The sequence below is a fragment of the Typopeltis vanoorti genome, chromosome 13, assembly GCF_054136105.1.
Source record: "Typopeltis vanoorti isolate ZY-2024b chromosome 13, IOZ_Tvanoo_1.0, whole genome shotgun sequence".
In the NCBI taxonomy this organism is placed as follows: domain Eukaryota; kingdom Metazoa; phylum Arthropoda; class Arachnida; order Uropygi; family Thelyphonidae; genus Typopeltis; species Typopeltis vanoorti.
This window is the reverse complement of record NC_143561.1, coordinates 50061483-50293018: the sequence shown is the minus strand read 5'-3', so window position 1 is coordinate 50293018 and position 231536 is coordinate 50061483. Positions and strand designations below refer to the sequence as shown.

The following is a 231536-nucleotide window of genomic DNA, read 5'->3' as shown; positions in this document are numbered from 1 at the left end:
ATCTTATGATGCACGCGAGAGGTGTTTGAATAGCAAAGAATATATTTTCATTAGCTAATACCAGTCGAATTGTGTGGGTATGGGTTCGGGGGTGGGGAAGAGAAGGTTAGCGAACAGTGAGAAGGGGAGGGAAAAAAGAGAGAAATCATGCTTGTGTCACTTAATGTGACATATGGGGAGGTGGGAGAAGAGAAAAATATTAAACTCATATGTCTAACTCTCATGTTGTTGTTATTATTATTGTTCGGAAGGAAGGAAGTACTAGAACACTAAAAATTTACAAAAAGTACTAGATGTGGTCACCTTGGTCCCGACCTATACCTCACCAAACTATGCGCAGGGAATTGAAGAGCATCGGTATTGGCAGTCGCTAAAGGAGGTCTAACACGGTATTAAATAAAAGTGTCTAATTCAGTGGCCGGTATGTCTACAATAATAATATATAGAAAGGGACGTCAAAAAATGAAAGCGCCATTTATTGATAAATGGAATGCAAAAGTAGTTATGTCTTGAAGTGTACTCCCTTCTTTTTTTTCACTTTGTAGTTGTAAATTGATCTCTCCAGAACGTAGGCAGCAATGGATGTCGCGATCCCAGCAGACCATATCAAGAAAACGCCTATCAGTTCACTAAGATTGATAGGTTGAATAGTGCTTTCCGTCACGGCATAACAGTCGGTGAAGTTAGCATCTACGGCTCCCATCCATTTCTGAGTAATCTTACTAGCCGTGAGTTGAGCGATCCTGCAGGAAAAAAAAAAAAAAAAAAAAAGACCAAATTTATTATAAAAGCCTTAGTTCCGTTTTCTTTCTAAATAGGGAGCTAAGTTATTCGTGATGTGATAATAATGTTACGCAGCGTGGTTCAAATGGTAGCTCGTTCCACAGAGTTAAACTCCTGTTTACTCAAGACTCGTTTATTTTTATTTAATTTAATTGATTTATTTATTTACTACTACTACAAGAACAGGCAGATGGTAGGCATATATGCAATTAACCGCCATTGTATACTGGCCTCGTGGCTGTAGTTACCTTTCGAAAGTTACTGCTGCATATTCGAAATTGATTTATGTATGTATTTCAGCAAAAAAAAAGTTTAAATGTTTTAATTCACCTTTTTTCTATTTTAAAGGCTTGCAATCTTGTATATTTTCCTGGAAAAATGAATGAAACAAAGAATTCATTACTCAGCTAGGACCTAAATTATTATTATTATTATTAATTAAACTGTATTATTAACTATTATGACTATTATTAACTCTACAGGTTAAAAGACATAGTTCCCACACACAGAAATTATACAGAAACACCTCCATGGAGTCCATAGACTCATCGGGGAAGGTCCATCTTCAAAACGTTAATCAGCATTTATTAATACCCGTAAAATATCTGTCCTTATGACCAATTTGTCATGACTGTTGTTTCATGACTTTTGTCATGAAACAACAGTCAGAGAAACAATCATGACTTTTGTCATGATTGTTTCTCTGCATCCCTCCAAAGAAGAATATACTGCGGTATCATTTTTCTGTACTAATAAATAAGTAATATTTTCTTTGTCATACCTTAATAATAAATTTACTTCGGCCTGGTTGGCCGGGTGGTTAGCGTATCCACTCTCCAGCCAAAAGGTTGCGGTTTCGAATCCGTATTAGCATGGATCATGGATTTTCACAGACAATCTTGTGATTGTTTGTGAAAATACTAGTGGTGGTGGGCGGTAGATGATGGAATTGTAGAGTAGTGCACTCCCTCGATGTTTCATTTTACTCCTTGAAGGTGTCACGTAATAATAACAACTTTATTTTTTTTAAAATTAAGTATAATTCACAACCATTAATGTGTATTTACAGAATTGTTCAAAACATTCAGTCTTTAATGTGATATTCATTTTGAATTTTTCGTTTCAGTTTTATCTATATACTCTTGAATGAAAATATAAAAATTCAAATATGGCACATAAGTTGTCTTGAAATCAACTGCATAAATTATTAAAAAAAATACCTAAAGTAAAGGAAAAATTTGTACATATTGTTTATTCAAATTTAATAACATACTCTCTCACAGCACGCACACACACTTAGTCCTAGCTCGTTGCCTAACTTAGATCCCAGTAAAAAATAGTAGATATTCTTATTAGGATTGCCAATGAATGTACTTATTTAATACAGAAAACTGCATATGCGTAAAGTGGGCCACAAAAAAGTACATTGATAAAAACCTTTCCCTCAGGTATGTAAAGTTTTGGGTCTAAGCAACCGCTATAACTGAGATGGACTATCGATAAGCTCGTGTGGCGCCTGTCTACCTGTAAATCAAAGTAAAGCAATGGAACAATTGGTATACATACTGTACATATATTATAATGAGAAGTAATCGAATATACAGCTTATAAAATACAAACAAAAAAAAAACCTTTTAAACATGAGAAACGGCTGCTGTTCGGAAGATAAATGATGACTCAAAAGTCGACTCTGGGAGTAGTGCTTCGGGTTATGAAAGAATTCGTTGAAGCAGCAGTGAAAACTGTGATGTTGAGGGCCCACCTGCTTTCATTGATCTCATCAAACTTGCATTTAGGCTGTTTCTCCCTTCTATAATCTTAGGCCCCTGCTCCTCCCCTCCCCCCTTCAAGTACGGTGGCGAACAGATACTAAATGATGAAGTACGGCTTGCCTGATGAGCTTCTTTTTTATGACAATAATTATGGAGAATAACTTCATTTGGATTTAAATTATTTCAAATTAATTTCCCTGTTTTTATTAAGAAACCACACGGCCTTAGTTTTCATTTTTTTATTTTCAAAATTTATATTTATATAAATTTTATCCGGTAGGATTCTGGATGTTTTTTTTATCTCATTTGAATGTTCATTGTTTTATATTATTTTTTGCGTGGCTGACAGAATTTCCATTCCGTCAGCCGCGCAACTTGGCTGACAGAATGGAATTCACGACTGTTTTTTTATTTTTATTTTATTTTTGTAACGATTATTTCACCCAAGAAAGTTTTGAAACATGTAACACAGTATCATAGGCGGTCTGAGGAGCTGGCTAATCCGATTACCGGCCCTTCTCTGGAAACTGTGATCTTTTTCAAACCACTTCAGGCCTTAGAGTTTATCCTCTTGCTCAACAAATAAAAGTGTATAATGATTCATCATACATTATATATGAAAGTAACTCTTGCTACCTTTTTGTTATATTTGATCGCAGCCTAACATACCGACAACATTTCGGAAAAAAAATTAATTTAAGATATCTCTACCAGGAACAACATCATGAACAAGCTTACAGGGACAACTTGAGGTTGTAACCACAATTCTTAACATCATTCCCTCTGGTCTTTCCAGTAGCAGAGTATTGCTCGTCAGTTTGGAGCCAACACGATTCTGTGGACACACACAACTTAAAAATGAGAAGCATCTCTGGTAACTTAAGATCTACTCCTCTCCAATGTTGCCTATCCTTTCCCACATCACTCCTCCATGCTTCAGAAGAGAAGAGGCTACATCAAAGAAATAAAATCAGAAATAACATGAATCTTCTTGTACATCACTCTCCTCCTCCAGATCTCTCATCTGGCTTGTGGAAATATGGTCCCCAGAACTGATGGAGAAAACTCTGGAATGAACTATTACAAACTATAAACAAGCACCTGATCACAGATCATCCAACTGTCAAACCTCCAGAATTCAGTCTCTCTCTCTCTCGACACTTCTGGAGTCAGCTAAACAGATTAGGACCGGACAAGGTCTCTGTGCTAACTTTTTAGTAGTCATACACTAAACCTGTGGAGAATTTCCGTCACTCTTTTACGTGTGCGTGACTCTGTGCAGACTATGCTCACTGATGATTGCCCCCCCCCCCCCCACACACACTCTTTCTGGAGGCTCCAGAAATTTCATATGCTCCCAAACAGTATTTCCGTCGATTGGTTAACTAAACTCTCAATCTGTATATAGTTTTTCTCATCAATTTCTTTTATTTTTATCCATAAGCTAAATAAAGAAATAATAATTAGTAGTGGAGTGGTATAGAAACGAGGAAACTTGTATCGAAGGTATGACAGGCTCAGTATCATACTGAGCCTATCATACCTTCTTTGATACTGAGCCTCTCAGTATCAAAGACTTTGGTTTCTTGGTGCAAGTGCTTGTTAGTCTGGATTTAATTATAATTCGAATTTCGTATCTGAAGTGACTTAACTATGATTTTTTTATATTATTACAGCTAATTTTAAAATTACGTAATGATGAATTTGGAAGGCGGGAAATGAACTCGTCTTTTGTAAACTATTGGACTGGGAGTCCTATTGTATATATGACGCTTTGTAACGAGAGGGGGGGGGGTAAAAGTATCAAATTCCGAGAAATAGTATGCGGGTATATCTAGTAATTCAACTAGGTGTATTATTATACACCAGCAGTTCAGCTTCACCACGGACATACAGTCGGTAGTTCATCATTCATAATGTCAGCGCTGGCGCCGCAGACATTTTATAAGAATTCTTTACTTGTGGTGTAATATTTACATTGATAAATCACCTTTGTAGACAACAGAGTTGCGTGTTTCAATTTCACTTCTACAGTGATGATAGAAGTGAAATTAGCTACGATCAAGATTTTCCTCAAAAAAAGACAAACGACGAAATTCAGTTAGTGTTACTGCCAAGGTATCGTGTAGGGGAATTAACTTCTGAAATAAGATATGACAAGGATATTCTAGAAGGATCGCAACATAATATTATCCAGTATTTAGTTTCAAAGCGAGTCCATCTACATTAAAACAATAGTAAACGCTGGCCTGGTTAGCTGCGGACATAACGTATCCGCGCTCCTACCCGCAGGTTAGGGTTTCGATTCCCACCGAGGGAATAAATGTTTGTGAGTGTCTTTAGGCGTTAGATGAATTTTATGTGAAACTTCGCCCTGCTTATTGGAGGCCTAATGGTCTGAAAAAGTACCATGTTGCTTTCTTTTAGAAATTAACTGTCCCAAGTATATTTGAGTGAGTGTGTAAAGCCACTTTTTTACGCTACCCTATACATGACTGGAGCATTCTCAGTATCTCTTCGAAAATTCTCATTAAATTATGCTCCAGCAGTACTGTCGACATGGTGTGGCATAGAGGCAGCCTGCCTCACGGCGCGGCTTAATAAGGGCGCTCGTTCAGCCATATTGCGATAGGCGCCGTCGCTACACTAACAATTCCTGTTAGCGCAGCAAGTGCGGAAAAAAGGTTTTTCCAAGCTTAAACTGATTCAAAATTATTTACGAACAGCAATGACCCAAGAAAGATTGGTTGGTCTAGCAACTATATCGATAGAGGCGCACATAGCTTATAATTTAAATTTAGAAGCGCTTATAAACAGTCTTATTGTGCGATATTCCCGTAGAGCAAACATTTAATTAATATTATTATGTAATTGTTTTGCATTAGTTTCTCTTGTAATAAAAACAAAATAGCAATTGGAGATTTTCTTATATTTTTGTCTTATAATCCATCAGGGGAATATTTGTTTGCCTCCGGGCGCGGTCTAATTTGGCGACGGCTCTGTACTTCAGATTTTGCATACATTCACATTTTAACTCCGGACTTGATAATGAGTTGGAATTACTTTTAACTTATGAAGGTGTGAAAATCTCCTTATATGCTTATGCACTTTACAATATCGACACCATGATATCAGTACTACATTGATCGAATGCTACAAACACTATTGGACTATGGGAGAAAGAAGACGACACGGATGTTCTCGGTAAGCGATGTTGAATGTTCTACGAATCATTTGCTATTCCTCTTACATATTTAACAGGAGAGTTGTGGGATATTTCTGGGGACAGTGGTGCTGCAAATGACGAAGATATATCTAGAAACAATAATAATGTGACTCATATTCTTTCCATAATTATCAGCTCCAGAACAGCCAGTCCTTTATTGATAGAATAATACAATGAAACACCCACATTAGAAGCTTCTAATAAATTTAATTAAAATTGTTTCCTGTTATGTCATTAATAATGACCAAGAGAATACAAAAATGACGTGTATTGCATGTTCGGTTGTGTTTATCACGTGTGCGATTTTCGTTTGTTTCGTTTGTTTGCTTTCTTACTTGTTTGTTTGAAAAAAAAATGTTCCAAGAACTGTGTTGTGAAGTAAGTTGTTTTCAATCACTGAGATGCAAATCTCTTTCTTTAAATTAGGTTAATTTCTCGTTATTTGATGCGCGAACACAAATAAGATTTATATGGTCGGCGTTATATGTGTGTGTGTGTGTGTGTGTGTGTGTGTGTGTGTGTTATGTAGTACATAACACACAAAAGTAATTGAGGGCTGAAATGGAGAATGAACCTTTAGATTTCCTTTTTTTTTTCTTTCTTTTTTTTTAAGCTGATCTGAGGAGTTGTTCATTTATGGAGAAAGCAATACGTATAGAAGGACATACGTTGGAAATTAAAAAAATCTGAGTCAATCAGTTTTTGATGCAAAAATTATTTTAAGAGACAAGTAAAATTTTAAGTTATCTTATTCGCCATTTTAAGGAAAATGACGAATAAGAAAGAGGGGGAGAAACAGTGACGCGAAGTAAAATGCAAAGAAGAGTTCAATTCGTTTTAGGCCTTCGATAAGCATGGCGGTCGCATCACACCGGACGATGAAATTCATCTCGCATATAAAGGCACATAAGGGCACAATTCATCTAAAGAAAGACATTCACAAGCATCCATGGCATTCGAATCCGCATCCTGTTGATTGGAAAAACGAAAGAGTTATCCACTTGGCTAAGGATGTCAGAAGAAATTCTGTCGGTAATTTTATAACATACACGACTTTTATAAGAAATATAACTACATTCAAGGGAACTGCAAACTGCAGTTCCCTTGAATGTAGTTATCCCCCCCCCAAAAAAAATTCTCTTGTTCAACAGCACAATAACTTGATATTCGTTTTACTTTTGACAAGGAAACCGTTCAAACAAATACCTTAATTTTGTCTAATACTGTTAGTATTTCATACAAGACACCTGACTCATAGTTTCCTTTGATGGCTGTAGGGCTTAAAATAAACTCATCCTCAATCTTTTTTAACACTAAACGTATGCTCATTCTCAATTTGTCTCATAACATTAATAATTTAGAAGCAATAATTATTGCACAGTGCTGTGTGAACATTCATAGAAGTGCTGCTTAAACCAAAAAGGGATATAGTCATTGGTATAGGAAGGAAATGAAGAAGATATGATGTATCACCGCTGTTATAGAATACGTCGTTCTAATGAGTTGCTAACCGAGATAAGACTATTTTGACGTAATAAGCGCGTCTCTTTATCAGAACCAATGTTAACTCTACAGTAGTTGTGGTAGTGGTTATGGTGGCGCCATCTAGCGCTCAGTGAGAAAGATTGAACAGGCAAATTATATATTTATTTTGGCAGTCGATTGTTGTCACTTTCATTGAAATTTAATTGGTTAACTTATATTTCGATACACTAATTTATTTGCTTTAGATTTAAAAATGGTAAACTAGGAGTTGTAAGTCTTAGAAATGGTAAGTTTGGAGGGCAGCAAAAACCGGCAAAATTGCATCTTAACCATAAGAATTTTATGGTTAAGTGCACTTTTATTTTATTTTATTATTTTTTTTTTATTTTATACATTTTCTTGAATTTAGGGGTGGAAAATTAATGGTTGTCTAGGGGCGGTATTTGCCCTAACAGTGGTCTTAGTCATAGTCCACTGTTGGGTTGCGAACTAAAATAAATTGCTAATCCTGTAGATTTATTCCTAAAATGATCAATTATTTATAGTCATTAATAGATACAACGTATTAGAAAGCTGTTAATGCATTATAATCAGTGCCGGATTTACGTATAAGCTAAAAAAGCTACAGCTTAGGGCCTCGCAATCTGCCGGTGCCTCAAATAAAAGAAACAAAAAGATCAGCTGATGTAATTTAAAATAGTAGGGGCCTCTGGGTTTTGTATAGCTTAGGGCCTCAGCAAGTCTAAATCCGGCCCTGAATATAATATTACTATTAAGGAATCGTCCTTATATGATGTAATGCTTTGGTGAAGAAGCACAAACCTTAATAAAGTCGAAGTTCGGAGCATTTTCTCAGAAAACTTGGGGAATTTTTTAGATCACAAATGCGGGATCTTAACACAGTTTTGATAATCTTAAAATTGATTTAAAAGTTCTTAACAAAAATGGATCCAGTGATTCTGTGATTAATTTATCTTATGATAGATATTACGATCCGTAAATTTTTTATGTCGAGCAAGAGAAATTAAATAAATTATTTGGAAATTAAAAAAATAAAAGTACATATATTTATTCAAGTTTTCCTTCTGTATAAAATAAAAATTGCGATATGGTGGAGAGGATAGTCCAAACTGCCATGAAATTTGGTGAAAGATGTGAATAGATCAAAGGGGGGGTGATATCATTTCAGCATGATTGCTCCTATTATTAAGTTATATTTGCAGCTTAGTAACACTGGATTTTTTTTTTTTTTTTTTGATCGATCCTTCTCAGTTTGAAATTGAATATAGGAGAACATCGTAACTAACTGAAGAAAGAATGTTGAAATGCGACCTGTAACATTACGACACTAATAACTGCTTTCATAATTAGTTTTCTAGATGTATCATAATTTTATAATTTTATAAAAGTATAAAAGTAAAATTTCCGTATAAAATAAAAAGATTAAATGGCAAATTCATTCTTATTCTTCCTGTACGCTTTTGTAATGCCTCATATCACCAAATTTCCTTTCTAAATATTCAACTTCCTCTTGTATATAAGCATTATCAAAACTTCGCCGAAGATTTCTTGGGCTGTGTAGTATCTGATAAGAGGACAGATGCCCAAAAAAGCGAAGTCAAGCTGGGGATCTCCTGGAGATGGTGTTTACGAGAAGATTTAAAATGGGGAGCGACGGAAGAATGGAAGGTGGTCATTCACAGGATGCGGATGTCATCACTTAAATAGAAGTGCAAGATAGGGACTCCAAAACAATGGAGGCAACTGGTATTAGCAACTCGATGCACAAGAAAATATACTGTTTTGTGTTTAAATTGCAATAGTTGAATTTTGGTCCTTCTTTCATCGACATATAGAGATTGCAACGTGATGTTTTTTTCACTCCTATTACGACGCAGTGCCCATTCTTCCCTAGCACAAAACACCAAACGTTAACTTCATAGAAAATATCCTTATCTTAATAAGCATTAGTAATGCTTGATCTAAAAGATGAAAATATTTCTTATCCGATAGAATTAAGCCAAAACCAGTCCAGAGGCATTATTGAAATGTTTTTTTACGCAATCTACTCATGGTTTTGGGCGGCGGCATTCATAAACCAATTGATTGATTTAGGAAATACATGCACAAAATTCCTGTAACCGATGTCACTCTTGTAGGCCACTGAATAATCTTTTTGTGGAAAAATGCACTTTTATATAGATTAGAAGAACGAAACGAAGCATCTGGGATTCAAAAGTGCTCAATCTTTGAAAATACGTTGTATGTAGGATGACGTGGAGACGTTTTATTTTATTTATTTATTTATTTTGTTTACAGCGATTCCATTCGTAAACTTATTTGCGGAAGAATGCATGCGACTAACAACATAATATACTTGTTAGTTGCCTCAGTCGTAAACCCTATTGAGGGATAAAAAACCGAGAGCTTCTGGAAGAGAAAAATCCCCGCCAATTCCGTATGAGATTGACTAACTCACCTTTAATCCCCGATAATGGATTTTTCGTGTCCTAGACGAAATTCGAACCCAGGTCTTCCAGCCAAAGGTTCACGACGATAGTGACTCGCTACGGAGGCTCTCTCTTTACGAGGAGGAGAATTCTACTATTTCTATAAGAAATGGATCATCTCATCTCATCTTCAGTGAAAATGCCTTTGAAATATATCTTTCGTTCTGCCGGAAATTGAATTAAGATCATTCCGGTCAAAAGCCTTTCACAGGCTACCGACGAAGATAGGGAGCTACAATTGTGACTCAAAAATAATAGAAAAATTATCAGAAATTATTTCTCATTTTTATCTAGAAACAAAACTAATTTGTTTCCACTTATTGTGATTTTTAATATATATATTTATATTTATTAATTTCTTCTTTTAATTTTAAAGGTTACTGTACTTGTTCATTCTTATCTAGAAACAAAACTAATTTGTTTCCACTTATTGTGATTTTTAATATATATATTTATATTTATTAATTTCTTCTTTTAATTTTAAAGGTTACTGTACTTGTTCATTCTTATCTAGAAACAAAACTAATTTGTTTCCACTTATTGTGATTTTTAATATATATATTTATTAATTTCTTCTTTTAATTTTAAAGGTTACTGTACTTGTTCATTCTTATCTAGAAACAAAACTAATTTGTTTCCACTTATTGTGATTTTTAATATATATATTTATATTTATTAATTTCTTCTTTTAATTTTAAAGGTTACTGTACTTGTTCATTCTTATCTAGAAACAAAACTAATTTGTTTCCACTTATTGTGATTTTTAATATATATATTTATTAATTTCTTCTTTTAATTTTAAAGGTTACTGTACTTGTTCATTCTTATCTAGAAACAAAACTAATTTGTTTCCACTTATTGTGATTTTTAATATATATATTTATATTTATTAATTTCTTCTTTTAATTTTAAAGGTTACTGTACTTGTTCATTCTTTTTCTGCTTAGTCTCGATTCCACACATTCCTTATCCTTTTCGTATCTTTGTAAATCCCTGTGTGGAATTTTGCTTGAAGGGAAGCAAGTAGTTTTTCCGTCTATGCAAATTTCAATGTGAAACGCAGTAATCAGAAGAGGGTTGAGAGCATTCTTTTTCATATTTCTCCTATTAGAGTCATTCTTATCTGCCAGAATTTCCGACGTTTAACCCGCAAATGGAAAGAAAATACTTAGATTGGTTCTTTTAATCAGTATGGAAATATTTAACTTCGTGAGTCATCTAAATTTGCCTATTTGCAGAACAGTAAAATCCTGAAGTAATATCTTGTATTTTGACATAACGTGGGTTACTATACTCTCTAGAGGAGGAACAAACAGGATATAAATTAACACGCATGATATCAGCTCATTGTGGTTATTTGCCTAAGAATAATAATAATAAAAAAAATTACAAAGGTTTTGAAATTTTCTGACTTAGAAAACGAAGCGAGCTTTCGCAGCAAAAAGGAGATACTTCAATTGGTGATTCTACTTCCTGTGGACCTTGCAAAATTTACATTGGAGATGGGCCATTACAAAAACAAATTTTTGAAAGCGCAGACAGTAATGATTCTAGAAAAGAACTGAACAATGATGGTAATGCGTTTGAAGGTTAAAATTCAGATGCGACAGCACACGTTAGTATCGATCTAGTGATAGCAAAGAAATCGCATATTTTACTGAGAATTTATAAAATGACCAGGGACGGCAGTTATGAGAAGTTCGCAACTACAACAAACAGCATTCTACCATAGAATGAAATGCTTCGGAATAAATAATTGGATTTATATATCAATATTTAGAGAAATCGTTCATTAGATAGTAAATACGTTATATTTCCAAGGCGCCCAAAAACACTACACTTTAACTCCACCATCAACACTACTTTAAACACCTCCATCTACCAGTCCATGAACTACTCACAACGGATTAACCGCATGCATCATTCGAATTCTTTTTTTTTTTTTTCCAAGTTTGAAGTAATCAAGTTTCTATATTACAAAATTGTTTCATTTCTTATATTGTCAAAAACAAATATAAATCTAATGCTTTCATGTTTCCATGGCAACAGTGCAGTTGTGATTGCCTGATGACGGTGGTAGTCGATGTATGCTTTCGCTGTGTTGTCAGTAAGTGATGTATTAAGAATACTGAGCCTGTCCACTAGTTTAATAACACGGTTTACCACTTAGAAACGATCTGCATCTGAATTCAACTTACACTTACTCGACAAATGTATTAGTGCGTTATTTGCACCATTGAGCCATCTGAACATAAAGGTTTACATTAGCATGCAATTTTTGTTTGCTACTACAAAACTTTATAAGACGCTGCACTGGGAAGCTGTAAAAAGCTCAAGGCCAATGGTGATCACGTGATTTTGATATTGATAAATGACTGTTAACCTAGGGCGGGGGAGGGGAGAAAATAGCTTACAAAAGTTTATTTTCATAAACTTTCCGTATACACGAAATGTCAAACTTATTTAAACTCTTGAATTGATGATTTGATAATGCACTGATTCCTTTTTTTTTTTTTTGTACGAAATGATAATACTCTCTTTTTTTTAAATTAATAGTGTACTCCTTGACCAGTGGCGTACGATGGATATTCCAGTTTGTGTGATGTGGTTAATCAACATTATTAAAATATCATTAAATTTGTATAACAAAAACTTACTTTATTTCTCTTCCTTGTCTTTTTTTTTTTTTTACGTGACTACCGCCCACGTTGGTGGGCTACGATTTTTATTTCTATCTTTATTCATTTTTATAATGTTTTTCGTTCATTTTTTATCTAGTCTAGAAACTCTGCTCTGCAGAACAATGGAACTTTCAAGCCACTTCCAACCTCCAGTAAGTAGAGCATTGGTTTAATACTGAGCGATGAAAATTCATCTCCCACCTAAAGACAACCACAAACGGCCATGCTCAAGGCGGGATTCGAACCATTGTTATCTCAAAATAATATACATGATTACTATTCATAGGTGAGCCTTCGTAGCTCAGCCAGTATAGACGAAGCCGTTTGGTCGGAAAGACCTGAGTTCGATTCCCGTCAGTGAGAAACCTTATCTGGTCTCTTTCGACTAAAGGTGAGTTAGCCGGTCTCATACGGAGGTAAGGGTTTTTTTCACCCGGAAACTCGGGTTTTTCGTCATGGATTACAGTCATGAATACATCCCAGCCATATACCGGTCCCGAGTCCGGATAAAATGGGGGCGTCGAGGAGAAAGCAATGGTTAACTACCCTGTAAAAAAAATCTCACCAGGAATATTTTGTGGGCAAAGCCTACAAAGTCACCTACGGTCGAAAAACCACTGAAAGGGAAAATCAGTCAATCTATTCATAGGTACGTGTATTATTGCACTACCGTCAATTCAGTAGGTAACCGGGATTACGGAACGTTTTTTGACCATTCAGTTCTTTACAAAAATTTCGTTTGCCAGTGTTTTGAGATGGATGTGACATCACATATATGCATTAAATACTTTGCTGACATCTTTTTTTACGGTTTACTAAGCGTATTTTCTTAACTGCATGGTAACTGATATTTACTTACAACTATAATTCAACATTTTAAGAAGTTTAAAATATTTTCTAAGATTCTAAAAATATAGCATACGAGCGAGCACACACTCACACACAGAGAGAGACACGCCATACTGTATATTTAAGCGCTTCGAATAATCTAGTTGTAAATTATAACTTTAGAAAACTGATACATACGTACAGACCGTGACATTTATTTGCATAACTCTTATTTGCATAAAAAATGAAATTTTCAGCTGGTTCTTGTAGTTCTTTTAGAAATCTGTCTGGTTAAATGCATAATGCTCATTCGCTAAGTGTTTTTTTAGCATACCCAAGCTGAGTCGAATTTCGCATATTCTAACACATTTTGTAATGATTATATATATGTATGCATTATGCTCGCAGATAAGTAATAATATTGATCATTGCTTCGCGCTTTCAAACCCCCCCCCCCCACCAAAAGATATCATTCTCTTAATTACAGATTTTAAATTTGAAAAAAATCGTTATGCGATTTAATCGTTACGGTCTGTATCATATTTCCGCTTACGTACCTGATGTTAATCTGGTCCATAAATTCATGGGGAAGCGATTTTCTCATGGCCATGACGCATGCGTATTGAGAAATTTTTTCTTGGGCTACATAAAATTTACACCGTTTTGTTTTTTTCTGAAACTTTCCAACATTTGTCTTCACCGAAATGGAATCACCAACAATCACGTGTGTACCTCGTTCTACCTTTTCCAGGCTTGCAGGAGATGTGAGATCTTTCACTAATACTGACTGTGGTTTGATGCGAATCCAGAGAGCCTTCATTATTTCACTTTCACCATCCTATAAAAAACAAAACAAGAAACGAAAAAAGTTTATTGTTATGCAGAATGCATATGTGTTCTGCATAACTGTTTCAACATTCATGATCACTATTATTATTACTATTATTATTATTATTATTACGTGACACGGCTAAGGAATCCAATAGTTCATCGCTAGAGGGCACTCCACAACCCACTTAATCCTCCATGTCCATGCAGCACTACTACATGGACATGGAGGATTTACTGCGAAAGGATGAAAAACCGAGTTTCTGGGAGAAAAACACCTTGTAGTACCCTAACCATAAGTTTAGTGTTTATAACTTACAGAAATATTCAATAGCATTTTATGAGGTTTATGTTACTGAAATGTACTTGTTGAACGAATCATGCAATCGCTGGCAGCAAATTGTAACAAATACAGATATAAAATATCACCTTTCTCATTGCCGTCGCCTCCGTAGCGTAGTTAGAACGACGCAGCATGTCCCCTTCAATTGGAATAAAAGTAAGTTCCATTCTCATCAAGGAATCTTTATGGGGGGACGTTTTTCAAACGAAGGTGAGAGTCGGTCTCATTCTTAGATAGCAAAGTTTTTCCCAGAGGTTTTCAAGGTTTCCTCGGCAAAACAAAATAATAATAATACATGTAGCGCCCTCTGAATGAAATTCACAATTCAAGATTAATTAATTAATATCAGTTTCAAGATACCGCCAGTGTTTCATTTTATTTATTTATTTTTTATTTTATTTCGACTGTTTCTTATGTTTTACGGGTTGTTTTGTCATAATCTAAATAGATGATCCTAATTAAGTGATCACCTCAGGCCGCATATTTAGTTTAATAAGATTTGCTAGTTGAGAATTTTTTTTAGCAGTAGCGTAATAATATGTTTTAAAAAATGTTATTCAGAATAAAATAAAGCAGAAATCAAAATAATAATGAGGTATTCGCCTTTATTTTTTCGGTTCTAAATATTATTGTTATTATAAAAATTTCCTGAAAGCCCACAGATTTATCGTTAGGATATGGGAATTGAACCTAAACAGAGTTCAGTTGAGTTGTTTGAAATTAAAGCAGAAACAATTCACGCCAGTGTATTTATGTCTGTTATTGGCAGGTGTTCTTGTGGTTCGACTCCTAAATAGACATCAAACCTTGAATACATTCAGATAACCAGCCCATCTAGTCAACACTATGCCTTCAAATAATATATAGGCCGATGTCATTATAATGTCAGTAGGAAATATTAATATATAACAATATTTAGTTATCATGGAACAATTTATGATCTCATCCAGCAAACAATTTCATCTTCATGACATGTATCATTTACAATTTTTTTTATATATGATTAAATTGGTGGATACACACATCGTCTATAAAAAAAAGAAAATAATAAAAAATAAATTAAAAAAAAGCATAGAAGACATGAATGAACCTTCGAACGCACATTGAACCTTAGTAGGTATTCACGTCATTACCAGTCCGCTCTCAGATTTACGTATCCGTTATCCACATTCTTAAGGATATGTTTCAGATTGAAATGAGCTCATTTTTCTCCTCCTGTCCTTCCCACCACATGCCTCTGCTGCTCTGCTTGCATGCTTTTTTTATTTTTTATTTATTATTATTATTTTTTTATTCCTAGTTGTATCGCCGATGTAGATGTATTCTCTATTGTAGTTCATATTTTTTCATCCAGTGAAGCAGTGATCTCAAATTTCGCTGGATACATGGCTCGCATTGGTTATTGTTTGGCTTGCACTTTTTTTTTCCCTCTCTCTCTCTCTCTCTCTCTCTCTCTCTCTCTCTCTTGCTAACTACTCCGGCGAAAATTCTAGCGATACCTGCAAAGCAGTGCATGCAGCACTGTGGCCGATTTGGTTGACTCCAAAATAATTCAATAAACAGTTGTAGGAATGGTGAAATTATCTGTTTTTACGTGATAATTAGAAATGAATTTTAGAATTCGTTATTAGAATTAGAAGAATTTGAATTAATTAGAAATTAATAAATATTTTAATTATAAAATTTTATTCATATATATTAGAATGGCCAGCATTTAAATCGTGTAAGTCAGGGATTCTCAACCTATGGTACGCGTACCACTGGTGGTACGTGAGCCACTGCCTTACTGGTACATCTAATATATTGAATTAAATATAGTGGTACGCCACTGGAAAAGGTTGATAACCCCTGGTGTAAGTCATTTAACTTTCTCTTGCAGACGACATAGCTCATTTCTAATCAATCAATCACTGCTTTCCAAACTTTAAGGCGACACCTATAGTTAAGTTTGCACATTAATAGTGCTGCGGTATGAGACGTATTGGAAATATTCGTATATTTTACAATCACATTTTGTCAATTTCATTTGTGTTAGCAACTACAGGATTGTATTATTCAAAATTATGGTGTATTAATATTTATGCATTTGTCTTATATATATATTTCTTTATGAAAACGTAGTCCTAAAATGTATCAATATATTAAATTTAGATAAAATATTTATTACGGTAGGTATTTGAAAAAAATATAAAAAAATAATGGAAATAAAACGGAGGAAATTAAGAGGTGCTACTGTATAATAGGTTTACAACTTTTTGTGGTTAGAATTCAATCAGGATAGTTCAAATGGTAGTGAAATTCATCTTTGGAAGTTAAATAATGTTATCCAACGTGTGGTTTTTATGGTTTATGTCAGCGTCCATTATAAGTGTGACTTCTGTGAATGTTTTTAAGGAGAGATGTGAAGTCTAGAAACCACTGGAGTAACGGATTGAAAATGATTCGAATTATTAATATTCTGGATGCATCTAATAATAATAATAATCCTTCCATTTTACTCAAAGAAATGTTATAATATCGAATAGTTACTACTTCTACTAATCTTAATTCAGTTATGTAAATATATACGGAAGTGCTTTACCCTAAAATAATCTTCTATCATGGTCCCCTTAGCTACTAAGGGAATAAGAGATTTCTCATAATGCAGATCTTCCAAGCTGTTAACGTTTACTTTAATTGGAGTGACAGTCAAGGCGGATATCAAAAGACTTTGGAATAAATTTGTCAACACCGTCACTGGTCCAATTAGCCAAGTTGTTAACAAGAAATAGCTGGCTATGCTGTACCGAACGCTTCCTATTGTTGCTTTCTCTGACCCTGAAAATAATAATAATAATAATAACAAAGTTTCAAATAATTAGGGAAGAAATATCATTCACTAAACCAACTAAAATGTGTAATACATAAAAATGCATCTAAAGAAAAGAATTTCGTAGGAAACCTCTGTAGATGTAGGAGTCCCCCTTTAAAATAATATGTAATACCTATGTGTGTGCGTGTGCGTATGGACACACACACACACACACACACACACACACACACACACCTTTGTTTTGTTACATATAATAACGAGAAGGATGCGAATGTAAATTCTCTAAGTTTGAAGCTGGACATTTTATGGATGTTGACGTACTTGTGGAGCAGTGTCCATGAAAATACCTATAAAAGAGGCATAAGGCAAAACAGGACATCTGTGAGTGAGAGAGAGAGAGAGAGAGAGAGCTTGTAATGAATGGGGGGGGAGAGAAAGAGAGGATAAGTAATCTAGGAACGTTTTCGTTACATTATCCCAGATTGAAGTTGCACATGTGAGATTTATAGTGTCAGAAATTGTACAGGCGATAAGTAGTAGTGTCTTGAACGGTAGAGAATACTTTTTTTTTTGAGGTCACGGAGGTGTGAATCCAACAGTAAACCTAATCAATCTGATCTTGAATGCAGATTGAAATATTTTCCAATTAAGTGAACTCTTACTAGAACTAAGGCAGAGCAGTGTTTCGGTGAAATTCACTAAGTTGTCCTCAACTCTGCTGGAAAATGGTAAAAAGATAAAAGATCATTGCTTAAGACTTTGTTGGAAGATCTTGAGGCTTGGACCGTTTAAGCATTAGCGGTTGTCAAATAAAGAGGAACTGGGTGTACCATTCAGCAAAGCTATGTAAAGGATTTGAAGTTAGTGTTGAAGATCGTCAGTGTACAGGAGGAAGAGCGTAGATGAACAGAAACTTTGTAATTCTCCAGCATTCGTGATGAAACCTGAAAAGAGGAACCCATTAATCATGACACTTGATGACTGACCAGAAAGAAAACTAGCGACCCAAATGCAAAGCACGGAAGGCAGACCTAAAGATAGTAGCGTGTTGAGCAGATCTCCATGCCAAATCTTATCTAACTGCTACAAGAATTCCCCCAAATCTTTCCATGGCTTGTGGTCAAAAGTGGGTAAAGTTTGTTAGGAAATGTGCTGTGGAGCGAGATGGCGATCACTAATTAATTGGTGACCTTCTAAGTAGTGAGGAAGTTTTCTATTGGTGACTTTCATTCTTTACAGTGTACTGAGCGTAGTGTACACTGCGGTCCGCAAGTATAGGCGTCTTAATTTGTCCCTTTCGACTTTGTAAGGGCCAAATGAAGAAACTTGCAACTGTAACTTGAAAGCATGCGTATATTCAGCTCATCCAAAAAGAAATAAGCTGAATATATGCGCTTGCAAGTTGCAGTTACAAGGTTCTTCATTTGGCCCTTACAACGTCGAAAGGACAAATTAAGACGCCTATACTTGCGGACTGCAGTGTACTCTTGGTACATAGCTACAGTTTATGACTTTGAATATTTAAGATATACTGAATTTTTATCTAAAGTGTTTTGGTTAACTGGTCAGAGAACTAAAATTTAGTAGTCGTAGGTTTTTGAAGTGGATCGATGAATGAAAACTCGCATTTCAACAAGGATTGTTCCTTTGGAGCAACTGTTTGTAAGGAAAAAGAGTGGAAACAGTAATTGGACTAGAAAGGAGATGTAGAAATCATAACACGAAGCTCATCCTATCCAGTAGCTTTGTAGTGCCAGAGAACACTGACTGAAATTGGCTGAGTAAAGAACGATCCATAGAAAAGGAAATGTGAATGCCTGAAAAGGAAAACTTATGCTAGAGTTATCAAGACCGGTGTTGGCATGTGTTGTATATTTGGAAGGAAAACTAGTTAAGAAAACGTCCAAGATATCGGGAAAATAATGAAAACTTATCAGGTGTTGAATCATCACCACGTGTCAATAGTACTTGAGCATATCTTCCAGATTAATCGATGAAGTTAGAGAAAGGAAGCCAGTTTGAGTTGTGAAGATTCAAGTCCCAGGAAAGATTATCTTACTATTTGGGTAGTTAGATTGTAGGAAATCAAATTTCCGATTTAAATAATGATGATAATAATAAAAGGTCTGAATGATTACAGCAACTGAACAAAGAAATTTTAAGATAAAGCAGATAAAAAAAAAAAAAAGGATTCTAAGGATTTTTAAAACATGGAAAGTCACATCAGATAAATGCACATTTACCATCCTTTTTACAGAAGGAATCATGAAAAATTATTGAGGCTCTGTGAAAGTTTCTGGGGAAAATAACAGGCCAGATATTGATATATGCAAATGATTTGTTTGTGTGGAAATACAAAATACTTACCTTGCTCAAGAAGATAAACGGTGTAATTCCAGAAAAACGAAAACCATTTATTCAGCTTTTTGTGTTTCCTTTTAATGGAGTTCGGGGGTTTCATCCATATTAACAAAGAAACCGTTGAGATTACGATAGTCGCACCTAAAAGAGCCACCCACACCTGCAAATTGAAAAGATCAGAAATCAGCGCTCATTTTAATAAATAATTTTCGGTGCACTTTAAAACACTATACATATCTTCTTTCTTGTTGCTAAAAGTTTTTTTTTTAACTAAGAGTTTGAAACTTCTAAGAGAGAAGATATGTATAGCTTTTTAAATTGTATCAAAATCTTCCCCTGACATCAAGGAAAGAGACTACGGCAGACACGATCTCGTGGTCCCTAACCCCTAACACTATATGCTGTTGTCCAAAATAGTGTAAGATCTACAGTCCTCGCCTACTCTCTTTGCGGAATCAAAGGCGTTAGCACTTCTTCTTCTTTTCTTTTTTTTTTTAATTTTTGTTTTTTAGCAGTTTCTAAAAAAAAAAAGTTTTCTAAATTTTCCTATTTTCTGAAAAGATATAATCTCAAGATTAAGCACCTTCTATTATATTGGGTCAACGCTTTTAGACTTAATTGCGTAGTGTAAGGACGAGAAAAAATAAAATAGGGATTAAACTGAAAAGAGTAACCTGAGCACTTAAAAGAAACAACACTAATATTGAATAGTAAATTTTTATTATAGCGCTAGCTAATACAACGCTACCTATATACAAAAAATAATATGGGCAGTGTCGACTACCATCTCTGAGTAGGCAAGCTATGTTATGATGTAGCGTCACCTTGATTGTACCACCAGCTCAGGAACAGTGGCTGGTTCGCCACAATAGTTTTCTGGCATAAAATGAATTCGCCACATATAATCAAATATTAAATTATTTCTTTTCTATAAGACTTGTATAAGAGTGAATATCAAAGATAGTAAATATTCCAATAAAAATTAAATTATATTCATAATCACCTCCTGGAGGCAAAACCCTTAAAAAAAGTTTAATAAATAATTATGAATAAATTTATACCAGCAAATCCTGTTATACTTTAGATATTTAATGGAAAATGCTTAAGTTTTAGAGAATTAGCAAATCAAACAAACACTGTGAACAAAATTTTTGCAAAAACAAACAAACACCTACCGTCCAAGGAAAGATCTTAAAACAGAGAAAATGATCTGTAGAATCTGGAATGATTCTTCCTAGAATATAATATTCTCCTATTCCAAATGGGTTGGTGAATGTGGCTACTTGAACTCGATCGTAAGTCGGAGCAAATGGTCCTAAGGCCAAGTCCGCCTCCTATTGATATATAAAATTAATTTTGGACAGTTAGAAATAGTTAATGATTTGTATCGTAATATTATTTTTCCCTTTAATCTTGGAATCGTTACCAGCAAAGCTGATAATATCTGAGAATATCTTGCAGGTACACGTTGTCTGTCTGTCAGTTATTACTTATTTGTTTGTCTGCATTAGAAAAAAAAAAAAAAGTCTCATCCCAGAAAATTGTCCATAACTAATTGTGATTGTACGATGTTTAGCAAAGCGTTAGCAATCTCTTGTCTTGTTTGGCGATATCCTAATCAACTATTGAATAGGATTTTGTTTGCTATCCAAAGGCTCTGTATTCGGGACTATCTTTATTATATTCGAGTCCGTAGTTAAAGTTTTTGGGAGTCTTCCACTTCAATAAGAAGTACGGTGGAGAAAAAAAAATTAAAATAATTTTTAATTAATTTATTTATTTTTCAGAAAGTATCTAACACATTTCGTATAATGAAATTCGATGTCTTTATTAGAATGAAAATATTCATATGATAAACAAGAAATTTACCATTCCCAGTTCTTAATGGAAAATGCTTGAGTTTTAAAAAATTAACGAATCAAACAAACACTGAGAACAATTTTTTTTTTTTTTTTAATGTAGCTCCCACCCACGCAAAGATGCTGGCAATCTCATTGCAGAATTCTTCAGACAGACCAAATGATAAGAGTTTTCTTGGTAGGCCTTTGTGCCAGACCCGGTCAAAAGCTTTGGAGATATCATGTGATTGGTGAATCACTTGAGATTCACCAAACTTGGTTTCCAAACTTTGAAAACCACAAAGACCTCTTTACCTTCCTCTCTATGAAACGACCATCTGCAGTCCAGTTTGTATACCTACGGTATATTCATACCGTAGGTAGGCTAAGGATTTTTCTACTTTTATTAATTTTATCTATTTTTTGTGCTTTTTATTTCTTTTTTTACATCCGAAAAAACCGATGCTTCCGTAGCTCAATCGGTTTCGGCCATGTCCTTTTGTTGAAAAAACTTGGATTCGAATCCTGTTTAGGACTCGACGAATGCTTATCAGGGCTTTTCAATCGAAGGTGAATTAGTCTCATACAGAGTCTGCAGGGTTTTCCTTCCTTGTCGGGTTATTCATCCCGGCAGGGAGGAAAAGCACAATTCATAGACCAAAATAGCTTATAACCAATGGCCTCATATTGGTTTTATAAGATGGTGCCGTACTGCCTTATGGGATTGACGGTCGTTGTATCATCATATGCTAATTAATTAATCCGAAAACTCTGCTCTGGAGACCAAACATGGAACTTTTTCAAGCCATTTCAGGATTCCAATAAGGGGGAAGGCGATCTCACTCCTGGCGATGAAATTCACCTCCCATCTAAAGATAATCGCTAACATTCATGCTGGATTCAAACTCTCCATTTGTTAATTGGAGAGTGGATATGCCACTCGTCCAACCAGGCCTGCTTGGCTTCTTTAAATACAAAATGATGCTCTAGTAGAACAGATAATCCTATCTGCTTGCGGTTCTGACCAGTTTCTTTGTGTTTTGGGATGAAAAATTCGAGTTTCTTTCCGTTAGGGAAAAAAACTCTGTCGTTGCCATATGCGACCAGCTAAGTGATTACCATTTCAAAAGCCCTGATAAAGGTTCATCACGTCCTAGACAAGATTCGAATTCAGGTCTTTCCACTCACTGGGCATCTCGAAACCGACTGAGCTGCGGAGGCTTAATAAACTTGCATATGAGTGAAAATGTTTCCTCGAATAAAACCTGTTTTCTATGCTGGCAGTTATAATTTTGACTTAAAATTTTCCAGTGTATGCTTAAGCTGTATATTGAAAGATGAAAAGAGTCTTTATAAAGAATCTGATTTATTAAAAAAAAAGCATACAACCATGCATTCAAAGGAGCACAATGAATACAAAACATAACACCATATAAGCGTTAATGTGGACCGTTAGGTTATTACAGATCCGAGGCACATTTGCCATGTTTATTCAGGCTTAAGAGAGGTCCGGTGTGCATTGGATTGCCTCTTTAGCATGGGTATAACATAGACGGGAGACAATTTACAGACCGCTACCCTGTTTATTGAGGATCCGAATTGCCATGAAAACACCGTGTGATTTCTAGAATGGATTTCTTGCCAAATAGTATGAATGTACTGTACTTTTCCAACTTAATACGTGTTATATGATATGTTTTACTGAAAGTGGCGTGCATTCTACTCGTCTTTTGCATTTAGAATGAAAATCCTCAAGTATTTTAAAATTAAATAACCCTAAAAGGCTTCAAATTGACATATTTTATTCAACTGGTGGAGAAATATACTCGTATACACGACGAGCTAAGAGTTTCATCTCAATAAAATATCACCTATTTTAGTGCGGTGGTACAAATAAGCATGATGTACTATTATAATAGAAATATGAAGATATAACGTTACATCTCTCTCTATTTCCCTCTCTCTCTCTCTCTGAATCAACCGGTCTTGTATGAGACCGGCTGACTCCTTCGATTGAAAAGCCCTAACAAAGACTCTTCGCATCGTAAACAGGATTCGAACCCAGGTCTTTGCAACTAAAGGGCTCCGTCGAAACCAACTGAGCTACAGAGGCTCCATTCATTCAATAAATGTGTTATTAAAACACATTAATAATTATTATTAGAAATAATTCACATTTATACCTGGACGTCACTTCTGCCAGATATGATTAATGCAGTTTTTATGTTTGTAAGGAAAGGAGTCCCAAAGAAAGATCAACTCTACAGCAGGAAACTAGCTTAATGCTGAAAAAAAGAAAGAGTTTTAATTTTTCTCTTTACTAAACTATCATAATCTAATTAAATGAAATAAACCTGATACATGCAGTGAAGAGTTATTCAGTATGCCTCGACACTTAAGATACAACGAAATTCCTATAGTAAACGACACCAACTACGAAGTTGGCAAATTGCCAGCTTTTCATTAAATGTAAATGTAAATTAATGTAAAGTTAATATTAGGGGAGAATGCTGGTCTTGAAATTCACTCTTGCTCTTGTTATCATTCGGGGAGTGAGAGGTCTGATTAGTGGAATAATGAATTACTGACCATTTAAAGTATATATTTAGAAATTTATGTGCATTTAATCATACAAATGCAACATGTATTTTACAAATGATATTCTATCTTTTGCAATTTAGCTATTTGAATGCAAGTTCTACCCTACGATTATTCTTTATGAACTGGTCAATAACATCGTCATAACAAAGTTGGTTGTAACTTAATTTTCCCAAGCAACACGCACACTTGTAAAGGCTGGCTGAAGCTCACTGGCTAGAGCTACTTTGACTGCGCTACTTTGTTTAAGACGACGTGAAGGGAGCGGAAATGGCTCTGCGCGCGCATGAAATCACAGTGCTGCAGCGAGGATCTGGAAGCTCCTACAACCGAGCAAGCCAAGGTAGCTTGAACTAGACGAGCAAGCATGGACCTTCGATACACAACGCAAAGCTCAATTATTGCCGCGCAAGCTTAAGACGTCTTCTGTCTACAAAAATAAAAACCTAAATGGGATGCTTATAAATGCATGCATTTATTAACAAATAAATATTACTTCTTTCTCAATTAATGCGCTTGCGCAGCAAGCATAGCAAGCATGGAGAATTCGCCCCTGGTTATTATATATATTCAAAAATGTCAAACGTATTCAATACGATTTCACTAAGTTATAAATATAACAGTGCTTAAAAATTGTTTCAACTTACATTTCTGTGTAACATTCCTAACATTCCTGTCCACGATCCATCGCTGTTTTTTCTTCCCCACTGACTGTCGTTTGGTTTAGTGAGGGTATAGCTGAAAGAAGAAATAACGTTGGTGGGAAGAATTTACGGCAACTAAGGCTATGAGATAAGTATAATTATATCTGTTAATTGCATGTATTTTGTAGCCGATGTAGTTTTCCAGGGGGAAGAGGAGGGGTAAAACAAAAGCTTCTACCTCCATGAGATCCTCTGACGTATCTTCAATTGAGAAGCCCTTGTGGACAAGTATTAAATTAAAAATTAATCTGATCACGGTGTTAATAACCTTTATTTCTAGACACAAAGTTTTATTATTATTCATCACTATGGTAACCACGCAGTATTTGAAAGTTCAGATCTTATGCGTTTTACTGTTTTCCTTTTTTTTTTTTTTTATTATTATTACCTATATTAGCAAACTTATTTCACTTGAAAATGTCATTAAACGATCACGTGCAAATGAGACTCCGTGACATTTAACAATGTGGGCTATAATAACGGTGAACGACATTTCACTCGATTTGCACTTGTGTCTAATAATAGAATGCTATTTATCATGCTGTCGCCTACATTTAACAAGTCTTCTGCATAAATGTTGAGCTCATTATATCATTTCTACAACTTCTAGGATATCAAAGTACAAAATGTTAAAATTATTATATGTCACATAAGTCCGTGAGGTATTCTTTTCTGTTACTGATAACGACGACTGAATATTTTTAGTAATTTTTTTTTTATTGTAAGTTATAAAATAATGTTTTTCTAATTATGGACTATTCATCTACCATATTTATATTTAATTTATATTTATAAATTATTAATAACCTAACCAGGGTATATAATATGTATAATGTTATATATATTATATAAGATATAATCTTCCTAAATATTGTTAGAATAACCAGCGCAGTTGACATCGATATATATTTTGACCAAACATATCGTATATTAAGGGGGGGGGGGTTTCTTCTTCCATAACCAACAGGTTTTGTACATATTACTAAACAAAGACTGCCTAAATGGATTACGCCAGACAGAAAAACCTTGTTGATAACATTCATTTAGCTTAATGAATTATTTAAGTGCATTTTGTTAATTACAAAGGCCACTACACCACTATTTTTTTAAAGGATGCTTACGTGAACGCCATGGATCCGGCTAGAGAATTCAGTATGTCCGCCATCGCACCTTCGAGGATAGTCACGTTTCCATGTTGAGTTGCAATCACCCAGGGCGGCCACTAATTAAATAAATAACTGCACATGAACATTCCATAAATCATATTGTCTGCATATTTTATAATGAGCAACAGAATTCTCGCTAAACTCTAACAAACAATGTTAATATACTTTTTAATTTGTGCAGTGAAGGATTTTTTTTTTCCCCTATGTACTCGTACTGTGACTCTGTTACTTAATTACGTGTGGGAAAATCCTATGGACAGAAATCTGTTGACTTCATCTGAAACGGGAAATGTTATCTGAAAAAGTAACTTAATATTCTTGTTTATTGGTACATGGAAAACAAATGTCACCTATTGTTTGCACAGGAATATAAAACAAAATTGTATCGTCTAAAGAACTTCTTCAGCATCAGCACCCTTTTTTTCGGAAACATGAATTTCTTCTTCAGTAGAACTTATACAGCTCTTAGATTAACTTGTTGAACTACTGGGATCATTGCACCTCTTCCTTCTAGAGAAGTTTGCAATGCAGTCTTCTATAGATTCAAAAATATATGTTTTTTATAAGTAAATTAACTTACGTTAAAAATAAATGTTTAAGAGCAAAATTTGCGGTCTGCTTTCAAGACTATTCTTAATGTGAACAGTTAGAGACAAAATGCAATAGAATAGCCATTCATCATCATCATTACGAACCATGGACTCACTGCCCCGTTGGTGTCCGATGCCTCCTTCACTATCTTCCACCTTTTGTTGTCCAGTGCAGTGTCGCCGTTTCTGTAAACCCATTCCACACCAGTCATTTATATCGTCTATTCATTCTCTGTATGGTCTACCTCTTCTGTTTACACTACCCATAATAATAAATATGAATGTCTTTATCTTCCGGTGCTCACTCATTCTACAGATGTGTCCAAATAATTGCAGATTCCGTTTTATAATATTCTGCATTAGATTCTCTTTTGGTTGTATCTTTCGATGGAGCTCTTCATTTGTGATTTTATGTACCCATCCTATTCTTAGAATCTTCCTGTAACAAGTTCTTTTAAATGCCAAAATTCTTTTTCTTGATTCCTTATTTATTACCCATGTTTCAGATCCATACAGTACACCGCTAAAGATGTATGTTTCCAGCACTCTTTAGTTTCGTTTGAAGGCTGATCGCTTTTCTTTTCCAGATGTTATCCATGGCCTTCAGATTTGTTCTTCCCTTTGCAATCCTGATCTTCATTTCTCTTTTTGACCGAGCAGTTAGCTTAGTGGTTACGCGCTTCTCACCATATGCCGAGGGGGAAGGAGTGTTCTACGTTCGATTCCCGTCGGAGACGTGAGGAGCTGAAGGATCTGCCATAGCCAAGTTAGCCGGTCTTCGGCGTGGACAGAAGGGTTTCCCCCCCATTTTATCCTGGGGTGTTTCCTCCCGCAAAGCAGGCAAACCGGCCCCGTGAACACACGCTTTGAACACAGTCCAAATCATATTCCCAAATATGCGAATCGCTATTCATTTTCTATATCAATTCCATCCACTTGTATCTTTTGTTTCATATTTTTCTCACCAAATATTGTCTTTTTTTTTTTCCAAGTTCATTACAAGTCCAAATCTCTTCCTCATTTAACAGATTCAACGTTTTTTGTAGTTCTCTTTCTTCTTCTTCAATAATAACAATGTTGTCTGCAAACAGCCATCGTGATTTAGTAATTGATAATAATTTTAATGTCCTTTCCTTGAATCTTAATCGTTATAGATCGAGATCCCCGCTTGCTAATGAATGTACATCACGTGCTATAATTTTCAATTGTTATTCTGTTGTATTTTGGCTTTTTAACTATTCCAATTGAAATTGGTTTTGAAACCATACCGGAAATTTTGCTCTTAATAAATATTTATTCCATCGTAAATGCATTGGTATTATTTGCTTAGAATTTTCATAATAAAAGATGATTGGGAATTCTAAGCGATGAAATCCTTACATAGTTTATTCAACACTTGAGTTTTAAACCTTCGGGGGGGAAAAACTTACAGAAACACATAATAAAACCGTGTCCCCGTTATTACCACGGGGGCTAGAATATTAAGACTGCGTTCGCCTTTTCAGTTATAACCCGAGCAAGGTTAAATAGAATTCTCATCTTCACATTGAAAACTCTTAACATAGAAATGCACTGAGGTATGCTTCGTATTCAGACATTAATAAAACATCTCAAAAAATGTTTTAGATATCATCAAGTGGCGCGCGGATGCATTCGTTTCCTTGGCAACAGTCCAGTTCTAGAGTTACTTTGTAAATTGGTTTGCCTCGTATTTATCCGAAAATGCTGTAATAACTGTTGAAGCGCTGATGCGAAGACAAAATATGGAAACTGACGAATGCAAAGGTTGCTTAAGAAATTTTAAAGAAAATAATTTTGAAAAGGTATTTCAGTATAAACATCACAAAGGATTCTGTTATTTTCTAGTAGAATGCATAAGCTAAAACTTCGAGTTTGGTTCTTCATGAGAAAATTACACTGTACGAACATGTTTTTGCTCTTTTAAACCAAATGTAATTTTTATAAATTTGTATGTGCTGAATTCAGTTTTGATTTTTAAATAATTTCTGTTTCATTCACAGGTTTGAAGGATGAATAAAAACCTTATATGTACGTAAGAATTTTCATCATGGCCAGTTTAATGTGAAACAGTTGACAAGAAAACGAATCAACGGAATAAACTTCTGGTAGGCTAATCTTTACAAACAAAATGACTATATTTGTGTTGTGTTTAGATTATTATTACCGTATCGTACTAAAAGTATTTATATACAGTAGCAACAGTGTTAGTGCAAATTTAATGTTGTTTTATTTTAATAATTGGGGTGACAGATTACAAATAGCGACATTTCATAACCAATGTGCTCAGAATACATAATGACCAATAGAAATCGTACAAAGTATAAATCCTGCGTAGAAGGGGCCCATCTTTGTGAAGTCGAAAATGGAAGGCATTGACGTGATGTTGTTTTTCATAACTAATGAAAAAATCTCCAGGTTCTGTATTTTGTTATGTTATAATATTTTTTTGCTAAAAAAAGAATAATAAAGAAAAAGTTATTAAATGTTTAAACCCCATCGTGACTAATGGGCCACCCTGTATATCTTCCTTGGAAACCCCGAACGATGACAGCCCGCCCGGTGGACTGAGGACAGTGTATCCGTGTTTCACTGTGACGTGGATACTAGTGAATGCTTTTAGATAGTCGATGATTTTCATCGGCCTAAATAATCATTCTACTAAATGGAGGCCTGAAGTAGCGCTGAAAGGTTCATGTTTGTGTCTAGACAGCGTTAGCGAATTATTTTCAATTATTTCAAAGTCTGACTAAATCACAACAGCGGACAAAAGTGGAACTCGAATATTAACAGATTTTTCTGACTGCCCACCAAAAGTTATAAAACTATAGTGCATTAGTACAATGCGGAATAAGGGTAGATCATTTGGAACCCTATTGTAAAAGAAAAAAAAACATCTATAGCGATTTTTGGCTCTTCCTTTTTGATGGTACTTTTTTGATGAAGGAGACAGTACTCATTTTAAGGTTTATTGGAAATGACGTTTGGCTGGAAGCTCTCTTTCTAGATTACTTGGACATACAATATGAATTTTGGCAAGGAGACAGGGCATCACTAAGCCACTTACTACATTCATAAAGAATTAAATAAACATTTTCTTGATCGACAGAGAGTGTACTGAACACCTATATCCTGTAAAGTAATCAGATAATTTATTTCTTGAAAAGAAATGGGTGAAAAGCATAGTGCGCTATATAAATGAGAATTACGAAGCAGTTAGAGTATATGCAATTGAAAATCAAATAAGAGATGGAACTGTAGTAGTAGTGTTACATTCTGAAGAAAGAATTCGTATTATTCTTTAAGATAAAAAAGTTAATATTCGAGAAGTGAATGGAGCCACAAACCTTTAAAATGTTATCGAATACATATATTCTTCACATGTGTTAAAATATCTGTAATAATAAAAATAATATATGAGTGTGGTAACACTAAGTAAATTTTACAGAATATCTATTCTCCTGGTTAGTAAGTTTCTTCCCTTTTCCTGTGTTTTTTTATCGAATATATAAATATGGCGTTTTGTACGTGGCGTTTGTTGTCAGATTCATCTACCTCTGGATTTTCGTGATTTGTTCACTGAACAAATCACGAAAAAAAGCAGAAATCTTTCCAAAAAATGAAATAATTGTTGTAAGCTTGTTGTCAATTCACCCAGTCAATACTAAAACCAAAGTTTGCATTTTTGGCTGAAAGAAATCAGAGATCGATTAGATTATTGCATGATCTTTCTTGTTTATACATTTCACAAAAAATATATTGTTAGCCAAGAAGTGTTACCGCCCATGATTTCGAATACATAAAAGAATGTCATTAATAAAAAGAAAAGGAAAAATGTTCATGGCAGAATGATTTTAAAAAATGCTGAGGGTAGGGAGGTAACCGAATCAGTCGATATAGTGGAATTACTGAGCGAGCACTTTGCATGTATATCATCCAGGTGGTGACATTGCAGGAATGGAAGAACCAACAGCTTATACTGGAATTGTGATGAATGAAGTAGAGGTAAATAGTCTATTACAGAACCTCAATGTCAATACATCTGTGGGATTGGATGGTATGCCAGCTCGTGTCGTACGTGAAGCGGCTAAAGAATTGTCAGTGCCCTTGACCATTTTGTTTAATTTGAGCCTCGGGTCTGGGTCAGTTCCAAGGGGGTAGAAAGAGGGGAAAATAGTTCCGCTGCATAAAGGTGGTTCCAAGGCTGCTGTTGAAAATTACCGGCCAATCAGCATAACAGGAATCATTATCAAGGTCTTGGAGGAAACAGTCAAGAGGAAAATACAAGATTGGATGGATGAAAATGGGATACTGTATCGGGGACAGCATGGTTTTGTGAAGGGTAGGTCATGCCTCAGTAACTTGCTTACGTATTATAACACAGTTACGGCTGAACTGGATAAGGTTTACAGTGATTCTACTGGACCTTGCTAAGGCCTTTGACAGGATACCACATGGAATTCTAATCAGTAAATTGTAGCATATGGGGATGGATATAGGGTTGGTGAGATGGATAGGAGGGTGGTTGACGGAGAGATATCAGAGAGTGGTTTATTCAGGAGTAGAGTCCACAAGACGGCCTGTGACTAGTGGTGTGCCACAAGGATCTGTTATTGGACCACTGCTGTTTAATTTGTTCATTAATGATATAGGAAAGGATCTGAGAGGAACAGTTCATTTGTTTGCGGATGATGCAAAGTTGGGTAGGACAATAGTGAATGCAGATGATGTCAAAATTTTTCAAGATGATTTGGATAGATTTGGAGGTTTGGGCTAAGGAGAATGGATGTCAATTTAATGTGGCAAAATGAAAGGTTATACATTTTGCGGTGAAAAGATTAGCAGTAGTTTACTGCATTGGTGGAACTGTACTCCAGGAAATTGATGAGGCACGAGATTTAGGAGTGTTGGTGGATAAGGAGTTGAAGTTTAGGGGTCACATTGCAAAAGTGGCCAAATCAGCTCATCAGATCACTTAGTTGCTGAAGAATACGTTGACAAGCAGAGACAAGCAGGTTATTGTTCCTCTGTATCGAGCCTTGATAAGGCCCCATCTCGACTATTGTGCCCAGATTTGGTCACCTAGGTTTCTTCTTGATGGGGAAGAGGTTGAGAGGATCCAGAGGCGAGTGACCAAGATGATAGCGGGTGTGTGGAATGAATCTTATGAGAACAGGTTGAGGATTTGTGGGTTGCAGAAATTGGTTGATAGGTGGAGGAGGGGAGATATGATTGAGATATTCAAATTACTGAAGGGTTTCTATAAAATTAATTCAGAAGATATTTTTGAGAACAGGGATGGTTGTGGGAGGACTAGGGGACATCCATGGAAACTGGGCAAAAGTGTGGTTAGTAAGAGTGTTAGAACTGGGTTCTTTACTTTTAGAGTGGTGAATGAGTGGAATGGGCTGCCAGAGTCTGTGGTGGATGCTGTGACAGTGAATGAGTTTAAGGCAAGGTATGATAGATACTGTATGAATGTCGAATAGTTGTGATGAATATGATTTGGGGCCTCCCTCGATGAGTCTAAGGACTCCCTGGAGTTGCCCGTAATAATAATAATAATAATAATAATAATAATTTTTACAACCTGACTTTGGACACTCCTATGACAGAAAATATTAATTTGGTTTTGAGCAAATGTTTAAACAGTTACGGTGACACTTAAACGACAGTTTACGAGTTTCTGAGAAGAAAAAGAAAATGCTATTTACACCAAGGATTTACCGTAAAAGGAAACAGCTTTATTATTTTGTGTCATCGCAATCTGCGGTGGCAAATGAATTTCCAGACTTTATTTTATTAAAAGTCTGTGATTGTACAAATAATGTAAAAAAATGAAAAATAACACTTCAAAATTGTTGCGATTATTCAAGGATAGAATTCGGATTCACAGGAAGAGAAAACGAAGAAGGAGATAGATAATATATCTCCTTCTCTATCGAATAGGTCCTTAAAAGGATTCTCCTAAAAAGAAAAAAGTATCCATTTGATTTCATCACCAAATCTAAATTACATATCTGATAATGATAATGATGCAGCTGATATCAAACATATCGTTATCCGAACAGAGAAACGGTAGACCTGTTTGATGTTTGTCATGAAGTCACAAACTCTCACACTGGCGTTACATCACATTTTATCTCCTAGATCACATGATTGCTTCATGGCTTATTCATTTTGTAACAAATACCAGACAATTACTATTGTTTTTTGCACTCTTTATTACAGATTACGTGTACGTTTAGACTCGCGAAGTGACGGCATTGCAAACATATCTTGATGACCAGACAATGATATCAGTATATATCATTGTCTGGTCAATATATCTGTTTCAGGGTGAAGCCTTTTAAAAGTGATTAGAATCTACCACAGAAAATATTGACTAGAAGAGTGAAGGAAGAGAAATCGCTATGGGTTCATAACGATTTTTTTTTATTAAGAATTTTTTAATGAAAAAAAAATCTTTTGCGCGTTGCTTTGAAAGATAGAAAGCCTAGAAAAAAATCGTAAAATAACGAATTCTAAGCTACCATTTCAATTTCACTGTACACCTACTCCTCGATTTACACGGTAGGTTGGTTCTGCAAAAGTATTGTGTAAATTAAAATCGTGTAAATCGAGACGCATTTGTGTAGAAAATGGGGAATAGGTCCGTAACACTCAATTAAATATTTACGTATTTTTTTAAATAAATGTAATCACACTTGCATAGATACGTAACAAAAATTTAAGGATAATAAAACGCACTATAAAGCAAAACAAATATTTTTATTTAAGCAATTGATAATTAAAGATATAGTACAGTATACAACGTATAGCAATATTTGAAGAATTGTTTCCTTATATTATTTTCACAGTTTACGTTAAGACAGTAGTACAGTAGAACTTATATTATCTAGAGCAAAGCTTCTTAAACTGTGGGTCGCGTAACCGAATGTGAGGGTCGCGAAAATTTGGCAACAGCAAAAGGTTTCTGAACGGGAAACGACCAAAAATTCATTCATATTCGAGGCTATTGTTTGTAATTCTTTATGTAAATGGTAAAATTTTATGTATACCAAATTATTGTTTTAAAATAAATTTCTTTATGATTTATTATCAGTAAATGTTTGATTTGTATAGCTATTTTCTATACCTATATACCCGGGGTTGCGTAAAAAATTCTCAGGTGAAAAGGGGTCGCGAGCGGAAAAAGTTTAAGAAGCGCTTATCTAGAGGACCTGTTATATTCTTATAATACAGTAACAGTCGAATAACAACTGGCATGATATACTACTCAATACTGTTGCTGCCAATGGGTATATAGGACCTGTAGAGCTTTTTAATACAACACACACGCACACATATATTTTTTATTATTCTTAAACTGTGCAGAACCGAAATCGTGCGATTCGAATACCGTGTAAATTGAGGGTTAAGTGAACCAGATTCAGTAATATTGTTTGTTGTATACAAACAGCCTTTATTATCACTGCAGAAATGTTTTTAGCTTAGGTATGTAGATAATTTTATTGTCATTTGTAAACCATATAATTTGTATCGTTTTTGTAAAATTTTCGCATTCAAGTGTAGTTCCATTGAAATCAAAAGTTGAAATGACTCATAAATTTCACTGGAGATCTTAAATACCAGAAAATCATTTAATTCCATCCTGCCAGAACGAAATTATTGAATCATCGTATGATTTCAAATCATTTTGTCACTAAAAATCATTCGTTTGGAACTAAAATTGAAATCCTTAGACAAATTTTGGTGCCGATTCGAGATACCAAATTTTGATAAATTCCATTCGGCTAGAAAGCAGAATTAATTGTATTATGCGTACGGATGGACAAAACGTGAAAATGTTACACATTCCTAGATATATACCTAACGTGTTCGCATCTTTTTTCTTTTTCCTTTGAATTCTCGGGTTTTAATACAACCGCCTCTTGCTCAGTTTATAACAAATTGTTCAAAGATTCCCAGTGAAAATGTTAAAGGGCTGATGCTATTCGAAAGGTAAATTCTATCGTTCCTTATAAGCTTGTTATAGTGAAACTTGATTGTATAAACTTTTGTAGAGCTGTAATGAATGAAATAAAAATACAGATTGTGGCTTTAAATCTGCTGTGAAACATTCGCGTCTTTCATTATTTACTTCTGAAATAATTCTCGTCATCGCTGAATTAGTTTTAAATTTATCGAAGGTTGTTGTTTTTGTTTTAACGATTCTTCAAACATAATACACATAAAACAGTAATTTTTCATCATATTAGGATAACTTTATTGTAAAATGTTTTAGCTGATCATAAGCGAACAATGTTACCGACCTGATTTGTAAAAAATATGTACTCTATCTAATCAATCTGTCTTTGATCTATCCTTGCTTTATCTATCTTTGATAAACTTCCACTGCACAGGTGGAAAGTTGCTCCCAGATCTTCCTGAGCCACACCATGCAGGCTTTCGAAACTAGATCCAATGGTTGATCCTTATGCCTGTAGTCTCCTATATTTATATATTGCATGTATGCTTCTGGACAGTATAACTGTTTTGCGTGATTAAAAAAAAAACCGCCGGGAGAGAGAAAAACCCACAATCTCTGAATGAGACCGGCTAACTTACCTTCAGATGAAAAGTCCTGATAAAAGTTAATGTCATAGACGGAATTCGAACTAACTGAGCTACAGATAGCTAATCTTAAAGCAAACAAGTATATGTCACAACAAATGTAATCGCATTTCAACACTTCAATAAATTTAGATCTCGAAATAACACAGTAGTTTGAAGTTAAACTAAACTACGCAGTCCTCAGTGTAATGCACTATGAGTCATTTATTGTATGAGTCAGACAACTTCCCAGAATTATGAATGATCATCGCAAAAATTAAAATAAATAACTGGATATTATTTAGTAATCCTGTGTATTTTAGGGTATTGCTCTTCAAAGTGCATTGTACCTAGAATTATGCCACGCTTAGGAACTTAGGAAGGGGGGGGGGGGGTCATATGACAAAAGAGATAAATGATAATAATAGGAATATAAGGTCTGTCCGACCAGGTGGGTACTTTCATAGTTGCGACATAGGACAACTGTCTTGTCATTTCAAGTTGGAAATAGTTTGAAATTCATAGAGAACTTTCCTCGAATTATGATTGCTCGTGCATAAAATTCATAGAAGTCACTTTGATGTGCAGTAAGCCTTTCTTGTGGTACGGTGCTTATCACAAAGTACGATACACTTCAACTGAAATCTAAAAAGACAACGGTTCTTTTGAAAATTGCTTTAAAAATTTGAAAAACAATTTTTTATGAAATAATTGTTTCAGAAATATTAGTTCATATGTCGTAATAAAAGACATACGGGCTCCTAAGCAGAGCTATCTTTTAAGTAGTGCATATTAACAACTTCGATGTCGAAGGTTCTATTCTCATAAGCTCTCTGGTAAATTCTCGAAACTTTTTTAAAAGTTTCTTTTTATATTTGGCTATAAAATATGGTTGGATGCATAATATTCCCCATTACATTATTTTAGGTATGCCAAATTGAAGTCTTTTGGCTCTCTATTCTAGTAATCAATACTTTCATTTGTGCTGATACTGAAAACAAATTTATAAGCAAGTTTAGTGCTTTAGTAACACAATCTTACATTAGAATTTTTACTGTGGATTATATTATGGTAACTGGAAGTTTCTAATCATTTTAAATAAGAAAAAATAAATAAATTGTGTACTTAAATTGTATTATTTCTATTATACGGGTTATAATTTGCTTAGTGCATTGTTTTATATTGTAATGCACGTAAAGCTGAAAAAATTGATAACGTTGAATTTCTTGCTGTGTTATTAGTTAATAGTTTTCTGTTTTTTTATCGCCCTTGTAGCGCAATCATCAAGTCTTCACTGCACTAAAAAAAAAAAAAAAAAAAAAAATCTGAAAAAAATATACTAAAAAAAACGAACCAAAAATATAACTAGTAACACAGCAAGGAATTTAACTTTTTTTTTTTTTTTTTTTTTTTTTTTTAGAATACGAAAGACTTGCGTTCGAATTCTGTCCACTGTGAGGAACGTCTATGAGGACTTTATCAGTTAGGTAGTCTCGTATGCAAGAAAGAGAGAGAGTTTCCCTTTCCGAAACTGAGTTTTTCATCCCGCAAGACCAGGTAAAAAGATAAACCGGCCAAAGGACACACGCGGTTAACAGACAATATGCATGGCCGTGCCGCCTTAGTAGCTTGGGCCGTAATCCCAAACTTTATGGGAGAGGGTTATAATATAACCTCGGAATGAATTTAGAGATGATTATCCAACACTTGATCCTGTTCCTGTTCAGTGACTGGTATTTACAAATCATAATACAAAAACAAAAAAATAATAATATTGATGCTGTTCAAAAAAAAAAAAAAAAAAGAGAATGCATGTTGTGATATGTAAAGTGTATTTTGGCAGATTTGTTATCAGTAAAAGACAATATACCAGTTAAGTTAATCCTGCTGACCTGATTGGCTGGATGGTTAAACGTATCCGCTTTACTACCAACACACTACAGGTTCGAATCCAACTATTTGCATGGATGTTGATCAATATCTTCAGGTGGGAGATGAATTTCATTGCCGGATGTGAGGCCACTGCTCCACTTATGGGTGGTCTGAAGTAGCTTGAAAAAGTTCTAAGTTTGGCCGGGAACAATATTTTTAGCTTCTCTATTGTACAAAGGTTTTCAACCTTTCATTGGGGGGAGGGGGGGACACATAAAAAACTTAAGTATTAAAAAGATGGAGCAATATACGAGTATGAGGATCTTTCTTTTTTCTTTTTTGCTTATTAGTGCAAAAATATTAAAATTGACTGAGTAACAGATAAAATAAAATTTGATTGCAATTGATTTTCTGCTATAAAAAGGCTTTTCTTTTCTTTCTCTCTTTTTTTTTTAATTTTAAAGAAGTGTATCCCATTGATTTATATACTAATTGAATCCGAAAACCATCTTCACTAGTACTTTACAACATCAAAAAATCTAATGTATTGCTAATTCATGAGATTTTTACATCGATATTACAGAACTTCGGATATTCCTAGACTTAGTCAATTGGATGGTAGATTAGTTGGATTAGTGCTTAATGAATGAGGACGCCATAAATGTCCGTATGTAATGCATGTTCGATTACAGCGTTTTTCAACATATTTGTTTATTTCTGAGAAAGAAAAAAGTTGAAATTTCTAGGAAAAGCCTTGCAGTCTTTCCCCGTCTTAGATAGAAACATTAACTAAATTAATTCTGTCTCACTTGTGTTTCTAAGAAATGTGTTATACGAGTTGATGAGATTAGAACATAGGTCTTTTCCAAATAAGATTAGAATCTAGATCCTCTAAATAAGATCTTGAGTGTTCCCTGGAGACTGATTGGTTGGCATACTGCTGTGCGATATACTCTACCTAAATGTTATAAGTACATCGGTAGTACTTAATCTAAATCCTATTGCACCTTTAGATGTGTATTCAAAACAGTTGGGTAAGGATACCTCCGTACCAAATTCAGAATAAAAGAGTGCAAGAAGCTTTTATAGGGATTTACAACCTTTCAACCAAGGCTGAATTAGTAGTCTCAGATGAAACTGATGTTTTTTTTTTTTTTTTTTTTTTTTTTTTTTTTTTTATCCCCGCTGGAAAAATCGGACATCTTGGAATAAAAACTCACGCATTTAACAAACATGAAATAATAAATCCTCATATCTTTAGCAACTTCGATTGGAATATGAACAACCCGTCTATTGAAAAAATTAAAGTTTCCCCCCTTTCCAAAACCACTGTTGTATGCTGTTACTAAATAATGATACAGCCTGGCATATCTCGAGTTGGAACCCTGGTTTCAGTATTTCTGATTTTGGTTTTGAAGTTAGAAAAGCGTTAGAAAAGTTGGAAATTCCTAAATTGATTTTTGGATGACAAACAACTTCCTCACCCAAGAAGAGAATTCTTAGAATTTACATCTGAATCATTTTTTTTTTCAATTAAGTCCAAAACGTACCCAAGCATATACAGTAGTTGACATCACCTAGCTAAAAGCTAAAAATCTGAATGTATATTTAGTAAGCATTTGTAATTAGAACTGAACTATAGAATGGAGAACATAATTACAGTAACATTACTATAATTGGAGATTTCTGATAACAAAACTTTTTTTTTTTAAAGGTAATGTTATGAAGAGAGAGAGAGAGGAAAAAATTGGAAATTCAAAATGCCGTCCAAACTGTCAAAGTGAAGTTTATGTTTAAACAGTGCAGAGTGGTTTTATAGTATCGCAATATTCCATGACCGGTGAAAACATACATATGGAGCATTTTGCATTACATGGATGTGTAGCTTGAACTTTAACAAAAATAGACACCAAATAGGTGGAGACATTTGAACTTTGATGTTCGAGAAAGATGATGCGAATTAGCTGGATAGAAAGAAAGACTAATAAAGAAGTTCTTATAAACATGGTTGCAGAAGAGTAATCAGAACCACATCAATGAGAGAAGCTGAAGCTTAATAGGACACAACTTAATGAGCGGATGACCAACCTATAGCGCATTGAATGATTAGAAGTGACGCATTGGACCCCAATGATAATAATAACAAAAAATGAAGCCTATTTATGCAAAAAGTATTAACCAAAAACCGATTTGTAGAAAAAAGCTAAAACTTAGTGATTAGTGATTTTATTGTTTCGTGTACATCTTTTGCACATTCATTTGTTTGATCCTGAGGCGCCAAGCGTTAGCAACAGCGGTGCGTCGCAGGTCAGGTTTTAGGTCAGGCAGTTTACAATTGATACTCGTGCGCTACGGAGTTGTGCTTAGTTCGTCCATTGTGAACATTTGCAGTTTTGTACATTTTCGAAAATTAAACCTTGTTTTATATTCAGTTACCCATCGTGCAAAAGAAAATGAGCAAAAGAAAAACAGAAGGTGATAGTAAACGTGAATTCAATGAACAGTGGGAAAATGAGTTCTTATTTATAGCAAATCTGTCAGGAAAACCGTTGTGCATTGTTTGGGAAAACACTTTCCCACATAAAAGACAGGATCTTAATAGACACTATAAAACACGTCAGACTGAAATAGAAGGAAAACTGAAGCTAGTACTTGGGTCTGAGTTATGGAGAGAATCTGTGATTAAGAAAAAGGAAGAAATCAAAACTCGACGAAATATGTTTGTTAAGAGAAGTTATGAAAGTTTGGCGATGGCAGAAGCGTCCTACGAAATTGCTTTAGTGTTGAACTAAAAAATGGAAGTCTTTCTCTGATGGAGAAGAAATTGTTAATCCTTGTCTCCAAATATTTCCAAGATGTCTTGGTGATAAAAATATCGCAAGGAAAGTAGTCGAAATTGCTCTGTCAAAGCAAACAGTTAGGAGACGCATTATGAGATGTTTGTTACCTTAATGAGACTTTTGAATCTCATTAAGGTAAGTAATGTTTACCTTGTTTTTATATTAAATCAATATATCATGTCTATTTTAAATATGTCTATATTAACATTTTTACAGGACGTTTTTAAGGGTACAAGAATTGTTTTGCGCATCTGAACTCGTATGTGAAAAAATTGGCGCATGGAACATAAAAGGTTGGCCACTCCTGACTTAAGGCATGAAGCAGTGCTTCAGAAATAGTGGAGGGGACTATAGAAGAGAAGCCAAGAGTCAGGCCAAGAATTTCCTATATAAATAACTTAGCAATAATAACTGGAGCAAAAAGCTATGAAAAAAAATAAAAAGAAGGGCTCAGGATAGGACGTTGTGGCATACTGCTACCACCAACCAATCTTCAGATTGGTTGGTGGTAGCAGTATGAGAAAAAGAAGAAGCGTATATTCTTTGGAATCTTGCCTAAAGTAGACCTACACCAATGATCTATCATAATGCCTCACAGGTCGAACGATTATTTATTTAACAATTTTTACATGGATTAATCTTCCGTCTTTCGAGAACATTTTGTCATTTTTTAAGAAAGTCTCCGTCATGCTCTAAATACAGTTTTGCCATTGCCGAATGAGACTCTGCATGCCGAACCTGTAAAAGTCTACTCCAAAGTTAGAGCTCTTCACGAACAATTTGTTTCAACTCCTCGTCGCCTTAGCAAAATGGCATCATCCGTCCTTCAGAGGACTAAACTGTTAATAGTCAGAGGGTGCCAGATCCGGGCTCTGAGTGGGATGGAAAAGATCAATCCCTCCTAGCCTGGACTGGCACCTTCTTGCCTAGCACCAGTTGCATTTACAACATGTGCATCCCTTGTGCTGTGCGCAAGCTAGTGGGAGATCGGGCGTTGCCATGGAGAAGGATGTCTTCATGTTTCTAGTAAGCAAAACTCTACGAATGCATTTATTCAATTTCTTTAATGTCTCCACATAATGTTATGAATTGATTGCGGCGCCTATCTCTAAAATGTCCACGAAGGTTGTCTATGACCTCGGTTTCACCCATCCTTAAATGCTTATCTTTTGATACTTTAGATTTTTAGATACCTTAATATCTGACAAAGCGACTATGTGTACTCACGTCAACAGTATCGTCTCCATACACATTTTACAAACGGATATGAATCTCCATTGGACTCATATTTTTTGCAGTAAGGAATTCAATTACTATTTTATTAATCACAACATACATTAATTGTGTGTTGCACTCATGCGACCGATTGCAACGTCATTCACTGTGGTGGAACTAGAGACTGCTGCTGGCCACTCAGTAATATATCAAGCCTTCTGTCGCACTCGAATCGAGTGCGTTTTTTTCGTTTTTCGAAAAAATTCCGAATCCTTTTTCATTTATAATATATGTTCAAAAAAATGATAAAGTAAGAATACATCGCACATGAAAAAAGATCGTGCGCTGGAACAAAATCCCAGAATTCTACAGTCTGACCATTACCAAGATACGCGAATATAAAGAAGAAAAAAAAAAACGTTACTGGCACCCATCTCTTAACTCTAAACTAAAAATACCCATAATCAATAACAGTAACGAAATACAACACACTTATATTGGAAAATTCGTGCTGCCACCTGTGGAACTATGGGAGAATATCTGTCTATATCCAAATATCCTCCCATAATTCCAATCTCTAATCATTACCCATAATGTCATATGCAAACAAAAAGCTCATCTCATGTCAATGACAAACAAAGGCTTAGAATCATGTTTTCTCATAGGACCATGAGATGGCATCATAACAGACCATCTGATGCAAGATGATAAGACCACTTGGAGATATGGTCATACGTAGACATCTGAATTTTCTTGTTAAACATATCGCCTTAACAGAAAGAAATTTATTGATAGAAGTGTACCAACCGAGATAATGTGAGTAGTAGCCATAATTTCTCCTTGCAAAAATAAGTAAATAAATAAATAATAAAAAAATAATAATACATAATAATAAATAAATAATAAAATAAAATAAAATAAAATAAATAAATAATCTGAGCAGTGCCATCACAATAAATAAATAATAAAATAAAATAAATAAATAATCTGAGCGGTGCTATCACAAAGAAGATCATGATAACCCTAAATATTGAAAGTGTCTATAACACTGGATCAATTACGACCGACCAATTAATCGCACAAAACCATGGATTGTTATATGAAGGGCTACTATATATGTATTTTTTATGTATTTTTCATCCACGAAAGGTTATTAGTAAAAATTTCTTAGCCACCCACGGTACAGATGTACTATAGGTGGCTAAGAATTTTTTTTCCCATTGTTTATCAATTATATATATATATGAGGGTGGTCTGAAAAGTTCTTGGCCTCGACCATAGATGGCAACACTATCGGAAAGATTTTGTTTCTAAGTTGGTACATCTGTCATAAGCATCCGTGTGAAATTGCAAGTCATTCTAACAAGTATTTTATATATATATATATATACCGCTGTCTGAAGCAAAAGTGTTGTCTGTAGCTCTTGAAATGGAGTACTCTTGAAAATTGAGTATCGTGCTGTTATAAAATTCTTTATAAAAGAAGGTTTAACACCAACAGAAATTCATTTGAAGTTAATAAAAGTTTATGGGCACTCTTCTCCTTCGTTTTCCACAATTAATAAATAGACTGCCGAATTTAAACGTGGCCGTACCGGCCTTGAAGATGATCCACGTGAAGGACGTCAAAGTGTAACAACGCCAGAAATCATTGATCAAGTAGTATTGGATGACCGGCAAGTCACAGTGCGTGAAATTGCTGAGACTATGAGCATTTCAAAAGAATGTGTAGGATATATTTTTCATGAAGAATTGCAAATGAAAAATCTTTGCGCAAGATTGGTACCATGCTTGCTCACAGCAGATCAAAAACGCACTCGCATGAAAATCTCTGAACAGTACTTGGAACATTTTAACAAGAATAAAACTGATTTTCTTCGTCGATTTATTACTATGGATGAGAGTTGGATTCACCATTACACATCAGAATTCAAACAGCAGTCAAAACAGTGGAGAGAAGCCGGTTGTTTAGCGCCAAATAAGACAAAGTCTGTTCCATCAGCAGGAAAGGTCATGACATCGGTGTTTTGGGATGCTAAAGGCAAGTTTATTAATTATCTTGAAAAGGGTAAACGAATAACCGGGGAATGTTATTCCGATCTTTTAACCAAACCAGACGAAAAAATTCGTGAGAAAAGACTCAGTTTGCAGAAGAAACAAATCATCTTTCATCAGGACAATGCGCCTCCCTTCAAAGGTGTTTTGGAAATCGGAAAATTAAGGGATCTGCATTATCTGCAAATCTGGGGAATAGGGTGGGCGTTCCAACAATTCATAGTTGGAACACCCACCCTATTCCCCAGATTGGCTCCCTCTGACTTCTATCTCCTCCCTACAAAACTAAAACTCTTCCTCGCTGGTCAGCGTTTTTCATCGAATTAAGAGGTGATTGCAGCTGTAGAGTGGTATTTTGCAGATCTTACTGAGAACCACTACAGGGACAGGATAATGGCGCTGGAACATTGCTGGAATAAATGTATTAGTCTTAAGTGAGATTATGTTGAAAAATAAAAATAATTTTGAAATTATAATTTCGTTTTTTCATTGTTAGGCCGGGAACTTTTCGGACCGCCCTCATATATATATATATATATTGTAATTTTTTTTATTTATTTTTGCATAGTCCGGAATCTCTGCTCTAAAGACATGGAACTTTTTTCCAAGCCACTTGAGGCCTCCAATAAGCGGGGCGGTGGTCTCATACTGGACTATAAAATGGACTCGGTAGAGAGAGAGGGGGAATTATTGATGATAATTCTGATGAACATTTACCATGCAAAGATTTTTAAGTTGCGTGCAGTAGATAATACCAAACGATTGAGTGAGAGTGGTTGGAGTGAGATGCTAAGAGATTGGTCGTCGTTAATCTCTGATTACTTTCTTCCGTATTGCGTCGAGTATTTTTAGGGGAACTCTTGGGCTCCTCCCGAGATGTGCGAGCAGTACTCAATGGATGGGAAGATTTGTGATTTATACGGAGTTAATAGCTTCAGAGGTAAAGTAATGCTTTGAGTGAAAAAGGAATCCTAATTTTTTAGATTCTAAGGAGGCAGTGGTTGTAATGTGTTTATGCCAAGAGAGTCTTGATGTCAGGGTAATTCCAAGGAGAGAGATCTGTAGAGATCTGGGTGTGGTCAAAGGTAACACTGAGAGAATATGGTTCTTTTTAATGAGAAATTAGGTACACTGTATTTTGCAGGCATTGAAATTGTGTATTCAATTGATAGTCAATTAGAGCAGGTTATTGATGTATAGAAGAAAGTGGGAGAGAGGTGCCACACACACACACACACACACACACACACACACTGAGAGGTTCTGAACTACACATACCGGCCACTGACTTAGAAATTTTTATTTTACCTATAGACATGCTACTGCCAATACCGATCCTCTTCAGTATTGATTCCCTTCATTAAATGCTTCTTTGTTGTTGCACACAAGAAGTTCTGTTTATCCGTACAAGCCTTCTCAGAGGACGATAGTCTCGTTCCTGATAGGCTACCTTAGGACCATAGTTACTCCTCTTAGACAAACAATGTCGGTAATATTTCCACTGATTAAACACTGTGGATATCTCATCTTTTGAGAAACCTGTCCACTCTGCTGTTTTCAAAATCGTGCCTCCAGCCAGACGGGCACCCACAATAGGCCCTTTATGGAACTCTGAAAGATCCTTTGTTTTTCCCATTGTGATCAACACTATTGACGATTACTGAGCAGCAGCTGCATTCTTAAATAACTGCCTAAAACACGTGGGGACGCACGCAACCAATTATTTTGCATATACGCTGCGTAAGTGACGTTTACCTATATTTGCATAAATATTTCTAATTCAGTGACTGAATGTATAGCCGCACAGTTTTGATTCCTGATCTTGCACTCTGTAACTTTTCCGTTTCTTTTGACAACCGAACAACCTGGCTGGCAATCGATTGCAACCACTATCACTTCTGTCAGTTTCTGGTGATGGATGCTTGACACTTTTTTTTTTTCTTTCTTTCTTTCTCTACCAGAATAAATGTCATGTCAGGGTGGGACAAAATGCATCATTATCTTCCTTTGTGAAAAGTAAGGTATTCCTAAGTTGATTTCGGTATCTTGCTAGCATCCATGTCAAGATAAAGCTTTTCAGATAACAATGCTTTGTCATCTTATTCTCTTGAAACAAAACACCTTCTGATATAAAACGATATAGAACCAAATATTTTTTTTTATTACTAGTAAGTATTGTTCATCTTCAAATCCATTTATTCAGCGTTTGTTTAGATTAAAAAGAAAATGATTTCGAGGCGATGTTTGTTCGTGTTTTAACTTTCCTTGAATAGTGTCTTGTAGCCGCCTGTGAAAGCAATAAACAATTATTTAGCTTAATTATTTTACTATAATTTTTAAATTCTTTTATTGGTGACCAGTGTTTTCCTTTTATCTGATCTGATCCTGTGGCTTCCTCTCTTGAGAGGGTTGCAGCTGATTACTAGGGAGATAATATCGCAAGGTGGTTTCCCGTTGTCTTCCTTGCCGTATTTCTATGACTGTATCCTGTGTGTTCACGGGTCCGGTTTGCCTGCTTGCGGGATGAAAAACCCCAGATAAACTGGTGGAAAAAACCTTGCTGTCTCCCAAGACCGGCTAACTTGGCTAGGTCTGAGGAAGATCCTTCAGCTCCTTACGTCGTTGACGGGAATCGAATCTAGGACACTCCTTCCCCAGGCATATGGTTGCGAAGCGCAAAGCCACTCGGCTAGCCGCGCGGACTTTCCTTTTATAAAGTTAGCTTATTCAATAGCTATTTTATATTAAGCACCAGAGTAAAATAATAAAATGAAAATTAACCTAAAAGCATGATTTCAGAAAACATTCTTTAAGCTGTAAAAAAGAAAAAAAAAAGAAAAAGATACATTTGCCTGTTAGTTGTTTGCCTTGAGAATTCCTGACGAAGGAAAATGATGAACGTATAAAGAGTGAAAGTATAGGAAAGGCCATTCTTTAATAATTGATTGTCAAGACGCAAATTAGCATGGGTGACAAGCAGTCTTTTGTTAGGAGACATCGGCGACAGACAGCGTAGGTGTTTAGTTGTCGATGACCCATAAGTAGCAGCAGACTGCCTCAAATGGGATCGAATCTCAAGACAGGCCATGCTATAAAAAATATAATAAAAAATAAAAATAAAATAATAAGATAAATAAAAAAAAGGCGCATGCGTAACAACCTTACCCTAGGATGGATGAGAGGATGGGTGCGATTCCATGAAAATACAAAAAAAAAATGCCCTACACCGTACTCCCTTTGTTACAATCGAGATATGATAAGATAAAAACATCCAGGAAGTACACTAAAGAATTCCTGACAACTGAGTTGTGACTTACGCATTATACTGTAGATAAATCAAGTTTGTGTGGTAGCATTTATTTGAATTACGTAAAATGAAGCTATTTAGCAAAAAATAGACGAAGATAGCTGAATAATGTTGATGTATTATCAGCGAATTGCGAAATAAAGCGAAAGGCTGGCATTTTTTGATAAATTAAAAACGCCGTAATACAAAACAACTAACTGAATAAATTCTTTTACTTTACTGAAAGTAATAACTTCATATTCAGAATAATCTTGACAAGCGCGAGCACGTTAATATATCCTTTTGTAAGTACTGTAAGTATATTTATATCGTTCATATATTTTAGTAGTGCGAGCTGTATATTATCAGATGTAATTGCTGATATTTAAAAACAAACAGAGAGAACCAAATCATGACCATACGTTGCCACTTCATGTGAAACTATAAAATCCAAATCATTTAAAAATTTAGAGTAGGAAGAATTTTTGAGAAGAAATCTGTAAGGGGGAATTAGGTATTCTTTCTGAAATAATATTAACAAAACTTTTTACTGAGATGTTTTCGATTGTCTGCCTGTCGCGTCTTTCATCTATTGAATCACTTGATAGATTTCGATAGTTTAGTATGGAAGGTTCTTATAACAATTCTCTTAAATATAAGTTTTGGTAATATTAGCCAAATGGAACTTGCATTCATATGAAGACTAAGTATATTTCTATAATAGAAAAGAAATTATTTTGACAGAAATAAAATATAGGTAGTGCTTCTTTGTCTCTCTAGTTTTAGTAACTTTTTAATGTTTTTTTTATCTTATTTTATTTTCGATTGATTTTTAATATTAAGTGTTTAAACGTATCAAAATAATCATCCTGACTATATAAGCAGATAAAAAAGATCTAACAGATGTAGAGTGATTTAGGATAGAATTATTTAGACTAGAATACCTCTGACAAGTCACAAATAATAGTAAAATGGAACGTATGTGTGATATCGTCTCTATTTCGTGTACTGTACGCTTTAAAAAAAAAAAAAAAAAGCTGTGAACTAGTTCTATATCTTCCTTACGCACTGTGTGAAATCAGGAAACTTGGAAATGTAACAAACTTCTGAAATAAAACACTAGACATGGCACTCATTTCAAGAACACTTCTCAGTCACTGTACAAATGGCGACATAATACAAAATAAAAAAGAATTCCTACAAATTAGTTCGAGGTATATTTATCCACATAGTTCTGAACAAATATCGTATCTGCATTACTATTTTCTTCAAATTTTAAACAGATCGTTCATTAATATTATTATCACAACGTAGCTCTATTTAATATTTCATCAATTTCGAAAAAAATAGAAAAATTATTTGGCTCTTATGAGCCGAAATTTCAACACTCCCGATGTAATGAAATAATGGCTGTATGAGCGGTATACTTGGATAGATAAGTTTTTAATAATAAAACATTCGATCTCTGGCACAGATATTTAGGGATTTTTTCCCTCCAGAAAACACGAGTTTTAATCCCAAAGCTCAAGAAAATCGACTGCAAAACTCACATTATTCCAGAATAATGTGAGTTTTGCAGTCGATTCTCACAATAGTGTACAGAGTTAGGAACCACGAGATGACGCATATGTCTGCCTTACTCTCTTCCCCCTGATGCAGTTGAAAATCATTAATAGTCTTAAGCCAGCTATCTCTGATTTGCTAAGGATGAAAATTGGCTGCTCACAATTTCCAAAAGTTACTTAGAGCTAAACAACCTCATCTATCCCCTCTGCGAATAAAAGGCGTCAGATTTATTTATTTATTTCCACATGTTACTATTGAGTTCGTTGGAATGCGTTTTACCATTCCAACGAACATTTTATGGCCACTAAACTAATTTTGTCCTTTTCTTTCACAGCTTTTTTGTCATTTTAATAACATTAGGAACGTAAAATAACAATTATTATTATTTGTTTAAAATATTTCATTGCGAACAGTTCTAAACAAACATCGACTTACCGTTACGTAAGACACTCTGTAATGCTTTGGGTACTTGCTTAAGGTCGGCTGACCTGCAACCCAGTGATCTGTAATAAGGGAAAGAAAAAAAAAAATTAAACACAATTAAAAAAAAAAAAAAAAAAAAAAAATTAAATTCTGTCAGTAAGAGAGAGAGAGAAAATATTTCAAGGAAAGTAACATGAAAGCCGTTAAAAGTAATGATTTTAGCGGCTTTCCAATGTTAAAAATAAGAGTTTGTTAATGTTAAAACCAGAGTTTCCAGTTCTAAAACCAGAGAAGTCTAAATAATATTGAACTTACGTTCAATATAATAACTGTCACTGAGATTTTCACCCTGGGAATCCTTTAATTAAATTCTCAATTCCAGACCAAGGAGTATGCCGATCTAAAAAGACATGCAGTGCTCAACAACCCGATTAGCATTAAAAATATATTCCAGAAACTTTTTGATCTAACTTCAGTACTGATAGAAAACTTCGAAACTTTTGCGTGTAAACAGATCAGATCAGTACAGTCACATAAGCCCAAAGTCTTTGAAAAAGCCGTATTATTTTTCAACTATCTGTAACTACAGGCGTTGTTTGTCCGCTATTATATTTTTCTGTCCAAAACTGTCTACCATACCTTTATATATCTAGAAATAGATGTGTCGTGACTTCATTTTTGATCATCAAATTGCTTCAAGTCAGTAATTCTTGTTTATACTCCAACTTTTTTTTTTTTTTTAAAAAAAAAAAGTTCCTCGATTATGTGGTTTAGTTTTAAACAGTATTGGGTCAACATTGCATGATTATCTTCCCAGAATGACTCCCATTTGTGTTCTTGTGCCAGTAGACAGTTTTTTTTGCTTCGTTCTCTGTTCAATTACTATAGTTGTAAACATGACAATAACGGAGTAGTATAATTTGACAAGCTAACAATCTTATTCGTCATTTTCAACGGCCAATTTTGTCATCTTTAAATACAGAACTACCGAAAGACTTTAATAATCACGTAAGTACCAAATGTTCAATATTTGAAAAGTTACGTGTGGTCAAATAAGTACATGCATTGCAACTAGAAAACGAAGAATAAAAACGTGAAATATTCAAGACCTTAGCACTTTACTGATGATTTTTCTCTCAATTTCTTTTAAAGTCGTGAAAAAAAGTAAAAAAAAAAAAAAAAGGTCAAACCAAAAGATTTTATCTTGAAAAATAAGTTTTCTCCCTTAAATAAACCGGAATTACAATGTTAATGTTCTTGCAATAGTTCGTTGTTGTTGCATTATGTATGGCAGCCATGATTCAGAAATTAATGGAACGTGGTGCACTTTAAGAAACTGGATTATTTTTCTTACATACCATTACATTCTAATGGTTTTTTTTGTTTTTTTTTCGTTTAGAATTTAAATCTAAAATCAAAATTCTAAACGCGAGGCTAAATATCATCACATACTAAAATATACATCCACATTACAGAGATGCCTTTACTGTACGTGATGATCTTCGTTAATGTCTTTTATTTCATTAATTATTTATTTGTTCGCCCTAGTTACTCGTGTATGTTCAGCCACAACGGTACTTTTTTATAGCATACAACTCAGTCATATTACAAACAGTCACGATAAATCTTATTCCAAATATCCGAGAGATCATATTTGCTTTAAATATTGGAACGCGATAACAGAGAGAGAGTAAGAGACAAAATACAGAAAGCAACATTTGAAATTTTTGTATCTACTGAAAACTGTAGCTGTACAAAGGTTTCGTCTGTTTATATCGACAGTATACAGACATTTATTAGTAAATTTTCATAGGATAGTGTACGTTTCCTCTATTTGTTTAACACATTGAAGAAAATATATTAGATATTAATAGCAAAATTGGTTCTTTAGAACGTTAAAAAATAAATAATATGAAGAAAATTATTGATGATAAAAAAAGAAATAGAAAGCATAAAATACCTAAAACAATTTGCTTAGCATCTCTGTAATGAACAATATCCTATTTTATTGATTGGTTTTGGAGAGTTGTTGCTACCAACAACATCTCGATATTCATAATTTATTACGCTTATTTCGAAAGCCGTACTTCCATAGGTCATTTACATTGCTGAATTTTGACTTTATATACGAATATCAACAGTTATGTGGTTATTCGTATATCAAGTTATAGTTAATTATGTTCTTATACCCGAGTTTCAGGTTTCTTATGAGACAGGATAACTTACCTCTTCAGTTGAAAAGCCTTTATAAAGGTTCTACACGTCCTGGACGGGATTCGAATCCAAGTCTTTCCAGCCAAAAGGCTTCGTCAATACTGAATGAGTTCCATCCATGTTTGTGAAGTCTCTCTCCAACATACTTAAAATCAGGGAAGTCTTTACTTTTTATTTTAATGAATCACACGTTTGCCAACACAATTAACAACAATAAAAAAAAAAGAAATTTTTTTAAAAATAAAAAGAGGGAAAAATGAAAAGAGAAAAAAAAATAATCACATAAATCTTCAGATTAATTAATATACAATTAAAGTACAATTGAGCCGGCCATGAAGCTAGCATGAAGGACGACAAATGGACTGCCCTTAAAAGCAAGAGGTTCAGATGAAGACAGTGAATGAGGTGCAGGGATGTAATCATAAGAATAGTAGAAAACAACTGGAAGAGGTTTGCACATTACAAAGAAGAATGGAAAAAACTGGGGGAAGCCTTTGCGCTGCAAAGAAATGAAACAAGATGATAACAACATTTTATGTTCATGAAAGTACCAGGCGATCGGCTTACTACATTTAGCGAAGCCTCGAAACGATAGTGCATAATGCACCTTGGATAAAGTATATATATATACAGGGTGTTCGGGATAAATTTGACATATTTATAATTAATTATATTTTTCCGTAAGTTACATGTATTAACACACACTTCTCTTCATTTAAAAGTTTGGACCCTTCTTCATTCATATACAAGATGTCAGAAAGGATGGATAGCTGGAACCCACCTGAATCATGGAAGAGAATAACTTGTATCATGATGATTCGTGCCCGCCATCAAAATAAGGATATTACGACTGCTGCCCAATGCTCCCTGAATACAGTAAAAACAATCAGGCATGAACTAGAGACTTGCAATGGTGACTACGAGGATGTAGCAAGAAGAAAGATCCCTAGCAGACGATCTGATTGCGTTCGTACAGCAGAATTCCTCGCAAATCTGCAGGAACAGGTGTTGAAGAACCCTGGCATTGGAATTCGGGCTTTGTTCGTGGAGTTGCTAACTGTAGTCAAGCCCTGGATAACAAGGGTAGCCAATGGTAGGCCGTATGTATGGCAGCAGGATTCGGCCCCTTGCCACACCTCTGGGAAAAGTCAAAAATGGTTGTCTGAAAATTTCTACGACTTCACCAGTCCAAATGTTTGGCCTCCAAACTCCCCAGACCTTAACCCCATGGATTATTTTGTATGGGGCGCAGTTGAAAAAGACACCAATCGCACTTCCAGTAATACAAAAGCCCAGTTAATGGATAAAATTAAAACAGTTTTTGCGGCCCTTCCCAGGGAGACTGTAGCATCAGCTTGTTCGAGGTTCCGAAGCAGAATTGAAGCTGTGATCGATGCTAATGGTGGTTATTTTGAGTAAATCTTGTTGATAGTATTGTAATTAACTCTGCCTGTAATGTTTTTTTGTCAATTCATTAAATTTAATAGATACAAAGAAGATTTTCTTTTTCCTTACGAAACTGTCAAATTTATCCCGAACACCCTGTATATATACATATATATATATATATATATATATATATAGAGAGAGAGAGAGAGAGAGAGAGAGAGAATTCCAGTTGCAAGCCAATTAATTATTCACGCTGACATCTCTGAGCAATACTTTATTGTTGAACCATATTATTTCATTTTCATACCAATAAATGAACGGTACGTTATTTTTTTATATACTGATGCAAATTAGGTGCAAAAAAATTAGATTTTGAGAACGAAATAACTCTCTTTAGCTTGCAAAAATCAGAAATTACAAAAGTTCGACAAAGAAAGAAAGAAAAAACGATACTACTTTTGTAAAAGAAACTGATGTAAGAGAAAGACCGTATAATTATAATAGGAGTATGTAACACTGGGCAAACTAACCTGGATTAGGTTTCGTGCTCCTTAAGACTATACACTGCTTGGAAAGAAGCCAACGGGTACCCCTTCCCTCCCTAGTGGCAAGGTGCATCGTGCCATGTAACGAGTCACGTGTTTGTAGCCGTATAATTGGAGGAATATGATGCTCTCAAGTCGATGCAACTGTGTCTTGGTGAAATGGCTGCGAAAAGGGAAAAAAGGTGTTTTTGACAAATTGGGCCATCCCATGTCAACAATCAATGATACAACACTGAGATGGAAGCGCAGGAAGTCACCTGCAGGTGACACCACACTCACTGAACGTGACCGTAGGGTACTACGAAGGATAATATGTAAAAACGCCATTCTTCGGTCCGACACTTTCAATTCGGAGTTCTGGCTACCGACTAGAATACGAATCTGCATTAAAACATTCATAACATGGGTTTCCGTGGTAGGACCACATCACCCAAAGCAACATGCAGCATCGTCTTCAATGGTGCCAAGCATGTATACAATGCGACATGGTAGCTTGGAAAGCTGTGTTATGGAGTGACGAATTACGCTACACCCTCTACCGAGCAGATGGACGAGTGTAGGCGCTGCGGATGTCCGGTGAACATCTTTTACCAGAGTGGGTAATCCCAACTATGAAATTAGGAGGTGGCGGTGTGATGGTATGGCCTCGAACTTCTGTTTATGGTGCCACATAAACATTGAACTCCGAGAGATATCTGAACATTCTGAACAATGCAATGCTTCCTACTTTGTGGCATTTCTACGGAACTGAGCATTGTCTCTTTCAGCAAGACAATGCACTGTGTCATAAGGCTGCTGCTGTAACTGCGTGGTTTGTGGACTTGAATGTCACCATACTTGGCTTGCCTCTACATAGTCCATGTCATATGCGGAATGAGCTGGAGCGTCTGGTGAGGTTAAGGGATGTTCTCCCACAACAGTCCGGAGCCTCATTACATGCCTGTAGAAAGATTGGTCCAAAATTCCCATTGATTGCTATACGCTTATTGAAAGTATACCCCTTCGATTGCTGAAGTCATTGCAGGGAATTTTGGACCAATCTTTCTACAGGCATGTAATGAGGCCCCGGACTGTTGTTGGAGAACATCCCTTAACCTCACCAAACGCTCCAGCTCATTCCGCATATGAGATGGACTATGTGGAGGCAAGCCAAGTATGGTGACATTCATGTCCACAAACCACGCAGTTACAGCGGCAGCCTTATGATACAGTGCATTGTCTTGCTGAAAGAGACAATGCTCAGTTCCGTAGAAACGCCACAATGTAGGAAGCATTGCATTGTTCAGAATGTTCAGATATCTCTCGGAGTTCAATGTTTATGTGGCACCATAAACAGAAGTTCGAGGCCATACCATCACACCGCCACCTCCTAATTTCATAGTTGGGATTACCCACTCTGGTAAAAGATGTTCACCGGACATCCGCAGCACCTACACTCGTCCATCTGCTCGGTAGAGGGTGTAGCGTAATTCGTCACTCCATAACACAGCTTTCCAAGCTTCCATGTCGCATTATACATGTATAATGCGACATACATGTATAATGTATACATGCTTGGCACCATTGAAGTGGGCACCATGGCTGTTTGTTCCTCACACCATGGTGTCCGTTGACTTCTTTCCAAGCAGTATAATTTCAATGGTCGGGTTATTGTTTTGCGGACAGAAAATCATGAGATCCGAAACTATTTTAAGGTTGAAAACATCTTCATATCATAGCAAGATTTGAGCCCATGACTTTCTAATCAAAAACATGAATTCAAAGCGCAGACGAGTAGGGTTGTTTCCTGAAAAAATCTCTTCACTTTTATCCATAATCTAAATCAGTAAAATCGACTGTAGAACGCATGCGTTTATGTACGAATAAATATCCATACAAAAATATCTAATCTAGCACGCCGTGGGAATACACTTTATCCCCATCTCTTCTGATCGCAAAGATTAAGTGGATTGCCTGTCAATTTTCCAAGGGATACAAAAAGTTAAGGCTGAAAGAATAGGGTCTATTCCATTTGGAAAGTATATTGGCCTTATGGGATTTATTATTTTTTGATATTTTAATTATAATCTATAAATTAATACTTTGAATAGTTAAAATGTCTTCTAATATACTAAAAACATAACAACCAGAAATAGCCCCAACCTACTGCACACCGAAAGGTACCGTCTTTGATAAATTAATTATTTTTTAATATTATAATCAATAACTTATTCCTGAATTTTTCAACTGACAATCGTAAGTTCTATAACATTTCCCGTATGGTATGGTATTATTATAAAAAATCTTGATGATACATACATACATTTCGTATGGGTTGGATCTGTGCAAATAGAAAGATAAAAACAGAAAAAATGAATATATATATATATATTAGGTATTAGTGAAACATGGCTGACTGTAGATGATATAACTAGTGGGATTGAATGTGATGGGTATAGTGTGTTCAGGAATGACAGAGAGAATAAAATGGGGGGAGGAGTATTGTTGATGATAGCTGATGAGCTCCAGCCAAGGAGAATAGAAGTTGAATTGCAGGATAGAGAAAAGAGCACATTTGAGGCCATTTGGTGTGAGATTGTGGCTAGCAGAACTAAATATACAATTGGGTGCTGCTATAGACCAGGTGATGGAAAAGATGGTGGTGACAGTATGCACAAGCAAATAGAAGAAATGGGTGGAAGGAGGGTGATTATTATGGGAGATTTCAACTATGGTCGCATTGATTGGAGTGAGGAGAGGACACACGGGAGGAAGGAACTGGATTTTATGCGGTTATTAAGGGATAACTATCTGCGACAGCATGTAATGGAAAATACTAGGGGTCAGAGAGTGCTTGACCTAGTAATTACATCTGAGGATTTGGCTGTAACAAATATGACCACATTGCCACCAATCGGTGAGAGTGATCATAGGGTCTTAACTTGGGAGGTGGCTAAAGGTGTAGAATTTTCAATTAAGACAGGGTACATATGGAATTATCGGGCGGGAAAGTATGACAAGCTTAGGAGTTTGATTGGTTCAGTGCCATGGCATGTACAACTGCAAGGACTAGAAGTTGATAGTGCATGGGAGGTAGTTAAGAAGTGCTTGCATGAAGCAATGGCTGACTGTATACCTAGAGTCCGAATAATAAATCAAGTAGGGGTTAAATGGATGGATAACACCATTAAGCTTGAGTTGCAAAAAAAGAAACAACTATGGAGGGAATTTAAGGAGAAGGGTCACCGGCAGGCACATGAACGGTATAAAGCGCAGGCCAGAAGGGTGACGAGTGTGGTAAGAAAAGCAAAAAAGGATTACGAAAGAACATTGGCCATGCAGGCTAAAGAGAATCCTAAACAGTTTTTTAGATATGTAGCAAGTAAAAGGAAAAATGTACATGGCAGATTGATTTTAAAGAATGCCGATGGTAGGGAGGTAACTGAATCAGTTGAGATAGTTGAGTTACTGAGTGAGCACTTTGCAAAAGTATATCATCCAGGTGGTGACATTGCAGAAACGAATAAACCAGTAGATTATACGGGAATTGTGGTTAATGAAGTGGAGGTGAGTAGTCTATTGCATAACCTCAATGTCAATACATCCGTGGGATTGGATGGTATACCAGCTCGTGTTGTACGAGAAGCAGCTAAAGAATTGTCAGTACCCTTGACCATTTTGTTTAATTTGAGTCTCGGGTCTGGGTTAGTCCCGAGCGGGTGGAAAGAGGGGAAAATAGTTCCACTGCATAAAGGTGGTTCCAAGACTGCTGTTGTAAATTACCGACCGATTAGCATATCAGGAATCATTGTCAAGGTCTTAGAGAAAATAGTCAAGAGGAAAATACAAGATTGGATAGAAGAAAATGGGATACTGTATCGGGGACAGCATGGTTTTGTGAAGGGTAGGTCATGCCTCAGTAACTTGCTCACGTATTATAACACAGTGACGGCTGAACTGGATAAGGGTAATGGGTTTACGGTGATTCTACTGGACCTTGCCAAGGCCTTTGACAGGATTCCACATGGAATTCTAATCAGTAAATTGCAGCATATGGGAATGGACATAGGGTTGGTGAGATGGATAGGAGGGTGGTTGACGGAGAGATATCAGAGAGTGGTTTACTCGGGAGTAGAGTCCACAAGACGGCCTGTGACTAGTGGTGTGCCACAAGGATCTGTTCTTGGACCACTGCTGTTTAATTTGTTCATAAATGATATAGGAAATGATCTGAGAGGAACAGTTCATTTGTTTGCGGATGATGCGAAGTTGGGTAGGGCAATAGTGAATGCAGATGACGTCAAAATTTTGCAGGATAATTTGGATAGATTGGAGGTCTGGGCTAAGGAGAATGGATGTCAGTTTAATGTGGCAAAATGTAAGGTTATGCATTTTGGGGTGAAAAGATTGGCGGCAGTTTACTGCATTGGTGGAACCCTGCTCCAGGAAATTGATGAGGCACGAGATTTAGGAGTGTTGGTAGATAAGGAATTGAAATTTAGGGGACACATTGCAAAAGTGACCAAAACAGCTCATCAAATCACTTGGTTGCTGAAGAATACGTTGACAAGCAGAGACAAGCAGGTTATTGTTCCTCTCTATCGAGCCTTGATAAGACCCCATCTAGACTACTGTGCTCAGATTTGGTCACCTAGGTTTCTTCTTGATGGGGAGGAGGTGGAGAGGATCCAGAGGCGAGTGACCAAGATGATAGCAGGTCTGTGGAATGAACCGTATGAGAACAGGTTGAGGATTTGTGGGTTGCAAAAATTGGTTGATAGGCGGAGGAGGGGAGATATGATTGAGACATTCAAATTATTGAAGGGTTTCTATAAAATTAATTCAGAAGATATTTTTGAGAACAGGGCTGGTTGTGGGAAGACTAGGGGACATCCATGGAAACTGGGCAAAAGTGTGGTTAGTAAAGGTGTTAGAGCTGGGTTCTTTACTTTTAGAGTAGTGAATGAGTGGAATGCGCTCCCTGAGTCTGTAGTGGATGCTGTGACAGTGAATGAGTTTAAGGCGAGGTATGATAGATACTGTATGAATGTCAAATAGTTGTGATGAATATGATTTGGGCCTCCCTCGATGAGTCTAATGACTCCTGGAGTTGCCCGTAATAATAATAATAATAATAATAATAATAATATATATATACATACTAAAACTAGATACAAAAATCACATATTTAAGTTCAGATTGTCTCTAATCCATTGGACTGCGTCTAATTGGACTGGGGTAGCCTGGAACAGGTACGTCAATGTGCCCTTAAAACTCCGCAGTGGGCAGTCCTGGATAATATGATTGATGCAAGCCCCACTTGTACATCATGGTAGCACATCTGGCATGGCCTGTCCTCAGGCGGTTCAGTGTGCTCCATTGTCTTCTGGGAAGGTCAAAGCCAGAGGCCTCTGTTGTGGGATCTGTAATGAGGTGTCCATTTTTTATTGTTGAAGTAAGCCAACAATTCTTCCATTCAATTTCAGGAGAATATGTATCTGGTTGCTGAGTTTTCCAGATCGGTTTGCGTGACTTTAAGCGAATAGGTGATAGATTTTGGAGGTCTTCATGGATGGATAATGTATTATTTCCCATACATTTTATCCACTCTCTGTTAGCAGCAGCTTTCCTTCTTATGTCTGGTGGTATGATGTTAGAGAGTGTTGGTAGCCATTCAACAAGTGTAGACTTTATGCAACCCGTGATAATTCTCTTGGTATCGTTAAGTTGCACATCGACCTTGCTGACGTGGTGACTCGAATACCACACCGGAGCACAGTATTCTGCACAAGAGTACACTAGGGCATGAGCAGCAGATTTTAAAGTGTTGGCTGCTGCCCCCCAGCCCGAACACACGTGATATTATTAGTTTTTAGCTTTTGGCAGACATTTTCCAGGTGTTTTCTGAAGGTTAAAGAACGATCTAAGGTGACTCCGAGATATTTTAGATTGGGGTTGTGCTTCCAAGTTTCTCCTTTGAATGAGACCTTCAACCGTTTATCAGCTTGATGATTGTTAAAGTGAAATGTGCAAACTTCATTGAGAGGGATTTGGGCAGAGACGCCATTTGGTGTAATAGTTGTGCAGAACTTCAAGGTCAGAAGGGGAGCACAGTCTCGTCCTCTTTCAGGTGTTTAGTCTGAGTTGCCAACGCCAGATCGTTGGCGTATGCGAACTATCAGGATGAGGTTTGTGACATGTCACTAATGTATAAATTAAAGAGGAGCGGAGCTAGCACAGATCCCTGTGGTAGTCCATTTTTAGTACTTTAAAGGGACTATTTTTACCATTCAGTTGTACCTTGAATTTCCGCTTTGATGTCATGCGCTTTAGGATGTTAATCATCTTTGGATCTTGTACTAATAGTTGCAAATTTCAGTATGAGTCCATTCACCCAAACTGTGTCGTATGCAACGGACAGAACTATGAATGCTACTCGGGTTTTAAGGCCTTTTTGAAAACCAGCATGTGTAGTAGGGGCAAGTGCTTGATCGCAGCAGCGATACCAAATGAATCCGGCTTGTTCATTTGGTATTATGGCATTAATCAATGGGTAAATTCGATTATAGAGTAATCGTTCAAAACGTTTTTAGGGAGTACTTACATGGATTTCACCAGCTATTTTGTCTGGCTTCTTCAGTACAAGTATAACAGTACACACTGACGTTTGCTAGTAAAAAAAAAAAAAAGAATGGAGTAACACAGTCAAATAAATTAAAACTGACGCGTAACATCGTAAGCATGGGGCGTGGTGTCTCAGTCATTGTTTATTGAGCGCGTTGTATAGTTTTTAGCGAAATGAAATTCTGGTAAGCTGAATGAATTTATTAGGCTTTTCCAGATGTCTTTCAGAATCATTCCTTGATTTCTCTTTAGATTTTCTCCCTAACGGAGAATAACCGCGGCTTCTTTGAAGTTTCTACATCGAGAATCTTCTTCTATATAAGGCATGGCGCTGTTATCCCAATCGATGGTATGGTTCGAGATCGAGAAGTGATGGGCTAATCCTGAAGTGTCTGTTCTGTTGTCGTTCACGTCCCCTACAAAATATATTTAATAGATCCTAATAAATTTAAGGTTACGAAATCCATGGCCACTTGGTAGGTTATGGACTGTGAAAACCTATGAGTACCACTGATGAATGAATGAAATACATTGTTCTCGAAGTGTACTCTGTGGGTTGTCTTATTTGATGCAAATATCTTATTCCAAAATGAATTACAAACATTCATATTAGTATACGATGCCAGTGAACGGAAGCAGTGAACTGACGGCGTAATTTTCTTGTTTTATTCAAATTTCATTCGAGCGATTTTTTCGAATTATTTTCTGTTGTGTTTAGAACAGCGGACCTGGTTATCCGTGTGATGAGCGTATTTGCTCTTCAACCAAGTAAGAATCCCGCTGCGGACGCGGATGTTTAAAATCCACTTAACTGTATTTAAGTGGTAGGTGAATTGCATCGTCTGATTCATGAATTGCATGAATGCAATAAATCACTAATATCGCTTATCTTAGAAATTAACTTTAATGCCTCGCTTATGTGGCACATTTTTGTGTTTTCATACCAGCCAACAATCTCTGATCAATATCACAATTAGCAGAAGGATTGGACTTGGCAAGAAAGTTAGGAAGTTATTTTACGGATAATGATCCCTCAATGGAGCGCTCGGGAAAATTCACGAGACAATTGGATTTTTGTTTAGCGCCATATTATGAACTTAATAAAAAAATTGTAGCATAGTGGAAAGCAAAGTCTTATTACTGACTTCTTGATGACTAAACCAGCCGAAGTATGCAATGAGAATTATACAAACGATGCCCAAGAGATTTCAAGTGGTGACGACCTCCGGCAACTTAAAGAACATCTACGAAATGTTATTTCTGAAGACAGTGATGACGATTAAAATATGCGCTTTATTTTATTGTGTCTAAAACATTTATGCATTATGTGCAATGAAATTCATGTACAATTTGTAATTTTTATAATTTTATACTACGTATTTGTCTCATAGTTTATGTTTTCTTAACTTAGATGAATTACCTGAATTAAATAAAAATATTGTTTTTGTCGGATATGTCATTGTTGTTTATATAATTTAAAAAAAAAAACGATTTCGGAACCTAACCCTACTCTTTCCATGTGATCTAAGTCTCATATAACGCGATTTGTATAACGCGGCATTTCTATGGAACCTAACATCCGCGTTATACGAGGGTTACCTGTATTTTTATTTTTCAGTTTGTTGTTTAAAATTTGTATGTGTTTTAATTAATGACTTTTTTTTTTTTTAATGAAAAAGTAGAAAAACTCTCAAAAATATTAAGAAGAAGATAAAACTCGATCAGAAGTAATGGGATATTTGGATTTTCCAATTATTCCATTCCCTTTTCTAACTTTGGATAAATCACCACGATAAACCAATATTTTGATTATTATTTTGATATTATTATTGTTTAATGACGATAAATACGTACCAATTCTCCTTAGCAATGTAACTGATAGGCTCATGTGAGAAGACTATATACTTACTAAATAGACTAAACAGTTAACTGTTTTATTGCAAGTGTTGTATTATTATATGACATTTTTCCTGTCTTCGGGGACGAGGAAGAGCTAAGTGTATAGCATGCAATTTTGCTCGAAGGAGCAAATAATTTTACAGACAGGCGGTCTCCCATAAATTATTGTTGTTTAATAGCATTGGGTTTAATTAGATTCGGTTGGTTGAAGGCTGGAATTAAGGCCAAAACATTTAAGGTTATGAGACAGTATAATATTGCATGTTTCTGGTAAAGCTTGTCTGTGAGATGGGGAAAAAAAAAAAAGGTCACATTTCCATCCTTTGGACGCCGTATGAATCACTTCCTTACTTCAAACCCGCAGCTTGTGTGGTTGAAGAGCGAGTATGTCGTCCATCCACTCGGTAAATCAGGCCGGCGAGTTGAAAAATACCACTGCCAATGCTACCAAAAATTTCGGAGAGGGAATAAAACCTCTGCGCGAGACCAGCTACGTACGAGGATATCACGACTGTACTAAACCTGGCCAGAAAACAAACGCAATACATAGACATAAATACACTGACCTCATAACCTTAGCTCCACCCCCATCCTAAAGCTTACTGTATTGAAATTTAAGTACTTACTTTGGTACTTCCATCCCTATAAAGAAGTCTTGAGTTCGCTGGGCATCACCTGAAGTTAACTGTGACAATTATTTAAAATAATTTTTTTATAATTATTTTGCCCAAAGAGAATTTGAATGCTTTCTAACATATACTGGGGGGGGGGGGGTGTTTCTTACCTGAGAAGTATCTGCAAAGAATAGCTACTAACATGCCTACGATAGTAACAGCATTCATGATAGAGGAATTGATAGCTCCTTACTCCTTCAGTGCTTCAATAGTTATGCTTCGTTATTTGCATCCCGCTTTTTTTTGTGTGAAGTAAATGCTTGCGTGTTGTTCCGTCCCCTCTTGTTGACAATAAAAGTCCGAACATGCATCATCATAAAGGATCAGCTCCATCATACTTATTGATTCATGCGCAAATCGATTTTTCCTGTTTAATCTGTATGTAGAAGAGATACTTGTGTTCAACCTACATACACAGCCTTGGGAATTTTTATTGGGTTGAACAGACGTGCACAATTTCTTCTTCATCGGCTTCGTTCTTCTGTTGAATTGTTGTTCTTTTTGGACTCCATGTTCTAGATAAAATTTGTCTGGCATTTCTCTGATTTTTGACGTAAATAAGTAGATTACAAGCTAGCTTGTCTGTATCTATATTGATAACTCTATTCGTGACATTCATGATGTCTTAAGGATACTTGTGACATAAGACTGAATGATAAATGCACGTAAACATTATCCCGTTATAGGTTCGAACGTTTGTTCAAGGAAAGCGTGGAGGCCTTACTCCATCGTCCCAACCTGAATCGTAATGACTGTATATCTATATCAAAAATCTGGGAAAGTCTAATCAAGATTACTCATTAATTTTTTTTTCAATCATGTCTCTACTTCAAAATGTTCCGTTTTATACTTAATACTTAGTGATATAACATCACGCGGCGCGTTCTATTTTTAACGATCTATTGTTACCATTCTAGCTTGTATTTTTTAAAACTGTTCTTGTAATACCACTGAAGATGGTCTGCTATTTCCAGACCGAAATATTTGGTTAATTAAATATCTTTCTTGTGTTTACGTGCATTTATCATTCATTAATCATGTCTGTGAGGTTTTGAAGGTGACTTACACAGTTTAAAAATAACTGTTGTGTACACCTAATATAGGAACTTTTCGTTCCTATATTCTGCATATCCACTCTCTTTCTCTCTTTAATATAAAGGATGTGAAGTAAGATGTTTTTATGTTAATATAAAACACGTTGAATATAAGGAAGCCTGTTACCAAGCTTTCAGGAATATTTAACGTTACAATGGTATGTGAGGGGGGGAGGGTTACATCATTAATTTCAAAAACGTAAATAGTCCAGAGTCACCTGTACACCAAAATGGACAAATGTTAATGGCAGGCATTTTAACACCAATCCTTTCAAAATCACTGTCGCATGAATGCTTTTTTAAAGAAATAATAATAATAATAATAAAGGAACCAGACCTGATAGTAACTCATGCATTTCACTTGTCTCTGTGCTAATTTTAAGAACTCAAACTGAAAAACATAAACGTCCTCTGTGATATTACGAGAAAAAACATTGTAGAGATAATAAAAAATACAGGGCGTTACCTAATTTTTATTTATTTATTATTAGCGGATATTTTTATATCGTCATTTAAAAACAACTATTGCATGTGACTGTTATGCATAACATACATGCATCAAATGTATGTATTTTATGTCTTCGGGCTTCCACTAGCCAACTGAGCTATTGGAAACCCGAACAAATCCTAGAGCAGGATTTTTAGATATTGTCGAATCCCTTAGTTCCATCCACAATACTAATGTGTTACAGGGAGAAAAAAAAATATTTCGTGGGTGGGACTGACATAAAAATACAGATTAAATGAAATTTAATTGATTTATTATTTAATTAAGTCGGGGATAGTCAGGCAACACTCGGTGTGGTCTTGCTCGGATATCCTGTGAATTCCGGTAAGTTAACAAATGAAAAAGAACAAAGCCAGTCTAGGAATACTGCAAACAACTTAAAAAGTCTGTTAAATATGAGGGCGAGTATGTGTTAGCGAAATCTATCTTTGATAATATACACGCTGTACTCGGTTTTGATATTTAAAGCTTCGCTTATGTGAAATATTAGAATAACTTTTTATATTTTTTTAATATTATAATATTAAAAAATATCAAAGTTAGTTGATGTAAGCAAAATTGAAGGATTTTCCATATTTGTTTTGCTGTTGCGAGATTGTAGGTGAATTTGTAAAGGCAGCAGTATATATATATATTTTTTAATTTTTTTTTTTTTTTATGTTGTTGTTACCGGCATTTCCTGTCACTCAATACTTACACTTGAAAACAAAGTCTGAACACTGATAAGCATTTTTTCACTAGTATTTCTTTGAATACTATAGTCAGTTTAAATGTCAGACGGTGTCGCAGAGACAGGTGTTGGTTGACGCATGCGCACGTGTTTCATAATAACAGGATATTACTTTTTAGTTGTTTTATTTTATTATATTTGATAAGGAGACTTGCTAATTATTTTCGCCTTTTTAAAAAAAAAAATAACAGTAGAAGAGGAAAGATTCTTAATGTTTTCTTGAGTTGTGATGAAGTTGTCACTTTAATACAAAAATAAAGAACTAAAAAGAACGAAATTGGGGAAAAATACAGTATATTGACATATTTTCTTTTGTCCCAAAGTTTTCTGCTCTTCTTAAAATTTTCCTACCATCCTGCCCTGGTAATGTGGACGATTTAATCTCTAAATGATAAGGAGACTTGCTAATAATGTTAAGGATCAAAGGGTCTTTCAATTTATTTGATCTTTAATCTTTGTATATCAAACAAAAACGACATAATTGCAGTTTTCCCAGAGCAATAAATATCCCAATATTCACAAAAAGTTATATATTTATCATTATCTATTTTGATGAGTTTATTTTAAATTTAACTGGTTGTGGAAGCCAATTTGAAAAGCATCGGGTATGTCCAGGATAAAAATAAAAAAAATCAGAGATTTTATCACATTATTATAAATTCATCGGTACAGCATAGATCTTGAAATCTTCTATATAATATATAGTATATAAAATAATTTTGTTTATTTCACAACTAAAACGTGTGCAACAATAATATTTCCATGTTGACATAGTAACAGCAATGGGTTCTGCATGTGTTTATCGTGTGATTTTGTTGGTTTAATATCTGAAGTACTAAGTCATTTTCATATCACATACATCATGTCATGACAAAATGGATGAATTGACAATGGTATTGAGTATAAGCAAATATAAGCAAACACTTTATCCAAGTGTTTGCTTACATTTGGATAAAGGATGAAACCAAGAATATAATTTCTTGCCATCTTTAATTTAATTTGGAACCAAGCGCAAAAAACTTTCAACCATATAATCTTTGATTAGCAGGGCTGTGGTTAAGCTTTAACATACTACTACAACAAACTAACAAACAAACCAAAAGAGAAGTAAAATTTTTGCAGCAGATCCCTGAGTGAGAAATCCACTGAAAGATATGCCGTGTTATCATTTATCAAAATGTTAAAACGTCATAAGTTTTGTGTCAACTGAGACAAATCTTTGCCGTTTCACAAGACCTGCTGCTGACAATGATGCCTAAAGGTCCCATTGTTGAAATAATGCCAAGGTCAGCGCATTCAATAGTACATTGATAACAATAGGACTTTTTCCATTGTTACAAAAGGTTCACGTTCCATTGTAGAATTATTCAATGGCACTGATTTGGGTGATTATTATAAGCCAGAAATTGGACGTGCAGTAAGGCATATACTGTACTTAACTTGTATCGTATACTTACGATTGTTATCAGGAGGTAAACGAAGACCCTTAAGTCTAGGGATTTCCCGTCACTGCTTTCGTTTTGTTTGACGAATTTATTTTAAGATGCAAATACACACAATGCAAAAGAATGAAAGTTGCTAAGTTTTACCAGATAAATACTGTTGGCACATGTTGAACTACGAAATAGAGATAAACATCAAAGGATCAGTGATGACGGCAAAGTAGTTGACAATTTACAAGGGCACATCTTATGTGCCCTTGTAAATTGTTTATTGACCAACAAACGTTGGCTAGCAAATATTGTTGGGATTTTTAAACTTCTCCTAACCACCTTGCACTTTCCTTTTTGACATATTCATGGGTGCATTATTAAATTATCAACGCTATATAATAGTTTTAATTAGCAGCCACAAATACATTTGAACGCTGAATAGCTGAACGGCTGATATGCAGTTGATGCGAAATCATACGTTGTCACTCCGGTGCCGTGGGCCGTTATCCAGACACGTTCACGACATTGTCATATGTGTATTTTGTCTCATTTTGTGCACATTTGAGAAGCATTATGTGTTTACGACCGTACTTTCTGAATAAAAACGACGCTATAACGATTTAATAATAATGGTAGGTATTTCCACCATTCAATTCCTAGTAGCCCTCTGAGTCATCTTCCTGAAGTCAATCCACTATTGTGGAACGACACTTTTGTCCTTCTAATGTCTGGAGTTCTAAAAATTCTTATTGTTTTTCTGTGGTCATGAAGCAGATAGAGAGAGAGAAAAAGCCTTCCATTTCTAGACCGCGTGTTGAAAAAGACTTAAGACGCTAAGAAATATCAAGTTATAGCCAACATACTTACACCAACTGGTAAATACATCACTGTATATCATGTAAATCAGAAATTATTAGAACAGTAGAAATGTGATTTACTGTATATTTTCGAATTTTTAAAGCATAAACTGCGCTGCTCACGTAATTTTGTCGTCAAAGTAACAAAAAAGAAAAGTTTTTGCAAAAATGTGTCTATCGTTTGCACGTCAAGTTACTTCACGACTAAGCTATTTGTATATAGAGGCTAATGACTTCATATTGATTGCCTTAGTATCCCATAATGCAATGCACAGATCCTTTTGGGTCACCCACCAAGGGGCCCTCCCCCCCAAAAAAAAAGAAAAAGAAAAAGGAAAAAAGACTAGAACATTTTCCAAAAACGTTTTCCTAATTCATTAAAATCTTTTTTTTTTATTTCTGTTGTGTCGTGTCTTCTATTTCTATACTGCTTATGAATTAGCGGTCACATAAGGTGGGAATACCCTCTGGCTCTCGGGAATCACGGCCGTTGTGAACGCAAGGCGAACGAAGTAGTGCTTGGGCGATACTTTGTTTGCTCGAGCCGGGCAAACAAAGTATCGCCGGGCCGGAGATCACGGGTATCATGTATTGGCGATCACTGCAGATTCTCAGTCATAGGTCGTATGCAATGCGTAGTATGTATTCTCAAATCGTCTACTCAACTCGGCTCCCCAAGATTAAAAAATCTTGAGTACTCCCCCCTCCAAGATTAAATCCTGAATGCGCCACTGTTTGGGGGTGTATATTGCTAAGCATTGTGGGATGGGTCACTACTACTACCCAGACCGGTTTCGACCTTTATTTAGGTCTTATCAGTGTGAACCAGGCCCAGAAGTGATACCAAGGTTGAAGTAATGCAGAACGTTCGTTCTCCGGCTGGTTATGCTGTTCTGTAGGATTAAAAAAACGGATAACTGAACTTCAGCTAAAAACTGTTTGTGAATACCCCTTGCATTCTAAACAGATTCAAATTCAGTTTCTCTCTACCGAAGTTCAAATGTCTCGGCATTTTTACGCCTACGGAAGCATTCCACTCTCAAGCTTATGGTTATTTGACCTAAATGACATCATTATCAGTTTTATAGTTATTTGGCTAATTACTATTGTCGGCTTTCTGACCTACTCCCAAGTAAATAATTAATTATTAAATCAACCTCGTTAATATTAATCGTAGTCTACCACATACATAAAAACATGTTCTCTCAAATATCCCGTTTGACCTAGCTCGATAACTGCGTGCTTTTCTACATCGTTTCCTTCTCCCTCTTGATCTCATGATTCATCCATGAAGAAACAGAACGCTTCTCCTTAGCACAGAAACTCCCTCCTCCTCCTCCCCTCTGCAATTCCCCTTATCGCTTTTCTACTCCTAAACTTAAGTGACTTCTTTCCTTCCGTTATCCTGGAATAATTCACTTTATAAGCTTGTAAAAAATGAAGAAAAAAAAGTATATTAAAACCGCAATACGAATCTATTCTGGATAATGTGGATCCTTGGAAAGTTACAAGATTTTGGACAATTAATGAAAAACCAGACCATGAAAAGTAGTAAGTTTGGCAATAAACTATCGTTTAAAAAATGCTTCAACTTTATATTGGAGGCAGATTTTACTCTGGGTTGTTATATTCTTAAAAAAATCATCTAAGCACTTTTGTATATCTAATCTACATGCGAATTATTATTTTCTATATGCGAATTACCTATATGCGAATTATTAATTTATATATATATATATATATATATATATATATATATATATATTAGGATAATCAAGTAATTTTATAAACTTGGTTATTTTAACTCCTAATCCCAAGTATGCAAACAATTAAGTTTGCGTCTGAAACAAAGTTCAAGTCTAAAGATGTTATAACACCAGGGCAACTCATTGTAAAGGTGGGTAAAGCTCTGATCACTATTCTTAGTATTTTCCCATAATGTGAAGCACATCTCACTAGAAGATGTATACTGCAATGCATTATGGGTGGGATCACTACCCAGACCGATTTTTATCCTAATATACAATATCCATAAGTTAAAAAATTTATTACATATATACATATATATAATTAATAAATTAAGTTTCCCGTTCATGGTTGGTTAAAAAATAAAAAAATACCGCGATCATTTGGTTATATAAATACGCAGTAACAGTTTATGAATGCAATAAATCACTAATATCGCTTATTTTAGAAATTAACTTTAATGCCTCGCTTATGTGGCAGATTTTTGTGTTTTCATACCAGCCAACAATCTCTGATCAATATCACATTAAATTACTTGCCAAAAGCGTGTAAAAGGAAATCCAGAAATATTTTTACTGTGCACAAAAAGATCTTGAAGCATTGTTATACCTTTACAAGAATAACAATATTTATTAATGTATCTAAATACCATTTCAGGTAAAACTAGAGTTTTTTCTTGGTTTCATTCGTTGACCATATATTAATAAATGATATACAGAAATTGTCAACAAGTTTCACCAGCTATTTTGTCTGGCTTCTTCAGGACAAGTATAACAGTACACACTAACGTTTGCTAGTAAAAAAAAAAAAAAAAAGAATGGATTAACACAGTCAAATAAATTAAAACTGACGCGTAACATCGTAAGTATGGGGCGTGGTGTCTCAGTCATTGTTTATTGAGCGCGTTGTATAGTTTTTAGCGAAATGAAATTCTGGTAAGCTGAGTGAATTTATTAGGCTTTTCCAGATGTCTTTCAGAATCATTCCTTGATTTCTGTTTAGATTTTCTCCCTAACGGAGAATAACCGCGGCTTCTTTGAAGTTTCTACATCGAGAATCTTCTTCTATATAAGGCATGGCGCTGTTATCCCAATCGATGGTATGGTTAGAGATCGAGAAGTGATGGGCTAATCCTGAAGTGTCTGTTCTGTTGTCGTTCACGTCCCCTACAAAATATATTTAATAGATCCTAATAAATTTAAGGTTACGAAATCCATGGCCACTTGGTCGGTTGTGGACTGTGAAAACCTATGAGTACCACTGATGAATGAATGAAATACATTGTTCTCGAATTGTACTCTGTGGGTTGTCTTATTTGATGCAAATATCTTATTCCAAAATGAATTACAAACATTCATATTAGTATACGATGCCAATGAACGGAAGCAGTGAACTGACGGCGTAATTTTCTTGTTTTATTCAAATTTCATCCGAGCGATTTTTTCGAATTATTTTCTGTTGTGTTTAGAACAGCGGACCTGGTTATCCGTATGATTAGCGTATTTGCTCTTCAACCAAGTAAGAATCCCGCTGCGGACGCGGATGTTTAACTGTATTTAAGTGGTAGGTGAATTGCATCGTCCAGTGTGAGCGCCCTGCTTATTGGAGGCCTGAATTGGCTAGAAAAAAGTTCTATGCTTGGTCTTTACACCAGGGATTTTGCATTATCACATCGTTAGTCTACCCGCGGTGCTAAATACATGGTAGGTTTATGAAAAGAAAAAGTACTTCATCGCACTACCTCGATTTAGGTTTTAATGTGATTATCTTTAGTCGCAAAATTTGCCAAATTTTATTGACTAAAGATGAAAAAATGATTCAGAATGATGACAAATGATAGCTCCGTTCTTCTTAGATGGAATTTGAAGAAATTTGATATTTCGAATCTCCAGTAAATTTAGTTGAGTCATCTCAGTTGTGTTTTCAACCGGATCATTTTCAGTGACGAAATTAGTTAAAACAAAACGAAATAAAATTATATGTTACGAATGATAATGAATAAACTGTCTCCAGTGCACAAGCCACAACGGCTCTGGGTTCATTTTGCACCTGGGTGTGGGTGGGTGTATTAATATAATAAAACTATTATTGCTGTTTCTAATCACTTATCCGTATTAATTTAAAATTTTCAGTATCGGGCTGAAAAAAAAAAATTAAAATTAAAAACGTGTACTACGATAGACTTGCAGCTATTCCCAATTTTACAATTAACTCACTGAAACGAATTCAGTTGTGTAATGATTTCCATGCATGTTATTATTACTTTTTTTTATTATTATTATTGTTTTCAAAAAAATAAAATTAATGCAAACTGAAATTAAAATGAAATAAAACAATAAGACTTCATTTTAATTTCAGTTTGCAGTTTTTATATAATTTTTTTGTTTGATAGTTTGAGTATTTTATACGAATGTGACGTCATGTATACATTTATATAGTTATCAGATTAATTTTATTTTTTATTTTTTGAAAACAATAATGTAACTTATATTTTATTAAAAAATTTTAATACTATATTTTAAATAATACGATTGTTTTCTAAATTCAAAATTACAGCATGCACCATTCCATATTTCATATTATAACACTACAATTGTATTATGAGAGTACTAGTGGGTTTCTTACAGAGGTGGTGGTACAGCCATATTTATCAGGAACTGCATCAGGCACAATGGAATACTCACCCCCCCCCCCCCAACCTAGAGCTCACCGGTGTCGAAGTCCACACAAACTCAACTGGAAGACTTAAAATCTACGCCGCCTACAACTCCCCTGCTAAGACCCTACTATTTTCTGACTTGGATGCTGTACTCGGCACAAATGAATCATCATCGTTGCTGGGGACTTAAACTCCAAACATCCCTCCTGGAACAGCAGAACCACAAATAAAAATGGCCGTATCCTCTTCAGCTACACAAGATTAAACAACGCTGTCGTAACAGGACCCACTGAACCAACCCACCACAGCCCAACTGGCACAGCCGATATCTTAGACATCGCCATCCTACACAACATCAAATACCAGCACAGCATTCAAGCACTGAACGAATTATCATCAGACCACAACCCAATCCTACTTCACTTGGGGAACAAAGACCAGTCACCCCCCCCCAAAAAAAAAACCTCCATTGTCTGGGAGAAACTTAGGAAAGTGCTACCAGAACACATTGGTCCGGTTCCCCATATAAAAGCCAAGGAAGAAATAGACACGGCAATAAAGAACCTCACCAATCAAATCAATAAAGCCATAACAGCAGCCACAGTATCCACGATTACCCACAAATAAAATCGTCTCCCGGAAGAAATCATGGACTTAATAAGGGAAAAAAAACAGACAAAGAAAAAGATATCACAACACTCGTGCTCCCCAGGACAAAACAGCCCTCAACAGATTAAACAAATCTGTCCGAGAAGCTCTCCAGAACCACAGGAACCAACAATGGGACAACAAGCTCACCTCCATCTCCAGAGCAGATCATTCCATATGGAAATTCCTAAACAACCTCAGGAACAAATCCCTCCCACCCCCCTCTGCAAGCAGAACAGCACCTTGCATACACAGATGCTGACAAAGCCGAAGCCATAGCAAGAAACCTAGAGAAACAATGCAGTCCTGCATATGAGAACCTAATCATCAGCCATGTATACAAGATCCATCGTAAAGTCACGTTCACAGTAAATCGTCCCGATGTCAATCCAAGTCCTATAATGCCTACCTCACCTACCGAAATAATCGGCATCATCAATATCTCAAGATCAAAAAAGCCCCAGGTCCTGACGGCATCACTAACCAAGTCGTCAAGGCACTACCACGCAAAGCCATAGCACATCTGGCAAACATAATAAACTCCATCCTCAAATGGCCGCACTTCCCCCAGTCATGGAAAATAGCTGACATCATCCCAATTCACAAACCAGGCAAAGACCCACACCTATCTGAAAATTACCGTCCCATCAGCCTGCTATCCAATTTAGGGAAAATAGCTGAGAAAATCATCCTCATCAGACTCCAAGATCATGTCAACCAACTAAATATCATTCCACAAGAACAATTTGGCTTCCGTCAAAATCACAGCACCACCCAACAGATCCATAGACTGGTAGAATATATCACAACAGGATTTAATTGGAATCAACACACTGGAGCCGTCTTCCTAGACATCTCAAAGGCCTTCGATAAGATCTGGCACCAAGGCCTCCTCTACAAACTTATCATCGCTAACCTTCCACTAAACATGATACACCTGATTAAATCATACCTCTCCAACAGGAGGATGCAAATCAAAATCAATGAAACAGTCTCAACCCAACGGAAAATCCTCGCTGGAGTTCCTCAAAGATCACTGCTAGCCTCGATCCTGTTCAACATCTATATGGCAGACATCCCTCAAAATTCTCTCACATCCACCATCGCCCGTTATGCAGATGACACGGCTATTCTAGCCAGATCTCGCCAACCATATCTGGTTACTAAAAAACTACAAGACACCATCCTGAATCTAGAAAAATGGTTTAAAGACTGGCGATTGCAATTAAACCCCCAGAAAAGCAAAACGATACTCTTCACAAGAAGACGAGCATCCCCCAAAGGAGACATCACCCTGTTCAACTCCAAAATTCCCTGGAAAACTGAAGCAAAATACCTTGGAATAATTCTCGATAAGCGATTATGCTTCAACAGCCACATCAAGAGCACATGCACCAAAGCTTCAAAAGTTATCGCCCAGCTATACCCCTTGATCAACAGACACAGCAAACTAAGCACAGGAAACAAAATTCTACTGTACAAGACAGTGATCCGTCCCACAGTTATATACGCCTCCCCAGCCTGGAGCTATACCTCCAAGACAAACATCCTCACGCTACAAAGACTACAGAAGTGCCTGCGAATGATACTGGACGCCCCGTGGTTCATCAGGAACGCCCAGATCCACCGGGACATAAATATCCCCTACATCTCTCCGCTACTACGCTCCCTAGCAGAAAAATTCTTTATGAAGACATCTACGCATCCAAACCAACTAATACAGCAAGCCGGAAACTATGACGGTAATGACTACTGGAAACATAAAAGACCGAAAGCCATCCTAACATTCAACGACGAATAACCACTTCTGCCCACTCAGGGCGAGCTAAAATAGCTCACAAATCTCTCCCATCACTGCTCCCGAAACAGACAACAGGGAATATGAAAAGCGTCAAGCTTCACTCTCTGCGCCATATATGTCCTGCGTCCTAGTGGGTTTCTCCCTCAGTAAATGACCTAAACATCCTCCCTAAAGAACAGTTTGGTTTTCGGCAACACCATAGTACTACTCAGCAAATACACAGAATTGTCGAATACATCACCACCAGCTACAACTGGCGGCAGTGTACAGGAGCTGTTTTCCTAGACCTATCCAAAGCATTTGACAAAATCTGGCATTTTAGACTCCTGCACAAACTTATCTCAGCCGGTACTTCACTAAAAATGGTTCATCTAATCCACTCATATCTTCAGGATAGATCAATGTAAGTTAAAATCAGCGGTTTTACATCGTCCCAGCGTCACTTTGCTGGAGTGCCGCAGGGATCTCTACTGGCTCCATTGCTGTTTTCCGTATACATGTCAGACATCCAGCACAATCCGATGACTTCCATTTTGGCCCTGTATGCGGACGATACGGCAATACTAACCAGATCTCTCAAACCCCATTTCATTACCAGAAAGCTTCAAGAAAACCTTCTAAAGCTGTAGGGTTGGTTTTCCAAGTGGAGATTGGAAGTCAAACCCCAGAAAAGCTCAGCCGTTCTTTTCTCAAAAAGGCCAATGTCTCCTGCAGGAGATGGGTTACTATTCAATACTAAAATTCCCTGGCAGACAGAAGCAAATTACCTGGGTGTAATTCTCGACAAAAAACTATCTTTCAACCAACACATCAAGTCTGCGTGCTCAAAGGCATCTAAAGCCATAGCTCAGATCCATCCGCTAATTAATAGAAATAGCAAGCTCAGCAACAGAATCAAATTGCAACTATACCAGGTGACGATTCGTCCTATAATCACCTATGCCTCTCCAGCCTGGAGCCACACCTCTAATACTAACATTATCAAGATACAACGCGTGCAGAACAAATGCTTGAGAATGATTCTGAACGCCCCGTGGTATGTTAGAAACAATTAACTTCATAGAGATACAAATATTCCCTATATTTTCTCTTTTCTACAATCCTTAGCAACCAAGTTTTTCCTAAAGACGTCCACACATCCCAATGATTTGGTTCAGCAAGCTGCAGCATACGAGCCAACGGACATATTCAAATATAGAAGACCAAAAGCTATATTAGCCTCCTATAGCGATGCATAATCTCCATGCCCATTCAGGGCGAGCAAACTGCTCATAAATTTTACCCTCACTGTAACCACAACAGATAGCGGGGAATATGAAAAGCATCTTGCTTCACCCCCTACAGTCATAAATGTCAATTGTTAATAGTGGGTTTCTCGTATGATCTGAGCTTAATTCATTGTCAGTGTATTTCTATACATTATACGACATGAAAAACAGGATTTGTTGATAATGTAATCTAATATGCAGTGTTTCCTAACAAAAATGACATTGTGATTTTTTACGAATCCTCTTTGAGTTTGTCTTTTGAAATAAAAAATAAACGAATTTATAACAGAGTGATAGCACAGTAATCTCCTATTAAAAATTCTTCCGAATCAATCACTACCCCCCCTCCCGAAAGAATAACCCTATGAATTCGAATACCATAGTATATTTAGGAAGAGTCGCAGAACCTTCATTAACTGGATAAATCACCTTGTTTATGTTAACTTTGTCATTGGAAATGTTCTTGAACGTCTGAAAAACAATAATAAGTTTGCTACGGGTGAATTTTTGTAGCTTGCGGCCTTGAGGTATTTGCATTCCCTGATATAAACTTCACACATTTTACTCGGTTGTTTTTCTATTTGTTAAAAGCATCAACTGCGTACGTGAACAAGGCTAAGAAGCGGCAGACTACAATTACAAAGACACGAATCCTTGAACAAGCAGGAAACTATTTTCAGTTGAACTTGAGGTCAAGAACAAGCCTTGCGGCCCACACAGATCGAACACAAATGTGCGAGAAAGCTTATCCACAACTCTTTTATTAAGACCAAGCAAACAGTTGCCTTTCCGATCTGTATCAGATTAACCTTTTTGTTGTTACCTTGTACCTTAAGACACCCACACGGTGGCCCTTGTCCAAAAGAAGGGAGTTTCCTCCCCCAATAACTGCCTTCTTCTTTAACATAATAAAATAACATTGGAAAAAGTCAACGGATTTGTTAAAATGGGGATAAAGAATGAAAGAAAGCAACAGAACTATCAATATATATAAGAGCTCAAGACTTTTATCTTTGCTGTAACTTTTATGCTTTGTGAACTGAAATTTGTGGCTTTCTTAATATTCTGTCATGATTTTTCATCCTCGGAATAAACAGCCAACCATAAATATTTCGGCTGTCAATGTTGCTATCGGATCACGTAAAGTTTCCATTTATTATTATTTTTTTTCATCAGTTACATACTTATTAGAAGGATTAACGAGCTGTTTAGAAATAACATTTATTGCGAACAACAGAATAGATAATAAATGAACGTACAAAGCTTGAAGATTCATGCAAAATTGATGAAAGTAATTGGATGGGAAACGATAGAATAGGTTATTCTAAATTATGATTAGTGTTGGACAAATTGAACCTTGAATAAATTATTGAAAGCAATCATGGTTAATATTAGCTGGTGACGTCATCATGTCATGGTTTCGGAGAGGCTATAAACTTGGGTCTATCTTTAATGTTTATCCAACGGTATCCTCTACGTCATCTGATTTTATTTCCTTCCTGTTAATTAAATCGAGGGCCTTATAATTCTGCTAATGCCAAGGTCACATGCCACAAAGAATCCATTTTATGTGTTTGAAGACGTTAATAGCATAACTTCGAGGATCATTATCGTTACAGCAATAGTAAACAGCCACGTAATAGTTATTATGAAAGCCATGAAATAGTCCTACTCATTTTTTAACTACCAATGCAAAAAAAAAAAAAAAAAAAAAAATTGGACTTTCTACAAACGCATTTAATAATGTTGTTGTACTTGACTTTGCATATTTATAAGGCAGTGGACTCTGATGTTGGAAAGGATTGCATTCTGGTACGGTATATCTATAATACAAGTCACATCTAGAAAAGACTAAAACAGTGCTTTTGGGAATTACCGTAGCTTGCATATATACAAATGATAATTCCTTGGTAAACCGTGAGATGCAAGGGGGGTCTATACTGTTAGGGGGAAATATTTTCTTCCACCCCTTTTCAAACTATATTATGATTACAACTTTAATAGGTAACTATATGCAGAATTCCAACTCCGATTAACAATGAACATTGGAACTGGTAAATTCAGCATTGACCCAACTAAGATGGCACGATCTATCTTTCTACAATCAGTATCTAATAAGAGAAAAATGGCGATCGAGAATAGATTGCAATCAGAAAACAAAGCGATTTGCAGAGGACATTTGAGAGATAAGAATGAACAAGGGCCCTTGAGTCACGACATGAACTTTTAGATATTTAAAACAGGTTCTCTTATGTTTTGCTCTGATCGCCATTCTCGCAATCCACTTCGTACGAGGGACTATGAAAAAAATTACTTATCTTAAGGAGCAGAGTTAAGAGAAAAAGTTTAACATATCCATGAGTAGCTCAGTGTGTGTGTGTGTGTGTGTGTGTGAGACAGAGAGACGAAGTTAATGAAATAGAATATTTAGATTCAGAAAATAGTATCTAAAATAACTAATGGAAAATGTGTCAGCATTGTGTTTCGTAGTCTGTCAGCTCATGTTGGCCTATTATTATTTTAAGCGAAATGTATGTTCCTATAATTCATGAAAAACAGAGACTAGATATACCGGTTTTAACTATTATCTTAGGGTTTTAAAAGATATCTCATTTACCACATTTTCAATGAACAATCTGTTGTTGAAATTTCAAGGCTAAAGAAGTTCTTAGAGGAAAAGTTCAAGATAGAACCGGGAAGGAAAAGAGTTTAGTTTGTGCAGTGATAAATGACAGACATTTATCTCTAGTCAGCTCCCCCCCCCCAAAAAAAAATAATTAATGTGAACTAACAACCGTATTGAAGAAATCTGTAGTCTTCTGAATAGTATTAGTTTGAAGAAGAGGGGAAAAAGAGGAAATAATAGGCAAATACAGGAACATCAATAAGGATAAATTCAAAGATAAGAAAGTGCCGAAGAAAAGAAAACAAAAGTTTATTATTATTATAAGAAAAAAGTTCATTTCACTGAAAACGTAATGATAATTAACTTAATCTAAAAGCAGCTGCATATAATTAAAATTGAATGCTTAAGTTAAAAAAGAAAATTAGATTATAAATAAAATTTTGTACCTTTAAATGCTGCTGATATCTCCTTTATATTTTTATCCCTCAAGATAGTGCAATTTTCTTTATACTAACGATCAGATGGCATACGCCATTCTCATATTCTCAAGCGGCAGTGTTTTCCTAATTACGCTGTGTGATTTTCATTTTTATATGTTTGCCTTTTATTTAATAAATAAGCTTTTTCAATTCACTAATTAAAATTATTCTAATTTGCCTTTTAAAATTGATTTTTCTGGTAAAATTCACATTATTATGAATATTATTGTTTCCTCCCCTTTGGTATACGTCATCAGTACTCAGTTTGGTTGAACCACTGCCAGGTGTGCAATCTGTTTCATTCATTTATTTATTTTTACTACAAAAGACAAAGTTTTTTTTTTTGTTTTTTTTAGAGCTAAAAATAGACACAGACAGATAGATTGTAAAATATTGTAATTATGTTCATTGTTGTTAAGTGTAATATTTGAATATTTTACTTTCACAAATAAATTAATTTTGCAGTAAGCCTTCATGGTATCAAATGTCTTACGGGTATAATGAATCTGATTGCACTAACTGCTGCTTTGAGAAAGGAAGCTGAAGTTGAGATAAATGATTTCTCTACATTGTCTCTTACACACAACATTCTCCCCCCCCCCCTCCTAAATTATCTGCTTTTGAAGAGTTAAGAATTCCGAATCGTTCAGGTTGTTCTTACGTCGTGATAGTTTGTTAACTTTGCACTGGATTCTTCTGTTAAAGTGACGCATTCTTCGCTTTTAATTATTTTCAGAGAACTTTTTTTTGTATACTAAATTAGATTTGCCTTGCACGTAAATGCAACGGCACATTGAACAGACAGATGCTTCCTAAATTCATTAAATTTTCAGGCACTTATTTGTTACATAGGTAACAAATAATTCGATGGAAAAATTCCCATATTACTCCTCTAAGTAAATATTATTATTATTTGTGTGTGTGTGTGTGTGTGTGTGTGTGTGTGTGTGCGTGCGCGTGCGCGCTTATATCAGTTATAATAAAAATCATTATCCTTCAACAGACAGTTGGTGCGATACTAAACGTAAAAAATATGCAATTATGTTAACTCCATTATTTTAGATAATCTTTGTAGGTTTCTCAGCAGCACCGCATGGTGGCCACTTGATTTCAGCTGATATTAACAATATTCTTATTGCGAATGATAACAATAATGCTAGTTTGGATCATCTGCGCATAAAATATTGGCTTATGTCTTTTTTTTTTTATTTGTTTGTTTATTTTTTGTTATGACTTTTACCAATAGTCATCACTGTTACAGTAACATATTTCAAGCTACGATTTTATATCCATGTGATCATTCGCGACATGAAATTAGAATTATTACCAAGGGTTGTCATTTAAATAAAAATAAATGACTTTTTTTTCTTTATTTCTTCCAGAAACAAGAAAAATACAATACAATAATGCAAAACAAAATAACTATTTTGTTTGATATTCAGTGGCAAAGAAATTCCAAATAATAAGATATGAAATTTTCAAAACAATAAACGGACAGTATTTCTGACTACATAAACTAAAAGTCAGTTTAATAGGATATTAAGCTGCAAAAAAAAAAAAAAAAAAAAAAATGGCGAAATTAATTCCCTCCCATTGTTTCATGAGTTTATATTAAACTGTACTCATGAAATCAGTTTGAATGTGTGTGTGTGTGGGGGGGGGGGAATATGAAGTGACATCTGAAAAGCTTGCAAAATAGTCCCTAAATACATACCTTATCCGGACAGCATATTTGATAAGAAACTCTTTCGCTATCAATCTTCACACATCGGAAAATAACCTGTCATATTCAGAATAAAATAAACTCTTGGAGCTGGCTTCAGATTGATTCCTGAAAACCGCATACGAACAAACTACACTTATTCATGCTGGTTGAGCGTTAACTCTAAATATCAAACCCTGTTCGGGACAAGCATTGAAATACTTTCTGTCTTTCTTAACCTCGAACATGTGCAAACTTGGATTCTCTTACACTTGTTAATGTTAAAATGAAAAAGCGAAACTATCTTATTGATGCAGAACCACATCTTCATATTAAACCTGATATCCCTACCTAATTGTCCTGGTCACAAGCAGTTCTATTCCTCTCATTAAATAACAATTTGTTTTGTATTCAAATTACAAGTTTTTTCCCCCTTGGAAAAAACTTGTAATTTGTGTTTTTTTAATATTCGCTGATAACATTTTTCTATGGCCCTGATTTTCCATTTTATTTACCCTAGGACAGGGGTACGTCGATGAGGTCGGGCCCCCAAAGTAGTACGACACTATTATGACTTGTAGAAATACTGCTGTAGACCAATGAATGTAGCCTCATCGCCAAATATAACATTAGCAGGTTTTTGTTTCGATGATAATTTTTGTTTTTGTGCACGAGTCTGTGATATAGCCGCGGCCCTCTTAATGCATTGACGACTTATTGATGGGTGAACAGCTTTTAACGCAGAATACTACCAGCACATTTTAAGCACTGAACAACAAAATTCGTTTCGCAAACAAAAGAGCGAAATTCACTTCTTCGCGTTTGTCGTCATTTTTGTTCTAGTCCCATCTGTCTTCTGTTACTGTAACTTCTAAACCTACTGGGTAACATAAAAACTGTAGTAAAATACTCTAACGTCTTTTCATTACCTAAAGGGAGTAGACAGTATTTTTTTAGTCCTAACTTTTTTTTTTTTCTTTTTTCACTAAGACCGAGTGCATTTCCACGTGTTAAGATAAGAGGTAATGTTATTTAAACTTTAACCAGTATTTATTTGTATCTAGTGGCCTACATATTCTGTTGTCAATTTGTCCGAGCTGTGGAATGCGCCACGATCAGCTATGGAATTAGCTAGAAAAAAAAATGTTCCTCTAGTCCAGTGGTTCCTAACTTTTTTCCACTTGTGTACCCCTTTTAAACTCATTTCTATAAATTGTACCCCCTTGTTTTTAAAATAACTGTTTTTAAATACTGACATTTATTGTTCCATAACTAACGTTTTGCATTTTGATTACTTTACTTGTTTTTCTGTCATTACTGATTATTTTTCTTGTACCCCTGAACGGCCCAGCACGTACCCCCCCCCCCCCTCTCGGTGACTAGAATCCAACTTATAAGGTTCTTGCGGCTTTAAAAATAATTGCATTATTATTATTAATTAGAATAAATAATTGAAACTATAACTTATCTGGAATCGCTTGTCCATAACTATATTCATCGCCACATTCGTATGTGGCGATGAATATAGTGTTTTTTTCTGGATTAGGATGCCAAATAGTTAAAAAGTAATCCTCTCCATCTGCATTGTGTTGGGGATGTTGGGAAAAAAGAAAGAACTTGAAGGACTGTTTTTTAATTTGTAAAACGAAAATAAAGCAATAAAGCTATGGCGGTAACATTCCATAATACCCGTTTAACCCAGAATAACCTCATATCAAAAAAAATTATTATTTCATCACTAATAAAGTAGGATTTTTTGAGTCTCGGCTATTTTCTGTTCCCGGGACTCGTGACATTTTGTTGTAAGTCGCCGGAATTCTCGCGACTATCTAATTTCGCTCATAAAAATCATTATAAAAATAATTTACATTTATTTTAATTTAATTTTAACATATTTACATTTTAATATATTTTAAACATATTTAACTTTTAATATTTTTAAAATGTATTTAAATTAATAAAAATTAATATAATTAAAAATAAACGTTTGAAAATATAGTTACATTTTTTCATTTTTTGAAAACAATGCAATTTTTGACGCATTTTTATAAAATGCGTCAACAATTGAATGATTAAGGCAGAATAAATTTTCACGTTCAAATTTATGCATCAATCTGTCGTTACAGCCACAATATGTTTTTAAAATTATTCACAATTCTTGCATTCGTAAGTCCAAAATATTCTGAATACCAATGACGAACATTTTTCTGGATATTATATGAACTAATGCTAAATGGAAATTTTTTTGTGTCATCTGAATGAACAAAATACTGAAATATCTTTGTATTTCCAGATGACACAAAAAAATTTCCATTTAGCATTAGTGAAACGGAAATTTGTCTCCATGACGGGAAAAAGAAGAAATGCTGCTGTCGAACAAGTCATAGAACAAGTGAACTTTTTAAAAACTGGAAACCAACAAACAGAATAAAGAAAAAAATCAACAATGCATGAAATCATAGAAAATAAAATTCCCTTGGATTGTCCAAATAAAATAGCCAACTACCCAGCATTTCCTCCAAATCAGGACAGGAAAAATATAGTTATCAATTTTGAAATAGGGAAACATGAGAAAAAAAGCCTAGAAAACCCTCAACTCTTGAGATCATTAGCTCTTTCAAAAATAATGGAATATGGACCTGACTCAATAAAGATCTACACAGATGGCTCCAAAAATCCAAATGGCAATTCAGGAATTGGCGTACTCATCTATGGCTCTCATAATATAGAACTAAAAACAACTAACAGTATTGGATGCAACTCATACCATGGAGAATTAATAGTCATTAACACAGCACTGCAATATTTGAACAAACAAAACCCGAAGGAGTTTATATTTTTCACAGATTCCTTAGCAGCACTTCAAGCTATTAAGAACTGCTACACTAGCCATTAAGAAATACTTAGAGAAATAGCCAAAAGCATAAACAAACTACATAAGGATTCCGAAATAATCTTCCAATGGATCCCATCCCATGTGGGATTAAAGGGAAACGAAATTGCAGATGAAGTAGCAAAAATGACCGCAACATCAAGTGATACCACAGATTTCAATCTTTTTAAAACCAAACTTTTTGCACTGGTACTCAGTAGAAAATCCAGGAGCTACCATCAACTCCAAGTTTAATCGCAGTGCCACTACCATGATCTCTCGCCTCAAGACCGGCCACACAAGACCAATCAAGTTTAACAATGGCATAAAAGTCTTCCCCACCTGCAAAATCTGTAACATCGAGGAAGCATCACCAATGCATTTGCTAAACTGTATGAATATTTCCAAATGTGAACTCTATAACAACCCAGAAAAGGTGCTGTATAAAATACATGAACTTGACCTCTATGATCTGGTGTAATAATACCATGGGATAATAAAAAAAAAATTAAAAAAAGACTGAAATGGTGATTCAATTCTGCTCTTCTTCAATTTTTGTTATTTGCTTTCTTTCTTGTTTTTTTTTTCTGTTGTTCATAGAAGTCCAAAATTAACTTTAAGATATCTGACTGATTCTTTGGTAGTACATAATTCTTCTTTGAAATTGATTCGCATATAAAAGAACTGTTGGCAATTGTTAGAATTTATTCTACCTTCAGCGCTCAATCTAGACACGATCTCTCTTAATTTTCTTTGTTTTACAAAAATTTTAAATTAATTGATCAGCCTTATTCTCTTGAGAAACTTGACGGTTCTGGATTTTTCTGAAGCACTAGTGGACTGATTCATACATAAGTGTTCTAAATGTCGCATCAGTCCACTAGTGTTCAGTTTACATAAAGTCTGTTTTGTACAATAACTGCACTGAGCTGCTTGCTCATTTTGATTTCTTCAAGTATGTCCAAAATTCTAAATTATTTATTTTCATTTTTCGCGCTGAAAAGCTTCAATTTAGCATAAGTAAGATGTTAAAATGGAAGATATTATGCTTCCAGCCATATATTAAAATAAATTTTAAAAAACTTTGGAAAATTTACCAGATAACTTATGATAATATAACCACCCTTCGCATCGGAGTTGCCTTGGTTCGCACTACTTAAGACGCATGCTCTGCCTGGGAGCCTGCATGTATGATAAATTTATGATAACAACACTGGTTTGTTAGTATTTCATAAAAAAAAAAAGAATCGATTATATCATTGGATCTATTTTATTGAGAAATCCCTTTTAACTTCAGCCTTGCAACTTGTTTTGATTGGCCACTCCTACCTGATTAAAGTCTGTATCAATAAATCACACATGTTCCTGTTAAGAATGAAAGAACTTTTATGCTCCTTTATAAGAGTGAACATGATAGATTTGATGTCAAAATCGAGTTAGAAGTTTGCCCGATTGCAGTACTTAAGAATAAACAGTAGCACTGATGTACGTAGTTTAATGGGAACTAAAAGGTTAAGCTGTCATTCAGTAATATAAAGTTTGCATGAAAAGGACATCGGACTTTATATAGTCTCTTCACAAAATACCATAGCTGTAAAATATCGTATTATTATTTATTTCATAGTACCGAAATTCAAAACTATATATTATCTACAATGGGAGAACATTCTAGACTTAACGAGAAGTAATAACGATAGGTGGCGTATGTGATTGGATGATTGGACAAAACTCGGTAGGATGGTCCAGTCTGAGTAATGTTTAGTGTTTGAGCACGTCTTTATTTTATTTTGTGTGGGTTTAATTTTCAATTTCGCATTTTGAAATGATCAGCTACCATAAAGTCGAGACACATATGGTTATATCTGTAGTAGTTTCTTAGCGAAAAAGACTCGAAAATATTACTGATTTTGCTAAAAATGCTTATTATGTACACTTTTAGAATGATTCCCCTTCCCTTTAAAGTTATTTCGGAATGTTGAGAGAGCGAACAAAAAAAGCATAGTGAAAGATTTCACCATGATATTAAATAGAAGAAAGTACTAAGGGAGGCTGGTAGGTTAGATTATAGATTACTGGTGCGTAAAATTAAAAACCACTCATACATAAGAAAAAGATAGCAAAACAGTTATTTCCAGACAGACAAAAGAAAGATTCTCTTATGTTGAGTATTAGGGATGCCTTATATTCCCTTAGCATATATACGCATCAATTCTTGCAGCTGCAACTATTATAACACACAGAAAACAATTGCAAATGAAAGAAATGATAGTAAACATAAAAATGGACTCATGCTAAGTCAACAAAGGCGTACAGTACTCAGTGGATTTTTAGCAAAGCTTGGAAAGGTACTGCGAGAAAGCAGCTCAAGTTACCAGTCAATTGTTTAGAACTACCTAAGAAATTAAGGACATGAGACATCATCGTCATCAATGAATTATATTATGTATGTCAGATTCGCTTCAAGTGATGCATGATCCCCCGCTACCATGTGACCTTAAAAACATAAGTAAACTATAGAAAACTCATTGAATCAAAGTTTCTTTACTATTTTTTTATTTTTATTTTTATTTATTTATTTTTCTACTTTTGCTACTAATTCGCTACTTTTTTTTTTCTTTGCTACTTTATTTATTTATAAAATAAATGAATAAAGCAGTTGGTCTGTTAGCTAGAAAGCATAGTTTCTTTGTGGGTTTCCCCCTGTGGAAACAACCTTAAAGCATATAGATAGTCCTTAATCATAACTCATAATGAACAGAAAGACAGAGAATAAAGAAAAGTAGAATGCCTATAGAAACGAAAGAGTACACTCGGGGATTGTTTAATTGGTGTTTATCATTTCAAGCTGACATGACAGTGTTTATGGATGCCGGAAACTTAAGAAAGAACAGCCGTGACTTCTTGCTCCTTAAACATTTAAAAGAGGTTCCAGTCCAAGTATTACGACAGGACTTGTCACCAGTTATTAGTCTTATCTGATGTTCACAGTGACCACAAGAATATCAATGAAATCAATGAGTAACACATCTGGCTGCTAATAGATCTGGGACGGCATAATGTTGCAGTCGTAAATTGAACAACAATATGTGGTAGTCACATTAACCATATAATTAAACCATTGTCCAATCCTGATGCGGAGATAAAGAATGCACCAAAGGGGGGTAACGAAGTAAAGTGACAGGAAGAAAGAATTCTTTTCCAGATCGTTTCTTGGAAGGGGTGGGAGAAGGGATTATCACTTCTCAAAATGCTGTACACATTACGCCTTCATAAAAGTTGTTAATCAGTGTCAAACCTCCAACACAAACCGACTCTTGTTAGAGAAGACATGGAATGCAAATTTCGATGACAGTTCTTAATGATATTTGTATTCTTTCTTTCGTTGCATTTTTTTTTTTAATTTGTAAAAGAAAACCTTGACCTACAGACCTTAATTTACTTCCTTGTTTCCTAGTCGGACATGCTGTCGCCTGAACACATTCATTTTTCACCTTAATTATTCTAAATCCACTATTGCGTGTTCACTTTGGTAATAGTTTTTCTCTTACCTTTGCGTTATATATATATATTTTTGTTTCTTACGGTGTAGCATAGTTTTATGATCCACTAGAAAAGTTGATACTTTTTCCAAACAGTTTCCGAACAACAAGAAGAAACCGTAATATCAGGTAAAAGAATGCGAGCATTTGTTCTGGTGAATAGCGACTAATTACAATAGACATTAAAAAAAAGAATCAACGCTGAAATTTCAATAAATAATCGTGACATTTGAGGCGTTGCAATTAAAGTGAGGTTATCACAAAGAAAAATGGGTTGAAGAAAGCTGAAAGTGGTAGAAATCAGCCTTTAAGAGCAAATTACTGTTGATCTTTTACAAGCAGAATGTCTGATTTTTGAGCTTTCTCGGATTATTTACTTTGTCCACCAAATTGTAATGATATAACAAAAATAATATGCATACTTTCAGGATCTGAAGACTCATCACCTATCAAGTATTTTTCGCTTTCACGTTTTTTGTCAAGTTATTTGAAACGTTTTGAAACTGAGTGTCGAGTTTTCAAAATTCGGAACTCGGGGGGGGGGGTATGCCCCGGGGGGGAGGAACCACCCCTTTCGAGTTTTCAAAATTCGAGTCATCAGAATTCAAGGAGAAGGCTAACTACCAGTCCGAACTCGGGGGGGGGCGCCTTAGGCTCGGGGGGGGAACCTCCCCTTTCGAGTTTTCAAAATTTGAGTCATCAGAATTCAAGGAGAACCGGCTAACTACCAGTCCGGAACTCGGGTGGGGGGGTTTGGGCACCTTATGCCCCGGGGGGGAGGAACCGCCCCTTTCGAGTTTTCAAAATTCGAGGAGAGCCGGCTAACTACCACTCCGGAACTCGGGGAGTTGGGTGCCGGAGCCCCCTCCTCCTTTTGAAGACTCGAAATTCAAGTCATCAGAATTCAAAGAGAACCGGCCTACCAGTCTCGAACACGGGGGGAGGAGCCCCTTAATATATATATATTTGTGTGTGTGTGTGTGTGTGTGTGTGTGTGTGTGTGTGTGTGTGTGTGTGTGTGTAAATTGCTTGTGTTCTCCGAGCCGGTTTGCCTTTCGAACCTAGGTCTTTCTATCTAGTGGGCTTTGTCGAAACTGATTAAGATTCTAGCGCCCGAGTTTCCGACAAGGATTTTTTCTTCAGAAAAGAACGCAAGCCGGCCTGAGAACACATCTCAGTTGTTTCGGCAGTAATTCCAAGCAACGCAAATCTCAAACTAAGTAGCTCCGAGCCTCGTGTATATCCTTTGACATAATAATGACCACAAGTGAAACGACTTCCATAATTTCTACTCTTCTTTTCAATAGTCAGACGGCCTCCATCCTTTTGATCCGAACACTAAACACTTGCTCTGACGGATATACAGAAGCCAAGGCAGTCCAAAAAAAAAAAAAAAGAAAGAGGGAAAAAAGCTGCATATTATTTTATTTGGTTAGTTTAATTCATCCTCAGCCTATACCAGAGCTCACAACAGCAACAAAAATAATACATAAACAGATAAATTCAAATTTCGAAAAGGCGTAATGCTGAAGACTTTACTTGTCGCTTATACAACAGCAATCGTATTTCTGGTCCATTTTGAAGACTATTGAGAAAAATATTTGCTCATTTGTGCTTTCACCCTCCCTCCATTCTCTCTCTCTCTCTCTCTCTCTCTCTCTAGATGGAACCATCTTAAGATTACCTGAAGAGAAAACGCACTCCTGGCATTATTCTTCTCCTTCAATTCTTGCATTAACAACCAAAATAAACCACCTTCTTCAGCACCAGAAACATATCAGAAAAATCCTCAATAACCTAAGTACCATTTTTCTTGATGGTATCTTCCATTTGGACATATAAATTAATTCCCGTTAGTATCGTCTCAACACTGATACTTAGATGGTGTTTACCTTGCAGCATAGAAATAAAATGGTTGTCCAAGTGGTTAATTAGCATAACCACTTTCCAATCAACGGGCTGCGGTTCGGATCTCATTGCGAGCATGGATGTGTGTGATTGTCTTTAGTTGGAAGATGAATTTTATTGCATGGTGTGAGATTGTTTAGTGAAGGCCTGAAGTTGCCTGAAAAAGTTCTGTTTGGTCTCTGGAGCAGAGTTTCTGGACTATATAAAAATAAATTTACAAAATTCAATAAATAAATAACGATATCCCGTCCACGGTACTGATGTACTACAGTTTACAACCATTCGTGGGTGGAAGACACATAAAAAATATTCAGCCCATTCAAAAAATAAATAAATGTTTAGCATCAAACCCAATTTAAAGGACACTCTTTAAAGGAACAGAGCTGGTCATTAATAGCAAACTATTCACTAACTTTAGTGTATAATCAGTAGTGTAGATTCTGAGAGCTAAACTCCTGCCTTATGTCCCCAATTTTGGATACTGCCATGATTTGGCAGTATCCAAAATGAATAACAATGAAAAAACGAATTTATAATTTCTATATTTTTTTTTCAACATAATCTCCCTTAAGACTAATCCATTTATTCCAGCGATGCTCCAGCGCTATTATCCCTCCCCTGTAGTGGTTCTCAGTAAGATCTGCAAAACATCCCTCTACAGCTGCAATCACCTCTTGATTCAAAGAAAAACTCTGACCAGCGAGGAAGAGTTTTAGTTTTGGGAAGAGATAGTGAGCAGGTGCATTGTCCTGATGAAAGATGATATTTTTTCTTCTGCAAACTGGGTTTTTCTCACGAATGTTTCGTCTAGTGTGGTTAAAATATCGGAATAATATTCCCCGGTTATTGTTTTACCCTTTTCAAGATAATTAACACCGAGGCCATGGCCTTTCCTGCTGATGGAACCGACTTTGTCTTCTTTGGCGTTGAACAATCGACTTCTCTCCACTTTTTTGACAGCTGTTTGGATTCTAGTGTAATGGTGAATCCAAGTCTCATCAATAGTAATAAATCGACACACAAAATCAGTTTTATTCTTGTTCAGAGACACTGTTCAGAGATTTTCATGCGAATGCGTTTTTGATCTGCTGTGAGCAAGCACAGCACCCATCTTGCGTAAAGCTTTTTTCATTTGCAATTCTTTATGCAAAATATATCCTACACGTTCTTTTGAAATTCCTATAGTCTCAGATAGTCACATATATCAGATAGTCTCAGATAGTCACATTCCTATAGTCACACACTTTGACTCGCCAGTCATCCAATACCATATCGTGCACTTAATCAATGATTTCTGGTGTTGTCACACTTTTTCGACGTCCTTCATGTGAATCATCTTCAAGGCTGGTACGGCCACATTTAAACTCGGCAGCCCATTTCTTAATTGTCGAAAACGAAGGAGAAGAGTGCCCATAAACTTTTATGAACTTCGAATGAATTTGTTTTGGCGTTAAACCTTCTTTAACAAAGAATTTTATAACCGCACGATACTCATTTTTATCCATTTCAAGGGATACAGACAACACTTTTGCTTCAGTAGATATATCAACTTAGAAAAAAATCATGCCGATAGTGTTGCCATCTATGGTTGAGGCCGAGAACGTTTTAGACCGCCCTCGTATAATCGAAATTTTATTATTATTATTTGAAACCTCCAGGGAGTCCAAATACTCATCGAGGGAAGGCACCTAGTCTAGAACTTAGTCTTCAAGATTCAATCACCATCTAACTGCAACTACACAAACGCCATTTACCGCCGATCATCACTCATATTTCCACAGATGATCATAAATATCCATGTCCACGGCTGGATTCGAACCCGCAGCATTTTGACTGGAGATCAGATACGCTATCCGCTCGGCCCACCAGGCCAGCTATTCTTTTTTTTTTTTTTGCATGTCTTAAATTAAAAAAAAATATTTCTTAAATTTTTTTCAATTTTTTTTTGAAAAATATTTTTTTAAAATATTTCTTATATGGGGAATATTTCTTCTTTTCCACATATATCCGCGACGAATAACTATACCGAATAAAAATTTTCAAAAAGCTAAATATAATCGAAATAATAAATAATATATAAAATATTTCTTAAATGTTTTAAAAATATTTCTTAATTCTTTAAAATATTTCTTAATTCTTTAAAATATTTCTTACATTTTTTTAAAATATTTTTAAAAGAAATATTTTTTGAAATATTTCTTATATGGAAAATTTTTTTTTCACATATATCTGCGAAGAATTTTCGTGGGATTAATTTTCCCCGCGGTTAATTTTCCTCTCGATGAATTATCGGCGATCAATTTTCCCGCGATGAACTGTCCGGACATAGGCCAACTCACTTTTAGTTCCGAAACCCTTATAACAGCTCTTCTCATCTCAGACATTCGAACCCACGTCTTTCCAAACAAAGGGCAGCAATACTGCCCTTTGTTTGGAAAGACGTGGTTTCGAATTTGTTTGTGTTTTTTTGTGAAAAAACACAAACAAAAGCATCATAATGTGCTTATAATTACATTGATTTATTAGCTACATTATTTAGAAATAATGTATTCCTCTATCTATTTATTCCCTTCTGCCATACGCCCGGGAAGCTGCTATAATGTATTTTTTACAGCATTTAATAAACGTCAGCTTCAACCTGACATCATGCTCAGAAACTTCTCCTACCGAATTCTAATTACACCGGACTCACATATTAATAAACTACAGAATTCAACTCATTCAAAATATGCATATTGATTAAAAGGAAACTTAGTCAATTGCACCATTCGTAATTTAGGGCTAGCATCACTCGCTAAATACAATACTCAATAGAATATTAACAATAATATTCACACATTTCCCGAACTGGTAATATCCATGGATCCGAGTAACCCTCTTTATAATCAGCTCTAATTCTAAGTAATCCTTTTCTCGTATTTTCTCCATCAAATCAAATTCTAGTATTTCTTGGTATCCCTATAATAATTTAATTTCCTTTCTCAGAGTTCTAATTAGCAGGTTTTCATCTAAATCCCAGCGTTAAGTTCATGCGTGATACTCCGCACAGTCTAGAGCTATCTGGAAACGGGATAAACCTATTTCATCCTTGGAGGAGAATAACAATGAGATAAAAAAAATTAACCTCGTAGGAGAACTCAAAAAAACTTTCATAGACTGTCATAAATCGTTTCACCTTAACAATGATTCCAAAATATAAACATGTCACTTCGGAAAGATTTGTTGATTTCTTACGATTTCCAGATAAAACTCCTTAATAAGCATCTCCATCCCTCATCAGAGAATCGACTCGACCTTGCAACATCCCTTCCAGGGAGGAACATCTGCACGCAATACATACAAACATCGATTTTTCTGACATGACGTCGCGCTTGCGTATAGCTCTCATGAGTGCCACTAACCATGACGTCTGTTGCCATGACTACCGAGACGTCTGGTGAAACAGTTTAATATTGCAAGGACTGTGTGGTGTATCTATAACGAGCTTTTGGCTTCGTATAGTGCACACAACTTCAAATAGAGTACTGTATTTTCTTCGAGGGATGGCCAGCCGATATCTCAGCATGTAGTTAGTTTTCATCCTACCGGCTTACGTATACTAAAGTGATCGTTCAAATCCGCCATATACATTCCAAGAACGCCTTTTTTTTTATTCCCGGAAATAAGCACAATACCTCAGGTAAGCCTCACTAATAGTTCAAGATAACTGTAAAGATTTCATCGGTAAATAGTTACAACGCCTTACCGATAGCCGTCCGTTAGGACGTGAAATCGTATAAATGCAATAATAGTTAACGTTTGATGACTTATACTGTATTTATTCTGATATTGTGCCTCTGTTCAACTGCTGGGCATTGAAAATGATCTTTCTTTTCTTAGATAGGCTTAGTATACAACATTCCTTTAATTAGTAAACTTCTATACAGTGATAGCATTCACTTATCAAAGTTAGGTTATGCGATTAGGATTCTGGCGTCATTGGTAGTGGCTATAACATACGGATAAAGTACAATGTGTTTAAAAAGTCTGAACATATCGGATGATGTATAAGGATCTCTTGGGTGAAATGTAAAAGATCAGTGACAAATATGGAATCTCCATATGTACGGTGATAAGGTAGTTTTAATATAAACAAGGAATGTAATATTTTGAATGTAACAGTAAAAGCTCGAATATATTGCTCTCAGATGTAATACGAGGCTTAGCAACACGCGAGCAACAAATGAGATCAACTAGATTTATAAATGTTTCTATGTCCTCAACTAGATTTATAAATGTTTCTATGTCCTCAACTAGATTTATAAATGCTTCTATGTCCAGGCAAAGGAATTAAGTCACCAATATCAACGTGAATCGCCACTTATATTGAAATTGTAAATTAGAATTTTATGACAGATATTTGGTAAGACTAAATAACTACCAGTTAAAAAACAAAAGTCATACCATAGTAGATTACGTCAGTAATCAACACACAGAATTGTAAAATCGAAATAAACTTTATAATTAGGTATTCAATCAACCTGTAATCAGTTCTAAATATGATTATCAGTTTTGTCGTAATGAATCAGTTTCATTAGTGAAGCTGATTCATTATGATTTTTAAAAGTGATACAAATGTCAAGTAAGCATCTGTTTAGTTGCAGAATAACTTGCACGTTTTTTTTTTTTTCTTCAAGAGCAAGTTTTAACATATAAAGAAATCTGAAATTAACTCATTACTTATACGAATATTTTAAATATTTTAAATTCAAGGTATGGCAATGGATACTGATGAAATAAAAAGATATATTTAGATAGTGACGTAGTATCTTATCCTGCAAATGACAAATCTTTATGATTATCTATATTGCGCCAGATAATCTGGCACATACGAGATAAGGGGATCATTCTTAAATGATGTCACACTCTATAGGAAAGGTGGGAAGAAAAATGTGACGTTTTGTAAGATGACACATTTGGTGAAAAAGCATGTCTGAATACTTCACTAAAGAAAGCAGTTTTTTTCAGATTCAGAATCATGTACTGTAGATATTATCTTTTGCTTAGAGTTACAAAATAGGAAATAAATTTATCCAGAATTTTAAAGATAGAAAATATCATTCATTCAGAAGTTGTGACATCTTGACATGGGGGGGGGTCCAAAAATTATTTAGACGATCCCTAATCTTTTTTTTTTTTTTTTTTTTTTTTGTTATTAGTGAATTCGACCGTCTGACGAATTAGATATGCTTATTTATTTATTTATTTGGATAGAATTGCTAACAAAAGATAACAGACAATGAGAACTTTTAGTGTTGCTGTTCTTTCGGTTTTTAACCTTCATTCAGGTAACATCTTTTGAGGACGAAAAATCACGTTAAAAAAAAAAATAATAATATTGTAGAACAAATGTGAGAACTTTTGAGTTATTACGGACAAGATCAAAAGAAAAATGAAGCCAAAAGAAATGAACAACAACTAATATCAAGAAACAAATTATACGAGTACATACATCAAAGATCTGCCGAACAGCTTTTGAATTCTTTGAGTTTCGTTTGAAAAATATTTCACGTCAAGAATTTGTATTTGCATATTCTAAAATTTGATGTGTTCTGTATTCTCTTTAAATTAGCTCATCATAACTCAGAATGTTTTAAAAATGCAATTCTTACTTATACTTTTTTTTTTTCTTTACGTTTAGATAACTGACAGGATTTATTTCATTATTAAGGCATACCTTTTTTTTTTATATATATATGCATCCCACCCAAGAAAGGTTGAAAACCAATGGTAGGTGAGTTAGGGATAGATAATCTGGAAATTCTTTTCTAGAGACCAAACAGGATTCAAGCCACTTCAGGCTTCCAATAAGAAAGAGTGGAGGGCTCCCACCAGGTTTTGAAATTCACCTATCGCCTAAAATTAACAGATCTTTTCTTTTTATTTTAGTTACTCTTAATGATATTTACAATGACTTTTTTTTTATTTAAATGATTTTTTGAAGTATCATTGTGTGACTAAAACGTCCTCTTCCTATTACTTTCTTTTCATCCAATAGATAACATAAAGTACGTAATTAAACATAAAGGCTTCTTTATCGAAAAGGCTTAAACTTTAAAGTCCACTGTCTTGATAATGTAGTCGGACCAGGAAGCGATGAAGTTAATAGAGAATAGGGAATTTAGATAAGAAGTAGAGGAGAAATGGAGAAGGAATTAGAGAAGCAAGTATCGTGTTTATTCTTAATATCAGCACTTAACCATGCGTAACTACCTTGGATTTGTGACATTATATAATCTACAGTCGCCTTGTGAAAGGCCAAAGCTGTCGAAATCTCTTGGATTGTGCAGAGGAAAAGGTCTATAATATTTAATTATATGCTCAGAGTTTTTCGATGAAAGTACATGATGCAGGAATCAACAGGTGTTGATATACTGGTTATGGATATTTGATTATGGTATTAATTTCTTTATATCGACTTTTATAGATTTCATTTTCAACCATTTCCCCCTTCAAGAAATAGATTTTCCGTGTTGTAAGTTGTTGATATTGCAAATGTTACTACATAAAAAAAGTTTTCTTAATGGTAATAATTTCCATTTATAACCATCAGGCAGCGTCATCACCAAAATGGACCATCGCCTTGCCCCATTAACTTAATGGAAAGAACTATTTTCTCAAGCAGTGATTCGTAACAAACAGTAATCTGGAGTGCGGGGATGAACTAGAATGGTCATTTCTCGTATAACATCTCCTTACTCTTCTCTGACCCCTCATCGAGTCACTATTTCATGGCTGGATAACTCGGTGGGAAGGGAAAAGGGGATGGCCAGTTCTAACTCGCGGCCATCGGGCTATAAATCTAAACTGCCAAGAAAGCCAGGAGGCTATTGCCTTACATTACCCACTCTATTGGAATTTCTGAAGTCGGTGAAGAAAAAGAAATGGAAAAAATGCTTGGAATATTTACAAAATAATGAAATATTTTCTTTTTCGCATTGGTTTGGGTTGTCAGATGTTGAATTAAAAAAAAAAAAAAGTAAAAAAAAAAGTTCTTACGCTATCCTATTATTCGGGGGTATCGCGAGCAACAGGATAGTTAAATTACTATTTCAGAATTGTTTGTTTAAATTCCTTGAAATTACAAATTAAAGAAATCATATTATATAAATGCAAGAAAAAAGTTATATTACATGCACTGCTACATCGCTATTATATTCCACTATATAGATGTAGAATTAGTTATTAAATTAATTATTCATATTTGAATAACTTTCGCATTATTTATTTAAACTAATATTCGAATTGTTAGTTCTTTAATTACTGTGTCATTAATAGACTTTCGACATAATCAGTAGATCCAAAACTTTAGTTTAAGGCTATAGAATTAGCATTTGTATTTAAGGAAAAGAAACTGACAAACAATTATTAAATTTTTTTTAGCATTTCTTGTTTTACTAATATATAGTTTTACTTCATTTTTTTTTCACTAACAATATTTATTTAAAATCTTTAAGTTGTTTTATAATTTCAAAATGATATATAAGTTTCTCTTGTATGTTATTTATTTGAGAATTATATATATACTGTATATATATATATATCGATTTGTAGGAGATCTACTATCACAGTAGAAGTGAAACAGGCTTTAAAGAAACTAAATACTCGTTTGACCTTTGCATTTGGACCAATATTACAATTTTAAAGTTCAATTTAAAAAAAAAAATTAAAAATGTGATGAGTTGCTTTGATTTACTTGCTGAAAATACTTGATCCATTTTTATTTGAACTAATGCCAGCTGCAATGACAAATCACTTTTGCCCTTTTCCACTATTGATGTTGTTACACTTCAAGATTAATAAAATTTAAAAAAAAATAATTAGGATCAACTTTCAGTGGATTTTTTTTTTTTTTTTACATTAAATATTCCGTTTTATGCTTGTCATTAAATTTACGTTTTCGGCGCTGCGACATCTAGAAGATCATTTTTCTGAAAGGAAAAAAAAAACTATATCACAAAAAATATGAAAACTAGTTTACGTAAGTAATAAAATCTTAATTTAATTAAGTTATTCTTTAATGTAGTTTTTTTTTTTAATATAAACTAATTCACTTGTTAGGTTACACGATTTACGTAAGTCCAGTGAAAGAAATATCACCAAGCTACCGATTTATTGCAATTTGTCGTCTGCCTTAAGGAATTGCTTTGATAGCAAAGCGACACCTATGTTAATTAATGAATAAACTTGCAAAAGATTTCAGCTTCAAGTTATTTACGTATGCTCTAAATGGGAATAATAACATGCTACGAGATAAGCTTTGCGATGAAATTTATGGTAAGAATGCTTTTATCTGAATATTTTCTGTACAGTTTGTTATTGGTTAAAAAGTTTTACTTAAGAACAGTATATTTCGAGAAAAAATAACATAAGAGTACAAAAAAATAAATAAATAAAATTATGAGCAAAAAAAAAAAAAAAAGATTGCAGTTTGGTAACATTAACTGGGGGGGGGGGATATTATTTGAAAAAGAAAATGCATCAGATTTCTTTAATATTATAATACACGAAGATCGTTCTGCTGTAAGAATATGAAAAGCCAACAAATACTTCATATTAGAAACATGGAGAAAAACCATTTCGCAAAATTTAACATAACCATTCAATTTTGATTGCTAAGTTACGAAATTTAGCTGCTGTAAGTCATGAAGTATGTATACAAATCTTGAAGCGTGACTACTCTACCAACACTCACGCTACTTTTAACTGCAAAAGACCATTAAACTTTTCAAATATTAGATAGAGGATACATTTGAATGGTTGCAACCGAAGTGCTGCGAAAAGATGAAAAATTAATCGGTATATCTTTGATGTATTTTTAAATATAAATATCAAGAAATCATCTATTTCAGAATATTACACTTGCGAGAGAAACACCGAATTTTTGTTTAACATATGCTATTAATAAGGATCGGTCGTATATGGCGTAGTTCCAGAAGTTATGCCGATGAAAGAAATAGCGAAACTTGACTTCTTCAAAAGTCAAGCATTATTAAGTGTTCTCAGTTATTCTTCAGAGTAACAGAAATATCGACTGACCTTCAAACACTCAGTTCAAAGATAAGTGTTTTTGTAATGTTGACGGATAGCATTCCCCAGAACAAATCTTCATATGAAAACTAGTGAATTAAAACAAGTTACAAACTTGAGCTTAAAAAAACTCAAGTATATCAGAGAATGACAGTACCTCTAAATGCAGCTCTGTTGTTTTAGTCTAAAATTAACCACAATTAATGAGAAACAGCGTGATTTTCTTCAAGATAGCTTAAATCCACATGTTGATCTAGACACTATTTCCTTATTATGTGGACACCGTATCGAATTAGCTTATCTCTACGTGAATAGTTCTTTGTTTTCAAGGTTCAAGCTGTCATTGAGTGGACATCGAAGTCCAGCTGTGCATGAAATTAATTAAAAGTTTATTATCTGAACCACTTCAAGTGTTTGCTTACCATAATCACCACTATTGTCTTATCTTTATGCAGACTTCTACCTTCGAGCTCAAATGAGCTCGAAGGTAGAACATTTGCAGTTTCTCTTCCGGATTCAAAGACAGTATTGTTCGCATAATTTGCTTCAGTATGGTTAGTATCTCCTATTCCCTCGATTTGCGGTTCGTTCATACTGGTTCTATTCCTTACAGATCTAACAAGATATATTATCATTTAGTCATCTCGCATATTCTAGTTATATTAATCACTTTCGAAATTTTTAAAGTTTCAAAAGGCTAATATTAACTGTAAAATAATAACGGATATTTATTCTATTTTCTTTTAGTGATCGTTATATTTCTCAGAAGGATGGATCGATTGCAAAATCGTTTAACACATCTTATCAATTCATAATTGACTGAACACTTTTAATGAATTTATGAGGATAGTGACTAAGGGAACTGTAGAATTAAATTACTCAGTCTCACTGAATCATTATTAACTGGCATCATATCAGAAATTTGCAAATAAATAACGAAGAGAGAAAAATGGAAGTAAAGAGGAACACTTAACGCAGCAAAGAATAAATGAAACAGTAAGAAGTAGACAAATACACACTACTTCCAAAGATATAATTTTTTTTTAAATACAAAATAAAAATAAAATTCTTTATTTTTATTTTAAAAAATAAAAATCTGTTTATAAAAATAAAATGCTTTATTTTTATTAATAAAATTCTTTATTTTTATAAACAGATTTTTCGAAATATTTCTAAATATTCGTGTTCATTATTTGTCAACAGATATGCAGAAGTTGATTTTCGATATGATATTTTTTATTATTTTTTTAAACTATATTTTGATATCATACTTTGTATGTGACTGACCTCGAATAATTATAAATCAGTGAATGTGTTTTCAGTCAGTTTTTACGATGCTGAATAGGGGTGATATTTGTATGGTTGGCTTCATGAAAATAAAACCTGGTATGGACGCCATTGCCATAAAGAAATGATAGGTAGATTTATCTAGAAACTCTGATTTGTTTTTCTGCAAAACGAATAAACCGTCTGATTGACACTCTCGGGCATATACGAGCGTACTTTGCAGACGTAATTTGGCATTGTGTAACAAAAAAATCTTAAGTCAGCAATTTTGAATTGAATTGTAGAAATTGCCGACGGAAAGAACATTTCTATACCTTTTCTTCAGCCTGTAACCAAATTAGTCGATATTTGGGGAAAACAATTAGGTAAACGAGGTTAAAAATTAGTAAACGCAGTTTACTAATTTTTAACCTCGTTAAAAATTAATATTAAATTAATTTTAAGAAATTAAATTATTAATATTTCTTTTAATTAATATTATTTCTTTTAATTAATAATTAATATTAAGAAATTATTAATATTTCTTTTAATTAATATTAAATTAATTAAAAGAAATATTAATACCTAACAAAACGCAGTGTTGTCTGTTTTTAACTTCGAAACAGACAACACTAGGAATTATTAGAGGTTTAAGATTATAAGATGGATGGCAGTTGTTTGCATGCTTTTTTTCCCCAATGGCTTTAAAAAATCATCCGTAGCCTTAGTAGCATCGGTAGCTCAATTATCAGTGATGGTTGTAAAAGTAAATATTTTAGTTCCACTCTATGGCAGTACTTTAACTACACTATAAGATTTTGATTTCGAGTGAAACTACGTATTAGATTTGGGAACTTTAGTGTATAGGATTTTTTTTTATTCGTTTCCGTTCTCGGAACATAATATATGAAAAAAAAAACAGTTTTCTTTATATTATAAAAATTAACTGTTTTATATATATTATAAGTCGTTACTTCTTCACTTTACCTTGAGTTAATCGTTAAACAGCTTTGGCTGGCTGATATATATATATCGTACTTAATTATAGTTTTATACATCAATTAAAGCCGGAACTAATGCCGTTTTGAATCAATTGTCATTATTTATTGTCAGGAAAAATATATACTGAGAGTAGAAATACTGTAAAAATTTTTTCCCTTAGATAGTTTTAAGCTCTAATAGCTGTTTTGTTTAGATTCCATATTCTTCTCCCACCCTGCATGCTGAGTTTAAATCCACCCTGAAGGCCCAATCAGTAGGTCTCAACTCATAAAAATCAGTCGTTTGTAATATTCAGTTGGCATCAGGGCCGATATCCTGTTCTACAACTTAGCCAATCATTATCAGCAAATTCTTGCACAATGTGGCAATGAACTGTCAAAAAGAAGAGGGAAAACAATAATTTGAAGTCACGATATTAATAAATTGGTTATTTCCAGTAGCACAAAAGTGCGAACTTCAAGTGATTTACACAATTTTTCTTTCAGCAGATACTTCCTCTATTGGTAATTACTCTGAAAGCCATTAATTCTCTGTACCGCAATATAAACAACTGCTTTGGTCATTTTTCCCCCCCTAAATTTATTCACCTTTGTTCTATTTTCTTTGTCTGTGTTTACACAAAAATAGAAGAAAAATTTTAATCAGCTTATAATTAGATTAGTTAATATTTATTACTAGCGAACTGTTTCATTTTTCATGTAATTCTCAGAAAATATCCGCACGATTTTAGAGAGGCATAAAGTGTACCTACATACAGCAACAATTTGCTGTAGGTTTTTGAAACCTCTCGTATGTGGGGACTGGTTAGAAAAAAAAAAAATAAAGAAAATAAAGAAATATTAATACCTAACAAATTCTGATGGATGTGTCGAGAGATAGATACAGAGAGAGAGAGAGAGAGAGAGAGAGAGAAAGATTAGGATAAGGCAGTAATGCAAGATGAACATAAGTAGTAATCAGAGCTGATTCAAATATTTAAATGTAAAAAAAAAAAAAAGAAAAAAAAAAAAGGTACATAAATGAAATGACATTTGTATCTTTGGAAGGAGAACGTCCAAGTTTTTTATAGCATGCAGAAGAACCCCAATGCGAGAAAATATTCTGCCTGTTCATCTTCTTTGTTGGAAAAAGTTCCTTGAAAGTTTCCATTAAATTCTATATCACGTCAAGAGTTATATGAAATAGACGATTCCACACTGTTGACTACCATAATTAACATTTTGGAAGACTGTGGATAAATGTCTTTCCCTTCGTCTGCAAGAATGCGAACTGTGACAGAATATGTCAAATGGAAAATTCTAAGTTATTGATTTTGCTATAACATGATGGACCGCATTAATGTAGATGAAACCGGTGTCAAAAATTTGAAACCGGTGTCAGAGATTAATAGGCATGATTTTCGAATTTGAAGAAGTGAAAATACACCACGACACGACTAAACTTTTGTGGGTAGCATGGAAAGCCACACACACACACTGTAATATTTTCCAGAATCTCTGTTGACATGCTGCGAAACTTTACACCACAAGAAAGTCTAGTGAATTGATGAAGTTTATTCGCACATTACGTGGAACTGTTTCGTTTTAAATGAAGAAGTATTTATGATGTTTTTAAAAACATATAGTATACGAGCGTTGACCGAGTAGTTAGTGTATCCGCTCTCCAGCCAACATAGTATGCGAGTGTATCTGCTCTCCAGCGCGGGTTTGAATCCCTCCATGGGCACCGTAGCAAATGAACTTCATCGCCTGGTGTGAGATCACTGTCACACTTACTGGAGGCCTGAAGTGACTTAAAAAAAGTTCAGTGTTTGGTCTCCAGAACAGGACTTTCAGATTATGTAAAAAAATACAAAATTAATTAAATATGAAAAAATGAAAATAAAACTTTAGATCACCCATGGTATGATAGTATTATAGGTTTACAACCTTTCATGGGCGGAAATGACCTAAAAATAAGTTAGAATATAATGATTTTATATTTATTTTTGGTATACTAATGTTCCCACTGTCAAGTCAAGAGCAATTCGCCACTGCTAATCAAAGCTCTTGACTAATCACCTGCTCTTTAAAAGCAGAAGCGTGTATAGACAGCAGTTGAGAACGAAAAATCATCACATTAGCACAACTTGAGCACGTGTGGCTTCATAACGGGGACGAAAAAAAAAAATAATGAACGGTAGTCCCTCACACACAAATATAGTACGAGTCTTGTCATGAGAGCCCTTCACGCTGAAGCCCACAGCATTGTTGCCACTTCTTACCTAATGTATCTTCGCTACTGGAGTATGGCCATCTGTTTCAGGACAGTTTACAGAAAATGGTTCAATATTGGCTTTAAGATTAATTGTTACCTAAGCACTTGAAGTTTGCTGTTCTTTTTCCCTGTTTTTATCGATCCACGTGTTCCTTTACTAAAAGGCAAAAGAACATTAACATGATCTTTTGTCCATGGTTCAAAAAGGAACCAAACCATTCAAGAACTACTTCACCTTTAGCCTAAATAGCACAGATGATGCTATTTAGGCTAAAGGTGAAGTAGTTCCTGAATGTTTAAAAGAAACAGTGATCTTCTGCAGCCATGTGCCGTGACTTATTTTTAGTAAAGCTGTACCCGGGAGTAAGGTAAACTCATCTTTTGACTGGAGTAATCAATGATAATTCCGATATTGATGATTTGGAACAATTTGCTTCCATCAGCTTTAGATCGCTACGGTAATGTAGAGAGAAGTGCAGTTGCCATGATAACTCAGCACGAGATAAAGAACTAAAAGAGGGATACGTCATTCTATTTCTGTAAACAGAGCCCTATTGTGTTTGTTTTATTCTGCTGAAGCGATTCTTGCTTTTAGGTCAAAGATTTTTAAGACGAGGGAACATTTCATGCCTACCTTGGCCTGAAAACCGCCTGGATCTTACCTTCATTGAAAACTGTAATCTTTTGATATGTAAACTCTTTGCATGGAAAAATATCAAAGCTGAGAGGAAAATTCGAGAGGCGTTTATACATATTTGGAACTTTGAATTAGGACATGTGTATTCAAAGTTAATTTCCAACACGTCACACGATGTATAGGTATCATAAAGGTTAAAGTTGAACACGATGAGTATTAAACGTGAGCGTACATGGTATGAAGGCCCAATTTTGATTTAAATGGACAAAACAATTAACTCTTATTTTTTAGAGCACTGCGATCACTGACGCTGGTGGTACCCGTCAATCTATGAATGTTTTTTAATCACAGGACATGTAAACTTATGAGGACAAGGTATAAAGTTTCACCTTTTCTTTCTTTCTTTTTTTTTCTGCTTTGTTTCTTATTCTCAGTTTTGTTTAACGCTAGTCAAGATTCCCTTCTATTCGAAGCTGCCATGAAACCATGATCAGAAACTGAAATTTCGCTACACTAACGAATACTATCACTGTTAGCGATTAAGGTCCTCTAAAATATAAAGTATAATTAATTGTTCTTGAGAAATACTGATCACCAGATGCCAAAGACAGTGCGGGAACACGATCTGATCAAATTATTATTATTTTATTTAAGTTAAGGGATATTGCATCCCATATTGTTTCTTAGCCGAATAAGAAACTCAATGAGTTTCATGTCGAATATAGAAACTATATAAAGTTCGGCGATTCCAAGCGTAAGCAAATACCTGGATAGTGCAGCACCTGACCCATTTGGTAGTGCAAGCTGAGCCAACTCATAGAAAGGGTGGAGCAAGCTCCACCTTTCTATGCGTTGCAAGCTTCACCTTAATTTAAGGGATGCAATATCCCTTAACTTAAATAAGTTCATCTCGCCGAATTGAAGCCTTTGACTCTTCATGTAATTAGTTATTATTTTATTTATTAATAATCAATTCATTATTTTATTTATTTATTATTTTTATTATTTATTTATTTATTGAGCACAGACGTGTGAGAGAAAAAGAAAATTTAAATGATTTACCTCTTCTTTTGTTCATTGGGTTCGTTTGGTTAGAATTACTGGGAAAAGGGAATTCCGAAAAACAGACAAAAGGTTTGTCTATTTTTTTGCTGGAATAAGCTCTGCATTTCCTAGAAATTAAATCCTTCCACTTTATGAATTAGGCTAAATTCTCCTTTGATTAAAAAGTGCTTATAAATATTCCTCACATTATAAAAAAACGCGAGAAATAAGCCTTACTATACTATAAAAAAATCATCATCAGAAATCAGATGGACGTGACGTAAATGTTTATATTTCCATGGAAACAATAAATTGCACTATATATATATATATATATATATATATATATATATATATATATATATATATATATATATATATATATATATATATATATATATATATATATATATATGCTATTTTTATTATTATTAAAAATAATAATAATAAAAATAACCTGGAGTCTCACCAAGAGAGAAGTTAAAATTTAAATAAAAAAAAAAAGTTAAACCTAAATATATTTAAATATTTTGTTTATTATGTTGTAGCAGTATATGCGCAGTCTATTTTGTATATGTTCGAGATATGTAGAATCTTTTATACTATTTGTACTAGAAGTTAAACGTGATTTGTTACTTACTTTATTAGCATCATAAATAATAACGTAACATAGCATGTCTCTAAATGGTAGGTTCAATGTTTAAGCGTATGAGCGACTGCATTATTTAATACCTATTAATGTAGAAATGCCACCCTTTGAGATTACATCTGTTTTAAGTGTTAAGAAATTAATTTATTTCGTGTAACTGATAAATATCATGGGAGGATAACGTTGCGCGGAAGATGTTAGAGATGCTATAAATAAACTCGAGTGTTACGTATGTTTAGTGGGAAGGTAGAAAAAGAAAGCAGCTAAATTTAGTAGCTGTTCAAGGAAACTTATGCTGAAGATGTTTTATCCTGGAAATAAATAGCCACCTCGATTTTTCACTCCCACCTCAGTGAATAAGAACACACGTTAAGTTTAAAATGTCAAATTCAGTATGTGTTTTACATGTTTTGTTGTATAAACTTATATTAACAAATATTACTAATAACAAATTGCCAATATGAATTAAATAAAAATAAAAAGCCCAATCGTTTCTGCCATTACATTATGATCTGTAGTTTGGCTAAAGAAAGAAAAAAAATCAGTCAGAAACGCATTTCCTGTATGAGATCGTAAACATCAAACGATTTTCATACATAACTAGTATGTACATTGCTCTTCGCATCTATTTATATTTAAAGCAGTTGATAATATTATGTATATAAATATAAACACTTATAATATAAAATATATAAATAATTAATTTAAAAATACTTATATTTATACATATAAATATTTTAAATACATATTTAGAAGCTAAATATAATTTAATATTATGCGAGTGTAACATTCGCTAATGAAGAATTATATTCGTATATGTGTGTAATAATTGTGATATACGTTCGATTTTATCTTATTATTCTGCCTGTTATATTTATATGAATTACTACGTTTCATTCTGAAAGAAAGAAGAAAAGAAAAATGGCCAGGACACTTGACGTATTTGAAGGAAATAAATATGGTGCAGATGGGGAAGAAGCAGACGACGTTTCACTGTCACAGGTATTTATAGTTCTTTTTTTTATTTTTTATTTATTTTTATAAAACCATATTTGTTTTAATTATCAACCTTAATGTGTTACAGTTGATTTTCTTAATAATGCTTGAGGAATAGTTAAGATTTTTTTTCCCGATCATATTTAATTTTATCGCAATATTTAGATTGCTCAGTTTCGATATTGCGATTTCTAACATAAATGTTACTGAATGATTTCACTAACATGATGATAAAAAGAAAATTTATTTTACTCCATTGCATAATAGCCACATAAAATGGTTTTTTGGGGGGTGAGGGAGTGCAAAATTTAGCATAAGCAAATCTTTTAAATGGAAAAATTAGATGTTTTCAAATTTGAAAGATTTCTTGAAAATATTTCAAAAAAAATTATATATATATATATATATATATATAGGTAATTAGTTCCTGTCACGAATAACCTTCCACGACATCTCAAAGACGCTCAGTAGATCCTGTGACTTAGGAAGACTAATCCGTTAAGCTCGAGTAAATATCATGTACCCGTAATCGTAATCATTCCTGGATGACATGTCGCAACTGTCCATCATATGCAGGTTAAACGGTAGATATGAATGGGTGTACTTGGTCGGTGAAGATGTTTACTTAGTGACTACATCATTCATTTCTTGCTCGATAGTATCAGGGAGTGCCAAGAAAATATCACTCTATCCCCTTTGATTGTCGTGATCAAAAAAAAAAAAAAAAAAGGTGGGATCCACTGCTTCGTGTTGTTCACAGTCCCTGAGAAATGTTCTAAATATCGTCAATTCCGATCCTGAAATGATCTAATATCATGACGTAATCAGTAAAGAATGAGAAATAAAGGTGCCTGCATACTTATAAAATTCAAATATTCAGTTTTTCCTGTGAGTTCGTATCCCTAATATATCAAGGAATATAATAACTTGCATTTTTTAATGTAAGGGGGAAAATATAGTAAGTAGTGATACAGTACACTCCAAAATTATCTGCTTTTTTTTTTGTGAGTTTATTCAAGTCTTTCCACGATTTTCGATTACTTAGTATAAATACAATACACCTAGAATGGTAAAAACGATATCATCGCGAATGTGGAGTAAAAATCTAGCAAGTAATAAATATAATATATTAATAATCAGGACCGACGGAAGCGAGCATGCAGTGCATGCGGGCGCCGCCGTCTGGGCACGGTTCATAAGTTCATTTTTAAGAAACAAAATTTTTATCATAAAAACAAAAAATTCTTAGAATGATCAATATTAAAATAAATAAGGCCGGATACACCAAATAAAAATTTAACAAAAATTGTATATTGCCGTCTCTTTGATCGGTTTTTATGCGCAGAAACGAATTTTCGTACAAAACATTTGTTGCTAGTTAACCAGTCATATGGCACGCATCTCAGTAGGCTACTGACAGTAGCGCAGTGCGGACTATTATTTCGTCTCTGTGTCGTGTTGTGTAATAATTTCTTGTGGGTATAAAATAAAAATGGAATCAAAATTTAAAAAAAAAAGTTATCCGGTGCACAAAATCGTAAGCGTCACGCTGCGAAAGAAGCAGATATTAAGAAACAAACTGGGGCTCTTAATAAATTTGTTAAAATATTCTGATGCAGATTGTAACCAACTCGATACATCAGAAATCAGAGTTGACGAACCGCGCACATCATCCAGTTTGCATGAAAGTACTATTGCAACCTTTTAACAAGATGCATGATTTAAGTGAAAAACAGCTAAGAGAAAATTTAGTTGTAGTTGACCACGAAACTAACATATTGTTAGTCCTGTAAATTTAGAAGATCCAGGTGAATGGGGAAATATTGATGAAAAATTACGAGTTGTTTTAATTGAAATGGGGGCCTGTTCAAAAGAAAAATATAATATATCCCAGAGATACATATGGTCGTAAATTTGGCGACACGTATTATAATAGAAAAATGGAAAACGGGGAGCTCGTGCCAAGAACATGGCTCATTTATTCCAAAACTTTAAATTCTGTTTTTTTGCTTTTGTTGCAAACTTTTCGCACCTACTGAATCAAGTAGTCTCTTGTAGAAGGTTATAACGATTGGAGAAATGCAAGTACAACTTTGCATAGACACGAGACTAGTTTAACTCATGTGAAAAATTTCTGAAAATGGAAGGAACTTGATAAAATAAAAAACAAAACTACTATTGATTTCCAGACTCAAAGCATGTATGAAATGGAAAAGAAACATTGGACGAGTGTTTTAGAACCCTTGATTGAAATTATAAAATTCCTTGGTAGCCAAACTAACTTTTCGCGGATCATCTGATAATTTATATGAAAGGAATAAGGGCAATTTTTAAAAATTAGTCGAACTGTTTGCGAAGTTTGATCCCGTTATGGAAAATCATGTTGAAACGGCCCTACAACGAAACAATTCAAATACACTATTTGAATAAAGACAGTCAAAATGAAATATTGGAAACTTTAAGTAACGCAATCAGGGATACAATTTTATTATCAATTCGAAAATCTAAATATTATTCCATAATTTTAGACTGCACACCTGATGCAAGTAAAACAGAACAAATGACCATTATTATTCGCTTTGTTTCCTGTGACAATGGAATTGTCAAGATCAGGAAAAACTTTTTAGGTTTTGCAGATATATCAGATTCCACAGGGCGTGGTTTATGTGCAACAATAATGGAACAACTGGAAATTTTAATAAAAAAAAACTCAGCATGAAGCACAAACATTATGTGCTAAAATAAAGGACTACAAATTTATTTGCTCTCTTATAACTTGGCATGATTTACTTAACAGAATAAACCCTGTGAGTAAAATGCTTCAAGACAAAAATATGAACATTACCCTTGCTTTAGAATCTATCGAAAACTTAAAAATATTCTTACAAGAGTATCGATCAGATACAAATTTTAAAGAGTTCTAAAAACGGTAAAAGAACTGAGTGAAGAGGTGGATGGAGAACAAGAATTTAAAACTGGTACAGAAGTTCGATGACGAAAGACACGACAATTTTACTACGAGCATCATGACGAAACGCCACAATCGCCAGAAGATAAATTTAGGGTGAATGTGTTTTATACACTTCTAGACGTTGCAATGTGTTCGTTAATAGAGCGTTTTGAACAACTAAAAACATATTGTGATAATGTCAATTTCTTGTATAGATTACTACAAATTAATAACGAAGATGTACGAAAAAATTATGACGATTTAGAGATTCTCTTGAAGGACGGCGACAATAAAGACGTAAATGCAATCGAGCAATATGACGAGTTATGTGTTTCCCGGGATATTTTTCGGAAGGATAATTTAAATATTCAAAACCCTTTCGATATTCTTAATTTTATTGTGCCCAATAATTTATTTTTCCCTAACTTTTCAATTGCTTTAAGAATACTATTAACCTTACCTGTTAGTGTAGTGAGCGGTTCCTTTTCCCAGTTGAAATTGATTAAAACCTACTTAAGAACAAGTATGTCACAAAAAAGGCTTGTTAGTTTGGCGTTAATAGCTATTGAAAATGATATATGTGCGGAATTAGACGTTAAGACCATTATTTCTCATTTTGTGAATATGAAATCAAAAATCCTAAAATTTTAATTTAAAAAATTTCGAGTATATTTATGTAATTTAATTTATTTTCTGTTATTCTGTAAAGATGTAATTTTTTGAATACTTATATTAAATACTAATTATTTCTGAATTCTTTTCTATTTTCTCATCTATCTTGAGTTTCTTTTATTTTCCTAAAAGATAGTTCCACTTATAAAAATTATTAAAAAAAATTTACAAGTTACTAAGAATTCAGTAACTTGTAAAATGTAAGAATTTTTTTAAACTTTAGTTCATATAAATTTTAACTTTAATTAAAATTCATTTTAATTTTGTTAGCGATTCTGGTCGGTGAGAAGGCTATAATCCCCGTATCATTATATTCGACGATTAAAGTGAAGTGGCTTTATCAAAATTTGCTTTAACTTTTGAGAATTTTTTGAATATTCAGGTTTTTAACGATTATCCTGCCTAGTCAACACCCCTGGTTCGTTACATTTAGCGAACCAACGTGCGGCTGTTCTGTCAAAATTTATTTAAGAAATTTCAAATAATTTAAATTATTATTATCGTAAAAGAACACGCCCGGATCGTTTCAGGGGCGCTTAGATAGAAATTGCATGCGGGCGGCAAAGACGGTAGCGCCGGTTCTGTTAAAGACAGTATTCGTGTCTATAACTGTATTCCACTATACTTATGTTTGTATTTCTATAATTTTAATAAATTTGAATATTGCTTAACTTACCAGATATAATTATTTTAGTTTCTAATTAATTTATGCCCATTCTTCAAAATATGCTATTTATTAATATTGTTTCTTAAATGTTGAAGATAGTATTATTTTCAGTTATTATATGGATTACGGCATATACTTACTACAATGTGTGCACTTTCGCTTTTATGTTAAATAATTCTTATTTATATATATATATATATATATATATATATATATATATATATATATATATATATATATATATATGTATGTATGTATATATATGTATATGTATATGTATATGTATGTATATGTATATGTATATGTATATGTATATGTATATATATGTATATGTATATATATATATATACATTTGAAATATATAAATATATATATATATATATATATATATATATATATATATATATATATATATATGTATATATGTGTGTGTGTAAAATTTACGTTGTTTTTTTTTTTAAATTCTAATAGAAAGGCTTTATTTTTCCTGTTTACATATGGTCGTCAACCCTTTTTATGTATGTTTAAAGAGGATAAGTTGTTCTTATTTTCAATAACAATTAGGAGCGAGTATTTTGATAGTCCGTATTAGCTGTTTTCTTTCAGGTAATGCTACGTAATCTTTTGATGACTGTACATATTACATTTAAATGAATCGTAAACGGTGGCACCCAACACAGCACAAACACGGCATCTTATCCACAACAAATGCTGCATTCTACTATTATTTTCCCTGTAGTATTTTTGTTTTTCTCAGCTGCTCGTTTTCCTCTTTTTTACTCATTTAACATTAAACCTCAAACTGTACGTTACGAGGGGAATGAACTCTTCTGACGAATGTACGCGATTTAGAAAGATTAGGCTTAATGAGGCCGTAACGAAATTCCCATTTGCTGATGATGAAACTCATTATGTCAAATCAACTTTGTTTCCTTGTATTTTTTTTTTAAGGAAATATTTAGATTATGTGGATTTATCTTGGATTAAGTTTGGTGCTACTACCGCCCTCTAGTAGAATTTGGAACATGTTCATTGCAAAAAAAAATGGGTAAACGTATAAATAAAATACTGCAAATAATGTTCGACAAGTTCAGACAGCACTTGTTTTTCTGTTTCATTAATCATTTTATTTAATCATCTGCTGAATTATTTTAATGTATAATACTTATTAATTTTAAACGTAATTAGTATATGCTTGTATTGATATTAAAAATAGTATTAATGTGTACATTTACATCTACTCAGTTATTTTATTTAAGTAACTTGAAGGTATAGTGTTTGCTTAGTCATCGATAATGAACTAAATTGGATTGTTATCTCTACTTTGAACACACAACCACAGTAAATGCTCTATACTGATTCGTTCCGCCAGTTTATATTCGTTCCATTTCGTATATAATGTGTTAGTGAACTGATTGTTTCCGGATCCATAAACTAATATTCATGTCACTTGGTGTGGTCCGCGCAACCAACCAAACCATTTATGTCACACGGGATTCATCTGAATGCTATTTTTCCAGCAGCAGTGAAAAAAAGAAATTAATTTTGCTTTATATTAGACAAAAAAGTTCAAATATCTTTGATAAATGACCAAAAACTACGATATGAATAATAAAAAAAAAGTACTTGCACTTTGTCACCGGCAATTGTGTTTACTTATTTTTTACCTGACCTCCAAATGCAATAGATATCATTAGTTAAATGAATGTAGAGCAAACCAGTGACATTTCCAATCATTTCGTGTATTTTTTTTTTTTTTGTGGAGTAGGGTGGGGGGGATAAAAGAGGGAATAACTACAATGGCAGAGCTAACCTTGGCTGTGATAAAAAATCACCCGTGCTAGTCATCGAGATGTTTACTCTCGATGACTAGCACGCCTATATTTTTCAATGAATTGGGGACTAATTTTAAAACGCCGTGCTCCTCCTCTTCTTCTTTTTTTTTAATAAGAGAACAAGAGAATTGTTTTTACACTTTCTAACTTAAAAGAAAAACAAAACAAAACAGGAATGATATCCATTTTCTTCATTTGAATTTTAGCTTCTAGGTGTTTCAAATTAAGTCCTTGCATGAATAGTTTTGAAGTTACAACTGTTTATACTGTGGGAGAAACAATAGTTATCCCACAAATATCTTTAGTACCATCGGACAACTTGTCAAATTAAAAATTTTCAGGTTTCTGTCCAACTGTTATTCGCTATGACAACAAAACTTCTTCTGGTTCCCATCTGTCATACGGCCGGGGGAGGGTAGCTATATTCTAGGGAGAGATGATTATGAGCAAGGTGGTTTCCCGTTGCCTTCCTTGCCGTAAGTATTTATGACTGTAACCTGTGTGTTCACGGGGCCGGTTTGCCTGCTTGCGGGATGAAAAACCCCAGATAAACTGGAGGAAAAAACCCTGCTGCCGACGCCCAAGACCGGCTAACTTGGCTATGGCAGATCCTTAAGCTCCTCACTTCGTGGACGGGAATTGAACCTAGGACACTCCTTCCCCAGGCATATGGTTGCGAAGCGCAAAGCCACTAGGCTAACCGCGCGGAGACAACAAAACAAAGAATCCAAAACGAAATGTCGTAGGCATGCCTTTGAGTTGTGATTGATTCTTTCTCAAGTAATTATGTTAAGTGCTCCTGGATCATCCGGGTACCAAATCTGTACATTATTACACTAGAATTAAAAAAACAATGAAATTTTAAGTGAAGCATTATGACCTTAGTGCCATAATTTACCAAATTACAGTAAGTGCCTTTTATAATATTATTCCTAATAATATTTGAAATCTGTTACTTTGTACCGTTAATTTTATGTTTTTTAAGAGAACCAATGTCAGGTAATAAAAACTGAGTATATTTTCCAGATAAATAAGAGAATGCTATCAGTAGGATTAGAAGGCGACTATAACTTCATCTACTTAATCTTTTGTTATCTTCAAAAGGTACAGTGCGTGTTTTGTTCAATAGAACACAAGTCTCTATTACCTTCTTGAGTTTTATCTTATCCTCATTTTGTATCTAATAGAAGCATAATGTCAACATACACGTGAGTATGATGACACAGTTGACTGTCCTGTAGATTTGTTATTGTATCGCCGTCATGTGGGATCACTAAATAACGTTCTGTTTATTTCGGCAAAAGAATTGTATAGAAAATCATTTTTGTATAAAAATTAGTGGGTCATTCATTTTCATTATTCTCATGTAGTAATTGCGTCTTTATAGATCTGTTTTGGGAACATCAAGGTAATAAATAATCCCATTTTCTGTTTATGAAGTATTTCTATTATTCCTGTTTCTAAAATATGTATTTATTCTTGAATAATTAATTGTGCTACTCTTTTCATTATTGATTTAAGGAACACTTAGTTAAACAACTAAAAATATGGTTAGGAAGGTTAAAAATTTATTTTGTTTTCTCTTGAGCTTCTGTACGTGATTTATTTATTTTATTTATTTTTTTACGAAGTATGACATGAGAACTTCGCAAATCAGTTTTGTTTTCCATTAAATTTTGTTAATTGGTAGAGAAATTTCATCTCGCGCAGGTTTCAAACTGCACGAAATGACAGCCACCACGTGACTTATTTTTTTTTTACCTCTTTTTTTTTTTTTTTAACAAGTTCCTTGAAAAGCTGGAAGTTGTATTCATCGAGAAAAACAGGATGAAAAAGGTTCTGTTTCAAAGAACAGAGGTAGATGAAAAACAGTGCTTATGAGAAAATGACTGGAGGAGCTCTTAAATGAAGCCCCTGATTCTAGTAAGGATTATTTCCATTATTTCAAATAATCGGATTCGTTCTCATCATTTTGGCATCCTGTCTCTTATTAAAATGATAGCGACTGATTGTTTTTTCCCTTTGATTTCTCAATTAATCAAAGGAACTCGACATTTAAAATATTCGCTTAAACTATTTACGCTATTTTAGTTCTGTTATCAGGAACATTCCTCTGTGAGGCAACAACTTCGGCTTTACTGTTCCATGTTCCGTATTAAATAGCTGAGATCGCAAAACACACACACACAGAGAGAGAGAGAGAGAGAGAGAGAGTACGTATTTTCCTTCAACTACAACACGGTTAGTTGATACACCGGTTACCCAGTATTTAATGCTCCAAGAATAGACAATAAGCAGGAATCCTCATATGGGAGTAAATTATGTATCGAAAAGGTATGTCATTGTCGCTGAGTGAAAAGTAGTTTACTGGTAAGGAATATAGAAACCTCCCACACCGATTGCCAAAGATATGAAACTGAACGTCGGATAAAAATCGCTATAAAAATTTTTGTCATGATTCAATTTCAAGAATTTACTAAATAGACTGAATATAATTAATAAATTACCGATTAAGTTGCGGCAGATTCCCGCGTTTATCCCCTAGGGCCATCTAGCAATTATCATCACGACAATTTTTTTTTATTTATCTTTATTCAATTTTTATTATTGTTGATTATTGCTGTTAAAGATTTTCAAAGTGACGTAGCATGTAATTATATAGATCCTTGATTATTAAGATAAATATGTCATGCGATGTCTAAATTCTTCGTGAAATATAATAATTATAAATCTTTTCTCATTGACGTGGGAATTCTGAAGTTGCATATCATTCAATTGACTTTTAGTTCCAGTAGCTCTGCTTGTGATGTTCTGGATACTTAGATTGTAAATGTGTGGTTTTATTTTTAAAACCCCGTTTAGAGTTATCTAAATTCTTTCCCTGTTTGCAATGCGGTTGTCAATCTTCATTCCCCTCCCCTTAAACCTTTAACTACTTTTAAAGTTAATTGCCACCGCATCATCTTTCCTATTACTTAAATCATATTCCGCTGTTATTTCCTTATAGTATTTTTGGTTTTATATCTCGCTTTCCTTTATTTTTATTCACTTGTTTAGATATTATTATTTAGAAGAAACGTAGTTTTGAAGGGTATTTATCTTTAGACCGCTTCTACATATACAGGCCCGTGAATTAGAAACCTTTATGCAGACATACGTAAGTTCTAGGCAACTATTTAAGAATGCTGCTGGTCAGTAATCGTCAACAGTGTTGACAATGAAAAAAAAAAAAAAAAAAACCAAAGGATCTTTCGAAGTTCGATAAAGGGGCTTATTGTGAGTGCCCGTCTAGCTGGAGCTACGATTTTGAAAACATCAGAGCAGACTGGTTTCTCAAAAGATGAGATATCCTGGATGTTTAATCAGTGGAAAAATAACCCATTTTGTTTGTCTAAGAGGCGTTACTGTGGTCCTAAGACAGTCAGCCAATCAGTTACAAGATCACCGTCGTCTGAGAAGGCTTGTACGGACAAACAGAACTTCCTGTGTGCAGCAATTGATTGAAGCATTTAATGAAGACTCTTCCCGACTTTTATCTATGCGCAGGGAATTGAAGAGGATCGGTATTGACAGTCGCTGCCCATACGGGAAACACAGTATTAAATAAAAGATTATAATAATTCAGTGGTCGGTATGTGCAGAACGAATAAAAAAAAAAAATAAATAAAAAAAAACTTTTTTTTTTTTTTTTTACAGAATACATAAAAAAAGAGTGCGAATAAATATGAACATAATAAAAATATTTAAAAAAAAATGCAAAATACACATTAAATAAACAGTTGTAGAATGAGAACAACAAACAGTAACGTTAATATGATTAATTTGAAAAATAACGATGTTGTTGTTGTTGTTGTCTTGTCCTTTGAAGAGTCTTAGATGTTTCCGTGCGCTCTTTGTACTGCTTTGGCTATGTCTGTGATTTTGTTTGTATAGAGCTGTTGTTCAGGATTAGGATCTATTTCTTGCAAGGCTGCTGTAATTGCTGGACAGGTAAAGATGTGAGTGGGTGTCAGTTCCGTATTGGGGCAGTTGTTGCAGTTTCTATATGTTCTCGTATCATCTGTATTGATCTTCATTCCTCTATAATGTCCTGTTCGTAGTCTTGCTATCGTAGTGGAGGTCCTTCTGTCAGCATTGATCTCGGGAATTTGATGTTGTATCACTGATTTCAATGGAATTAGTTTAGCTTTTGCTAGTGCATTGGCATCAGCAAGAGTTATCATATGAGTTTCTTGGTTGAGTTCTCTGGCCTCTTTTGCTAATTTATCAGCTGCTTCGTTGTGATCAATGCCTACATGAGCAGGAATCCATTGTAGAATGCAACTTTTACCTAAACACTTTAGATGATTTAAGAGTTTATGGATGTCTTGTGTGAGCTTGGTATTGCCATTTTTGATTGCCTCCATAGCTGATCTTGAGTCACTGTAAATTATAATTCCTTCAGATTGTTGAGATGATGATAGATTTAAGTAGGCTTCTAGTGCTTTAATTATTGCGTAGAGTTCGCTGGTAAAATTGGAAGCGATTCTCCCAGATCCAACTTTTATTGAAAGTTTTTCACCTTTCGGGAGTAGAAGGAGAACACCAGCGCCTCCATTAATCATATTGGTGTCTGATGATCCATCGGTATAACAAATAACCTGTTTGGAGGATGAAAGAAGGTTGATGGTATTTAGGCCTTTTTCTTTAAGCATTTCTTTTGGTTCTTTTTTTGTACAGAGTTTGGTAAGGTTTAGATTTATGAAGGTATTTGAAGGTAAAGGACTGGAAAATAGAGGTTCTTTGTTTATGTGGACATTTAGCTGATCAAGACCTATTTCTTTCCTGATAGTGTCATCATATTGTAAAGTCGATGATCTGTGAAGTCTGCAAATTTGGTTCCAATGTTCATAGGTTTTTAGGGAGACATGATCACTTTGGTAGCTTCTGATATTATTTATGAATTTTATGGTGGCAAATTTTCGTCTGTCCTCCAGCAGGTCAAGCCCACATTCCTGTTGGGCTCTGATGTTGTTAGTGGATGAGACTGCACCAATGATAATCTTGGATGCTTTTGCTTGTATTTTGTCTAGGTTTTTCTTTACCGATGAAGCCGAAGGTGACCAGATAGGTGCTGCATATTCCATTATTGGCCTTATTAGTGTAGTGTAAGTAGTTTTGAGGATTTTTGGCTTTGCACCCCAATTTGTTCCACAAAGCCTTTTCAGTATATTTAATTTTTTTAGAGCTCTGTTGGAAGTGTTAGAGATGTGTTGTGCAAAACGTAATTCCTGATCAAGCGTAATACCAAGGTATTTTGGATTTGTGACTTTTTCAATTAGCTTGTTATTGATCATGACTTTGGGATTGTAGGAATGTCTATTTTTCCTGTCTGTACTAAATGTACTTAGTTTTGTTTTGTCTGGGTTGATTTTAAGTTTGAGTTCGTTTGACCATTTTTCTAATCCTCTCATGGATTTGTTTAGAATTTCCTCTGATTCTTTGATTTTAGCACTAGTGTGCCAGATGGCTATATCATCTGCATAGCAAGTTACTTTTGTGTCTTCTGTAAGGTAGGGATGAATATTATTGACATATAGAAGGAATAGTAAGGGACTGAGTACTGAGCCCTGGGGAACACCAGCCCAGGTTCTCCGCTCTTTTGATATTGCTGTATTGATTCTGACTTTGATCTTTCTTCCTCTGATGAAATCAGCAATCCAGATTAAAGCGTTTCCTCTAATTCCAATATCATGTATTGTTTGTATTAATTTTTTGATCCAAACACGATCAAAAGCAGCAGTCATATCAAGGAATATGGCAGTTGTCTTTTTTGTTGGTTTTTCCTGAAATGAGTCTATTATTGTTTGGCAGAAATGGAATAATTGATCTGTTGTCGAATGACGAGTTCTATAAGCAGTTTGGTAGTAGTTGATTTTCTTATTTTTTGTCAGCCAGTGCATAAGCCTGGAGTGTATGATTCTTTCAGTAATTTTACAAAGTATGCTAGTTAATGCGATAGGTCTGTAACTTTGACATTCTGCAGCATTTTTGTCAGGTTTCAGGATGGGTACAATAACTGATTTTTTCCATTCTTTTGGAAGTTTGCCCGTTCGCCAAGAGGTATTGAGAATGTCCAGAAGTTGTTCTTTGGCATTTTTGCCAAGGTGTTTGACCATATGACCAAAGATAAGATCATTACCAGGGGATTTATTAGGTGCAGTTTTCTCGATTGATGAATTTAGTTCACTTAGTGTAAATTCTTCGGAGAAGATGTCATTAGTTTGGTATGTTCTTGCTTGTTTTAGCATTTGACTTGTGAGTTTATTGAGGGGCTTGTCCTCTCTGTTATACTGAAGTTTGGAGTTGTTTGAATAGGTTTTTGCCAGTGTGTTTGCAATTTCTTGATCTGTAATAGCTTGTTTGCCAGCATTTATGATGAAGTTTGTTTTCTGTTGGTTCTCTTTTTTGATATTGTCTAGGATTCTAATAATATTCCAGTGTTGGCTGTCTTTTCTTGGATCCAGGTTACTGCAAAGTTCCGCCCATTTCTCTTGTTTGCACTTCCAAATTTCCTGCTCTATTTTGTGTGTTATGTCCATTAATTTCTTTCTGTAATCATCAGTTTTATTAATTCTGAATTGTTCATTGATATTGTCTCTTTCTGTAATCATTGAATCAATATTGAAAAATAACGATACTAATGACAATTAGAAATCAAAAATAGTAAATTTTTATTACTTAATTTTTGTTTGTCCATTTTGTCACATGAATAAGCTGAATTTAGGTTATTGGAACTTACCTGGATTATTTCTGATATCTTTCATTGTGATTTCGATGCACTACTCATGAATCTACGTCATTCTGCGAAAAAAGACAATAAAATAACAAAAAAATCCGTGTAGGTTTTAGGCCTAAGTGATTTTAGTTGAACATCATTATCATCTGTCAGTAGTATGAAATTTAAAACTGATTAAAATAACAAAATGTTAGAATTTGATTTCGAATTTTCGTATTTTAATTATTGATAGTTGTGTGATTTATTTATATTTTTTATTTATTTTAATAAAGATCGTAAATTACCATTCACGGAACGCTATTATATCCATAATTACTAAGCAAAAAGAGGTGATGCATACATTTCAAATTCCACACTAAATAATGATAGATAAATTTAAGCAGTCCTGTTATATAAAATGTGAAATATCAGAAAAGGTCTGAACCGGTAGGCATATTAAATGTACAGTTAGCTTTCTAGGTTGTCTTACATTAGAATTTAGTCGAAAAGTTCAGAGTGGCACATAGTTTCCAAGTAATGCTTGGAAGCGCACGTACCGACAAATACCATAAATTCTAGTTGTTGACTTGAGCACTAGTGACCATTTCTTTTATTACAGACAAAGTTCAAACTTTGACGAGACTTACTAATTTAAATAACACAAAATTTTCTACTCTTCCCAATGTTATAAATAAAACGTGAAAAAAAAGGAGATTTAAAATATAAAGGACTGCATAAATTAAAAACATTATATCAGAAACGTTATTTCGAGGAAGCGTGTTAGATTTTTCAATTATCTTCTAGGTTTAACATTACTAACGTGGAAAGAGCCTTCGTAGCTATGTTACTAACGGCCATCTTTTTTGATTGTAGAAACCTAACTTTATATATAAATTTTTTTCGGCTGAAAGTGGGTTAGCCCGTTTCATACAGAGGTGGAAGGATTTTTCATCGCGCTAAATAGGCAAATTAGCCAAAAGAAAATAGGCAAAAGTAACAGATATAATATATTGGCCTCATAGTTGCTTGTCCTAATTCAAAGCAATCACCCATGCTAGAAAAGGGGTAAAATTATTCTGAACGTTTCCATTTAGCTTTAAATTGTCTTTCTTGGGGAAAAACTGACTTCGGAAGTGATCAGTGGGTCTAAGCGGTTCCAAAAATATTAGCTTCATTAAGGAAATGTGTTTAGGAAAAGAAGTAGTGACTATTTGCTATTTAGTTTGTAATCACTACGCAAAGGTTGAAAAATATAGCGTATTAGTACAGTATGTGAGTTAGATAAGGCCAGAGGAGTACAAACATGATCTCTTTTTGTTCATAACTCTTCAAGTCCCCTTTCATACTGGGCAAATGGAAATCTTATAAATTTTCTTCCGTGCTTGATGGAATTTGCCCCCAGATTCTTCGAAGTAAAAGGCACGTGTCGTTCTTCTGATAGTGCAACAGAGGTGTTTGAATATAATTATACTTTAAAATATATGTTAATATATTGCACTCACGACTGTGGTTTAATTGGCAACTTTTCAAATAACCTTTGGTATATAATACCCAACATTACAATATAATATATTGCGAAGCGAAATTAGAATAAATCACATCGCAAATTATATAAACTTAGCTTTGAGAATCAGATTGAACACCTCAAAACGCCAGATTTGTGTCCCATGTTTATATTCATATATGTTAACAAACTATAATTTTCAAATATGTGTTTATACTAATTTTCACCGCTTGGACTATTATCACTAAATTTTGCACAGCGTTGACTAGGAAAAGGCAACATGGATAATAAAATGGATCCGAAGCATAGTTCGGATCCATATTATTAGGTCCGAATCCATATTTGGAAATCCGTGAAAGATCATAGAATTTGTTTGGACTCCAAATAGTTTGACTCTTGGGACCGCTCTGCCCCTTTTACGCAGTTTTTTTTGGCAATATAAATTTCAAATGCTAGATCTGCACACACCTAATTTTATATGGTTACCCTATGTGACGAGGCTATAGGCAATGTGCGGATCTAAAATTTTTTGTGCCTAGTGTTATCATTCTTTCTCCTTGTTGGTTTTTAGCTTATATTTATGCGAAACGTTTGACTTACCACACTGACAAATTTTTTAGTGCTCGCTCACCATTTCTTACTGTGGGCTATGTTTGGTCGCAATTTTGACTAACAACTTAACAGTTTTTTCTCTTTTATCACTGAGATGTCGTTTGCCTTAGAGGTATGTTTTTTCTTTCTTTTTGTATCGATTTTCTTTTAGTCGATAAAAGAATATCAAGGTTGAAAACGTTATTTACTGTACGTAATATCCTTTATCGTTTTCCAAATTTAATTCCACAAAAAAAAATGGATTTCAAGTTTTTCGTAAAATTTTAAATTTGAACTGAAGTGAGATGCTGTGAATAATTTTTAACAGAAAATTATTTGATTTAAATGTGCTCTGACTAGAAATAAATAAGAAAAAAAAATATTCCTTCAAGAACAGTGTTTAACACTGAATGTTTCTTAAAAAATAAAACTGAAAAGGCTAATTGAATTGAGGAATTGCATAATCTGCCGCTTGAAATAAACTGAGCCAAACGTTTTATTTTTAAAAAATGATCAAATATATGCTTGATTATAATTACCAATACAGCTAAGGTTGTGAGAAGCCGAGTAGTCAGTGCTATTTATGTTTGTCAGTCTTGTGTATTATACACGTATATGATCTTATTATGGTTCGTCTTTTTTTTTTTTTTTTTTTTTTTACCCTTAAGGAAAAATCCTAAATTACTAATAGAAAAACTCTGCCAACTCCATTTAAAATCAGATAAATTAGTCCTATTTAAGAAAGATTTATAATCGCCATCCCCCCCCCGTGGTATTCATTCATTATTATGGAATCAAATAACAAATGACGTTTTTTAATTCCAGTTCTGAAGTATGTTTTAATTAAAAATTTTCTTAACAGATTTAACAAAATATAGATCTATTAGTATCTCAGGAGTAGTCATGGTGGTAGTAGTTAAGGTTTTGGAAAAGCTGGTAAAAGTCAGAATACATGAACCGGATAAAAGTATGATACTCTATGAGAGTCAGCATGACTCTGTAAGGTCTTCCTATAGCAATTTACTTTCTTTCTTTCTATAGTAGGATGACAGTTGGATAAAGAAAATGTGGCATTCTCTTATGTGCTCAGTAAACTGAAGATGTGGAGGAGGGAGGCATGAATAAGAGAGTTGTCGAAACTAGACATTAAAGAATAGTGTATGGTGGAGCACAGTTAAAGATTGTATCCCCACCATAGAGCCTCCGAAGCTCAGTCTGTATAGACGAAGCTCTTTGGTCGGAAAGACCTGGGTTCGATTCTCATCCATTACGTGAGGAACCTTTATCTGATCTCTTTCGACTAAAGGTGAGTTATCCGATCTCATTCGGAGATAGAGGGTTTTTTACCCGGAAATTCGGGTTTTTTTCGTCCCTCAGAATAGGCAAACAGGCCCGCGAACACATGCATCTACAGACATGGGACACTCCTGGAATAAGGATTGACCGACCTGTTCCGTGGAATTTTCGGTTTCGAATGCCTGCACGGTGAAGTGTGGGTCTACTCGTGAGCGTAAATCAGGACCCCACCATAGTGCATGGTGGAGTGCAATTAAAGACTAAAGACTATGCTCCACTACGCACTATTTAAGAGTGATAGTGGACAAATAGTTGCATTCAGAGGACATATTGCAAAAGTGAGTCAAATAGTGCAGATGATCACTTGGTTGTTGAAAAACACAGACCGTAGGAATCAGAAAGTTATCCCATTTTATAAGACAATGACATTCCATGTAGACTGCTGTGCTTTGATTTTGGTTACCTAGTTTTCTTGGGGATGAAAATGGCGGAGAGAATTCTTAGGTGAATAATCATGTTAGTTATATCTATAGAATGCTTAGTATGAGGATAGATTGGAGGTTTGATGGGTTACAAAAATTGGATAACAGGAGGAAGACATTGGATATAGAAAGATATCACTAAAGAGAGGCTACAGAAAAGATGTACAGAAATTTTCAATACATGGCAGGAAGGAAAAGAACATCGTCATGGGATGTAGAGTAAAATTTCAGTTAAGCAGGGATGTAAGGATTGATTTTTTATTTATTTATTTTTGCTTGCTTGGAGAGTATTGAACAAGGGGAATGGCATTTTTGGTGATTACGTTTAAAGAGAGACATGATAAGCAATGTGTGTCAAGTTTCTCGTTGGCCTCTCATGATGAGTCTTGACTCCATAGCGATGCCCAGTTTCTATTGAAAGCATGTACCTGAACATTTCTTAATCGGAATAGAATGACTGCTTCCATGTTAGAAAACTTTCGAAGAATCTAATGAAATATTTAAAACTGTGAGAGTTTGACCAACTGGCTAATCTCGTTAAGAGGTTTCAAATGGATCTTTGAAGACTTGGGGGGGGGGGTTGGCTGGATAAACTGGCTGTATACGGATACCTAAAACAATCATGATGTAATTTTTGTTTGTTTATTGGAATTCTTCTTCTTCTTTCAGTGGTACTAACAGGCACTTAAGCGCCCACGAAAAAAATTAAAGGTCGTAGTTGTTGAGTTGCGGTCACAACCGCAACTCAAGGATAAGGTGGTTATCCCTATGCCTCCCAAAGTGTCCTGTGTCTGTAGATGTGTGTGTTCACGGGACTGGTTTGCCTGTACTGGGGGACGAAAAACTCTCATACGAAAGTACAGGGTTTTTCGTCCCCCAGTACAGGCAAACTCACCTTTAGTCGAAAGAGACCAGATTCCTCACGTCTTGGACGGGAATCAAACTCAGGTCTTTCCGACCAGAGGGCTTCGTCTATACTGACCAAGCTACGGAGGCTCCTTGTTTATTGCAATAATACGTAGGATCTGGAAATTTTTGTTGCGATTTTGGTAAACTTTGTCATCAAAAATAATTTCGTCGGTAAAGAAGCTTCATATTGTTTTGCATATTTCATTTATATCAAAAAAGCGTCACATATTTAAGAGATATATCAATTAAAATGTGAAAAAATTATTTTAAAAAATCAAAAATTTTAAAATTAGCGAAGTTCTTTGTCATATGTTATTTTTTGACAACAAATAAATCTCCAGCACATTAAAAAAGAAAAATCTATTTTTAATCTTTTCAGAATTAAAGAAAATTTCGTTACCATTTTTCTGATTCTGAGTGTTTATCTATACGCGTGTTTTCCTATTTCTGGACTTGTCCAGAAATATTCACTAATATTCACAAGGAATTGTCCAGAGAAGTATCATAGGTTTCAGTATGGTCGAGCACGCAAGATCATATCTCTGAAGAAGATTTCACTACAGTTTCTCAGTATCTGAGAAGCTGTAGTGAAACTTAAGCCCTATTTAAATTACCTTTAATTCGTATTTGGTTGAAGAAAGCTGAAAAAAAAATAAATAAAATAAAAATAAAAACCTCTGACTATAAAATTGAAATAAAAATAAAAACCTCTGACTATAAAATTGAAACATTTCGGCTCATAGGCGTGAAATACGTTATTAGGACATTGTATGTTTTTTTTTTCTTTCTTTTTACAAAATTTAAACATTTCATGGACTCTATTTGTGTGACTTCCTGTCACAATTATCCCATCTTTAGTGAGCAATATTGTGAGAAAATTACTGAGTCCTTCATGTAAAGTGTCACGAAGTGTTCAAGCGATAATGTGACCGGAAATGTTCTTACCCGGCTTTAATATCTACTGTTACAAGACGCCTTCTGTTCCATAGTTACAAAATTTTTTTAAAAAAATTAATAACACTCGCACACCCAGTTTTTTGTGCCTGCAGAGGGACTGAGGGAAGGTCACTGAATAAATGTATGGATGCTTTCAGATTTTCATATAGATTTTTCTAGAAATACATGTTGTCCTCGTCTGTTGTCATGGACTATTGTCATGTCAACGAAATACTCTCGAAGTAGTGCACGTGTTGAAGTGTTCAGTCATCAGAATGCAACATTTGCTACCATGATAAAGCTACAAAATTTCTCACGTAGGAAAGCAATATAAGCATCCTATTCCAATATTTTGTATATTCACGTGATTTTTAAGTGTTTCCCAGCGTTTAGTCATCAGAAAAGACAAAAAAAAAACGTTTCAATTTCACTTTAGGAGGAGGGGGATAAAAAGAAGAGTCGCACGAGCTTGTCATTCACTTCTTCATTGCAGCACTGTTGATGTATATTGTATGAAGCAACGCATAGGCGGGAGTAATACAATGCCGTACATACTGATGACTATTAGCAGAAGCACAATTTAAATTTATTTCTTAAAACTCCTGTTTAACTATAGAATTTCGAAGTTTCTAATTGAAACCCCCCCCCCCCACATACACACTCACAAAAAAAGGATTTCAAGGAACTGAAAACAATGAACACTCATGTTGGCGGAAGACTGCCAAACGCGTTTGCTCATCCTTCCGTAATGTGACCTTTCCGCGGTATTAATGATGAACAGATCGAGTGCGACACGAGAGTTTACAAATATGCATAAGAGTACAGTGACCTCGGACCATCTTGATGGATGTTGCTGAACCCTATCGCTCTTCTATTCAACACTGTTAGGCTTGGCAGGGCCACGCATGGCTGGTGACACGGAAAACGTGCACCCAGTCTCGCGACACCTGTTCGTGGCGCTCAGTTATTCTGGAGCAACCATTGCCAGTTGGACTGGGCAAACAAGACAGGAAGAAAAGTGAACCACGCTGCTGGGTATCGTTCAGTGGGAGGCTGGGAACTTCATCGTTATGTCGTCCGTTGAAGATAGCCACAAACCTTTGATTAGAAGTTGTCGTAATAATGATCTGCGGAGAATATAAAGTCCTTCCAGAGAGACATCATAAAATGGTAAGTTATTATGTGCATCAAAAAAAGGGGAAAAAATTCATACACATTTTGACATATTTTTAAACATATTATCCTATTTATTTATTAGTGAATCGTATATAATGTTGACACCAGAAGGAACATGTCGACATACCCTACAGATGTTTGATCCTATGACCTCTTAGTATGCATATCGCAATGTATTGATGGATGATTATGTTCTTTTTATTAAATGCAAAGTCATGCTGTCTACAAATATGCAGTGACATCAAGAGTGACATAAACCGTACTGTAAATAACTGTTTGGAGATAAACCTGTGATAATACTTCTGGATGATTTGTTTGCATTAGCTTTCCTTGGTGATTCACTTTTAACGTCAGAACTGTATTAAAGTGATTATTTGAAGATTTTAGTACGTTTTTACGATATTTGTTATTAATATTAGCTAAGTGAATACATTCTGATAACTTTAATAAATCTCAAATGCAGTGAAGTTTCTGGTAAGAAGTAGGTTTGTTTTTTTAATTTTCGAGAACTGTTTCCTTTTGGGTAAAAGAAAAGAAGAAGAAAAACAGTAATTTTCCCCTGTTTTCTCCTATTTGCCTTCGAGAAGGAAAAAAAAAACAGGAGAAACCTTTTATATATATATAGGAGAAATCCTACCATCTCTGTTTGCGATACTCTCACCTGATTTCTGCTGAAAAATCCTTTTAACAGATTTCCTTAACTTTTTTTTAATATTTAGAATGTGAAATTATTTTTATTAATCATCATTTTTTTTTCCAAAATACTATTAGCATATAGAATCTAGCAAAAGAAAGACTACAAATTGACGCATTTAGAATAATTCAGATCTTAATAGCGTTTTTTTAGAAAAACGCTATTAAGATCTGAATTATTCTGATGAGGTATGAACCTTTTTTTTTTTTTTAAACAAGTTTAATTATTTAGTACATAATAAAAGTATAATTTAAATTCGGATTTTTACAAATATCTCAGGAACAGAAGACATAAGATAGCCGATTTCCGGAATATTATTTATCCAGTGTATATCGTGATTGTTCTCTCTAGGTGGAGTTGAAATTTTTTTTTTTTTTTCATAGTAAAAAAAATCAAGAATATTATTATTATTTTTTTAAATTAAATACACATGGTAAATTAATTCAATAGTTTTTCTCTAAGAAAAGAATCAGTCCGCTTCAGTTAAATTATTATAGTGTAAAATTTGGCAGCATTGAAATTCCCCTTCTTAATTATTGTCTTGCGATGCTCAAACTGTATATCATTAAACCGGTAGGTACTTTACCTGAAACAGGTTTAAGGACGATAAGGAAAGCAAATCTTGTTTAAAAGGAAACGATTTGTTTAGTTTTATTTTTTGTTTCCCTCTTGTTTTATATTAAAACATCCAAAAGAAGGGGAAATTTTTCAAAATGACGAGTAAATACGTATTTTCGACGGACTATAACTTAGATAATAAAAATAATAAAATTTTTATTGGCTAGATCTAATTTTTCAAGAGATTTTACGTGTAATGGTACTTAAAATATTATTGTTCACTTTCTGTATCATTTATTATTATTATTCTCCCTGCACAGCTTGAGCAACACGTACCTTGTTCAAATATAATAGAAATATTACAAGAGATATTTTCTAGGATTGCATTGTAATATGTGAACTCCCAGTAATCGAATACAGTTTTCCGTATGACTATTCTCGTGACCAGTTGCGAAATGGAAAAATTGGACCTCCCCCACTCCCACACAAATAATGTCGAGGCCTCATCAAATGTAGATCAGGATTGAGCTTAGACTTTTCGGCGCCTGAAATTGCCTTCGCACTCTAAGTACCTTTGTTCTCCCCCCCCCCCTCTTGGATAAACATCGATTTCTATGGGAGGGGGGGAGAGGACACAACGCAGAAAGTATACATGGTCACCAGAATTTCCCTGCGATTATCCCGATAATCTCACAACCAGCGTCCTGATGCAATCGTTTCATAGCCTCACCTATCAGACCTCTCTATGTACGTAAGGTTGAGAAAGTTATGTTATTAAGCAATTTAATGGAGAATATTTTATTTATTTTTGGAAGAGATCAATACTTTCTACTTAAACACATGTTTACAATGAACATTATAATAATATTCGTTGGAGTCGTAGCAGTGAAGTATAGTTAAAATAATTAGATTTAAATTGCATATAATGAAGAAGGTTTAATCCTAAATTAATTTCAGTTCAAAATGAATTCATTTAAGAATATGCTTGCCTTTGAGCTAAGAAAAGAACAGATCAATGCCTTAAGTTCGTTTTTAGTGGTTGGAAAATTGAAACGTAAAGAAATATTTAAACTCATTAACGGAACGCGCTTTAAGACGTGAGTACAGGAAAGCCTTTCTGCTGTTACTTTATTTGTAACAGGCAGTTGTTTTTGTTCATCGAATACGAAGATATAAAACATATAGCAATAAAATTATTACTAGAATAGATGAAGAAAATTACCAAATTTGACCTTCTCAACCTTGAGCGACCCCGCATTGCGAGGTTCGCAGAGACTTTCCACTACGCTACTGCCCTTGATCAAGATAATTTCTCATCTGACTATTCAAATATCGAAAACTTAGAAATAGGGAGGGAGTTATTGAATTAAGAAGATGGTTGCTGTCTCCGTGCTACCTCCATCGCTACAATAATGTATTATGAAACAAAAAAGAAGGGTAAAAAAAGTATACTGAATCAGAAATCGAAATGCAGATCTGTGCATTTGACAAATACTACATTATGACCCTGTGGTCATAGGAAGTGCAGCCATCTTTTGATATACTCTTGAACTAATGTCATGCCCAAGATTAATACTATATTTTATCGATAAGTCATTGTTTTAAGATGATCATACGTTGTTTGCAGTACCTGAGCTCATCTGTGTCCACTCTTATATTAGAAACTAAGATGAATGCTATATTTTTCATCAAGACCAAAGCCTGAAAGGGTAGTGGATCCTCTCCCGTTGAATCCAGTCCTATTTACGGAAATGTGGTATTCAGAGCATTCAGAAGTAAGCAGTGTGAATGGAACATTACTTATCCCATTTAATTAGGTGTTATATCTGTCTTGGAAGCGTCAGAAAAATATTCTTGATTTTTTTTTTTTCTGTGTTGCATTTAAGTAGGAATACGTCACCTTACTTGTTAGTGTCTGTCAGTATGTACGATGCCCGCAAGGTTATGCACGTGAGACAAAACCTTCACGAAACCTATCTCATAATTACTATAATCACTGCCTTTTTGTGTGGCCTACTTAACACATGGCTTCTTTGTAGCAACTCATTCGTGTCGCTTGCTACTTTATTTTTTGCTGTAGCATTCGCTTTCCTTCACTTCCTCCTACACAACTCACCCCCCTTCTCCGCCTTTTAAAACACCCTTCTGCATTCCTCCTGTTTTTCCCCTTCAAGTTTTTCAAAATGCTTTTCTCGGTACTCAGATCACTTTGGTTCGTGTTTCCAGATAGCACTAATTTTTCATTTGCTTTAATGTTCTCTTTGTGTTCTAAAAAAATATACCTGGAAACAGTCAGCGTTAAAAAATATTGATTATTGCATCTACCTTGAACAAAATTAGTAGCAAAGCCAGACATAGGTAATAAGTAAATGGGTTTGAGACTGACAGTTGTTATCGGAGGTCAAGGTGAAAAACACGGAAGTTGAATTCAATTATTTCTACAGTAGTAATATTATTGCAATGACGATATACTTATCTGACACGAATCTACTGTAAAATTCTGTGGATCATCAAAGCTTATAATAGATAAATTTATTTAAATATAAAGTTATATATATATACACTATAGATTTAGAACCTTTCTGGATGTAATTAAAAAAAAAAAAAAGATGAAATTATAGACATAGTTCAGTTTTGCTGTTATGTTGAAAGGGGTGCTAAAATGCCATGAAGTCTTTCCTACCTTTTATTTCTGAAGACAAAGAAGGACTTAGTTTTTGTCTGCGCATTGAAAAAGTGTGCCCATTTTGTCTATGATTATACACTCTTAGACAAAAAATGTTTTAGCATAACTTAGAACTACGAAGTCACCAATGTCTTCCGATTTTAGCGGAACTTACACTCTTCACTGACATAGAAATTTCATCCAAGAAAATTGCGCTCTGCATTGTTCACAGACAACACTCCTCGAAACAAATTTCTGGCAGGAGTTAATGTTCGGAAAACATTGCACTTAACTTTACAACATTTGTTCAGACCTAAGGTGTACAAGCAGCTGTAGCTACCCGTTAAACTTTGCATTATGATACACGATATTTCACCATCCGTGCTGCCTCCATCGCTACAATAGGAGACGTGAGGAAACATCTAAACCGCATATCAATGTTCTCCTGCATTTCTCGAAGATTATCTGAATCTTATCGTAAGCAGTGCTGCCATTTTGAAATTTAAAAAAAAAAGTATAAAATCACTCAAAAAAGTCGACTCGATCAAAAGAATTGTACCTTTATAGAAAGATAAAAAAAAAAAAAAAAACTTGTACGTTCAGCACTCAAACCCTAGCATAAATAAAAGATATTTTTGGTTTGGCCTGGGTTAAAAGCTTATCTACATTTATCAGTGCGTAATTAATTCTCAATAATTAATCGAAATAATAAATAATTACAGATAGATATATCAAATTTAATTTGGTGATATATTTCATTAACATCTGCCAGCTTGGTATACTAAATCGTTAGCATATCCACTGTCCAATTCACCAGCCTGCTGATTCAAATCCCGATGTGGGCATGAATGTGTGTGATAGTTTTTAGGTGGTAGATGAATTTCACCACCGATGTGATACTACCACATCGTTTATTGGATGCCTGAAGTGACTTGAAAATGTTCCATGTTTGTCAAAAACACTGTCCCTGGTAAAAATAAATAAATAATATATAAAATTAACAAAAATAGGCTAGCCAACCCAGGGTATACTAATACACTATAAGTTTATAACTTTTGGTGGAAGTCGCAATTTTTTTTTTTTTTTTTTTTTTTTATGTAAGATGCATTGTGGCGTAACGTTTCTCATGCATCCGCCGCAATTATACTAGCTCATCCGATCAGAAAAGGGTGTAGTGTAAATATGAAATTCAATAAACCATTTCATTTACTGCTCCGTACGTGTTTATTATTCCCGCACACTGTCGGTGCCAAGGTAGTTTGCGCCCTAGGCAAAGTTTACAAGTGCGTCCCTTATTTCATAAACTAAAATGTTTCTAATTGACATTAAACAAAATAAAATTGTCCTTTCAGGTTAAATTAATAGGGCTTTTTTATTTTCTTTTTTAATTAATTTGAAAATTCTCTGTTATAATTCATTTACAAAAAAAAGTTATAAAATACCGAAATTTAATATTTTAAAATGTTAACGTTTTAAAGTATTTATCTTAACTGAATTTTAAATAGCGGTAAGTTCAAATCATTTAGGCAAGGAACAAAAAAGAACCAAAAGTTAAATAGTAAAATAGTGTGATGTGTGAGGGATAAGGAAAAAGAATCGATACCTAAATCATATATCACTATTTAATTTTGATATTTTAGTAAAGTATGAATAAAGCATAGCTTGAAGTTTTGCGCTCTAGGCGGTTGCCTAGTTATTTGTATAAAGAAAATTGTAAGAGGAATACACATTCTCTCAAACTTACTCATTTGAAATTTAAATTCACCAATTAAAAATCATTACTTGCAGATAAATCTCTAGGTCTTCGAATAGGCGCCTATAATTTTTTTCTCCCTTCAACTATGGTTATCTCGTAACCACCGCGTTACCTAGCCATGAGTTTCTTCCTCTCTTTCTCTCCTGTTTTATTTTTTCCTCTCTCTCTCTCTCTCTCTCTCTCTCTCTCTCTCTCTCTCTCTCTCTCTCAGTGCATGGGTGCGCCAGCATCAAACTCGCTGGTATGGCTGAAATTCAGTCCAATAATTTAACTAAGTATATTTTCAACCCCGGAGCCTCCGTAGCTCAGTCGATATAGACGAAGCATTTTGATCGGAAAGACCTGAGTTCGATTCCCGTCCAAGACGCGAGGAACCTTTATCTGATCTCTTTCGACTAAAGGTGAGTTAACCGGTCTCATACGGAGGTAAAGGGGTTTTTTCACCCGGAAAAAAACCAGTCCCGTGAATACGCATCTGCAGACATAGGACACACCGGGAGGCATAAGGCCAACCACTTTATACTCGAGACGGTCCACAGCTAAAGAATCTCAATGTCTTAAAAGCGGCATAAAAATCCCTCGTGATTTTTATGCCGCTATTACGTAATGTTGCCGACGTCAGCAATACTTTGTAACACAAAGTTACAATTCATTTTAACAACAATTTAGAAAATGAATCACATAACTTTAATTCTCTTTGTGGTGACAAAAATATGGATTGGTCACCATGGGAGTAGTAGACCCTAAATCTCCCTCAATGGGAGAGGCCTTCACCCTGCAGTGGGTAGAAAAATAGGCCGTTCATCATCAACAGTATTAAAAGACATAACACTACGGTAAGCGGATGAGGAAGAAAATTAACCTTATTTCTTTCCAATTCTTATTAAAGTTGCTTAATACGTACGTCACTCACAAAAAATAAAAATGTGGTGTATCTGAATGACCCATCAGCAACTCCGCAGTAGTGTGATTCGTCACTACACCTCAAGGACTTCCATCCCTGTTCATTCAAGTGGTTGATAATTTGTGTTCAGCTGCTATTCCATAGAAACTGAGTATATGCATTTCTTTATATAATGGGCCTGCTACTTCTACAGATCTCAATCCTGTAGACCTTTTGAACTTCTGTTATTTTTATTGATTCCATAATGGATACTCGAGATTTCCCCATCCCTTCGAGCACTCTTAGATATTTCCCTACCTTGTTTAGTTGAGATAATACCCTTGCATTTTCATTGGCTGATGACATTTGCTACATTTGAATTTGGGCGATGCTATCTTTTACCAATGTCGCGTAGACACACACACACGCACGCGCGCGCGTGTGTGTGGTTAACGTTGGTTAACGTAACCGCTTTCGAACCAACAGGTTGTGGGTTCAAATCCCTCTGTGGGCATGGGTGTTTGTCATTAGGTGGGAGATAAATTTCATCGTTCGGTGTGGAGGCGCTTAAAGTGGCTTGAGAAAGCTCCATGTTTGGTGTGTAGCGCGGGGTTTCTGGACTATGTAAAATTAATAAAAGGGTAAAAAAAATCCTTATTCTGCCTACAGTACTATAGGTTTACAAATTGATAGTAAATAAATAAAATAAAATAGTACACAATGTACTATAGATTTGCAAACAAACCTTTCATTGATGGAAGCCACATTAAAAAAAAAAGCACATAAAACATGTGCACAGCTGCTGAGAGAGAAATGTGTGTCTGTGTGCACGCGCGAAAAAGAGAGAACAGCATTCGACGAGATAATCTTAAGAGATTATTTGAGAATCCTATGATAATCAGCGCCAGATGTACAAGCTCAATGATGGCAGAAATTTTCACCCTGCTTCGTGAAAAAATGTTTTCGGAGCTTTTTTACTTTTTTTTTCTCCCCAACTCAAATTAGTCTCGATTTGTTTTTATCCCGGAATTCAAAGTTTAGAAGATTTTTTAACGTGACAGTCGAACCAGCCTTAAATTACAAGGACGCTGTTTTTACATTTACTTATTAATTATAAGTAGGTACATTATTTAACATATAACGAATTACTTTAATTTTTTGTTTGCAAAAAATTAAAGTAATTCGTTATATGTTAATCTCTATTTCTTTAATTTTTTGATTAAGGAATTAAAGAAATAGAGATTATTATTATATCATTATACGGACACTTCCGTGAGTACGTATTATAATTTGTAGATCAATGTTTCTAACTGTCATTGAAACAAAACTGTCTTATTATATGGTTTTGTTTCGATGACAGTTAGAAAGAAAGAAAGAAAAAAGCGATTATCCGATAATCGGTCCTAGTTTATTGTTGATCGGAGGCAAGTGGTTAGACATTTTAGTTTACTGAAATTTCACCAGTAGCTGTCCTGGAAAGAGAACCCTGTAAAACTACCCAATATTTTAGATACGGTCCCACAAGATTCACTTATAAACAACTCTCTGGATGTGACTGATTTATTAAATATTCAGCAAACTTGACAATGATCGATACCATATACTTAATTTCTTGAAACCACTTCACCGACTCATTCAAATCACTGAGATATATCAGGCTAACTACATCTGCTTTTTTTTTTCAATTAAGTTGACTGAATACTTGATAAAAATTCAAAATCCTAAACATCCTTCAGTTTTTCCGTAATTTATTATTTCCTTCAATTAATTGAAAAATATTTTAGATTATTTTTTCTTATTTCTTCTTCTTATTATATTATTGTGAATTTTTTTTTCGCACTCTTATCAACACCAGGTAAGTGTTTCATTTGCCACACCCTCGGTGCTACGCTGGGCATTATAAAATTTTCATAGATCCACAGACCAGCAGGTGTGAAACAGATTGTACCAGGAATAGGCCAGTGACCAGAAAAACATCAAGACGATGATAGTCTCGTAACTAGACATAGATTGTTGAGAAGAAAAACTGGCGGAATGTTACAAGAAGCATAGAGTTGAACAGACGAACCCAGTCAGTCAGAAGCGACTCCGAACACTAAGATATTGTCTACGAATATACCCTTGTGCATGTAAAATTTGGCAAAACGTTTTGAAATTATACAAGCCTGTAATTTCAGTCTCAATCAGACCATTATTTGTGTTGAAAATTAGATAAAGGAAATTATAACGAACTTGTAAGACTTCTACAACTTCTTCATCATGTTAAAATCCTTAATAGTTTCATTTATAACAGGGGCGAATGCTGGTCTTGAAATTCACGCTTGCTCTTGTTATCATTCAAGGAGTGAGAGGTGTGATTGAAGTCTGATTAACGGAATAATGAATTACTGACCATTTAAAACTATATATTTAGAAATTTATGTACATTTAATCATACAAATACAACATTTATTTTACAAATGACATTCTATTCTTTCTTCTTTTTTTTTTTTTTTTTTTTCCAATTTAGCTACTTGAATACAAATTCTACCCTACGTTCTTCTTTATGAACTGGTCAATAACATCGTCATAAAAAGTTGGTTGTAACTTAATTTTCCCAAGCAATACGCACACTTGTTAAGGCTGGCTGAAGCTCACTGGCTAGAGCTACGTTGAATGAGTATAGCATGTGTTTAAGCAACAGCATGAGACGACGTGAAATGGCTATGCGCCCGCATGAAATCACAGTGCTGCTGCGAGGACCTGGAAGCTCCTACAACCGAGCAAGCCAAGGTAGCTTTGACTAGACGAGCAAGCATCGGCTTTCGATACAAACGCAAAGCTCAATTATTGCAGCGCAGGCTTAAGACGTCTTCTGTGTACAAAAATAAAAGCCTAAATGGAATGCTTATAAATGCATGCATTTATTAACAAATAAATATTACTTCTTTATCAATTAATGCGCTTGCGCAGCAAGCATAGCAAACATGGAGAATTCGCCCCTGCATTATAAGCATATTCTGCATGACTAAAAAAAAAAAAAAGTACAAAGAGGCATACCAAACCAGTCGAGAATTGTGTTCTGATAAATTTTTTTTTTTTTTATACCTGATCTATGAAAAAAAGGAAATTATCTCTACATCGCATAATTATGTCAAAAAAGGCTCGCTAGCTTCAATTGTTGTGTTAATTGAATTGTGTGATTATACAAGCACTATTATTACTAAACACATTTTTTTTTTTTTACAATTTCCGATTATTTCTTTTTTGTTAAGCTTGTGTTCTTTTCTGTGTTTTTTTTTTAATAATTTATTTATTAATATAAACCCGAATTACTTGCTTCCTTGCCTTATGGTAGATCTGCTATATCATCATTGTAGGTTATATGTACAACTGTAGTATATGAACAAAGGAATCATGATTTTTACGATTCATTTACATGCGTAATGTAAAAATGAACCTTTAGTTACATGCAGGAAGTAAAATTTTGTTGTTGTTGTTGCTTTTGTCACTGCCCCCCCCATAAATCGCGACTTTGGGACATTTTATTTTTCCATTTAAAGAACTTTAGACCACACTCTGACACAGAAGGTTTTGCTCTTTTCTTTAAAATTAAAAAAAAGAAAAAAGTATGAAATATTTTTCATAAATTGAAATTACAGTTCTGTAATTGTAAAAAATATAATAAAATCATTAAAAACACTACTTACAATAGTAAATGCACTTCTGGAAGATTTTGTAAATGCATATACGACGGGGGGGGGGGTCTGAAAAGTTCTGATAAACAGCTAGAACAAAATTTAATTTGATATCTTCTTATATATCCTAAAAGAAAAAGAACAAATTATTACAATTTGATGAAACATGGGGGTTAATGTTTTAAGATATGTTCTTTCTTGTCGTTATCAGTTGTTTTAATCATTTTTGTTCTTGGTGTTTATCAGCACTTTCCTGACCCCCCCCCCTCTCGTATGTGAAATTTTTCGTGTTCTTGGTTGTGTTTATATTTTGGCAACTATAAGCTAGATCATTCGGTTGTCACACTGACTTCAATACTGGATGGCAACACGCATGCTATTTTTATTACGACTCCTGGGAAACTGATTTTTTGGGGAATATCGTCCATGTTTTTCTAATAGCTCTCTCTCTCCCTCTCTCTCACTCATCACTTTTTCCATAACTGTCATAAATTAATCACTTAACTCACAAAATCATTCTTCCTTCGAAATTTTGTTATTTTATTTTATTTTTATAGAGTTTGTGTAGCTCAGTGGATGTGGCGTTTGCACACCACGGCGCTTAACCACACGAAGGAAGATTTCTTGGTTTCGAATCTAGTCGGCGACTAGAGGAAATTTTTCTCAGACTTTTTTCGACCGGTTCCCGAGTTAGTCGATCTCTGGCACGGGCAAGCGGATTTTTTCTCCCGGAAACTCGGGTTTTTCGTCCCGTAAACTCAAAAAAATCGACCGTAGAACCCACATTATTTTCAGATATTAAAATACGAGTGTTAGGGTTAGGGACCACGAGATGGCGGCACCTGTAGAGCCGTCTCTCTTCACTGGGTGCTGCTTAATTCGTGAGCCTTGGGCCAGCTATCTCTGATTGGGTACCAGTGGAGTTTGAACTGCCCACTCAGGCTCCAAAAGTTAGATAGGGCTAAAAACGGCCTCGCCTACTCCCTATATACGAGAATAAAAAGGTGTTAGCTGTGATTTTTTTTTTTTTAATAGAATAATGGACATTAGTGCCACTACAAAATGAACTTTCCTTTACATGTGTAGCTAGCTGTAAGAAAAATACACAAACGCACGTTTGGCGGTATGGGGTAAGACATTAGATTAACCTGCAGTACCAAATGCCAACAGTAGGTGGCAGCACACCGTGAAGTCGCAATTTTGTATACTGAAGAACATTACACATAATCTCGCCTGTATATTTCCCAAAAGTCACCTAGGCAATCACAAAATAACTCAACTTTATAGTGATTATAATTGAATTACTGACAAGCAAGCCTCACCTTCTACCTCCACCCAAGGTAGAGAGGGCAGAAACCTTTCGGAAAATGTACGCAGCTAGCAGACATATTAATACACTTTCAATGCCTAGGTGCTCGTAACGGCAATGTGCTGGAAGTAATTGAATATAAGGAGGCCTAGATATTATCAGAAAAGTTTCCGAACCATATTTTTAATGCTATTTACAGTTTTTCCTTTCTTCGACTTAATCCAGAGTGTCCAACGATTTATATAAATAATAAGCTCTAGTACCTCAATCTTGTACCTCCAGCACCATCTAGTGGTGAATTCAGTACTAACAACTCCATTGTCGTTTTACTATCGTGAACTTTCTGATTACCGTGTGTGCGTTGTAAAAAAGCCTTTAAATACTGTTGAGGAAATAAGAAAAAATTTTTTTTTTTATTCTCAATAAGAGCATTCACGAATCTTATGTAAAGTAATATAAATTACTTCAAAAAAGGGAAATGCATTATTTTAGTTATCTTTCTTTGTCTTATACATAGACTTATCACGCCATCGGCACTTTACAGTCTTGAGACTTTTGCACCTCAACCTGTTTTATAAGTGGACGCATCTTAAATAAGTATTCATTATTATTTTTGCTGATTGTAGTTCTCATTATCAAAATACATAGATTTTTTTTTATTTTGATCAAAGACAAAGATACTGAGAATATGGAAGATCTGTCATCCTGTTACAGAGTAAATGCAACATGGCAACTGTAGAAATTCCAACTCATCGGGATATCATCTTCATGTAGGACATCGCTCCTCTTCATATTATAGAGCACATAATAAATCCCCTGAAATACATTAGAGAATAGCATTATATCCCCAAGCTCCCCTAAGAAAAGGCTGCATTCTCTGGATCTAAACCTTCAGAATGGCTTTTAATTGAGGCTACACAAAAGTAATCTATAATCTATCGGACATTGATAGGTTTAGGCGAGTCACAACTAATTGTTCTAAACATCTGTAATCTTAATATTTTGCGAAATATCTTCCATCAGTCATTTCTTCTGTCCATCTGCAGTACTGATTTATTCATATCTTAATATATCATGATGTATCCTTAATACCTTGTGTAGACATGCACGCCATCTAGCTTCGAATATATTTTTTATTTAAAAAACTTATTAACCCTTAGTTACTTTAAAGTCTTGTGTAAACGAGTCGGCCTGGTTTGCCGAGTAATAGCTTTCCATTCAACAGGATGCGAACTCGAATCCCGCTGCCGACGATGAAATTCATCGTCAGGTGTGAGACCACCTTCCCACTTATTAGAAAACTGAAGTGGCTTGAAAATGTTCCATCTGGGGTCTTCAGAGCAGGGTTTCCGGGCTAGGTAAAAAAAAAAATACAATATATATATATATATATATATATATATATATATATATATATATATATATATATATATATATATATATATATATATATATATATATTCTTAAAGTTTTCCTGAAGTAACAAATAAGAACCTTGGTGTTGTTGAATTTGGAAGATAAAGGAAAGTAGGAAGGTGATGGATTTTGATATTCTGATATCAGTAATGGTGATAATATAGCGAGACAATATCTCATAAGGAAAACCAGCCTTAAGGGAAAGCATGTAGCTGTTGTCAAAGGACAGTAGATTGCATTAATGATGAATTCGTGCTTTAAGGGCAGATACAGGTATATTCCACATTCTTTCTAAATTGCGAATCTATTTCCTTGAGTTTTGAAAAAGAAAATTCTTTATAGTTTTTATTACGATATACGCTATTTTTGCCACAATGCAACAAACGTGATTTTGCTCACAGAGCGCGCTGCAAACAAGAATGGCACACGTGAGCACTTATAAAATAGAAAACAGATTTCACTACAAGAGATTTCGGTAATGTAGTTTTGTTACCTAGCAACGAAGTTTTGCTTATAGAACTTGACTGCGTTAAAAACTTATTTTAAAATTGTACTTTGTAACAGACCGATAGCATTATTTGTTTATGGTTCAGTTTTATGGGTTAATCGAGCTATTATACGTAGAAGTTGGTACTAAAAAAAAATAAATAAAATAAATAATGATCTGAAAGTGGTGTAATTATCTCTAATACTGATTAAGTGGGTTATTCAGTAAGGAATTTTTAATCTATATATAATAATAGCAATTTTTAAGACTTTTAGCTTTTGTTTGGCATGACTACTTCTGAAGTTTTCATTTTGAATTTCATATAAAAAAACGTAAGTGAAAACGCATGATTGGTGGAGCAATAAAAATCAACAGGAGCTCCAGAATTCTCATAATGACAATATTTTGTAAACCAGGCAACCATATTGTTTATATTCTTATGTTGTTGGATCTGGCACAATTTTGAAGATTACAATATGATTGATTTATATGTATTATTTTATTTGTCGAAATATGAAGAACCTGCTTCTAATTCATCCTGGACGGGATGGTCAGTACTTTTGTGTAGTTATGGATTAGTTAAAATATAGGACATTGTGATGGACAGTTCACGATCTCGCATGATTCGCACACAATAGAGAGTGAATATTGTCCGTAGAACAATGAAGTATAGAAAAAATGAATTCCACTGACAAAGCTATTAAGTGCAGCCAGCTAGACCGATCGATACCTTTGGCGCGCGCTTGTCTGTATCACTTGCCACACCACAAACAGGTATGTGCTGCTGACGTCTATGATTACAGAGATAGAAATTGAGTTAAATCGAGCATTTTGTAAAGTTCACTTGTTTTCACTTGGCATGTGATTTTATTATGTATAAATTCGGTTTTCGTTTAGAAAATTTAAATTAAATCGACACGGTATTGATAACAGTTTTGTCGAAAGCTGGGAAACTGCATAGAGGCATTGTAAATAAGGAGATAACGAGAAGTGGGAGTTGGCACCCAGCGAACTTTATCCTAAGTCAGCTAGCTGCCTTGTGCAAAGAATGTTTTTCGCTTAAGCTGTCAAACAATTTCCCCTACATTAATCCTCCCACCCCAGGGTCATTTTCTGAGGACGCTTCATTTAGTAAGTACAATATATCATTTTGATGTATAATATTTTGTATTTTAACTGCAGCGCTGCGTTTTGGCGCGAACAAAAGTAAATATTGAAAGTTAGAATGAAAAATATTATTAAAAGTCCTTAATCCTGAAATAAGAATAAAAATGATCGAAGTTACATTAACAGAATGAGTTTCGTTAATAGCATTATTGTAGACCAGGGATGGGGAACCTTTTAGCATCAAGGGCGAAAATTGCTAATTTAAAAACTTCCGCGGGCGAGCGACTGGTAAATTTTAACTCATATATAGTGTATGTAGTTGTGCAATATATATCTTACCAGACGTATGACGATCATGTTATATGTAATATAGCTATTTCTGGTTTTGTATATTTAATTATTTAAATTCAAATAAATTTAATTATAATAAATTTAAATTATTATAAAATTTTATTTACATGTACATACGAGTACATCAGCAAAGAAATTTCTCCCGCGGAGTAGACAATTTGAGAATACACACTACGCATCGCATACGACCTATGATTGAGCATCTGCAATGATCGCTAATTCATAAGTAATATAGAAATGGAAGACATGGCACAACATAAATTAAAAAAAAAATGAATTTTAATTAGGAAAGATTTTTGGAAAATGTTCTTTTTTTTTGCTTTTTCTTTGGGGGGGGGAGGGCTTCTTGTCCCCCTGAGTGCGCCACTAGTGTCCTAGAAGTCATAGGGCAGTCTGAGAATCCACATTTCAGCAGAAAATTTTTATTCGTAGGACTTAACATATATACAGTGTATATCGAAATCTAAAACATCAAATAATCTTCAGATTACCTGCTTTTTTTTTTTTTTTAAGTCTTTGTCATTACAATATACAATACAGCTCTCTCAAACAATACTTCTCCGTTCACTTAACAAAAACCACTCACGGATCTGTGATCTCAGTCAGGCAGAAATTTATCTGTTAATAGGTTATGAACACGTCTCGGTTCTTGATGAGTGGCTGTTTTCCTCGTCATTTTAATTTTTTTTTCTTTCTTTTAAATACCTTTATTAGGTCGTCAAGCTTTGCGAAAGTACTGGCGATGGATCATTAAAATTCATTTTGTCAGATAATTACTTCCTTCAAAATTAAAAATAACATTTACACAAAGTAATTAGTGAGTCTGTGTGTATATGGTCGATGGTCTGATCTCAATTGTTTGCCAGTTCTCCAAGACGAAATTCTCTGGCCATCATGTTGCTCTTTGTATTCTGCAATATTTTTAGGTTCTTTCACACGGCCTTCATGGTATATCTGTGTACAGTTAAGATATAGTATGTCTGTTATCCCAGGCATGTGTATTGACCCGGAATGCGATTTAAGCCTCGTTCATGGCTATTTACTAACTAAAAAGGTGTTAACTAGAGAATCCGTAGGCCTAAGGCGTGCTTTTAACTAAAGATGGTTGAAGGTATGTTGTTAAGTGAAGTGTATATAATTATGGAATGAGGACAAACATATTTTTAAGGTGTTGAATTGTTTTAATTCTTATATCTTTATTGGATCTTCTGCTACCTACTAGTAAAAAAGGAAGTGTTAATGATACGGTAGTTTGTCACGGTCATGATGGATAAGATGGCACACCTTTTTCAGATTTCTCACGTACGTTAATTAATTCCTGTTGCTAGGTGACCATGCACACCACGAATGTTGTATATGTGTAACCATATTATAAACCCGTATTGCAAAATTGCACACATGAATTCCATTGATGAATTTGTGTTTTCCAAAAGACCAAGGGTCGAATATTCAAGATATTTGGCGACTTTCAACATCGAGGCGAACGACTTAAAGTTATTTCAAAGAAAATCAGAACAAAAAAGCGAAGTTTTCTTGTTTAGCATTACGACTGAAGCAGTGCTTATAAGATTAGTGCGTATGTTCTTCTGACCCGTTTGCCTGATTTGTAGGATAAAAAATTCGGAGTTTCTAAAATTCGTTTGGACTACTTTTTTAAGTTAAGAAATTTCGTATTTTTCCTCTGAAAGCTACATAAAATTTCAGCTTCCTTAAATTTCGAAGTAAACATAGTCTGTTATTTGAGTTGGGAGCGCGCACGCGCGCGCGCGCGTGTGTGTGTGTGTGTGTGTGTGTGTGTGTGTTGATTCCTTCTAATCCAACTTGGATTCCGTGTCATCATTGCCATTCAACGTCTTTTGTATCTGTTACTGTTGCTGTTTTTAAATTACGGCCGAAGCAGCTACGGCCACTAGAAGAGTGTCACTATATTTGTTAATTGTGCGTATTCTTCTGGCTTAATTTCCTGTTTTTCCAGTTTATGAAAGTAAAAACCCTGAACCTCCGTAAGACTGGCTAACTCACATTCAGTTGAGAATCGCTTATAAAAGTTCTTCAAATCCTCTATGGATTGGGAACCCAAGTCTTTCAGAGGGGTATCGTCAATACTGACTAAGCTACGGAGAATCTTCTATATCCACCGGTACAGGTAGATCACGGTGATGGGCCTGATTTGGTAGTATGCGAACTATTAAGATGACGTGTTCGCATCCAAACGTGTCATCCAGTTAAGTAACTATCTGAACGTGAATATGACAGAATCTGAAAATCAATAGCGATCCTTGGATCAGACTACAGTATTGGGTAGAACAGCCGTCTGTGGCAGGAATATCGAGAGCGGCTATAGAAAGGTATAGAGTTTACTCTATACCTTTCTGCAGTTTAAATCGAATGTGTACAGATAACCTTGGACTACAACTGTATGGTGATTTTTATCGAGTACATAATGAATTCATATAATGAGTTCACCAATTTCGATATATAATGTTGCGAAAACAGAATTGAAATTAAAGTTGCCTTTTTGCTGCCTCACAACCGTTCATATTTCTAAACACACTAAAAATTTGACTTTTTTCTCATTTTAATAACCACTGGAAATTATTGTAGCCTTATATATATTATAAAAAACTCCTCTGTGATGATATTCTTTGCGTGTTTGGGCGTCGCTGAGATTTAATAGCAATCATTAGTTCCGCAATGTTCACCTTTGTATGAACCATGAAATTGAAGTGTGCATGTACACAATGGTTTAAAATTTCCCTTCACGTTTTTTTCCAGTTTAAACAAATCCTGTATTGCGTGTCCTGATTATGCGAGTTGCGTTTAGTAATTGTCACCTCCGACCTTTTTTTTTAGAGTGCAGATACGACCGAAGAATATTAATGTCCAGCACATTTTGAGCAAAGACTTGTTCGTCTATCAACAGCCAATTTCACAGTAATTTTAAAATATAAAAGAAAGACGTTTTCGATGAACAATTACGGTATTGCCTTTATCATCGTCTTCACCTGTAGGTGTTAAGATATTTATTAAACTGCTTATTTAAATGTCAGAGAAATAATTCACTCTTCGTGATGCTTGAATTCAAACTTGAAATGTTGTTTTGTTGACAGCTTATTGTTATCTATGTATATTTTCACGGTTGCTTTTTTTAAATACATTTTTCTTAATAAATCAGTATCTATACTAAATACACAATATCTAGGACTTTTGCTCTAAGGATTCACAAAACTAACAGAGGAATAATCACCCCGTCTTCTAAATATTTACAATTATTTGCAATAATATCAACTTGTGAATTATCACACTTGGATATTATACTGCAATTTCAGTATTCCTTAATTTTATATTGAAATAATATGAATATGGTTATTGTGATTTATTATTACATGGCAGCCGGATAATTTTACAAATGATCCAAAAAAAGTTCGATTGCTTACCCATTCTCTCTGGGGAATTAGTACACAGAAAAGTAATTATTTAGCGCATTACCTCTTATGATAAATTAAATGCAGAAGTTTTAACTACCAATAATAAATAATACTAATCCCATATTATATATATATTAATTTCTCCTGTAAATGTTAGTTGCTAGTGCTGCCATCTGGTAATGAATAGTGAACCTTTAAATCACACATAAAAAAAAAAAAAAGCCTGTACGGTGGTACTCTCTTCTGCCGTGAAAAGGAAGAGAGGAGTGTAGTATTCGAGATTACAGATTTGCAGTAAAAACAAATAAATAAATTATTTGGACAGCATGAGGGATCTTTTGGCCTTATAATCGTAGTCGCTTTGGTCATTGTTGTAACCAAATTAAAAACCAGTTTGTGTGTGTGTGTGTGTGTGTGTGTGTGTGTGTGTGTGTGTGTGTGTGTGTGTGTGTGTGTGTGTGTGTGTGTGTGTGTGTGTGTGTGGTGTGTGTTATTTAAATGTCTTTACTGGTAAAACTTCCATAAACAATGATCATAATGAATAGAAGCTCAGAATGATGTATCTTGGGAAAGATCCTAGGAAATATCGCCCTAGGCACCTTAATCCACAGATTAATCATTTAATAACACTTTTATATTTTAAAAACTTTAACATATACGCAAAAGAAAATACATTTTTCAAAAAAAAACCGACTATATAAATTTTCTCTGGTACTGACTTTCGTTCTTAGACAGATTCGTCAGATTATGAGAACAAATTTGCCGAATTTCTCCGAAAGAAAAAAAGAAAAAAATCCCACCCCTGTCTGAAATCAGACTGAGGTGACAGTTTTCTTCCTGAACACTAGCCTCATAATCTCGCTTCTGCCGTAATCCCAAACAATGTAATCTATCTAAGACTAACTAACTAAGCCTCAATTGAAAATGCACAGAAAATTTTCATGTCGTCCTTAATTTGAGTTTTCTTTAGTTGCGTCAGTAAAACTCAAATAAAAAAAGTACATGTTTTACTTAATAAAACTAAAGAATAAAATTTTAATTAAAAGCACAATAAAAAGTCTTGCCTGTGAGTTTGAATTTGACTGGTAATTTAAAATTTAGAAAGACTTTTTCAGATACATTGATAGATTTCGTATCCGACACAAAATAGTACAATTAGTGGCACTATTAATATATGTAATACTTAGCACTAGAAAAATCAGAACGACAACCATTTAATGTTCTTTCAACCCTCTCCAAAATTTATAAAAGAGACAGAATTCGATTTCTCAAAATTTGTTTATGGAAGGGATGGAACTATGCAATTCTACGGAAAACAGCAGAAGATGATCGTATGATTTCCTCTTAAGAACTTCAGATAACCAAGGAAGTGAAATGAAAAGAAAAATGAATCATCTGTTTAGCCACTAAAAGAAAGAAAGTAAAAATGGAGCGTTTCTGAAAGAAACCTTACAGTTTTTTTTTTTTTTTTTTTTTTTTGAAAAAAGAGAGAGCTCTCAATTAAATCGCAGGTCACTGACCTAGTTCCCGTCAAAACATTCTTTTTATTGAGTTATAGGTTACGGACCTTAATTTCGTAGTCTGTAATTGGCATCCTATGAAAGCAGGAAACGCAAACAGTATACAGATCCTCATAAACAAACAAACAAAAAATTAGACTGAAGTCATCCTAATAGGATGGTTCCGCTCCCCCCCCCTCTTCGAAAGGTTTGATTAGTCAAGCGATTTGCCTCAGATCATTGCAATACGTGAGAAAATGGAACATCTGGTTTCGATTTTAACTGTGACATTGTTTCCCGCTATGAGATTGATGAGGCAGTCTTGGTGCGTCTAAATCTCTTACTCAATTACCCTTCAAACTTCCCCAACCTTTGTTATGATGAGCTCTGACTACTTGGCTGTTACAAATAATTGGATGCTGACCTGAATTCCAGAAGAATGTGTAACTAAAAATTTTAGAACGACCCCTAGAAGCAATCGGTTGTTAACAGTATCGCAAAAGTTATAGCTGGTCGAATGTGATTATTCGACCAGCTTGGAATATGCAGTGCTCGTATAATAACATTATAACAATCCTACCTTCATTACAGCGGTAGTGTAATGGAGAGAAAGAAAGCGATTTTTTTTTTCAACAACAATATTTCTATTATCATTAAACCGAAAATACTGGAAAATAATGAGATTATAAATGGGATATTTACGAAAATGACTTAATAACTTAGAACTACAACAAGTTTGTGATATAACTGTGTCACGGACATTTTAAATCCCAAGGCACGTGCACACACGAGTTGAACTTTGAATAATGGAATGCCATTTAAAGATAAAAACAGGTTTAATAAATTTACAACGAAAGAGTAATCCAACAATCTTGAAAATAACACTTTTGGATCTTCGTAAATAGAACCATTGTTTGTCTCACTACTTTTAGACTTAATCGGATAATCTTGTCAAGGCTAATATTCACGGATTTTATTTTTGATAGCTGGTAAATTATCCTTATATACAAGGATGATTTGCATGCTATTTTTATAGACGGTCTGTACAATGATGGTTTATTGTTTCTTATTTTTGTGGTAAATGCAGCATTCTATACGAGATCACATGTTCTCTCAAAATAAACTTTTCTGGTGTTTTCATAATTCGTCCCAGATAGGGTAGCAGAAGGAAGGAACTCGATAAACTCAATGCGATTAAGATAGCTCATATCATATTCTTACGGTAAGAGTGATAGTTTCGTTCTTCTTGTTTTTTTTTTTTAAATAAGACATAACTATAGCACAGTTTCTTCTTATAACAATGATCAATGTGTTCATTTTTCTGTTCCAATAGACACGTGGTCAGTACTAGCTCGCAATGGTAATTCTTTCAATCTCTATAATGATCCTTCTAATATACTTAAGGTATTGATTAATGACCAAGTGATCTCCATTCGTAAATTATGCGAAGAAAAAATATTTCTTCAAATTTAAAATATTTGTATATGTTAAGAATTTCAATATGATAATACTGCATTCTTTCCGGCTCGTTAACAAAATGCTTAAACAGCATATTTTTATGCTGTTTACGCTGAAAAAAAAAAACTTTTTTTTTCAGCATTAGCAAAAAAAAAAAAAAAAAAATGTAATGCTAAAATAAAGAATCGATTGCCGACTCCCCCCCCCCCGATAATTAGTATTGAAATTAGAGTGAGACTGCAATGTAATAAAAAAAAATTAATAAAAAACACTACATAGAAAAGCCAACAACGTCTAATTTTTTTCTTTAAAAAGTATATTATATGAAATTCTTTATTTTTCGTTTTTCTTTTTGAACATATTTTTAATATGATTCCAGCACTATCCAATATAACTAAAAGTCTATTGTAATGCAGTAAAATGTAAAATTCCAATCAACATTTGATTTGAACTGATATTCGGAATTTTTACCGGCAAATATTCCTTTATATTTTGAAAGATGCCACTCTTAATTTTTTTTTTTTTTGTCTGTTTCCCTATCCTAAAACAAAGCATAATGAAATTCTTCGGACAACTCTGATGTATATATATTTTTTTTATTTAGATCTGTTTATAGTTTGTTTTTGAGAAATGAAATTTACATTATTGTGGCATTATTCTATTCATTCTATTACATTCTTCATGTGTGGATGACTCCTTAACTTTCTTTAATTTCTCCTTTAAATAATATGCTAGTCTAGTAACTTAATGTAAAAAAACAGGACAGTTATTTTTCTTGAAAATGTAAGTAAATTTATTCAATAGTTTACATTGACAACGCATCTCTCTAATGCCATTAATTTGATTACATCTTCAAGTGCAAACCTACAAAATATCACTTCTAGTACGATCGAAATGCTTTCAAAATTATAAATCTGATCAAATGACAAATTTTACGTAAAAAAACAACAATCATTTAAATCAATTACTTACAGGCCTTATAACTCTACAAAGCTACAATATTCTCATAATTGATCAATTTAAATTTAGAACCTTTTAACATGCTCCATAACTTTTTAGACGGTCCTGTCTCAACGGTGTCTTTTTTTCTTGAGTGTCTTTTGAAGGTTTTTTCGAGCATCTTTCCCGCGATGTTATTGGCAAGTAGGAGCGGCGGCGTCCTGTCAGATTTAAACCTGGAACGATTCCTATTAAACTGCTATATATCAATATGGTTCCGATGAGAGTTACAAGATGAGGTTGTTCAAGTAAAATAAGGTTTTGCAAAGATGCAAACATAACTGCAGAAGTTAAAGCAACCGAAACATTAATCGTATCGTCTACGAACACTGCAATTACTAAAGTTATTTCAGTTAAAAACGTAATAAAACTAATTAAGAGTAGAGATGCACTTTCATGTTCGCATTCCCAGGGTTTTAATTCACCAACAACGTACAACACTCCAAATGAAGATATCAAACCCACAGCCGACCACCAGTAGCTCACTGCCCATACAGAAACCCCATTCAGTTTCTTTAGCGTTATTAAAGTAAATGACAATGCCATGCTACCTATACTGGCTGCTATGATACCCTTAAGGTATTTAAAATAATCGAAGGAGCCAGAAGGATGGAATTCTTCTGGTAGGAATAACTGGGACATAACAAAACCTACACCGATTGCCGACATCCCTACAAATCCGGGCTCCGGCAAACGCTCAGATCTTTTCAAAAACAGCCAGCTAATCACGGCTGTGTATATGGGCGTACCAAAGAAAATGATGGAAGCATCTAGCAACGGAAGATAGACAAATGCAAAATAGAATCCAGTAGCTGAAATATTTCCAACCATAGAGCAAATGAACAACTTCATGTTGGTATTCCAATCGAACCAGAGTTGGCCGCTGTAGTAAATGATATATGGTATGACACATACTATGGTTCCCACACATTGCACTCCCAAAATCTCAGTCGGATGAATAGTGGTTATTCGAGAGATCAATACCCCTTTTAGACAACACAGGAAAGCACACAAACATGCACAAATAAACCCGAAAGTTTGAATATCTATTACCTTGTCATCACTTCTCCTCACGTGAAATATTAATGGACTTTTTAGATCCTTCGGAGCATTTTGTCTTTTCATACTGTTAGCATTGCTGACCGAAGTAACCTTAACAGCTTTAGTAGGTGGCTCTTTGCTGTTATTTTCAGTACGATTCGACATATTTGTAACATGGACAGCAGTCGACATTTCGGCGTATGAACACAGCTTGTACCACAAGTTTTCTAGTCTAAGTACTAAAGTGGCCAAACGTTTTTCTGCAACCCAGATGATTCTTACTTGCACGTGACAGATTCTAAAGTCTAGTGTTTGAATTCCAACTTAAGTTGACCTTTGAAGTCTTACTAAGAGCAAGTCGCTGGTCAAATCCGACGAACAGCCTAGTGGAACTTTGGTGTTTATCTGTTTATGTTGTCTTCTCCATCAGAGGTTATTCTCACATGAATCATACAATAAATAATTACCTAAATATAATTATTATTAATAGTAAATTTATATTTAATAATTCCAAGAATCTTTCTTCAAAGTAACTAGCTGCAGAAATCACATATTGAATCAGATACCATTGACATTATTTAATTTTTTTTTTTTTTCAAATAATATGCGTGAAACTTCGTATTACAGTTAAGTCGTTTAAAATTTAAATAGCAAATGAAATTTTGCATTTTCACAATAGCCAGTGGTGAGCTATTAGGGGCTCGCGCGAGCCCTTTGTTAAATTTTTCTCAAATTTGTGAGCCCCTTGTTGTTTAATAATCTTGTAGAACTAGAAAATACCACTGCGAAATGTATACATGCTACTATAATTGCTACTTTAAATTCATATGGATTTTCTGATAACTATTTAAAAAATCATCTCATTGCATTTTGTTCTGATGGAGCTAGTGTAATTTTAGGAGACAAATCAGGTATTGCAATCAAACTTCTACAAAAATTTCCCAACATTGTGATTTGGCATTGCGTAGCTCATCGTTTACAATTAGCATTAGACGATTCGATAAAAAAAATATTAAAAGAAATAAATCATTTCGAAATATTTATGGATAAATTATATGCTTTTTATCATCAATCAAAATCAATCACCAAAAAATCAACGAGAATTAAATACGATTGTAAAAAGACCTTGGTATTGAAATTTTAAAGATCCGCCGTGTGTTTGGCATCGAACGATAAATAAAAGGGCTTTTTAAACCGACATCTCAATTTGGAATTTTTAAAAGATCTAGCATTAATAATTGATGTCCTACAGGAATTATCATATCTGTCAGAAGCTCTACAAAGTCACAATATAAGCATTATAAGGGCTAGTTAGCCTTTTTTTTTTTTTTTCTGCTCGACGATGCGAGCCCTTTGTTAAAACTTCCATAGCTCACCACTGAGTCAATAGCGCGTCTGATATATAATGTTAAGAGTTTAAAAAATTTCAACACCAAGGCTAAAAGCATATGTGACAGATATTTCTCCCATTGCAAATCCCGCTTGTCCATCAGACATTTATTCAAATTATTTAGTATATTTTTAATTATTATTATTATTATTTTGCATGAATTTAATGTTGTACAAAGCAAATTTATTCCTGTAGTTCTCTGGATTTGTTCTACTGTCTCCTTTTTTTTAAAAAAAACAAAAAAAATATATATATATATCGTTGGTTTCTTTCGTTAGTCATTTGGTATTCTTTTTCTCTCTTTGAATAATATATTTAGAATATCGCATGATTATTTTGCTAATTGTTTCCCCTCAAATTAATAGTTTGTATCCTGTCTATTCCAACTGATTTTCTATTTTTAAGTTTTTTAAAGTTTTTTCATTATCTTTTCTGTTATTTCAAAAGTTATGTTATCCTCTTCGTAAACACGTTATCTTTGGTTACATTATCTTTATTATTTTCTGTATATGTTTGCAGGATTTGTTTTATGATTATCTTTATTATCATACTTAAACTATACATAGCAAAATGGCCTCTTTTTTTTTTTTTTTTTACTAATTTTATGAGCAAAAATTAGTTATCCAATCAGTCTATTTATAATTCTTTTAGCATAAGCCATTTTTCATTTAAAACATCACAATATGCTGCTTTCAAAATTCTGCCTCTAGCAGTAATCTTGCTACCTGAGGATTGGCATCAGTTAGCCTATCATCGCATCAAAATGTTCATGAAATAGCAAGCATTTTAAATTCAAACAAGTTTTTCTTTATTTTTTAAATATGTAATCAGTAAGCATCTAAGCACTGCTCATCCTACGGCTATGACTCGTAGTTTTTCTAACCCACTATTATCATATTAATATGCAAATCTAGAAGATTGAAGGTTTCTTTTGCTAGTGCATTGCGGTTGATGGCTTACAGACATGCAAGCAATAATCTGTGAAAAAATATGACTTCATTCTTTTGATTCTTTGTTTTTCATTTCCGCTCTTGGTAAATGTTTGCTAGGCATCCAGATTTTATTTTCTTGTATTTATCTTTATAATATATTTATTTCTATTACTTTAATGTATTTATAAATAGCTTTATATTTATTTTATATCCCTTTATCTTTACAACGACAGCCTGGTTGGATAGCGTCTCCGCTCTCAAGCAGGCTGAATTCTATTTTGACTACTACCTTAATCACTGGTAAACGATTTTCATCACCAGTAAGAGGCCACTATTTCGCTTATTCCACTTCAGGCGTCTTGAAAAAGTACTATGTATGTAAAAATGAAAAAGTACCCTATAGAGCAGGGATCCCAGATTAACTTTCTTTCTTTTGCTTTTAGCCTTCGACAAAACAACGGTTTTATTCTTCTGACTGAAAAAATAAATTTATTTTTTTATTTATTTATCCCTGTATGACGAGATGTAGATGCGCCACCTGGTGTGAATTTCTTCTATCGGGAAAAAACTTCTTGGATTGACAAATTGACTACGTGCGAAACATAGGCATAATCACTACTAAAATGTACATAAAATGAAATACTAACTGAAAGATTAATAAAAATGAAATCATCTTAACATATAATAAAAATCTGAAATACTAAACATTGAGGCATCAGTAAGTTATTAGTGTGTTAATGTAATTCACTCGATTTCCTGCCTGTTGAAAATGAAAAAAAAAAGGTACTTAAAATTTAAATCTTAAGAACAAGTACTTAAGATTTATGCATCATTTAAAAATAAATTTAATAGATAAATCTAATTCAAAATAGATTATATTTCAAATAAAACTGAATCATTTAAAAATTAGATTTCCAATTAATAAACCCCGCAAAATAGAACAAAAGCTTTTTTAAATGACGTTTCAAAGGATTCCGAATTAAAATTTTTATTACGCAATAAAATAAAATTTGAATACAAGAGGAGCAATTCCTTGCTCTTAAGCATCAGTACAAGCGATGCATATTATTGATTTTCTGACTCATTATTTGACTCATTATCTAGTGACTCATTGAAAACTTGTATACTTTTCTTATACCAAGGTTGGCTGCAGAACTATGAACTAACTTCTGTTTTCACCTTAACAGCAAAGCCGGATCAGTGAACCGTGTCGTGATCTCCGTTCCCGACTGGCGGAAATCCACTGTGACATGTCGGCCAGCCGTCTATCTAATAATCATGCCTCGCCAGTTGTACGACAAATCAACGCCCAATTCCTAAAGTGTGGCATCTGCTTGGACCGCTATACGAATCCAAAGGTAAGTGTGTGTGTGTGTGTGTGTGTGTGTGTGTGTGTGTGTGTGTGTGTGTGTGTGTGTGTGTGTGTGTGTGTGTGTGTGTGTGTGTGTGTGTGTGTGTGTGTGTGTGTGTGTGGTTTTTGCTTTTAATGTTAAAAATGAGTTGCTGTTAAAGGAATTGGGATTGGAAATGAAGTTGGGATTAGAAGAGGGGGGGGGATGGATTCGTTGCCTCAAAAATTTCATTTTTAAATATTGAGTTTTTACCAATAATCCATCCGAAACAATTGAGTTTATGATCGATCGCTTTGACATTTACAGATATCCCGAATGAATAATAATAATAATAATAAATATATATATATATATATATATATATATATATATATATATATATATATATATATATATATATATTTATGTGATTCCAAACATCCTGGCATTTACAAACAAACCTAAACAAAACAAAATAAACTAATGACGTAATGAGATGAAATAGTTTTTTTCTTTCTATAAACACAAAAATCATCAAAGAACAAATTTCATTATTTTCATTCACTGATTTAAAAATTTCTTTGGCAGTTTGGATTTCATAAATATATTTTACGAGGCTTTTTATTAATAATCTGGGTATCAGTAGAGCAATATCATGCTGGAGACTTATTTCGAATATTTGAAAGAGAATAAATGCATTTAATGTTTTGTTGACCATTATGCAAACTTTTACATGAATTCTTATTTTCAGCAGGCGTAAACTTAGACATTATTAACACTCCGAAAGTAAAATATTCAATAAAAAAGACTATTTATAAATAATTTATATAAAATTATATAATATATTTACTGTAATTTTAATTAAATTTAACGTGGTTTTTTTTCCTAGTGGTACGCAACTTTTTTTTTTAATTGTATCAGTTGTACCAGATTTTTTTTAACTGTATATATATATTTTTAAATCTCTGATGATGTATCATTTCTAGTACTGAAATTTAATATTAAAAAAATGTTTAAATTAGAAAATTAAACTTTGCTTTTGTACAAAGAAATTCTTCCAGTGTGCATACCAGTATTCTAGTTATCCTTATAAACAAAAGTCCGATTTTACAAGAATTTTCAAAACGTTTTTTTTTCTTCTATATCGCGTAAATATATATAAATTCGATTACAAACAACGTGTTTTATTTAAATTATGCAACTCACGTTGATGTATTAATGGAACGCAATATCAATAACCAAATCATGCTAACTGTATATTTGCGTTATTTTAAGAATATTTTCCTCTTCTCATGTAATTCCAATGCTTGAGACTGTAGATAGAGGCTTTGCAACGAGGTAGAGCCCAGCGATTAGTTGTTCTGCATATCTGATGGATATATAAGTTTGGTGTAAAGGGTGTTGTGGAGCCGTTCCACTTGTATTAGGTTAAGTTCGTTAGTTATACATAGGACTTTGCCTCAGTAAAGACTGGGAAATATGATATGATGTGTGGTGATTTGAAGCTGCTTTTGAGGCAGGGACAGGACGACTCCTGGCCTACATTATTGTTATCAAGACCCTTGGTAATTTTCTCCCCATATTATTTTTTCCACGTAATATTTCTTCGCTTTCAGTGCATATATTATTATTATTATTATCTGAGACCTCCAGGGAGTCAAGGACTCATCGAGGAAAGCTATAAATCACCCAAACCACTACCTTTCCTTAAATTCATTCACACTAGATGCACTAACTAACCCTAAGGGCAAATTATTCCACTCACTCACTGTTCTGTGGGAGAAAAACCTAGCTCTTATGCCCTATCTTGACTGCGAACAAACTTAACTTCCATGGATGCCCACCGTGTTCTCTCCCCACCTTCCATATAACGAAAAATTTCATCATTTGAAATGTATAACACCCATTCAAAAGTTTATAGACCTCTATCATATCACCCCTTTTTCTCCTGTTAACCAGAATCTGCAATCCACATACTCACAATTTGTCCTCATAATCTAAATCACATAATTCAGATATAATCTTTGTAACTCTTCTTTACACCCTTTCCACAGCTTCTTTATCCGGGAGACCAAATCTACCTCCAATAATCCAGGTGTGGTCTTATCAAAGCCTTATAAAGAGGCAAAATGACTTCCTTATCCTTACATGTCAAGGTTCGCCTCAACATCAATTATCCTCTGAGTTGTATTTTCAACTTTTGTCACGTGACCTTTGAACTTTATATCCACCAATACGTCAAGATCCCTTGCCTCTTCAGTTTCTTGTAGCATAACCCCTCTAATATAATATGCCGCTGGAACTCTAATCACGCCAAAGCGCATAACTTTACACTTACTAACATTAAGCTGACAGCCATTTTCGTTTGCCCAAACATGAGGAAGGAGAATGTAGCCAAAAGATAGAAAATATCCTTAACTGTTCTTTATTCTTTACAAATAATTAAAATTAATTCATGTAATTAATGGTAACTCGTAGAGACGTATCAAGTTGCTTAAATAATGCTTACAGGACTTGACTCTGTACATTATTCATGAGCTATTGATGTTGTGATCTCCATAATTTATTTATGCATGCAGCTGCAGATAATTAGCATGCTGTGTAAAGCCAAAGAAATTCTAAGAAAGACTAAAGAGTCAGTGAATTGAAGAACGATCCCATTAAAATCGAACACTGTCCCATTTCGAAAGCGTTTAATATCTTTCGTAAATGTATAAATGTATGAACTAGGATCATTCGTTTTGAATGATGAGGATGGCAATGCCCTTAATTGGTTTTAAGGAGATATTTATCTTCACGGAAACGATACCGTAAATATCGCTTTATTTTTAGCAATTAGTCTGATTTTCAATTCAAATAAATGACGATGAATTTAAGCGATGCGCTAAAGAATTGGAAATTTTATTATTAGAAGTGGAAAACGCATTTTCGAAATATTTCTGATATTCTATTGAAATAGAATTTTTTTTTCTATAACACTAAAAAAGAATATTCAGTTCCACCTTTAAAAACTGAAAAAGGGAGTACAAGAACTGCAGGAATGTGATCTTAATCAAGAATGCAAGTAAAGCTAAGAAAGGTTTTAAACTTTTCATCATAAAGCAACAAGCAGGAAGCTTTTTTTTTGTTGTTGTTTCGAATTCGGGAAACGAAGCTAAATTGCCAAATCAAGATATAGCATTATTGTTTGAATTCAACGTATCCCTCGATTTTTTCGCTGACAACTCTATAAGATCAAATAATTCGCTTCAGATTGCTGAATATAATGAAAAGAAATGGTACTCGAAATCCAACTCATATTGGGATCAAGAATATCAGTTATTAATTCAGGATACAAAAGGCGCTCTGCAACGGGAGAGAAAACTCTGTCAACAAAATAAATGAAATAAATCACCGGCACAATATCATCTGAGATGAGACTTGTTAAAGTCTCATCTCAGATGATATTGTGCCGGTAATAGAGAACTACTAATAGAGAAGAATCCATAAATCTGATTCAATGAAAACATTGATAATCAGTGAAGAATAAGTATTTACAAACGACATGATGCATGAAAACAGATTTGCTCTGTTATTTCAGTTGCATTTAGAAATCCCAATTATCAACTTCGTTTTTGCTTTTTCTCTCAAGCATTTTGTCTAAATTTTTATGACTGTTTTGTCATTCCTGATTTTTACTTTTCAGCCTTGTTGCGCTATCACCTTTATCAATGGATAACTCCTTAATATTTATCTTAGCTGTCGGTCAAGAAATATGATACTTAGCTCAGTTTATGTGCTCTTTTAATGTCAGAAAACTTCTGATACCCCTACATGTAATTATGATCAATCAAAGTGAATAAATAGCCTTCCAACAAAAACACCATTCGTAAATATAGTGTGCACTCCTCATTCATAATTCACTTGTTGATGAGTTGTGTATTTTTTTCTCTAAAAAACCAGTTCGAACAAAAAAAGTCTTTTTTTTTAAAATTATTTCTTACCAAAATACATAGGGAATTGTTATTTTATCAAACAACCGTGTAACAAAAAACAACAACAAAAAAAAAAAACAGATATATAACCCTGAAAGCCATTTGCATTATTTAATATGGAAAAATCTCCCTATTAAAAAAAAAAAATAATAATGCCCACTCTAATCTTGACAATCTCCTTTTGTATGCGTGAAGATTATGAACCTGAAAGATGAGATTATCTTCTAAGGAAGCAAACACGATCGGTGTCAGCTACGAAAATAGCACCACGCAAAAGTCCTACATTGAAACTTCACGCAATCGTTACGGATCTTCTTGATTATGGTCAACGGATGGTAAGGTAACGTCTTAGGTACAGTTAAAGGTTAAAGACCCCCCCCCCCCCCCAACTCCTCTACATTTCGGTCATAAATAAACATCATGATTTTTGTAACACTCTTCTCCGGAAGCATCGATTTATCTTTCTCTTGGAGACTTCGTCATCACGAATTTAATTTCTTTTCTCCCCCTCCAATTCCCTCCCTCTTTCTAGCTCATCTGCAGGGTGTTAACAAGAGTGACTTGTTAGATTTTCTCTTTGGGAATACTAATTCCGGAAGTAGAAGTACTTCACGCTCTAATGGGAGAAGTAAGGCCACTTCGTAGGCAACTCCCCATGCAGCGACCCATGACATTATGATCATTTAACTTAGGTTCTACAACGCTCTTTTGATAAAGGCTGACGGTATCTTAGTATGTCATCTTATTCTTATTGTTTCCATTGTGGACTGGTATTCCAGTTTACTGTAAAGAATCCTCCTATAAACATGCTCTCGTCTTCAGGCGTTATTACATGATCTGCTAAAATGGGAGATTTTTCAAGTTATGCCTTAAGAATTTTAGTGGTGACGATTTAAATGTAAATATTTATGTTGGGAAAAAAAATTAAGATTCAGTAGTAGAAACAAATGTTGTGTAGTTTGGAGTATAAAGTTTATTATTATAATTTTTTAATTTATTATTATTTTTATTTTTACTTGAGGTGAACAGATTCATAGAGCTTCATGTATAATACTGCATACACCCCATCCAAAATATAGAGGATCAAAGGTCATTCCTTTTCTAACAGCTTCCATATGAAAGTTGTCAGTCTGTTAGAAATTGTTAAAACTATGGAAGTTGTCTGTTTACATTTCCTAAAATATAGAATGATGCTTCATAATAATTTATAACGAGTTCAGAACGGGCTTCTGTCAGCTTCAGTGATATCTGAATGATGTGTAACTTATACACTAAGATTCCAAACTTTTTTAAAAAATCAACCTGTATGCAGTGGACTGCAGAATGCCCAAATCGAGACTTTCATGGACTTCGTGAAAAGCACGGGAGTAATGAAGAGGACTAAAAATTGAATAGCATAAAATATACTAGATTTTTCTACTGAACTGTCGCCATCTTGGCATCTACGGATTTTATTTTATGTTATAGCAGTGTTAAGTAAATGGTCGAGAATAACTTCAATCGTCTTAATATTATCAAATATAATTAAAAATTCTTAAAATGTACATTTCTAAAAACTTGATTAGTTATTGTAATGACAGGCAATAATTTTCATTTCTTTTATGAAACAACCTCGAATCACAGATGAAATCTGGTGGATAAGTCATAATAAGCTGTGAAACATGACGATACAGTCCTTAGAAATCAATCACCACTTGGCTAACAGATTACTATATTTTCATGAGAGCAGGATATCCAAATACGGTTATAACATCACTGTAGTTTGCAAGGAACGTGTTGGCACAAATTGTAATTGGTTAGTCGTCGGATTTACAATCAGAACCTTGAAACAGTGTCGTTCCGAGGAATAGAAGTGAGAAAGAACGAAATAAAAGAGTAATGTAGCCCTGTGGTGGTAGTCAAAAATCCCGAGACTCGTGAAGTACACAGAATCCGTCAGATCCGTAAATACAAAGAAATTGCTGGACAGAAAACACACAATTAACAGACTTAATACACTGGCCTCATCTCAGTATTTCTAACTTCAAACTAAGAAAAACAGGAGTATATGTGGAAAGTTTTAGTCACTGTTTCATCTTGTTTTCCATGACCTGTGCACGATACTCAAATTATATTTTTTTTTTCATTCAGTTTTAAGTCAATGGTATCAAAACATTTCACTTCATTTCATTTTCATTTCACTAGCTAAGAAAAAAAAAATCTCGTTATCAGCAATTTTTATTTCAGTTTTTCCTCTATACAAGCAAAGTCGTTTCTGCTTAACCACCCGATAGCCCACATTTTTATTGAGAAAGATATTAAAGGAAAAAACAAACTTGGAGCCATAACTATGTGCATCTCCCAAATATATTAAAATTCGAAACTACTCCCACTCATACTCAGAAGTTGGGTGGGATATATAAGATGCGTTTCGCTAAGAGTTGCTTAATATTTCGCGCGAGCATAAAGCTGGCACCCCCGCATTATGGCCTTCAAATTTTCATCTGTGAAAAACGATCTTGCTTTATTCTCGCACAGGTTTGCGATATCTTGTTCCTGTATACATGTGTGTGCGTGTGCGCGCGCGCGCGCATGCTACCAAACGTGAAGTTTTCCTCTATGGCTATACTTCTTTTTTACAGTTTCTATAAATACTTTTGCAACTTCGAATAAAAGTTCTTTAGCAACTCATATATAGTTTGTGCATTGCTACCCCAAAGATCATAAATTTCGATGTACCTCCATACAGTGTCAAAGTTTAAAAATAATTTTACTTGAAATTTCTGCATACCGACTTACTTTTTTCTCTCAGTAAACGATACGCCAGTAACTCTCTCTCTCTCTTTTGGACGGGCGAACACCCAGAAATCATTAACAAGTCATTATCAAGGGACAATTTTTTTATCTTATTTATAGTACTAATAATGTACTGTAGGTTTACAACTTTTCGCTAGTAGGAATAACACAACAAAGAATTGTAGCAGAAATTGAATTATCCATTGGAACTGAGATCAATTATCTGCACATTTGGAAGCATTGTAGAAATGTAAATATTTTCATCGTTGGACCTTCCACCTCAAAGTTTTCTGTAGTCTCCTATGAGAACTATGAGAAGAACTTTGTTCTATGTTTATGCCCAAAAACTCGGAGAAACTAATAATATTTCAGAAATGATCCTATTTGAATACTGTATTCATTGAAAATTTCATTTAATTTGAACAAATTAAATCGGTAAGTAATTTTGATAATTCAAAAAATAAAAAAATAAATGAGATTAGTTGCCATCGCAACGCTAATTAATTAAAGAACCGACGTTTTAAAAATTGCATCCCGAAATGCATATTTTTCCTGTTAATATTTAATGTGCATAGTTTTGTCATTTAGCGAAAATTCCTGTTTGGGTATGTTTTATTGTTAATTTATGAAATATCGGTCAACTTCGTGTTATACACCCTCTGTCCAAATTGAAACCGAACTTTTCGAAAATAGAAGAAACTAGTGGCGCCATCTATTGTATCTTTTAGTTGTCGAAGGCAGCAACCTTCATTAGTGTTATGTCAACTGTTTATAACATTTGTTTCATTAGAAGCCGAGTTATAGTGCCAAGAGTGAGTGTGTTTTGACGAACGGTCGGAAAATGAGTTTCAAACAGAGCTGCGATTGACTTTTCTGTTAAACTTGATAAAAGTTTTACCGAAACGCACCAAATGCTTCAAACAGCATACGGTGATGAATGCTTATCCCGTACTCGAGTTTACGAGTGGTTTAAGCGATTTCAAAGTGGTCGTGAGACGCTTGAGGACGACGAAAAGCCGGGCCGTCCAAAAACTGGACTGAGCGAAGTTAACATCCAAAAAGTGCGCGATTTCATCAAAGAAAACCAGAAATCGTCCGTGAGATTGAGTGAAGATGAACTGGGGATTCCAAAATCAACTGTGCACAACATTTTGACCGAGAGTTTGGGCTTCGTAAATTGAATTCGCGATTTGTTCCCCACAAGTTGACCGACGACCAAAAAATGTATAGAATTGAACACTGCAAGGACCTCATTAAAACCGCTCATAAGGACTCAAACTTTCCTTGAAACGATCGTTACTGGTGACGAAACGTTGAGTATGAGCCCGAAACAAAGCGCCAGAGTGCTGAGTGGAGACCACCAGAAGAGGGGCATTCGAAAAAAAGTGGCTTGGAGAAGTCAAAAGTAAAGACAATGCGGATTTGTTTCTACGATTCCAAGAGCATTATCCACAAAGAATTCGTTCCGCCTAGCCAAACGGTCAATGGTGAGTTTTATCTCGAAGTTTTGAAGCGACTGATAGCGAGAATTCGTCGCGTACGGCATGAATATCGTGAGGACTGACCATTCGTCAAAATACACTGTCACTCTTGGCACTATAACTCGGCTTCTAATGAAACAAATGTCATAAACAGTTGACAAAACACTATTGAAGGTTGCCGCTTTCGACAACAAAAAGATGCAACAGGTGGCACCACTAGTTTATTCTATTTTTGAAAAGTTTGGTTTCTTTTTGGACAGAGGGTGTAAATAGCCTAATAGCACCAATGCTCCGGTATGCTTAAAAATTTAAAGAACAAGTTCGTCATCCGGATGTTCTGCTATGCAGCGATTTTTTTATTATTTTTTTATTAATAATAATATTTATTTATTTATTTTACTTCTCGCCTTTAATTCTTACAATCCAGACATTTTACTAGCATGACATGGTATCTTGGCATTAATATTGGAATGCTAAAAAGATTTTAAATGAACTATTCTCATGAGTTTTATCTCGAAGTTTTGAAGCGACTGATAGCGAGAATTCGTCGCGTACGGCATGAATATCGTGAGGACTGACCATTCGTCAAAATACACTGTCACTCTTGGCACTATAACTCGGCTTCTAATGAAACAAATGTCATAAACAGTTGACAAAACACTATTGAAGGTTGCCGCTTTCGACAACAAAAAGATGCAACAGGTGGCACCACTAGTTTATTCTATTTTTGAAAAGTTTGGTTTCTTTTTGGACAGAGGGTGTAAATAGCCTAATAGCACCAATGCTCCGGTATGCTTAAAAATTTAAAGAACAAGTTCGTCATCCGGATGTTCTGCTATGCAGCGATTTTTTTATTATTTTTTTATTAATAATAATATTTATTTATTTATTTTACTTCTCGCCTTTAATTCTTACAATCCAGACATTTTACTAGCATGACATGGTATCTTGGCATTAATATTGGAATGCTAAAAAGATTTTAAATGAACTATTCTCATGAGTTTTATCTCGAAGTTTTGAAGCGACTGATAGCGAGAATTCGTCGCGTACGGCATGAATATCGTGAGGACTGACCATTCGTCAAAATACACTGTCACTCTTGGCACTATAACTCGGCTTCTAATGAAACAAATGTCATAAACAGTTGACAAAACACTATTGAAGGTTGCCGCTTTCGACAACAAAAAGATGCAACAGGTGGCACCACTAGTTTATTCTATTTTTGAAAAGTTTGGTTTCTTTTTGGACAGAGGGTGTAAATAGCCTAATAGCACCAATGCTCCGGTATGCTTAAAAATTTAAAGAACAAGTTCGTCATCCGGATGTTCTGCTATGCAGCGATTTTTTTATTATTTTTTTATTAATAATAATATTTATTTATTTATTTTACTTCTCGCCTTTAATTCTTACAATCCAGACATTTTACTAGCATGACATGGTATCTTGGCATTAATATTGGAATGCTAAAAAGATTTTAAATGAACTATTCTCAGGAGACTCGTTTGAGAGAGGAGGGGCGGAGAATGACTTGCATAATCGCTAATTCAGTTTGATTTTTTTTTTCCTCTAGCGGTCATACCAAGACCATCGTTCCCCTTTGCCCATACTCGGAACATCAAACATCCACGATGTTTGATGAAATCGTAGAAACGTTTTCTATACCCCCCCCCCAACGGAATAGAATCGATCGAGGACTGTTTTCAGAAATATGAAAGAAAGTCAAAAATATGGGGTTAAAAAAATACGATCCTTAAAAGAAATTTCCTGACAGCATCCTCAAGAGATTTACAGGCTACATTGATAGTACTACATGACAAGGGGGTTGCTTAAGGGTCAAAGGCGGATATCAGGAAAAAGACCTGCACATAGCCTTTTAAGGAATGCAGAGAACCGACCGAGGCTTCTGTCCAGTCTTTATGTTCCCTCGTATATACCACGTTTACCTAATGTCCAGTCTTTATCTTCCCTCGTATACACCACGTTCGTTTGATATCCAGGTAATTCTTACCTGGATATCAAACGAACGTGGTATATACGAGGATGTGCTGAAAAGTTGCGATAATCACCAAGAAGGAATGAAGGTAGAACCACGTAACTTACACATTCTTCTCCATATTCCCCGCGAGGTGTTATACGCTTGTTACAACGCTGCTGCATCATTTGCAATCCTCTGAGAAAAAGTCTTTCACTTGTTGCACAAATCGGTCTATTTTTGTTCTAGGTATTTAGTAGAACTTTTCATCCCCCCCCTTCGTGTATATACATATATATATATATATATATATATCACTTTTTATCACGAACTCCATTCTTTTTTGAAGAGAAAATTCTATACATAGATGAGTTATTGTAATTTTGTTCTCCTCTCTCCACTCCTCCCAAACGATACAATGATTTCATCATTTGTCATTGAGAGGAAGTATCTTTTTCAGAAAGTGCGATCTTCTTGGGAGTAGAGGATTCATATCGTCCTCACACGATATCGATCTTCCATCAGATTTTGTCATAAATCGGTATTCAACGGGAACCATTGCAAAGGAAATTCCTCAAAGAAATTGAGAGTTGATCAATTGAACTGATTAAGTTGTGCTCATGAAACAGATTGAAATGGCGTGATGATATTTTCTAGAGAGAGAGAGAGAGAGAGAGAGAGGTTGGGGGAGTATATACAGTACTTAGAATATGAAGGGTGGAATGAGTCGCATTTAATTATACTGTTCTGTTCTGTTGAAGTGGTATTCATCTCTTGATTTCTGGCTCTATGGATGTTAATTTTAAGGGTGAAGTCATAATCACACCACCCACCACAAAACCTTAACCTTCACACTTTATAATTTGAAATAAATAAAATGGATTTAAATCACATAGAAGTGCTTTTGTATGCTAAACACGCGGAACCTGTCCGACCTGTTTTTGAATAAGTGCAGTTTTCAGTTATTGAGTTGGAAATCGTCTTATTGTATTATTAACTGTATGAGGGTAGTTTTTTTGCTGAGATCTCTTAAAGTTACAAGCTGGTGGATTCTATTTTATTAGCAAAACACATTTATATTATATATATATATATATATATATATATATAATATTTTTATATATATAATATTTTTATATATATAATATTTTTTATATTTTAAAGCGAAAGAAATTATATATAATGAAGTATGAGCGCAAATAAATTACTTAAAATCTTTTCCTTGAACTTTTTTAAACAAAATTCCGTATGCAAGAAAAATAAAAATAAAAACGTTATCCTAAATTGTATAATAAAGATATATTGTTATAATAGATTATAACAATTTTATAATTGACATTTTTAAAATAGTTTAAACCCACTTTTGCCGGCTGATTGACCGAGTGGTTAGCGCATGCGCTCTTCAACCAACATCCTTGGATTAGAATTCCGCCTTGGGCTTTGATGTTTTTGAATATGTTGAGGTGAGTGAATTTCATCACTCAATGTAACTGTTAAGAAAAGAGGTTTAAAGACTTTTTTTTTTAAGTTTAAAGTTTAAAGACTTCTGCATTATGAGGAAATGAGCGCACATTTACAGTGATGAAATCCTCCCCCCCTCCCAAAAAAAAACGCTCTTCCTTTATAGGCTGTCCTTGAGTTTGGTCAGTAAGTTTTCGAAATTTATGTTGAATTTGATTATCTTATTCAAAATATGTGAACTAATTGTCCAAATACTGTTCGCTGGTTGTTCTTAATATTAGAGTCGCATAATTTGAAGAAATAAGGTTATTGACTTGGACTGAAACTGTCCACTCATTCTGGAGTTATGTAGGGGGTATGGTTCACGAGACAGAACCGGAAACACCACCGTAACACACAATCTGGGCGTCCTTCTTTCAGGTACTAAGCTTTTGACTGCTGTCATTAAACATCATATTAACCTGCTTTGTTGTGAGTGGCGAAGCTCGTACGTTAGCATGTGATGTGATTATTTAAGATAATTACGTAGTCTCTCTCTCTCTCTCTCTCTCTGAAAACTAAAATCAGAGTCAGAATAACTAATAAAAAATAATAAGAGAGCTACTAAATTTATTTTTTCTGTTCTCCAGATAAGTACCAAACTTTCACATGCATCAAACACCTTCGTGATCATAACATTGAAGGCGTATTCTTAAGGCAAACAATGGGTAGTTTTTTTTAGCTATAATTATTGTTTTAGACAGCAAACTTCACAAGAGGTCTTGAATCCGGATCTGCATTTCCAAGAGAGAGAGAGAGAGAGAAAAAAAAAATTATAGTCTCCTGAGAGTCATAAAAAAAAAGTAGTGCCTTTCCAATATGCATATGTATTGAAATGAGTTCGAACAACACTATATTTCAGAGAAACAAATGACGCATACCTCAAACAGCATGTGGTTGGAAAAACCTGGTCGAATCGTCTAGGATGTTTTTTATAATCGCTTTTCAGCTGAAGATGAGTTAACCGATCTTATACCAACTTGACAGGATTTTCTTCTCCGAAACTTAAATTTTCCATCACATTAAACGGGCAAATAGGCCAGACGAACACATTTACAGACATAATATACTCGTATCATAGCCTTAATTACTTCGTCCATGACTCTAAATAACACCGACATCCTTTCGCCTTGATCACGTTCCACCCTTATAAGCATATTCTAGAGTCTGTGATAATACAATTCCATTATTGGACTATTCTTCCTTCAACATAATCGATGTACATTGATGGACGCACAGCGACGTTTCACAGGAAACGAACAGAAGACCTTTCTGTAGTCTTCTGTTCGGTTCAGATCAGGACTCTGTGCGAGTCACTCAAGTTTTTCCACGCACCAGTTTCCTAAAACCGTGTCTCAGTAGCGCCAGCAATATGATATGGTTGTGGTATTGAAAGAGACATCAGTCTGTTTGATAAAACTTCATTATAGGAAGCAAAGCATTAGAAAAATCCAAAGGTTCAGCTCAAGACCATTGCGCCTCGTCCACTTCGGTTTGGTGGGCGAGTGTATCATACCAGTTCGGTATGATGCACTCAGATATAATGCGTTACCCAGACATCCATCATGCCCGCGGTCGACCATTGATTAGAAAAGCGTAATGTATTGCATTACAGAATTCCAACGCCTAACAGGCAAATCACGATGATTGATTGCCATGATTCGTGGTTAGCTTATGCCCAGCTGCTCTTCCATAGAAAGGCTGCAGCTCTTTTCGAAGTATCCTCCTAAATCCCCATAGATTCTTTGAAGTTTTGATTGATCGTTTCCGCATCAGTCTGCCAACATTTGTGTTCTAATCTTCCAATAATCCATCCGTTTAGTCCTTACATTCCTGTGGACTTCGAGGCTGCATTTCCACATTTCCATTGGCTGATGATGTTGCCCAGATGATTTCTGTGGTGGACTCTTTTACTGGTGTCACCTACAAACCAACGTCGTCAATGATACGACATTCTGAGATAACATTTCTTTCTAAACTGTAATTTCCACGCTCCGTCGACATTATCAAGAGTACTTGTACTCCCGGTTCTAAGATGATCCCCATTTTTATTATAAAGTAATCACAGGACCAAGCTTGCAATTTTGATTTTTTAAATCCAGTCAGTGAAAACAGAGTACTTTGAAAATAGCGAACTTCTGTTGCTGGCATTCCTTAAGCTCCTCTGAAAAATTCAGCTCGATCGAGCTGACACGAAGGGGAAGGATTGTAACGATGATTGCTTCTTCCACAGACATTTTTCACCCAAGTGTGAAATATGGATTGTTTCTTACATAACTGATCCTGTGAAAAATTCTCCAGTCGGCCAAAAATGAAGGTGGGTTATCATGAATCGTAACAGGTATCCATAGTTTAAGTCATATGGACCAAATTTAGTATATAGTAGCGCTTGCCTTTGGTTGAAGTTCACTGAGAAATACAGCCCATTCGCACTAAAGAGATGGGTTGTATGGATGGCTTCCTCCATACACGCCTCTACTGGTCGCATCCTTCAACTTGATTTCAACCAGTTCAAACATGTAGGAAAGAGTTCAACTCTTTTTCCTATTTCATCGAAAAAAAAGAAATCGTATATCATAAAAAAATCTCCTGCGTAAAAAAAAGAGAGAGAAACAGGAAGTTCGCTACAGTTTAAACGCAGTTACTTATCCTTTCTTTCGTTCTTTTTTTTTTTTTTTTAATCTAAAATTGGAGAAGTACTATAATACTGGAAGCAGCAAATAAAGACACTAACAAAAAAGAATGCCAGTAAAGTAACTGCTTTTAAATTATAGCCATCCTCCTGCCTTATCAGACTTGATTCACTTATATAATGTTATGTTTTATTTTTAATGAGATGATACACAGTCTACTCTACGAATATATCCCCCCCCCCCGTTTGAATTTCATTATAGGCCGAGTGTGACAAAAGAAATATAAGAGCATTAGTTTAATTTTAAAATGAAAGTAGTAGATGTCCTAATAGCTATATATATATACAGTATATACAATATATTAAGATAGTTTATATACGAGAGGTTTCAGAAAAGTAAGGGCAACATTTTTATTTTCTTAATGGTCAAAGAGAATGAGATAAAACGCGGTGACAGATAGACCCTTAATAACGTTCAAAAAGAAGCCATTGCAGTGTAGTGCTATTGTTGACTCAGCCAATTCCAGTTGATGGACTACGGGGCAAGTGTAGTCCAAATCAAGTGTCCGTGAAGTCATCCGTTTTTTGCAAGTAAAAAGGTGCTTCACCAAGTGACATTCACTTGAACTGATTGCTGTGTATGGTGAAAACATGATGTCAAAGAAGCAGGTGTGTTTCTGATGCAATTAACTTAAAGTGGGCAGTGGTAGCATTGAAGATCGACATCTGGCGGGCTAGCCTTCATTAAGCGAGACAAAAGACAACATTTCTCGCATTAAGGGCATCGTTCTGGAAGAAATTCCATGCAACATTTTCGCTTTTTGATTGGAAAGTCCTTGGATCGAATCTGTGTAGGAGCGAGGAATAAATTGTTTCGACTGAAGAGAGTTAGCTGGTCTCATGGTTATCCCTCCGTAGCGCAGTTGAAAGACATGTTTGATTTATGACGAATATTGATATGAATTTTTTCATTCGAAGGAAGTTAACTAATTTTATACGAAGACAGAAGGGTTTTCTCCCGGAAACTAGGATTTTTCATCCCGCATACAGGCAAATCGGACAGAGAACACACGCAGTTAACAGACAAAAATACTAAACCGAAAGGCTGAAACCGGTCTGGCTAGTGACCTCTTCTCATAATGTAAAACAATATATATATATATACATCTCTTAGGAGTGGGTTTTACATTATGAGAGAATATTAAAGTTAGTGACGGAGCTTGCTCCACCTTTGCATGGAGTTGCCCTGGTGTTGTACTACCCAAGTGATCATTTACACTTGGACCCGCCGATAGTTTTTTTTTCGGCATGAAACTCTATGGATTTCGATCCGAGTTTCGTACCCGGCTATAAAATAAAACGGGATTTACCATCCCCCCTTTCTATTGACAAAAATACTATTAGTGGACGGTAGATAGTAGTGTACCAAATGGGTTTATGGCGTGAAGTGCCCTCCCGCGATGAATCTTTAAATCTACTCATTGGAGGTATCACGTAATAATAATAATAGCAGCAACAACAATAATACTAATAAATTCAAGGAGACGGCACTTTTCCTGCCCGCAAAACAAGCATAACCGGCCGAAAAATACACCCAGTTACCAATCATAATTGTAACGAAACAAAATGCTCGTTTATATTGCTGTAAATTGCCACGTTGCTGCTGCGCCGAATGAGACCGGCTACTGCATTTTTAGCTGAAAAAAGCCTGTATTGCGTCCTTACACTTTATTGTGATAAATATTGCCTTCATATAAAGCAAACATTGCTTGAATGCAACTTCACACTTAATCATTACAGATTATACAATGGCTCAGTCAGCTGTTTATTATTATTATTATATTATTACACGACACCTCAAAGACCTTACTCATAGCGGGAGGACATGTGGCTCTACTTCACTACAAACATCTCATCGTCTCTTCTGCTACTATTATTCTCCAACTACGCACAACGACATTACTACCATCACCACACAGCGCCATCTACCGACCACCACCAACGATAGTATTTTTGTCTGCAAATTGCGTGTATTCTCATGCCCGATTTGCCTGTACGTGGGGATGAAAATCCAGTCTCCGAAGAAAAATCATGTTACCTCCTTATGAAATCGGATAATAACTTGCCTTCAGTTGAAAAAGGCCATATAAAGATTCCTCTCGTCACAATGAGAATCTAACTCAGATTTTCCAATCGTAGGGTGCAATGTCTCGTTGTTCTTCCAATTGTGCTATGGAGGCGTGGGCTAGCAAAAGTGTTGGTACAGGTTGTGTGTTGTATTCTTTAGAAATTAGCCCTGTAGTACTTGACGAAGCTGTTTTTTTTTTTTTTTTTTACTTTAATAAGCCCATGATAGACTTACGAAACTGAGCTTATACTAATTGTCATTCCGGTCAAGCAAGCTTTGACTAAAAAAAAATAAAAACCTATGGCTTGTAAAAAAAAAATGTAGTTGCAATTATGAATCTGAAGTTTAGCAAGATTAGATGTAAGAGCAACATTGCATTACGCTTATTTACCATTATTACGTGACACCTCCAAGGAGTCCTTGGACTCATCTTGGGATAGCACACCATTCCATTACACAACGCTATCTACCGCCCATCATTAGGAACAATAATATTTTGTGTCTTTAAAAGTGCGTGTATACAGTTGACCGATTTGTCTGTATGAGGAATGAAAAACCTGAGGTTCCGAGAGAAAAAGCCTTGCAACCTTCTTATGAAATCGACTAACTTACCATTGACTGAAAAAGCCCCATATAAAGATTCCTTTCCTCATGATCAGAATCGACCTCAGATCTTTTCCAAGCGAAGGGCACAATGTTTGTTCTTCCAACTATGCTACAGAAGCGCTTTTTTTGAAGTTGATGATAAATCCTGAAACTGTTGAACAATCGTATCATCGTAGGTAGACGAAATTTTCTTCCAAGACTAGTAAAAGTGTTCGTTTCTATATTTAGTTTCGCTTTCTTAGAATGCAAGGTGGCTTGAACGAAATCCCAAAATCTTTTGGAAGTATAAAATTTCAGATTTCAGCCTTCCGGACCAGACAAGAAGTGCTGTGAGTTAAACATCCGGGATAGTGAATTCAGGAAAATATGGCAACCTTAGAAATATATCGTCTTCAGAGTCTTAGGACGATATTATGAAATAAATATTAAAAATGAAAACACGATTTTTTCGCGTCTCTCATCAATGGACCATTGATAATATATCAACGATTTTTTTTTTTAATCTAATTTTACCTTCACATGCTGTTCCGAAAATTCATATCGGTTACAAACAGCCTATTTCAACACAAGCTATTTCATTCTATCTCACTATCCCGAAATTTTCTTAAGGTCCAGATATAATAATAATAATAATCCAGAAACACTGCTCGTCAGACCTAACATAAAACTTTCAAGCTTCTTCAAGCCGCCAATAAGAATTTTCACACACCAAGCGATAAACATTCGACCTATTAAATATTTATTATTATTATTTATTTATTTATTTATTTCTAGGCACATGATATCCTGTTTCTATTATAGAACTCCGCTTCTACTGGGGAGAAAAAAAAGTATTTTGATAATAATTTATTAGTAATGCATGTTTTAAACTATATTTATTGTATAGTTTATTATTATTATTATTATTATTATTATTATTATTATTATTATTATTATTATTATTAAAGTGAACTAAAAGAAATTTTACATAGCTAGAAACCCAAATTACTATAAATATGCGGATTATTTACAGATAAACAGTGAACGCAGAGTACTACACGAGCGTTTATTCATTCCCTCTTCATTTTTAATGAAAAGTTAATGAATAAATAAAAATAATTTAAAAAAACAACAACAGAATTCTAATGCTTCAGTATACACTAAAGCGGTGGTGTATTTGTATCACAAATTTGTTTTTATTTGTCGACAGTTCCATTGATATAAGTAACACGTGATGACGAAAAATCTTGTTTTGAAATTTGGGAAAGCTCAATATTTTGGCTTTTTGTTCTTCGTAATGTTACTTGTTTACTGTTCAACCTAGATCAAAAAAAAACAAAAAAACTTATTCTCTTTAAGATGTTTTGAAAAAACACACCAGGAACGTTCTGATACTTCGGTAAGAAAATATTTATTTCACTTCATTTTTTTAGCAAAAATAGTTTCTACGCGTCCTACATAAATTACTTCTAGATAACTAGAAATATACCATGAGATTATTTATCTTTATCAGTATTATTCATATTCACAGTGATTTTTTTAAAAAAAATGAAATTATGCTATCTATAAATATATAGGGATATATGGAGATAGATTTAGAAAAATATATAAGGATAAATAAAAGAAACCTTAGTCTATCACATATACAAGGCTGAAAAAATTCTGTTCGCGTGACTTCATACATAAACTGTGAAGAAACTGTTCATGAATACATTATTTTTCTTTTAACATAAGTGCTTTAGATTATTAATAAACATTCAAAACGTGTTTTTTTTTTTTACTAATTATTAATACAGTATAAACATAGAGTTCTTGCATAGCCTCTTTGCAACGTCCATAGTTATATCGGAATAAAAAAAATTAAAAAAAAAACTTATAGGTTTGATCGCAGTCACCGACAAAGGGATTTTTGTCGGTGACTGCGATCAAACATAAATTTTCTGGTTTTCTGGATTAGTCAATCTGTAATGCGTGTAAGTAGGGTTTTTTTTTTTTTTTTTAATCTCCAGAAGAAACATCGATTTTTAATCCTATAACTCAGAATGATACTAATTATGATTAGGACCACCAGATGGCAGTAGTTATCTATTGTAGTCTGGTCACGCTTTGTTTATCCATGCTGAGTTGGAAAATGAACTCAACTGCGGCGATGAGGAAGTTGAAGTATTCGTATTTCCTTTGTGGAATAACCATGCATAAAGATTGTCAAACTCAGATGGAAAATATCATAATTGACATAAGATGATACCCTCGCCTTAACAGGGTTATTTATTATAATTGTCAACAAATTATATTCTTGTTTAACCCTTTGCCCAAATGTATGCAAAGCCAGTGCCTGAAGTATCTTCACAACTAGGCTACTTGTATATAGAGGCTGTTGACTTCACATCAATTGCCTCAGTATCCATAATGCGTTGCATTATGGAAAGGGCCAATACCCAGACAGAGGAGACCTCAGTTAAAGGTTTCGATCTTTAACTGAGGTCTCATCAGTAGAGGACCAGACCCAGAAAGATACTAAGGTTGAATTAATGTAGAAATCATATGTTGTCCGTATACCAGTAGCAAAAAGATGTCTCACCTTAAAGAACTTTATGAATTGGTTGAGGCTTCGAAAGAAATGGATTAGTTAGCCATTCACATATGATGTCATTTTGACGCCGTATGGGTTTTTGGGGTGAAGCCGTCTGCTAGAAGAAGTGATAGGGTCGCAGATACCCTTTCCACAAAATTCGATTGCCGCAACTTCTTGGCTGGACAGCGGATACGCTAACCACTCGGTCAACCAGGCCAGTAGGAATGGAGTACAACATGTAATTAAGATACTATTCTTTCATTCCCATCTAGACTTGTCTCGCAAATTCCTACCATAGTAAAATGTCATCAAGAATGATAGACTAGACTTGTAGTGCGTTGACTGTAACCTTGCGACTTTCGTCTAAATATTACTTAGAGAAAATCCTGATACGTATATACGAATGCAAATCTTAAGATATTAAGTTTGTAATATGTGAAATTATTGTAATTTTGTATCTTAATTTCAAGTTTCAAATAAATATTAATATCTGGGTTTTCGAACATCTCCATGGTTCGAACATCTTCCAGATCATTTGTTTGGGAAAGAGACCTGAGTTATATTTCGTCTATGATAAGAGAAACTTTATTAAATTGTTTGTAACTGAGCCCGTTCTTATTTTAGAAGAGGATAGGATTTATCCTCTTTACACAAACAAATTGGTTTGTGTAACACGGGGTTCGGCAGAAAGCTATGGATATAATGCTGACGTATTTTCCGTGAAGATCAGATTTAATGTTACTGAGCTCCTCAACATCCTAAATCAGCATTACGTGGATTTGTAGATGATTATGAAAGATTTCTTAATACGTGGAGAGAGTTAAGGTTATTATTATTATTATTATTATTATTATTATTTCGGGCGACTCCAGGGAGTCCTTAGACTCATCGAGGGAGGCCCTAAACATCATGTCCACCCAACTATACGACATTCTCACAGTATCTATCATACCTTGCCTTGAACTCGCTCACCGTCATAGCACCCACAACAGACTCTGGCAGCTTATTCCACTCATTTACCATTCTAAAAGTAAAGAACCCAGCTCTAACACCCCCCTGCTAACCACACTCTTGCCCAGCTTCCATAGGTGTCCCCTAGTTCTCCCACCACCAGTCCTGATCTCAAAAATATCACCTGAATTAATCCTATAGAATCCCTTTAGCAATTTGAATGTCTCAATCATATCTCCCCTCCTCCGCCTATCAACTAGTTTCTGCAACCCACAAATCTTCAACCTGTTCTCATATGGTTCATTCGATAGACCTGTTATCATCTTAGTCACTCGCCTCTGGATCCTCTCTACCTCCTCCCAATCAAGAAGGAACCGAGGTGACCAAATCTGTGCACAGTAGTCAAGATGAGGTCTTATCAAGGCTCGGTACTGAGGTACAATAACTTGCTTGTCTCTGCTCGTCAAGGTATTTTTCAACAACCAAGTGAGTTGATGAGCTGATTTAGCTACTTTTGAAATGTGCCCCCTAAACTTCATCTCCCTATCCACCAACACTCCCAAGTCCCTGGCCTCATCAATCTCCTGGAGTACAGTTCCACCAATGTGGTATATTGCTGCTAATCTTTTCACCCCAAAATGCATAACCTTACATTTTGTCACATTAAATTGACATCCATTCTCCTTAGCCCAGAACTCCAATCTATCCAAGTCATCCTGCAAGATTTTGACATCTTCTGCATTCACTATCGCCCTACCCAACTTTGCATCATCATCAGCGAACAAATGAACTGTTCCACTTAGATCCTTCCCTATATCGTTAATGAACAGATTAAACAGCAGTGGTCCAAGAACAGAACCCTGCGGCACACCACTAGTCACAGGCCGTCTTTTGGACTCTACTCCTGAATAAACTACTTTTTGATATCTCTCCATCAACAACCCACCTATCCATCTCACCAACCCTATATCCATTCCCATATGTTGTAGCTTACGGATTAGAATTCCATGTGGTATCCTGTCAAATACCTTAGCCAGGTCCAGCAGTATCACTGCAAGCCCGTTACCCTTATCCAGTTCAGCCGTCACCTTGTTATAAAACTTGAGCAAATTACTGAAGCATGATCTACCCTTCACAAAGCCATGCAGTCCCCTGTACAGTATCTCATTTTCATCAATCCATTCCTGTATTTTTCCCTTGACTACTTTCTCCAAGACCTTGACAACGACTTCTGATATGCTGATCGGTCGGTAATTTGCAACCGTAGTCTGGGTCCTCCTTTATGCAGTGAAACTATTTTCCCCTCTTTCTACACCTTCGGGACTAAACCAGACCCGAGACTCAGATTAAACAACATGGTCAAGGGCACTGATAATTTCTTAGCCGCTTCACGTAAGACCCGTGCCGGTATACCATCCAATCCCACAGATATATTCATATTAAGATTCTGTAATAGACTATTCACCTCCACTTCATTCATCACTATTCCCGTATAAACTAATGGTTCCTTCATTTCTTCAATGTCACTACCTGGATGGTATACTTTTGCGTGCGCTCAGTAACTCTACTATATCGACTGATTCAGTGACCTCCTTACCATCGTCATTCCTTAAAATCATTTTGCCATGTACAGTGTTTTTCTTGTTTGTAGCATATTGAAAGAACTGTTTGGGATTCTCTTTTGCTTGCATAGCTAGTTTCCTTTCATAATCTGCTTTTGCTTTTTTTACCACACTCGTTACCCTTCTGGCCTGCACTTTATACCGTTCGTGTGCCTGCAGGTCACCCCTTTCTTTAAATTCCCTCCACAGTTGTTTCTTTTTTTGCAGCTCAAGCGTAATGGTGTTATTCATCCATTTAACCCCTACTTGTTTTACTATTCGGACCCTAAGTATACAATCAGCCATTACCTCCTGTAAATGCTCCTTGACCACTTCCCATGCTCTATCGACGTACATCCCTTGCAGTTGTACATGCCATGGCACTGATCCAAGCAATCTCCTAAGCTTGTCATACTTGTTAGCACGGTAATTCCACATACACCCTGTCTTAATCGAAAATTCCACATCTTTAGCCACCTCCCAGGTCAAGACCTTATGATCACTCTCACCAATAGGTGGCAACATGGTCATATTCATTACAGTCTAATTCTGAGATGCTATTACCAGGTCAAGCGCTCTCACACCCCTAGTATTTTCAATTACATGCTGTCTCAGATAGTTATCCCTTAATAATTGAATAAAATCCATTTCCTTCCTCACATGTGTCCTCTCCTTCTTCCAATCAGTGTTACCATAATTAATATCCCCCATAATAATTACCCTCCTTCCACTCATTTCATCAATTTGTTTATGCATACTATCTCCACCATCTATTCCATCACCTGGTCTATAGCAGCACCCAACTGTATATTTTGTTCTGCCAGTCTCAATCTCACACCAAATAGCCTCAAGTGAGCTCTTTTCACTATCCTGCGATACAACTTCAATTCTCCTTGGTTGCAGTTCATCAGCTATCATCAATAACACTCCTCCCCCCCATTTTATTCTCTCTGTCCCTCCTAAACACACTATAACCTACACATTCTATTCTATCAGCATCAAAAGTCTTTAGAAGAAATCTCAGTGAGCTGTGTAATCAGCTCAATTTCGTCTTCTGTAGCATAAGCGTCATTCTTTCTTTCTTCTTTTTTTTTCCCCCTCTTTTAACGTGACTCTCGCCCAAGAAGCATTGTAAACCTGAAACCGTGCTCTAAGAGACCAAACGCAGAACTTTCTCAAGCCACTGCAAACCTCCAATAAGTAGTGTGATCTCATACCCGTCTTTGAAATTGAAGTTTGAAGCTCGTGATGGATAATGCCTATCTTCTAAATAGTAATTTTTTTAAAACAAATAGTATATGACCTTTTTCTCGGGATTTTTTCTTCTACCTTTATAAACATAAATTACTAGAAAATAGTTGCATAGATTGGACTTGACACCTTAGTATATATCTTTCATACTTTTCTGTTGTGATTTACAACCTGAAATACAAAGTTTTGCATTCAACATTTACAGAAACAAAAAGTATTACATTTGGAACGTGTAATAACAGCAGAAAATAATATCTGATGGTTGCATGAAATTTTATAGAAAACATTTTTGTAGACTGACTTCTAGAAAAAAAAAGAGTTATTAGTTTTTAGTTATTAGTTATATTCACTGGAGAATAAAAAAAAAAAAACTGTGCGAACATTTCAGTAGATTTACACACACATACAAAAATTTCTCGAATAAAGTAAGAGGGTATAATTTATGCTTTCGTTTATAAGATACCCCTAAAAATAAGATATCTTAATGAACGTCGTATGGGATTAAGCAAGTAGGTTAAGAAAAGAACGTCAAAATTACAGATTATATAGTAAGAATATCTTATATATATAGAAGGAGGAGTAAAAAAATTAAAAAAAAAACAAGTTATAAAATTATTTGGTATCCTTAATATATATATAAATATATATATATATATATATATATATAAACAGGTGGTTAATATAAATTAACCACCTGTTTCTGTCACCTTAACTTTTCTTGTCGAAGCGTACTTTTCTAAAGTATATTACTAGTAAACTTCGTGTTTCATCCACAGATTGTAAGACCAAGGAAACGTTAGAAAGATGGATGATTGTAATGCATATTTTTCGCAACAAGTCGAAGCCCTTTCAGTCTTCGACTGAAAAGCAAAGGTTATTTCCAGGAATGATTTGTATTTTCAAGATGTATTCCAAGAGTACATTTTATCTCTTATAAACTTTGATCTCATTTGGCTATTACGTTTCCCTTCAGTATCTCCATAACAAAGCCGTTAATGTTCTACTCCTTGCTTCTACTGGGGCATCCGGGGTTAAATTCCTTGATGGCATGCATATATTGCTTTATTCATGTCTTAACCACCTTAACTGCTGATAATAAGGCAGGTCATATGCGTCGCCACTCTTCAGGCGTCAGTGAATAATAAATACTTACAGTGTTCCGAATTTGAATTCGAGGATTGAAAACGTAGCACGTCAAGAATTAATTATGTTTCAGAATATACACTTAGAAGTTTCCGCTGCAACTTAATCCCTTGCTTGTGTTCTTTCTTTCGGAATTTGTTAGAGGGTGTGTGTGTGTGCGTGCTGTTTTTAGTTTTAGTATTAAGTATTTTATTCTTAGTTTCCGTTGTGCTAATCATAATTAGAATATTCATGTCAATTAAGTAATTATTTATCTCTTCAGTAGTCTGTTAATCTTTCCTTATTCACGTGCTGTTCCTTTGCTTTGGAAACGTTCGTTAATCGCCTTTTCTTCTCCCCCCCCACCCTTACATATGTAAGTTTTTCTCTCATATTAATTCACTTGCAAATGTCTTTCTGTGATTCTGTTTCCGTCTTCTTTTTCCCCTCTTACCAACGACATCTGGTTTCCAATCCTTGACATGAATAACGCTAATATTTTTCGTAATTAAAATTCGTAAGTATTTTTTATTATCTTATATTATCCATTCCTTATTTAAGGAATGGATAATATACAATATATAATATAAAATTTTAGATGTAATTTTCCACGTTTGGGTAAATGACAGAAAGCGATTATACCATCATTAATGTGAGTTAATGGTTATTTTTGAAATACCCAGCTTCAGTGGCTAAGTTTGAGTGTCGTAAAAAAGTTAATAATGAAAATAAATATAATCAAGAGATGAAAAACTATTTCTTGGAACTCTTGATTTTTCATTTTGAGGACGTCAATCACGAGATGATATGATTTGAGATGGTCGGAAATTATATGGTTGAACCAAAATATGAAGTGTTAGATTTCGTGCCAAAAACATCACATGCGATATCGTGAATCTCACCTGGCAACGTATGAGGTTAAATAACGTTGATATCATATCGTTAACCGAGTCTAGTTGGCAGTGTCTGGCATTCTCTCTATAATGAATCTCTCCCATATGTGATTTTTCATATCTGTGGAACTCTAACGACATGAAATAAAAACGGCTTAATTCTGAGGCATAACATGCGATAGTATACAGACTTTTATTTTTTTTTATTTTTAGCGTTGTCAAAGTGGTTCGTAGAATGACTTTGTTGTAAGAGGAAGATGAGTTACCAACTTTACATGTTGCGAACACATGATGAAATACATACGACTCTCTCTCTCAACATGAATACATGTTGTATCCTCCATTTCCCAGTCGTCGGCTTTCTTCTTTCTGTTGTATAATTGGACATAATTTACAACAACAGCATTTTTTGTGCTATTTGAGCAGTTTTCTATTGTTATTCGCCAGAATCAAATCTTTCTCTAATAAAAACTCGGTGACCTTCATCAGGATGCTGGTCACTGCCTCGATTAATAGTCATCAACAAAATGATTTTTTTATTTTTTATTTTTTTATTTTTATTTTTTTTTAAGGACATTAATGTCTTTCTTTCTCGACGGTTTTGACAGCTGGGAAGGTAAGGTGCTTATTAGTTCTCACCTTCTACTCGGTGTGTTGAGTCATCACTGGAAATTATCACACACAGCCCGGGGCATTATTTTGTTATCATTATTAAAATTATGATGTGTATGAGTTTGAATTCGTATTTTGTGCTATGTCTATGTTAACTGTATGTACTATTGAGTAGTCTGATGTCATATAACACGCGATTTCCATCCAACAAGAAAGATTACGACATAAACTGCTTCATAAGGGCGTATTTGCCAGCACAAAGAAAAATCTGACCAGTATAGGAAGTTTCAAGAAAACACAACCAAGCCTCTCTAAGGAGAACTTTTATTCTGACTATATCCTGACTACACCAGCCAGTAATATATATACCCCAAACACGGATCAATAAAACTTACTCTGAACGTATTATTTACAATGTTGAGTTTAACTGGTAATTCTGTGTTCTAATAGTTCGTAACTAGTTTTAGTTAGAATCATTTTTTGTTTTGTTTTGTTTTTAAGTCTCGAGGAAGAAGAAGAAGAATGCACAGTTGATGAAACGTGTGTAGGCGTGTAATCATCACTCCTCCAATGGTGTGATTCCGGATGTCATTACATTTTTTTTTTTATAATCATGAACTACAAGAACATAACGCAGATGGGTTTAGCCCTAAAGCTACAAATTATTATGCAACCAAAAAACTACTTGAACTCAAACGGACATTTATGCTCTACAACATAGCGGAAGACCTGCGACGACAAATGATTTTACTACAAAAACGAGGTTAACTTGGAAGAAAACCAGAGTAGCTGATTTCTTTTCCAATAAAATTTCGCTGCGATCGATGTCAACACGTATGTAAATGCAAAAATCACAGCTACGTCGTTCTAGTTTTGGTCGTATTATCTTTGATGGAAATCTTATACTCAAGCTGTTTTAGTAAATAATATAAATTTTGTTTGATTTGACTTGCCATGCTAAAGTATTTATTATGATTGATTTTCACCAAAGATCCAGAGTGCCAGAAAACATTGGGAGTAAAGTGATATGAACCACTCTAGGATCGACAAGAATTTACAGAAATAAATGAATAAGATGCAAGCGACTTATCTTAGTTATAATTAACATGATATTTAATTTAAATATTATGCAAAAATGTATATTTATTTTGGATACCTCCATGACTGTTGTGTCGTGAAGCATCACTTTCTATAGAATCAGATCCTGCTTATGATAGGAGAAAGTTATTAGGCCTTATTCAGGCAGAATAAATCAGCCAATCTTAGACGAAGGTAATATTCTTTCCTACTATTTTTTTTATGTTTATGTAGCTCCACCTACAAAAGTTTTTGTAAACCTATAGAACATTTGTACCGTGAATAGGCCAAGTTTTTTTTCTGTTTTTATTAACTTTATATATTTGTAATGTGTGTTGTATTTTTATTTATTTTTTACATCTTCCTCAAGAAACCAAACATGGAACTTTTTCAAACCACTTCTAGCCTCCAATATGTTACTCGCAAAACAGACCTACTTCGCAACAGATCACACATTTAATAATGATAGTAATAAGGAAAATACGAGTTCGATTTCCGAAAAAAAAAAAAAAAGATGCAGCAAACATCGTGTTTCATTTATACTTACATTTTTTTTCCCGTCCTGACCTCAATCGACAACACGACATGCGCATGACACCCGCTCCAGCTCTTCAAGGACGGCAAAACGATTCAGCGGTGTCATTAGACATGGGAAGATAGCAAATTCTTACATCCGGATATTATCACTCTTAATGTCTCTTTGATGCGTGCAACTGCAAATATTAAAGTCAGCAATGATATTTTCAATAATAAATATGAATAAAAATGAATCTGATAATAATTTATTATTATTATTATTATTATTATTATTATTATTATTATTATTATTATTATTATTATTATTATCTGTTCTCGAAGAACAGATAATAGTAACGTTATTCAGATTGAGTCAGAGATTTACACAACTGAAAACACTCATTTCGTATATTGGTTAGGTTTAAACCGTTAGCGGCCTTGTTATTGCGTTATATTTGAAAAACACTCTGCTGGAAGGTGCGTTCTTCCTGTTTGTCTTTGGCTAGACATGTAAAATAAATATTTTCATCCTGCTCAGTTTAAATATTTAGTTAAATTCGTCAAGCATTTGAAGCCTTTCGATTCTCTGCTATTTTCAGAGCATTAAAAAAATAAATAAAGCATTCGCAGTAGTACAACTGCTAACAAGTTGTATATCCTGCTCCAGTTTAATTATCATTAACTCGAAAATTACCATAAATAATTATTCATTATTGTTTCAACATGAGAAATAACAGTTCGCGAGTATCTGATAGTGAATTCTGACAACCCTTCAAGTCAGTTTAATTGTTTCCTTCAACTTTCACCGCTACAGGGAAAGATTCCTTCTTTTGTTGTTTTTATTGTACGTCTGGCTTACCCACTTCCTTCGTGTCCGCTTCACCCTCTTTACAAGCTCACTGTTTGTCTCTACCCAGGGGGTCGGTCGTTCATTCTACTGCGAACCGTGACGCAAGTGGTGTTCTGCATCAGTTGTTCGACTCCGAGAGAGCATCTGGAATCTTTTTGCTAGCTAACGGGGACACTTGCTGTAGATTACGTTTTGTAGTAAACCTGACAACAGTATCAGGGAGACTCGAGGAAACACAAAGAACAATAGGTGGCGTCTCAGTATCATTGAATATAGCTGAAATTACCCTAGTGGCGAGTACTGACTTCTCTTAGCCTGCAGAGTACGTGCGCACGTTTTTCGTAAGCTGTGGAATGAAGACAGCACTATCTTCTGCGGTGTTTTAAAGATCACGCTTTGCTTTTATATCTGCGACTTCAACAACTGTAAGTAAAGAACTTGGCTGTAATTTTTTTTTTTCAGTATTTATTCTAAATTCGACGCAAACAAGCTCGTTCTCTCTATTGCAAATTATTTGTGAACTTTCTTGTACTTAATGTTAAGATCTTTGATAATGCATATGTATTGTGGTTTCTATTTGAAAAATTTTCAAGTTGTAAAATAATGGAATCTTTCTGTATTAGAATAAATAATAGTTCTAAACAGAAATTGCCGTTTCCAGTTTCATGTCAAATTAATTGCTGTATCTTCTTTGAATATTTGAATATAATATATAGTCAGATGAAACCAGCAAAAATGCAGTGGTCCTCCTTTAGTATTAAACAAAGTACATTGTGTTTGGAATAGCTTAAAACTTATTACAAGAATCTCAATACTTCTAGTTTTATTACTAATCCCAGATAGGAAACAGCAAAATTCCCATTTTCATGCTGAAAATGTTTTTAGATTCCAGATATCTGGGGGGGGGGGAGGAACCGTTCTTCATGAAACCTTTCTTAAAAAAATTATAAACCAATATACCATTAATGATGTCATTTGTATATCACTTACATTAGATATATACATAAATATTTTTCAGTTGAGTAGCGTGATTACAAATTTATAATTTTATACAGGTGAGCAAAATTTTGAATGAGATTCCAAAGCTTCTTTGGAGAAGGGGAAGAAAAACTATTATAATAATATATTATATATATTAATATATTATTATTTATAAATGAATTATTATTTAAACCTAAAGCTTGCTATAAATATTCTTATGTACTATAATAATATTTCAATAACAGTTGTAATAGTATTATTAAATTAGTAAAATTATCAGGTTTTAGATAATTTTTCTATAACATAGTTCGTGGATGGACAGAAAATCCAGAAGGAACTGGCTAATTTTAGGCTTAAAAGTCTGTATTTTTAAATATCAAAATTGTGACTCACTGTAAAAAAAAAAAAAAAAAAAAAAAAAAAAAAAAAAAAAGCCTATTTTTAGGAAAGACAGAAAGAATCAAGGAAGAGGAAGAAAATATTTGCTCTGTACGTCGGGAGTTGAAATGTGAATTGGTGGTGACTATAACAGGGTATAGCTGCTGTGCCTCTCTCTCTCTCTCTCTCTCTCTCTCTCTGCTTCTTCAGAATTGGAAGGATGGAAAGTTCATTGATGACTGAGCGCCTGTGTGCAAGAAAGTGGAGTGATTCTGTCAGAAACCCATCACTGATCAATTTAATTTCACTTCTATACAGTCAGTTTTTTTTTTTTCTAAACGTGATATTAATAAATATATTGATATAATGATATTGATGAATGTTAACTTTAGCTGCTTTCCAGCGGTAAAATTGCTCTTCGTATGCTTAGTAATAATAAGTGAGTTCAGTATGTGTGCAGTTTCAGTAATGTACGCATGTTCGAAGTTTTAATGACTGTTTGGGGGGGGGTGGGGGGGGGGGGGGGTGGGGGGGGGGGGGGGTGGGGGGGGGGGGGGGTGGGGGGGGGGGGGGGTGGGGGGGGGGGGGGGTGGGGGGGGGGGGGGGTGGGGGGGGGGGGGGGTGGGGGGGGGGGGGGGTGGGGGGGGGGGGGGGTGGGGGGGGGGGGGGGTGGGGGGGGGGGGGGGTGGGGGGGGGGGGGGGTGGGGGGGGGGGGGGGTGGGGGGGGGGGGGGGTGGGGGGGGGGGGGGGTGGGGGGGGGGGGGGGTGGGGGGGGGGGGGGGTGGGGGGGGGGGGGGGTGGGGGGGGGGGGGGGTGGGGGGGGGGGGGGGTGGGGGGGGGGGGGGGTGGGGGGGGGGGGGGGTGGGGGGGGGGGGGGGTGGGGGGGGGGGGGGGTGGGGGGGGGGGGGGGTGGGGGGGGGGGGGGGTGGGGGGGGGGGGGGGTGGGGGGGGGGGGGGGTGGGGGGGGGGGGGGGTGGGGGGGGGGGGGGGTGGGGGGGGGACGTATATATATATGTATCGCACATATTACACAAGATGTTGTTGCTAACAATAGTTTTCACATATAATCCTGAAGCTGGCATTTTCTTCAATGGCAGTTATGAAACCAAATCGTAATGGGCTAGCAAATAACGATCTGTGGTTATGCATGTCGTCGTTCTAGTAAAACATCAAGCACCTGCCTGTGTTTACATTTCTAACGTATTTAATTCTTCATGCAGAATATCTCGTTACGTAAAAGTTACGCAACTATTTATTTCATAAAATTAGGCTGACAGTTGAATTGCGTGCTTCGGGTTACAAATGTACTTGTGATATCCATTTTAAAAAACATGAAATTTGACATGAGTAGTATTAAAGAAAATTTTAATTATTATTTATTTATTTATTTTGGTGAAGATGAATTTCTGTTAGGATAGTTCCGAAAAATTTTGTTCTTTTCTCACCTTGTTTCTTGTTCTTGGACTAAATTCAGAGTATTTTTTCGAATTTTCAAATGTTCTGAAAAAACCTTAAGTTCGTTCTCTTTCCCCCTTTTTGTTACATTAAGTTTCAAAAAAAGATAAATCGCATCATACAGTAAATGACAACCATCAGAACCAGTATTTTGATATACCGCATTAAAATTTCGAGCGTAGAAAATATAATAATACTTATATACGGCTTTTAATTGAATTAAAATAACTCTTTAAATCAGTAAACGAATGTTCAGTTAAGATAAATGATTGCTGAACTTTGTGCTGCAGTGAACATTGAAAGGTGATCAAGCGGGATAACCTTCAGTTACTCAGGACTAATAGATTATACAATGGTAACGTTTTCTTCATTTACTCATTTTTTACTGATTACAAATTTGATCATTTTGACGAACTGCAAACTCAAATACAATAATATTATTGGAGTAAAAATAAAAATAAATAAATAAAAGCGTTTACAAACAAGAACTAGTCTAAATAGTAAAATCTCAAGACAGTATTGATTGATAGATATGCCAAATAAATGAGGATGTAATGTAAAGTGGAACAAAGAATTAAAACTAATATAGAAAAATAAGAAATTGCACATAAATCGTTACGGCTTTCTCCAAACAAGGATTCTCGAAGTTTTATTAAATCAAAACTAAATTAAATCGCAAATTAATTAAGGAAAAAAATCATAACCTACTTAATACTTTCAAGAGCAGGTTCTGTTCAAGCATACAGTATAATTATAACAGAAAAAAATGATTTAAAAACTCACATTCCTCAGTATCTCTTCAGTGTAAGGCATTCTTGACAAAAAATAAAAAAAACAAATAAATAAAAATAGAAATACGAGTAACATCTTTTGGCATAAATAGAAATAAATCAACGGTTTCACTTGCTGAATCTCGTTTAGTAGGATATAGAAACTGAATTTAAGAATTTATATATATATATATATATGAACACATAAGTTGTGAACCGATAGTGCATTAGTATCATAGATGAGCTGAGATGTTTTATTATATTCTAAACATTGGTCTTTTTTAGGTATTTAGGTATGTATGCATGTTTTTTTTTAAAATACATACATACATACATCTTCAAGGCCCATCTTTCTAAATGGGGTTGCGGGGACAACAGCTGCAAGAGGAACTTTCAATGGTCACGATCCTCCGTCACCAAGCTCAGGTGTTCTGGTGGGATTCCCAAACGTGTCTACCCAAGGTTTTGGATATAATCTATCCAGCGAGTCCTTGGCCTTCCACGTGACCTCCCACCTGGCTTGGCAAAGAGGGCCTGCTGAGGGATCCTCTCTTGTGGCATTCTGACCAGGTGCCGTACCAACGTAACCGTGATCTCTCAACACGGAGAAGCAGCGGTTGAGTATTGAGGGTTTCCCGAATTGCAGAGCTTCTGACTCTGTCAGCCCCGCAACCCCTCGAAGGAACCTCATTTCAGCCGCTTGGATTCGTGTCTGCATTCTTTCGGTCATTATCCAACTCTCATGACCATAGGTGAGGATGGGGACATAGACTGTATTGAAGACAGCCAGCTTTGCCTTCTGGCTTAACTCCCGCTTCAATACTACCGAACGGCTAAGTTCCCGCAATATTGAGTTTGCTAAGCCAATTCGAGTATCTAGCTCTACGTCCCACTTTCCATCATTCGTGAATATGGACCCAAGATATTTAAACTTCTCCACCTGCCTCATTGGGACTCCACTTACATGTAGAGTGCACTGGGATGGTTGTCTTGAGACCAAAATGTTTCAGTTTTGGCCACACTGATCTTCATTCCGGCGTCTGCACAAACAGCTACAAACCTATCCAGGGTCCGCTGGAGGTCATCTGTGGAAGAGCTAAGCAGAACTAGGTCATCTGCAAAAAGCAGACGTCCAATGCTACATCTTCCAATTCTGACACACTCACTGCCTCGGCTGTGCCTATCAATCGTCCATAAATATTATGAAAATGAGGGGTGACAGAACACACCCTTGGCGGAGGCCAACGGAGACTGTAAAAGGTTCAGACTTTGTGCTGTTTACCCTGACACAAAACTCTGGGCATTCATACAGGGACTTGATGGCAGCTAACAGTTGGCCATCCACTCCATACTCCTGTACTACTTGCCAAAGCTTATCCCGAGGAACCCGGTCATATACCTTCTCCAAGTCCACAAAACATGTGTAGACATTCTTGGCATATTCCCAAGATTTCTCAGACTTGCCTTAAAGTGAAGATTTGGTCAGTTGTGCTTCTACCAGGACGAAAGCCACATTGTTCTTCCTGGAATTTTTAAAAATATATTTTTTTATTTTGATATGATCTGAAGCCCTGTGAGAGAATGTATGGAATGACCCCATTAGATTATCTCTACTAATACATTCGTGGATATTTGTTTATAACAGAGGCGTAGCTAGGGAGGGGCGGAGGGGGCGATCCTCCCCGGGTGGCACTTTGAACCTTTTTTGAACTTTTGCAGTTAATTCTAAAATACAGTCTCGAGAACTCGTTTCCAAATATTGTAATACTACTACGAATTTTCCTCACAATTGCTGTAAGTGTTGCTAGTTGTGAAAGGAGTTTTTCTAAATTAAAATTGATTATGAATTACCTACATTACTATGAAATAGACTTCGAAAATGTCATCGACGATTTTGCTAACAGAAAAGCAAGAAAAATAACATTTTAGATTGTTGAAATTATTTTAACAATATGTTTATTTTTACTTCAAAAATAAACATATTGTTTTAATTTGTTTCCCTATACGTAGTTTGACCTTTTGTAGTATTTTTGGTGTGTATTGAGAGGAGCGACAAACTCATGGACCGCTCTGGGCGGCAAAAGCTCTAGCTACACCACTGGTTTATAACATCATTCATTTGGGAAATGAGTCTGGAAGACATGTCCACTGTAAGAGAACATCATCTCCACTACTGAAGAATCCGATTTAATATTCTCCATCTGTTATAAAATTACCGTGGAAGTAGTGCACGATCCTGCCTTGCACCTGATTAACATCAAAGAATCCCTTCTCCCATTATGTCATTCATTCATTTTCATGTTATGACTTGTAATAGCATAAATCATATTCTATTTATGCCATACCGTTTTAATGTTTTGAAGAGTTCCCATCTTATCAACCTTTTCACGATCAATGCATTGTTTCTCGATTTAATTGATTTATTTGCTGATCAGCTCAATCGATAACAGTACAATAACTTTCTCTTATATGAACAAACCATTTAGAAATATCTATGATTAACGAATCTCACTGATTTATGATACCTGTTGCTATCATGTAGGTGCTATCTTTGTATAGCAACACTGTTGAAGTGGTTGCCTAAGAAGAAATTTTTATTCGCAAGATGAACTCTTTCTGTGTTCCACTTAATGGTGATAAGATTTTGATTACAATTTGTGATGCGTCATTTAAAAGATTATGTGAAGTGGGAGAACGTGTTTTCTCCCCTCACATATCTATATGTTCACGTTGAGATAGTAGGTGAAAATAAAGACATTTACGTGTTATGACGTCACATCCACTCGTTTTTGTTTGCACCGTTACTAGTAATGGCTGAGTAACGCGCGAGAAGAATATTTTGGCCGCTTGCTTAAAAACTATCACGTGGATAATGGCTGCCTTAGTTTACACCCGCGAAATCTGCTTTGTGAACAGAGCATAGATTGTTTTTCTTTTTGATGCAGTTTTCTTTTTCTTTCTCCCCTTTTTAATTCTGTCTATCTATCTATCTATCTATATATATATATATATTAATTGGTATTTTTTAATGGACCTCTTGCGATGAGTCTTCGGACTCCATGGAGGTGCCTGTAAAATAATAATAATAATAATTTTTTTTTTCTTTTGACTTAAAGAAGTTTACTTAATTTGCTTCATTTCTTAAAACAAGGGGGGGGAGACGTAGAGTAAATGAAAGGATTATTTTAAACTCTGAATACTAAACAACACTTTCATTAATTGCAAAAATGGTCGCTTGGCATATTTATATTTATTTTGAAGCATGATGACAGAACAGAAATAAAATATAGAGATAAAATTAAATTTCATTTTAATATCTTTATTTAATTAATAGCAAAATTATCCGGTATTGTTATGCTCCTTAAATCAATTAGTTCTTTCTTTCTTTATTTTTTTAAACACTATATAAAAAACGAAGTTGATGCAATATTTCCAACTATTTTCTCACTGCTTCTCGAATGGATCCAAACCTTGCTAGGTAGAAGATTTGTCCATGCCCTTTTAAGTGTTGGTAGAAATCTCGAATTTCTTGGGCAAAACACTACTCGATGTCATCAGAAATTATTACCTTGTGATGTTGTTTAAGAAATGGTTGGATGCGTGTGTTGTACTAGACTACAGCGATGACTGGGATACTGTAGCGGGATAATCGGAGGGAACTGGATATTCCCATTAGAACATTCATATGTTTAGTGTCTTGCCTCTGATTATTATTATTATTATTATTAATACGTGACACCTCCAAGGACTCGATCCGGGACGACACTCCACTCCACTCCGCTACACACTCAACCGTCTCACCTGCTACTTAATTGTCCTACTACACACAACTACCATCAACGCCATCTACCGCCCATGATAACACCAACAGCTTTTTTTTTTTTCTTTTCTAACAGACAACAGTAAGTGTAGATCAGGGGTTTCTCAAACTTCTTCTACGACGGAACACTTCACAAATCCTGAAATGTTCACGGAACACCATGGTTATTTTGTAATGTATTAATTAATAATTACTTGGTAATTTAGCTTATTTTATTGTTAATTAATAATTAATTAAACATCAATTAAACCATCATTAAATTAATTTGTGCTGATTTTCATTGACATATCCCATTCTGATCACCAAAAATTTATAATATTATTATAAGTACTTATGAGTGAATACAGACTTTTTATCCTGTGTGCTGGTTTTATAGGTTAGGTAAATATAAATAAAATAAATGAGTAAATCTAAGCGTTAAGAAAAAAACAATCATTTATTGTCAAATGTTAATTAGTAAAAACAAAACACATAAAAATAGTAAAACGTATATTGCAAATTAAGTTCTTAATGATTCCGATGTTTTGGGGTCTATGAATTACAAATTCTTTTGATATCAGACACAATATTAGAAAGTTGAATTCTCATATTTGGTGTAGCGTCGAATCTGTTCCTGGACTTTGATTTGGTTGCAGCATAATATGAAAATCCTGCCTCGCATAAATATGTCGTTGTAAAAGGAAGTAAAACAAGAATTGCTAGTTTTGACACGCGTGTCCAGAAATCATTTATTGGCAGTTCCTTGTATTTTTGTTTTAAATCAGCGTCACTAATTAAGTCAATTAGATTTTCATAGTCACTTGCGCTGAAGCCTGCTGACTTAGCTGTCACTGTAAATGGATTCAGAACCCAGGAATTGTCCTCACTGGATTTTGGAAAATATTGCAAAAGGGTTGATTGCAAGTCATGCAAGTGTTCTAAAATTACGTTAGATACTTCTTCATTTACTTTAGAATTTATTTCAGTCAAAAATTCATGCAATGCGGGAAAACAATCAAAATTATTCTGTTCAACTGTAGAAATCCAGAATTGCAACTTCCTATTAAACGATGCAATTTTATCTCTTGTATTAAAAATTGTAATATTCTTTCCTTGTAATGATAAGTTAATTTCATTGCACTTTGTAAAAAATATCTGCCAGATATGCAAGACTCATCAACCATGAAGAATTTCTTAATAATTCAATAAAATTTTGTCCTAAATTATGTGACATCAAGAAGACCATTAACTCACTACGAAGTTCAAAAAAGCCTCAATAATGCTTTTCCTCTGGATAGCCATCTCACTTCAGTTTGTAATAAAAGTGCGTTATGTGTACTACCCATTTCATCGCACAAAATTTTAAATAATCTGGATTGAAGTGGTCGAGATTTTACATAGTTGATCATTTTTACGGCTTCATCCAAAATAGTTTTTAAATATGTAGGAATTCTTTTTGTTACTAGTGCTTGTCTATGCAAAACACAATGACTTTTGGTGGCTCTTGTAGCTACTTCCAGGATACGTGTTACAACTCCCTTCATCTTTCCTACCATTGCTTGAGCACCATCTGTACAAATATCAATACACTTCTCCCAACCGATTTCCTGTTTTGTAATATAATTATTAATACAGTTGAATATATCTTCTCCGGTAGTTTTTTCTTGTAGATATTCGCACATTTCTTCAATACTTTTATCAAATATGTAACGAACAAACACTAGTAATACAGCGAGTCCTGCGACATCTGTAGATTCATCCATTTGCAATGAATATTCACTGCAGTCTAAGTCGATGAATTAGCTCTTTTTCTATGTCAGCAGAACGATCTTTGATGCGGCGTGAACCAGTATCATTTGATAATTGTACTGTATCTATTTTTTTTAGCGACCTGCTCGTTTAACATGCATGATACAATGTCTTTTACACAAGGCTTAATGAGCGTCTCACCAATTGTATGAGCTTCACCATGAAGTGCAATGCGGTAACTCACGCGAAAAGACGCCTCTGTTGCATTTTCAGTTGAAGCAATTGTAGCCATTTGAAGTTTAGATTTTTCTAGCGAGTCACGTCGTCTCTTAAAAAAAAATGTATATTTTTTCCTTTGTAATCAGTGTGTTTCGTTTCGAAGTGCCTACGAAATTTAACTGGAGCCAAAGAACTGTTTACTAGTATTTTATTACTTAAAACATCAGGAGCATGTGTATTGCCAATACACGTAAATCCATAATTTAAATAACTTTTATGGTACTTCTGTTTTGGTCTGTTCTTAGATGACTCTTGTTCTTTAATATTAGCTTTTGAAGAAACCACCGTTTTCAATTCCATATCTTCTCCAATCATACGAGTAGGTGTCAGCAGAAGTACTTGCTCCTCCTTGTGTTAAAGTTCCTGTCTTTAAACAAGAATCCATGGGTATTTTTTCAATAATATTCAAATTCCAATATTTGTCAGAGCTATAATAAAAACAAATAGAATTTTGTTGTAAAGGTAACTTTAGTATGAAAAACAATAAGATTATAAATAAGAAATGTCGAATAATATAAAAGTAAATGAATAATGCAAAATAGTAAAAAAAGACTGCAACACACAAAAGTAAATATGAATTGTAACAATACTTGTAAGAAAAGTACTAAACCGTATCAAATAATGTAAAAGCAATTGTAATAAGAATGATTTGATAAAATGTTCAGTAATAAAAATTAAACAGTTCGAAATAAATCAGATATTAATTATAAAATTAGTTAAAAGAGTAAGAAGAATTATTTTTTTTAAAGTCGCCTCGCCTACTCCCTATATACGGAAATAAAAAGGCGTTAGCTAATTTTTTTTTTTTCCCGAGGGCCCGGTCCTAACAAATTTACTCGTAAATACCTTTCCAAATTTTTTTAACGTTCATACATTAACATAAGTATTAATAATTAATTATGGCATAATCATAAAGAGTATTAGTACACTTTATACGGTGTGGCATGTTGACAAATATAAATTACATTTAAATTAGTTATCAATCATTGGACTAATGAAATGTTGTAGCATGTCGTACAAAACATCATTCGGGCAAACATCATTAAATTAATTTGTGCTGATTTTCATTGACATATCCCATTCTGATCGCCAAATATATTTATAATATTATTATAAGTACTTACGAGTGAATGCAGACTTTTTCTCCTCTGTGCTGGTAGTTTTCCCCTCCTTTTGTACATCCTGGAGATCTTTGTAGGCTTGAGGTGGATGACTCACTATCTGTTCCGTCACAAACACCTTCAATAAGAGATTTCTTAATACCAAAATTAAACAAAGTGCTTTGTCTCTTATTCATATTAATTTAACTCTGCATTCCTATTACTTTTAAAAAAATCACGGCACTCCGGTTTCAGAACAAGCACTTACACACTGCAATACGAACTTGCGAAGAAAGTATTCAGTATTACTAGATTTGAGAACCGGATACAGACTACCTTGATCTTCAATTTCAGTGTAAAAATTTTCTTTAAAGTTCCTTGCTGATTGGTCACTAATATTTGCAACGCAGATGTTATTTCGTTCGGTTTTGAGAATGAAACACGCCGGCGATTGTTGTAATCGGCTTGCAGGCAATTTTTATGATCGGTCATAAACGGCGGTATTCTCTTTCCCGATTGTTGAAAGATTTCGATGTGTGAAAATTAACGATAATTCATGAATACTTCCATGTTTAAAAATATGCTGCTTGGTCACTGACATTTGCTACACAGATGTCATTTCCTTCAGTTTTGAGAACAGAAGATATGACACCAATTGTTCTAATGGGCTTGCAAGCAATTTTTATGATGCGTCATAAACAGCAGCATTCCCTCTCCCAAATGTTGAAAGGTTTCGATGTGTGAAAATTAACGATACACAGATCTGGGTCTGAGCTTTTCGACATATTCACGAATATTATTCTCCTCAGAATATTTTTACTATAAAATATTTATTCATGAAAAATGCTTAGAAAACTAAAATGACAAATTTCAGAACTTCTCGCGGAACACAGTTTGAGAAACCCTGGTGTAGATAATGAGCTACCATTATCTTTTTGATGCTGTAGTTATTGAATCTAGGATAACAAAGTAAAATAGCGTTTTATTTTATAATCCTTGATGAAAAGACCCGTCTGTGTTCAGATGTTTCATTTGCCTTGGAGAACTCTCATTCTGTCGGAACTTTTTGCAAACTTTATTTGCGTTTTATGAAGAAACTTTTCCAATCTGATTTCTCTTCTTTAGCGGCTATGTCGGATTGGAATTTACGGAGAAGCAACTAAAACTATAAAGCTAGTGCATCATGTGTGTTCTCTGGCCGGTTTGCATGTTTTGCGAATGAAAGAACTCGAATTTCTAGAAGGAAACACCCTGCCATCACATATAAGACTAACTCATCTTCCTTTGAAAAGCCGCCTAAAATTTCTTCGCGCCATTGATATGATTCGAATCCATGTCTTTCCAGATGAAGAACTAATGTCGTGACATTAAAATGTACCGTAAAAAAATGCCGCCCTGCTTTTTCAGCTGTATATAGTTTAACCTTTAATCTGCTATGGCCAAATGTACCACATTATTTGACTAAAGCGATTTCATCTATATGTATATATTATATACAACGGCCTGGTAATTGCAAACTTATAAATGCTTACCGATAATCTCAGATGTGTACCTAGTTCTTGAAACATATCTAAAACAAGCAGTAAAACCAAAAATAAACAAATAAATAAATTAATAATAAATAATGCCATCTGCAGATAGCATTGGCATCGTTTATGGAATGATCGGTTGATAAACAGTATTTGCTTGATTACTCGATCACAGTAACATTAAAACAGAAAACAGAAAAGCCGGATAATACGAAAAAAAAAAAAAATCTAAAAGATCTTGTTAAACAACATTGGACATAATTTACAAACACTTCGTTATACATTGACACGATTGCGATAATATACGTCTAAGGATGAATATCATTAATTTTAAAATTTTAATTCCTGATAAGGTAATATACAAATTACTTTTGGAAATGACAGTCTTGAAATCATATACCGTAAGGGAATAAAGAATCGGATTTGTGTGTTCAGGTCATCCCTCAGCCCTAGGTGATAGCGTAGTTCCATGGGGTCTGTTGACTAAGTGCCCTAAAGGAAATGCGAGGGAGAACATTTGGAATGCTCGAAAGTGTGTCCGTAGGGATTAGGTGGCGAAAACACCGCCTGGAATTTAGAAAACTTCCTGGGTCATGGAATTTACCCAACTGTAAAAACCGAATCTCATAAAAATGATTTGTAGATTCTTATTTTGATTTCTTCACTTCTCATTTCATCCATTACTAAATTAAATAAGGGTGTATTTTTTTTTTTCCTTTTAAGAATAAAAATTAGATGATTGAAATCAAAACTAAATTACGCGGACATACATTCTTCTATGCATCCTAAATACCAATTTTATTAAATTCCATCCACTTGGAGTGGAATTATTGCAGTATTCTTGTAAATGTCAGATTGAAACAAATAGTTAATCCTAACAAATTTTTCAGATTTCGGTAATTTCTTTGAAAAAAGAATTGTAGAGGGAAAAAAATTGTGGAAGGTGTGTGCAAGGAAAATGATAACGAAGTACATGGCGACTTACAATAGAACTACACAATAATTACAAAAAATAAAAAATCAGCTAACGCCTTTTTATAATACAACACATTTTAAACGTTTATGGTAGTGTTTTCTAATAGCAGTATATAAAATAAAAATAAAATTCTATTTTCGTCTTATTAAATCAAAATAAGTCATTTTAATTTATAAATTAATTCTGAAATATATCCTCTTTCAGTCTTTGACCTTCCTAATATAACATTTTAAATAACTCTTCAAGAAGTTTGACCACCATTTTAGTTAGGTCTGACCTTCGTAATGACCTCTGTGAGGTCACTACGAACAATTTATGAGCATCTATATAACATTAAACCAGGAAGTTCCTTGATGAGGAAGTTAATCAATGAATTCCCAAATAGACAGGCAACACGCACGCGCAGTATTTATGCAGAAATAAAGACTTTTGTTATCAGGGTGGAACTAAATATTTAATGAGGCAATAAAATATTTTATCAAAGGAAAATTACCAGAATACTTCACTGTTTTTTTTTTGTATATTCCGCTACCCAAATTAAGATTGCTAAAACTGAGAATTACAAGTCTTATGTAAACATAAGCTAAACAAGCTGCAATTTAAGGCCTCACATTACAAGAAGCCTCCTCCTCAGTATAGATAAGCTAAAATTTATTCATTAAAGGGTAGACTCTTAAAGGTTATACCTTAACACGTTCATTGCCTATCGCGCGATGCGAGCCCTCACCAAACGGCCGATCACGCGTTATCGCGTGGACGTCGTTAACTAAATAAAAAAATATAAAAAATTTGGCCACCACACGAAATTCCAATTTTCAGCTTGGCAATGAAAGTGTTAAGGGCCACAAGCAACCCTAAATCGGGTCCTGAACATAATGCATTTAAATTAAGAAGTAAAAAATAGAATTTATCGTACATAAGTACAGTATTTGTTATGACAAATATCATAAATGAGATAGATGTGGATAATACCGAAGAATTGTTATGCTATGTCGATTCAAAAAGTGTCGCGACTCCTTTTTTTCTAAACCATATGAATTTGTAGTGCTGTGTGCGCGCGTTTGTACAAATTAATTCCTCGAGTATACACATACTTCATTATATTGATTTAGTCGTTCAAGATTAATTCAAAACGATAAGAATTATTTATTTTATTTTATTGTTTCGTGTAAAAATTAGTAAGGTAGCACTGGTATTCACAACAGCCTAATCTCAAGTTTCTTCCTACATTTTGAAATTGGTAAATTTCCTCTTGGTAATTGATTCTTGTAACTACGCTGATTATCCAATCGGATATCAAGTATTTATTCAGGATTAGATGTATGAGGGAATTTCCAAAAAGTAAGGTAACACATTTTTTCCCCCTAGAGGATGTTTAATAATAGGAAGTTGAAATTATACACCAAAAAATAAGCGAACTTGCACTACTCCACAAAATATCCAAATTTATTGATGCACTTATCCCAAGGATAGATCAGATCAGTTGATCAATACCAGTACTGAAGAAGTCCGTGCCCACACCCAGTAACATCGTACCGCTTGATGAACTTCCTGAACGTGGTGAAATACCTTCTAAAAAGGTGTTTTTTGAGGGAGCCAAACAAATGGAAGTCTGGGAGCTGTAGAGGGTATGTGGCAGAGTTGCCCAACGATTACAGCGCAACCACTCACGAATGGTGCATAGCTTGTGGAATAACGTTGTTGTGCACCAAAATCACGCCCTTGTCATGAAACGCTTTGCCAATTCCACTGTGCACCAAGTTTCTTCCTACATTTTGAAATTGGTAAATTTCCTCTTGGTAATTAATTCTTGTAACTACGCTGATTATCCAATCGGATATCAAGTATTTATTCAGGATTAGATGTATGAGGGAATTTCCAAAAAGTAAGGTAACACATTTTTTCCCCCTAGAGGATGTTTAATAATAGGAAGTTGAAATTATACACCAAAAAATAAGCGAACTTGCACTACTCCACAAAATATCCAAATTTATTGATGCACTTATCCCAAGGATAGATCAGATCAGTTGATCAATACCAGTACTGAAGAAGTCCGTGCCCACACCCAGTAACATCGTACTGCTTGATGAACTTCCTGAACGTGGTGAAATACCTTCTAAAAAGGTGTTTTTTGAGGGAGCCAAACAAATGGAAGTCTGGGAGCTGTAGAGGGTATGTGGCAGAGTTGCCCAACGATTACAGCGCAACCACTCACGAGTGGTGCATAGCTTGTGGAATAACGTTGTGCACCAAAATCACGCCCTTGTCATGAAACGCTTTGCCAATTCCAGAACACTGGCCATGGCTTTTCGGACGGTGGGAACAGTTTTATTATTTTTTTTTTTTTTGTTCACAGGAGATTGTGGATGTTTCCAGATTATGGAGCCTTGTTCCACGTTTCGTCTCCTGTTACTAGGCAAGTGAGAAAATTCTCACCTTTGTTGCTGTATCACAACAGATTTTCCCGACACATCCCCATGTGTGTGTGTGTGTGTGTTGCCTTGTGCTCCTCTAGCGATTGTCGGGGCACCCAGCAGGATGACCATTCGAAAGCCAAGGACACTGGAAACAATTTCGTGAACAGTGGACTTACTCAAGTTCACCACTCGTGCAATTTCACGCAGTTTCCTTTGCCTGCCTTAAAAGAACGATGCCCTTAAAGTGCGAAATGTTGTCTCCTGTCTTGCTCGATGAAGGCCTTCCCACCCGATGTCGAAGTTCTATGTCACCACAGCCCACTTTAAATTTATTGCAACCCAAACGCGCCTGCTTCTTTGACATCACCTTTTCGCCATACACAGCAACCAGTCACTTAGCGAAGCCCCTTTTGCCTGCAAAAAAAAAAAACGATTAACTTCGCGGACACCTACTTTGGACCGCAGTCGCACGGTAACCGCCATCTTGCAACTGGAATTAGCTATGTGGCAACAGTAGCACTACACTAATACCAATCTTTTTGGACATTATTAACTGGTCCACTTCTCCACCATGTTTTATCTCATTGTCTTTCAACAATATTGAGAGAAAAAAAGTGTTACCTTTTGGGAAATCCTCGTACAAGCGTAAAGTACACATACCACCAGTGAATTAGAAACTTTTACTTAATACAGTGGGTTCTGTATAGGCATGCGACTACCAATACCGATCCTCTTCAATTCCCTGCACATACTTATAGTTTGCTGAGATGTGGTCAGGAACAGCCTTCATTAAATGCTTCAGTCAATTTCTGCACACATGAGGTTCTTTTTGTCCGTATACGCCTTCTCAGACGAACGCGATCTTGTTCCTGATAGTCTTAGATAGTTTACACCTCTAGGACAAGCAATACAGTTACTTTTTCACTGATTAAACATCCGAGATATATCACCTTTGAGTCAGCTCTGCTGTTTTTAAGATCGAGGCTCCAGCCAGAGGGGCACCCAGATTAAACCCTTTATCGAACTCCGAAAAAAAGCCTCGTTTTTTCCCATTGTGATCAACACTATTGACGATTATCGACTAGCAGCATTCTTAAATAGTTGCCTAGAACACGTATTATGCACTTGGCCAAGTATTTTGCATATATGTTGCGTAAGTAATTGCGAGCATTATCGCCGCAAAGGCATATCTTCCCTAGTTAGAGGAAATGCCAACTTAACCTCTTGGTGGCTTTCATCACCCAGGGAAAGACCACCACCTCCTTGCTTATTAGAGACCTGAAGTGGCTATAGCCATGTTTGTTCTAGAGCAAGGGTCCCAGTTTCTGTCCCCCGTACTCTTCCCACATACAGTCAGAGTGATACCCTGTACTGATCATGTAGTAACGAACCTGAAGGCTTCTCGATCAGCTAGCGAAAAAATCCTGCAACCATATATTTTGCCAGTTCATGTCTGGAGGGAGACCAAATACTGTGGCTACAGGGCCAACTGTTGAGATCACGTATGGTCAGGAGACCAACTCCCCTCTGTGTGGGCAGTATGTTTGTGAGTCTTTCACCTCTCCTCTCACTGCATGCCCCACTTCCTATTTATCCCTTCCTCACCAAACACAATGAACTACAACCGAAAGAAGTGCGTTTTTACTGTGGATCTCAAAATTTTTCAACACAAAACAGTTTAAAAAAAAAAAAACGTCAAAAATCTAATCAAAAATCATAAGAGGCAAAAGGAATCCAACCAAACAGCCCACCAGCACATTCTTACAAAAAAAAAAGTTTCCACATACACTTCACCAACATTCGTGGTCTAACAGCAATATAAATGATGTGTACCACGCCCACCTACAGTCATCTAACACAGAACTACTATTCCTTACAGAACTCTAACTGGAAAACCTGGACAGACACTGTACACTCAACTGCACATTACACAGAGGTGGCGCTTGTGCATTCGTGAGAAACGAACATATCATGCCAGACTGAAATCCTTGAATCCTCACTATTTAATCTGATTCGGCTCAAATTTCTCTACCAAATCAACCTGTCCTTTTCATATTCTCCCTCTATTGCTCTCCAAATTTCGTCAGCCACTCTGACGTCTTCAACTTTCTCTTGCTAAAGTTCGGTTTTCTGCAGTCTAAGTACCCAATATTGATGTCATCCTTGGGGATTTCAGTGTCCACAACTCACTGGCTCCCCTTCTCCAGTTTCATCGATCAAGCAGGCAGGGATGCTGAGGTGTTCTCCATCAGCAGTGACACCTATCTCAGATCATTAATCTTCCCACCAGAATACCATACAATACCCTCCAATTTGCTGACGCACTTGATCTCTTCCTAACAAGCTCCCCTTCCAGGTATACTGTGGTTGTCGGTTCTCCTCTTGGAAACTCGCACCACAACCTCATATAATTCTCTTTTGCTGCAGAACAACCTACACCCACCAGTTCAGTCAAATGTCTTTTGGCACTACAAGGGTACCAACGGGAAGACCTCTCTGACTTCTGTTCCTCCTTCCCATGGTCTGACTACTGCTTCAGTTCTTCTGATTCAAACACCTGCTTAAACCGAATAATAGAATTCATCCTCACAGGAATGAAGGCTTTCATCCCCTATTCCAGTCCAAACTTTCAGCCACCATTCAAGCCTTTTTTCAAAAAAGTGTGCCAATGCTGTAAAAGAAAAACACTGATTACCACAATTGGCTCAAGACCAAAACTTCAGCTGACCTCTCTGCCTATACTGCAACTTGCAACAGTTGTAAAAGAATCATCACCAAATCCAAGTCAGACTTTGAGCCAAATGTTGCAAACTCACCTCCTGCCTAAATGGCAGTCACTCTTTCTGGTCCCTTGCAAAGGCCATTGGGTGCAACTTATGCCCACCCAGGTTTCCACCACTATCACAACCAGATGGTACTGTAGTTACTTCACCTAAAGACAAAACCAATTTACTGTTATCACTCCTCTTCAAATTCCTTCATTGACCTGGACAAAGTTCCCTCCACACTACCAAGCATGGCTCCCTTCTTGTCGCCCATAGTCTTCTGACAAAAAGAAATCCCAAGAATCCTCAATAACCTGAACACAAACAAGGCATCTGGTCCTGATTGTATTCCACCTAGTCTGTTAAAAAAATATGCCCGAGAGCTAATACTACCTATCCTGTATTGCCTCTTCAATCTGTCCTATTCAACTGGAATCCACCCCTGCATGGAAACAGGTCCACATCAAGCCCATCTCAAAGAAAGGTGATAACATTTCAACCCAACGAACTACAGGCCTATTGCTCTCACTTCTATTCTGTAAAATTATGAAGAAGGTCATCAAAGAACCACCTAGAGTCATACCAACTAATCAGTGACCAGCAGTATAGATTCTGCCACTCACAATCTACAGCTGCTCTTCTTGCTCCACCACCCACCTCTGGACTCAATCCATGGAGAAATTTGGAGAAACTTACGTGGTTGTCCCTGACATTTCAAAGACATTTGATCGGGTTTAGCACAACGGCCTCCTTAACCAACGGTCATCATATGGTCTGTCTTCCTCACTGCAACTGGCTTGCGAACTTTCTCACTGGTCGCACACTATGCGTCATGGTGAATTGCTTACTCTTATCAGATTTCCCCAACCATGAACGAGAACCCCAGGGTTCTGATCTTTCACCTGCTTTCTTCCTCTTGTATATAAATGACTTGCGCTCACAGACTTCCAGTCCTATCCATAGCTTTGCTGATGACAGTACATACATTCCATTCTTCCCTTTCATTCGCCAAACCTGTTAGCATTTAAGTATTAGAATCCTCAAGATCTACCACGACAAGAGACCCGAACTCAGATCTCCTAGCTATATCTCAGTGTGGCCAGAACAACTATGTAAACTTCAATGACACCAAATTTTTTTTTTTAATGATCATTCTTTCATATATATATATATATATATATTTTTTTTTAATGATCATTCTTTCATATATATATATATACATATATACATACATATATATATATACATACATACACACACACACACATACATAATGGTTCAAAATTCCACGTACAAACTTTGAGGGGAGGTAGAGAACACCAAAATCAACCATATTCACATAGGAAAGCAGGAGCAAAAACGACACCCGAAAGTGATAGTTGGCGCTGTTCGCCATCGCTCCAGGTGAGCAATTGAGGCTTTCGAAGTCATACGAAGAACTGCGTCGTTTTACTAACGCTGAGATGGCAGACATGCACCTCGTTTACCATATTATGTATAAAACTAGTCTTGAGCTGTTCAGTGATGCCTAATAAAGTTTTTTACACTACTTACTGCCTTGTGTTATTTCTTATCTTTGTGTCCTGTTATTATCTTCCGCTGGCGTTTCTGGTCATGCTTTCCTGTGTGAATATGGTTGACTTTGATGTCCTCTACCTCCCCTCAAAGTTCGTACATGAAATTTTGAACCACTCTGTATATATACAAAAACTGACGTTTCGTACATCTGGATAAAGGTTTCTAAATCAGTGGCTGGTATGTGTATCTTGAATTTTTGAGATTTCGTCTTGATTAGTTTTATTTTTATTTATTTATTTCTTAAATTTATGAATTTATTTATTTAAAAACTCGCTTGTCCATGCTAGAGATCAAGTTAGTCTATCTCTGGCACAACCAAGCAAGTTCTTTCTCCCGAAAAATCGGGTTTTCCTTCCTGTAAAATCAAGAAAATCGACCGTAGAACTCACACTATCTCAGACAATAAGTATATAGCAGTCCACGAGATGGCGGCACTTGTCAGTCAACTCTCTTCACCGGATGCCGGATATTGTTAGTGATAGTCTTGGGCCGACTATCTCTAATTGGCCTCCAGTGGATATTGAACTCTCTGGAAATCTCTCTTTTACCTGTCGTGGTGTCGAGGGTTTTAATAATCATCGGACCTCAAACTGTTCACAGGATAAGGTGGTCAGCCCTACGCCCGTGTGTATCCTATCTCCGTAGTGTTGAGTTCTCAAGGCCGATTTGCCTGCTTGCAGGATGAGAAACCCCAGATAAACTGGGGGAAAAAAAGTCTACTGTCCAAAAAAGCCAAGACAAGCTAACTTGGCTATGGTTGAGGAAGATCCTTCAGTTCCTCACGTCACCACGGGAATCGAACCTAGGACATTTCTTCCCCAGGCATATGGTTGCGAAGCGCACAGCCACTAGGCTAACCGCGTGGACATCCTGATCATGTAAAAAAAAAAAAAAAATTACTTAACTGTCTTTCATTTTCGCTTTCACAAAGACAGGCCCTTTCTACCATGTTCGATGACAACTGTTCACATACACCTTTTCCTTCAGCAATCCCGTAGGAAGAAATCGGGAGCCGTCAGATCTAACGTGATGGCTGATTAATTGCAGATATTCGCTTGCAAAATCGAATAATAGAATGCTGATTTTTCAAAAATAACCAGGGGCGAAATTTCCATGCTTGCTGCACAAACTCATTGAGAAAGAAGTAATATTTATTTGTTAATAAATGCATGCATTTATAAGCATTCCATTTAGGCTTTTGTTTTTGTAGAGAGAATACGTCTTAAGCTTCTGCGGCAATAATTGAGCTTTGCGTTTGTATCGAAGGCCGATGCTTGCCCGTCTAGTCAAAGCTACCTTGGCGTGCTCGGTTATAGGAGCTTCCAGATCCTCGCAGCAGCACTGTGATTTCATGCGGGCGCACAGCCATTCACGCAGGGGAGAATGCTGGTCTTGAAATTCACGCTTGTTCTTGTTATCATTCAGGGAGTGAGAAGTGTGATTGAAGTCTGATTAGCGGAATAATGAATTACTGACCATTTAAAGTATATATTTAGAAATTTATGTACATTTAATCATGCAAATACATTTATCTTACAAATAATGTTTTATCTTTTTCAATTAAGCTACTTGAATACAAATTCTACTCTTCAATTCTTCTTTATGAATTGGTCAATAACATCGTCATAAAAAGTTGGTTGTAACTTAATTTTCCTAAGCAACACGCACACTTGTAAAGGCTGGCTGAAGCTCACTGGCTAGAGCTACTTTGACTGCGTATGGCCTTGTGTTTAAGACGACGTGAAGGGAGCGGAAATGGCTATGCGCGCATGAAATCACAGTGCTGCAGCGAGGACTTGGAAGCTCCTACAACCGAGCAAGCCGAAGTAGCTTTGACTAGACGAGCAAGCACCGGCCTTCGATATCCAACGCAAAGCTCAATTATTGCCGTGCAAGCTTAAGACGTCTTCTGTCTACAAAAATAAAAGCCTAAATGGAATGCTTATAAATGCATGCATTTATTAACAAATAAATATTACTTCTTTCTCAATTAATGAGCTTGTACAGCAAGCATGGAGAATTCGCCACTGCATTCACGTCTTCTCATTCTGTTGCTTAAACACAGGCCATACGCCGTCAATGTAGCTCTAGCCAGTGAGTTTCAGTCAGCCTTTACAAGTGTGTTGCTTGGGAAAATTAAGTTACAACTAACTTTTTATGACCAGTTCATAAAGAAGACCCGTAGGGTAGAATTTGTATCCAAGTAGCTAAATTGAAAAAGATAGAATATCATTTGTAAAATAAATGGTTTATTTGTATGATTAAATGTACATAAATTTCTAAATATATAGTTTTAAATGGTCGGTAATTCATTATTCCGCTAATCAGACTTCAATCACTTCTCACTCCCTGAATGATAACAAGAGCAAGCGTGAATTTCCAGACCAGCATTTGCTCCTGAAAATAACATTGCACGATTTTGGTTCATTGTTGGATTGTGAACTTTTCCATGATTAATTTCCTAACTGTTCCTTAGAATACTTGGAAAAAATAAAATGAAAAAATAATTAATAATCAAAAAAATTATTCACATTTTTGTTTGCATTCATGGGGGGGGGGGAATTGCTCTTCTTAACAGGGTGCCATTTAACTGACTTTTGCTGGTGGCGCCATCATGTGTTCGCAAAATATATTATTATTATAGGTATTATTGCTGGAAAATGTACATGATACTCCTCTAAATAAATATTAATTTTTATGGCTATTTTGCCTTTATGTATTTATTTATTTTGAAAGAATACTATTTTTTTTTTTTGAAGGGGTACTCCTAAACAAAAATAGGCAAAATAGCCATAAAAATTAATAATGCATTATTATTATTCCGTTAAATTTGTATAAATGTATAGTTATTTATAGAAATGTATCTATTGTTTGTGTTGGTAGGGAAAAAATATGAATTCTGCAATGCTCTTCTTGTTAAGGTGCCACTTTGTACCTGCTGTGGTGCCACCCTGTGCTCGCGAAATGTATTATTTGGTTAATTTCATTTAATTAAATTAAAGTTTACTTGGTGACGCTTTTTATTTATTTTTAACTTGTTAATTGCAATAATTTTGAAATTCATATACTTCTTAAGGTATATAATAACATTTACAGTTAATTGTTGCTTTATTATGAAATATTTGCAACATGTACATTACTGCATATAAACAATGTGTTTTTTAAAGAAAAAAAAGTACTACTAGATTTTCCTTGGAGAGGAAAAGATTTTATAAATACTTAAATATTATTGGGTATACAGTTTCTTTACTTTATAAGAATAAAACAAAATGTAAAATTGCATTATTATAAACATTTTTTTAGACATATGAACAAAAAAGGGATTAATAATCCATAATAGAACAGTTAAAAGAGTCCATTATTCAATTATTAAATGCATATTTTTTATGTTTTAGTTTAAAAACGTTTCTTTTTAATTTTTTAACATTAGGCTAACATAAGGAGTGACTCCTATCACAACCAATATATAGGAACAAGAACTATTGGACTAAATCTCTTTTGTAGCACAATAAATAATATACAGAACATTTTAAATGCTAAGATAATTTCCAGGATATAATTCATAAATTAACACACCTGCTGATTGTACATTAGATACTAGATGATGGCTGAATAAATAGTTTCACATTGTATTAGTTTCTAGCTGTTATCCAACTTGTTAGCATATCTGCTCTACAGCCAAGAATGGTTACAAATAAATATATCAATAATCTTTCTTGTTTTTATTACTCTCTGTAGTTTTGTATTGGTCCAGTAACTATGTTTATTGTTTCATCATTTTCACAGTTTTATTAAAATTTCAGAAGTTAATTCTAATATGTTTCTGTTTTCTAAAATAACATTGTTGTAGTTTTTTGGACAGTCAATAGATACTGGTCAACCAGAATAACCAGTGTTTATTGTTCAGAGTACTGTGTTCATTGTCAAGTAATTATTATTATTACCCCAAGGCCCCCCCCCCACATGGAGTCAAAGACTCATCTAGGAGGTCCTTTTATCATACACATAGCTCATCATACCGTGCCTTAAACACACTCAAATTCTCTGCAGACACCACACTCTCAGGCAAGGCATTCTAATCATTCCCAACTCTGCATGCATAAAAAGCTTACTTCTCACTCCCCTGCTCACACCCTTCTTATACAGCTTCCAGGGATGATCTCTGGTTCTCCCCTCATCCCCCTCTGTTTTCTAGAACCTCTCCAACATTAATCCTATAACAACCCTTTACTAACTTGTAGGTCTCTATTGTATTATCCCCCCCCCCCCCAATTCCTCCTATCCACTAGACACTATAAATTGCATCTTCTCAACCTTTCCTCATATTTGACATTCCAGAGGTCAGAAACTACCTTAGTCAGTTGCCTCTGGACCCTTTCCAACATCTCTTCATCCTTTTGAAAACCAAGTGACCAAATCTGTGCACAGCAGTCCATGTGTGGCCTAATCAAAGCCTTATACAATGGAACAAGAATCTCTCTACTTCTACAAGTCAGTGTCTTCCACATCATTCCCAGAAGTCTTTGTGTTGGCCTCACAATTTTGGCAATGTGTCAGCTAATTTCAGATCCTTATCCACTATCATCCCAAGATCTCTTATTTCCTCCACCTCCAACAGTATATCCCACCAAACATAATGATATCATTATTGCATAGCATAATTATAGCATAATGATATTATTATCAGAGACCTCTAAGGAGTCAAGGACTCATCAAGGGAGGCCATAGATCATCCACACTAGATGTCATACCGTCTCTTAAACTCATTCACAACAACACTTCAATAGGCAAACTGTTCTACCTATTCACTCATTCTCTCTGTATGAGAGAGAAAAATTTAGCTCTCACCCCTCTCTTAACACAACACACAAATGTAATTCCATGAATGCCCCTTGTCTTCTCCCGACTTTCCATATAAAATTTTTCATCAACTTTCAGAAGTTTTAGACGTCTATTATATCAGCTCTCTTTCTTCGGTTTACCAGTGTCTCAATCTGCCCTCATATTCTACATTTCATAATCCTGATATTCTTTGCAACCTTTCAAGAGATTACTTATCTCCTTGGAACCCAGGAGACCAAATTGGTGCATGGTAGTCACAAGTGCAATCATATTGAGGCCTTGTAAAGAAGCAAAATAACTTCATCCTTACACATCAGTGTTCATTTCAACATCTCAGTTATCCTCTGAGTTGAATTTGTAATTTTTTTCTATGTGATCTTTGAACTTCCACTTCCTGTCCACCATAACTCCAAGATTCCTAGCCTCATCAGTTTTTCCAAGCATAATCCCACCAATATAACATGCTGTTGGAAATCTCATCATACCAAAGTACATTACTTTGCATGTACTAACAGTGAATTGGCAGCCTTTATCATTTTCTCATATTTCCGTCCTATTCAAATCATTCTGTAAGTACTGCATATCAGTAGCATCTCTGATGGCCCTATCTAACTTTGCATCACCAGCAAACAATTGAACATCACCTGCCATGTCCTTCCCAATATCATCAAAGCATAGACTGAGCAAGAATGGCCCAAGAATTGATCCCTGGGATATCCTACTGATTACCTTAAATCTAGAAGATTTGAAATTCCCACTTGCCACTTTCTGATATCTCTCCATCAGCCACCTGCCTTATCCAGGTCAACAGTTAATTCTTCCCTCCCATATCCTGCAATTTATGCAACAGTCTTTTATGTGGTACTCTGTCAAATGCCTTAGCATAGTCCAATAGTATCACAGTGTATCTATTCCCTTTATCCAACTACTCATAACATTATTATAAAATATGAGCAGATTGCTCAGATATGATCTCCCTTGCAAAGTATCGTTCTGTTTGTCAACCGATTTATGTGAGTTCTTATTAACTTCTCTAAAATCTTCACCACCACTCCAGAGATACTGATAGGTCTGTAGTTAGATACATGATTTTTTTGCATAATCTTTGTAAAATGGAAGTATTATACATTCTTATTATTCCTGTGATATCTTTCCTGAGTTGAGACTCAAGTTATACAAACATATCAAAAGGCCTAGCCAATTCAACTGAACATACCTTTAGCATACATGCTGATATCCCATCTGTTCATATTGCTAAATTCTTATTTAGGTTATGCAACAACTCTAGAACCTTCTTCTCATGCACCTTTGTCTCTTGGTAGCACTATACATTCTAACATTGTATTCTATATTGTAACACTATATGGTGTTACACACACAAGGTTGATAGATCTTAGCAAAATGAATACTCATTATTTGAACAGTCACATCTGCTTCTGACACAAGAGAGTCATCTGCATCCAGTATTCTTCCACATTCATTCATTCTTTCTTTTACTTGCAGCCTAATGATAAAATTCTTCTGGGTTGCCTTTAGCCTGCACAGGCAATTTCATACTCTGACTTGCCTTTCCATACAATACTCATAACTTTTCCAGCCCATATTTTATATATTTCATAATCCCCTCATCCTTATTCTCATGATATTCCTTCCACATAATCTTCTTTGTATGGATCTCTGGCTTAACGAACTTGTAAATCCATTTCACTCCCCCCCCATTTGTTTTTGAAAGGATACATTTAGATACTGCATAATTTATGCATCTTTTCAAAGTTTCCCATGCACTGCTAATATTCTTCCATCAATCAATCACAGGACTGAATATAGTATTTTTATGAATGTGTCATAATTTCCAGCTTTGTAATTGAGCATGTAATGGTTCCCAACTGTAACATCCCTACCAGATAGCTTCTTCCAGGGTCAGTACTGTTTTCTCTGATGGCAAAACAGTCACATCATTAAATGAGACCCTTCTGATACTCTGATTCAGATTTAACACTCTTACTTCTTTCACATGCTGTTTGAGAAAGTTGTCTTGCAACATTTCAATAAATTCTCCCTCATTTTTATCAACCATTTTCTTTACTATGCAAGTAATGTTCAGATAATTTAAATAATCCACAATGATTACTTGTAGAGTATCTATCAGGTAATTCGGTGATGCATTTCATCCTTCCTAGCAACTGAACTGCCAGGTTTGTAGCAGTACCTACCATATATTTCATCTTTTAAGCTTCAACTTCACACCAGATGGCCCTAAACTTGTTGCAACATGAAACACTACTACTACTACTACTATTGCCTTTATGATTGTCTATCCTAACCGTTCTTTCTCACATCACTCTTCTATGTTTCAGAAGAAAAGAGGCCACCATCAAAGAAATAGATGAAATCAGAAAAACATGAACCTTCCTATATACTTTACCTTTCCCATCTGGCCTGTGGAAAAATCAGATGATGGTCCATAGGACTGGTGAAGAAGTGTGTAATTAACTGCAAACAATACCTGAAGTTTGACAGATCCAACTGTAAAACCTTCAGGATTCATTCTACCTTGACACCTCTGGAGCCACCTAAACAGATTTAGGGCTGGACAAGGCTGCTATGCCAACTTACTATATCTGTGAGTAATTTTGCAGTCATCCGTTTGAGTGTGTATTGCTGTGCAGACTATGCATCATATCACTGATGACTCCCCCCCCCCACACACACACTCCTTCCCTTGAGGCCTCAGGAAGGGAACTTGCATTTACTCCTAAACAGTGCCATTGATTGGTTAACTGAAACTGTCAATCTCTATATAGCTTGTATTTTTAGCCATGCTCTAAATAAATAAATATTCTAACTGAACTCAAATTTATCTGATATCATTAATAATATCCATCCCCCCTTTCATTATTATTATTATTATTACTACATGACACCTTCAAGGAGTCTAAAGATTCATCAAGGAAGGGCATCTACTCTACGACTCTCCATCTTCACCAGTCCATCCATCATCTACAGCAGCGCTTCCCAAACTGTGAGCCGTGGCCCCCTTGGGGCCATAGGTTTTGTTGAGGGGGGGGGGGGGGGGGCATGAAATAATGAAAACAAATTTAAAATGTTTTTAAGACTAAGTAGATTTTTTTATCTTAAAAGAAACGTCTTTAATTTTTATTATTAATTATTATTTCTTTTTTGTTATTTTTTATATTTTAATGAAAAAAGCACACATTGGTGCGGGATCGCAAATTTTGCTTCCTGCATATTTCAGCACTTAATGAATATTAGTAACTATATGCTTATTCATATAAGTTTCATTTCAAAGCAGAAATCTAAGAATTGCAGTTTCAAATATTTCACCTGATATTGACTTTTTGTGTAGCAGTATTCATCTATCACATTAAATTGTTATTGAACTTCTTTTATGTTTTTAATTCTTTCTTTATTACTAATCGTTTTACGTTTCATGTGCTCGTACTGCAAATGTACAATAACAATATATCTATCTATATAAAAATGAGATAATGTGCCATGTCAAATGTGTATGTAAGATGCTAAAAATATAATATTTGCATTTGATTTTGCAATATTCGCTGTGTATGTTTTGTATTGAATATAAATAAAATGAATATTATAATAATATATGTCTATATTATGATTTTTTTCTGAGGGGGGCCCCCGTGAAATATTTTAATTTTTCCAAAGGGGGCCCTAACATCCAGAAGTTTGGGAAGCACTGATCTACAGCAAACCTATACTACCATCATCACCTACACCAGCACCATTACTACCCACCACCACCACCACTAGTATTTTTTGTCTGTAAATTGCATGTGTTCTCAAGGCCTTTTACATATCCAACTAATTTGTCTAAACATTTCGCAATCATTTGCTCTCTATATTCCCTGGCTTATAACAACATCCTATATTAGCTATACGATTCTATTGATTTCAATCTCACACCAAACAGCTTCAAACTTTTCACTTATACTACTATTTTACTTCCATTCTTTAAAGGTTACCATTTCTCTGCTATCAGTAACAGCACTTCTCCCCCCCCCCCTTTCTCTTTTCACTTTCCTATTCTTCCAGGAAATTCTATAATCCTCAATTTCTATTCCCAATAGTATATCATCCTCAGACAACTAAGTTTCACTTGCACCAATTATCTTTTGGCTTATTGACTCAGTCAGTGCCACAAACTCAGTCCCCTTATTCCTAATAATCATTGTATTCAAATACAAACACATAACCCACACACACATTGAGGCCATCCCTTCCTATCAACATCCCTCCTTACTCTATCTGCTACAGACCTCCTCGACTTTGACCACACCTATTTCCCTGCCTGTTCCTTACCCTAGCCTTCATACATACTGTTTTTTCTCACCCTTATGCATTTCATCACTCTGCCATAATTATACTTTCCTTCTTATTCATCTTCTTTTTGTCCTTCCATAACCTGCCTCTCAATCTCTCTAACTTTAAAGTGTCCATCACCAGATCTATTCAAATATAATCCATCAACTTTAAACCACTCCATCTTCCCTTCAAATTCACTACACATTCACAAATTGCACAGTCTTTGCATGATACAATTCAGTCATCTTGCAATTCATTATCTCTATTCTCCTTCTCAATTCACTATTAGCATTATTATCAACCACTAATACTTCACAACCACTTTTCCAGTGACACTGTTATTCTTCACCTCCTGCAACAATTTCCTTAAATCCTTTCCACATTTCTTGGCTCACATTCCAAGTCATTTGTACTCATGACTGTCAATCATTCTGATCCACACTCCTTTCTTCCTTTCATGCAATGCATCCTATATTTGTCAAAATGTACCAGCAGAAAACATGTCTTATGCACTTATTCATCACACCTCTAACGATTGAATCTCTATAGAATTACACCTTCCTGCTAACTTCCTTCTCATTCAATATCAGTCAATTGTTTCATTAGCCATTCAGTTTCATCCTTCATGTCTAACTTCATTCTTCATTTTCATCAACTCTTGCCTAAGCTCTTCCATTTCATTTCTAGTGTTATTGCTAGCACTTCCATCGATTTTTCTGATTACTTCTGGCAATGCCATTCTCATTTTTTGAAGCACCCCAGGCTTTTCACACATGCTAATACTTTCCTTCTGCTTATTTAACCTAACAGTCCATAAATCTCTCACATTTTTTGAGACATGTAACAATTTCACAGTTTATCTACTGCTAAAAATCTAGAGAAAACTTTTTCATTTTGAAACTTTTCGCACTACTGATATGCACTTCCTTATAGTCTCCATTTTGTGGTCCTAGATTAATAATATTTGGAATAGATATTAATATAAATCTTCTTACAAATTGTATTTCTTTTATATATACTTTAAGGCAAACAAACCAAAAATAAAAATGTACTTTTTTTTTTTTTTTTTTTTTTTTTTTTTTAGGTATTCGATAGCACTGGTTCATTTTTATCTTTTGTAAACAGTAATACTGATCCACTGTATGGACCACAAGGCTTGGGACTTAGTTCTGATGGTCATGTAGTTGTAGCTGACTCAGGAAATCACTGTTACAAAATTTACAAATATCTTCAGTAACAGGAAATTCTAAGGTATGTGTCATTAATTTTGTATTTTTTATTTATTTGTTTATTTTTTGTTGAACAATTATTATTATTAATATCCATGCTAATTATGCTACCCGTGGAGTAATTCTTGTAGTGAAAATATATTTTTATCACTATCACAAACTGCACAGTATGGACTGCTAAGTGGTGTAAGAAATCAGACAATAAAATAGCTAGATAGCAGGTTTTGTTATGTTTATTCCACAGTCTATAACAGAAAAAAATAAAAATTTTACCCCACATATCAGTCCTTACTTGGTTACAAACAGACGTACAAATAACTGGAATTTGTGCAATTCTGAAATTTTAATTTTCCTCTCTTCAATATGCATGGTAATTTAAATATCACTGCACAGATTCTGGATGTGTTTACAGCCAGTTTCAAAGATGATAGGCATTTCATAGATAATATTTATTCACTTTTAGAGGCCTTCTGTCCCATAATGCTATTCATCATGCCAGCAAAGAGATATGGATAGCATGATTGAGCATGATGTGGATAATGGATTTGGGGTAATGTGATATAGAAGTTCTTACAGATGATATTGTGTTGATGAATGCAAGTGAGGATTAGAATGCTTGGAGGGAGATACTGAGAGCAGAACTGGAAGATATGAAAAAAGATTAGGAGACTTGAGAGGCTGATTGATGATATGAACAAGAGTAGAAGTGAAAGAAAGCTATGGGGGTTGAGAGAACCAGTGGAGAAAAAGAGAAAATGAGAAGTTAAGAGAGTGTAGGAACAAGGGATAGAGAGGTGAAGGCAGGTAAATGAGAGAACAAGAAAAGCAAAAGATGCAGATGAGCAAGGAATGAATGAATCTGTGATATGATCAGTGGTGCACCCAGGGGGAGGGGGGGGCAAAGAAAAAGGGAAAAAACACTAGAAAATTTTCCAAAAATCTTTTCCTAATTAAAATTCATTTTTTTAAAAAATTTATGTTGTGTTGTATCTTCTATTTCTATACTACTTATGAATTAGTGATCATTGCAGATGCTCAGTCATAGGTTACATGCTTTGCGTAGCGTGTATTCTCAAATCGTCTACTCAACTCTACTACAATTTAGTGTCAAATGGATGATTAATAAGGAAAGTGACTAGTATAGTAAGGAAGACAAAAAGGAAATATGAGAAGAGACTAGATGTGCAAGCCCTTCCAAGTGGACTTAAATAGACTTTGGTGAATGGGCACATAAGTGGGGCTGCCAGTTCAGTGTAGCAAAGTGTAAGGTTTTAAAATTCGGAAAGCACAAATGGGATGCAAAATATAAGATTGGTGGAGTTAACTTAAAGAGGTGGGGAGATGAGAGATTTGGGAATGTTGGAGGATGGGAACCTGAAATTTCAGGGACATTATATTAAAATTGTGAGGAAAGTCCACTGCATTATGGCAATGATGCAAAAACACTGAGATGTAGAAGAAAGGATGTTATGATCCCATTGAAAGATTATGAAAAAAAAATCAGCTAGGTGGTGATTTTACAGTTTCTGATTTATAGAGATGCATATCAACACTGAGGTAGATGAACAGGAGGTGTTCAGCATTAAAATATGAATGTGAACATAGAAGTGGGACTAGATGGCATATCGGCCTGTGTACTATGTGAATGTGCAAGAGAATTGGCACTGTCTCTGACAAAGTTGTTCAACCAAGTCTCAGCTTTGGCAGGGTTCCAAGGGAGTGGAAAGAGGGGTAAGATAGTACCATTGCATAACAATGGCTCTGAGACAGAGATAGCAAACTACAGCCCAATTAATATATCTAGAGTGGTTGTTAAAGTATTGGAAAAGTTGGTGAATGGTAAAATACAACAGTGGGTGGATAGGGATGCAATACTCTATAGTGGGCAGCATGGCTTTGTAAAGGATATGTCCTATCTTAGTAACTTATTCACATTTTGTAATAAAGTGACAGCAGAATTGGATAAAAGTAATGGCTACATCACGATACTACAAGGTATTTAACAGAATTCCACATAGAAAACTATTACAAAAACTGGAGCAAATGGGAATGGATGTGAGGCTAGTAGCATCGATAGGGGGATGGCTGTCGGATAGACACCAGAGAGGTAGTATATGGTGGAGTGGAGTCTAGGAGAATGACGGTGACTAGTAGAGTACCTCAGGGGTCAGTATTAGGTCCACTATGCTTTAATTTGTATATCAATGACATAGGAAAAGATTTAAGGGCGGATATTTAGTTGTTTGTTGATGATGCAACACTGCGGAGAGCAATAGTTGATCAAGGTGATGTAGATATCCTGCAGAACGATTTGAATAAATTGTCATTGTAGGCAAAAGATAATTGTTAATTTAATGTTGCAAAATGTTAGGTTATGCACTTCAGGTTGAAAAGGTTGAAATTGATGAGACTTGGGGATAATGGTGGACAAAGAGTTCAAGTTCAGAGGACATATTGCAAAAGTTGATAAAATAGCTCAGTGAATTATTTGGATACTGTAAAACACACTAACAAATAAAGATAGGGAAGTTATTATCCCTCTTTATAAGGCTATGAATTTGGCCACATTTTGACTACTGCGCACAGATTTGGTCAGCTGGGTTTCTTGGGGACTAGGAGGTAGTCAAAAGAATTCAGAAACAAGTGACCAAGATGGTGAAGGTCTGTGGAATACTCCCTACGAGGATAGGTTGAAGGTTACAAAGTTTAGTTGATAGGCAGCAAAGAGGAAACAACAGAAACTTTTAAGATATTAAATGGGTTTTATAAAATTGATGCAAATGAAATTTTTCAATATATAACAAGTAGTCAGAGAACTAGGGCTATCTGTGAAAGTTGGGTGGGAGTGTGGTTAGTAGGGACATGCAGACCAAGTTTTTTGCATGGAAAGTGGTGAGTGAATGGAATTGATTTCCAGAATTGGTTGTGAGTTCCCTGATGGTGACAGTATGATGAACTGTGTATGTGATAGTGTCCCCCCCCCCTCATGATAATCATTTAACTCCACAGAGGTCCAATGATGTAATAATACTAAAATCCCAAGGAATTCTTTGGTTAGCTGGCCAGTAGGAGAAATTGCGAATGTGTGACACTGTTAGATAGAAATGTGCTTTGAGTGATTAATGCAAATAACATAGTGGAGTTGTTTAATGATCACTTTATCAAAGTATTTTGTCATGGAAAAGCAGGTTTTATTCTTGGAAGGATAGGAAGAGTTAAAGGTTGGATAGGAAGAGTTAAAGGTTTTGAAGTGCATGAGGTTAATGTATTTTGAACACGTAAGTATTCTGGAAGTCAATTAGATAGTGGGACTGGTTGGGATTTTGCTATATGTTTGATTGACAAGAGTACTTAGCATTCAAAATACATTATCCTCACCTGCTTTAAAACCTTTTATTCAGATAAAAATTCTAGCAACTGGAGAAGTGCCTGCCCAAGAAGTGCAAGGAGAGTAAGATAGCAGCATTAGAATGGCAGTACCCAACTCTAGACCATTTTGTATTTTTTTTTTTTGTAGTTGTTAAGATTTTGGAGAAATTAGTGAGTGGTTGTATACAAAATTGGGCAATATTACCCTTAATATTTCTTACTTTTGTATAAAAAATTGGGTAATATTGAAGGTAATGTTGTTATTATTATTAACATCAAATTCCTGCCATGTACCCTCAAGGGGTGTACAGGATATGACAGTACTACATGAAAAATTTACATCATTACTAACTTCCTATCCACAATTTTCCTCCAAATCAGTCTGTTACTTGTCAAGACTCCAACATTACCAGATCTTATATTTCTATCTTCTAAGGCACTTTGTACCGTATCAATCCACCTATATCTTGGTCTTCCTCTGGGTCGTTTTCCTACCAACTTGGCAGAGAACACTTGTTTTGCTAATCTTTCCTTGCCAATTCTGTTTAAGTGACCATACCACCTGAGATTAGCTCTGCTAACGCATTCCTGGATGCTGACAATGTCAAGTTCTTTCCTAATATTCTCATTTTTAATATGATATTGCCATTGATGCCATCTGTTCACGCCTCTAATCTTTCTCAGAATTCTCATATCTGCGGTCTCTAGTCTTTGGTTAGAAGCTGGGTTAGAAGTTTTTACTTCTAACCCAGCTCTCATATCCATAAGTTAAACCTGGTTTGAACACTGTCTTGTATACAGCCAATTTAGTGTTCCGACTAATTTCTCTCTTATTCCATATGAATTTATTCAATTGACTTCCTACCATACCAGCTTTGTTGATTCTGTTGTCTATTTCCATATTTAATTTACCATCTTCAGTAAAAATCGTGCTTAAGTAGCTGAAATGTTTTACTTGTTCCACAGGTTCTCCATTCGCAACACAGTTGACATTTTCAATGATTCTGCTTTATTATTATGTTATTATTATTAGCATCTGACCTCCATGGAGTCAGAAGCTTATGAGAGGTATACATTATCACACACAAAGCTCATCCAACTGGTACACATTATCACACACACAAAGCCTTAAACCAATTCAAAGTGTCTGCATTCACAACACAATCAGGCAATGTATTCCACTCCCCCATGTAAAGAACCTCTTCACTCCTCAGCTTACACCCTCCGTATACAGTTTCCAGCAATGGCCTCTTGTTCTACTCACCTCTCCCATTCTATGAAAAATCTCTTCCATGGCAACCTGATAACAACTCCTGACTAGCTTATATGCCTCAATCATATCCCTCCTCTTATTCATGAGACTTTGCAATTTACATTCTCTCTTTCTCTCTCTCAATCTGTCCTCGTACTCCACATTCCAAAGACCACTGACCACCTTTGTAAATCTTCTCTGGACTCTTTCTAGCATATCCTCATCACCATGAAAACCCAGTGGTGACCAAATCTGCACATAATAATCCATGCGAGGCCTGATCAAGGCCTTAAACAATGGCATCATAATCTCTTTATTTCTGCATGTCAGGGTCCTCCACATCATTACCATCTGCACCAGCAGAAGAGGGCATGCAGAGCATGCGGGCGCCGCTGTCGGGGCATGATTCATAAGTTCATTTTTAACAAACAAAATTTTTATAATAAAAACAAAAAATTCTTAGAATGATCAATATTAAAATAAATAAGGCCAGATACACCGAATAAAAATTTTAAAAAATTGTATATTGCCGCCTCTTTGATCAGCCGGCGGTTTACAATTTTGCAGCAAGAATGTCTCTACTGCAGTCTATCTAAAGTGAAATGGTGAACGGTTTTTATACACAGAAACGAATTTTCACACAAAACATTTGTTGCTAGTTAACGTCATATGGTACGCATCTCAGGCTACTGACAGTAGCGCAGTGCAGACTATTATTTCGTCTGTGTCATGTTGTGTAATATGTTACTCATCTCAGTAGACTACTGACAGTAGCGCAGTGCGGACTATTATTTCGTCTGTGTCATGTTGTGTAATAATTTCCTGTGGGTATAAAATAGAAATGGAATCAAAAATTAAACAAAAGTTATCCAGTGCACAAAATCGTCAGCATCATGCTACGAAAGAAACAGATATTAAGAAACAAACTGGGGCTCTTAATAAATTTATTAAAATATTCTGATGCAGATTGTAACCAACTCGATACATCAGAAATCAGAGTTGACGAACCGCGCACATCATCCAGTTTGCATGAAAGTACTATTGCAACTATTTAACAAGATGCATGATTTAAGTGAAAAACAGCTAAGAGAAAATTTAGTTGTAGTTGACCACGAAATTAACACGTTAGTCTCTGTAAATTTAGAAGATCCAGGTGAATGGGAAAATGTTGATGAAAAATTACGAGTTGGTTTAATTGAAATGGGGCCTGTTCAAAAGAAAAATATAATATATCCCAGAGATACATATGGTCATAAATTTGGCGACACATATTATAATAGAAAAATGGAAAACGGGGAGCTCGTGCCAAGAACATTGCTCATTTATTCCGAAACTTTAAAAATCTGTTTTTTGCTTTTGTTGCAAACTTTTCGCACCTACTGAATCAAGTAGTCTTGTAGAAGGTTATAATGATTGGAGAAATGCAAGTCTAACTTTGCATAGACATGAGACTAGTTTAACTCACATGAAAAATTTCTTAAACTGGAAGGAACTTGATAAAAATTTAAAAAACAAAACTACTATTGATTTCCAGACTCAAAGCATGTATGAAATGGAAAAGAAACATTGGACAAGTGTTTTAGAACGCTTGATTGAAATTATAAAATTCCTTGGTAGCCAAAATTTAGCTTTTTGCGGATCTGATAACTTATATGAAAGGAATAATGGCAATTTTTTAAAATTATCGAACTGTTTACGAAGTTTGATCCCGTGAAAGGGCCCTACAACGAAACAATAGAGTACACTATTTGAGTGAAGACAGTCAAAATGAAATATTGGAAACTTTAAGTAACGCAATCAGTGATACAATTTTATTGTCAATTCGAAAATCTAAATATTATTCCATAATTTTAGACTGCACACCTGATGCAAGTAAAACAGAACAAATGACCATTATTATTCGCTTTGTTTCCTATGACAATGGAATTGTCAAGATCAGGAAAAACTTTTTAGGTTTTGCAGATATATCAGATTTCAGAGGATGTGGTTTATGTGCAACGATAATGGAACAACTGGAAAAATGGAACATTCCCATTGAAGACATGTGAGGTCAAGGGTATGACAATGGGGCAAATATGAAAGAGAAAAAATATGGGCTCCAATATTTGCTTTTGAACAAAAATCCTCGAGCTTTTTACGTGCCATGTGCTGCTCATACTCTAAATTTAATCATTAATGATGCAGCCAAAGTGAATGCAGATACAATTAGTTTCTTTGCAATTATTCAAGAAATATACAATTTCTTTTCATTCTCTTACAAACATTGGGCAATCCTTTTAAAGTTCGTAAAAAAATTAACATTGAAACAGCCATCAGAAACTTAATGGGAAAATAAAATTAATGCAATCCACCGTCTACGATATCAGTTAGGAGAAATATACAATGCACTTTTTGAAATTTTAAATAATGAAAATTTTAATAAAAAAACTCAGCATGAAGCACAAACATTATGTGCTAAAATAAAGGACTACAAATTTATTTGCTTTCTTATAACTTGGCATGATTTACTTAACAGAATAAACCCTGTGAGTAAAATGCTTCAAAATAAAAATATGAACATTACACTTGCTTTAGAATCTATCGAAACTTAAAAATATTCTTACAAGAGTATCAATCAGATACAAATATTAAAGAAGTTCTAAAAACAGCAAAAGAACTGAGTGAAGAGGTGGATGGAGAACAAGAATTTAAAACTGGTACTGAAGTTCAATGACGAAAGAAGACAACAATTTGACTACGAGCATTACGACGAAATGCCACTATCACCAGAAGATAAATTTAGAGTGAATGTGTTTTATACACTTCTAGAAGTTGCAATGTTTGTTAATAGAACGTTTTGAACAACTAAAAACATATTATGATAATTTCAATTTCTTGTATAGATTACTACAAATTAATAACGAAGATTTACGAAAAAATTGTGACAATTTAGATATTCTTTTGAAGGACGGCAACAATAAAGACGTAAATGCAATAGAACTATTATATATGACAAGTTATGTGCTTTCCGGGATATTTTTTGGAAGGATAATTTAAATATTCAAAACCCTTTCGATATTCGTAATTTTATTGTGTCCAATAATTTATTTTCCCCTAACTTTTCAATTGCTTTAAGAATACTATTAACCGTACCTGTTAGTGTAGCAAGCGGTGAACGTTCCTTTTCCAAGTTGAAATCGATTAAAACCTACTTAAGAACAAGTATGTCACAAAAAAGGCTTGTTAGTTTGGCGTTAATAGCCATTGAAAATGATATATGTGCGGAATTAGACATTAAGACCGTTATTTCTAATTTTGTGAATATGAAATCAAAAACCCTAAAATTTTAATTTAAAAAAATTCAAGTATATTTATGTAGTTTAATTTATTTTCTGTTATTTTGCAAAGATGTTTTTTTTTGAATACTTATATTCTTCTTCTTCTGCAGCTTCTCCCACTTAAGTGGGGTCACTATTGATGATGAGTCTTCTCCACATCCTCCTCTCTTGGGCTGTCACCACATCCAAGTTCTTCATCCTCAAGTCCTCTTCTACCAGCTCCCTCCATCTCTTCTTTGTGCGCCCACGCTTCCTCCTTCCTTGCAAATCCATCTGCATGACCCTTCTTCCCACATATTCGTCCTCCCTCCTCATCACATGATCAAACCATCTCAACCCTGCCTCCTGTATCTTCGCTCCTAAGTTTGTAACTTTCACTGTTCCCCTCACATAGTCATTTCTCAGACGATCCTTTCTGGTCACACCGCACATCCACCTACGCATTCTCATCTCTGCTACTTCCATCCTGCTGATGTTATTTTTCCTCAGGGCCACAGTTTCTATAGCATACGTCATAGCTGGCCTCACTACTATCCTATAGATTTTGCCTTTCAGATTGATCGGCACCTTCTTATCGCATAACACTCCAGCCATCTCCCTCCAGTTCCTCCAAACCGCTTGTATCCTGCATCCCACTTCCTTCTCAGCTCCTCCATTTTCTTCCACTGTTGAATCTAAATATCTAAAGTCCCTCACCTTCCTGATGACATGTCTTTCCAGCTCCAGATCTCTCTCCTGATTGCCGCCCACTGCAACACATATACTCTGTCTTACTTCTACTCAGTCTCATACCTCTCTCTTCCAGTACTTTTCTCCATCTTTCCAGTTTAGTTCCTGCTTCTTCTCTTGAATCTGCACACAGCAAGATGTCATCTGCATATAACATTGTCCAAGGCGCATCTTCTCTCACCTCCTCCGTCACCACCTCCATCACAATGTTAAACAGAAACGGATTTAATGCTGATCCTTGATGCAAGCCAACTGTTACTTGAAAACTTTCTGTCTGTCCCAGACAGGTCCGAACACTTGTCTTCACATTTCTGTACATCTCCCGCACAAACCTGACATATTTCTCCGGAACCTTCTCTCTCAGACACCTCCAGACTTCTTGCCTTGGCACTCTATCGTATGCTTTCTCCAGATCAATAAATGCCAGATGTAGCTCCCGTTGTTTCTCTCGAAACTTTTCCATCATCTGCCATAACCCAAAGATAGCATCTGTTGTTGATCTACCAGGCATGAAGCCAAATTGTTCCTTTGCAATCTCCACCTCCCTCCTCAATCTTCCATCAAGAACCCTTTCTAGGATTTTCATTGTGTGGGACATCAACTTTATTCCTCTGTAATTTTTACAGTCTTGTGCATCCCCTTTACCCTTGTAGATGGGTAAAGGGGATGCACATATTAAACTTAAACTTATATTAAATGTTCTAATTATTTCTGAATTATTTTCTTATTTTCTCATCTATCTTGAGTTTCTGTTATTTTCCTAAAAGATAGTTCCACTTATAAAAATTATTAAAAAATTTTTACAAGTTACTAAGAATTTAGTAACTTGTAAAATGCAAGAATTTTTTAAACTTTAGCTGAAATAAATTTTAACTTTAATTAAAATTCATTTTAATTTTGTTAGCGATTCGGGTTGGTGAGAAGGCTATAATCCCTGTATCATTATATTCAACGATTAAAGTGAAGTGGCTTTATCAAAATTTGCTTCAACTTTTAAGATTTTTTTGAATATTCGTGTTTTTAATGATTATCCTGCCTAGTCAACACCCCCGGTTCATTACATTTACCGAACCAACGTGTGGCTGTTCTGTCAAAATTTATTTAAGAAATTTCAAATAATTTAAATTTTTATTATCATAAAAGAACCACACATGCCCGGATCATTACAGGGGCGCTTAGATAGAAATTGCATGCGGGCGGCAAAGACCCTAGCACCGGCTCTGATTACCATTATCTATGTGACATCTTCACAACTTGTGCAATATGTTCCCTGAATGTCAGGTCCTTTTCCACCATCACTCCCAGATCTCCCATCTCTTCTACCTCCTTTAAAGTTTCCCTATGGAGTGTATAATTTGCATTCCAAATTTCAAACCTTACACTTTGCAACATTAAACTGATAGCTCCACTTAGTTGCCCATTCATGCAATCTATTCAAGTCCTCCTGTAAGGCCATAACATCTGCTTGACTCTGCATTGCTCTCCCTAATTTTGCATCATCTGCAAACAGCTGCATATCACTATCACATTCCAAATCATTAATATACAAACTGAGCAACAATGGTCCCAAAACTGACCCCTGTGCACACCACTGGTGACCTTCCTCTTTCAGGTTACTGCACCCCCCCCCCCCCCCCCAAAGACAACTTTCTGATAATTATCTGACAGTCAGTCACTGATCCAACTGAGAAGTCTCTTATCCACTCCCATCCATTTCAATTTATTTAATAGATTGTCATGTGGCAGTCTATAAGAAGCTTTTGAAAAATCTAATTATAACACTATATATGCATCTCCCTTGTCCAGGGCCGGTTCGAGAGTGTCTGATGCCCGAAGGCAAAAAAAATTTAGGCACCCCTATACACTGTCTCTCTATATATATTTTGTCATACTCACACAAGCACACCTACACATGTGGATACTTATAAAAATAATATCATTATGAACATTAAAAAAAATTTATTTTTTAATGTTATTTATTTTCCAGAAGGAGGAAAAATCCCTGCACTTGAGGTTAAGTATAACCTCAAGCGCAGGGATAGTTCCACTCCCCTGCTCTTTATACAAAGAGCAGGGGAGTGGAAGAAATAGAGAAAGGCGAACATAAATGTAGGATCATCAGCAAGCACCAGGACTGCTTGACTTATTTCAGTTTTTTATTAATCAATTTTACTAATTTTTTTCGAAGGTTGTAATTTTCCCCTGAACTATGTAGCAAAATCTGGCACCCCAAAGTCTTAGCGCTCCTAGGCGATTGCCTAGGTTCGCCTAATGATAAAACTGGCTCTGCCCTTGTCCAAGACATTTGTCATCTTGTTGTAATACATAAGTTAGTAAAACATGATCTCCCTTTAATAAATCTGTGCTGATAACCACAGAGAATACTGCTGTTATCAACCCATTTCTGTATCTTACTTCTCACCAATCTTAGTACATTCACCACAACTCCAGATATACAGATTGGCCTATAATTTGAAGCCTACAGCCTTATCACCACCTTTATGCAGTGGAACAATTTTACCCTCCTTCCACTCCCTTGGAACCTGTGCAGTTGCAAGCCTTTTATTAAACAGCATGCCAATGCTACTGCCAATTCCCTGGAACATTCCCTTAAGATGCATGGTGATATATCATCAAATCCTGTTGCCTTGTTGACATCAAGTTATTTATTTTCTCAAATACCTCCTTCTCACTCACAATTAATCCATCCTCTCCTATGTTCTCTACATTTAAGTTCCTCATGATTCCACCCTGATGAGGATGAAACACCCATATAAATTGATCACTGAATACCTCAACAATGTCTTCTGCAGCAATTACCATGCTACCACTTTTTATCCGTTAACGTCATCTTACTATGATCATTCTTCCTTCTACTTGCCACCTATCTAAAAAAACTCTCTAGGGATTTTCTTTACCTGATTGCCAATTCTGCTCATACTGCACTTTTATTGTCCTTACTAACATAGTCACTATCCACTACGCATACTTTTTCTTTATACACTTCGTGTAACTGATTATTACCATTATTTATCTTGTATGCCCACAGTACCTTCTTCTTGCAGAATTCACGCTCAAGCCTCTCATTCATCCATTTTATACCTATTCAGCCTTTTGACCTTTGTAATATATTCACACATTAATGCTGTAATGTATTTCTTTGTTAGTTCCCAAGCAGCATTTATTTTCTTACTGCTCAACTCCTCATTCCATGCTGTTGCTCCAAGAGCTTCTCCTAAGCTTGTCATAATCACCAGCCTCATACTTCTGCATATATCCTTTCCTCACAGAAGTCTGCATATGGCTAGCCACAACCCAGATGATCACTCTCACCAACTAGAGGAAAGTGCAAAACCCCACTCACAATTACATTCTCTGATAAAATGATCAGATCTAAAACTCTTGATCCTCGTCTGCTCTCCTTCAAATGCTGCCTGAGATAGTTATTTCTCTCTCAAGAACTCTAGCAATTCATTTTTCTTATTCCCGAATGCTATCTCTTCATTGCAATCTATATCGCCATAATTAAAATCATCCATACTTTGTTCACTAATCCAAGTGTTTATGAATTTTCTTCATCACCACCCTCTACATTCCCTGGCCTATAGCAACATCCAACTGAATGTCTTCCTGTCAACCTCCACTTTACACCACACTGCCTCATAACCATTTCCACTATTTACCTTTTTCATGTCTACCTTATATGGACATAATTCCCCTGCTATCATTACCAGCACTTCCCTCCCTTCTTGTTCTTTCTATTCTCAAAAAAAAATACCATATCCTTCCATTTCTATTCCTGTTAAGATATCATCTTCATTCCAAGCATGCTTCACTCATTGCAACGATTTTGGACAAATAAACTTAATCAGTGAAGCCATTTCATCTTCCTTATTTCTGATACTTCTGGCATTTGTAAATAAACACAGCAGTTCATTTTTAGGTCTATAACCAGTCCTATCCAAGCTACTTATCTATGAGATTAGCAGGAATTTGTCAAAAAGTATTCTTGTTTCAATAATGTTCTTGTCTTTTATAATAAAATAACTAGGGCTGATGATGGGGAGGGGGAATAAGGCAATACACTTGGTCGTCAACTTACGACCGTCCACACTTACAACCACAAAAAAAATTAATTAATTAATAAATTAATAATAAATCAGGCGGCTGCGCGTACGATAACTATGGGATACGATAGTTATCGTATGATATCTCTCACATACACTCAGTCGCTTTCGAGCATGTTTTGCGTATAGTGTATTAATTAAAATTCTACTGAAATACTACCCATAAAATGTCTAGTAAAAGGAAAATGCCTTCATCTACAGATATACCAGCTAAGACGTCAAGGAAAACTATTGATTTAGAGTGTAAAATGAAAGTTATCCAGAAGTATGAAGGCGAAAAGAAAGTGAATACGATAGCACGTGACTTGAAGTTATCATATTCCACAGTATCGACAATACTTAAGGACAAAGAAAGAATTCGGGAAGCTGTGAAAGGTTCCACACCTATGAAGTCTACAATTTTAATCAAACAACAACAGGGACCCATCATGAAATGGAGAAATTGTTTATGTGGATGGAAGATTTAATAGAGAAAAATTCACCTATGAGCCTTTGCATAGTGCAAGCAAAAGCTAGAAGTCTGTTTCAGAGTTTAAAATCACGCACCAGAGATGATTACGCAAAAAATTTTCAGGCTAGTACTGGACGGTTTAAGCATTTTAAAAAAAGATTTGCTTTGCATAATGTATGTGTCACAGGAGAAGCAGGAAGCGCAGATGAAGCTCAAAAATTCGTAACGTAGATGATACTGGCTTGCAATGGAAACGCATGCCTAATCGTACGTACATACATCAAGGAGCAAAAAGGATGCCAGGATTCAAAGCTTTTAAGGATCGGTTGACTTTGTTGCTTGGTGGGAATGGCGCGGGTTTTAAGCTGAAGCCTTTTCTCATTTATTGTTCAGAAAACCCTCGTGCATTTAAGCACATTAACAAGCACACTGCCCGTTTACTACCATTCAAACCCTAAAGCTTGGATGGCTCAAGCACTGTTCGAAGACTGGTTCATGAACTGCTTTATTCCCCAGGCTCATGAATATTGTGCAGAGAGAGGTATCCCTTTCAAGATTTTATTGATTATGGACAATGCCCCTGGCCACCCTCCTCATCTGGACGACCTTCAACATGATGTTAGAGTGGTTTTTATGCCACCTAACACAACTGCTCTCATTCAACCCATGGATCAGGGTGCTATTTCAACATTCAAGGCTCACTACCTCAGAACGACATTCGCACAAGCCATCGAAGTGATAGATTCTGATGCTGATTTATCTTTGCTAGACTTTTGGAAGCAGTACAACATTCTTCAGTGTATCAAGAATATTTAGACCACATGGGAATGTGTAACAAAGAATTGTATGTCGGGAATTTGGAAAAAGTGTCTAAAATGTTATGCGAATACATTTGAAGGATTTGAAAGAGGAGAGGAACTGGAAGTGATTACAGAAAAAATAGTTAAACTTGCAAAAAATCTTAAATTAGAATGTGAAATGGAAGACGTTGAAGAGTTGCTAGATTGTCAGAAGAAAAAGCGAGAGAGGACGAAGAGAAAGAAGAGGAGCCAGAAAAGAAATTCACTGCAAAGAGTTTATCAGATTCTTTTTCGCAACTGAATAAAGCTCTCACCAGTTTCGAAGCAATGGGCCCTAATGTCGAATGAATCACAAAGATTGAACGTATCATTCAAGATGCTGTGTGTTATTATCGTGAGATATATGAAGAAAAAAGAAATGAACTGTTCAAACAAAGCTCAGCATGTTCCTCATCAAGAGAACATCGTCTACCTCAACCCAAGAACATGACCCTGACGACCCACAACCCAGCACAAGCAAAGATTAAAAATTGATTTTGTAAATTTCATTTGTATTAATTTTTACATTAATTTTAGATTGCATTTTTGTGTTTACAGTACAGTATGTACAGTATTATTTTTCACATTATGTACAATATACATAATTATAAATTTAAAAGATTATAAAAATAAATTATAAAGATAATAAAAAGATTAGAAAGGTTAAAGAATACTGTTAATAAATATATGGCCGACATACGACCAGGTCGACTTACAACCTGTCAGCCAAAACGAAAGTCGGTTGTAAGTCGACGGCCAAGTGTATATACTTTTTTTGAAAGGGTGCACCCATGATAAATTGATATCTGAGTTGCAATGCATGGGTTTGGATGTTTGGATTTTGGATTGTAAGTCGGCTGTGTGATATCAGGGAGTTTGGATGGGAGAACAGTATCAAGGAAGAAGATCACAAGTGTGGTTCTACAGGACTCAATACAGGTGGCAAATTAATAGGGATATCATTTTAATTTAACTAAATGTTAGGATAAATTTAGTTTAATCCTTTATCCAAGTGTGAGCAAACAAAGTTTGCGCCTGAAAGTATCTTCAGGACTTGGGTAAGTTGGTACAACACCAGGCAACTCATTGCAAAGATGGAGCAAGCTAACATCACTCCTATCTCAGTATCTCCCATAATGCAAAACACATCTCCTTGCGGATATGTATAATGTTATGCATTAAGGGAAGGGCCACTACCCAGACTAGTTTCGACTTTTATTGAGGTCTCTTCAGTGGGAGCCAGGCCCAAGTGGAGATACCAGGCAGAAGCATTAGCAAGGTCATCTCTACCTATAGGAGTTGCCAAATATACTTTCAGGCGCAAACATTGTTTGCTCACAATTGGATAAAGGATTAAACTAAATTTATCATAGTCTAACCAAGTGAAAAATAAACTTTCAACTAAATGTTAGGTCTTGAAATTTGAGATTCATCAATTGGGGGCTTGCATACTCTGGAAGTTTCTCTCCTCCATTTCTCTTGTATACTAGAGAAATGGAGGAGGCAGTGAATCTCAGGGTGATGGTTGATAGAAATTTGAAGGTTAGAGGATAAAATTGTGCAGGTGGTAAAGTTAACTCACAAGATTGCTGCAACACTGAAAAAAAGAAGCCGATTATTTTATCTCTGATAATTTCATTGTATAAAGTCCTTATCAGGCAATATCTGGATCATGCTCAGATCTGATCACAGGGATTTGAAGAGAGTCAAGTAACTTTGGAAAAGGTACAGAGGCAGTTAACAAAAAAGATATCACGATTGTACAATTAAGAATTATCAACATGTTAGTGCAAGAAAAGCATATTTAATATATTGCCAGATATTTCAGTTTGAAAATAACCAACTATCATCAGTGGTTTGATAGAAAACAGTCTTTTTTTTACAAGGTAGAATACAAACAATTGATCATTCAAAATTAGAACAAGCCGTGTGATGTTACATCACTAATCACGATATCATTTCACTGAAGAAAGGTAAACATAAGAGTGCAGAAATAAATTACATATATAAATTTACGTCATACAAAACTTAATTTATAAAATCATATTAAAGATATCATTAGACAGATGTATCTACAAGGTATTAATTAAAAAAAATTAATGTGTTATTCAGATCAAACTTTCCCATATTTTTGACAAGAATAAAGAGTAAGAATAATCATACTATTATGGGATACAAGGTCAGCTTGATAGATGGTCAAAAAATGGGAAAGTTTGATCCGAATAACACTTTTTTTCTTTTTTTTTTTAAATTAAGACCTTGTAGATACAGCTGTGTAATGATATCCTTAATATGATTTTATAAATTTAGTTTTTGTATGACATTGTAAATTTATACATGTAATTTATTTCTGCACTCTTATGTTTACCTTTCTTCAGTGATTAGCAATGTAACATCATGCGGCTCGTTCTAATTTTGAACGATCAATTGTTTGTATTCTACCTTGTAAAAAAAACTGTTTCCTGTCAAGCCACTGATGATAGTTTGTTATTTTCAAACTGAAATATCTGCCAATATATTAGATATACTTTTCTTGTGCTAACATGTTGATAATTCTTAATTTCATCTCACAAGTTTCTCTCAAAAGTAGGACTGTACAATGTTGATCATGAAGATAGACTTAGTGCATATAACTGCAGATTACAGTGGATAGAACATGAAGGCAGTACCTTTGAGACATTTAATCACTGAGATATTTACAGGATCGACATTGGGGAAATTTTTTGTATGTTAGAACAAGGGAAAGAAACAAGGACAAGGGGCAATTCCTGGAAGTTGCATAAGGAATTGGGAACAAGAGAGTGAGAAGTTTATTTTTTTTTTGCATGCAGTGAATGAGTTTAAGGAATAGAATGATAGACTTTTTTGCCATCTAAGATGGACCTTCCATGATGAGTCTCGTCACTCTGGAAGTTCTGAACTATAAAAAGAATAATCATACTCTTATGGGATACAAGGTCAGCTTGATATAGAGTCAACTGCTTTGTATACAAATAGCCTAATCATGAATATATTTTATGTGCAATTAAATCAACGTCCACACAATGGCTTCCAGCTCTTAGTAACAAATCCACCGATTCTGCGTAGGACTAAGGCTCTCTTACAGAAATATAAGAAAATCTTGGAGAACACAGCCCTACCCATACATTTAGATCTCCCAGACTTAAGTGTATGATGATTGAGATCAAGACATCCACCACTACAATTAGTCCAACTACTACTACAATCTAACTTTGACCTGAAGCAAAAGTGGCAAGAACAGTTGGAGAGCCAGACAGATGACATCACAAAATTTTCTTTCAATGAATTACAAGAAAGTTTTGATGCTTGCTCACACCTCCCACGAAAATCCTGGACTCAGCGTAATAGAATACAAACTAGTCATGGTGTATGTGCGGACATGCTTTTTAAATGGGGTAAACGACCATCCCTGCATTGTGATTGTGGAGCTCAGAGACAAACTGTGGACCATATTGTGACCCAGTGTTATCTCAGAGCATATTCAGGAGACAAATTGGACTTTTTAAGTGCTACACCCAAAGCTATGAACTATCTGACCAATATGGATGTAACCTTTTAATTTTATTGGTTTTTAAAATGACTTTTGACTTTTAATTTTATATGTTTTTAAAGTACTTCATGTTTTGATATTCATGCCATATGAATAAATAAATGTACAAACTTTTGTTTATTCACATTTGAGTAAAATAATAATGAAAGAGATACCTAATTTTTTTTAAGTATAATCCATTTTAAGAGACTGTGTGTGTGTGTGTGTGTGTGTTCTACCATGCTTTAATTTCTTCATCATAAAAAGACAAATTAAAAGAGTGTATTGCCTACAGATTAAAATAGTTATCTACTTCCCATGGATGTACACCAACTTTTAGTGCACATCCAGCCAGTTATGCTGTGAATGAGAAATAATTGTTAAGTCTACATACATTTGTTTTTTTAATTTTATTTTTTAAATAAATTAAAAAAAAAATCTGATTTTTGACTATCAAGCCAAGCAAAATCTGATTTTGTCATTGTCTAGTTCTGCTAAGGATTTATTATAATGTGATATACCATATGATAATATTGACTTACCATACTATTTTTTTCTTTCATGTAGTCACAAAATATATGGAAGGTCCATTCAAGCTGTATTATACCTTTTCTTAGCAAGTATTTAGGCTTAGATGCTGGTTTACATTCATGTTGCACTTTAATGGAATAACTTAGAGCACAAAGAGAAATAATCAATGGGTTTAAAAAATATCACATTTTTGCCTCCTTTTAGTGCTCTTGATACTGCCAGTCTCAAAACCTTCTGTTTGGTTAAGATATATGGATGATGTGTTCTCTATGCCATCATGGCTCAGATACGTTCCTCCACCTCAACAATTAATACCCCAGAATCCAATTCACTCTTGAAAAAGAAAATTCAACAGATACTCTAATCGCACGTCTTCTCAACTGTATCCTATTTTTTTCAGTTTACAGAAAACCCACTCACACAGGTAGATACATATATAAACTTTCCCACCATTTCCCTTTCTCATCAATATGGAGTCATCAAAACTCCTGTCAACAGAGCCTCCAACCTAAGTCCACACAAGCTTCTCTTACAGTGGAGCTTTCCTTTATTCACCAAACCTTCCTGTCCAATGATTACAGTGCCAAAAAAAAATCTACAAATTATCATTATATATCCCTCAACATAAAAACTGCAGTAATGCCATTACTATTCCCTATATCTGGGACACTTCAGAAAACATAGCCAGAACATTGAAGAAATATGATCTCTGCACTGCTTTCAAATCTCATTTTAAGTTGGCTTCCCTTCTCTCCTAAGAATCTGCTTCCTCTCCTCTCTATTCCAGGTGTTTACAAGGTTCCTTGTTCTTGCAAATTATCATTTTATGGTCAGACTGGAAGATCTGCTAACATTATTATTATTAACACCTCAAGGGAGTCCAAAGACTCATCGAGGGAGGGCACCTACTCTACAACTCTGTCTCCACCACCACTCAGTTCACCAACACCATCTACTGCCCCTCACCACCAACACTAGTGTTTCCACAGATAATCACAAACATCCATGCAGGATTCGAACCCGTAGCATTTTGGCTGGAAAGCAGATACGCTAACCACTCAGCCAACCAGGCTAGCATCTGCCTAGAAGAACACAAAAAATACATTTGCTGCCACTACTATGTTCAATCATGCCTTGGATATCTTATCTTACACAGAATCAGATGGAAAAAAACTACCATGCTCCATTGCAGCAAATTCACACTTGAAAGACTTTTTAGCAGACTTGAAAAAACCAGTCTAATCTTAATTAATATCATTGTATTAAACTTCCAAAAATTTGGGAAACTTTAATTCTTAAGCCTCCCACCCAACATTTAAGGCTAGCCAACAGCACCCATAGAGGGTGCCCATTATAGGATTTTAGTCTTTATTTATTCATCTGATTTCTTCCACTTATTGTTTCTTGTGTGTATTATTACAATTTTAACATTGTATTCCTAATAATGTCTTTGTGACTGAGATGAAATATTGAAATCTATTAAATTTGTTGTTTATTTCTCTTTGTGCTGCAAGTTATTCCATTAACGTGCAACACAAACCTTTTCTTGAATTCTTTCAGTACAAACCCCTCCTCCCTCCCTCCCTTCCTTTCTCTGGCAGTGTTGTCTATTTGCTCATCACCTTGCAGAGAAAATTTTGCTCTTTAGATCCTGAAGATTTTGATCTTTAGAACTGTCTTATCATACCATGGCATGGGGCTCTATGACAAGAGGGTCATATCTCACTATAAAGGCATGTCACCAGCTTTTATATTATTTTGATTATACTATGCCCCCATTTTCCTCCTTTCACTAATCCATATGATTTTTTCCCATACTACTAATAGCATGATTTTGTGATATCTTAGACAACCTCAAGACCTTCTCCACTGTTTTATCATCTCCCCCAAAACGTAATCTATATATCATAATGCAGATAGCAGACATAGTCTGTTCAGGCCCTTACACAAAAAGAACTGTTAGTATTTTTTCTCATTGTAGCAGTAATCTTATGCATCACTCCAGATTCTTTAGCTTCTTGTAGTGCAGCCTTCAATATACTGTATGTTCACTGATACTGACCGAATTTAAGGAATAATAATACAAGTAAAGTATTGGCTAGGTGGACCATCCAAAGCAAGTTTTGTGACTGTAGTTTCAACACTGTTAGTAGTTGTAATAATAATAATAGTCATTATTTTGAAAAAAATTCTCTTAATATAGTTTGATAACTGTTGTTATATTGCAATTAAATTTTTTTTTGTTTTGTTTTGTCTTCTAGTCACAGAATGGAAAAGACAGTCTCTTAAAAAACTTTTTAAGTCCATAAGTCACAGTTTCCTGTCAAAAAGGCAGTTTACAACTATGTTCATCATTTGGTATTTACAGCATCAACATCTCCAATCTGAATTTGGTGCAGAGATAGTCACCATGTCGTCCATTTATCATTGTCATCAGTGTGAGCCGTTTATAATTGTCATGAAAGAAATATGCCACAATTTATGAAACAATGAAGTGGAAATGTGAGTGAACATTTACGGGAACTTTTCTACAAAGCTCTAAACAACTTCATTTTTACACTAGATGACACCTTCAGCAATTCAAATTTCTAAGGTCATGTTTATATACAGATATGTGATGATGACAATATAGTTTTATGTAATGTTTTTTCTTGTGCTTCCTCTATTACAATGTTCAGAATGTGCTGTAGATCATTGTTGCCCAATCTGAGAGATGTAGCTAGGTACTGGGCCACAAAAAGCCTTCCACTGAGGTTGCGAGCTCAAAGAACCAAATACATATTCTTTGTAGACAACACAGTGTACTTTTTTTGTTTAGTGACAACTTCCATCAGATATCTGTGATTTAAAAAAATAATTAATAAATAAAAGATCTTATTTGTTATTGGTGGCGCATTTTTCTTCCCCATTAGAGTCCATTAGCTCATCACAGTCAGACAAATACCTTATTTTTATTATTATTATTATTCGTTATTAATTATAATATAAAATTATTAATTTTTCGATAGATAACGCACACCTAATGTATAATGCGCATCCCCAACATTTTCATCACTCCTTTTGATGTATAGATAATGGGCAAGCACCAATTAGCGGTTTAGAAGGTGCTTGCGGCCAACCATAAAAAAAAAAAAAACTGTTTGATTGGGTTGTTAGTGAAAGAACTAAAAGGTATGAGAATATCTACTGTTGTGTGTTGCAGGAATCGAAAAGAATTGTGCAAAACGTTAATATAAAGGATTTCAAGGCCTATCTATCTTGGGATTTGGATTTATGAAGAGAAACAATTTAAGTGTGCGCTCCACCACTAGAGTTGGACAAAATTTGCCTGTGTGACTGGGAAGCGAAAGTAGCTAAATTTAGTTTGTTTCCGAGAGAAAACTTGTGTGGAGCTTCTGCTTGTCACTTTGAGAATATG

At 35.0% G+C, this 231536-nt stretch overlaps 1 protein-coding gene across 1 annotated transcript; it reads left to right on the top strand.

Annotated features, from left to right (window-relative positions):
* Window positions 1-41842: 41842 nt before the first annotated feature.
* On the top strand, window positions 41843-231002 carry LOC150100140 (uncharacterized). The gene is made up of 5 exons (XM_090402763.1): window positions 41843-41881; window positions 104418-104514; window positions 151121-151291; window positions 209809-209975; window positions 230380-231002. Exons 2-4 carry the CDS (start codon window positions 104434-104436, stop codon window positions 209959-209961), a joined length of 405 nt encoding a protein of 134 aa, XP_090258889.1. The 5' UTR covers window positions 41843-41881; window positions 104418-104433; the 3' UTR covers window positions 209962-209975; window positions 230380-231002.
* The last annotated feature ends 534 nt before the right edge of the window (window positions 231003-231536 follow it).

Excerpts from the sequence above, each read along its gene's own strand:
- LOC150100140 (XM_090402763.1), top strand. The coding sequence starts at position 104,434 with ATGGCCAGGACACTTGACGTATTTGAAGGAAATAAATATGGTGCAGAT. Across the intron at positions 104,515-151,120 it reads ACGACGTTTCACTGTCACAG|CAAAGCCGGATCAGTGAACC; the intron begins GTATTTATAGTT and ends TCACCTTAACAG. Across the intron at positions 151,292-209,808 it reads ACCGCTATACGAATCCAAAG|GTATTCGATAGCACTGGTTC; the intron begins GTAAGTGTGTGT and ends TTTTTTTTTTAG.